The sequence below is a fragment of the Ornithodoros turicata genome, chromosome 6 (genome assembly GCF_037126465.1).
Source record: "Ornithodoros turicata isolate Travis chromosome 6, ASM3712646v1, whole genome shotgun sequence".
Taxonomy (NCBI): domain Eukaryota; kingdom Metazoa; phylum Arthropoda; class Arachnida; order Ixodida; family Argasidae; genus Ornithodoros; species Ornithodoros turicata.
Genome location: NC_088206.1, coordinates 61,855,735 through 62,140,811, shown reverse-complemented (window position 1 = coordinate 62,140,811; position 285,077 = coordinate 61,855,735). Strand labels below are relative to the sequence as shown.

The 285,077-nt window shown below is 45.4% G+C and overlaps 14 protein-coding genes and 1 long non-coding RNA gene across 27 annotated transcripts; 8 read left to right on the top strand and 7 right to left on the bottom strand.

Moving 5' to 3' along the window:
• Nucleotides 1-773: 773 nt before the first annotated feature.
• On the bottom strand, nt 774-15,809 carry LOC135398135 (uncharacterized). Its single transcript, XM_064629563.1, has 3 exons — nt 15,680-15,809; nt 1,329-1,626; nt 774-1,159 (listed from the first exon to the last, which is right to left on the bottom strand). Exons 1-3 carry the CDS (start codon nt 15,699-15,701, stop codon nt 877-879), a joined length of 603 nt encoding a protein of 200 aa, XP_064485633.1. The 5' UTR covers nt 15,702-15,809; the 3' UTR covers nt 774-876.
• A 29,599-nt stretch (nt 15,810-45,408) lies between these two features.
• Nucleotides 45,409-63,816, top strand: LOC135396915 (symplekin-like). 4 transcript variants are annotated; one of them, XM_064628147.1, is made up of 37 exons: nt 45,409-45,641; nt 45,816-45,944; nt 46,012-46,085; nt 46,158-46,391; nt 46,478-46,535; nt 48,117-48,268; nt 48,390-48,487; nt 48,565-48,623; nt 49,466-49,561; nt 49,649-49,765; nt 50,950-51,099; nt 52,574-52,738; nt 52,818-52,887; nt 53,615-53,679; nt 53,770-53,884; nt 54,010-54,035; nt 54,158-54,215; nt 54,307-54,517; nt 54,584-54,665; nt 55,334-55,516; nt 55,634-55,706; nt 55,807-55,894; nt 56,465-56,534; nt 56,633-56,741; nt 57,132-57,232; nt 57,349-57,436; nt 57,566-57,670; nt 57,781-57,968; nt 58,856-59,032; nt 59,721-59,789; nt 60,115-60,135; nt 60,274-60,315; nt 60,400-60,417; nt 60,529-60,549; nt 61,534-61,548; nt 63,579-63,671; nt 63,756-63,816. In XM_064628147.1, exons 1-36 carry the CDS (start codon nt 45,543-45,545, stop codon nt 63,669-63,671), a joined length of 3,519 nt encoding a protein of 1,172 aa, XP_064484217.1. In that variant the 5' UTR covers nt 45,409-45,542; the 3' UTR covers nt 63,756-63,816. The 4 variants fall into 4 exon arrangements, with proteins under 4 accessions (XP_064484217.1, XP_064484219.1, XP_064484220.1 ...); XM_064628149.1 differs by lacking the exons at nt 60,274-60,315; nt 60,400-60,417; nt 60,529-60,549; XM_064628150.1 differs by lacking the exons at nt 60,274-60,315; nt 60,400-60,417; nt 60,529-60,549; nt 61,534-61,548.
• Nucleotides 63,817-63,855: 39 nt separating this feature from the next.
• LOC135396916 (translation initiation factor IF-2, mitochondrial-like) lies at nt 63,856-70,616 on the bottom strand. Its single transcript, XM_064628152.1, has 18 exons — nt 70,536-70,616; nt 70,205-70,355; nt 69,946-70,039; nt 69,826-69,888; nt 69,647-69,767; nt 68,143-68,303; nt 67,898-68,074; nt 67,784-67,833; nt 67,623-67,712; nt 66,925-67,049; nt 66,785-66,863; nt 65,818-65,943; nt 65,644-65,757; nt 65,436-65,550; nt 65,229-65,369; nt 64,995-65,159; nt 64,154-64,294; nt 63,856-64,100 (listed from the first exon to the last, which is right to left on the bottom strand). Exons 1-18 carry the CDS (start codon nt 70,583-70,585, stop codon nt 63,928-63,930), a joined length of 2,136 nt encoding a protein of 711 aa, XP_064484222.1. The 5' UTR covers nt 70,586-70,616; the 3' UTR covers nt 63,856-63,927.
• A 183-nt stretch (nt 70,617-70,799) lies between these two features.
• LOC135396912 (uncharacterized) lies at nt 70,800-95,447 on the top strand. Of its 4 annotated transcripts, XM_064628144.1 has the most exons (32): nt 70,800-70,939; nt 71,069-71,164; nt 71,458-72,186; nt 72,892-72,998; nt 73,070-73,147; nt 73,248-73,422; nt 73,942-74,035; nt 74,131-74,340; nt 74,788-74,940; nt 74,999-75,111; nt 75,177-75,331; nt 75,415-75,536; nt 75,609-75,776; nt 75,866-76,050; nt 77,651-77,785; nt 77,851-77,955; nt 78,010-78,120; nt 79,012-79,261; nt 80,348-80,567; nt 81,154-81,375; nt 82,707-82,926; nt 83,027-83,230; nt 83,459-83,703; nt 84,500-84,679; nt 84,756-84,852; nt 85,305-85,337; nt 85,426-85,547; nt 85,608-85,692; nt 85,779-85,917; nt 85,979-86,166; nt 86,664-86,815; nt 94,289-94,373. In XM_064628144.1, coding segments are annotated over exons 1-32 (5,178 nt in total). In that variant the 5' UTR covers nt 70,800-70,855; the 3' UTR covers nt 94,290-94,373. The 4 variants fall into 4 exon arrangements, with proteins under 4 accessions (XP_064484214.1, XP_064484215.1, XP_064484213.1 ...); XM_064628145.1 differs by lacking the exon at nt 86,664-86,815 and having other exon boundaries at nt 94,289-95,447; XM_064628143.1 differs by lacking the exon at nt 94,289-94,373 and having other exon boundaries at nt 85,611-85,692; nt 86,664-87,859.
• Nucleotides 89,163-96,888, bottom strand: LOC135396914 (BRO1 domain-containing protein BROX-like). The gene is made up of 11 exons (XM_064628146.1): nt 96,717-96,888; nt 95,937-96,140; nt 95,264-95,359; nt 94,359-94,431; nt 94,070-94,175; nt 93,654-93,743; nt 93,036-93,121; nt 92,888-92,969; nt 92,664-92,814; nt 90,883-91,048; nt 89,163-89,992 (listed from the first exon to the last, which is right to left on the bottom strand). The coding sequence occupies exons 1-11, from the start codon at nt 96,815-96,817 to the stop codon at nt 89,888-89,890; spliced, it is 1,260 nt and encodes a 419-aa protein (XP_064484216.1). The 5' UTR covers nt 96,818-96,888; the 3' UTR covers nt 89,163-89,887.
• A 797-nt stretch (nt 96,889-97,685) lies between these two features.
• Nucleotides 97,686-112,817, top strand: LOC135396910 (serine/threonine-protein phosphatase 4 regulatory subunit 3-like). Its single transcript, XM_064628140.1, has 14 exons — nt 97,686-98,330; nt 98,770-98,825; nt 99,632-99,730; nt 100,738-101,007; nt 102,110-102,280; nt 102,382-102,570; nt 104,154-104,303; nt 104,384-104,428; nt 106,998-107,246; nt 107,359-107,452; nt 107,763-108,237; nt 109,489-109,676; nt 109,750-109,910; nt 111,674-112,817. Exons 1-14 carry the CDS (start codon nt 98,189-98,191, stop codon nt 111,779-111,781), a joined length of 2,397 nt encoding a protein of 798 aa, XP_064484210.1. The 5' UTR covers nt 97,686-98,188; the 3' UTR covers nt 111,782-112,817.
• Nucleotides 112,818-112,887: 70 nt separating this feature from the next.
• Nucleotides 112,888-114,715, bottom strand: LOC135396911 (cilia- and flagella-associated protein 36-like). Its single transcript, XM_064628141.1, has 8 exons — nt 114,587-114,715; nt 114,436-114,497; nt 114,225-114,332; nt 113,929-114,167; nt 113,727-113,868; nt 113,550-113,663; nt 113,215-113,491; nt 112,888-113,130 (listed from the first exon to the last, which is right to left on the bottom strand). The coding sequence occupies exons 1-8, from the start codon at nt 114,696-114,698 to the stop codon at nt 113,123-113,125; spliced, it is 1,062 nt and encodes a 353-aa protein (XP_064484211.1). The 5' UTR covers nt 114,699-114,715; the 3' UTR covers nt 112,888-113,122.
• Nucleotides 114,716-114,952: 237 nt separating this feature from the next.
• Nucleotides 114,953-119,064, top strand: LOC135398134 (phosphatidylinositol N-acetylglucosaminyltransferase subunit H-like). Of its 2 annotated transcripts, XM_064629561.1 has the most exons (6): nt 115,065-115,145; nt 115,231-115,294; nt 115,383-115,461; nt 115,522-115,649; nt 118,636-118,713; nt 118,804-119,064. In XM_064629561.1, the coding sequence occupies exons 2-6, from the start codon at nt 115,238-115,240 to the stop codon at nt 118,879-118,881; spliced, it is 420 nt and encodes a 139-aa protein (XP_064485631.1). In that variant the 5' UTR covers nt 115,065-115,145; nt 115,231-115,237; the 3' UTR covers nt 118,882-119,064. The 2 variants fall into 2 exon arrangements, with proteins under 2 accessions (XP_064485630.1, XP_064485631.1); XM_064629560.1 differs by having other exon boundaries at nt 114,953-115,294.
• Nucleotides 119,065-119,435: 371 nt separating this feature from the next.
• On the bottom strand, nt 119,436-120,700 carry LOC135398678 (uncharacterized). Its single transcript, XM_064630063.1, has 5 exons — nt 120,637-120,700; nt 120,547-120,580; nt 120,397-120,481; nt 119,782-120,152; nt 119,436-119,678 (listed from the first exon to the last, which is right to left on the bottom strand). The coding sequence occupies exons 1-5, from the start codon at nt 120,696-120,698 to the stop codon at nt 119,436-119,438; spliced, it is 795 nt and encodes a 264-aa protein (XP_064486133.1). The 5' UTR covers nt 120,699-120,700.
• A 464-nt stretch (nt 120,701-121,164) lies between these two features.
• LOC135398133 (uncharacterized) lies at nt 121,165-123,013 on the top strand. The gene is made up of 2 exons (XR_010424008.1): nt 121,165-121,398; nt 121,460-123,013. It is a non-coding gene; the product is annotated as an uncharacterized LOC135398133 (long non-coding RNA).
• Nucleotides 121,997-125,269, bottom strand: LOC135398132 (uncharacterized). The gene is made up of 9 exons (XM_064629559.1): nt 125,025-125,269; nt 124,669-124,715; nt 124,520-124,599; nt 124,277-124,417; nt 123,344-123,478; nt 123,165-123,276; nt 123,006-123,085; nt 122,803-122,921; nt 121,997-122,627 (listed from the first exon to the last, which is right to left on the bottom strand). The coding sequence occupies exons 3-9, from the start codon at nt 124,584-124,586 to the stop codon at nt 122,553-122,555; spliced, it is 729 nt and encodes a 242-aa protein (XP_064485629.1). The 5' UTR covers nt 124,587-124,599; nt 124,669-124,715; nt 125,025-125,269; the 3' UTR covers nt 121,997-122,552.
• Nucleotides 125,270-125,694: 425 nt separating this feature from the next.
• Nucleotides 125,695-160,297, top strand: LOC135396907 (ral GTPase-activating protein subunit alpha-1-like). 5 transcript variants are annotated; one of them, XM_064628136.1, is made up of 44 exons: nt 125,695-125,983; nt 127,767-127,877; nt 127,982-128,031; nt 128,107-128,208; nt 129,537-129,744; nt 131,292-131,407; nt 131,476-131,620; nt 132,706-132,865; nt 133,386-133,635; nt 134,125-134,202; nt 134,587-134,676; nt 136,625-136,771; nt 137,112-137,185; nt 137,264-137,375; nt 137,861-137,983; nt 138,062-138,392; nt 139,248-139,385; nt 139,449-139,520; nt 139,907-139,993; nt 141,080-141,232; nt 141,314-141,337; nt 144,251-144,438; nt 144,498-144,596; nt 144,690-144,845; nt 144,918-145,049; nt 147,173-147,298; nt 147,394-147,561; nt 148,334-148,444; nt 150,076-150,144; nt 150,530-150,640; nt 150,711-150,968; nt 152,156-152,362; nt 152,475-152,622; nt 152,833-153,038; nt 153,103-153,284; nt 154,148-154,255; nt 154,332-154,403; nt 154,484-154,607; nt 155,187-155,342; nt 155,410-155,568; nt 155,630-155,757; nt 157,403-157,533; nt 157,595-157,781; nt 159,003-160,297. In XM_064628136.1, exons 1-43 carry the CDS (start codon nt 125,878-125,880, stop codon nt 157,693-157,695), a joined length of 5,817 nt encoding a protein of 1,938 aa, XP_064484206.1. In that variant the 5' UTR covers nt 125,695-125,877; the 3' UTR covers nt 157,696-157,781; nt 159,003-160,297. The 5 variants fall into 5 exon arrangements, with proteins under 5 accessions (XP_064484206.1, XP_064484202.1, XP_064484201.1 ...); XM_064628132.1 differs by having other exon boundaries at nt 132,670-132,865; nt 144,254-144,438; XM_064628131.1 differs by having other exon boundaries at nt 132,670-132,865.
• Nucleotides 160,298-160,351: 54 nt separating this feature from the next.
• On the bottom strand, nt 160,352-166,899 carry LOC135396909 (cytochrome c oxidase assembly factor 6 homolog). 2 transcript variants are annotated; one of them, XM_064628139.1, is made up of 4 exons: nt 166,824-166,899; nt 164,646-164,807; nt 164,499-164,560; nt 160,352-161,119 (listed from the first exon to the last, which is right to left on the bottom strand). In XM_064628139.1, exons 2-4 carry the CDS (start codon nt 164,787-164,789, stop codon nt 161,038-161,040), a joined length of 288 nt encoding a protein of 95 aa, XP_064484209.1. In that variant the 5' UTR covers nt 164,790-164,807; nt 166,824-166,899; the 3' UTR covers nt 160,352-161,037. The 2 variants fall into 2 exon arrangements, with proteins under 2 accessions (XP_064484209.1, XP_064484208.1); XM_064628138.1 differs by lacking the exon at nt 166,824-166,899 and adding an exon at nt 164,962-165,331 and having other exon boundaries at nt 160,353-161,119.
• Nucleotides 165,382-170,097, top strand: LOC135396908 (N-alpha-acetyltransferase 30-like). Its single transcript, XM_064628137.1, has 4 exons — nt 165,382-166,100; nt 167,712-167,835; nt 168,637-168,692; nt 168,764-170,097. The coding sequence occupies exons 1-4, from the start codon at nt 165,582-165,584 to the stop codon at nt 168,899-168,901; spliced, it is 837 nt and encodes a 278-aa protein (XP_064484207.1). The 5' UTR covers nt 165,382-165,581; the 3' UTR covers nt 168,902-170,097.
• A 903-nt stretch (nt 170,098-171,000) lies between these two features.
• LOC135398677 (probable proline--tRNA ligase, mitochondrial) lies at nt 171,001-280,911 on the top strand. Its single transcript, XM_064630062.1, has 14 exons — nt 171,001-171,292; nt 171,406-171,583; nt 171,651-171,724; nt 172,274-172,354; nt 172,421-172,493; nt 172,569-172,676; nt 172,741-172,834; nt 173,642-173,688; nt 173,748-173,803; nt 173,867-173,946; nt 174,776-174,911; nt 174,987-175,169; nt 176,509-176,620; nt 280,799-280,911. The coding sequence occupies exons 1-14, from the start codon at nt 171,086-171,088 to the stop codon at nt 280,909-280,911; spliced, it is 1,542 nt and encodes a 513-aa protein (XP_064486132.1). The 5' UTR covers nt 171,001-171,085.
• The last annotated feature ends 4,166 nt before the right edge of the window (nt 280,912-285,077 follow it).

Here is a 285,077-nt window from a genome sequence, read left to right as displayed (position 1 = left end):
GTCTATGCCTACATATTTGTGACTGTGAAAGTACTGATGCAGTGCGTGAAGATCTCATCGCTGCATTACAGCTATATATTCCAACTCAATAACCAGTTGCGAAGCTATTTCTGGTCTTCTGGGGTACGTCTCCAGATCATTAAGGCTTTCTTCTATAGGCATAGCGTAATTTATTGACAGCGTTCTATTTTTCAGAGAGCTAAACTCCGCGCCATCCCTGAGTAGTTACTGTGCCCGTCACGGGATGGCGAGACAAAGCGTTGGGCGAAAAAAAAAAAAAAAAGACGACACGCATGTGGTGCCATCTGTGGTGCACATAATGTTTTAATTTTCTGTTGCTCTTCCCTGTTGTTTTGTTACCACAGTCTCGTCTCGGCTGCAAGGTGGTGGTGGTGGTGGTGATGGTGAAAGGGCTTGCCATTGTCGGCCTCACGTATGTGGGCAACGTCACGACTGGCGCCCTGGGGAAATGTGCGTCCTGGGCCGTCTTCTAGGGGAACTGTGCCGACATATGTCTGAAAGCCGTCTCGGCTGCAATTTTTTTCGTTTGACTATATGACTACCAATGAGCGTCGTGTGCAATATTAATTGTTTTTACTCTTGCAAATTCCTGTTGTTGAACGGCCTTTATGCATTCAACTGAGAAACGAACAGAGAATGATAGCAGACGACAGCAAAGTGCAAAGATTGGAGATGATATGCACCATATGATATCTATGACATGCAAGGACATTCAACAAGACGCAAACCAAGAGACAGGTGGCTTCGTCAAATCTCCACCGAACATTGTAAATCATTATTCTAAAAACCTGCTGTAATCCCACAAAAGAGGATTACGATGCAAAAATGCCGCCGCTTCCATTGCACAAAGATTCCTTATATTAAGGGGCTTTCTCGTATGACAGCCGAGTAGCGTGGTGGTAGGTCATGGTAGCCGCTGTCCTGGACTTGTTTCTGACTAATGCTGGAAGGGGCGAGGTTCGAGTCCACATTTTGAGAGAGTTCGATTGTGACAATGGGTAGACGACATCGGGAACATGTCGATGGCTGTTGAGCACTTGCAATGGATGGACTGTGGAAGACGTGTTCCAATGACTCCTTGGGGTCGAAGGCTGCGTTCGTGTATCCGATGGAGCCGGCTTGGTGCTGAGGTTGCGTCCTGCCAGAAATCAGTGCATTTATTCATATGCAGATTTGTAAAAATCATTTTTCAGAAGTAGTTGAATTTTACTTCCATCTACGGGCTTATAAAGTTACTACGTGAATTTTGCAGACATGCACAAAATCAAGATGCAAACGTTGCACCGCTCTACGTAGAAAGAACATACGGTTTCTTTGGCTGTGGAATGACTTCCACGGGATCTTCGGGAAGAGACTTGAAGAGCTGCCAGGCTGCGGCAGGCAGAAGAACGAGCAGCAAGAACCCGAATGCTACTAGGGCGACACCGACTAGGAAAATGAACGGGCAGCAGAGTGCACCCGCTGTAAGGATGAGGGCTCCAGGTACCACCAAGCCCAGTACTGTCTGCCTCTTCACAGCCGCGGTGTTGTCTCTTCGAACGGCCCCTTCGCTGGGGCTGTCACCAGGAGGAAGAAGGTCCAGTGTCGACGACACCGGATTCCTGTCTGTGGAGGGAATAACACGCACAATGCACTTCCTGTCCCTGACAACAACGCTTTATTTTGGTGGCCGTGAATGGGGGTGCCTCATCGCGACAGGTTGTATTCAAAGCCATTCACGGATGACGTTGCTCTTTGCGTAAGTCATGACAGTACAGGAGGGTTTTCAGATACAAATATCACAACCTTTTCTGCACATCGTGCAGTTTTTATGAGCTTTATATTTTAAGTGTACCCTTCAAAACCCCCTCATCTATGGTGTTCGTTTCCATATGACTCTCCCCGAACTTATACATTAACGCCACCGATCGTTACTCATGATTCGCAAGCAGACGACACAACTGCCTTCTGCCTGCCATTCGAGGACAACGATTGGTGGGGCTTGATATTCAAAGCAGGTGACACGACTGTCGTCTGCTTTGTTCTGAACAGAAATTTCCGTCATCCGTACCTCATCCCGCATGCAGTAGACAGTTTTGGGAAGACACATCCCTATTGACGTCCATGTTTTTCTTTGAAATGAGTTTGATTAACGCCACGTTTCCAGCACTTTTGATGACTTTTCAATCACTTTTCAAAGAGTAGTTTCTCTTTGGTTGAGATCGAACATGATAGTGAGACAATTAATGGTTTTACGTCGCGAGACGCCTACGATCACGAGCGACGTCATAATGATCGGTCTCTGGATTAATTTTGCCCTCCCAGCAATCCGCCGAAATGTCAGCAGACGACACACTGCATTTAAATTTCCTCGCGGAAGTGGGCGTCTCTGAGCAAGTTCTGCGTTGTCCTCCGCCGGATTCAAGCCCGCAACCTTGGGATCAGCAACCTTGGGCTGCCCACTGACTCACTGAGGCCGGAATTATTACATACACAAGCTACCACATGGGCTAGGAGCAAATGGAACGGAACCTAGATAACATAAGCGTCCGAATTCCCGCTTCCGTCCTATATGGATGGGCCATCAGATTGCTCCCACATACACGATATCTTCGCAGGCAAGCTCGTAGACGTCTAAAACCACTTCGACAACCGACCGTACAAGATGAATTATAGTAGGACAGTCATTTTCAGAGCAAAAGAAAAGAAGGCATAAAAAAACCGAAGCGGAAAAAGAAAAGAGTCGAAGGAGGAACTGAGAGATATGGAGCAACACATTTTACGGGCCGTTACTCTTTGAGGTGGCCCGGACGCTCCGGTCAAAAACCAAATAGAGCGGCGTCTTTTATTTTATTTATTTTACTTCTTTTTTTTTTCTATCGCATCTGCGGTTTTATTGCGCACTCGGCCCATATACGTGCTACGGTTAGCTTTAAAACGATACATTACACAGGGTTACCCAAGATAATGCACGGTATCTCTTCCGCTCCGTAAAAAAAATAACACTGGCAGGGCAGATGCCGAAACTTTCGTAATGTGTCGAGTGCTAAAGAATCGTGTCGCAATTTTTCGGCTTCCATATTTGTTTCAGTTAATTGCGACAAATTAAAAACCGCTCGTTCCTATGCATTGTCGTTACCCTGTATACCGCAGTATTTTTGAGCTGTCAGAGAATCTAACTTTAGAAGGAATATTTCCTAAACGCACTACAACGAGAGCGCATATTTTATGCTCGAAAATTTGTTAAAATGTGGCAAAATAATTACTGTAATAAAGTTTCGGCTGCTAACGAAACTTTATATATACGCAAAACCGACATACACAGGAGCCTTAGCAGGAGGTACAGGCTATGAGTCTCTCACTGAATCATTTGCTTACCCTCGAAACGCTGAGGCCAGACAAATGCTCACACAAACACACGTTTTTTTTTTTTTTTTGTGTGTGTGTGTGTGTTACGATGTGTTTTTGAAACCCTTGGGCATGGGTGCTGTGTTTCTTCTTCGTGCTCACAGAATAAATTCGTTCTCATATCTTCTACTTCCCAAACACGTAGGTGTTATGTATACGGCGCGGTATACGGCATGGTATGCGGCGTGTTATCTAAGGCGGTATATGTATACGTGTTACCGGGTGAGCCGTGTCTTCGCGGCCTATAAAACGGTCGTCGGGCCAGTACCCTTTGCGGTGCTGTTCAGGGATAGATTTCTTCCTGAAAATGTACGGCATTCTTTCTTTTCTTTCTTTGTTTCTTTTTATTTTTTGTTTATTTTTATTTTTATTTTTACGCGTTTACGGAATATTTCTAATATGAGAGCTGCTTAGGTGCAGTTCGTGATGCGGCCAGAAGGGCATCCCCTGTTGGAAAGCGTACGTAACTGATGGACGACTAAATATACCTACATTTCATTAATGAGCTTATTAATGATTTCTTCTCGGGGAAATATGCGAGATAGCACAATTTGAGTCGGTCCTTATTTAAATCCACCATCTTTTTTAAGCATCCTCAAGCGAGCACGTACTTTGATATATATAAATCACTAAATTTTGCTATGCAAATGAGCCGAAATCGAAACTATGCTCTCATCAGAGTACGTGTTTGTTTCAGGATTTTTAAAGAAGAGGATGCAATAAGGGTTTCCAATAAGGGTTGCCTTCAATCCTGCTGTCTCGCTTTTCCCCGAAAATATCTAATCAAAAGTTAATTAATGAATTTTAAGTAATTAGTCGTCCAGTAGCTATACGTGCGCTTCCCACAAGGTGTCCGTCTGGCCGCATAACCCATCCTGCAAATATGGCATCATTGCCTTTTCTGTTTTTATTTTTTAATCTGTAAATAACAATAATAAAAACACCCTGTATAGTACATACATAGGTTATTTCCGTGATGTGCGAGTAAAATTAAATAAAACAGACGCTAAGTTTTTCTTTTTGTACGACCAATCCGATAAAGAGTTTCTGGATGTGGAGCCGCTATACTCTCTGGGCACGCTGATAGTCGCTTACACCGTTATTTTAATTATTTCCACTAATTATACCCACTACTACTTTTTTCTAACCAGCAAGTCACGAAATGCGGTAAGGAACGTGCATTTCTGACACACCTTTCACCTTTCTGTCATCAACCAGCCTCTCCACCACGCTTTGATCACCTGAACTGCCATCTCCACCATCATGTTTCATTGTCCACAATTGGCACTGGGGCAGCGCACAGCCCTGCTAGCCGACATCAGCCCCATCTCATAATAATTTGTGTGTGTGTGTGATACACCTTTTGTATCGTTGCAATTTTTTTAATCCCATGTTAGCGCCGCGAAGCAACTGTGGCTATGAGCTGCTTGCAGATGTGGACAGATGGAGAGAGGACAACAGGAAGGAGTGGGGGACAGAGGGGTTAGCATGCGTCCTGGGCCGACTTCAGCGGGAACTGTGCCGATATTCGTCTGGAAAGTCTTCGGAAAACCCTGGGAAAACCTCAGACCGCACAGCCGGTAGTACGATTCGAACCCACCACCTCCTATAGTCTTCAGCGCGCCCTTGGCTATACCACCAACGAACGAGACGCCTTAACCCGCTCGGTCATGCAAAATAATCGCAATGACTTCAAAGTTTCGGAATAGCAGAGCTGCAGTTCAACAAATCGGTTCCCAAATGCGTGACGTGAATTCTCCCCAGCAAGCTTTATGAACTAAGGACGATAACAGGGGCACAGGTAGCTCTCCTGCTTGATGACAACACACGGTATAGTTCTCCTGCTCGATGACAATACACACGTTCAATTACATTCTCGCCCCTCCAACGTGCCGGTGTACATACCGAACGCAAATCAATTGCGTTCTATAAGGTCAATTTGCAGCAAGGAAACACGGCAGTACAGAGAGTCGCTGTTCCAGGGTCTACTTTCTCTGCTTTAATATTCCATACGAGACCGTGCTTTCAATATGGGAGCCTCCTTTGTTATTCAAATAAGAGCGTGTTAAACAATTAGAGACATGTCGCATATAAACAATGAGGAACGCAGTATAAAAACAACCACCTAGACATCCTTCTGATCGCAACGGCCCCGAACAATCACTTTCTTTTGTTCTCACACGCTCTTCATTGGCCTTCAGTAACCCTCGGGGACGCACAATACGTTGCAGACGACAGCCATATCGTGCACCCTTAATTGGCCCCCACACCCCCCGCAGGCAGCTGATTGGCCCATCGTCCCACCTGGCGTCACTTTCGCTCTCGAAGTCGTGGCCATTGTTGGACCATCGTGGCCATTATGGAGGCCGAAGCGAAATGACGGCCTCGTTTGAACCGTTCCTTCCGTGAACACTTGTGCTCGTTACATGAGCAGGGAGGAAAACAAAATGTTCGTTAGTGTGGGATGCCTAGCAGGAAAATTCTTCTAATCATGCGTGGGACGGGTACAGTGTTGCCAAATTTAGGGGACTGCCGCTAGATCTAGCGCGTTTTAATCGAAGACCAAAAATACGTCTTTCAGCAACGGCGAGTGTTTGGTACGAATGAAATTGTATTCGTGCATTCGTTGCAAAGTCTCATCAAAGTCTCTCCTCCAGGAAATTGTATTGGATATTTGAGTGTATATGGTTGGATGGGTTGCAACGTAGTTACAGCTTACAAGTAATCATCTACTGGGCAATTAAATAGTAACTCTTTCTCACGGAGCAACTTTCACGGTGAATACCGGTCGGCGAAAGGTATAGTGAAAGAAGATGCGTCAAGTTTGTGAAGTTAGGAGACCAACACAGAATTCTAAAAGTAATTGCGACTAGCTGCTGTCTTGTAAAAAATCTCCCAAAGTACTATAGTTCAGGGCCACGCAAAATCTTCGCTTTCTAGCAAGAAAAATAAAAAATCTAGCAAAAAAATCGCTTTCTAGCAAGAGTAATCCGCCTGTGTTTATCATATAAATATGCCCCCCCCCCCCCCGTCTGTCAAAATAAAGTTCCTAGAACCTATAGGGTTACCGCAAACGTCTCATAATACCTTAAGAACTCAGGCTCTGGGGCAACCCCAGGAACAAAGTTTCAATAGTGTAGTTATACAGTTACTTCAGAAACCCCTGTCTATCTCCCTAGTTTAAAGGGCAACTACCCGTTTAAGCCACTCTAAACCAATTTAAAGGGGCACTGAAATCGGCAAAGGAATGGCATTTATCCGTTGCGTCGTTCGATATTTTCCCTCTCCTTCTCAAGAAGCGCGATAATACGGTGCGGGCTCTCATTGGTCCCCTCAAAGGACTTGCCAAATCATCGCTTTTTGGCTATCAGTGTCGGGCATCTAAATCCATGTTACGTCAACGCTCACGAAATATCCCATTTACTTACGAAATGGAAGAAATAGTATAAGTGTGCGTTCGTCATCCTAATCATGGTGGCAATACGAAAGTTAGGGCGAACGCATGTTGTGAAAGTTCTTCCGGTTGAAAGGTTGTATGTCGGTATGTCAAGTAATTCAGTGTAGATACGAGAAGGTTGCGTAGGTGCAGAACTCTGCTAGTTTTAGCTTTCAAACTAGGGCTACCACTCGGAACAAAGTGATAAGAACGCAAAAGATAGAATAAATGCAGGCAACCTGGTGGACGAGGAACTGACGCCTTTATGTGGACGGTTATCAGCGCCAACGAGCAAAGTAAGATATTAGAGAGTTTTAGTGCATCGTACGCTATCGCCTTTGCGTACGTAAGGGATAGCGTTGATGGTTCTGCGCACGCCCATAACAGAAAGAGAGCTTCGCGCAGTGCGCAGAACAACCAACGTTATCTGGTACGTACGCTATCGCCTTTGCGTACGTAATGGATAGCGTTGGTGGTCCTGCGCACGCGCAATACATAAACAGAGCGTTGAGCATTGCGCAGAACCATCACGCTATCCCGTACACACGCAAAGGCAACAGGGGACGATATACTAAAACTCAGTATTAGTAGTACGAGACATAACGGGAACAGCTGGCGCTCCCCCATCGGAACACACACGTAACAAGCAGAAGGCACACTGCGTGTATCGTAGCAGCAGATGTGCACTGCAACCACCGACCTCAACAAACGCAGGATAACGACACAAGTCACATCCTGGAAGTATAGGCACTGAGCACGCATGTTTCGTATCGTTCGTTTCTCATCGCCGTCAAACAATGAAATGAAAAGGAATATATATAGATCCGAGGCGTAAAAATACTAATGGCAGGCTTACTGGCTAGACCACTTTTCATCTCTAATCAAGCCTGTCAAGACTCGAAAAAGTCGCGAGAAAAAAAAAAAGAAAGAGCAATCTCCTTATTGGGTCATGAATCGAGAAACAAGGCTCGAATTGATCTCTCTACACAATCAGCTAATTGTCTCAGCGCCACCGACAGGCAGGTAAAGAGAAGTTCACACCGCCGCAGCCAGAAACACAGACAAAAGGCACACAGAAAACAGGACGAACTGCAAGTAAACTGCAGGTAAAGAGAAACGCTAGCATCGTGGAGGCATTTTATCGGAGTGACTCGCGGTGCGAAGGAGACTTGCGCGAAGCACTCGCCGTCCAGGTTCTGAAGTGAGTTCGAAAGAAGCCTCCGCATGCAGATGACGAAACATTGTTAATTGTATGTATTATATGGAAGAACGAAAATTGATTGATTGATTGATTGATTGATTGATTGAAACAACTTACTTACACCCGTGACGTATCGGCGTTACGTAATTTTTGTTGCGTTACACTTCATAGTATGTTTTCGTGTAGTTTGTGCAGTTCTCTGTAGAATGGAACGAAAGAGTTATCCCGTATTCACACGAGCGACATCTTCACAGAACATTCTAGTGGAAGAAAAAGCGAAAACACTGCTCACGGAGCCGAAGTTTGTCCCGTGTTACATTGAGCATTCACACGGTGCCAGAATATCGGAAGTAGCGTACTGCGCACTTAGCAGACGACACCGTCAGCGTCTTTTCCTGTCGTCTGCTACGGAATATGTTGTGGTTCTGCGGCAGAACTGACGTGTGAGCACAAGAACCACGAATGGAGGTAGACCTCTTTTACACAAATAAATTCCTGACTCATGTGTATTGGCCCAAAAAGCAGAAGTATGATCCACCAGACGTTTAAATATCAGTAGCAGAACTGCATACAGAGGTAGTTGTTGACCGCGACAATTCCGTCAGGGTGTTGTTGACCGTAAAACCGAGGTCAATGCTTTGGCACTCATACTCTGGACCCTGCAGGTGAACAGCCTCCTCGGGCTGAGTAATTAATGCCACCTTGCTCTACTTGGTCATGTGACATTACGACATATTACGCACCCCACCCTCAGTTCACGTACAACTACCACTACATTACTGCATATGTAAAGACAATGCAGAGTCCATGGCTGGCTGTAGCAAACATGTTCGAATACAATACAAACGCGTACAATATTTGTATTTTCAGCAAAAGTATCGTATAAAGTATCCCGTTACTTTTTATGGATAAAGGTAATGCTATGGAGGGAGCAATACTGCTCCGCGAAGAAGAGCAGTGTATGTGTATTGTCATCAAGTAGAAGAACTATTTAAGGAAAATCTTGCATTGCTACCTGTTTAGAAACATCTTTCCAGGAGCAATACTGCTTGCAGGAAAGCGTGTATTGCCATCAAGTGGGGACAATACACGAGACCATACACCGATGTATTGGCATCAGTGTGGAAGACCAGCCACGGTGGCTGACTCCCTAAAACATCTCCAAGCGATTTGTACTAACACAATCTGAATGGCAACCCTCGGCCAGCAGAACTTATACATGCTCAGAGGTTGATGTGCGTTCTGGTTGTCGCCGTGCAACAGTCCATAACTTCGGAGAGCCCGACGACCTTGTTCCCGGCCGTACCATTCAAAGACACGGCCCACCCAGAGGCGGACCGCGTTATCAAAGGGCCCTTCCCCAAATATGAAGGACCAGCTCACTTTCGCCTCCCTCCACCGCGAAAGATTAGAAGAGGGTATTGGCATCAAATGGAAGGCCGACCACAGGGGCCGGCTTCCTGTAGCAACTCTGACAGATCAAGAAACGATCTTCCCGGAACAGCACCGCAAGCGGTACTGCCTCGACGACCTTGTTATCGGCCGCGCGTTCAGACAGACCAGAAGATTGAAAGATAGAAGAGTTATGTTGGACGCAACGGCCTGTAGATGTACGCGTAGTAAACGAAGTGTTACGCAACAAAATAGCTGGTGTGCATTAACGAGGGACCGCTTCGACGGGACCTGTGATAGTGGATCATGCCCCTTCTTCATTTAGTGCGTGTCCCACAGCTCAGTACCAGTGTATTACTAGGCCGAAGTATTACTGTTAAGCGTTCAATACCGTTAGCAACAAACTACTTATGAGCAAAGCATTAAGAGGTGAGCGAGCTGCTGTATCGACGTGGGCGCTATCATTTCCTTGGGCATCAGGAGGTGTGGTGGGGACAGGGACACAAAACACAACCGGACAGGACTATGCTCAATCATTAGGCTGGGCTACTACGCTAGGCTATAGGCTAGACTGGCTACTTATCATTACTAATTACCTATCAGTACACAATGCTGATGTTTGGCGAGTAGGACGAAATGAGGCTTGTCCAGAATCCCAAGCACCGGGGGGTGCGGGCAGGGGGTGCAAAAGAAATCGGGAGGGGGACATGTCATAACAACTGAAATAGCAAGTGCCTCTCTGTGAAGGGTGCACAGGTAAAATGTATAGGGCTGTTACAAAAGGTTTGGGGGGGGATGCTGGGGAGGTGTAGGGGGGGGGGGGGATCTGGTTAAATCACTGGACGAACATTACTGTCCACACCCGCCCACAGCAACGTGCAACATTTCGCGGTTGCTGCGCTTTCGTTCGTCTCAGCAACTACTACTCGACTACGATTCTGTAATCCGAGAAAATTTTTCCTCTGCTTTATTTCTTTTATTTATTTATTTTCTTTAGCTGCATAACGGATCAAGCCAGTGTCGTGGCCGTTTCATGTTCGGGGCAAATTGAATTATGCATTTGCGGTTTTCAGTTCGAGATATCGGTTTCTGATCAATAGAAAGCTATCGAGGAAAGGATGTTCCGTGGTAGGCATAGCGTTCTCCAATGGCAGCATCGTTGTCGCATATATTACCACGGCCATATATTACGTTGCAGTAACGCTCCGGCTAGCTCGGATTTCGGTTCCAGCATTTCATTTTTTTACTTTATAGTTTCCACGAACTGTATTTCCATGAGAAGTCGAGAGACATATTCTGGAACGTATTAACACACACACACACACATGCGCTTCTTGCTGCGACTCTCTGGCCTCCGCTTGACAACCACGAAGCAATTAACTTAAAATGAAGTCAGTATAATTCCTTGTAATAATCAATGATTACAAGCATGCTCATGGGCCCGTGGGGGTGTAATTAAAGAGATAAACGAATAAACCATAGGCTGAAATTGCGGGGGAGTGTGTCCTTATTACGAGTGGTATGATGCACAATATTAATAGACTCCCCCTGTTTGTAAACAAATGACGTCATAGTGTTCGACAGCACCACCAATTTGGTAGAGTTGAACTACCTGCGAAGCTAGGGGGCGTACAAGGTCGCGCCCGAAAGCTACCGTCTTGAGGGGATTACCATGGTCCCTGAAAGGGACACGACCTTCGGTGGCCATTCGTAGAACCACGGTCACTCAATACTCTTTCTGGTCAGGAAACTCGCGCGAGAACTTCATTTCGGCGGCCGAGCGGCGCGTGGTGGCGCGGCGATCGTTCGGGGGGAGACTTTCGTGTCCGTCGGTGCCTGCGCGTATGGCTTGCATAGTGTTTCTATGGGTGTTTGGAAGTGTACGCTTTTTCTTCTTTGTGCTTGCGTTTTGAGTGCGTAAGCAGAGGTTCTTTTTTAAATATCCTTGAAGGTAATTGCAACCTTTGCACTCTGTTCGTATGTAAGAATGATCTACACATACAAAGGAGACTTCGATCGTCTGATTCGAGCGTGCAGCATTTCGTGATGGCTATATGTGCTTCATGGAAGGGGATCCTTAACTTGACGAGGACTGAATGAAAGTATTTTTTCTTTGTCCAAAAAACAGCGATGACTTGGTCTACGGGAATAAACAGAAAACATTCGCTAATAGCCTTATTGGAGATGTACTGGGATGAGCGTGGTTTGTTGAGCTCCTTCAAATTGATCACTGTGTACATGTGTAGCATCAAGCACTAGGAACCGTAAAATTTTCAAAGATATATCATTCAACATGATATCAATACAATAACAAGTCTTAGGGTAGAACTTGGGGGAAAGATGTAATGCCAAGTCGGCTTATTAAACGAAGTCCGCGCATACCTATTAGTTTTTGCTGCCCCAGAAGCAGGCAGAGGGAGGGGTGATGTTTTTCTCTTTTTATCTATTCATTTTTATTTTTTTCCTTTCCGCAATGCTTCTGCAATGCTTCAAAAGCTTCTGCGGACGATAAAATACAGACTCAGAGCCCATTCATAGCAGCATATAGTGCTAAAAATATATAGCTTCATTGTCTTTATCCTGAATTTGAAGAGAAAGGCTAACACAAAAGATTTTCTCTCCTTCCCCCTGCTTATCTCTTTCCATTGTTTTTTTTTTTTTTTTTCCTACCACATACCACTGTAAATGTAGTTTTTGGGCAATCCCAAAGTTTCCTTCTGACCTCCCAAATAAAGCTCCATTCCACCATTTTAAATATTCTGGAACTGATCTGACTCATATGCCGAGGCTATCTACATCGTGATGATAGTGTGTAGCCGTTGAGTTCGACATCTGAATCTTGTCAGCCAAATTCTATAGTTGGAAAGCGCTATCAGACCACACTTCAGCAAGAGGAAATTCTATCGTGTTAATTTAATAACCCGGCTTGAATCTTGTTGGAATCGGTAAAGGAAAATATCGTTTCCTACGTAATTACAGAGTATTCGTCCAAACTACATTCAGGAGGCACCAATATTGTGCCTGCTGGCTTCGTTGTGACCGCTCACAACGGTTTTCACATCACCTCTTCCCAAAGTGTGTAAAAATTGCCCTCTACGATACGTTAAACCTTGTGCATCGCACTGCACCACATATAAAGAAGAAGAAGAAGAAGAAGATTAGTATATTTTCTCGCCGAGAACGGTCGAGCCATACGATTTATATGGGTATCCCCCCCCCCCCCCCCGGCTCTCATACCGCCAGAGCTCATTTTAGCTGATTAAAATACAGGATTTCTATATTCATCTGAAGTCTTATCTGTCTGTGCTGAAATAGAATCATCTCGTGATTTTATCTCTGTTCAAGTTACAACAAACTGCTACAAGGAAAACAAGAAAATCACGCATTTGGAAAGTTTCGCCCTCACGTAATAACTACGGAAAGCGTCATTAGGTTACAATATATCACTGGACCGAGTGACTGTGCAACAAAATGCCATAATATGTTTCTCGACCATCACTGAGAGCCACACGAGTGAGAGCAAAGTTAAAATTTTCCGTGTCAAAGAAAGACAATAACGAAAGTTGTAATATACGCGGCAAATCTGCAAATTTACGTCCACTGAACTGAAATGTGCTGGCTCAAATCATGAATCGCTTCGAGAATTAATTGTTTCTGCTATGAACAAGAAATGAACTCTAAAAAGTAGCTTATCAAATATTCCCTGAAAACACGCAGTGCTGCGGAAACGTCGTCTGCTCCACGAGGGTGTCTCCCCTCGAACGACGCGACCGCCCCAAGCGGGAGCAACTGTCCCTAAGTGACCTAGTCTATTGTATTCGAGCGGAGTTTCCTGACCAGAAAGAGTATTGAAGGACCATGGTAGAACCCAATCTTCCCCTTCCGATTTGTTTCGGTTTCAGTCTGTCTATATCGACGTCATGGTGACGTTTCCCGGGTAGAGATCTATTGACCTCCCCTATATGTCTCGTACCTTTTGTTTGCTGATTTTTTTAACTGGGTCAACGAATAGCATTGTGCCTGCAGCACTGTAATGGTGTTTACAGACTTCCTTGTAAGGCGATAAAGCTCTTTCTTACTCTCCGTTTCAGTGACGAGCGAGCGATATTCTCCTCTTTCTGTTCCTCACTTTTGAGCAATTCATGCTTTCCGGTTGGAAAACTTTGGAAGATTAATCATACTTGAGGTGGATGAGAAGGGAATGTCGTCTGTCTAAGTTTTAGGCTTTCTGGCACAAGCAGCACAACATATTGGCCCAGTATTGGTCCAATATTGGCAATACCGGCACAATATTGGTCCAATATTGGCAATACCGGCTCATTATTGGTCCAATATTGGCAATACCGGCCCATTATTGATCCAATATTGGCAATACCGGCCCATTATTGGTCCAATATTGGCAATACCGGTCCAATACCGATCCAATGTTGGGCATCTATTGCCAATATTGGACCAATATTGTGCCAAGATGTTGTGCTGCTTGAGCGGACTCACTTACGAGTCACGACTTAGTTATATCCTATTCCTATGCACGGCGTGGTGTTCGGTCGAGGATGCCACCATATGGCAGATTACATGAAATGCGCACTTGAACGGCAATCAAGAGGTGCATGGGTCGACCCCCGTCGCTGTCTGGCTTTTTCGACAACTGCCATGTTATCAATCTCTCATGCGCTTAGGTATATTGAGACCTGCATTGTTTTCGCCTCTCTGTGTGTTCCACCTTCAGGGACCGTTACTTTCCATCACGAATACAAAGTTACAGAATAGCGGAACCAAGCGTTTTGAGGCCCCAAAGAAATGGCGGCGGCGCCACTGCGCATGCCCAAGATGCAAAGCGCGCTTTGGGTTTAGGGTGCACGCCATCTTTCCCGAAAATTGCGTGGTGCCTCAAAACTGGCTTGAGTCGCTCTCGCTGAGGACGAGAATCCGCGTGAACGCGTCGTCTGCAAACGGCCGGAAAGAAGTTACAACACACACACACACACCCACACACACACACACACACAGGCTTATTTCACGCAGTTTCGTGATACCGCTTATTTTCACTACTGTAACAATGCTATGTGTTTACAGAAGGCGACTTTTGTTTACTTCTTGATTTATTTTTCTTTTGTAAATGTCCATTGTTACGGCGCTGCGCACAAGCACCCCGCTCTGTTTTATGAAAACCTTATTCTGTAAGCCGTACACCCGCATTTGGGTCTCCCCTTCTCACGCACCTATTCCAAATTTCTCTAAAATGGTATATAGTTGCTTAGCTAAAGAAGCCAGAAGTACTTCGAGAGTAACTGTTGTACCCATGGGCAGCGGAGCCACACTAAAACTTGTCAAAGCCTCATCCGCGTTCGTGCAACGCGTAGTCTGGCGTGAAAAAAGCGGTCACTCCCTCTTTCTCAGGTCACGGTGTTGTCTTCTACGGGAGCACGTTCTCTGTGGCCGTACAGCATTTTTGGCACCTGACCTGTTATGCTTTTGCACTGCTGATGTTAAGGCATGACATATAAGATGCATGTCAATTCCGTACCATCGTTCTATACCCCTCTGCATTTTCGAGTTTCTACCTCGGCATAACGCGAAGCAGCTTCACGCAATAATTGAATTTGTTCTAATGATCTTGTAATACTGGAGAACAATCTGTGAATTCTCAAGAGAGGAAACTGCGATTGTTGGTCCCTTTATCATCCAGTTGAACTCTGTTACTTGAACGCACTTACTTCTCACAATAAATGTGTGTCAATTCCTTGTATATACAACGCGGGGAAATTCATTTAAATATACACGATGCCAACTACTGCAGGAAATTTAGCAATCGGGGGGAAATTAGCTTTTACGACACTGCTTGTATCTCTCGTGTCACAACTCTGCACGTATACACTCGTCATGACAGCAAGTGAGAGAGCTAATTGTTGACAACATTTCCCTGAGTCTGGGGATATATGCACGAGTATATACACGAAGTGATAAGGCGCATACTTCCCCAGACTCAGGGAAACGTTTGCCAGCAACTAGTCCACACCGGCTCGCTTGCATTCCCCAACAACACTGAATATCCTCTGGGCGTACGAATAATGTGCCAACGAATTCGTACGTCCGATGGATATCCCTCATATCCGTCGGACGTACGAATCCGTTAGGACATTATTCGTACTTCCAGGGGATATTCGATTTTGTTGGGGTTCTGTTTCTACGTTCCACAAAGTTAGAGAAAAACACGGAGCAACGTTCCATTAATCACTTACCGTTCCCTCTACACCATGTCATCCACGTGGTGGTACACCGCAGGGGTATATATCCTCTTTGATATCTTCCCGTTCAAATGAAGCCGAGTGAACGAGTGATGATGGTTTATCCGCCTGTACCCGCACGTTGCCTGTGGCGCCGCCCTCCTTCTCTCGTTTCTTCTTTTTTTGTTTTTGTTTGACCGTTTTGTTTCGCCGGTCGCGTCGCCGCTCATGCTTGCCGTTCCCGTCGTCCGGTCGTCAGCCGAGCGTGACAGCTGAGGCCCGCGAGCTTGACGTACGTGGATAGTGCACCAAAGATACAGTGGAGTGTGCGATGCGCGGACTCGGCTTCCTCCGCGCGTCGCGCTGCGATCGCTAGTGCACTTTTTGTTCGTGATGCGGAGGTGCGAATTCAGAGAGTATGCCCTTAGACTGAGGTGCGGCTCTACCGGATTTCTATCGCACTGGGGCAACACCACCTAGGTACAGAAAGCCAGCGTGCTCGTCGACGTGACGTAACAATTCAGAGTCAGCCAATTAGGATCGTGTTTTCAGCGGTCTTAGCCAATCACGGACGTGATTACAGCGGTCGTGGCCATGGAGAGGAACCACCGTCGTCTGCGAGTTGTGATTGAACGTCCCCGCATACTAAATGGCAAAACTTGGAAATAAAGAGCAAAACGGTCTCAATCTTTCTCAAAACTGATTTTGTGGAAAGCGTCTTGCACTTTTTGTCCAAATATTTAGGTCTGCAGGTTCCAGGTGAGCTACACTCATTTGCGGGTTCTTGAATTCGCAGAAAGGTGAATCGCAGTAGCAGACGAATTCTGACTCTTAATTGAAAGAGGGAGAGGAGGTAATGCGCAGCTTTCTCTACCTAGGTGGTGTGGGCTGGGGTCGCGGTGGAGGAACGGAACATGAATACAAAGCGGACCGAGGAAATCGTGACGTAAAAGTAAAAAATAATTAAGAAGACCTATCTCAGTTGGAGAGGTTCGTGAGGTTTAGGTGACTTTCAATTTACCTTTTTCAAAACTGCTTATGCGCATGCGCTGCGACGCCGATGACCTTGGCTGCGCCGGACAAGATTATCTCCGTATTTAATAGATGGCGCTGGCTGAGGACTACAGGAGTGGGGAGGCCGCGCGAACTCGTCGGCCTCCGCCGGCCTTACGAACTAGGATACGACGTGAATATGAAAAAGGTACATTGAACTTTATTTATTTTATCCCTACACTGAACCGTAACACCAAGATCTTGCATGAAATTTCTTAGGTGTCGCCCACATAATCGATCGGAAAGACGTAGATTCTACGTCGAATGAAAGTATAAAAATTATAATATATCATCTCCCGTAACATTTCACACGTCGCACCTTTGGTTCGTTCGCTCGACTTTTGTATCTGTCTTTTTCTCGGCCGCCATATCAGGTTAATGTTAGTATAGCCAACACAAATGTGCTGGGTGAGTCATCATGTCAGCCAGCCCGAGGCGACCGTCACAGAGCACTTGGGGTTCCGGCCTGGGTCAAAGAGACAAACACGGACATCCCAAACAGAGAACACACACAATCACTCGCACATGCATGCACCCCCAGGTTAGAACAACACCTGTCACCTGAGCCTACGAGGTGAAATATCACAGTTCTTTCGTAACTTTGCGGCGACACGCCTGAAGACACGGATATGACTCCCTGTACATGCCGCTGCTTGACGAGCTCTTCCAACCTGATACGCTACTTCAGCAAGGAGAACGACGCACTGACAAGTGGTCTGCGATGGGGAAGGGTTGAGGAACCGTACACTGGACATTACAAACTCTGACACGTTGAAGACATCAGCCGCGCATCGGAAAAGAGACGCCTGCAGCACACACCTAGGAAAGCATGCTGCATTCGTGTCGCTTCTAACAAATAGGACGGCGATCACGAAAGATACAAATATAATTTAGAAAACCATTTACTGTATGCTTTCTTTTTCCCCGCTTTGATGCCAGTACATCTCTTCTTTTTTGGGGAACGGCGTCACAGTTGTTTTTGCTGTTCCAGAAGTTTCCAACACCGAGGTGGAAGAATACCTACAGGATACCGTTTCAAGTAAGTATTGGTTTGTCAAATAAAAGAAAATACAAAATAACGAAACTTCCGATTCACCTGTGCCGCACAGGCGCGTACGCAACGACCGCCGCGCCACACTTCGGCCACAACGTCGTCACCCACGGTGCTGTCGTTTGCTGTCGTCTGCTATCACTGCCACCGCATTTTCACGCACGAAAGCGAAGCGGCAGTGTGCCCTCCTATAGCTGCGGATATCCGGCCTTCTTTATGTTGTCGTCTGTCTTTTTTTGGTCGTGCATTGGGGCGGTGCCCATTTTTGGCGAGAAGAAATAGTATACCGCAGCATCACAGTCGCGCGAGCCGCACAAGTGAACAAAAGTGTTTCCGTCAAAGCAGACCGATTATTTTCGTGTCTTCTGCTGACCATGCATTGTGGACGGATGTCCGTTGAGGGGAATGGACGAAGTGAGGGTCAGCTGACAGCTGCGAGGAGGTCGATGACGATGGCCATTTTGAATTGTGGCTGTGTTTGACGGATGTTTCTTTCTTCCTTTCTTTTTTTTTTTGTGTGTGTGTGGGTTTGTGAATAATTAATCATATTATAGAGGGACACTTTCTTTCTTTGCTTTTCTAAAGTACTTTTGTGTACGTGTGTGTGTATGTGCCCGTGACGTTCCGTGAGTTGGTGGGGGAGGGGGAATATTCCCTTGATATTCTGTTGTCTAAATTCTGTATCTCGGGTGTTTGCCACGTTCTTCTGTACAGAGAGTGTGTGGGCAAGGAAGAAGGGTGAGAAGGAAAAGAGGAAATTTTCAAATCAGATTTCACTCATTCCAACATATCAATCTAGCGTAAATATTGTACAGAGTAAAGAAGCTTCTCCTTGCACAAACACAGCATATTGAAATGGAAATAGATGTTCAGGTAAAAGACCACTTTATTTCCACCTTGTTGTTCTTGGCACAACATAACTGCCTCAAAACTTTCAGATGGACAAATTTTCAAAAACCTCTATGTAAGTTTCAACATCAGATACTCTTTCTCTCGTTAAGTACATAGCATTAAATTCGTAAATATGTACGCTGTTTCTTCTATGTAGTCTCTGTTCTGGCTAGTCTTGTAAAGTTCTGTACAGGGTTATTTGACAACCCGCATTTCATCAATGCGATTAATATGTACATTGGTGGCGGACGAACGATAACCAGGTTTTCAAGGGGAACGGGAACATTGGTGGAGATTCGCGAAGGGCAGGCTGTGTACACTATTATACAGACCAAATTGCGCACATTCTCTATTGTTTGCTTCGCCTTGAGCTGCTGATTAATTGTAATTGCTTTTAGAACTCTGTCTTGATGCGCAAATAACGTTAAAAGTATTTATAATTCCCTCCTGACGTGTTCGATCCTCCAGTTCAAGCCAATTAATAACTCATTCGGGTGATTCGCGTTCATATAACACGACTTCTGGGTGGAGCAATCACACAAAAACATCGTTTTCTCTTTTTTTTCTTTTTTTTTTTTTTTTTTTGTCGTAACGCTCCTGCCTCTGACTAGTCCCGAAGAAAAGAATTATATCGCTTTTTCGTTTTCTTTAAATAAATGCATAATAAGACTGTCTTGTAGAAAAATAAAAACAAAAAGAGGAAAAGGAAAAATGCAAGTCAACTGCTTTTTTTTTTCGGCACCAGTCCAACAAAAAAAAAAAGGGGGTGGGTGGGTATATGTTTATTAAGATAAAAGAAAACGTTGTCTTTCTATCGCGAATGATAGAATGGAATTTCAGAAAAAAAGGAATCGCGATCTTTCTTTCTTTATTTTTTATTTTTATTTTTATTTTTTTTTTCTTGCGTGAGTTATGCTCCTCGTTCCCTTGAAAAGCAAGGAACCGCCAAAAACCACGGTTATTCCGGAAATGCAAATATTTCACGTATCTTGGTCACGGCCCTATAGAACCATGGCGTAATTTACGTACGAACATTTTACTGCGATCACTAACAATTTTCTTTGAGCAGATTTACCTGTGCGGAAGCAGTCACGTGGAACCAGCAAAGATTCGTTATAGAGGTTTGGCAAATTCTGTGAACAGCTGTATAGTCTACAATAGTCACTATAACTTGATTGTCACAACCCTTAAGTCGTGCGCTATGCTTTGGCAGGAATTGTCCACATTTCATGGAACCGGCGAAGAAGTGAATAAAGTAGACATCGTAAGAATGACCAGGCGGCGCCATGGAGCGCAGATGGTGGTTGTACCAGTACTTTGGTACAAATTCAACTGAGTGTCCTTATCCTGACCTTATCAATACCTGCATTAGAATAAGTGCTTAACGTGCCATGGCGGACTAAAAAATTATATTTTTAGTTTATTTCCCATTATTTCGATATTTTACGAAAGCTCAGTACGCAAAGTATAAATGTCGTCAGTGGACATAGTTTCGAATTCTACATGATAAGATGGCGTCATTATGTGATCTGGCTCTCCTGTAACAGGTCAGGCACCTTCCCAGTCCGTGTCTCCGTCTCCGCCCTTCGTTGGAAGACGCGGCTAGCAGCTATGGTGATGAGACGGAATTCGCGAACTAGGTGGAGCAGCGTTGCCATGCGAGTGACATATTTCGCACATAGTGACGTCATACATCTCGAAATTAGAAATTAATTTTATGGTAATTTTGCTTCACACGGCGAAACAACATTTTGGGCGAACACATTGAAACGAGGCAAGTACATTGCAACGGCATAACCTAGGTAGGATTCCAAGGACGCGAGGTGCACGACAATGCAGGTACCTCAATGAATTATGTCGTATTCACTGAGTGGAAGCGCACTCTGGTGACTGCGGTTTGGCTTCAAATTCTAGTTATCGAAATGCAAAATACCGAAATGACGTTCTTGCTGTAGTCTTATTGGAGCACTAAATAAGAAAGACAAGAAGTGAAACTCTCCAATGAAGCAAGCGGAGACGCGCGACCAGATGGATTAATTTCTGGAAAGGGAGAAAGGCAGTTTCCGACGCCTCGTGACAGATAGTGCAGCGCTGGTGTTCCCATCAGAGCCGTCTATAGAGAGAGTTTGGTCATTAGGAGGAGCCTAACTTGAACGCGTCATGTGACGTCACGGGTGAGCGACCTCCCTTGCCGCGCTCTATTGTTATCACGTGTGTTCACGATGAGAGGGGAAAGACACGTGCGTATCGCGTCCTTCGAGAACCCTTCGTCCTTGAATCCTTCCAGTTTGGTAACAAAGCCCCCATATCACAGCGTCGTATCCTAGCAGCTGTCCAGCGAACCACGCTCGGAGCGCGTCAAAGCAAATCCTCGTCGGCAGCACAAAGGACTAAAACCGTTCCGGAGTGGGGCCGACGAGCGCGCGCCGTTCGTGCGTCTCCCCACTGGTCCCCACTTCTGTCGTGCCCATACTGCGCCATCTAATGAAAACGGAAATAACCCTTTCCGGCGCCTCAAGGTCATGCGCATGCGCATAAGCCGTAGTGAAAAAAACACCGCAACAAAAGTACCTGTCGACCGGCCGGTGGACTGCATCCAAATGGCACCCACCTGCTCTCTGATAAGCGGATTTCGCTTGGATTCAGGCTTTTTGGGCGTTGCAACAGCGACGGCAAAAACAGGCTTCGCCCGTGAAGCGGCAAAAGATCAAAAGATGGCCAAACTCGCTCTATATACGGCAGAGCAGCCAATGGCCGCCTATCTGCAGCATCACGTGACAACAAGATTTCCCCGCTGCGCCACTACATCCTGTAACGGTACATCCTGTAACCGGCTACACCCAGTGACTCCTGCCTCCACTCTATCTGATCGCGGGATAGAGTGAAGTTTCACCTCCTGTCTTTCCTTCTCCGTGCGCTAGAGGTCTTCTCTTATCATCCTTAATAATACCATCATTCGACATTGCTTCATTTTCACGATAAGATTTCATTGACTATTCATTATCGACTGTGACATTTCATTGGCTATTCCTGTCCTATTCGATGTGCATACTATTTCAATATATGCCCAGCTGAAATTGATACCTGGTATGGTCCAGCCACAAAACTGAATCACATGTTGTTCGTTTGTTTGTTTTTGTTGTTGTTGTTTTTTCTGCAAAGGCCGGCTGCTTTTCTTGAACCTCACAATTAAGCAGCACCTTCTATGGTGAAAGCTCAACAGCATGGGATATGGCTGTACTTATTAATGCAATATTTAATTTCGATATACAATAAAAAAACATCGCACTACAATGCCAGAATGCCCTTTCTAACAGCTAGAGCTCTCGCATACAGCATATCCTAGGACTTTAATTAGAAAACTGCAACTTTGTTGCGTTGGAAGGAGTACCAAAGCAAGTAACAGCCATTTCTCGCAAGTTCAACAAGACACGCGATCAGATCTCATCGTTAGAGACTCTTGTAATTCATCTGCAAATTCCGTAGGACTGCTATAGCTGTGAAGTCGCTAAAATAGCCCAATGACGTCATCACGGAATCGCCTGTACGCAGCTCACTACTCTCGCACATTGTAAATCGAATTCCATATTAGCCAGTGTCAGAAGCATCGTCAGATTGTTGCCTAAGGTCAAAGACATGTCCAGTACAAGAACTATCAACACTTCCACTGCCTCCGCTGTACTCAGAATCTTTCCTCGACATGTTTTCAGCCTCATCACCTACGTCTATTGCCTTTGCATTCTCAACAACAAGAGTTTCTGTAAGTCTCTCACATTGGACGGTTTCCTGGAGGTCCTCTGTCTCTGTAGTCTCCGGTGCCCCGCTTGTAGGGACTTGAGAATCACTGGACTCCAGTTGTGCAAAAGCACTAGGACGGCACAGAAAAGTAACCATACCAGAAACACTTTGAATCGCCAAGGCAGTCAGTGGGAGCATTGGCCTTTCTGACACCTCATAGTCCGACGAAGACTCTCGCACAAGTTTCGAAGACTGACCCGATGCCGTTCGTCGAAGTCCTGGCGTCTTCTCGGACGTCTCCGTTGATGTTAATGACGATTGCAGCACAGTCATTTTCTGTGCTGCGCCGCCGCCTACCAAAACCGTTGTAGTTCTTGTTGTAGTCTCATATTTTACGGTTGTTGCTAAGCCTCTCCCCGTTTGCATCATGCTCTGGACGGAACTGGTATCGGAGCTCGCCTTTTGCATCAGGGGTCGTCTGGACTGGACGGCACGAGCTCTTTGAGCTTCTGACGCCTGGATGGCAGCTCGTATTCTGTGGAATCGAGTGTAGTTCTCCGTAGACCATGTCTGCTGACACCACTGCTGAACAGTTTCCACGTCTGCACCTCTTGCTGTGCCAGGTTGCTGAAGTCGGACCACCGTTTTTCGCGGCGAAGATGATATGCTGCCATATGTTCCTCTGTCCCTTAGGACTGCCTTTAACGGTTGTGCGCTCGATGTTACCTCTGGCACGTCTTCAGCATCTGCATACATCACTGCAGATCTTGTCCTGTGGAATCGTTCGCGATTACTGCTCGTCGAGCTTTGCTGTCGTTGAAGTCCTTCCGAATTCTTATTCTTGCGTTTATTATTATCAGTGCTTGGAAGTGCTTCATATTCACTCGGTGGTGCTGGAAAGTCTGAACCCTGCAGTACTGCAGATCTAGTTCTGTGAAATCGGCGCGGGCTAGATGGCGCAGTCGTCGATGATACGGTAGGCGTTGACGTTGCAGATGACGTGGGAGGGAGTCGTGAGAACGCCGGCTCACGAACTTCGTCGGATCGCAGAGTGGTGGACTTGGCCCGGTGAAAGCGCGCAGCCTGGTACGGAATGCACGATTCCCGTCTGTTGTACCTTGCTGGAGTCTGGACGCTGTTCACAGCTAGGGATTCACGACGACTTGGAGGTGTGCTTTGAGATCTGACGTCTCGAACGACGTCGGACGTGGAAGATGTCTCTACTGTGCTGGTGTCGTCCTGTTCCGCTTCAACAGAGACTTCGGAGAGTCCTTGGCTTTTGGTGCTGTTTGCTCTAGAGACGGGTCCTTTGTCATCTTCAAAGGGAACGGACGGAAAAGAAATGGAAATTCAGTAATGTGCAGAGCCACAGCAAAAAAAAAGGGCAAGATATTTTTCGTCATTACAGTATAAGTTCAAAGACTCAAGCGTTGTTACTGTGCCGAGACGCAAAAGGCGTGTGCCAACACGTCACAGCAGTAGTATGCATACATACTGTATAAGAACCACTTTTTTCTAATCCAAGCGAGCCTATTCTAATCCAATTCTAAGCCAAAATCCAGTTCTAAGCCAACACAATCCAGTTGTAATCCAACACAAGCCAATTCCAAAGCCATCCGATTGGCCGCCATTAGCTCCGCCCACTTCACGTTTATTGGTCCACGCCAAGCCTACTTATAATTGATTGGTCAATCATAGCTCCACCCTTTATGCTAATTAGTTGACTCTGCCCACTTCACGTTGATTGGCCCATGCCCGCTGATTGTTGATTGGTTGACCGTAGCTCCGCCCCTTTCTGCTAATTACTTGGCTCCGCCCTCTTCACGCTGATTGGTGCACGCAGATTGTTGTGCTCCGCCCCTAATTAACCGGCTCCGCTGATTGGTCGTACTGATCACTCTCCCAGCGCTCTGATTGGCCGCCACCAATCTAAGCCCGTTGAACAGAGGCTGCACTAGCGCCCGCCAGATGACAGCGGCTCCACTGCGGCTTTATCTCATATGTCCAAACTTGCCTCTTTACTGGCTCCGCGCACTTCGCGTTGATTGGTCAACGCTAAGCCTACTGATTGGGCCATCACACCGACTGGTTCACGCTAAGCGTACTGAACAGTGATTGGCTAGCCTGCATTTGTCGCTCCTAAGCCACCGGGCAGCGGCTTCAGACAAGACACACGACAATTGTTCATTTCAACCTTTATTTGGTACAACAGCCTCCTGGTCCAGCAGCATTGTAGAGCATGGGTTGGTTCAGTTACATCAGAGAGATCATTGGTCCCGGTCATCTCTTGCGCTCATTGGTCACACAGCTCCCTCAGTAGACACCAACTGCTATAGGTTCATCTAACTGCAAGTGGTCTGCTCGTTAGCATATCTGACTGCTCACCCAGCTGCTTATTGGTTCTAGTCGACCACAGCTACCTCATAGGCTCCAACTCCGATTGGTCCGTCTAACTGCAAGTGCCCAACTGCCCATTGAACTGCAAGCCACACATTCGTCACTCATATCTAGATGGAACCTTATGGAACCAGGGAACCTTCTACTCAATTGGTTCACATTTCTACCCGGTCATCTCTTGCGCTTATTGCTAGCCTCAGCTCCCTGTGTAGACACCAGCTGCTATTGGTTGTTCATCTAACTGCAAGTGGTCTGCTCATTGGCCCATCTGACTACAAGCCTCTCATTGGTCACTCATCTCTAGAGCTCCTTAAAAGGTTCCAACTGCGATTGGTCACTTCCACTCATCGCTAGACCCAACTGCTCCGTCGAACGGCAAGCCGCTTATTGGTCACTCCCTATATTCTCTAGATGAAATAATATAAGTTTAACTGTGGGATATCAGAATTTTTACCATAACATAAGTTTAGCCTGGGGCTGGTAGGCTCCAGCTCCTATTGGCTCATGCTAACTGCATGCCGCCACAATGAAACTTTTTCACATGCTCTGACGGCGCCAAGCCAAGCCAACTAATTAGCATAAAGGAGCAGAGCTACGATTGACCAATCAACGATCAGTAGGCTTAGCATGAGCCAATCAACGTGAAGTGGGGCGGCCAATCAGATGGCTTTGGAATTGCCTTGTGATAGCTTAGAACTGGATTGTGTTGGCTTAGAATGGGATTTTGGCTTAGAGTTGGATTAGAATAGGCTCTCTTGGATTAGAAAAAAGTGGTTCTTATACAGTATGGTTCTTATATAGTATGTATACATACTACTCAAAGCTAGTTTCTACACGACACATCGTTTCTTTTATCATTTTGCAGCATACAACAAGGGAAACCAATATGGTTGCGGGACATGTACGCAATCATATAGAGTGAGTGAGTACATTTTGCCGCGGTCAGTGCAAACAGAATCACCAATGGTGGGTAACATGGTGCAGCACCCTGTGCCATCGTAGTATTGGTGGGGGTATAGGAGGAGTGTCGTTGGGAGGAACCCGAGAGGTCTGCCTGCCTGATTAGGCGGCATGTTTCTCGGGAAGGGAAAGGTGGTGGAGAGGAGGAGAGGAAAGGGTGAAGTGGATGACCGAGCAGAATCCGCTCGGGGGGAGGATAGCTGCGTCCAAGGGCCGACTTCAGGGGAACTGTGCAAGCATACGCCTATTACACATCTGAGGGAAACCCAGGAAAAACCCCAGACGGCACAGCCGGCCCGCGGATTCGAACCGCGGACCTCCCAGTCTCCAAGCGCACGCGTTACCGCTGCGCCACCGGAGCTGGTGTATTGGTGGGCCTTGTTCCCGTGTGAAGGCATTGTGCATGACAACACGAGGGCAGCCAGGCATCACTCCTGCTACAGAGTTCTTCGGGGGTGTGGGAGAGGACGCTATCCTGGAACTGTACAAGAACATGACACGAGCTGGTACAGGACTGTCCAGACGAAACGTGACTGAGACGTCACGCCATCTGTTGAGCATATTCTCCTGCATGCTCCTCCCTCTGGTTGCCGGCTCGCTGATGGCTCTCACAATAAATTACCTATAACTCTGGAAATATGTCGATTCCAAGAGAAAGGGTTGGCAGGAGAGCTGCGGGTGTAGTCAAATGCTCCTGCCAGACATATTTCTTTCAATTACATTAGGGAGCTAACTTTCCCTTTAATTTAAGCATTCTGGTCGTGATAAAAGTGCTCCTCGGCACTTCGAGGGTTCAGCGCTATTTAACGACGCTGACGATGATCTATATTGTACACTTACCTTTATGTCCGAAATCGAGGCACATGCCGAAGAGGAACTCAGCAGGCACAAATACGAGGATGAGCCCAACGCCCGCCAGGGAGAGCCCCAAGCGCTGGTTCATGTAGACTGTGCTGAGTCCGGCGAAGAAGAGCACGATGCCCAACACCATTTTGATCGTGATGGTGCTCGCCACCACCCTGGAGAGCCCGCTCCCCAGCAGACGATTCTGCACTTGCCTCGAATGAAGCACCAACATGGCAGGAGCTGGCAGAAAAAACGTGGGGAGCGTTAGTCACTGTATAAGTCTCCATGAGGCGTCTGTCCAACAGCGCGCGCACCTTTCCATCTCCGTTCTCCACCCCACGTTGGAAGACGCATATAGTGTTGGTACTTCAAATACTGCAAATTTGACGCCGCTCGCAGGACGTCAGCAACGGAGCAGAAAGAAGACAATGGGAATACGCGGTTGCTGAACCCCGTGACGTGCAAGGAAGTATAGGACAAACCCAAAACGGGTAATACGTGCGTCAACAGATGATATGTATGCATCATACGATAGCTGTGCTTAGGTGGTGCTTTGCTCAGTTTTTTGTTGAAGGCTTCCCTGGCCTAAGTGAGGCTTACACATTCGCGTGCGCTTCAAATCCTGCACCCAACTCGAGGATTGGTGCGGCCCTGCCAACTCTCTACACCGTGCTTTACAGTGCGGAGACCAACAAATAATTGTGTGTGAGGTGTGTTTATTGTGGATCATTTCGAAGCAAGTTGGCCCGTGTCCAACTTATCACTCTAAGAAAAAAAGGTTGAAAATGGGTAGAAACGTCGCGCTTCTTCCCGACCTACATTTTCTCTCCCCGTTGAAGGCCCCAGTGCTTCGGATTTACCCTTGGCTTACCTTCCTCCCATGTTAGGAGACAATAGGGGGCACAAAATTACCAGCCTTCGGGTGGGGTTGTGCCTCATATGCACCAAATGCTCATAACCTCCAAACGCTCAAAACCTCCAAACGCTTATATGCACCGAAAAAAAAGTTGGTGGTTTTGAGCGTTTGGTGGAAATGAGCAGGAGGGGAGAAGCTGCTCATAAGCACGAAACGTCCAGAACATCCGAGTGCTCATATGCACCGAAAGGCGGGCGACCACAAAGGCCGGGTCTTCCTCTCCCGCATTTGGAACAAGGTCATTGGGTGAGAAAGGTGGAATGAATGGCGACTACCAAGGCCCCTTAATGTGTCAGTTTGAAGTTTATATAACAGGTTGGTCCTGCTTGTATGTAGCCAGAACGAACAGCGCCTTCTCGTTTATGGATTTCAATTTGAGCTTTATTTTCATAGACATGGAGGCAGCCTAGGACAAAAGACTTGATTCTAGCTCGAAAGGCACTCGGCTCCCAGGGCTGTAGCAACAAAGAGCGTGGTCCCCTCCGAACATATGTCCGGGTTCACTTACAATGCAGAAGCTAGAATACGATATTTATATAGGGTTTATATTATGCATACATAGGCCTGCAGTGAACATTTGCGCAAAACCCTTCTTACGAGCCTTGTTCTTCGCAAGTTGGTTAATCAATGCGTCAGAGTCTAGAGATATGATAATCATGTTTTCGGTTGACTACGAACTCAGAAAGCCTGACATCTCTTATGGTTGAGCGCAGGATATTCTTGATCGGTCAGTTTCATTGTGCTGAGGCTTCTTTCAGCATCAGCGACAGTAGCTGGTGTGGTCAGAAAATAGAATCCTGACGCAAATGCAAGGATTCAGATATATCTCCTGGAGGCTTTCTTGTATGTGTACGTTAAAAATTGTTTGGCGTCCTCTCTTTTTCTCAATGACACAAAACGATATTCCATTATAAGTTCGCTGGCATCGATGTGTACCATTTTTACTTCAAAATTTTTGCTGCGATTCTCCAGTTCAAGTTCCCATTGACACTGCCCCAAGTTGTTAGCGTTTTACAGAAATCCAAACAACTTTTACCACTCCACGAGTTGGTCGACAAAACAGAAGATATGGCCTGATCAGTGAGAATAAGAAAAAACTGAGATTTGAATTTTCGTTCTACAGAAAGACGATTCTTACTTTTTCTTTTTTTCACTTTTAGGAGAAGGTAGCAGACATTGCAGAACTGCTTCCTGATCTTGTCGCGTTGTCTGTACTCCGCAAAATAAAGAGAGGAACAGAAAGAACAGACGCAATTTGTACAATACAAGCGGTGCAGCAAATGGAACCGCTTTTATGTTCCTCATTAAATGGCGTGCAGCATTTATTGTTCATTAAGATTAATGTTAATTAAAAAAGCATGTCTTCCAATTTCGAACAAATGAGGAGTGTGAATGATAGCACTTGATTGGCTATGATCCCGTTTATCAGATGTCCACAACGACGCTCCTGTATTTTTGGGCGCACGGAACCGCGCGGGACCGTTTCTTCCGCCACGCAACCAGGGACCAATTTTTCCGGGACCAACTTTTCCGGGACTATTTTTTTCCGAAACTCCATCCAACATGCTCTACACATTCTCGCTCCTATAGTTATTCTACATTCGGTCTGGAAGATGACTGGCTTGGTTCTTTGGATAATTGGTTTTCAACTCATTTCTGTTTGCCCACCGTTTTAGGCATTCAAGAACAACATTACTTCCTCTTATAAGTAGAACTCGGAAATTTACGTGCCAAAACCATGAAAATAGACAGGTATTTAGACCCCAAAAAACACCTAAACAGGCAAGAACATGCAGAAACAGACACGTTGTAGCACATACCAAAACTACTTCTAATGTACGCTTCACGACTCAGACTTTATACTGTGGAACTGTAGCGAATGCTACAGAACCATTCGATGACGCCAGTTCCTAACTGCGACGCTGTGCAGCGTCAATCCTCCTTCCTGCACCGCTAGTTGAAGCTCACTGGGTGTTATCGTTGAACCTCTAACATATATTCAGTTTAATGTTATTTCTTCAGTTTATTTTTACTAGTCGTTTTCTCTTATGTTTACTCGTTTATGTAGCTTAAAGCGCTATGGAGTAGACGGCGTTCCATGTTGATATCCGTTCATCGGCCACATTTTCACTTAGACGTTTTGTCAACCACACTCTACCTCAGGTAGGCGAATTTAATTCACTGTGGTGACGATGAAAGGTCTCGCCGTTGTTGGCCTCACAGAGGTGGGCAACGTCACGACTGACGGCCTAGGGGAATGTGCATCCTGGTCGACTTCTAAAGGAACTGTGCCGACATATGATTTGGTCGAAAGACATTTCATCGAAGATCGAAATGGCAGCGTCGTTTGATCGACTTTTTATTGGTTCACTAGAGTGTTGAAAATTTAAAAAAAAGAAAGAAAAAAGAAGCCGGAGTTCTAAATGCCGTTATCCTGTGCAACATTTAACTGCCGCTTGCTCGTAAACACATTCCTCATGCTAACCCACTTTTTCGTGTCCAAGAAGCGGTCCAATGGCCCATGTTGTTCACCCCAGCCCGTTCGACAACCTGATAGGCTTTTCCGCTCTGACACATAGTGATTAAACATGCCATACATGTTAATTCCCCAACCCTTTGTCAAAATAATAATTGATTTCAAGTATTAAACACTTTTGGCAAATAAATAAAAAATAAATTAATGACATTTTTCGGTGATTTATTCTTGTTGAATGTGGATAAATTTTAACGATGTATTATTGTTTGTAATGAAGTGACCATTGTATAGGAGAAAGAACAGTTTTAGTTTATTTACTTTTCGCCTATATATGTGCAGGTGAATCTAAATTTAGTTCTTGCAACAGACATGTAACGGAAGAAGTCCTTCGAAACCTAGACAAGATAAGCAGGGCAGCAGATCTTTGTACTTTCTCTATTTTTTCGGATAGCGTGCTTGTGTAGTGACCCCAGATTGCAGATGCATACACTAAACGAGGTTGAACTAAGGTTTTATATGCTGTTAATCTTTAGTTGTGCCATGGTGAAATTTCCTTCTTAGCATCCACAGACTTCGAGTGCCTTTCGCGCACATATGGCTATCCCGTTTCAGACCGTTTCATTTAAATATGTCACCAGCAATGAGAAGGGTACTCCGAAGAAGCACAGATTATCGGCTGCTCCCAACCTGGGGCAACTTTCTTCAACATGTGTCCGACTGGTTCGTAAATTACAGACGTCTGCAAGTAACCAGTGGTCTCCCTGCAAAAAATAATAATAATAATAAAAATGAAAAAAAAAGCAGAGTACACTGATTGCCCGCTCCGTATGCTCGAGTCAAAAGTTACAGAAAAAGAGGTGCGGATGACACAGTGCATGCAGTTTTGAACTCCCTTTGAACAAACGTCTTTCGAACAAACGGCGTCGATCAACCGGCCTTCGATCAAGCGGTTTTCGACCAAACGGCGTTCGACCAAACGGCATTCGACCAAATGGGCGGACACTACGGCGGACGTGTTTGTCACGTTAAAACACCCATTGACTCACGATAGCCCCATTCAAACCCACACATTCAGTCAAATTCGAACTTCATAAACTTCGTTTATAAAGATAAAAATAAACTTCCATAAAAATTCGTTCTGACTACATACAAGCAGGACTAAGCTGTTACATAAACTTCAAACTTTAAACATTAAGCGGCCTTGGTAGTCGCCATTAATTCCACCTTTCTCACCCTATGACCTTGTTCCAAATGCGGGAGAGGAAGACCCGTCCTTTGTGGTCGCCCGCCTTTCGGTGCATATGAGCATTCGGATGTTCTGGACGTTTGGTGCTTATGAGCAGCTTCTCCCCTCCTGCTCATTTCCACCAAACGCTCAAAACCACCAACTTTTTTTCGGTGCATATGGGCGTTTGGAGGTTTTGAGCGTTTGGAGATTATGAGCATTTGGTGCTTATGAGCTGCTACCGCCTCGAAGCGGAGACAATAGAAGTATCGAGCTTGAAGGAGGGTGTCATGACACTCATTGCACTTGATTGGCTGATGGACATTGAGTTCATGCCAAACTGTGTTTCAACACTGCAACTGTTCTGTGCTCTAATGAATGTGCCCCTGGCCAGACTGAACCCGTGTGTTAAAGCTGCAATTTCATCGCTGCGATAGGTCTTCCAAATAAAGATTTGCAACTTACAAAAGGTTTCTTGGTGTGTTGTATTGCCGCCCACACATATCACAGTGACAAACTGGCACACAATGTGCATTGCGCGGCATTAATATTGAGAGTGGACATTTCTCGCTGTAATTGTAGAAAACTTCATGAACGTGGTGGCAAATATCTCACCGAAAGGGCATAAATTGTTCCTCACTATAGGTAGAAGCGTACCACTTGTAAAGTAGAGAGTTTCCCATCATGGTGGTGTGAAGATTGAGCTCCTTGGGTAGAATTGCTGTCTCAACTAAGTAGAAAATTCTCACCGTCTCGGGGCAGAACACTTCTACCAAGGGCAGAGCGTCCCCTCGCAAAAGGTGAAGCGCTTTTCACCCAGCTGGCGGTAACTTTCTGCTTTGGGGGTTATGCAACTATGCATACCTCCCACATAAGGCAGAAAGCAAATGCCCGCAGAGGGAGAATATTCAACTGTGGAAGAGTAGAATTTTACTATACATGGAGTAGAACCGCCGACCCACTATGGGGTTGAACCGTTCTACCCATGAGGTAGAAGTGGATGGGTAGGAGGGCTTCTACCCCGTACTTTCTACCCGAAAAGGGTTGAAAATTTGGGACAACGCACTTCTACCCGAAAAGGTTGAAAATTACTTTTTTTTTTCTTCTTAGAGTGACAGCGAACCTGTTCTTGTCAAGCCCCCGCAGGATCAAGCTGCACCTGAGATAGCTGGCTGGCTGGATTCTAGGATCTCTGTAATGCTGTCCAATATTATACGATTGTTTCCTTTCTTTTTTCTTTTTTTCACCGCGCTGCAATGAAAATACTGTTTGGTTGCAAGTGTGACTTCCGTTCTGCAACAAATAAAGCCGCGTGGAGTTTATACTCCTCGAACTTGACGTGGTTGCCATCACTCCCCGAGATATATCTTCCACATTCCCCTGACACCCTCATGAACATCTTCTCGTTTTTGACAGCGCGCTGACCCACAACAATATATTTCTTCCACTTCCTTCCAATTCACATCCACTTTTACTTCTTCGACCTTGTCCACACTTCCTGGCTTGATCCGACCATTCGTCACTCCTCCTTTCCACGCGCCTTTCATATCCCGATTTCCCCACCCCTCCAATAAGCTCTCTTCGACGGGAGATCTCTATCGACTTTACTTCCCATTCCCCTCATTCCCTCGCACCCCTCCCCGCAACCCCAGAAGAAAAAGGCTATCATCCTTTTAGCCTCCCTTCCATAATATTCTCCCCCTCCTCACTATCACATTCTGTTCGTCCTCGCATTCTGTCAACTATTAAATCAAGCGATCCCACTCGTTCCCTCATTGTCGTCTGCTTCTGCGTCTTCTTTTACTTCTGCTTCTAGCGCACGCTTCCGATTGGCCGCGGTGCCCAGTGACGACACTTCCACGGTGGCCAGACGATGGCGCGCTGTTCGAGATCGATCAGGTCCGAATCTTTTTCGCTATTGTCATCGCTCTATCCCGTTCTTTACATCTTGCAAGGAAAGGAATCATGCTGGTAGTTAGAGAGTGCGAGATGGAGATGAACGAGAATTGCCTCCGCATTGTTTCGGTACTTTTTTCCCTCTCCACTGGGAGCGCTGTTATGGCGCTTTCCAATGAAATTAGGGTAGCAGAACAGCAACACTGATTTTTGTAATTGCAGCGATGGTGCTCGCCTGTTAAATCGCGCGAATGAACGACGCGCTGCGCTAGATTGGGGTCATCAATGACTGACGAAAGCAAGGAGGTTGAATAGCATCCAGACAGTTGTTCTACACGTTTTTCTTTCGAAGCAAATGGTTTCAAGGCTTTCACAAAATAGCGTAAAATGTTATAAAACATGCACAGAGCATAACATGACATACGAAGTACCAACACGTCCAATGGGATGGGAGAAAATCTGATGATACAAAATAAATACTGTTCCGTTACGCGGCGAGGTATTTCCTGCAAGTATTTCACCTGGATGAGATCCAGACATAAAGCGTTGTCCTCCTATAATTTACATCGAGTCAAGGCTATAGTACGTGTGCTAGTGTACCGACACATGAAGCATCAAAGACAGGTAAAGTTCAAAACCTTGTGAAAGAGTGGCTGTAATAAGACTTATAAGTGTGGCTCATTATTACTTATAGGGCAAATTGTAAAAAGAAGGAGAGCTTCAACTTAAAGCTTGTACGCTACCTTACTTATTGTAACATGCCTGCAATATCCATATAGTTTCGATTATTGTGTGTTCCGGATGCACACGCGTAGCAAGAATTTACGAGGTATTTTTCGCAAACAGCAAATTAAAGACAAACCCACCATAAGAGAGAAGTCACCCATAGACTGCATTGTTATGGGTTCATCAAAGGAAAAGAGAGAGGGAAAAAAAACAAGGTAGTATGAATACATAAACAACTAAATTAATTCTGTGTAAACACAGCCGATGTACGTTCTGTGTCTGCGTGTCACATCCGAACCTGAAACGACAGCTCTGTTGAGGTGGTTCCTTTCTGCAGCATGATCCGTTTGATGCATTTTTGCGTATGTATCTCATTTATCTTTACAACGTGATTTTTAGGCTTCTCTCCCCTTCTTTATTATTCGATGACGTCACAGTAATAATCGTCAAAGCGAAACCGCTTTTGGTGACATCGCAGTGGGCAGATGACAACGTTTCCAATATCATGTTCCGAACTCCGTAGAAAATCGTCTGGAGTAACTTTGACTCGCGTGTCACTGTTCCACCGCCGTCATACGCACGTCTACGATGAAAACCGAAACAACACGTATATGTAGTTCGAAGCACTCACTGAGACATCTACGGTGCGTATAGTATGACCATTTTAGACAGAGAGAGAGAGGAGATGTAAGTACGAGGTTTACTTACGCATTCCTCTGCTGTCTGGGGGGACGATAAGGTTTTTAGGCGTCCCCCCGCCGTTCTAGGAATGAAGGGTTCCTTCGGGGACCCGTGCGGTCCGCCGCGGCACATAGCGCCCCGTTCAGGGACGCGCTCGGTAGAGGAGCCAAACGAGCACCCCCGTTCCCCCTACGGGACGCGGGGAGGGAGAATTTCCTCTCTCCCTTCTTTCCCCAACTTTGTTTCCAAGCGCTCCGTACATCGTTGCTCTTTCTCTTCCCATCTGAAGGAAAGTGCTGCGTTGTTAGCAGAGTACGGACATCTTTCGGAGCGGTTTCGAAAAAAGTCGGCGCCATGTTGTGTTCGTTGTCAGGTCCGTTTAGAAGTTGATGTTGCGCGAAAGTTTTATGCCGACACGTAGGAGTGTACTTCGGTGGCTTGAAATAAAGTCAACACTCTTTTATACATGTAAAGGAAAAAAGAGGGCGAGAGAGAAAAAAAGAGAAAGAAATGGAGTTAAAAATTTAGAGAACACGATGGATGTTCTGAGGCTGAAACACACAAACAGACGAAGTTAAGTGCGTGCAAGTTGGTACGTCACGAATGGGGAAAAACAGCGCGAAAACTGGACAAACAGAGAGACACGCACACACAAGGTAACACGCAGGGGAAGGTGGGGCAACATGAGACAGAAATTTGCAATTGAATATGGAATTTTTATTTTTCGTGTTTTTCAAAAAAAAAAAAAAACTAGCCATAGGTACATTCCGAGAGGTCTACAGCTTCTGATCTGTAAATCAGAACGGATGTAGCCGGTTCTAAAATAAACACAGAACAAACAAAAAACCAGAAATGCAGATTGTCTCATCTTGCCCCACATTCCCAGCTTTCGTGGACAGACAGCGACGCCTTGCGCCCTCTCGCGACCCTGAAAGTGAAACTTGCCGCCAAGACAATAGAAAAGTGCTGTAGCAGCTGTTCCATCCAAGATATCGTAATATTCCCCAGGATACACGTTCAGACATCTATTCTAAGCTTATACAAACGAAAGATATCGCTATACATGAAATACATTTGGTTCCCCGGACATCCCGCTTCTCGGACCGTAAATATACATGGGAGGTATGGGGATTTTCACGCAGGAAACGATTCCATCGCTTAATATCTCTGGTAATGTATGATGCACTGTAATATTCCCGTGGATATGCGTTGTAGGGTACCTCTAGATTCAACATTTAGAAGAAGTTTCAGAGTCACTCAATCGTCTGCGGTTCCCCTGCACAGCAAACATGGCCCAAATGCCAAAATTTGGAAACACTCAAACTGGCTTCTCCGCGTCGCAGCGGTGTGTAGCTGGGAAGTTACCTTTACGCGTCAGTTGAACTTTTCTCTGCTTATCTCGATTTAGTAACTGCTTTTGACCTCATTTCTTGAGTTAGATATAATTTTGAGAGCATGGTTGGTACATTATGCGCCCGCGGGTGGAACGTGAATTTTGAAGCTTTATCTCTTGTCATATTAATTATTAAGATGTCGCTGTTCGATGAATTCGTTTGTGTTAACGTATTTGAGAAAATTTTAGCAGTATACTTTTTGTTTATCACCAATTGCCGTTCGGTTTTAAGAACATCTGACAACACAACAGTGCATGTTCATGTAATTATATTGCACACACTGATAATAACTTCTCAAAGCATTCCCAGAAGTGCGGGACACAGCTTCTTAAAGTTGGTTTGACCGGCGTACTCGCTACCTTCCATTGAAGCAATGCATCCTATCTCGTTTTGTTAGAATATCTGTTGACCCCGAGCTTTAGAAAGAAATGCCCACACATGGGTGTTGCTGTGAGAGGCCCTTCGATGGCATACAAGTGGAATGGAAGCGCAAGAACGTCACAGTTTTGTTCCTGGATGACTTATTTTCGCCGTGTTGGCTTCGTGGCAGAATGCATTGGTGTGCTATTTTTCTCGTACTTGGCCAAAACAATGCATTCTGCAGAAAATGCCCATGTCGGACATGAAAGGTGAAGTTGTCTGTTACGCTTTGCAACTGTGTGCGCAACTGTGGGCCGCTCCAATGTTGTTCCCACGACAAAAGAAGTGTTGACAAGCTCAGTGTGGCCTGCGAAGCGTCTGTATCTTCATTCCTGAAGGTAACGGCAACGGGCGGTGTTGGTCCACTGGTGGCGATTTTGGTTATAGCTTTCGAGGGCCGTGGTTCGATCCGCGGCCTGCTCAGTGTTTTTTTTAATTATTATTATATTCATGTATTTTCTATTTTTTATTTTTTGTAGAGGGAGTTATGAGAGTAACGGCAGGGCGAGAGCGTCAGAATTTTCCCTTAATAATGCCGTACTGGCTCATACTGCATGCTGTTCGTTTTGACTTACTTCACCGTTACAGGAATCTCCGTTTTGCACCGTGCCGCGCGTTTTTGTTATAATGTAGATGATTGTCAATCCTCTAACATGAATTTCAAACTTGTGGCTTAAAAGTCCTTTGTTCTCTGCGAAGGAGCAACTCATCAAAGTTTCATTCGAGAACGATGTGACGTCGGAACCAATTATGCGAGTCAACTTTGACGCGCCGTAATGGTAAAGGGAATTAAGATGAACAAACTACCACGCGTGTCTCTTGCAGTGTTAATGCATGTCAATCATTTAGTATAAATTTCGGACATGTGGCTTAAACTTGCATAATTCCCCAATTAGCCAAAACTTTCGTTCTCAGCATTGCGCAAGGCCGTAATATCCGTACCGGTTAACTCGTTCTAGGTACCAAAATAATGAATATGTTAAAAATACATGCGTGCTTATTGTCATATATACAGGGTACGTGACGTAAGACCGACTAAATTTTATTAAATCCGCGATTGACTTTTTTTTGTCGCCAAAGTCGTTTAATATATCTATTCCCGACGGGATTTACTCAATGGGCGGTGATGTATCAGTAAATAGCGCAGCCGTTAATTAGATTGCAAAGATGTAGAGTACAACTCTGGAGGGTCTACCCCACAAGAACCGACACGACAGCGCCTTTTTTTTGCTCTATTAAAAATGTGCCAAAATACAAAATAATTGAGCATTGTGCGGGTTTTGCAGCCAATTTCTCCTCTTCCCGTCTCGGTGTCACCCCTTTTCAACTGACATCAGGTTGTTCCTGAAATCATGGAACAGCCCGCGTTGTCCCCAGAAGTAAGCGTGAGAGGAATTAGTGATGCCATTTCTCAGTCTACGTTATCATAAAACATGCCGTCTTTGATCTTCTTTCCGTCATTATTACTTTGGTCTGCTCAGCACCTTCCAAGGCAGTTCGCGATTTGATGTGACAACTGTCACGCAATAAAACTTCCAATATACCACGGAGATAACAAAAATAAAATCGCCGATTCTGCTGCTCGATAAGTGTGTATACGTTCTGCCAGAAAAGAAAAACGACGATATCGACCAGGACGCTAGGAAGCGGGGGTGCCCCATGTTTTGTGATGTCAGTGTTGTCAAAGGTTGACAGTGAGAGAACGACAGGAAAAAGCGGCCGCCGAACTCGCCCAACGCTCGACGATAGGGCATTTTCTCATCTTTAAAGGCACAGAAAAGTACTACTGTTTCGATTCTTGCTGACTAGACTTCTCAGGGTTGTGCTCTACAAATCTAGAATTGCGCGTTCAACTTGTTTTCAGGAATTGTGAAGATTCATTATAAACGTAGTTTTTTCTTTCTTTTTTGACCCTTTCTTTTTTTGACCCTCGTGGTTGTTTTTGGGTACCCGAACAAAAATAAAGTTATTATTATTATTATTATTATTATTATTTACATGACGAAAGAAGTAACGGCTGCTGAGTGTGCGTTCCAAAGCGGTTGCGTCTTGGTCTCTCACGATGACATTCTGGGCTGGTGGTTCAATGATGCAGGTGTCGATTCTAGCTTTCATGTTCCCTAGGGAGGTTCGATCTGAGGGTCATGCCTTTCTTCTTTTTTATAAAGAGAGTTTTAAGATTACGGCAAGGCAAGATCATCACAATTTTTATCGTGGATGGCCTATTATTAGGCACTATGACATAACATGACTTGTATGTGAAAGGTAGACTACTTTTCATTGCATTCGAACATACTACAGTCGACCCGCGTTTATCCGGACGGCCTCGCTTCCTGTGAAAATGTCCGGATTCCTGGGGAACCGGATAAGCGAAACACGAAAACCCAGAGTGATCCTAAAAGGACATTCGCCATTGACATATCTTTATTGACCATTACACAGAAAACTATCCATTGTCATCTGTTTCATTCTAATACACGCATTCAGTTCTTGCAAACCTTTGCTAATGGCATTAACTTGCGAAATATTATTTTGTTGCTCGGAAAATACTAGCGCTGTTCTCAGTGCCGCCCGCGGATTTTCTACCGCCACAGCTGGTGCCCCCCACCCCCCACTTTCATCATCAGATTCTTCTTGAACACAATCGGAAGCGACGACACGGACGATGTCGTCATCTGTGATTGCAGCGCAGGGGCCCTCGTTGCGGACCTTCTCAGTCTGAAATGACCAGACTGCTGAGTGTGACTTTTGTGTAACGTGCAAAGTCGGAAAGGGAGAAAATTCTTCATAGCAACACCCTCTTTGTGTCAGTAAAAAGGAGGCCACGACCAGGTTCCTCGACCTCCCTTGGCTAGGTGTGGGCCAAGTGTCCTTCCTGGACAATGACCGGAAAACTGAAGCCGATTGTTGGGTAGTAGCATGAGTGACCGTGGTAGTAGTCACTTCTGTTCCCTGGAATTCTACTCCGAGTCTGGAAGCTGAAGTCCGGATAAACGAGGGCGAAATACATGGGGAGAAATCTGTCCCCATGCTTTTTTGTCCAGATAGCGCAAGGCAGAACCTGCATCAAAGGAGGTGTCCTTGAATTCTGGTCATGGCCCTCGGGGCAAGACGAGACATCGTGTGGGGCAAGGTGAGACACGCCGTGGTAATGAACTATACAAATTAGTTTTTGCAATCCAAGCACCTTCACAGCCCCCTTGAGCACACCATCATCATGATGTGCAATAAAACCACACAGAACCCAGTGCTCTTTCCCTGCACCGTCCTTTGCAAACAAGTCACCGCCAGTCTGATGTGTCGCTGGTTGAGTGCGCTTCTCCTTTTCTGGAAATATCCCAGGAAACAGGAAAATTTGCTGGGAAATAATAGGCAATATGCAAAAAAAAAAAAACAGAAATATCTGCGGAACAAGCATAAAGCTACCTAATAGTTGACTTATCGATTTCTAAATTACATTAAATTTGAATTGCATTAAACTTAAATTACATTAAATTGCTCGCGTCTTGCCCCGTGCATATCATCCGATAGCCAAGAACGCCCATATTTTGCATATATCAAGATGAATGAATAAAGAAATAGGATATTGACTTACATTGACAGAATAATCCTGCGAGACGCTACTGCACAGATGACAAGAAATAGGACTACAGAAAATATATATTTTTGCCGGGTCTTTACATTCCAGGCAGAAGTAACCGATTTTTTTCTCTCTCTTCAACGCAAACACCAATCTGGATAATACTCATGTGCAATAAAGCAGACATGCAGAGCCACCTATGAGTAAAGTTTAAAGCGCATGGAGCAACGCGTCCCTGTGAGAGGCGGCGTGGAACCCAAAATGTCGCGTCTTGCCCCGTGTCTCATCTTGCCCCACCTTAGCCTACACGCCTGTGTGTACGTGTCTCTCTGTTTGTCCAGTTTTCGCGCTGTTTTCTTTTTTCATTCGAAACGGACGAACACACCACAAGCCTCAAGGTACCTATAAGAACATGAACAGGAAGCCTCTGGCTTCTTTGCCTTGTTTTACACCCCACACTTAGATGTGTGAAATAAAGCTCTCTTTATCTAACAACTGAAATATGGCAGTCGTCGAGAGATGTGTGGTTCGATTCCCGCCGCTGTCTGTTTTTTTCGACGACTGCCATATTTCAATTGTACATGAAATCAAACAACTCAGGAAAAATGTGCTGACGCCAGGACTGGAACCTAGACCCTCCTGATTTCCGTCGTGTCACACAGTTGTTCATGTCCTTAGGTACCTCGAGGCTTGAGCTGTGTTCGTCTGTTCGTGTGCTTCAGCCTCAGAACAGTTACTCTCCATCGTGCTCACTAGGTGCTGCTGCCATTTTGTGCTCTTCTGCCGCCCGGAAGTGGGAACCCGCCGTGACGTCAGACCCGTCATCGCTCCGCCCACCAGACCGGAATGAAAGTCAAGCCGCGGCGGTACGGGGGGATTACCTCCGTTTCAAAATGGCGGAATGGAAGGCGAGGGGAGATTTCAAAGCGATAACTCTGATCACGAACTACTAGGTTATAACGACCATGTCATGACCGGCAACCCCTATGAGGAACCAGTCCGCACGATCCGCTAGGAGCGCTACACATCGGCCCGCGAGATCTACATCATGATTGGACAATGGAAATTTGAATTTTGAACGCGCAGAAGCGGACGTACGACTACAGTAGCAGACGACAGCAACAACTCCTATGGAATCACAATAGCGCCACTGGCCTTGGCGCCGCCCGTCCTGTGACGCCAAATGACGCGCTTTGAGACAGACTCCTCCCAATGGCCAAACTCTCCTAATAAAGGGCTCTGCTGTGTTGCAGAGGTGTGTGCGTGTGTATGTATGAGAAGGAATGTAGGAGAGAAGAATGTGATGAGAGTCAGCGCGTGACCCATTAGTTAAATGACGCTCTTTGGTAAGTCGTAAGAAAGCAGATGCCAGCGTAATTGGTTAATGCCCTCGATCGGCAATCGAGAGATGCGTGTTCGCTGTCTGGCTTTTTCGACGACTGCCGTATTTCACTTGTTCGAGAATATTTAGTCGCGTTAAATGTGTCCTGTAAAGCGTGCTTTGACTGTATAGCACGTCGGTAGGATTTTGGGCGAGACTGTAGCGAGTTTAGTGCCCCGAAAGAATTCTACGAAAACGATACGATAAAGGAGGTTATCGAATCCAACCTCAACAATGCGATGTCACTCGCTCCAAAGAAAGGTGATTGGTTTATCATGTTCTCGGAACTGTTATCGTGAACACCTTCCGCTGTACTAAAACTCCCTCGTGTTTTCTGCTGCTTTATCGATGACGCACAGGCACACACATCACGTATACGTAAGCTTTATGAAAATAATAGTTGAAACTTCGCTTGCGCAACTTATTCCAAAACATTCTTACACGTTTTGCAGCCTTCAGACGGTACCACTTTGCTCCTGTGCTTGCTCTAGCACTTACATTTCTTCTTGTATCAGGGGCACAATTAATAATTTACGCCGTTTTTTATCAAACGTTCTTACTTTTCTTGTACTTATATTTTTGCGAACGGCTTTCTTTCTCTCTTCTTTCTTTATTATTCTGCGAAATGCGACTAACCAACAAACTAAGAAAAAATAAGAAACACGAATAAAAAGCGGTAATAAACCTCCACTTCCCAACGCATGCTGCTTTCTGCATGTGCTCCTAGGGTACTTCAAGGACTAATGCAGACGATTTTCTTGATATCTCTTCGAACGGCTGCTCCCATAGGAAACAATGGGAAGCGATTTGATTTGGAGTATTTATTGCGCTTTAAACGCTCCTCATTGCTGATTAGCACGCATTTTTCTTAGGAATGAGTGTGCTGATGTACTATTCCAAACGTGCTTCAGCCGTGTTCCTGTAGTTTTTAATGGTAATTCCATTCTTTTTCTTCTCTGCTGCCTGTATTCCGAATAGGGGGTCGTAACTGTCGTGCACAAGGCGCACACGCATGAAGGTGAATTTGATGAATGTCAACTTATAAAATTAATGATTTTTGCTCAGAAAGGTTTCACACTGTTTGTTATTGTAAGGTACTTCCGTTTTTATATTTTTTGTTTGTTTTTGTTTGTTGTTCGATTTTCGTGTGGTGTTCCGCGGTTCTCGTTCTTTATTATGTGGTTTGGTATTGTATAGTTCTCGTTTGACTTTTTCCGTTATCGTATACTATATGTTCAACGAGTGTCTCTGTATGTGTTCTACAATAAGACCTCGATCCTTATTCTGAAGGGACGTACCACCAGCAGTGGGGTGGAGTATATAGACCCTGACGATGAAACTCCCCATTCCTCATCTTAAAATAACGTTATTGTCACGCGTGCATTGCAGTTGTTCAGCTGTCAGCGTATTTCATTACAGAAATTCGAAGCGCTGTGCACGAAGAGCATGCACATGCATCACTTCACACGCTGTAGGAGCGACTGCACATACGAAGCTAATACAGCAGTTTATTTACTTCCACCGTACCTCACAAATTAAAAGAACAGTGGAACAAACTGGCATATTGGCGCGGGTTCTGCATCCGCTTCTTCGGCTCAGCTGAGCGACTGTGACGGGAACCTGCAAGCACAAGCGCATTGTTGATAGAAAATACACGTTTTTGAGATTTATAGGAACAGCCACACATACTTTCTTAGTACATAGTGGCACCAGCGAAGTAGTCCGAGTTGACATATGCATGCGATACGAATAAACAGATTTTTCCTCAAAATAAAGGGCTTACCTGCGAAAAATTATCCCTCTTTCTCTGTCCGTGTGAAGTGTACTCAAAGCTGCAACGAACTGGCATGACATGCCCTTTAGTTTGAAGTAAATTTTAAAAAATACGGCCAGCCCCGCTTGAACTAAATGCAGACGACAGAATGCGTTGGGCCCACCAATATGGCGGCCGGTGACCATGCTGTGGAGCACCCTATGTGCGATCCAGCCTATACTTATAGTGATCAGTGAAGCAGGCTTTCTCTATCTAGGTGGTGTTGGCTGCACTGGCCGGTGCGCCAGTGTTACCAAGTCATTTCCGGCCGTCCCTCCAGATGAAGCCAAAAAACCTCCAGGATTTGACCGAAAACCTCCGTTGATTGAACTTTCTCTAGAAGCCGCCTTGACACTTGATGGGACATAGTTGCGTCATAAGAACCGCTGCACGCGGCTGGAGATGCGCTACAACATAACAGAAACAATATAAAGCAAAACTATGCTGTGGCTAGACATGCGGCAAGCTCTAGTTTGGGACCGATATACAGGGTGTTACCCTATATAAAAGTCTACCCGCACCGGCATGCCGTGTTCACCAATTATTCAATGCAGGCGGTACGATGTGTTGCCTACGTATAAAACTCATAAGGACATTCCATCGTAAATATCGAAGTGATTGAGCACCGTAACGCAAAGTTATAGCGCAAAACGTGAGGTTCCCATAGTCAAAACAGCCAAGATGGCGGTGTTGTGACTCGGAGTTGTGACCACGGTGGTTGTGACACAGTTCCCCAGACGGCGACGTGTCGCTCTGGCAATCCATCCATCCGTCCATCCAGGCAGAGACGTCGCGTTACGTTATTTAACTGCCTTTCAGTAAGCAGACGACATCCCTTTTGGGTGTCGTCTGCAGAGTACGTCGGCATTTTCGCTCCTCACGTTGCTTACTTCTGAGCAAAATACGACAGTTACACGAAAGCGAAATGAAAACTGCAGTTCCATCCGGCTGGCAGGATATGCGACACGTCGCCGTCTGGAGAGCAGCATGTCAACTGCTCTTCTCAACGCCGCCATCTTGATTGTTTTGACTACGGGAATTGCACGTTTTCAGTATAACGTGCTGCGGCGCTCAATCGCTTCGAAATTTACCAAGATTAAATGTCCTTATGAGCTTTATATGAAGACCGCACAATGTGCCACCTGCATTGAGTAATTGTCGAGTACGGCATGGCGGCACGAGTAGACTTTTATATAGGGTAACACCCTGTAGTATAGACCTCTAACCGTTTGTCAACAAATGACGTCATAATGTTCGACAGCGCCACAAGTTTGGTAGAGTTGAACTACGATCAAAGCTAGTGGCGAACAAGGTCGCGCCCGAAAGCCACGGTCTTGAGGGTATTACGATGGTCTCTGAAAAGGACGCGACCTTCGGTCCTACTTTTCTTTCAATAGGAGGCAGCGAACAATTGCCCATTCTTGGAACCCAGCTCTCCCCTTCCGGTCTGTTTTGGTGTCAGTGTGTCCACCAACGTCATGATGACGTTTCTCGGGTAGGTACAGGGATCTCCGCGCGTGGCAGTGGAATTGTTCGCTGTCATAGTTCCAGTGGAGCGCAGGATGTTTCCTGGTGGCCCACAGACCCGTCAGCATTTATTGCTTCTTTTAAGGACACCCAGACGGCATTCAAAACGTCCAGTGCAATGCGGACCATGGTAGGACCAGAAGAAAAAAAGCAATGTCAGTTCAACTGTTTTCCTGCGGTAGTATTGTTCCAGAGACATGTACGCTTCTGGGCGCTATTTCATAAATTTTGTAAACCGAAAACGAAACCTCCAGATTCCCCCCCTCCGCCTCCAAATCAAAGTTCATCCCTCCAGACGGCGACCCCAATCCTCTAGGGAAATCCTCCAACTTGGCAACAGTGCGGCGCGCTTTCCACGCGCCCTCTCCTTCCCTTTCCACTCACCGCGCATGCGCGCCGCGGCTACAGACAGACCACACCGCTATTCTTGCTTACCATGCGCATTAAAAGTTGTCACGAAATGCCCGCGCGAATTCGCCAGTCTGCTTTCGGTAGCACGATAACCGAAACCAGACAACCACAACCCAAAGCCTCCCCCACCCAGCACGACACGATAGAAAAGATCTAGCGGCAAAATGCAGCAGATGTGGAGCACCGTTGCAACCTATTCATATTAAAGTTGGAGTGACTATTTCTGTCTTTAATTGGTATTGCAAAAAAGAGTCAAATGACGAGATGTTTCGACGTTGTTCGGATCGCATAGCGGACGTGCGGATTTTTGAGCGATATCGTATACGTGCTCTGTAGTCGTCCGTCCACACTGTGCAACGAAAACAAACATGGCGGTTCGTTCGCGTTTTCTCTGAGAACGCAAGTGCTTACCGGCGCGATATGCCCGTATTTCCTTTTCACTCCATTCCAGAAGCAGAGTTTTAGTTTTCGTTGTTGAAATACCAACACAGAAAACATGGGCTCAAGAAAAAAGACCGTCGAAAGTCGCCGGAGCACTGCGGCTCAATTTTTCATGGATGAAGAGCAATCCGAGCAGAAGTCAACGCACGACAGGGTAATTCTCCGTATTTGTGTGGATGATAATAACAACTAACACTGTTAATCGAGTGGTAGACTTAAACTAGACATGGACCAAACTGACTGTCCTGCAACTAGTCTTCGCAACTGTAATGCCACAAAAAGATCATAAGCGCAGTGACCGAGACACAATCGTACCTCCTCAAAACAGGTTGTCGAGCTTATAAACCAAGCTTCCCTTGTAAGCACCGGCAAAGACAACCTGAAAGTACAGTACCTGAAGCAAGTCCAGGAGCTGATTATTTACAAAGAGGCAGATCTGCTGGATAATTTCCTTGATGTAAGTCTGCTTGTTATGAACCGTTATTCAGCGGGGTACTACTGATGCGGTGTGCTCACTTTTGCAGGAAATGTTGGCATTTCAAAATGACAGGGTTGCCGATGTCAGACGGTTTGTCGTCGGCTTCATCGAAGAAGCATGGTGAGCAAATGACACATTAGTATTTGGAAATATCCTTAGCATCCCAAGAAATACTGATTGTTCTGTCCTCAGCAAAAAGGATCCAGAGGTTTTTCCCAAGGTCCTGGCCAATCTACGGATGATGTTTCGTGATGAACAGGTTGCGATACAGAAACGTGTCATCCAGGCAGTGACACAACTGTATAAAGTTGCATTACGCTGGATCTGCAATGCAAAGGCAGTTGACGAACTCATGGAAACTTCGTGGGAATATATCTGTGGACTCAAGATGGAAATACTGAACCTTCTAGAGTCAGACAATGACGGGTAAGGTCACAATTTAGAATGTTCCCGCATGTGATGAGAGATTGGAGAGTATTACATATGTTTATAATCGTGTCTTGTCTCTCTAGTATTCGCACTCACACAATCAAGTTCATGGAGATGCTTGTAATCCTTCAGACATATCCCGTAAGCAAACTTTCTTCATTCACAGCTCTTTACTTAAAGGTGGTGTCTGCGAGGAATCCGGAATTCCGAAGTTAATGTGATACCCACTTCGAGATGCCTTCCAAGAAGAAAAGACACACACACAAAAAAGTTTTGCAAAATCCGTTCGTGTTTTTTCATAAAACATCGAAAGCATCGAATTCGAAACCAACTGCCAGCTTCCGGTTGAAACGGCCCTTCCCTGCTTCGCCTCTTCCGGTGACGTAATTGGCATTGCCGGTGAGATCCCCAATGTCTCAGCTGACGCCGTCACCTGGCTGATTGCAACCCGCTAGCACTGAAAGCATGAATGCAGATGTTTCTAGCGACTGTTCGGCAGCAGATTGAGAGTCTGAAGACCGTATTTTCTGACGGACTCCCTGCCTTCATGAAAGAGTCCAGTTACGTTGCCCCGCACACTGTTGCCAGAATTCAGCCTGCTGCAAAATCCGATTCAATTAATTTTCTAATGTTTCTGACTGTTTCAAAACTAAATATTACGGGTACATGTATTTCAGTCACCCACTATTTCGATCGCACCTTCAGTTCAACTTTGTTTTTTGTCCAGATGCCACCTTTAATGGTGGCAGTAGACTTCTGCAAATACAGATAAAATAGGATCAGTTCAGCAATTTGATGTGTTTTCTGTTCAGTACATTTAACTGCTGGTTTGAGCCGTCTCTGTGTTGTTCGTGCTCTTGCTTGCCCAAACTCAGGCTTTTCTCATTGTGGAGTTGTACAGCGCTGGACAAAAGTTTACGGAACACGCTTAGGCGGATTCCTTCCACAGCCCTGTTTTTTTCCAGCCCTGTACAAGTTCCTCCTGTTCTGCTGCATATAATTGGAATCATGTTTTGGTGGCACATTCGGAGAGGCCCAGTCTGATCATTATCTCAAAATTGCCACGCAAAAACAGAGCGGCTTGCGCACAGCAACAAACGTCATACTGCAATGCCGCACCATTTTGTGATACTTAAGATCGGCAAACAAATTGACAAAGCAGGAGAGTACAATGTTCTCACCTTCTTGTCCTGGGAAAAGCATATGATCAAGAAAGAAAAAAGTTGTCATAGAATTGTTTTCAAGTTATGCTGTAAAAAGTGTTCAGAAAATTACAGCATGGGCACCATGGCAAATGTACTTTCTTATGCATTTTTTTTAACACTTGTTACAGTTGTTGGTAAGGGTTTAAGATAAACTTTACGGCTATTTCTGCACCCCTTCCGCAGTTTATCTCCCTTGCGATAACTAGACGTTCTAGAGTGGTTAATTATCTGCTTTGACTAAGTAGTGGTGTAAGTAAGTAAGCTAGTAAGTGGCGTTTAAGTAATATTTCTTTGTGAGACGGCAAAGTGAAGAAACCTGTGACTTACATACAGTTGTTTGTATGCACAACGCCAGTGAAAAACTCTAGCCCAGATGCATTTCCATGAACACATGTCACATGAAATGCACACCCCATATGTTAATCCGTCCTGCACACACTGGATAAGGAAAAGATGTTCTATGTGAAAAACCAAGCGAGTCTGCCTCGTGATAACCTGTCGTTTGCAATGCTTGCAGGATGGGGACAGTCCAAAGAAAAGTGAGAATGACATAGCACTGGATGATGTCCCGTTAACGTTAAAATTCATCAAACCAAGAAAGTTGGAAGAAGAGGCGAAGCAAGTGTTTGACGCTCTGGTGGTGTTTCACGGAACTCCACACATTTCAAGGTATTTGTCTTTTCCTCTGAGACAAAATTTCTCTTGTGTGACACCAGTATTTTTATTTTGCACTTAAATACTTTCTATGGCTCCCTTAATCTTAATCGTTTCAAATTTTCTATGTGATTAGCGTCAACTTGATGGCATGCATGCAAGCACTGGTGTTGATTGCAAAGCACAGGGCAGAATTTATGTCCAAGGTCATTCAAGCATTAGAGTCACTTCATGGTAAGTAGACACATTGAGACAAAAAACTAAGTATTGCCAAAAACCTGTATGTTGCTTCAAATTCTCATGACTTCCAGCAAACCTTCCTCCAACGTTGGCAAAATCTCAAGTCAGCAGTGTCAGAAAGCACTTAAAAGTGAGTATATAAAGTGAGTGAGTCAATAATGCTCAGACTGCTTTCTTTATTATTTCTGCTATTAAATATGCTTCTTTCAAGGTAGTAAAAAATTTTATAACATGGGCAAGGTTATTACTACTGTTGCTTTCAAAAGTACAGGGTGAATATTGCAGACATCATATATTTTGACTGCTCCACAAAAGCATAAGGTAACCTAACATAACTCACTCCAAAACCTCATTGTTGGGTGGCAATTTTCCTGAAATTTGATAAAAATTTATGCAAGTGCTGTCACTGTGCATAGTTGGTGCCAAAAGTAATCAAAATCTAGCCCCTTAAGTTCCTGTGGCAATTTGTATAACTGCAGACACCACCACCTGCAGGTTCCAGGGAATGCCATACATGTCAGTAAGCGTGGTATCACAGTATGAACCGCATTACTAAAGTTTGACTTGAAAAGGCCACCCAGACACACAACAGGCAAATATTCTGTCTGTTTCTTCAAAATATAGTATCTGCAGATATTGTGATGAATTTTCAGAAAAATCTCTACACGGATGCTATAGGTTTCCGTTACAATGCTGTGCTGTTACTGCAGGAAACAAATATGCAGTTACTGCAACATTTACCCTGTACAGTCATGTCTTGCTTATCCATAATTCTGCGTCACCGGGAGCGGATTGGTGATTCGGAATGTGATCCTAATTTGCCTATCCGGCAATCCACTATTCGGACGATGGAGAGAATGTGCCAAGGTGTCCCGCTAAGTGAGATGTGGCTGTATCTCAAACACATGTCCATATAAATGGTGTCATAGTAATGCTAATGTGGCTGATATGAATGAAATTGGTTGGTTGCAGCTCCAGTTACTCATGTTGATAAAGCTCCCAGCTGCTGTGGACTTCCACAGTCAGACCAGCACCCTCTTGACAGACCTTGGAGCTTCCTCTCAAGAGGTAGGTTGGGAAAAGCTTGTTGGAACATCCATTTGGAAATTTTTAGTGCACTGAGTAGCCAAGTGATGGTATGAACTGTCCACTCAGATTGCCAGAAGCATGCCAAAGCCAGAAGATGTGAAAAAACGCCAGCGGCTTATCGAAGAAAGCAGCCCAGGAGCACCCCCAGGAGCTGCTCCGCCTGTAAAGAAGATTAGACTAGAGGTTAGAGATGTTGCAGCATCTAAAAAATCATGAAGTGCCAAAAGGTCTTAGTGATACACGATTAAAAGTGGTTCCAAGATACACGCAATAACTGGTGTTAGAAGTCCACAAGGAACAAATTAGAAGAATCTTCAAGGCTGGATGTAGAAAGTTAACTGTCTTTTTTTTATTTTGTTAATAGGGCCTTTGAAGAAATTTGGGAGAAGTAGCCAAAGAAATATATAAGCCATAACATGCATTTTTAGGGTTATCCAATTAGACCAGATACCTACCCCGTGATTCAAAAACAGGGTTTAACCCAATATTTTTCCGTAAACTGCTGGACCAGGAGGATACAATGCCATCACAACTAACAAAGAACTTTGGAAATGGTGTCGTAAATGTGCTCATACAAAACTGTCAAAACAGAGGCCCTGCTGCCTCTCAGATGCATGCACTAAATATTGATTCTGCTGCTGTGTCATGTGTGTTATGTGGAGTAAACAGAAGATCTACACCTGATTCAACCTGATTCAACCAGAAATGGGTCAAATCAGGTTCAGTTCAACCCAATTACACCCGAATTATTGAAACAAAGTATGACCCGATATTTACCCCCTGATGTTGCTGAAAAATATAACCCGAAAAAGTCAGGCCCTATCCATGTTATGTCTGACAGATAAAAAAAAAAAAAAGGCCTAGTGTTCCCTCTGTATTCAATAAAGCACAGTACTGATTGTCAGGTAAGGTAACCCTAGTGGCCGTGGTGTCATGCACACGCCATGCCTAAACACTTGGCCTATTGAGCGCTAGAGTAAGTCTTGGAAGTTAAGCTTTCTAAAGGTTGTATGGGTATTGTGAGTTACTTGGTACAGGATCTGTAGTACTATTATGGCAGGGCGTAGAGGAAAATTATGTAGCTATGAAGGAGAGGGACACTCAAGGTGAGTAGTGTTGTTGGAGTTTTTAGTTAAATATAGTGCTTGCGAGGGATTGGTGATGTTAGTGAAAGTTTTTGGCTGTTCTTAGGTGTAGCAGTTGTGAAAGGTGTACGAAAATGTAGATGGTGTCAACTTGTTGCTATGGTGTCGGTACTTCTATGCCTTTCGAGTTCGCCTCTGCCCCGGCATCGAGGGATCTTTGGTGCTTGTAATTGAAAAACAGTTGGCTTCAATCGTGTTGATTGGCCATTTATTGTCATTTAGGCTGAAGAAGAAGAAGAGGAAAAGGAAGAAGATGAAATAGTGGGAGGAATCCCTAAATCTGCAACAAACACTGCCATCGACATCACTGCTGAAGACATTGTTCCTCGACTCAACACTGTCAATGTGACCGACATTGTCCTCGTCAGCATGGTAAGTGTTGACAACTGTAAAACGTGGTAGTTGTGATTGCACAGTACCCAAATTTTTCGCATTAAAATGTTAGGAGGTACTCTAGGAAATATAATGCCACAACAGTAGAAGGAGCAAGTTTGGAGATATACATAGAACCATTTATAGTTAAACCCTTGTGTTTTTGGCTTTTGTGTCATTTCCAGATTGGAGGTAAAAATCACATTTTATTATTGGAGCTGTAAAACATTGTAAAATTGGGCTATATTTTGGTGTTCTGCAGTGCCCGTAAGGGTGGCTGAATTTGCACTTTGTTGACTTCTGTTTTTTTTTTTTTTTTTTTTAATTGTACCCTAAGTTGACGATGATGCAAATTTGGGGGAGGGGGGGTAAAACTTTACCCTAAAACTAAGACTACTTTAAAACTAAGATGAGCAAGAAACCGTGCTGCCCATACACACATGACCTTTGCCGTTGGAGGTTTATCTGGACTACAAATCTGTTTGATCTGGCCAGCAGATTGACACCCGCTTCAATCATCTCGACGCTTACTGTATATTTAGAGCCTGAAGTTTTACGGTTTAACCCGTTTTTTCCCCAGAATTTCCACCCCGAATTCAAGGTTGCCTCACTATGGTGAAACTCGATTGTTACCCGGCAAATTGCCCTCACTGCAACATCTGTAGGAATGCACACTATCTTGTTTGGCAGCAAACGCAATTACATCGCCATTTGTACCAAACCAGTACAATTCGTTTGAGTAATACAGCCCGGTTTCTCCCAGAGTTTTGCATACCGGAAATTTTTCCACGCAAATTTGCATGAATTTAGAGTGCACGTTGATTTCCCCGATTTTTACCCCCCCGAATCGGGAAAGAAATGTTTCCCGAAAACCTCAGGCTCTACGTATATTTAATGTAATGCCTATAGGATTGTTTCTAATGGTATCTTCGACTGGCAGTGCCAATGCTCTAAGCCAGAGAGCTCCAAGCTGGAGGAAGAAAAAAGTTGGAAGAAAGTCACAACTGCCGAAGTTTTTGTCAGAGCGCTCTGTTTTAACCAGTCGAAGGGTTTTTTCTCACGTCTACATACCAACTTCTTTGTTCTTCTTTGTTTTTCAGTGACTTTCTTCTTTATTTGTTATCCACCAACTAGTGCTGCACCCAAGTTGAGGACGTCCCATTCCTCTCTTGAACACGCAAACCATGCAAACGTGACTGGTAACTTAATGATTAACACACAAATTTTCTCTGCACGCGACATTTTTCATAGAAAGAAACACACACACTGGAACATTGCTGTGCATGTTCCCGCTTAACTGACTCCGCAGAGCCAAATGAGTAGGAATAGATAGAGAAATAGAAATAGATAGAGCGCTCTAGAGCGAGATGGGTGGCTGCCAGTCGAAGGTGTCATAAGTGTAGCACATCTATTTCCATGTAAACATAACAAATAATTTGCCCCCCCCCTTTTTTTTTTTTGCCTCATAACACAGCTCTCACTACCAGAAATTATGCCTGCACATTTTCAAGCCTCCTACACACCGATTGCGGTGGCCGGGACAGACTCCCAGATCAAGCATTTAGCACGGTTGATTGCGACGCAGATGACAGCCGTGGGAGTTGGAAAAGGTGTAGAAGAAATTGCCGTTAAAGCGCAGGTGAGAGAATGGGCTTCCGTTGTCGTCTGCTTTCTAAATTGCTGTAGTGTAATATGCCTTGGTTATTTACTTTGTTGAGGAAAAACAAATTGAGGATGAGAAAGCTGAAGAAGCCGCACAGCCAAAGCAGAGCATACAAACTATATTGGGTAAGTGCATTTGTGAATCTCTTTTTCGACATTGTAATTGTTTAATTGTGTGTGTCAAGAGTGGTCAGCCTTGGAGGAGCTAGCTCTCTACTCACGCTTCTCCAACGTGTAACTTTGACTGTGTGCTTGCGAGCACCTCTTCAGCCAAATAGGATTGAGAAGAAAATGCTTTAATAGTTTCTTTTAGAAATGGGTGGCTAAGTTTTAGGCACAATGCTCTGTGAGGCTTGCTTAGGTAAATGTAGCAAAAAAATACATTCTACTACTTTATTGCATGTTTGCGTTGTCGCAGTAACTTCAACGTGAATATTTCATGGAATGGAGGCTATGCAAAAAAATAGCATTGCCCATCGCTGTCGCCAGTAAGGTACACCATTGCACAGACGGTTCCCAACTGGCTTGCCTTGGCTATGGTTTGAAATACCGCAGCCCTCATCTGGAATATTATAAACTAACAAAAGGTTGCATATGCAGTTTAAGCCTTTTGTCTTTCATATGGGAGAGCAACAACAGTGGCATTTACCAAACAAAAGCAGATGTTGTGAAAGCAGAAATGGCAATCAAACAACTTCAGGAAAGATTATTGCGTGGAGTGGGTGGTGAAGTTTCACAAAGTGAACAACAGACGACGCTCTCACATTGCGTGACATCCATATAAGGGCAGCTTTTAAAAGTGAACGAGAGGTGATACTTCTGTTGTGCATAATGTCTATTGTTGTCTGAACAGGCGGCACAACAACCGAGAAGAAAAAAGACCAGAAGAGCTCAGTCTTGTACCCCACAGGCTTTGAGGTAGGGAGAACTTTTTTTTTGTCCTCATTTCATGAGAGCTGTCACAAGTGTCATTATTCTCTCTGACTGTGCGCCACTTTCTCGATTAAGAGTAAAGGCAGAAGGCAGCGGCAGTTGAATCTCGCAGAAATCACCAGGCCATTGTCCGAGGAAGATATGGAACAGATGCTCGTGCTGACTGTCAGAAGAATTCTCAAAGCTGGAAGTCAGTGAAGTGTTACCTTTGATAGTCTTACATAAATCTACAGAATGCTTGCCATCTGTGTTCTTTTTTTTTTTTTTTTTAATCAAGCTTCCCCGTGCATAATCACGGTTTGATTGATTTTCTAGGAACACACGGGAGTGGTATTCCAATGGTGAGCGATAACTTTTGAATTTTTCTACGTTTTGTTTTCTGAGTTACATAGTACATATGTTATAATAGCAAATTTGATGCCATTACATTCTTACTTTACGAATTTCCCACCAATATTGACAGGTTCAGGTGAAGATTTTGGCTGGCTTGGCAACCCAATTTGGTGGTGAAATCAGTGCGAGTGAGTCAGAATTCTGTTTTCCCAATGTACTTTGACATGCTCAAAATGAAGGACAAGTCTGTTGACAGTTGCGCAATGTTTACGCTCTCAGTGCTGCGAGATTATATCCTCGAAGATCCTCGTCAACACGTTGATGTCGCACTGGCGTGGCTTTATGAGGAATACGCTCAGCTGCAGGGGTTCCTGCAAGCTGCTGGCACGCAGACGCCAGCAGAAAAGAAAGCCAGCAACTCTTATGGGGAGAGCCTCAATGGGCTTCTAATGGATGTCCTGCACAAATGCGAACCGCGGGAACGAGATGCGTAAGTGGAAGAACTACTGGTGATTCGGAGCTTACGTTGGTTCCCATGCTGTGTACACTGTTTCAGTCTCTTTGCGAGGTTCTACTTGGAAATCCCGTCTATCACACCGGACGCTCTTCTTATTTTGAAGCAGTATTGTTCCAGTGAGGTAAGCTTTTTCAGTTCTGACCAGCAAAACTTTCCCCTCACACAGCAAAAGGAGCCATTACCTTGACAGTAATACAAAAGAAACAAGGTATCTGTTGCGTCATTCGTGATTCTAGCACGAAGGAAACCACAATTTATGCTCTTCCTCGTCTCTTTTTCTCAAGAGACGCAGTTGGATAGGGTACCCAACCCTGCATAGGGTACCATAGGGTTCCCAAACACAATTTCTGCCTTTCCTCCTCTTCTTCTCAAAAGACACAGTTCGATAAGGTACCCAACCACAATTTATACCTTTCCTCCGTGTCACGTCACTGCCATGTCACGCTTCACGCGAAGGAAATAAAAGTAAAGCGTAAGCTGTGGTTTCTTTCACACACAAATCACAAACGAAGCGACAGGTTAATCCTGTTCCTTTTGTATTGCTGTGAAGGTAACAGCACTTTTAATTCTACGGGGAGAAAATTTTTGCACCTAGTGCCCCTTTAACAATATTTAAAAGTAATTTACTTAGATTCCTTCGGCTTTTATAATCTCTGCACCTTGCCATCTAAGTACGTTTGTATACCTCATTAACTTGCACCAAGGAATCTTTTCTTTTCTCGAGCATTGTTAGCTGTGGGCCACTGGCATCCTGATACGTGTTAACACCCTTGTATCTATCCCACTCAGTCAACGGTTGGACAGGGCTTATCTATCTTGCTCTCATTGGTGGACTACCGGCCGCCTCAACAAATGGAGTACCTCCAACAAGTGCTCGAGCTGACCGTGGCACCGAATCAGGAGGTGCGGCTCCAGGCAGCGCGTCTCGCTAAGCAGCTCCACGAGCGGGGAAACTTCAGGTCTATAATTGAGGTACATTTTCTTGAAGTCAAACAAACTAAAAATAAATTAGTTTGCACATCGCCCTTGGCGAAGAAGCTTCTCACTCTTCATCATTTAAATTAAGTTGTTTGTTGTCGTTTTATATAGGATTTTGCTCTGACATATCTGCGTTATTTATTGGAACCCACGCCACCACGTCACCTTTTACATGAACCGATTGGTAAGTCACAACTGACCCTTTGAACCTGCTCATAAATTGGATAGAAAAAAAATGGGCAATGTTCATGTAGCAAACTAATGTAACGTATATTTACCGATAGCCCCGTCAACATGGACAGAAGACTACATAAAAATCTGCATGCAGCTTTACTTGTCACTACTTCCAGTGAACAACAAGCTAATTCACGAGTAAGTAGTACATTAATCTTGCTGAAAATCTACAATCCTTGGGAGGTCATTGTTTCACTGCTCTGGAAAATGTCTTCAACAATTATGAACACTGTGTAATTTGTGTCCTGCCCAGACTAAACAGGGAAGCTAGATACATAGACTTGTGCTTTCATCATCCAATAGTGCATTTCGAATTATGTACATATTCTTGATCAGGAAATGTCAGATCAGTATTGCAGCCATCGTTTTGGTGTACGAGCTGCTTCGGGGAATGGGAGAATCAAGGCTTGGTACAAGTAGACAAGAAATGTGATAATGGCTGGCCGAATTAAAGTTTTCTTTAACTGCATGATGCACACTACTTACTTTGTTTTTATTTCTTCTTCAGCAGTAGGACGGTGAGTATAATTTAATGCAAGTGTCGTTGGAATCGAAGTGAACTGAGAGATTTTGAAAATGCTATTTGTGAGTCCTGAGCTTGAAAAATTGAACTGCAAAGCATTTAGCACCTTATTACCTTGGACAATTAGTGGTCTATTTCTGGTTCATTCAGAACTGAACAGTATTGTCCTTTATCTTTTGCTACAGCTTAGCCATCGTGTACGTGGGAGCTGACGCTGAGATCAAGAGAACCATTTTCCGTGGACTCGAGGGACCCGTACGTACGCCTTGATAGCTTTTCTTTGAGCATTTCTCTGGAACAAAATATTTTGAACGTTGTGCATTTTTATAAAATATTGGCTTTGTTGGCTGTAGGTGAAAGGAATGGGAATGTCATCTCCAGAGCTACTCTTACTTGTTGAGAATTGTCCAAAAGGAGCAGAAACACTTGTGACGAGGATTATTCACATCTTGACAGATAAGAGTATGTGTTTGACATGATCTGCCTAGCTTCATGAAGTATACCATGTATTCGCGCAAGTGACATCCCCACAGAATATTCCGTGGAAGAAAAAGCAAAAAAAAAAAACTGCTCACTGCAGCGTTGCAGCTGCAGTATCGAGAGTGGTGTGCTGCGCACATAGCAGGCGACACCATTGGCCCTGTCGTCTACTATGGAAGATCTTGTGACTGAGCTTCGGGGTGTTCCCAGTGGTTAAAAGAGCACGAAAATACATTACATTGAGCAATCATGCTCACATGGCTGCGGAAAGCTATGACGGTTTGCACATCTTCCACTATAATATCTTGGGGAATGTCCCTCACCTGGAAAATGTACAGGAATAGTTATGTGACAGTGCCCCCTCTATTACAGCTCCGCCTTCTTCGGAGCTAGTGGCCAGAGTACGTGACTTGTACCACAAAAGGGTGTCAGACGTTCGATTCCTCATTCCGGTCCTCAATGGGTTGTCAAAGGTTGGACAATTCTAATGACAAATTTGGAACGTGTTTTGTTAATGAAATCTAAAAATGCCTTTTGTTTTGTACTTTGGCTCATACTTGGGCTGCGCTTTGTTCTATTGCGTTTGCAGAAGGAGGTCATAGCGGCCTTGCCTAAGTTAATCAAGTTGAATCCAGTAGTCGTGAAAGAAGTATTCAACAGGTTACTTGGGAGTAATGGTAAGATACCTTATTTGACAATTAATTATTCGTATTCAGTATATTATTTTATTAATAATGTCACGGCAGAATTCTGCGCACTGTTCACAACACTGCTTCAACAATGCAAATTTAAACTGGTTTGTGCAGTGGAATCTTCCTCTAATTTCACAAGCCCAGTGACACCTGCGGAGCTGTTGATTGCGCTACACAACGTCGATCCATCAAAATGTGACGTCAAAACAGTCATCAAGGGTAAGAAATCCTTTCTTTTACAGTGTTGGTGTCTTACGTGCACAGTTCTATTTTTTAGCGCTCTCCAACATTTAGAATGTGAACGTTGTTTCTTCTCCTTTTTGTTACAGCAACATCATTATGCTTTGCTGAAAAGCACGTCTACACTCAAGAAGTTTTGGCTGTCGTCATGCAACAGTTAATGGAACAAAACCCACTGCCCACCTTACTGATGAGGACTGTGATCCAGTCTCTGACATTATACCCGAGGCTCATCGGGTTTGTCATGAACATTTTGCAGAGGCTAATTCTCAAGCAGGTTTGTCTACTCTGTACTGTGTCTATGAAGTACTCTCATGGTTCCCACCAGTCCTTGAAACACTTGAACACCCTGGAATTCGAAAATGCTGTTTTCAAGGTCGGGGGGAAAACCCTGGAATTTTCCACAGTCCTTGAAAACTCTTGATTTGTTGGTCGTGAATCGAATGGTCACATTAATGAACACCACGTGTTATGAGTCGTACCGTGCCCTTTATGTAAGCTTTGAAAAGTTGCAAATTATGCAAACTGGCATAATGAAGCATTTTAAAAGAATGTGTAACACTTTACATTGTATTAATTGTATTGTTGTTGTAATTGTATTAATTGTACTGTATTAATTTTTTTTTTAAGTCTCATAAATAGACGTTTGCTTAGTGTAATTCTCAATCTGACTCATATCCGCTCCTTCATTCCGGCAGTCATCTCTGTTCATTTGCGCTTGTTCTCAGACATGTTCGATGAATGCCGTATGACTGCAGCAGGTCACTCTGGCCATATGACCAAGGAAACTGCTCTTTTAAGCACCTCAGACAGGGGCCTCATGAATCACCCTGAAAGCCAGCCCGCGTTTTGGCCGTTATAGGTCAGGAGACCCGCCGGTTCAGTGCCCAACGGTCGTAACAAGGGTAAAGCACATGGGTTCGCCCCTAGTTATGCTGAAAATATCGGTCATTGTCATATTAACGAAAATGAGTTACATACGGAGGCCGTTGGGAGGGAACGGTTCCCAAGAAAAATGCTCATAAAGCGGGGATATCACATTAACCAGTGTCATACTAACAAGGTTTCACTGTACATATTTTTTGTAAAATGGTGAACTCCTGGCCATACATCCCAGGCAAAATGACAGAACCATGTACTCCATATTTTATTCATTGCATGCAGGTTTGGAAGCAGAAGAAGGTGTGGGAAGGGTTTATCAAATGCTGTCAGCGTACGCGGCCGCAGTCGCTGCAGGTGCTGCTGCAACTTCCCGCGGAACACCTGCGGAATGTCTTTCAAGTCAGTCCGGACCTGCAGGAACCACTCATACAGCACGTCGCTTCCTTCACAGATCACCAGGTGGCTTTGTGTGATGTGTCTTTCATCTCCTTGCGCATGGTAGTAAGCTAGATAGCAGGCAGTGCTAGTGCCGTCCATACTAGAGCAAGCATGGGGCCTGGTTCTGAACTGGGCATAATGTTCGTTATTGTTGTTTTTAAGTTGGCACACTGCAGATGTCATGCAATGGCATATAAAAACCATTTTGTTGGGCCGGGATTCTGAACAAAGGGAAGTGATGTACATACTTATTGCAATTTAAGGAATAACGAGAAGTTAAAAAGGAATCAGGCCCCCACTTGACATGGCATATACTAGTTTGTAGTCCTTTCAATGCCAACAATGCTTTTAGCAATCGTAAGCATGCAAGCAAGCAAGCAAGCAGCAGCAGTATAGGATCCCATGTGTGGAGTTTTGAAAGTCCTACAAGTCCTTTGTTGTCCTGGTATGCTCGTTTATTGGTACACAGTATCATGTGCAGCAGAGTAGGACACAACGTTGCTCTCTGTTTGCTTTCAAAAGGCGATGGCACTTTTGTAATCGTTAACTGTCTCAAATGCCTGCAGTTGAACTTGCAGTAGCTCTAAAGTGCCGAAGTGAGATCTAGTAACAGAATGACCTGCACGGGTTCAGATTCCGGGATAAAAGTGTTTCTACTTCACGTTTCTTCAAGTTTCAAGTATTTAGAAAAATCTTTTAAATTTTTCAGAAAGCACACATCCCAAAGTCAATCTTGGACCTGCTGCAGGTTAATAGGAATGGCTCTGAATTAGATAGGGTAAGAGTTGTTGCAACTTCTTTCCTTGTTGACTGTTTTGTACACTAGATCATAGTAGGGAGAAATCTCATTAATCTGAACTTGCTATTTCAAAATCCTAGGTGAATTGAGGTTTGCTGCAGTTGCACTAGTAAATTTCCCTGAATTGAAAATCTTGGATAGATTAAAGCTTGGTGTGTGTCATGATTAAAAGTATACTTCAGATTAGTGAAGTTTTGTAAGATATAAACTTGTTGGATGGATGTCTCTTTGTGCTACACTTGATTCAGAAAGTGATTCCTACTGTTTCATCCTTTCACATATACGTATATTTCTTCCATTCTAGAACGTGAAATCACCAAAAAAAGTGAGCAAGCAAAATCAAATCTGGTCAGATAAGTGGTGGAGGTCGCTTAGTTAGCTTCACGGGTATCGATCTACAGTTCTAGACTTCTATCCTGATGCCTAAATTATGTAGCAAAGCTTCGTTTGAAATATTTTACAGACATTGAGGTCTGCCGTCAAGGTAGAAATAAAAGACCCTGTTGTAAGTGCTGCTTTGGAAAATCTATTTGGTACAAACAATTTGGTACAACCGTTAAATGTGGATCATCTGTTTGGTTTTTCATAGAAGCAAGCAGACAGAAAGGTTTGTGCATTACAATATAGGATTTCAAAGCTTACATCCTTCCAGTAACTAACTAAGGGCCCTGAAGGTTGTCATGTAATTGCTAAACACCTAATTGTTTCGTTCACCCAGACGTCCCCCAGCACAGACTCGGTAAGCTAACATAACCAGCCTCACCATAAAGTACTGCACTGATATTGTCTAAGATGATGTACAGTTGAACCCCTATATAGCGAATTTGTAAATGCTGGCTCTTTGTTTCGTTAAATCGAGATATTCGTTAAATGGAACACGCCAAGTTAAACAAAGGACAGGTATAAATGAAACAGGTAATATCAAGCTGTATTCATTACATAACGCTAGGTAACGCGTAATTTGTGCCCAATATCGTTCTGAGCGTTCATAACCTTCGTAACTCCGGATGAGCTCGACTGCTTTCTCCTACGCGATCGCGTATCGAAGTTTCTTGGTTGGTTCACTTGCACTCATGACGTCCGGAAAGAACAACCGTACTCTGCCGAAAAGAGCGAGAAACGGGTCCGATGGAACCTTGAACGGCAGAGGCATCATGCCCATTTTACCACCGTCAGCATCAGCGGCGCGAACAAAAACAAGTAATGAAAAGGCACAAAACCGCGACGTACTGTCGTCTTCATCAACACAAACAAATTATACTTTGCGAGATGTCAGCAATGCGTGTTTTCTTGTCCGAAAACGGGTGCGAAGAGACCCTCGCGCCGGTATCAAAACAGCATCGGCGCAACGATTACCGGCGGCGGAGACGTACATGTCGGCACGCTCGTGCCTACAGCACGTGACAATCGAAGTAACCAACGAAAACTCGCGTAAGGACAATGGAGAGGGAAGGTTTCTCCTCCTTTTCTTCGTGGTGAAGGGGAAAGACACGCGCAGAAGCGCCCAGAGACTTGGTTAAATAGAGGTGACCAAACGAATGTATTTCGTTAAATCGAATGCAAAAATACATTGGCGTCTATAGGAATGCGTTTGTGCAACGGAAATTTTTCGTTAAACAGAGGATTTCGTTAAATCGACGTTCGCTATTGAGAGGTTCAACTGTATAGTAAGAAGCACATTTTGAAAGGTAGCAAGATTGAATGCATTTTGTTTTCTGTTTAGGATGAAGAAGTATCTGTGAGTATCCAATAAACATTATATTAAAGCACCACAGCATGTCACACGAAATAGCCCAATTTTTAGCGCTTTTAAACATTACATCATCTGGTATTTGAAGGGTTCATGGTTTTACATGCACAAAAAAAAAAATGAACTGTATGTTATTGAATGGTATTGAGTATATTATTCCCGTGTATTGAGATGTTGTACCAACTCGAAAGGGTCTTGCACATTTTGACCACGCCTTAGCTTTACTGAGCTCATGGGGGCTCAAGGTGACCCCTACTAACAGCACATTAGCCTAGAGTGACCACCTCATTTTGAAAGAAGAAACAGGGAAACAATACACAAAGCCTCGTGTTTTTGGGTTAGACCTGGTGAAACCTGATTTTGTCCCCCAATGTGTATCATTGACACTTGAAGTAAAGCCCAAAAAACCACGAAAGCAAATTGCAAGAGTGTAAATTCAGCTACAAATATTTACTTTATTCGTGTTTTTCGCCAAATCGACGCCGCACAGCGGTGAAACTTGGGACTAGCCAAACCAGGTACACCCGGCCAACCCCGCGTACACTTGCGGAGAAGTTGCTGCTTTTCGCATGAATCGCTGAGCTGCACCCATATTTTGCTGTTGAAACCATGGATGAAGTAAACATTGCAGACAACGACCAGCGAACTAAACCAAACTAGTTTTGTTCTGTGTCACAATGCGACTCTGCGCGCCGAGGGGATAGCAGTTTGTCTTTCCGCGTTTTCTTCTTTCCACACATAGAATACCGCCTACTTCGACGCATCCTCAGAAGAAATGGATTACGCGACTCAAAATCAGCAAACCTGTTACATCAGCAATACTTGTGTCTGTCTGGCAGAGCTCTTGGAGCTGTACTGCCTACATATCTGATGAATGTTATTTCTTTTTTCCTTTTTTTTCTTTTTGAAGCACACTTCTGTGCAACTCACGTCAGGAAGGGAAGCGAAAAAAAAACTTGTCTAGACAAAACAGAACAAGTTTGTTTCAAACTTGACTAGCCATTATGTGTAAGAAAGCGCGAGAGATAGCGTGAAAACGTATACCAAGTCAGTTTTGTAACTCTGCATTTGAATCGGCTCGCCAGATCACTTGGGAAAGAATGCGACATTTCGTTAAGGTTTCCCAAAAACATGCGCACCAGTGACACACGGATGTGGCAACATTACCCTGTAAATTCTAAACTATACATTGGTACACGCGCTACACACTTAGATCTTATCTGTAAGAGAACTGCGGCACAGATGTCGTGTGCTTGCATGCCTCTCACATTCCTGCAGCGCAGGACCCTCGCTGCCTGCTATTTCGGCCTCGCAACCGGTAAACGTGAAGGTCACCTTCACGAAACGTGGTTGATCAAACACGTCGGAACTTCGCAAATAATACACGACAACTATAGCCTTCTCTTTGGACAACCCGGTTACGCCTGCCAGAAGTATATGAGCTGCGTTTAATACTCGCTCGCCTTCAACGCATCGAGAGTTAACATTGCAGTTTGGAAATCTCAAAATCGAAACTAAGCGACAACCTGGATACGTCCGCCATGTTGGAGTTTAGATGCGCCACCTACAGGTCATGAAAAACGCGAATTTTCTGCGTGGTTTTACCCTAATTTATGGCTCCTGGAGAAAAACAAACTTTTTACTGCCCTGGTATCAAACCCCCCAAAAAAGCCAAAAGCACGAGGGTCAGACAATGCACTATCTGCACTGTGCTTCACAGGTGTACTACACCAGTAAGTACAGATGAGAACAGAAGACTGCAAGCGTCGGGAACCCATAGGACTAATATTAGTGGCGACCTCTATAGCCAATTCTCCCTCATAAGTAGGGCCTGACATCTTCAGGCAAAACTTGATTCTATACAGTGTGCGACTGGCAGCTGCGCCACACAGTTGTTTCGAAATTGTTTCCCATGTGCATGTTTGTTTCCCGCATTTATCAGCCAGCAGATCTAGTTCCACATCTCGTCGAAAAATGGTGTATTAAATGCACGCTTCTTCTTTTTACTTTTCTTGCAGAGGGGCAGTTTGAGAAGTTACGGCTCAGTGGATGATAAGTGGCAAGAAACGGAGGGCTCGGAAGAACCGCCTCCCCCTGGACAAGAACCATAGGTGAGGCTACACAAAGCATCGTGCCCAGGCCACTCTTTGCATGACTTGCACCGTGCACTGATACGATTCCTCCGTTCATTTCAGATTTACTCAATCATCAAGCGCAAAATGAAAATAAATGATAATGGTGGGTGGTTCATTCAAATTATGTTGTTCCTGGTATTATATCATCATGAGCCGCTAGTCTATTTCTGCATTTCATTTTATGATTAGCAAAAAACTATTTTACATGTGTACATTGGGGCGGAATAGCCGACTAAAATCCAGGGTCCCAGTCCGTTTCCTGTGGTACTTGGTGCACAGAGTAGCAGATGAGAGAGTCCCCTTGTTGAAAACGGATATTTGGATCAGCCAGCATGAGCCCACACTCTACGTCTTTCCTGATGGACTCCACTTCGTTCTTAAGGTGCCTCATTGAAGAAAGTGGTCCTGCAAAATAAGAGCACACTATAATATGTGCGAGAACACACTCTTAGTCTTACCTGAATGCAGTGTAGTTTCATCTCTTACGACCTTAAATAGTGCATCCTTCTTTAGAATTCCTTTTATACAGCGACAACCGGCAACGGGCAGTTTCTTCCTGCCGTCGTTGACGACGAATTCTTGTATCACCACAGCTTCACCTGAGGATGAAAACACTAAGACTTTAATGATTTTGCGTGTACATTTCTATCATTGCAACAGTTAAGGCCCCTGGTCTTCTGCTGCGACAAATTCAAAATTTTGCGACACCGACTTTGGCATGGCATGCTTGACGCACCGAGCTAATGCAACCTGAGATATTAGTAGTGATTAGGGTTGCCACCTTTCGGAGTGAAAAATACCGGCTGAGGGAGGGGAGGTGGAATAGAGGGAAAGGAGGAAAGGGTCGTGGCAAAGGGAAAGTGGATGAGGAACGTTCTAGCTGGCTCGACACAACCACCAACAGCTTTGCACAACCACTGCTCTTGTCCCCTCCGAACACAAGACGCTGTGAATAACAATGATAATAATAATAATAATGATAATAATGAATAATCATAATAACGAATAACTACGAAAACGAGTGGTGACTGCGGAGTTAGGTCTGTGCTCCAGATTTATTCAAGCTGTAGCGGAATGTTGAAGGGAAAACCTCGTAAAAGCCCTTATGAAAGGTCTTGAGCCACAAATACCGGCAAACGGCTGCCGGTATTACCTTCCTACTGGCAACCGGCAGAGCTCGCAAATAACCGGCCGTGCCGGTATAACACCGGCCTGGTGGCAACCCTAGTGGTGATCCTTTGCACTAAGAAAAAGAAACATGTATGCTGCAGCAAGCAAACCAATCGCTCGCGTCCATACCTATTACTTCTTCTTTGGGAACATGCGGTAACCGCCTGCCGAGTTCTTCTTTTATGTCGTCGATAAGATGGTAGATGACCCTGAAATCACGTATCGCAATGCTGTTTTCCCTCGCCAACTGCACGGCGTTGTCAAGCACGGGTACGTGAAACGCATATATGATGCCTGAAAGAAAGAAAGAAAGGAACGGATCCATCTCGAAATTTTTCCCCCAGCAGTCGACGAGAACAGTACCGTCGAACGGCTGTGCAAGTTCGACATCGGACTCTGTAACTGGTCCAACGCCGTAATGGATCAGGTCTAGGCGGCAGTTCTGATGCGAGTGGTAGGTGTCGAGAATGTCCAGGACAGCTTCAACGGATCCATCGACGTCACCTGAACATTCAGCGGTTTGAGTGTGCAGGGTCTTTTTCTTTCTAGTAGCATGTTACGTCATATCACCTTTGATGACGATCGACAGATGAGGAGAATCGTCGACCTGGTATTCCTTTTCGCGGTTTGTTGTTCGGCGTCGTTTCCGTCGTATGCCTCTACTTCGCCTGTCTTGCAACTCTGCCTTCAAGGAAAATAAGCAGTTTCCAACCCACGAGAAAGATATATGCGTAAATAGGGACTAAAAAGTAAATTTGCGCTATTTGCGCTTTCGTACCCTGTACTTGGCAAGGTGATCCTCTAATTTCTTCTGAATGGCAACGCTGTCTGCCTCTTCCTTTTGCTCCTGTCGCCGTGTCTCACGCAGCTCGACAACTTCACGCGCACGCTTCTGAAATCCGGAGAGGTACCATTTTCACTTACAACCTAACTAGATGGTCAGACGCTGTACCTCGGACTCAACTTCGATGATATCGTCTCCTGCCGAAGGCAAGCTTCTCCAGCCAATCACTTGAGCAGGGGTACCAGGAGGAGCACTCTGAATAGGCTTGCCCCACTCATCAAACATGGCACGTACCTGATGCAGTATGTAGTATATATATCAAAGTGTTTGACATAACTTTAACCTAAATGTATAAATTCGAGTACTGCTTGCGAAACGGTTGTCTGGAATCGCCCGTCAGTAGTTCTGCAGCCCATATTTAGGGAGTGACTTTTTCGGGTTAAATGCCTTTCTCAGATTCCGGGGGTAAAAATCGGGCGCTATTTTTAAATCTGTAATTCGGGGAGAAATCGTGCGATAATTGTGCCTTCGGGTGTTATCGGGTGTTTTTGTTTCTCCTCTTGTCTATTAAGTCATTTCCTAATCTCTCTCTCTCTTCTTTTTTTTTTTTTTTTTCGGGATCGTGACCTTCCAGCGGTAATCCCCGAAGGCATAGACAGTGTTGACACACATGAGTGTATTGCTGGGAACGTAAGTGACCCATTCTTACATACGTTACACGTGGCGACCGTTGTTCGTCTTCAGTGGAAACATCACTTCAGGATTTCATAGTGACTGGAATTCGGAGAGAAATCGGGTTTAACCCGAATTGGTCGGAGGTCAGTTCGGGGGGGGGGGGGGGGAATAACCGGGTGGAATCGGGTTTAACCTAAAAAAGTTACTCCCTACCCATATTCCTTAGTTGCCGTCGGAAATGTTGTTCCAATACTGTATTTAAAAAAAAAAGACCATATGCTGCGCATGTTTATTACTCAAAATGAATGACCTTTCAACACCTGGAGATTTGAGATGGGATAAACTACATGGTGCTGATTTCAGACAATCGTGTCGCTAGCTGTACATGTATAACTTCAGTACATGTATAACCTTTTCACAGACACACAGGATGAAATTATTTGGAAAAACACTCGCCAACCTTTGCCCATGCTTCTCCTGCTACAATATAGGACCCCTTTCGCAGTGTTCCTCGTTGTATCAAAGCTGTTGATAACTTCCTACAAGTGCACACACAAAGATTGAGAGGGAGACATGCTCGCGCTAAACAGCACGTATTACCCTCTATGCTTATCTGTTGTGGACTCGAGCACGACTCCTTCCACGAGGCCTTTTGGATCACCTTTGACGTCCATCAGTTCCGCTTGTGTCATAATAGTTTCTGTCAGTTTGTCGAGGTTTGTTCCCTGAGAGAATTGAGAATGCTATTTTGTTAGTTTCTCACAGCTGGGACGATATAGGTGTTGGGTGCGTAAAAAAAATACATAGCAAGGTTTTTGATTGTGCACTTTGCGGATTGGTAACCGTGTGTTACAGACAAGTTTTGTTTCTGGGTACAGCTTGGGACAAAAGTTTACGGAACACCGGGGTATCGCATTTCTGCAATGGAGCGACAACCTAGCTGCAAACAGGAGTGAACAAACATACTGAGAGATGGGTGGAATAGGTGGCCACCCGTTTCTTTTTCAGTCTTTTCCTGGTGTTAGCAGGGCGCCGCTCCGATAAAGAAATACGCAGATGCCGTGTTCCGTAAACTTTTGTCCCAATCTGTACCGCACAACATACACCTGGGTTTGTTCTGATGTACGAAAAATGGTAGTTTGTTGAAGATCTGCTAGGCTGTGGACTGAACGAGCCCACTACAGTTGTTTATCAGCTAAGTTTACGCCTCGTAGGATGCTGCGTCGTGTATTTTTAACACTGTCAATTTGTGCAAGGTGTGCAAAGGCCATGTCACGTGTATATTTATATACCTGTACCTTGAGAGCTGAGATGCAGACATACTGGACATCACCGCCTTCATCGTCCATTTGAATACCGTGCACTAAAAGCCCTCTTTTTGCATTCTCCTGCGAGGCACATTTAAGCATTAGTAAGCACACAGCAAGAAACAAAATAGCTCCAAAGTAAAATAACTTACAATGTCAGCGGCGGGCTTGTCACATTTGTTTATTGCAACAATAATTGGCACTAACGGAATAAGAAATGGCATTATTATTAGGAACGAGTTTACCGTCGTGGGCAATAAGCCTACCATTAGCATCGTGCGCATATTTGATCGACTCTACGGTCTGCTCCATGACGCCGTCGTCTGCTGCAACAACAAGGACGACAATGTCCGTAGCATGTGCACCACGCGCTCGCATCGTAGAGAACGCAGCATGTCCAGGAGTGTCCAAGAATGTTATCTTTTCCTTATTAGGCAGTGTTACTGAAAATAAATTTTTAATCTTTGCCGGTGATGTCTCTACTTTTGCTTCAGTGCTCTCAGAATATTACCGGTGAATGCGCCTATGTGCTGCGTGATGCCGCCAAATTCCTGGTCCACGACATTTGTGTGCCTCAACGAGTCGAGAAGAGTGGTTTTTCCGTGATCCACGTGCCCCATGATGGTGATTACTGGAGGACGCTTCACCATATTCTTCGGATCGGGAGGCGGCCTTGCAAATCAGAATATAATATAACTAGGGCCTGACTTTTTCGGGTTTTATTTTTGGCCAAATTCGGGGGGTAAATATTGGGTGATATTTTTCATTTGAAAATTCGGGTGTATTCGGGTTAAATCCCGTTACGGCATATTCTGTCGTCAGGAATTCGGGTGTATTCGGGCGATTTTTTTTTGTTTAATAAAAATTTGTCTTAACATGGAACTAATGTTTAGCAATGTTATCAAAGTTTATTTTAATGCACGCTTATGAGTGTGCCACGCGACCCGGATGTTTTCGGGTAGATTCGGGTTAAACCCGAATTTTACAGATTTCGTTCGGGGGGGTAAATATCGGGCAGATACGGGTTTAACCCTAAAAAGTCAGGCCCTAAATATAACCAATTTTCTTTCATAACTTGTACCTTTAACAGTTTTACATGCCTACTAGAAATGACATTTTTTCCCTTGAACTAGTACATTAAATTTTGCTCTACGTTCTCAATAGACCTCTACCGAAGAAACGTCACTGTGAAATAATCATGACGTTTATAAACATAGTGAAACGCACACAATGCAGATGAAGAACACCGCCGTTTCACTAAGCCGTACTCCTTCACGAAGGTCACAGATTACTTTTTTTGTATTGATGGTACACACAAATGGGGTCACATATTTGTCTTCACCAGCATGGGCTTCGTGTTCTCAGTTCACCGAGGAAAGAAAAGGCGGCTCCACTCGAGTATTGGATCGTCTCGAAAGTCAATGTTGTAATTCTGTGTGGAATGTGGTTTCTTGGTACAGCTTACTTACGTTTGCCTTTTAGCGTTAAACACCACGTGTACTCCTCAGGCTATCAGTAGACTGGAGCAGAACAAGGCCATACAACCAATAACACGTCAGAAATTACATAAAAATCTTCGAATATCAAATGCTACATTTTAGTGGGGCTTTCTTGTCACTTACTGATTTTTTACTATAGTAGTTCCAGTCCATCAAGTTGTTGGCGCTGTCGTACCATCTGGCGTAGGGTGCCTGAATATTAGCTCCCTCTGTGTAGGGTGGAGTCACCCTTTGCAGAATTGAATGCTGCAGAGGCAGAGCAGCCATTTTGGTGCCCACCCTTACTATGCATGAATGCTGTGTACCGATTTCACCCACGTTTTCCAAGCATTTCTAAGCATATAGCTGCACTTCTGTGAGCGCATCGTGAGCTGTGCGTGGGCGTCAAGATGGCAGAAATTTGTAGCAGACGACGCGGTTGTCTTCACCCTATGCAGAGGGAGCTAGTATTCAGGCACCCTAATCTGACGTCATTTGTTTGTAAATAGTGAGAGGTCTATTAAACAAATACCATACCTCCTAACTGCATCTTCTATGCCTTTTTTCTCGCTTTTTGGTTGCTCCGGTGGAGCACGAACTTCTCCTCGAAATCCAAGCCGTTTGAGGATTTTAAAAATGGTGTCGGTGTCTTCAATGCCTGTCACAACCACACTGGTCAGCATTCAGGTTTGAAAACCGAAAGAGTTTGTACATACTGCAATCATCTTGGTCGTACTGTTCGGTGTTTTCAACATACAACATTGCTTCGTAGATGTCATCTAAAAGATATGGGCACATGAAACATCTTTCCTTCTGTGACTACGGAGTTTAGCCACCTTTTGGTCGGTTCGTCACATTGGCCAGTTCGGCAACAGTGATGTTCTTCCATATCTGTACAACAGGATTCTTCGGCTTTGTTTTGGATGGAACCTGGAAAAGGAAATTTGACATCAAATAATAAGTAGTTCTGAATGCATGTGGTCACCATTGTTTGGTATTGTAAAATATTTTGCGGAGATGCTTGCGATTCTGGATAAATCGCCGGCATCAGGAGAAGAAGAGGGAGTATCAGACAGAAATTAGATTGTCACTCACAAATGGTTTCATGATCTTTTTCGCGAGCAGTACCCGAGATGTTGAAAACGTCCTGTGCCCGCAGATCACGCATGTTGGCCGTCGTTCAGCCGTCTCTGTGGTGCAGCACGAACTTCTGCACGATGCTACTCGTGCACAGCTGATTCTGAAACTGTTTGGAGCGAGCCAGTTGAAAGAAATATCGTTCGCTCATGCATGAAATTGAGCTCCATGCATGCACTAAAAGAGCACGATTGCACGTTTTATGCCTTCTTTGGAAAGAACATTGCCTTGGTACATGCACAATATGTCTTCATTTAGGAAACTAAAAACGCAGACTCAAAAATCGTACCGAAATTTCCGAAGGTTTCTCACGAATGTGCTACCGATGGAGGCAGCCATGTTTGCATTGAAGCAGTCTGCTACATTTTCACTCGCGTATCTATTTAGCGTTACAGACAAGCAGTGAATGTTGACTGCAATTAAAAATTTGGCAGCAAGTTCACGTTTTAACACAAAATGTTTGAAAATTAAGGGCCACAAGAAACAAGAAAAGAATTGAGTTCAACACTAGCGCCACCGCAGTGGTTAATTCCAGAAAGGTCTGCTTGTACAACTCTTCCACACACGCCATACACGTGTGTTTTGTTTACATCGTGAGAATGTTTAGAAATGGAAACGAACCTAGATGTCCGAAGTCTCCTTGCCAAATGCAAGGGTTTCTGCAAACAACAGGAAATACTCGAAAATATTCAGGTAGCAGATCTTACAAAAAAATATCGTAACGGAGAGCGCCTGTGCCTAAAAAACACTACCCCCACACTCTTTCAGAAAAAGAAAGCATCTGTCATGTTTGCTTTCCTCTTAAATGAACTCTGTTTTCAGGAGCTGCTAAATGTTCTCAACGAAGGCCGAAATGTCGACGAACCTGATGTAGGTCGACGGCTAGTACAATTGATGTGGGACATTGTCAAGTGCGAGGTACTCACATTCTACCTGTCTCATTGAACATCAAAAGACACTTGTACCTTTACGCAGGGATTTTTCCAGCACCCCCCCCCCCCCCCCCCCCCCAATGGACTTCAACATCTCCAAAATAGCTGCCAAAAAGGTCGGAAAAGCGGACTGATACATATGTCACCCCTCCCAGATACGAAAAATCCCTGCCACATACGAGTAAATTGTCGCATAGGAATATTGCTTGCATCGTGCTGAAGCGACCTTATGTTAAGAGAAAACAGCGTTTTCATATTTTTCTTCCCCTTTACACACAGAGTGACATCGCAGGAGACGTCGTCAGCTTCAACAAGACCCGACAATCTGCCATCAGCAATACTCACGTAATCATTTTCGTTGTGCGCATCTTATCAGGAACTTTCGCACCACACATCAGTGCCGCAATTTTTCAAACATTCCTCTGTACTCCTCTACAAAACCACCTCGACATCAACGACGTACTGAACATTACACGAAGGGAACCATTATCAGTATCACGCCCATCCATTCACCATCTCAACCTCACCACCAATGCACTCGTTAAAGGAGCCAACCTTAGTTTCCTTATCAGCCCAAACACTGAAGGCAAATCTCTCATACTGGAACTGTTAGATGTGGTTGTGAAGCTGTGCTCAGACTTGAGCATTCCCCGTTTCCAAGCAACTATGGGACTCCTGACATGGCTGGACGCGGTAGAACGTCTCTTCAAAGAAGGTCTCCGAATCTCAAACGAGTGCAAGTTTGTGCCAGAGACGAAGGAGGTGGACGAGATTATGATGGTTGTGACAGCCAACTGGGAATCCCCAGTGAACGGAGTGTCGGACTTGGTGAAGAAAATTTACGGCTTCCTGTTGAGGTTGCACGTGTTGGAAAGGCAAGCCTTTTCAGCAGCAATTTCTGCAGACCTACATGGATTTTTGCTAAAGAAGACAATGCGTATGCCTTGGACAGCGAAGCCAAAGTTTCAGAGCCTGGCGTGCCTTCTGCAGCATGTTGACTTCGATAAGGTAGGTTTTTTTTCATGAACTTCTTGACAGTTTTCATCGCTGTATTGTCAGTACAAGGTGACCAAGCTTCTATTGCATGGACTACTTTTGTAGGTTCAATACTGCAGTGTGTTTTGTTGGCTTATCCAAAACAATTCCTATAACAAACAAAGTGTACCAACTAGGGCACTACCTGGGCTTACCCCAAAGCCTGAGCCCTGCTCGCGGGTTGGTTGGGATAAAGCCTTCTTTTGACAGGCGGGGTTTGGTTTTGACATTGTGGACACGGGCCCATACAATGGTGTCCCTGGACCGGGCCCCAGCCTGTGCTGGTCAACTTTTATAGCTCACTACTGTGCAGTTGGTGGGCTGGGCCAGTTAGCATAGAACTATATTGGGCCCGGGCTGGTCCCAAGCCAGGAAGCTTCCTTTCTCGGGTTCAGACCGTTATGGAGACATCAGGCCGGACTCGGGGGTCCAGAGGAAGGCTGGGCATGGGCCTAAGAATGCGGCTCATGCAGTGGTCTAGTGCCAACTAACAATACAGTCTGGATAGCAGTAAATATATGATGCAGCTGACTTTTCCTCCACAATGCCACAGAAATGCCGCATATGTATTCCATTCTTTGCCTCTTGTTTTCCGCATATGTCCTGTGGAATGAGAATGAAGAAATTGGTCTCCTTTTCTCGTCTACTTATTTGACACAATGTATCTCCCTTTCCTAGTGCATAGCACTCGATCCAAAGCTACCGAAAGAAGTGATCGGTTGTCTTTCATCAACTCACCTGACATCAGTTGCCAGTGACGTCTACAGATCATCAATTGCAAAACGGTACGTACAGAATGCTGGTGGTTGCGCATTATTGAACCGAATCTTTAATATATTTTTGTTCCGTGCTACAGAAATAAAGAAGTAGAGAAAGACGCGTGGACGAAGCACTGGAAAGACGTGATTGCCGATGCCATGTCAAGTGACAACAGGTACGACGCTAAAATCCTACTGCAGACTTTGTGGTGTCTTTCTGCTTGCACTGCCGCTTGGTTGTCTTAACCGACCTTATACCTATTTTGGCCGCTCTAGAGTGCAGCGTCATAATCTGACAACCCACATCCTCCCGTGGACTTTGCAAAATGTGTCAAACAGTTTTGCGGACCTCTGTGCGACGCTGAAGGAAGACAAGAAACTGAAACTGACACCTTTGGTGACCTTGTCTCGGATTGCCAAACAGGCAGGGATACCTCTGTCCACGTCGCAGGTGCATTTTAAAAAATCTTTTTCATGTTTATTTCTTTTCCTGCTGTATATTTTCCCCCTTGTTTAGTAAGCTCTCATATCGTGTTGAAGTCACATATAGATAGAGCCTGAAGTTTTAGGGTTTAACCCGATTCTTCCCTGAATTTGCACCCCGAATTAAAGGTTGCCTCTTTAGGGGGAAACCCGATTTTTACCCAGCAAATTGCCCTCACTGAAACGTCTGTAGCAATGCACACTAGCTTGTATAGCAGGAAACACAAATTACATCACCGTTTGTACCAAACCAGTGCAGTTTGTTAGAGTAATAGAGCCCGATTTCTCCCCAAATTTAACGTATTGGAAGTTTTTCGACCCGAATTCACATGAATTTAGACCACATTTTTATTCCCCCGATTTTTACCTCCCGAATTTAGAAAAAAATATTTCCTGAAAACTTCAGGCTCTATATATAGAGAGTATTGTAAAGTTGAATGCTGCAACATGCCAGCATGTGAATCATGTAATGTGTAATGCTCTTCAGGGAAAGAATCTGGTTCAGAACTGTCTTCATCACAAATCGACCGAAGTTCGCGCTGAAGTCTTTGGCCTCCTCTGTTCATGTCACGCAAAATCACGTACGTCTCTCTTCTTAACTGTTGCAGAGCCTGATCTTGTACAACTTCATCACCGTGCTCACAAACATTTTTGTGTTTCATTGTTGTCGCCACAGAGCTGCCTACTGCTGAAGAATTCGAGAGCATCACGAAGTTCCTTCCAGATAACCTTAATGTTGACGATGCGTGGTTCCGCACAGAAGTAACAATCCACATGGAAAATTTTATAATCCGCCTTCGTGACCGTGCGTTGACAGAATTTTCACGCACCAGAGGTCAGGGCACAGGAAACATCGAGACCAATGAAACTTTTGCGAAAATTGTAGGTAAGCATCGCTGTGCCATTTGTCTCCTACTCTCCTGTCACTTAGTGTGCCAACACGTTGCCTCTTGCAAACTTTAAATGTAGAGCCTGAAGTTCTAGGCTTTCACCCGATTCTTCTCCGAATTTGCACACTGAAATGAAGGTTGCCGCCTTAGGGTGAACAGATTTTTAATCGGCAAATTGCCCTCACTGAGACATCTGTAGGAATGCTCATGGACTGGCAGCATGGACTGACATGACATGGCAGCAAATGCAGTTGCATCAAACCACCAAACCAGTACAGTTAGCTTGAGTAACTGAGCCCAATTTCTCACCCAAATTCGCATGCATTTAGCGTGCATGTTTATTTACCCGATTTTTACCTCCTGAATTTAGAAAAAAATATTTCCCCAAAACTTAAGGCTCTATTTAAAGGTACAGCAGACTGATAAGGGGGTGATATTTGTAGGTTTTATTGAGTGGCTCGTGAGCTTGTGCATTCAAAGCCTGTATCCTGGAGCTGGGTATCAGCGAATGATCACGTGTATCACGATACTTGAAATAGTGTTTGGTACTTTCTCAAATGATCCGAAGGGAAAGAGGAAGATGATCCAACGAAAAGGTAAATACAACTTGTATCAGATTGCACTATTGTAAAAACCGTAACATCCCTCTTGTAGATGACCTGGGAATCATGTTGAACTATCTGTGGGAAACTCGCACCAGGCTCGACCCCACTTCAGGAGAAACGCGTCAATCCATAATGCAGTGCATTTTTCACGGGGCAGACGACGTGAGTCCCATTGCACTTTCCTTGTCAGCAGTCGCGAATGCAACTTAATATATCTTGCTTCGAAGGTACGACAAGTTACATTTAAAATTCTTTCAACGTGCATTGTAACGCACGCAAGCTACGCCACCAAGCTGTTAGACCTCGCTAAAGAGTACATGTCAAGTCCTAAGCCACATGATACTGCTGTTGGGGCAACACTGATGCATCTGTACCTCATTCAGTAAGAGTTTTATACGACAGCGGACAACGATAAACGAAGCAATTTCTCGCATACTTCCTCATGGTTGTCCTCCGTCATTACAGCGTGAAAGATGACAGTAAGAAACTGGAAGGTGGTATGATCACACTTTTTGACACCATCTACAAAGAGAGTGAAAGTGTCCAGAATAATTTTGTTGAAGCTGCTCAGAATTCTCCAGCTCATGGTAATGAAGCTCCTCTACCATTGCATGCTTTCAGGGCGACAGTTTGCGTTAAGCATTGTCGTCTGCTTACAGGGGCTGTCCTCGCATTGGCCACATGTTTCTCTGATGTGACCATACTCAAGGCTCTACAAGCTGCCGGCCATCTTGACACCCATGTACTAAATGCTGTGGAACTTGCCAGGCATCTCATTAACCATGCTCTAAAGGTCATGAGACTTGAGGACAGCATGCCAAGTAGTAGTAAGTGCCGTTCAGCATTTTGGAACTGCAATGCATCGCATAAAATTGCGAGCAGCAAAGTAATTTTTTTTTATTTTTTTTTTATGCAGGTATAAATGACTCAACTAACAATGTCCCCACATCTGAAATAATGGCAGCACCGTCTTTCGAGGACACAAACCGTGCCTTTCTGGAGCTTGTAAACGCGTGGGAAAGCGTGCACCGCCAGCTAAGTGATTACGAACAGCAAATTCTGCTAGAAAAGATGAGCTCCTGTAGTTGGCTCTGCATCAAGGTATCTGCTTTCAGGAAACCTGTAACCACTGTTACAGAGAAAACATGCTGCTATTGTGTTTTCTGGTTTATATCCCAGGTGAAAAATGTCAAAGTGGTTTCAAGTGGAAATCCTTTCGTAAGCCACTTGGGATTGCAGACATTTTTCACCAGGGATGTGCTGGTCTCATCATGAAAGACACCCCCTGCAAGAGCGGAGAAGTCGCACTTTGAAGATAAGTGTTTATAGCAGATAGTCATGTCCGAGGCGAAATTTACAAAGTTATGTTACAGTCAGAAACATGAGTTACCTTCAGAAGTGGGGAATAACACATTACAAAGTAGTGCGTAACGTAACGTTATTACATTTTTACTAACTAATGCGTAACAGCATTATGCGTTACTGCGTATTTGGGAACATTGCTTCACTGTCTAAACTTGAAAGATTGAGCTGAGGACCGTGCCAGCAGAATCCGTGAAAATCCCCGAATTTTTCTATTCGTCTTTAACAATGACAAGGTCACGTCTGCGTCAACAAAGAACGCAAAAGAAGGATTATTGACCTACGCTTGTTGAGATGTCACCTTTATTAACCACTTTTATTTTTCTCTCCCTCTGGTATTTTTTGGACGAATGGGGTGAAAGCGACAGAAAAATAGCCTTTACCCCTTGAACAAGTGACAAAGTACCAAAGGATTGGCTGTTTGGATTTGTGCTGTGTGAGATAAAAGGTCACGTCACTGCAAAGGACGTCCTCTCAGCCAAACAGGCGAAGGTCACAAATTAATATTTTAAACACCATCTACTTCTGTGTTGTAATAAATCCTACCTGTAAGGTTGTGTTCATGTGACCGTTGTTTGTGCCTAACATTGCTTGTATTGGTTTGCGGAATGCCCTTATGTGAGTCAACCAAAATGTGGTACATATTATAGGGATTCCTGGTGAAGTAATGCAAAAGTAATGCCATTACTTACCAGAAGTAAAAGCGTTATAGTAACGGGTTACCTACTACCCCCACACTAACGAATAACGTATCGCATTACCTTTTGAAAAAGTAGTGAGTAACAGTAGTGCACTACAAAATAAAGGTAACTTCCCCACCTCTGGTTACCTTGTAGCCTTGCTAAAAAAATATATACCCACTGCACTGGTCTGCCTTGGGCACGAAAGCAGTGCCTAGGTCAAATTGCTGTGGTGCATGCCCTATTTATCTGTACGCATGTCACAGGGGTCCGAATTCCACGTTGAACGTACAGATTTGCACACCACTTTTACCATATTTACTCACATATTGCATGCACTGGCGTATTGAACACACCCCTAACTTGAGTGCTGAAATGCGGCAACTTTTTTGTTCCCCACACATTAAAATGTGCGTCCTATACAAGGGGCGGATCCAGGGGGACCAGTTGGGCAATCGCCCCCCACCCAAAAAAAAAACACACACACGCGTCAGTTTCTACATGGAATTTCCCTCTCTCTCCCCTCCCCCACTATGCGCTCCGACAAAGAAACTGCCCCCACCCCACCCCACCCCAAACCGAGGGTCTGCATCTGCCCCTGTCCTATAAGTGAGTAAATACGGTACTTACTGTAACACTCAGTTATTTTGCTTCCGTAGAATTCATGCAAACTGCTTGAGGAAGTGACACGGGCATGGTCTGAAGATAACGGAGTAAGCATCTCGCTGTCCTCCGAAACGATAAAACAAATTGACGCAAAGTTTGTGGACGTCTTGTTCGAGTGCCGTCACAGGGTAAGGTTCAGCGTCTTCGAAAACGGCTGCTTGGGCGTTGCACGTAGCTATCGGGTTTGTTACAGGGTGCCATCGAAAGCTGTTACGAATCGTACCGCGCTTTCTGTCGTCTAATTGCGCTCTCCGAGGACGCGGAAATTGCAGGACTGCCGTTCGAGAACCTGAGAAGGGTGCGCAGATTTTTCCACGGATGTTTCTTTCTCTTCTAATTATTGCATTTGCAGCTGCTATTGCAAGTTGTAAGAAAGACGAAGTCTGCATCTGTCACACGACGGTCAGCTGGGTTGCCGCTGTTGAAACGTGCCCTAGTGGAGAGCAAGCCAGATAACTCTCAAGTAAGAAAATCCCGCTGGACTGTGGTCATCGGAAGACCGGTCGTTTACAAGCTTTGTGGCTCCAAGCACAGTGGTACTTAAACAAAAACAAGTAACACAACAAAGTGAACAGGACAAACTGGACAGGTTCTGTCCCGTCCACTTCGTTATGTTACCTGCCTTATTCTTAGAGCCTGAAGTTTTAGGGTTCTGCCCTATTCTTCTCCGAATTTACACCCCGAATTAAAGGTTGCCTCTTTAGGGTGAAACCCGATTTTTACCCGGCAGATTGCCCTCACTGGGGTGTCTGTAGGAATGCACTAACTTACTTGTTTGGCAGCAAATGTAGCTACATCGCCGTTTGTACCAAACCACTACAGTTAGTTTGAGCAACTGAGCCCAATTTCTCCCCAAATTTAGCATACTGAAGGTTTTTTCACCCAAATTCGCATGAATTTAGTGCACATGGTTACTGTAAACGTATTTTTATTCACAATGTATTAAATTGTGCGACCCATAAAAAATAGTAAACTTGAAAAATTGTACTCGCGAACATAGCTTGACGTTTATCGTGCGGAAGGAAACAGCTGTGGAATCGTGGAATTAAATACTCGCAAATTGCTTCGCGAATGACTGAGTGTGCGATTCACGAAAATTAATACATCGCGAATAAAAATATGTTTACAGTATTTACCCTCCAAATTTAGAAAAAAATATTTCCCGTAAACTTCAGGCTTTTTAAAAAAATCATTGGGTCGCTTTCACTCTTCCTTTAAGAATTTTTCGTACTTTAGAAAATGAATTTGCCTTATATGATGACAATACAGTTCCTAATGCCATGCTTTGCTCTATCCTTGTTTTGTTCATCACTATCTGTTTCACCAACTAGATTGATCTCTCACTTTTCAACAGCACTCACTTCTAGCGTATGCGGTCGATGAACTAGAGAAGGCTGCTAGATCTCCTCTGTCAGAAATGACAGGCCTTGACCAAGAGGTGGACCTAATTCAGGCTGAAGCATTGCACATCCTGTGCAGTCTAGTCGGAGCAGCATCACTCTCTTCCGCGATGCTCCCTCATCTTGGTCGCATTCTTCGGCTGACTGTCGACATGCTCAGTGCACCACGATGGGTGATAGTCAACGCAGCACATCAACTTTATGGTAAAAGCTGCCTCTGTTATGTTCAGGCTTGATCATAATGACCCCCATTATAATGACAACCACAGCATGACCCAGTTCTGTTGGTTTGTCACACTGTGCAATGCTGCACAGTGCACGCTTGCTCGCGGCAGTCGCGCATTCCAGCTTTTGACTGCTAAATTCATTTGCTAAATTCATTTACTAGCATTGAGTACGTGTACTCTCACACTGGTGCCAGAGAATGATTTTCATATGCAGCAGGCAGCTCAATATACTTATGGCCCTGTGTTTTAGGGTACCCCCCCCCCCCCCACATACACACACTCCCAGATTTACATCATTGTCACTTAAGGGTAAACCCCCAAAACCCCTAAACTAACTTTGCAAAGTGCAAACTCAGCTGCCAGGAATATCATTACAGGACACCATGTTTAGCATCTCATGTTCATGAAAAATGCAAGAAGCACTGCTGTTTTTTTTTTTTTTTTCCACCTGAGAATCTGCTTTTCCACCCAATATTGCCCGATTTTACCCTGCTTTACAGACCCAGAAATAACACCTGATTTTAAAAACACAGAACCCGAAAGCACAGGGCCCTAAATATACTCATATAACAACAACAACAACTCATATATAGAACACAACTGTTCCAGCATAAAACAGTGTTCTATACTCACATTTCATAAAGATGTATACTGATTCAAGCACCTGTGCAATAACAACTGAAGTCAACAGACTGTAAACTATAAAGCGTGGTTATATAACTTCGTATTCACATAAGTGATTTCCCCATAGTATGTTTTAGTCGAAGAAACAGCAAAAAAATGCTAATTGGGGGAAGGTTTCACTACGTGTTATATTGAGCATTTGCACTGTGATAGTGGGAGTAGTGTACTGTGCACTTAGCAGACGACAACGTTTATTCCTGTCGTCTGCTACGGAATATCTTGTGGACGCTCCGCAAGGATATCCCACACGGTTGGCAGCGCACAAAAATACATAATGTTGAGTGGTGGTAGAGTATTATGGGGAATGTCCCTTGTGTGAATACACAGTAATACTGACAAGCAGTGCTTGACAAATTTTACAACAGCATCTTAAATGCAGGTGCTGTGATGCCGAGGTTGTTGGGGCAGAAAAAAACCAAAGAAATCGTCGGCCACAACACCATGACGGCTGCTGAACTGTTCTCCCGTTACCCGGACCTTTGTGTCCAATTCCTGTCTTGCCTTACGGAGGACAAGTTATGTGGCCGAAAGGACACCATGTTTGTGCTGGATTTTCTTTCTCGGCTCACTCCCACTGCCTTCACGTCGAAAGAACAAGAGTCAGTACATACAGCACATGTTTCAGTGCAGTGTTAGTAGACCTTGTGTTTTGGGGTAAATACACTCTTAAAAATGAACTTCACCGCATAGAACACTCCTATAGGCACACCTTCATCCCGAGTGGCATCGTTCTTTCCGCTGATTTGCTGAAAATGCGGGGTGTACGCCATATTTGTGGCATTACGGAGTTCATAATCGCCACGAAAATGGCGTACACCCCTGTTTTCATCAAATCAAGGGAGAGAATGTGGTCATTCGAGATGATGTTTAGCTAGGAATGTGCTATGCTGTGAAGCTCTGTCTTTAGGGTGTAGGGTAAAATTTGCCAACATCGGGTGGAAAATAAATAAGTAGTCGAACCTCGATACCAAAATTCCCGGGGATCGCAATTTCTTTAATTGTACGGAATATTTCGTACAATTAAAGAAATTGCGAATTGGAATGTTCCGAAATTGATGAAACTAGAACAGATTTATGCCGCCATTTGTGAAGAGGAAAGCAACTAAACCTGAACCCTAAAACACAAGGCTCAAAGCATAACTTGTAGCAGACCGAAATCTTTATGTCAAGCTTCATTTATTCCAGTTATCTGAATCCCTTCTTGAAGTGTCTCGACAATCATCTCACCTGCGATAGCTGGGCACAGCGTCTGCTAGCAGCAAAGTGCTATCGGTTGCTTTGTACGCCAAGCTGTTCTCAACTGAGGCGCCTCTTGGACGCTCTAACAGGAGAAGACCACTGCTCAACGAACCGCATGCAGGCTGGTCTACATCTTGCAAATCTCCTGCTACGGGACAATCCACACTTGTAAGGGAACCAGTCTTTGCTGTTCACGAATAGCTCTGTTCATGTGCTGCATTTGTAGGGTCTGACTTTCCTGGGTTAAACCCACTTCCTTCTGATTATTCCCCCCAAATTGGTGTCAGACCAGTTCGAGTTAAACCCCATTTCTCTCCAATTTTCAACCATATATTACATTGTATCACATATCACGTACGCTGTTTAGTAGAAATCCGAATGCACGTCTCATGAAAATGTTCGAGTGCAACAATAAACTATGTGAAGCAAGTTCTGATGTTACGGGTTATAGAGTTTGTGACTATAATTTGCGAGAAACGTATGTTTGACCACTAAATGCAATTTTAACTGCGGGCCGCTTTCTGGATGGAAAGTAAAATGAGAAACCTGATAACTCTCGATTGTATCAATAGCGACCGATTCAACCCGAAATCCAGGTTTAAATGTAACACCTAATTTCTTCCCCCAAATCCAGGAATCACATCTAACTCTAAGAAGTCAGACCCTGTGCATTCATGTGAGCCACTGACAGGCAGGCAGAGACAGATTCAAGATTTTTCTGGACGGGGGGGACCTGGCCTGGGACAGCATGCTATGTACCTATCTATATATACCCGAGTTCAGTTAAAGCACTACGTGACGACAGAAATTGAGAGGGAGGGTCAGGGCATCCAGACCCCCCCCCTAGATTAACCTGACAGGTCTCTCTGCCGTAATGATAAGTCACACATTATGTACTTGTATCAGAGTAATTTTAGAAGCCTTGATAACATAACTTTTGATACTGTTTTGGACAACCTCACACTCAATGAGCATGTCCAGCATGTGAACATACAATGAAGAAAATGCATTCACGGACCGGTTCATGGTTCATGGAAAAGATTTTCTCTGTGCACTACTGGTTTACTCAGCTTCAGTATGTTAGTGTGTGCTAATTATGTCCTATCAATATTGACATTAAGACAACACCAGAAAAAATTTAATCTGTGTAAGAAACTTATACCTCATTGTTTTCTGGGAATTTTTCTTAGTGACATCAAAGTTTTGTTCCAGTGTGGTGTTGATTGCAGTGGGGGACAAAGAACTGCTCGAAACTCTAGCAATTATTTTTTCTTTTTTTGTCAACAGTTCTATGTGATTTTATATTGAGTGCACTGCTGTTCATTGCGAGGCTATGATTATGCTTGTGTCTAATTAATTAATTACACAGTTGATTGGTTAATCCTTTCTAGTTTAATAACTAGAAAGGATTCTAGATGGAAAATGCGTGATCGGAGAAACATGAGACTTTGTGGGGCAGTCTCTAGTAGAGTCAAAGTACTTTTACTTCCTGTTAACAGGGCCACAGATCTTGGCAGCATTTACGAGGGCCTCCTGACATCGCGTTTTGCCTGGATGCTGTCAAAGGGTTACTACTTGGTCTGCGTAGAGTTCCTGGAGTTCCTCGAACGCATTTTGCCCCAACGAGAGTCCCAGTGGAGGCACCTTCTGTATGAAAACTTTCTGGAAGACAAAACACACCAACCAAACCAGACCAAACAACACTTAAAAGCTTTTGAGGTAAAAAGAATATGTCTCGGGATATAACATTTTTCATACTTTGTTATTTACATAATTACATTTATATTTATTAATTATATATCTGTATCTGTTAACGTAGCTGCCTGGAAGGTCGATGTGGAAGGTAGCCCATACCAAGTGGCTCCTGAAAAGCAATGGAGGCTGGTTGCAGACAAACTTTCTCCGCATTCTAGCTGCTGCTGAACATGATCAAGATGTCATGGAAGGCATTTTGGAGAACTTGACGGAGGAAATTGGGAAATCTTGGTTATGCTTTTCTACACATATGTTGCAGCAGGTGGCGGTAAGTTAGAGCTGTAAAGCAGTCAGATAATCTGAGCACTGCAAAATAGTATTCAATATATGCAATAAAATATAAAACAAATGTTGATAGTACTACAGGATGGAAACAATGTAGATGACTTGGTATCAGCAAAGCTACTGATGGTACTAGAAACATCATCCCTTGTCATACATTTTTAGTGTAATGCCCTTTGGATATTTGCTACTAAAATATGTGCCTCATTTCCAGGTCACGTTGGTTCACTATTGCAGCAAGAGAGAGACATATCGTACCTTAAAAATCCGAGCACTAGGGGTGCTAGAGACATTATTTGAAATGGAAGGTGTTGTTGAAGAGACCCTCTTGAGTGATTGCTGCAAACTGAGCAAGGATCATGCAACTAAGGAAGTACCAGGAGGAACTACAGTGCAGGCGTTGTCTCTGCTGCTTTGGGCTGTCTGCATAAAGCATATGATCAGCATGCCTTACAAAATGTATGCTTGGAACCCACTGAACAAATATCACTTCTAGTACATATTAGAGCCACGACCTACTATATTATAGCGACCATGTCATAGGCACCCCTTCCCAGCGCCGCATTTAGAAGCTAGCGGTGGCGCTACTCATCGGCCTGGCTATTGCTTACTCAATTTCTGCAATACTTTGTACTTCAGCGTACCTTAGTATTTTTGCACAAGCGGTGGATGTCCCACAGGAGATGCTTTTTCCTAAAGTTGATTATCATCATCATACCACGCGTTTTCATAGGAGTTTTTTGCTGTCGTCTGCTACGGTAGTCGTACGTCCACTTCTGCACGTTCAAAATTCAAATTTTCATTGTCCAATCATGATGTAAACGTATCAGGCCGATGAGTAGCCGCCCTAGCGGATTGTGCGGATGGGCTCCTCATAGGGGTTGCCGATTATGACATGGTCGTTATAATCTGGTAGGTCGTGATTAGAGCACAGCACCGGCCGTCTTGGGCCCGGCCCGAGCCCGGCCTTCCTTTGATATACCCGCCTGAGCCCGGCCTGACGGCTCCATACCTGGCCCGGCCCAGGCCCGAAGAATTTCTAGGTTTACCGGCCCAGGCCTGGCCCGGCCCGAGCCCGAGAAATTTATAGGCTCCACGGCCCGGCCCAGTGTAGCAGGCTGTAAAAGTTGACCGTGGATAACTAACATTGGGGTAACACAGGCTCGAGCCCGACCTAGGCCCGGCCCGTGCAGTGTTCTAGTACATATCACACACCAGTCGTCACATAATAGTCATACTTCCACTTGTCCTCCAGGGAATCGGCGGAAGTTCTTGATGAGCTCCACCAGTGGTCGTCGATTGTAAGCTGCTTCTGTCAGTGGAAGGTTGATGAAGTTTTCCGACTGAATGCGGCACGTTCTCTCAAAACAGTAGGACACCCCTTGCTCGGATGCATTGCGGAATATAACCCACTGCCAACTAAAATAATCTACAGGTGAATCCACAGTCTAAAAAGTTGTCCTTTGCAGTATATGCATGTCCTGGTGTTAATGCATAAGAGTTCCTTTCAGTCTGTTCAGCAGCATTCTGTCACTCTTACAAGATGAAAATGAGGAGGCACGGAAACATGTAGCAGACATGTTTGGTATTGCTACAGAGGACGGACATGTAAGCATTGTTCTTCCCAAGAACTTCATGCTGTCTCCAGGAAACTATTTGCAGTTGGTAGGGGCCACAGCTCACTGTAGGCCAAACAAACTGATTCCCTGGTTACATGCCAGGGCTTCTAAATGGCTCGTAAAATTCAAATAATCAAAGGCATCCTGTGACGATTATTGAAAAAAAAAAAAAAAAAAAAAATCAGGTTTTCTCTGTATTTTTTGTATATCTTTTGTGCATTTCTTTTCTTCGTGCTTTTCTACCCCCTTTTGTTGCTAAATTAAATTATTTTTTGATGTGGAATTTTTTTTTAAACCTCAACTTGAACAGTAAAACACTGTCTTTATGCAGGCTGCATTTTGAGACAAATATTTTTCAATTTTTGTAGAGACTATTTATAGGTATTGCGCATTTTGATGTAGGTCCTTACATGGTTCTTTTTTCTGCATTTTTTTTTTCAGTTAATACCGGTCCAGCCTAACATAGCAATTAAGGTACGTATCGGGCTTTGCACAGTTTTCTTATAATAATAAATGGTCGAGACTAATGACAGGTCTTTGATGACACTTACACAAACTGTAGGAGCTCTTCAAGTGGCTCCTCTCTACATGTAAAGGACGTTCAGACCTGGTGATGTTTTTGACGGACCAGCTAAAATCTGAAAACCCGACAGACGTCGAAGTGATGCGCCTGTCTCGTCCAAAGTAAGGGCGTGTTACTGGGATCTGTGCAGCATCAGTTCATAAACACGTTTTGTGTTCCAGCAGCAACGGTTTGTTTGAACAAGAAGACGCAAACTTCTACGCGGAACCCCTAGTCATAGTCGCTTTAGTAAAAGAATATGTGCGGGTAAGCACGTACAGTGTCGAAGTGATTCACACTCGTGTGTTTTCGTGCAGGCTAGTTTACATAACTTCAAATTACAATCTCTTCAGATATCCATCAGTGAAGTGGCAGACGACGACAAGGACGCACTTTGTCGACACTATGCGTACGAAGGACTTAACGTTCTGAATGAAGCCGAAAAAACATTGGTCCTTCTGAAAGCAAGACAGGACGATCTTGCTAGCCTCGGTAATAGGCATAGTTAGCCTGTGTAATCGACATGGGATTGCTTATAATACACTGTTTACAGAAGGACAAATGCTTGGCGAGAACAGGCTACACCTACCACTGAGTATGCTTCATGCGCGAATGTGCACATGCCTTCTTGTGCTGAAAGCAGCTGAAAACAAGGATGCCCAGGTCATGAAAGTTGTCACAGGATTGGAGTCGCAAAGAATGAAATTGTTAGAAGTGTGGGCGCCGCAGCTTCCATTGGAGGTAAGGAAAATATCAATAGATGACTTTACAGCTGGGTCGATACAGAAAAGGAAAAAAATAATAATTTGGACATTTTTTTTTTTTGCACATGAAATGCTCTGTTAGCAGTACACGTATTTCTCACAAAACCTATGGTTTGTTTCTGGTTTTAGCATATATTTGTTTCTTTTTTGTAACCTCACATTTTACAACATTTTGGCATTGTTACATGGCAAATATTGCATTATTTGTATGCTGGAGGATAGTGGAGTCCACATTAGTATAAACCAGCACAAAAATGACGCCTGGATCTTCTCAAAACTTATTTGATTCATCAGTTTATAGCTCAATTAATTCATCAAGCCAGTGGTTCTCAGCTTGCATTATTCAAAGGAACCTTCCACTACACAATGGTAGACACAACTGCGTAGGAGTGGGTAAGGCAAGCTAGGTGGCGTAGAAGTAGCGAATTATTGATTTTTATTTTATTATTATATTATTTGATCATTTATTTTAAGGCTGGATTTCCAATTGATCCAACTGGTGATGACGATAGCTGCCGGCTCTACTCTCTACCACAAGCGTCAACCGCGACGTTGGACTATCTGTTTGCCAGTCCCTATGCCAACGATGAGCTGTCTGGCACAGTGAGATACCAATGCAGGTCTTGGTACGCACTCAGGTTTAACTCACGAGAGATGTACAGTATCATGTTCGCAGAACCTCAGGACAAGGTTTGAGGAGCCCCAGTTGAGAACCACTCCATCAAGCAATTACAGTAGATGCTCATTAATGCAAGCTCCTGGGGACCAAGGATGTTTGTTTGAATTATCAGGATCTCATCTAAGTACGTGTGAAATGACAAAATGGGGTTTTAATATAGCGGTAGTTATACCATATATACAAAGTTATTTTCTAGACATTTGTCATTTCATTCACATCTCATCGGCATTATATACTTCACCAGGCAGCAGGGGCTCGAGTCGTGTCAGTTGCCAGCTGTTGACAGCGGTGTGGTCTGGTCTACCTCCGCTGCTCCGTCTGAAATGCCAAACTGTGCCGCTCTTCGAGCCTTCGTATTCGTATTCGAGCCTTCGTATTGAGCCGCCCGAGCACTTAAAGGGGCACAAACAGGTAGATGAACATTCTCCAGTCATTATGCTCAATGAAAGAACGTAGCTCACGATATCCAAATACGAAATTATTTTGCTTCTAGCGAGCTTCTTTAAAACAAAACAATGCCATTCAAAGAGCATAATCCGCATGAGCCTCTCCTTATCCTTGGAACCGGGTCACGTCACCATATTCCAACATATAGCGACGCCGAATTCTAGGCGCTGGAGGTGGGGGAGATTTCGCTCTCCTAGCCAATGACGGACCCCACTGAGACAAGCAGTAGCTCGCAAGGGAACCGGTTTTGGGGACATCGCGGTGACCTCGCGGAGCAATACAGCACTGGAAACATAACGCGCACATGAAATAGAATATTGAGGCTTTCTGGTACGGTTTGAACTGGCTATCTTGGAGTTGACAAGTGGTAATATGTTTAGATTTGACCTCACTTCTCGAGATTACAACAAAATTAGCGTACAAGCGTCTCGCATTCTAAACGGCTGGTGATGCGCGACGTCAAAGGGACATGCAGTAGATATTCGGTTGGTTTTGAGCCATTATTTACTGTTTTACGAGAACAATTTTTTTTTAAGTGTTAACCATCGGCAACGTATCACGATGCATTAAAAAAAAAGTGCACCTCGTATACCTGCTTATTGCCCCTTTAAGTCTTCTTAGCTCAAAATGTACTGAGAGTTCATCTTTCTTTGCGCACAGGATTGGAAGATCGGAGCTCCGTGCGCGTTTTAGCCACGAGAGCAGTGCATCTTGAAGTTGCGAATATGCCACTTCTCTCAGCCTCTTCCGATTCTGTGCGAATCTACTCGCCCTTTCCAGAATCGTTTCTTTGGCTTTTATGACCGTCGTATGTGTTCTCTTCGAGATGTTCTGTGTGATTGCTGCCACTGTTTTCTTCGCGCCTGCTTCCACTTGCTGGACGAGATCAAGCTTTTCCTTCAATGAGAGGGATTTGTATTTGCTTCACGATGCCATGTCGTAGGACCACAGCAAAGCTCCCCGCTCCGAACGTGCCACGATTGAACGTTTTGTTCAGCGGACGCTGGCAGCTTTTGCAAGGTACACATACCTTGGTGCTAACCGAAGGTGCTGTTTGAATTAGCGGGTTTTCCAATGCACTGAAAACATAGCGGGCCAAGCAAAAATGTGAAATTTATCTGAATGAACCGAAAATACGAATTGTCCAGGATTTATATACTGTATAAGTGTATATATGTATAACTGTATACTGTAGTTCGTGGGCTCAATAATTCGCGAATTTGTGAGGAGCCAGAATCTGGCAATTATTCGCGGAAGCTTAAATTCGCGCTACCGCAGTGCACCGACCCTCCATCAGGTGTCTTAGGGGCCTCCACATCGGACTTCTTGGAAAAAGTTAACGAAAGGTATCACAACTGGGCAATAACCCGTTGCATTTGTCTTCCTTTTGAGCCCTTCTGACTGAAAGGGCTGTGATTAGGGGGTCCTTACTCGGCTGGCATCTGGGTCATTGCACAATCATTGCCGGGTCATTGCGATGCACTTTGTAAGGAAACACAGTGCATGGAATAGCGTAAGAAACCGCATACATAAGTTGCCTCAGCGTTATGGGTTAACCTGATTACTTATTTCGTTTGCGTATTTTTCTGTCATTGGTTCGAATATTTTGCGGAACTTTAAATTTGGGAAAATAAGAATGCTCGCGAATAGTTCCTCGCAAAAATTACTACTTATACAGTACTTTGCAACATTACTACTTTGCACCAGAAACAACCATTACATGCCATGCCTGAGAGGCTGTGAATGTTGACTCTACGTTAATGTTTTGTCCTGCTAGTATGTTGCACAATGCTTGCATGTTGGTAGAAAGTGGAATCAAAAGGTATCTTCTGAAACGAGCACAATCATTATAAGAGTGACAAATTTCTCTGTAGAAGAAAAGGCTATTTATTTCCACTTTTCTTTTTATGAAAGAAGACACTTCCATTGCAAGGGAGTACTTATATGTTCATCCATGTTATAGAAATTTGCATGAGGTTCTGCACCGATGTCAGTAAATACTGCATAGAGGACATAAAAATGCACAGATGGGGGAATGTTAGAAATAACATATCCTTTGGAGCTCAAATACTTGCGAAAGCTCTTCACAATGCTCAGTACAGCTTTGGTACATTTCCCGAAGCACGAAGCGATAACGAATGGGCTCTTTCAAGATCATATATTATTATTATGCATAGAGAAATCTGAAACTCTGCTTTTCTACCCAAAATGCAAAAGGTATTTATATATCGTAAAAGGTGCAAATAAATTAGTAATCTACATGTGTACATATGCGCAAGTGCAGCAAGATTTGCCACGTTACAGATATAAAAATAGTAGCACTTCAGCTTGAATCACGTGCAGATGTAATTCGTAATGCACCTAGCTCCGTGCGGCCAAGAGTAAACACGCTATAGACAATGCGAGCTTGCTTTGTACCAGCACAGCAAACAAAGATTCGTTGCCAGGCTCCTCGATAAACCAAAGAATCGAAGCTTGTCTATCATTGGCTACCATAGTGTGTCCCTGCTGTACAATATGGATAGAAAATCTGTACAACTCTGACAACCCTCTCCTCTCCTTCTTGACACCTCTACTGCAGGGTACATCCACTCGATGTCTTGGGGTCAGACGATGATGGCGGCACATTCTTTTCGTGTACTGGAGGCAGGTCGCCCTCCGCCTTGGTGGCCGCTTTCTGAAATAGTACAGAAGTGCTCGTTTCTGTGCATTGACGTCTTTCCGAAGGAGAAATGTTGCACCGAACTTCACAATCTCTTAAGGGGCACTAAAGTGTAAAACTTTCTGTTAGCAGTATGAAAGATCTCGTCACCATGACAGTAACGCAAAATGGATGGGGTTCACCCGTTGCGCCGTTTGTAATTAAAACACGAAGAAAGGTGCCAATTCGGAGGTTCCTCTTTCTTTCCTCCGAATCGGCGAAAAACGTCAAGTGTACCGCATTTCTTTGTCCAATCAACGCCGTACGAGAGGAGCTTCGACTTGGCTGCGAAGCGTAGAGATAGTACACCTCGTCGAAACGCGTAATGTTGTTTTTGTAATAACATTTACAAAAAATGCGCTTTCCAAAGCTTAACAGACAAAGAATGATGACAAGCAAGAAATTTTCCTTCAGAGGTACATCTTGTACATTCCCATGAAGAGGTGTGTGCGTCCCTTTCCATTAAAAATATGTATTACGTATGTGGTGACTGAGGGCTTTCGCGGCTGTGACGATTCCAGCAGAGCTTTCGTCAAGTCAGCGCTTGCTCAAGATCTCCACGTGTGCTTAAGACTTCCAAAAGTTATGTGGTTTGCAAACATTAAGTGCTTCACAGTATTGATTGAACCTAAAATAAAGGTATGTCTTTCAGTTTTGCCTTTACGTCCTCTGAAGAAGGGAAGCTCTAATGTTCCGTCAAAAACCCGGCTCAATGCCAAGCTAAAATGACTGCCTAATAAACGAAGGAGAGGAAACTATGAAAAGCTATGCCTGGATACAAATGTTGGAAAACCAAAAACGTTCTAAGTATCTGAAACATATCAAATCGAAACATACTCATATTCCACAGGTTTATAGGTACATACCGAATTTGCTGGGTCTTGCACCTGCGATTGCACAAAGAATGCAGCATACACAATAGGTGTCCATTGCGGATCATGCGGTGGTAGCTGAAAGTCTTCCGGACTCACCAATCCGTACGTCGCCCTCAGTTCCAACTGCGGTGCATCTTTTGGTACCTTTTGGTGGAAACTAGCGAAAGGGTACAGAAGGGGACACCAGGCTGTTATTACATTGCTGCAACACCAGATTCGTGGAATTATCCAATATTAATTTTATATATTTGTTTGTTTATGAGATGCACGTAAGTGGGAAACATGATGCCATCGCAACTGAACATCGTTTTCTGCAAGGCAGCAGCCCTAACTGAAAGGAAGGGGGGGATTATTCATTTTAGTATGTTGACAAGAATAACGATGATACATACTGCATAATATGCGTGTGGACTTTGTACCACATCTGAGCCCCAATCTTGAATAACGAGCACATAACGAGCATTATTGTTATTTTTTAAATAGGCATGCTTTCTCACTATATGTTCTATAGAATGACAAAACAACCTTAGGAAACTACCATGTGGAAAATATTGCAATGTCCAAGTCCATATCTAGTTGTGGTAGTTAGATTTTGCCGTTACTACTAGGAGTGTGAGAATCCGAATATTTGAAGTAGAACCGAATTGGGGGGAATGGAAACAAAAAATCTCGAGTACTGAATCGAATATTCATGCTTATTTTACAATACGTGCCATTTGCGCAAAAAGTTTGCAGTGTGTAGCCCGTGGCTTTAGTGTAATCTTTCTGCCATTAACTGTCACAAGCGAGACATCAAAATCTTTTGTGGGAAGCCCCTACCCTTTAATTTCACGTGATAGTGTTTCTGGCTTTTCAGCTGAGTCTACACTTACTAGGGCAATTATCTTGATTTCAAAATTTGGTGCCATGCAGTGGCATGTTACACAGATGAGGCTGTAATAGTTTCTGATCATCCAGACGTCACTTGTGAAGCAAACAAAGTGGCATCCTGCCTCAGCTCTGCCATGAACATGCTTTAGTGTGTATGTCTTGCTCGGGGATGCTGCATGGCTGAGCCAGACATCAAATCAAATCAAATCAAATCAAATCAAATCAAAATTCTCAGCCGGCACTGCTGGAAGGCACCGGAAGGGAAGGACCAGCATGTGGAAGGGATGCTGCCCCCTTTTCAGGCAAAGTATACTGTACACATAATGGACTTGGGCTAATGTTATCTGTTAAACAACAACGGTCTGCCTGTGCTGTGTTATTCCTGTAGCCCCAGCGATTTTGTAAAGCAGGCTTCACCTCATGCAGGGGAGCATCAGGTGAAGCCCACTTTCGGAGTGGTGTCTTTCATATGCGTGGAATAGTCGAGTATTCGGAATAACTGAATATCAGATATTCGATTCGCGAATCGTATACTTCGAGTGATTGGTACTCGATTCGAACTCGAGAACTCTAATATTCGCACATCCTTAGTTACTTCAAACTTACTTCAAAAGCGGTAACTACATAGCTATACATACAAGTCATTTTCGTAGAAAAGTAACTTGTAATTTAGACATTACCCTACACTACGAGATGCCATGCAGGGTCTTACACAATGCTAAATTTAACTTCCTTGCTCCTTGAACACTTCACAAGTGACTCAGGACTGTGCAATTTTTCAGCATCCTATTACACGTGCACTCAAAATGTGGGGACACGATAGGGAGCAGCCGAAAAATGCCGGGGACACATTTATACGAATTACTAGTTAATTAACTAATTAATTACGCATCCACACTCACATGAATCCGTTCTCTCGCTCGCACTTCTCCAGTGTACGTTTCACGAGCGGAGCCAGTTTACGAAAGAACAGGTGTTGGTCCATCTTGGCAATGGTGCCCAGTCCTTTCATCGTGGAATACTGCTTGATGATTTGCTGGGCATCTCCGTAGCCTATCGAGGTCATTATTGCATACCAATGAGTTCACACACTGACACAATCTCCTAAAGCCTCACAAGGACTCACACTTATGACTTTCCTGAAGAGCCCTGATAGCATCACCACATTTTTCTTGGGCTAGCAGGTTCTCCCCGGCGTAGCAGTAAGCCTGAATCGGGAGAATAAATGTTTGACGTTGTGCATCTCATTTGCGACGTCTCCATAATTGGCTTACGTAGGATAAGTAGAAGACTGCCTTTAGGACGAGGAACTTGCGCCATCGACCAAATTTTGAAGCGTCGAGTCCAGCCAGAGAGTCGGCTAAAGAAAATAGATTACATGAGCTACTCTAAGTGGCACTACGAACTGAAAAAAAATTATATTTATTTTGTTTTGCATAGATCAGTTGTGCTCGAAGCCTCGGTACGCAAAATATAAATGCCTCAGCAAATGTTCGAAATAATCCGCAGAACTTGATAATTTGTGATTCTCCAAGCGTAGGTGACATCACCGGAAGCTCTGGTATATCTGTTTCCTAGCGACAGCATGATGTCTCCGCTCTCCTCCCCACGTTGCAAGGCTGCCAGCAGCTGTGGTGAGGAGATGGAAATCGACCTTCGAGGGCCAATATTGCCATTGCAATGACACAAATTGCGTAAGATTTTGAAGACAAGAGATTTCGTCTGTAACGAGATTTCGGCACTTTAATGTTTATGCAACACACAACAACGGTAACTTTGTCAAATGAAGTGCAGTTCTTCGCAGCTTCTGTTGCTACGGTTGAACTGCCAAATTTGTCAAGTTTTAATCAGCATAGTCGTCCATTTCAAAGACAAACTGACATGCTCCTCACCAGCAGAGGTGTACATCTTGGAAGTCTCGTGAGCTAGGGCTGATATCAGGCCCGGGGCATGCTTCATCTCGATCGCCCTGCCAATTGTGACTGACAAAAAGAACAGAAAGAAGAATGAGACATGTCTTTAAACGCACTCGTCTTAACACTACTGTATACTGTTGTGGGCACGCAAAGACAGGCTCACACTAAAGCACTGCACAGGCTGCATTCATAGGCCCGGCCAGGCTCAAGCCCGAGGAGTTTCTACGTCTCCTTGCCACGGGAAAGTTGACTGTGGGTAAGCAACAGTGCCGTCCCTCAGGTTGGAGCCCAATCTAGGCCCGTCTATGTACGGGATTTACCCGACTTTAAGCCTTTTGGGCGCCCGAGCCCATGCACTGTTCTAGCTCATACGGCACACGTGTCCGACATACCTTCCTGCGCTTCAGCTGTGCACTGGCTAATGTAAGCAGACGTCACGTGCAAATCCATGTCGGAGCCCGGTACAGGCTGCTCGCGTAACTGTCCCACGTACTTGTCCTTAAAAAGAGGAAATTTCATATTTTGAGAGCACAACGCTTAAATGTATGTGAGAACGTGTCTCGCAAAGGATTAGCATGTGTACGTGACCTTGTCTTTTCTTTTTTTTGCAGAAGGAATCTCCGTCAGCCATGATTTCCCTCGATCAACAAAGGATGTTTCCCGTGCTGTACCACAACTTACCTTCATAGACTGGAAGTACCCGGCGGCTTTACGCAAGCACGTGTGCACTTCCTTTGCCTCATCCATGTTGATGCTGCAAGGAATGTTGGCACAGTATGGCACAGCTCATTAACAATGATTGGTACATTATACAGTGCTGGACAAAAGTTTACGGAACACGCTCCGGCACATTCTTTCCTCAAAGTGTCGTGCTAGCAGCAAATGGGACTGTACGGAGTAACCCAGTCGCCTGTTTGCAAGTCTGTACGTTACCATTTGCTGCTTTGTGTCTCCGAGGAAGAAACACGCAGGGGCGTGTTCCGTAAACTTTTGTCCAGCACGGTACTGCACAGTGTATCAGCTCGTACAGCACTATGTGAAAAGAAAAATAACTTGTATGCTCACATGTAAAAATAAGGGTAATATAGTTGCACATGTCAAAAAGCACTTCACTAGCTGCAAATGAGCTACACAGAAAGTATTCAGTTCAGTGTAGATTAAACAGTGCAGCTTTTCTTCGATCCATAATCCCGTACTATGTGCTTTGCAAAAGATATTATAGTGAGAGAATATTAAAGCTAAGGAAAGATTAATATTTTCCCGGTTATTTAAAGAAAACAACTGAAAAGAAAATTTCATCCATGGTCAAGGGGGGAGCCCCATGGACTTTCACAAGAAGCAAAGCTAGCAAATAGCTTTATAATGTTTGTACAGTTTTTTTATTCATTGCAGAATTTTTATAGAAAAAAACTAGCAGAGCAAAACAGATGCTGTTTTAGCAGGTGGGTTATACGGCCAGGCGAACATCCTGTAGGACAGCGTATGCAACTATTGGATGACTAGTTAGCTAAAATTCATTAATTAACAGATTAATTAGATGTTTTCAACTTTAAGAAACACTATGAGTAAAACATGGTGAAACTTACTCTTCCTTGGATGCCACATGTGCAGCACGTTTCATGAACCAGATTCCAACATTCTGGCAAACTGAGATGAGCTCAAACACTGCATCAGACTGTACTCTGTAAGATAGGTAGTATTTCCATCAAGCTGTCTTTATCTGTGCATACTTCATCATTAAGCAAGACCCATTAAAAAATCATGCATGTTCAGAAACATGTGGGCTCCTTCATTACCTCATTAACTATACCTACAAAGGGGGTGTGCACCCCTTTATAGACACATGGTCTACGCGCGGTCGCCATCTGTGAAGTTTGCGTATTGAGAAGTGGGGGGGGGGGGGGGGGGGGGGGCATTTATCCCACCCTGAAATGGTACCTTTGGTATTGCATTTGGGAGAGGGAAACAAAGGGAAATCATCCTCTCCCATGTGAAGTACGTCCCCATAGAACTCCTCCCGAAATATTTATCTGGCTGCGCCGCTGTTTGCATGACTCCATTTTCTTCAAAAGTAAATGCTTGCCCATTATGTGGGATTTAGTTCAGTACCGAGAGTCCACTTTGATCTAACACGTGCTTGTTGAATACAATACAATTGGAGGCGGCATTTGCAAGCTGGTAGTGCCCGTAACTCGAGGAAACTCGGAGACTAGTAGTTACGTCACTGCTACCCGCAGCGATCACTGAACAAAGACTTACAGGGGAGAGTTTCCCAGCATGCTCTGTGTCCAGCGGAATCTAGTACTGTGTCGCAGTTTGCTTTCTCCACCCTTCTCGTCAGGAGCGATCAGCAGTCCGGATAGAAGTGACAGGTATCTCGTAAGTGCCGCTTCTATTGTGCTTGGTTCATGGGCAGCATCCGTGAGGAGCTCGAGAAGGTGATTCCTAGCCTGCCGCAGGTCACTGCAGAAAAAGCTCACATGTCAGGGCAGTGCTTTACCTTTTTTTCCTTCGGACAGATGTGTAGGGAAACATTTTCGATTTTATTGTTTTTTATGCATAATCAGTCGACAATAGGGGCAATTTTTTAAAGCATTCCTCCTTTGGGAAACTGATTTCTGGCTTATCCGACCTCTAAATTATACCAGACAATTTTCAACGAAGTGCTGTGTTGTTTTGTGCTTACAAACACCAGTGTAATTCATGCCGACGTCTCGCAGTTGTGAGGGGCGAACGGTTCAACATCTGGTGGTTGCTGTAAGGCAGATCTATAGACTGATAGTTCGCTAGGATTGTTATCGGCAGTTCCATTTGCGGGTAAACAATAGGAGAATGAAGATCGGACATATCTATGCAAGATCATGCAACATGAAAGTAATCAGCCATATGAAAGTAATGGCTCGTGTTGAACAGCGTTCGGCAAATTACAGTTTGTTTCACGCTGATCGAGGTACGCTGCACAATTTTGTAGGCATACACCGCTGTTTGATGTACACCTACGTTCCCAGGAAGCTGTGTCATTACGAGATTGTTACAGACCTGCACAGTTTCATCGCTTGACTGTCCATCGCTACCATCTTTAGATCGAAATTGACAAGTGCAGTAGCCTTTAAAGGATTTCGATGAAACCAGAATGCCATTACTGGTTTTCGCGATGAGCAAAGTTTCACGCGAAAAAAAAAATGGAAGTGAAACTAAGCGACATATGCGACATCTTTCGTCTGCTTCAGACGTTGCAAGAAAGGGTATGTAAGCTATGTAATACAAGTGAAGTCTATTCTTTTGTAAAGCTTGATCAGGTCATGCCAATACCATTAACAATTAAACGAAGAAGAATGCAATGAACAAAAATTCAACTGATTTTTTATTTTATTTTTATTTCCTAGAAATTTTCGTAGCGTCCTCTGGTGTTATTACAGGAGTATTCTTCTAATACTTTCTGTCTTATATTTAGGTTTCGTTTTGAATATTGCGAGATAGCCTTCAACTTGCTTTCTTTACATAACACTTGCACTCATTTTCTCTTCTGAGGTACATGTTTCCTCATAGACATTTTAATAGTACGCTCAAACTCTGTAAAATATGTGCTCCTCGTAGTACTTCTGCTGCGAATCGTTTTTGTATTTTTCGCCAACGACAAGGGTCCCTTTCATAATGTTTTTCAAAACTTGCAGTCATTTTATTGGTCATTTATTGGCACAGATAGCTCATGGATCAGCGCGTGTTCAGATCAGACTGCTTTGTGGTTGTCGTCTGCATTTTACCTTCGTCCCTTTGCTCACTCCAGCATACTTCAACACCTTTGACACTTCAACGTAGTTTAGCACAGATAAATACACCAATTCCTCCGCACTTATTGTCCACCGCTTCCTCATCCCTATGTCACGTATGATATTATGAACGGCGAGAGCCGCGAATTACAACCACAGCCGATTTCAGATCAATACTGTTTACTATTAATGCGTTTGATTTTGGCGGGCTCCGTGCTGCCATTATGCGAAACCCCGTAGTGTTTTGAGCGATTTCAAAATGGCGTTACAATCACCCTGTAGGTGAAGTGAGTGATCGGTGAGTTTTTGCCGTGGTATGTGGTGTTTTACATGTTTTTCTAACAAATGCTTTTAAAAAACATCACCGGACACATTTCTCGAGTGTTCGTATTCCTTCTCAGCGACCAAGAAGCTCCAAGTTCATCATTTCCTTCGTGTCACCGTTGTGTTACTGTTTCGAAGCCTAAATGCAGGCTACACTGGCATCTTCCATGATAGGAGCTAAGCCTAAAACACTGGGCTTTTAACCCTAACGCTTTCAGTATCGCCGCAAAAACCCACTGGTTGTCTGTGAAATCTGAGTGCTCGCAAGAAGTGCATCATTCAAAGTGGACCTTCCACGGACTGCGAGTGTTCATTGTGAAATACCTGTGTTACAGAAATTACGCTGGGTATGTAATCAGTGACACAATTTGCAAAGAGTGCACGGGAACCTGACGTCGTTTGCAAGCAGCGACGACCATGGCGGACACAAGAAGACGTGTAAAATTGTACGCCTTAAATGCCGAAAGACAGTGGGACGACCGTGGCACAGGCCATGTGTCGTCTTCCTATGTGGAAAGACTGAAAGGCATGTCTCTGCTGGTCCGTGCAGAAGCAGACGGTACGTAGCACAGCGTAGGCTATGCCCCTGTGACCTGGCCTTTCATTCTCAAATGTATGGCTGGGGCCACAATTTCGTCGCTGCAGGTCTTGAAAGCGTACGAAAAACTGTTCCGTAATGGCAGCGGCATGCAGCGTTGTTTGTGTTGTGGCCCGAGTACATGGCCGTTTTGGGATGGGATGGGTGACAGGGGTTCATTGTTTACATTGAGGTAACACCACCTTACGCTCTTCGAGCTCGCGGCTGACGCATCATTGCCAACTTTGTGAATTCGTTCTTTTTTGTGTGTGCTTATGTTTATGTACGTGGAACTCTCTGCGGAGTTAAATGTAAAGTGTTTTTTTTTTTTTGTCGTTTTGTTTTCATAATTGATGGTCGAACCCTTTGTTCTGACATTACGACCGTATCTTATGTATTCGAGATGTTATCGATTTTTCAGGAACCATATTGTTAGAATCAAAAATTCAACAGGACACAGCATACCAAAAACAACAGGTGAGTTCATTTTTCTTGGCTTTCTTGGAAAGGGGGGGGGGGGGGGGGCAGAACTGTTCGTTGTACCCAACTTCTTTCTGCATTTTGTCTCGTGTTTTAATGTAGAATACATAATGGTTTTCTTTGTCCTCCGATGGAAACATGGTCAGGTATGTTCCTTAATTGCCGATAAACACGAGCAATTAAAGTGCCAATAATTATGAAGCACGTTTGCCAGCATAGCCAGCCACACTTGTCGAAGAATGTGCAGCGCAACATTGTTTACGACAAATAAAATCCCGGCACACCTGCGGTGTCTACTTACACGCCCACGAAAGGAAGACGCTAGACTGCATGTCTATCAGTGATTGTGGCGGACGGTTGTGGTCTGCACTTCTCCCATTTGTAAAGATAAGGGGCACGTAAAGTCCCGACTCCGATTAGATAAGTGCGGACCACAGCGGGTGCTTCAGGTGTGTAGACAGACCTTCCTTCCTTCCTTCTCTTTTTTTTTTTTTCTTCTTCCTCAGTGGAAGCTCCTCAGTGGAAGTCGTGGCCATCTAGTGACAGTGTTTCATGATGTGAAGCTGCCTGCATGTGATCCCTCAGAGACTCGTAAATTGGGGGGAGCTTTTGCTTGGTGGCTAGGCAAACGTACGTGCTCACAGGAGGAAGCGATTAGCGGAACAAGTCTTAAAGGGCTATCGCGTCTGTTCCGAGCGAGAAATGTGCTGTCGCGATACTATCTGAGAGTGTCTGCCGATCCCAAGCGTTTCGAAATTGCAGTGCATTCCCTGGTGCTCATGAGGTGTTGTACGATTTTCCAGGAAACGTTGATAGTATGGTCAGAAGGAGAAAACTACGACCTGGCCCTCAGCTTTCAGGAGAAAGCAGGCTGCGACGAAATCTGGGAAAAGATATGTCAGGTGCGTATCTGGCCGAGGGGGGGGGGTGGGGGGCAAACAATTTAAAAATCAGGTTTTATGTTAGAGGCTGTAAAACAGGATAAAATTTGGCAATGTCGTACGAAAGAGCAGATCTTCTGGTGGGAAATATGCTGTAAAAAGTGCTTCTCGCACCTCGGATGAATACGAGGTACACTGCCGAGTATGCGGTGTTCAGTGTTCTCCAGTGTCCGTGTGGTCGACTGAATTTGCACTTTGGCAAGGGCGAGAAGGTGTAGAGCATGTTGGTTGACACAGAGCACCGTTAAAGAGAACACACGAGGGTTGTCCGTGTCCGTCCGTACCGCTCGTGTCTGCTCTTTACCGATGGTTTGGCAAGCGATATTTTTAAGGGGGGGTTTGGGTTTCATCGTAAGCGACAATGAGGGGGCGAGTACAACTTGTGGGGGCAACAACACGTTTTACTCACGACCTACTAGATTATAGCGACCATGTCATATGGACCCCTCCCCAGCGCCGCATTTGGAGGCCAGCGGTGGCGCTACTCATCGGCCCGGTTATAGCTTCCTCAATTTCTACAGTACTTTCCACTTTAGCTTACCTTAGTATATTTGTATAAGCGGTGGATGTCCCACGAGAGGTGCTTCTTTCTAAAGTTAATTGTGATCATCAGTCTACGCGTTTTCATACGAGCTGTTGCCGTCGTCTGCTACGGTAGTCGTTCGTCCGCTTCGGCGCGTTCAAAATTCGAATTTCTATTGCCCAATCATGATGTACATCTTGCGGGCCGATGAGTAGCGGATCGTGCGGACGGACTCTTCATAGGGGTTGCCGATTATGACATGGTCGCTATGATCTCGTAGGTCGTGGTTTTACTTGGTTTGACCCTAAAACGCGGGGCCCAAATTGCGTGCCATGGAGCCTCACATATTGCGAACTTTCAGTAAGGGTGTTCTTATGTGCATACGTAGCTGCTGCGAGGGGAATATTTGTGTAATCAGACGGTCTATTTTTCACTTCGATAACAGGTGCAGGGCAAAGACCCGTCAGTGGACATCACACAAGATGTCGTAGAGTCGGAGGACGAGCGGCTGGATGACACGGGGGGTGACAGCAACGGAGGAATCGATCTCCCCCCTTGCGAGGTGGGGCGGTTGGAAGAGATCGCGGAGCTCCTCCAGAGTTGCCTCCCGTCACCCATGAGGAGAGAAAAGTTGGCCGTTGCCCTGGAGACGGACAACTACATCAGGCAGCTGCTAGCGCTGTTCAGGACGTGCGAGGAACTGGACGACCGGCAGGTAGGCGCACGTGGATGTGGGGCATTGTTAAAGCCCCTAGCTTTCTCAAGGGGGATTTACACATCTGCGGATAAAAGAACACAATCGGGAAAATGAAGTCTCGGCATTCTCCAGGGATTGCCCCAAATGCACCGAGCACAAGTGAATCTCAATTTATCATAAGTGGTCATATACAGGTTGTGTGCAGATAAACCAAAGTGAGATTTACACACATATAACTCTGTCTACTGAACACACGAACTTCTGCTGGCGCACAATGGCGCATTTATTAGTGCGAGAGCTATAGAAAAACTGTTAATTTAAAAAAAAAAAAAAAGGCTAATCTAATTTACTGTGAACTGACCCTTTAGGAAGTGTGAGGTGAAGCCAACTTGCAGAATGGTGATACCAAGCAAGAGAATGCCCATAATTCTGTAATATACCGCAAAAAAAAAGAGAGGAAAATTCTGCGGGAAATGATATGTTCTGCAAAACATGTCCAATTCTGCGAAATCTTGCAGATTCGCAGAAACTGCTAGGCATCGTGGATGTGGGCAGTTTTCCAATCATATATTGGCAACAAATGTTTCTGCAGTGCTTTAATGCTTGCAAGATACAGTGTTTCTAATTCTGGACCCTATTCGCTCTAAGATCGAACGATGTCTGCGCGCTGCGGAGAACGGAGAACTACCCTAGTGTGGACGCGTCGTCTGCTTTTACACATTTATTCCGCATTCAGTGCAGTTGGTGGAGCATTGGGGAACCGAACAGTATCATACCATCGCGTCACAAGTGATTCCGGTGAATATACACAAGAATTTCGGAAAAGAACCATCAACTCTGAACATCAGCCCACGTGTTATCCACACTAGAAAATTGACAGTGTCGCCCCCTGTAGGTTGATCTCGCAGGGAATCATTTAGCCCCATTATTCTTTAGGAGTGCACGTTACATGCATGCAGTTTGGTGCTGCCAGCTAAAACACCATCACTAGTGAACTAGATTCAAAAGAAGTAATACACGATAGCTCCAATTAAACGACGGACCATCACCAATTAAGGTCTTGTGCACCACTTAACGAGAGAGTTGGCAGCATAGAGCATAATTACATGTCACCCAACAGGGCCTACATCAGCTGTACGACATCTTCAAAGGCATCTTCCTGTTGAACAAAAATGCGCTGTTTGACGCCATGTTCGCGGATGACGTCATCCTGGACGTGGTTGGTGTCCTGGAGTACGAGCCCACCACGGTAGCGGCGCAGCGCAGACGGCATAGGGACTACCTTCGTCAGGTACCTGCCTCGGAAATTTCCTTTTCCTTTCTTTCTTTTTTGAAATCCTCGCGTAGCTGTTGAAAGTGAAATCCTCACAATCGGCACGTGGACTGTTGCAGGTGTCGCGCTTCCGCGAAGTGATCCCGTTGGGCAACCCCGAGTTGCTGGCGAAGATCCATCAGACGTACAGAGTGCAGTACATCCAAGATGTTGTCCTCCCGACACCCTCGGTGTTTGAGGACAACATGCTGTCCACCCTCTCTTCATTCATCTTCTTCAACAAGGCAGACATAGTCTCAATGCTGCAGGTACATCTTCCTCGGTTATGCTCTTTCCCCTTTTTTTTTTTTCATGTTTTTTGCAAAGTTCCCTGCAAGTTATCATGGTGCAAACAGTGTTTACAATGAAAGGAAACAAAAGGGCAAGCAGTCCTATCAGATAAGTGAAGGGAAATTAAAAGCTTCATTTATTCGATGCCCCTGATGCTTTAACAGTAGGATCTCTCAACTTCCTGCTTCCACTGTAGTTACTTGGATATTGCGTTGGACATGTGCACTATACATAGAGCCCGAAGTTTTTGGGAAATATTTTTTTGATAAATTCAGGGGGTAAGAATAGGGTAAATAAACATGCGCCCTAAATTCATGTGAATTCGGATGGAAAAACTTCCAGTTCTTCCAAAACTTCCTAAATTTGGGGAGAAATCGGGCTCAGTTACTCAAACTAACCGTACTGGTTTCGTACAAACAGTGATGTAACTGCATTTGCTTCCAAACAACTTAGTGTGCATTGCTACAGACGTCTCAGTGAGGGCAATTTGCCAGGTAAAAATGGGGTTTCACCCTAAAGAGGCAACCTTCAACTCGGGGCGCAGATTCCAGGAACAGTCGGGTTAAACCCTAACGCTTCAGGCTCTAACTGTACAGCACAATTGAACCTCTGTATGCAATAAGGGGAAAAATCCCAAACCGAGAAAAGGAGCCTGATCTGATTGTCCGTCCCATTGACACAGATGCATTTCCTGTTTCTTAACACTCCTGTTGTGGGCCACTGAATTGCTATGCGGTCCTAAATTTTCTGTAGCAGGTACATACTGGTATGTAGATGTCATTGCAGCAAAAATAGTAGAAAGGTTGCACACAGAGGCTCAGTTGTATACAGTCGCCGTCGGATTTTTCGGACTCGGCGGGGATCGCGCAAAAGTCAGAATAATCGAGCAATCTGAAAAAACGAATTTCGCTTCAAAATAAACTTTACTAAGCCCTAGTAGGGTGGAAAAATTTGTCGATGCTTTCCTAACGTGCTTCCAGCTCTGACAGCCTAACATTAGCTTCTATTTTCCGAAGCGACATTTCGTCAATGTACACTATCAGAAGCACCGTCGTCATGAAGTCCCCAAGTCGGCTTCACCTAACGCTTTACAGCGCTGTCGCGCGACTTGCGGGCAGACTGCACGTGCTGGGCCAAAAACGAAGATGCAAAGGCGCTACGACAGATCTCTTCTACTCAGAGGAATGGAAAGTCAACAATCATCACTGCCAATTTTTTTGCTTCATTATTTTAGTTGGTTGATTTCTTTTCATACGAATTTCAGATGATACAAATATTTTCCGTCACCCCGAGAGAGAAATTCGCGGGTTGGGCAAACAGAGTCCGAAATATCGAGCGACTGAGCTGCACGGCGTCCGAAATTTTGGACGTTCTTATACATCACCTCAATGGGACCCGCGGCCGTTCCGCGAACGAGTCCGAATAATCGAGCATGTCCGAAAAATCGGTCGGCGACTGTACTTGTAAAGGCTTTGTATCAGACTTGTGTGTTACTCAGGAGCATAAGTGGCTTGAATTTCTTAACAATTTCATTATTATTATTTATTTATTATGAATGCAGGAGGACGAGCGCTTCCTGAGCGAGCTGTTTGCGCAGCTCACCGACGAAGCGACGGACGACGACAAACGTCGTGACCTGGTGCTCTTTCTCAAGGAGTTTTGTACATTTTCACAGACGCTACAACCACAGTGTAGAGAATCATTCTTTAAAGTGAGTAATACCCCCGCATTTTCTCGCCTCGCAGTTCAACGCATGCTTGCTGACGCCCGCTTCTTACCCTGTCTTTGCAGACACTTTCAAATTTAGGCATCCTTCAAGCATTGGAAATCACATTGGTAAGTCTAAGTAGCATTCCTGACATTTGGTTTGCGTTGCATTGTGAATGCCCCCTATAGTAACCTTGTGCAGGCTTCATGGATGCTCGTGTGGACGGATTTTTTTTTTTTTTTTTGACAAAATCAGGGGCAGAAATATTTATATATAGTTTTATAGTTTATATATAGTTATATATATAAATTGTTTTATTTATTTATAGTTTTACGTTAGTAGCTGTGAAATGGTAGAATCTGGTGATGTTAGGCGAAAGAGCACAGTCAGGGTGTCTACCAACCTGGAAAACAGGGAATTATGAGGGAATTTTGATGTGACTGGAAAAGTCAGGGGATTGCCGGGGAATTTGCCAAAAAGGCAGCTAAGGTCAGGGAAAATGGCACGATGCACAGTGAATCGCGAGTGCTGATGAGTGGTTGAGTGGCCCCGCCCCGGCAACGTTGCCACGAGTAGCAGTTCTCCAATACGACAAGCTCAGAGGCAGAAAAATAGGGCACTTTTACGAATTTTTCAATAAATGATCTTCTTTATGAAGGATCTGTATCGGCAGGCACCAAGTTCCCTTTTGTTTTGGTCAGGGAATTCGCTTGAAATAGTCAGTGAAAACCTGGGAAAGTCAGGGAATTTGAAGACTACAGCTTAGTAGACACCCTGACAGTTTCAGGTGAGGAAAAAAAGGTGAAGAAAATAATGCACGAGATGGTGTGAGCCCAGTACTGAGTGCGAAGTGTATACAGGGTGTTTCATCAAAAATTAGCTAAAGCTTAGAAAAAAAAAGGTTGATCACACACAAAAAATACAGACTGCATAGTGTTACCAGTGATGTGAGGATATTCAGACTATTTTTGGTTTTGTAATCAATTAATTCGCTTTGTAATTACGAGGATTATAGCCAAAATGTCAGTGAGAAAGTTGTAGCGGGCGATACAACGTCACAAAACCCGTGGATTGTAGCTTTGTACCTCTAAAGGATCCTTTTTTTCCCATCTCCACAGACTACCTTTCTGGTTTCAATGGGGAATGCTGTCACAGCAATCTGTCCCCTCTGCGACAACATTTTCCCTTCCCTGCATACAGAGGAAAAGAAAACAGGAGCTCTGTCGAAAAATGACCACCAGATCCCCTTATTTCCAGGCCCTTTCCTCACGCTATAACTCGATTCTTTGTTCTGAAAAGTAATGTTACCAGTGCCCCAAGGGATCCGATGTTCTCATTGTGTCAATCACACATCTTGGATGACTAAAAATAACTAATTAACGAAAGTTAATTGCATCGACAGAAGCTTTCCTGTGCCCTCTAAAGGTGGGCCTTTAGGCGCAGAGTACATCGCCATAGGTTAAAACTGGGAAAAAGTAATTTTTCTGTTTTTAATAATTACTAGGGGTGTGCGAATCCGAATATTTTAAGTCGAATCGAATATCGAATCGAATGGGGGAAAAAATTCCGAATACCGAATCGAATATCGAATATTTGCGCAACATTTAAAATATGTGACTTTCGCACTAAAAGTTTCCATTTTGTACCCCATGGCTTTAGTGTAATTTTTCTGGCATTAACTGTCACAAGAGAGACATGCAATTCTTCTGTTTAAAGCCCCTACTCTAATTTTATATGAGTGCTTCCTGATTTTCAGGTGAGCCTACACTTACTGGAGTACTAGAATGGTTATCTTCATTTCAAAATTTTATGTCAGGCAGTAGCATCTTATACGGATTAGGCTGTAATTGTTTCAGACAACCACAGGCCATTTGTGAAACAAACGAATTGGCATCCTGCCTCAGCTTTGCCATGAACACCCTTTAGTTTCTTTGCACTCGTCCTACGAAGTTGCACTACTGAAATTTTAGATGCAAAGGACATCTTTAAGACACCCTTCTTGTTCATGGGCTGTAGTCGTTATTCGAGAGACAACTTTTTAAAGGGAACCTCACAGACATCAAACCAAAGTCCCTCGTCGGCACCGCTAAACTGCATGTGGGAGGGGCGCTGCCCCTTGATGCCCGCCCTTGCCGCCCCTTGAGACGATGTCTACAAAACTAACTTTGGATAACGTTATCTTAAACTAAACACCGTCCGTCCTGTGTTGGTCCTGCAGCAAGGGCAATTTCGTAAAGGAGGCTTCACCTCATGCACGGAAGCATCAGGTGAAGCCCACTTTCGGGATGTGTCGTTCATATTTGTGCGATAGTCGAATATTCGAAAAATCGAATATTGAATATTCGATTCGCGAATCGAATAGTTCGAGCGTTTGATATTCGATTCGATTCGAAAATTCGAATATTCGCACACCCATAATAATTACTTCTATAGTGATGGTGGACACCCTGTGTATCTGATAGCAGTGATGCATAGCAGCAGCTAGATGTAAATGAGTCACAAACTCTCTCTGTTGCTTCCGAATAGATAGGGTGTTGTGATGGAACCGAACATTGCGTTACTCGTTTCAGCCGTCTCGCTCCGTCTACCAATGTAAATCCCAAACTTTTTGTTTTTAATTTGTAAAAATTAATTTTAAATAAACTGAATTAAAATTTCATTTAATTTAATTTCAATCTGTTTTCTCAATCTCCTTAGGGTATGGATGACCCAGTCATCAAGACAGCATCCATCGACATCCTCTCCTACTTAGTGGACTTCAGTCCGTCCATGGTGCGCGAGTATGCGCTACTGCAGTCCAACATGCAAGACGACGATCAACTCCTCATCAACGTCATAATTGAACAGATGATCTGCGATCCAGATCCGGAGCTCGGTGGAGCAGTGCAGCTATCCGGCATCCTCCGGATGCTGCTCGACCCAGAGAACATGCTGCCCACGGAGACGGTGGGTCTTCCTTCCCTTTGGGTAGAGTTTGACGTAACAGCGTTTGATCCGATTCGTTTTCTTCCGTTCGACTGGACATGTTGGTGAGAGAGATCTGCCGTTTGCATTGCAGAAGTCGGACTTCTTTAGCTTTTTCTACAAGCACTGTATGCACGTTCTCATCGCACCAGTCCTGGCCAACACAACGGGCGAGACGCCCAGTAAAGGTGGGCTTTCCACGCTCTCTTATTGTTACGTGTGTGCCTTATTAGCCCTTTTGTATGCCAGTACGCTGGTTGTGGGTAACTAATAATAATAATTTAGGGCCCAGATATTTAGGCATTTGCCTATAAATGCCTACGAACTCCTAAATGTGTCATTTTCGGGGTTGCCTGCTTTTTAATCAACTCTGTTGGATTGTAGCCCTTTTTTAAACATTTTTAGATGCCATAACAGCCTTTGTTTGTTTAGAGGTGCAAGTGAGAGTGCACCTTTCTGGCTAAGGCTGAGTACTTCACCGGTTGCTTTTGTCCGCAGAGATGAATCAGACGGCGCAACTGCTGGGCCTGATTGTCGAGCTACTCTCCTTCTGCGTGGAGCACCACACGTACCACATCAAGAACTACGTCCTCCACAAGGACCTTCTCCGCAGAGTCCTTGTGCTGATGCAGTCCAAGTTCACCTTCTTGGTGCTGTGCGCCCTCCGTTTCATGCGCAAGATTGTAGGCCTCAAGGATGAGTTCTACAACCGATACATTGTCAATGGAAACCTGTTCGCTCCCGTCGTGGATGCCTTCCAGCGCAATAAGGGTCGTTACAACCTGCTCGACTCTGCCATCATCGAGCTATTCGAGTTCATCCGAGTGGAAGACGTTCGCTCTCTGTGCTCGCACGTTGTCGAGCGCTACGGTAAAGTGCTCGACAAGGTGGACTATGTGCAGACGTTTAAGAGCTTACGTCTGCGCTATGAACAGCATCAGGACCGGTTGAAAGAAAGACCTTCTCTGGAAAGGTGAGAATTTCTGCGGGACTCGTTCTCAGCATGTTGCCAGACCGAGGGAGGTTAGCACTGGCTGGTGCGGAATATACCTTTTCGCAAGTATCTGACCACCCCAAAAGGCAGGCGGTTTGTCTCAGGCTCTCCCGCTTTTTACCATTTATCAGCATGGCATGCCTCCGCTGGGATTGTGTTTCAGCTCCTGGTTTGGGTACATGCCTTCATTTTAGAATCCCACACATATAAGATATTTTTCATTTTAAAGCATATTTAATCCGTGCAAAGAAAAAGTCCACTCCAAGTGTTAACAGGTCAGAACCGTAGCAAATGAAGTGTATCGAGAGATTTTAATGAGTGATGAGCTTTTATGCAGGGTCATTTCTAAAACTGTAAATAATGTTGAAGGTGCCAAAATCTCACAATCAATATCTGTCATCTTTACGTTAAAATATCTGCCACGTGCAAGAACATGTGCCATTAGAGAAGCCCTTGATGAAAAATTGCATATAATGCTCCATAAATTGTATCGCAGTGAAGGTGCTGCAGAACTAACCAGGCTCTAGCAGGCAGCAAGTATATCAGCAAATATGGGACGTTTGGAATGCGGTGTAGTCTGTGGTGCTGGTAGCTGGTTGTAAGAGGATTTGCTGGAAATTGTCGTATTTCCAATGTTATATGCCGACTAGAGAGCATCTGATCGCGTTACGTTGCATGACATTCTCTCTGGGGTGACCGCATGGTAGCAAAAAATTGACAGCCAACAGGTGGCCACTGCATTGCCCTACGTGGCCAGGTCGTAGGCGAACGCCCTTGCATATTCCAAATAACTATCAGAGTATAATTAGGGCCTGACTTTTTGGGGTTTTATTTTTGGCCAAATTCGGGGGGTAAATATCGGGTGATATTTTTCATTTGAAAATGCGGATGTATTCGGGTTAAATCCCGTTACGGCATATTCTGTTGTCAGGAATTCGGGTGATTTTTTTTTTTTTTTTATATAAAAGTTTGTCTTAACATGGAACTAATGTTTAGCAATGTTATCAAACTTTATTTTAATGCACGCTTATGAGTGTGCCACGCGACCCGGATGTTTTCGGGTAGATTCGGGTTAAACACGAATTTTACAGATTTCGTTCGGGGGGTAAATATCGGGCGGATACGGGTTTAACCCTAAAAAGTCAGGCCCTAAGTATAATCTGACCCGTCACAAGCGAACTATCCCATTAAAGAAGAAGAAATCTTGAAAAGTTGTATTCACATTTGTAGTATGCCCTCCATACTGCGCAACACGCGGTTTCGAAGAGATCCGCGGCAGTTAGAGGAGGAAGAAGAGATGTGGTTTAATGAAGACGAAGACCTAGAGGACTCCTCGGACCAAATATCTGCTGCGGACTCACTCAACAGGAAGTTGGACGCAGAATTCGACCAACTCGGCAAGATGCTCGACAAGAAGGGTACGAGTCGGCACGCGCCGCCGCAGTTTTTATACAGTGGCTAGTTGCTTAGTTGATGTTGTTTTCTGTGCAGCGCGAGAGAGCGAAGGGAAAGAGAATGTGCGCACGTTGAACAGAGCTGGATCTCCTGTGCTGAACAACAGCAGTCCGGGGCGAAGAAGTCCGTCAGCCAATCCGGCCTCTCCGCTCAGTCCAACCGTGGTGGAAGTGAAGTCACCTGTATTATCGCGGAAGGTGAGATATTACATTTTGTCATAAATGTTGGGGAAACCATGCCACCGGTGCGGATTATGTCATTACGTAAGTTGTTAGTGTGTGTGTGTAGTCCAGAGGTCCTCAAACTTGCTCCGCAGTGTTTTGCAAGGGTTCCTCGGCCAGACCGACGGAATGCGTATAATCTTTTGAACGCCCTGACACTATTTACAATGCATTTACTATGCAATGCAATGCACTTTTTACTATTTACAATGCTATTTACAATGCCTGTCAGCAAGGCTCCAGAATTTGAACCTAGACCCCTTGAGCTGAAACTCGCCTCAGCTAATTCCTGTTGCTTTCATATCTTGTTCTTCACTAAAGTTTAAGGTATGTTACAACAGACATAGAAACAATACATTGATATCTTGCACCTTTCTTTTGTATAAGTAAACTGAGGGAGTGATGAGCTAACTACACTGAGGGGGTGGGGGGGGGGGGGGGTGATGTGGCTCTTAAAAACAAAAACCTTTATTGATTTATTTATTTTTCATGTATCTTAATGAGTCTGTGCAGTCACGTGTATTTTGACATGCTAATCTCGAATCTGACTTCTGATTTTAGATATCTCCATTCAGAAAAAAGTTACAGTATATTGAAGTTTACACAGAGGTGAAGTCTCGAAAAATACTCTGAAAATAGGATTTTCATGTAGCTATAAGGTTACTGCAGGGGGTGAGGCTTTTCTTCTTCTGCTTCTTCTTCTTCTTCACACACAAAAATTTTTAGTGGCATGTACACAAAACTTGGAATGGCCAAAATAAGTGTCCTCGCTATGTCCCAATTCCAAGTGCAAATCACACACTGAACTCTCAACAATCAAAGTAACATCACCCCCTGAAGGATTTATTCATGAACGCTACAGTGCTGGTCTCATTAGAATCTGTCAAGTGCAGGCTGAGAGAGGTGAAAAATAGCGTGAGTGGCTGGCTCAAAAATGCGAACTGAGAAATCAGCACGCAACGGTTATGTGCAATAGGCATGAAAAATGTGACATAGCTTGACCTACGTGGGAGCCATGACTTCAAACACAGTGGCAAACGAAAGCTGCTGAATCATACTCTCGGATGCGACCAGCATGGCGGCGGTGTTTTACTTCATCAGGTAGAGCCTGAAGTTTTAGGGTGAAACCCGGTTTTTACCCGGCAAATTGCCCTCACTGAGACGTCTGTAGGAATGCACACTAACTTGTTTGGCAGCAAACGCAGTTACATCACCATTTATACCGAGCGAGTTCAGTTAGTTTGAGTAAAGGAACCCTATTTCCCCCCAAATTTGGCGTACCGGAAGTTTTTCCACCCGAATTTGCATGAATTTAGAGCACATGTTTATTTACCTGATTTTTAATCCCCGAATTTAGAAAAAAATACTTCCAGAAAACTTCAGGCTCTAGATATAGCGAAGATATGGAAGTAAATCTGCGGTCCCAATCTGTTGAAACCCCAGCCATGAACTACTGATGTAGTGAAGATACTGATATAGGGAAGTGTTCTAGTGACCCCACCACCTTCGCTACAACAAGGTTCTACTGTACTGCCAAGCGGATACAAATATAGCGCTTTCATTAACATTTTGTGGTTGAATTTTTGCAAAACACTTCATGAATTGATAGTTCGGATAATAAACTTGTAATATGTTTTTGAAGAATCGAGCTTCTGGCCATTTTTCACCATTTTGAGAGCCACGTCCTCCCACTTAAAAGAGACAAGTATGTGACTGTATCTGCCCTAAAAACCTTCCAGGGTGGCCTCGTGGACTATCCGGACGAAGACTCTGACGAAGAGGAGGAAGAGGAGGAGGAGCAGGGCGCAGGACTGCCTTCTGCGAAGAGGCCCCGTCTATCGTCTTAGCGCAATGTCAGCAACACCTGTTGAAGCAAGAATAAGCACTCTGTACAGCAGAGGACGATGCGCAACACGTGTCGTGAGGCTGCTCCCTCCGAAAGTGCAGTGCCACGGACCATCGGCGCGCATTCCGCGACCCCCTCCCCCCGTGTCACTGCCCGCCTACACGACTGATCGATCTCTCTCTCTCTATCTATCTCCCTCTCCTACCATGCGCATATTCTGCTGGCTTTTGTACATAGTTATACATACATAGATATTCTATATACACAAAATGACGTATACATACATATATATATATAACAATTTATATATATATATATATTGCGTATCATCAAAGCTGCCACAGTGCATTGACACGCGAGGAAAAAAAAAAAAAGAAGAGAAAGAGGACTGCCCCTCCCCCTCACGGACGACGTCTGCAGTGACTCGCGAGGGCCGTGAAAATGACGACGGATCACCCCAGGTTCGTCGGGGAAGCAAGCCTTAACGGGGCGCAGAACGCTGCCCACCTTCTCGTATTTTCTCAGCCCAGTGTTGGAACTGTGCGCGGCACCCCGGGTGAACACGGAGTTGTCGGAAAGTAGAATTCTAGGAGAGCTTGCACTACGGGACAGTTCTTTTTAAGTTTGAGCGGACAGCTACGCGGCTGGCATCTGCGCCCTGTTTTCCCAAGATGCGAAACATCTATTCCCTTCTTTCCTCTGTTTTGTTTTCCTCCCCGTAGTTGTTGGCTCTTTTTCACATGCGGAGGTGGGACGCGCGAGGATCATCTGTTGAGACCATCGACGAAAGGGCGTCGATGACGTGCCGTCGCCGAGTGTCGCGCGTGACTGAGAGGGTGGTGCCAGAAATTGGTGACGACATTTTGGGTCGACTGTCTCCCTTCCCCTCCTGTCGCTCCCCAAGTTGCTTCTCTCAAGACAGCATAAAGACAAAGTGTGTTTGGCGGCAGAGGTAGGGAAAATGTGTCTGTAGAAAATATTCCTGGTGTTGTTCTTTTTATTATAATAAAAGCTGTTGTTTCGGCTGTGCCCAGAAACCCGAGTGTCCGACGAAGACTTCTCAAAGATCAGCAGAGGGGAAGCGCAGACAAAGACAAATGTCCCGAAGCAGTAACTTGAAACGTTTTATTGGGATAAAGGCATTAACATTTTTACATGGAAGCAAAAAGAGTTGGTGTAAAGTTCTGCTTGCTGCAAATTTGGAGAAGCCTCGGATGTTTCTTCGCCTGTAGACGTGTTAGGCTTAAATCCGTGTGGCTCGAATGACAGCGGAGCATTTTGTGAAGACGGCCGTCTTTCCTATGGGCTACGCTGGCGGAAAGCATGTTGACCACTCGTAGGATTACGAATCTGCAAAATAAAAATGTTTGTTTTTTGTAAACGTTCAGCCAACCAATTCCTCAACGAAACTGAAACGTGTGTCTCAATACCGACCAACAACTTCAGCTTTAAGACGAGCAGCCAGCGACTTGCGAAAGGCGAGCGCGCTGTCGTCTGTTTCGGTGTTCGGAGGAGAGACGACGTCCCCTCTGAGGGCTGCTCGAGCAGCTCGTGAAGACCGTGGCCGTTCCGGAGGGTCGTAACCGTCGAGCTGTTTTTCTCGCTCTGCTTTTTTCATGGCTACCAGTTTGTCTCGCTGGGAGCGCAAATATTCCCGACGCTTGTTCATGTCTGCGCTACTGACATCGCGCCGCCGCCGTGTGTCGTCGTCCTGCAGAGGTTGTTGATATAAATTTCAGTGTTTAAAAATTCTTAGTCATAATATGCACATTTTCACTCGCTGCATCTGTTGCACTTGCTTCTTCGTTAGACTGCTCCGTGACAGCCTCTTCTTCATTTGACGTATCTGTCATATCTTTTTCTGCCAGTGAAAGCTTCAGTGCCTGGAGCGAGACGAAATATTTGTCGAAATCTCAATCTCTCTCTTTTTTTAACCGAGGACTGACCTTGTCGAGCAATTCTTTTTCCTTGTTGTTCTCTTCCTCTAGCCTTTCTTTTTCGGCGAGTGTCGCTTGAATCGCTTCTTCCATCATTTTCTTTTCCATGCTGTCTTTTTCTTCTTCGGCTGCCATTTCTTCGATAGACTTCCTGCGAGATAACAAAAAATACGCCTCAACGAACATGAATTTTCGGTGGCACGTCTAGTACTTGATGACAACAGCCATGAGAGTTTCCTCGTCGCCCTGGGCGGAGTTTTCTTCCGTGTCCGACTTATCTTCCGTGATCTCGTCGGGGTTCACGTGAGGGGCCTGCAGTATCTCGGACAGCATGCCGTGACGTTGAGCCAGGATTTCGAGAGCTTGCAGTTGGAGTTCAATGTTCTTCTGTGTCATCATGCGTTTGAAAATTTCGTAGTCGTCAGCTGCCCACACCTGTTCGAACAGGCCCTGATTGTAAAGTGAAAGGTCAATATCTCGTGTCATAATGGGAGAATGGTGACTTACCTGATGGAATTTTGCGACTACATTTCTATTTGCTTTGCCACATACTTTTTCAAACTGCTCAGGAGTGATACCCATGTCTTCCATGTGACTGCCTAGCATGAAATCAACCTGAAAAGCATGATAGTGTGTGCGGTTAACGAGTTGACCCGTGTGGTGAACATTGCTGTACAGGTATTTGCAATTTCTAAATTTGTACTAGAATTGCTGTCACCAGATTCTTGAATTCATTGTGGATTTTCCTGTATTCTTCGCTTTCCACGTCAGGCTCAAATACTGGAACAGACGGACACTCCACGTACTTAATTTTCCTTTTTGCTATTTTTACTATAATCATTGGTTTCAGGTTAGAGTTATTTTCTTACCCACTGATTTCTGCTCGATGAACGTTAGGATCGGGATATTCCATGCTGGTCCCTTCAAGTATCCTACGAGGGATTCAAAGACCCACGTAGTTTCATCGTCCGCCGATGACATTTCTTCAGCGTATGATGTATGGGATGTTACTGTTTACAAACAGATACGTTGCCATAGCTACATGTCGTCTGCATGTACATCTGCAGCGCCGAACTCTGTGTGTATCTGATTTATCTGCTACTTCCGAGCGATATACAACGAAAATCTATTAGTAAAAACGTGTCTTGCGTGAGAAATTAAATATGTTAAAACGTCTTCCGATTTGTCGATTTGTCACACACAAATCTGCGGTCCTTCATTCAATATGGCGTCACCCTGTTCAACAATGCTGGGAGTGGCATGAATGGGCATGAGCTCAGAGTGATGTTTTGAATTGGTTACTTGTTCTCTTTCTACTACTTAAAATGGTACAACATGCAAGGAAGAGGAAGGTTAAAACGAAGGCTAAGGAACCTGACTCTAAAAATATAGGACAGGAGTCTGATTCCGTTTGCGGAAATGCTACGGGTGAGCCGCTTGAATTTCATCCTGTCGATCACGGAGATCATTTGGGTAAAGAATACATATTTAAGCGGAAGTCCTTTAATACCAGAAGGTGGATGATATTGACAACGGCGTTTCTGTGGTGTTTTCTACACTACGGCCTGCATACGACGGTAAGAGAAACCACCGTTCTCCATTTCCCGGGTGTGTACGTGAAATGCTGCTATGATTCTTGAGCATTTTTGGCTATCATGCTCTCAGGGTGTCGACCTCCTTGGAGTCTTCATGATGGCACTCCTGATTCTGCTGGCTGTGAAGTTTCATGGAAGAGTCAAACAAGGTGCAAGCCGGAAGACCCGATTTTTTTGCGAATGTACGTTAAGTTGATTTCTGATTTCAGAGTCCTTATTAGTCATGCGGTCACTGGGACTTCAAACGACAACTACGTTTGTAACGGGTCGCCAGGTGTCAAGGTTCATCAGCAAAGAAACTATAAAGGACGTTGTCATATCTGAGGCCATAACAATGGTGAGTAAAGAAGTATGTTGGGGTGAAGGACTTCAAATTGAAGGGGTGTAGGAGAATAGGTCCCCTCAAAAGTGCGTCCCACAAAGATTGCTTATTGCCTGCGCTTTTATTGGTTTGCGCTTGTAGGCAACACAGTTTTTAGTACCGTGTGCACTGTGCATTCACTGATGTGCGGATAACTGTACACTAAAAGCTCCTGAAATATGTATGCAACTCTGAACTGAAATCTCTAAAGATATTGCATATATATAAAGATACCTATGACTAAAATATCATAAATAAGATATACAGGTATAGATGTATATCAGGTATCATATACAGGGTGTCCCAGAAAACGTGTCATTGAATTATAATAAATAAACTACACCACCTAGAGTCATGCGGTCAGCGGCATTTGTTCTTACTGGGTTTTTGCCACCTCCTCATGTGAATGTCGTGTAACGTAAGTTTAATTATGTAAATTTTTGTGAACTGAACTCGGAAATTTGCCTAGTAAATGTCACTTTTTTACCCCACCAATGTGAAGAGCGTGTCTAATTTACTCAAATTAATGATAATTGACAGGGATATTCAGGAGCTATCCCATCGAAAACAATAGCCGAACATCATGCTCTACGGAGGTCGCACAGAATAGCGCACGATGAATTTTTCAGCGCAATCTTTGTCAGTCCGACTAAAGGAGGTTGGAAACCCAGCCCACCCCGGCATCGCAAAAAGAGATAACGCAGGCATGGCTTATCACGTCCGACTTTCGCGGGGATAATGCTTTCCCTCTCCCAATTTTAGGAACTGTTACTTTTTCTACTATCACTCTTTAGGCTGGCTTCGGAACCTCCTTTCGTCGCACTGCGAGCAATTGCGCTCAAAAAGACATCGCGCGTTATGGTTAGGGCCTGACTTTTTAGGGTTAAACCCGTATCTGCCCGATATTTACCCCCCGAACGAAATCTGTAAAATTCGGGTTTAACCCGAATCTACCCGAAAACATCCAGGTCGCGTGGCACACTCATAAGCGTGCATTAAAATAAAGTTTGATAACATTGCTAAACATTGGTTCCATGTTAAGACAAATTTTTATTTAAAAAAAAAAATCACCCGAGTACACCCGAATTCCTGACGACAGAATATGCCGTAACGGGATTTAACCCGAATACACCCGAATTTTCAAATAAAAAATATCACCCGATATTTACCCCCCGAATTTTGCCAAAAGTAAAACCCGAAAAAGTCAGGCCCTAGTTATGGTCCGGTGCTCCGAAAAGCATGATATTCGGCTATTTTTTCCGATGGGATAGCTCGTGAATATCACTGTCAATTATCACGAATTGGAGTGAATTCGGCACGCTCTTCATATTGGTGGGGTAAAAAAGTGACCTTCCCTTGGCAAATTTCTGAGTTCAGTTCGCAAATATTTGCATAATTAAACTTGGGGTACATGACATTAACTTTACAAGGTGGCAAAACCCTAATAAGAACAAATGCCATTGTCGGCATGATTCTAGGTGGCGTAGTTTTTTTTATTGTAATTCAATGACACGTTTTCTGGGACACCCTGTATATAAAGATATTGCGTCGTACTTCTTATGAAAGCACTGCACCCAAGGTACAGAATCTCATGTCCTCGTACTATGGCCATTCTGCTCGGGAAACATTCCGTCCCCACGTCAATCCTATGCATGTCATACTGGTTAAAATGGCAGTTCGTTTGTACTAGAATTACCAAGACTAGTCATACAAACACAGGAAGAATATGTATATTCTGCCCTCGATCACATGGCCTCCTCATAGGTTTCGGATGGCATATGTCAAAGCTGGTCCACTAATTTTAGGATGACTCATGATGCTCTATGTGGCAATGGCCAACACACCTGACAGAGCAATGTCCTTGGTTATCTGGCCGTTGGGATCTGGTTCAGCAGATAGAGCTAACAGTCAGAAGCAAACATACGTCCGATCCGACAGATAACGCTGAAATAAACAGTTTAAAAATAAGCCCTCGAAAAATCCAAAGTTAAAAATGCACTTTTAAATCTGAATCATGAAAGTATGCATTGTGTCGAATTCATGGGTGCTGAAGTAGACGTCGCTACAATGCATTTCCCTCTTTCCATGCTCGGTAGCTGAAAGTTCCCCACGCTGCTCTTTTTTTTTTCGCTCTCTTCCTCTCTTTTTTCTTCAACCACTTGCTACATCTCTGCAGAACTCTTCTAATCAGCCTCATGGGTTTGGACCAGAATCTCGTTTTAAGCGTTCAAGTAGAAAGCCATGTGAACAATTAAAAAATGACGTGAAAATTGGCGCTCTAATAGTCACTGATTCGAGTTATGAGCGACTAAGTGTAATTCCATGGGAGGGACTCCTGAGGGGACCTTTTCTCCGGGGACATTTTTTCTGGGAACCTTTTCTACGGTTCCCAGATTGATGGTAACCCGACAAACTGTTGAATAATTGAAAAGCTATGTATACAACTTTTATGGATGTAAACATTGCATGAGGAGCTCTGCCTTATTCAGTACAGTAACGGTTTTCTTGTCCTTCGGGTTTTTGTGGTTTGAAGCGGGTTAGCTTCCATCACAGCATCCATATTACTTGTATCGTTGTATGAATAGCTTTTCAGTGATCAAACAATTTGTCAGTTTGCTACTTTCAATCTTGCTGTCCGCAACCCATGTTTCACAGTCATATTTTTTTCGAAGTCAAAAATAAATGAGCCAGAGACAGGAAAAATGGGGAAAGTAACAAATAGACAAGCATTCAATAATTGGGAATGCATACACAAGTGCTAGAGTGCTTCCTTCCACAGGTTAAAATGGTACCCGCATGCTTGTACCAACAGTTCTCCAATTAAACAGTTTGTCTACTACCTTTTCTGTTCTTGTCTTCCACTGCTCACATATTCTTTGCTTATATCACCTTGTGGCCATCTGACATTTCACTTTTTAAGACACATGAATACTTAATAGGTGCATACTCTGTTGTCTTCCAGCATCGCGTAATATTTTATTTGGTAATTCTTCTGCACAATGTCGACTCGAGCGGGTCGAAGCTGATCCCTCTCTTCCAGGTATGTCCTTCCTCCCACTCTGAATTTCTTGTCTTTTGGATCACCAGTTAGGTGTTATGTCATAGAGACTGAATGAACTTGCACTTGCAGAACACGTTTCCAAGACTGGATGCTTTAAGGACCGTGTACCATGGAGTGCAAGATTGTTTGTATGGAATTTCGTCCTGAGACGTGAGGTCACTGCTGATGTGACAATCTTTATTATTTAGCCATCAGAAATGGGTTGTGTTGAATCCACATATCATTGCTCACCAAATCATTATTTAGGAACCATCTGAGCACTCAGTAGATCTGCAGTGCTGTGATTTTTACTCTTGCCAATAAATGAGCATTTTTGTACGAACCATTTTATTCGTGTAGTTGTGTACCTTTGAAAACATGTAAGTCACTAATCAACAAAAACTCTGTTACGCACATGGGGCAGTGTTACATGTTGTAAGACACTTCCTCTACCAATTTTGCAGAAAAGCAGAGTTTACTAAGTAGTGATATGATTTGTCACACAGCATGCATTTTCCAGAAACTCTGCTTCAGGTAGCAATATGGCCCCATTAATGCCGGGCATGCATAACGGACTTCGAAACGCGTTAGGAGTTACACCAACCAGTTCCAAGCGGACTTCAGTGGTGCCGCAACAGCGCTGCAGAAGAGACAATAAAATATCCATACAAGTTATAACTTATGGCAATTTATGTTTGAAAAACAGGATAGAAATGGGGTGGTTAGTACCTGGAAATTCTGTTAAGCAGCCCAACATTAGAATTGCTGCTCTCGCCCATGGTAATCATGTTGGTATCCATAGGGGCACGACGGGGTGATGCTGTGAGTTCCGGGTCGGTCACGATGATCGTGCAGTTCACATTCGGTGAAAGGTGACGGTAATTAGACATGCCAACCAAGTTCTGATACATAGCCTCGGGCAGAAACAGCTTCTCGATGACCACCTCCCTATTTGTTTTCTGCTTCTGCGTTTGATCAATTGTGAAAATAATTAGCGTGACTTGAATGGTACAACGAGCAAAGATGTTACCGAAAAAAAAAAATGTCAGAAGAGGCGACATTACGTACGATGGTTTTGACAGATTCCCGTACTTCTGGTGGAATGTCGCAGTACTTTCCTCTCTTGCTCTTTTCCTTGGGAACCAGCGCCAAACTGTTGCTTTGGTTTGTTTGGTGTAGTTTGCGTTTTCCGGCTGCACTGCTGGAGGCTGCGGGCGTTGCAAACGATAGTGTGGCGACGTGGCTTGCTTTGCCTGTTGGTGGTGTCGCGTAGCCCAGGTGTCGTGCTACATTGCGCATATTGCTCTCTTTTGGACAGCTGCAGTTTGCCTGTTTATCCATGTGACTTATATCGAGCTTAAACTGGACAGGGAAAAAAATTAATTTCTTTCTGCCCCTTCTGATATAGACGTATTTGCTTATGTCCCATGGTGCAACATCTGGTGATTTGTCACATGAAAATACTGATAAAACATATTTGAATTGACATCTTTGAAAAGGGAATATATATGGGTATGGTGCTGTAATGAATTATAATGCAAGACATATTATTGGTTCTCTCGTTCCTTATGATTAAAAGCTAGAGAAAGTTCATACTGTACCTGCTATATGAAGCCAATTTATGAAACATCGAAAGCGTAGCATTTGTAATGATTGTACACGCAAGATTATAAGAAAGGATACTGATTTTTACTGCGAATGCCCCAGTGGTGAGCCTCTGAAGACGCTGGTTTTCAGTTTCCATGTACACTATGGCTCCAAAGATGTCCTGTCCAAAGCTCAAATGAGTAAATGCCCTTCATTACGAGTTCTTCAATCCCACAGAATCTTTACCTGCCACTCCTCGTTTGGTACTATGATGGCTTTACTGCAAGCAAAGTGGTCTCAATACATTTGCCGTAAGTATACCAAAGATATACTTACTGTGTTATTTTGAATTTGAAAACCATATCCTTGTAAATGAAGAATTTATACAGATCAGACATATTGTCCTGCAAAATGAAGTGCAGTGCTCCAATTAAGTGAAGGCGCTCAAGTCACTGAGATTTCGCCCACTAGCAGACGACATTTTCTGTGTTCTTGTTCTTCTTTGTTCTGAAGCTGTGTACATATATTTTTGCTTCTTCAACTGATTAACGCGTGTACTAATACAAAATGTCAAATATATTAGTGTTTTCATCCATGACATGGAGTTGATAGGTGAGACGCTACAATCTATACTTCAGTCCTTGGTCCGGTTTCGAAATCGTGTTCGCCCGTCGTCTGCTGGGAGAAGCCACTATAATGCACAATTACTTCATCTCGAAGAATATTAATCCAATAACTCAGCGCAGTCTACATTTCTATGCTGCGCATGAATCTGAGAGTGGTGCTGCGAGAGTGAACCTGAAGCGGTTGCTGAAAGCTGAACGCTGAATTCTAGCTGAACAATCGCACAAGCATCGTCATCGCCACCATCATTATCCGAAAACAAGTTATGTCGGAGAGAAGTTTGCGCTTTCAGAAAGTGTTTGAGAATGAAAACGGCCGCTTTCTTCTAATCTTATTAGTTAATAGCTCGGACATAAAGTTTGAAAACGTTCAGTTTACTCTCAGTGATGGAAATAATGTTTGGAAGGCGAATACTTCTCTTGAAGACATCTGTGGGCTAAAAGGTAGCTCTGATGAAAACGCGAAGCACGTTATGTGAGTTCCTCCATCTGACATCCATTTTGCCAGAATTCAACACGTTGTATGTGTCTTCCAGGAAGCGAATAAAGAACTCTCAACTGGACAGTGTTGACAAAGAAAGGCCTTCCCTGTCACTGTTACCTCCTGGGAGACCGCATCAACTGAGTTTTGTCAAGTCGAATTATGACTCTCTTGCTGGTGAACGTTTGAACATGATGATTTCGATAGCAAACTCTGAAGAGATGAAAATGAGCTTGGAACACGAAGATATGTTACCGACCCTTGCTCATAAAAAGCCAAAAATATCTAAGGTGCAAGTGAAACCAAAAGCTGGAATGAGTTTACACAATCCTGGAAGCAGGAAGATCACGAAAGAGCGTGGTGTTGATTTCGATTGAGGATACAATATTTGCACGCTGCTATAAGCCACACATACTTTCGGTTTTACCTCATGAGAAACTTATGCCTTGCCTTGTTGAGCATTCCCTTGGTAGGTGTCCGTGAAGACTGGTTCTCTGACTGTGTAAAAGTTTGTTAGCAACAACAACTGAAGCGAATCAGAAAACACTCGCAAGAAAATGCGCATGAAACTGGTGTCCCTTAAAGTGCTAAATACAGAATCTTTATTTACATGGCACAGCTTGTATAGAAAAGAAAAGAAGCTGAAAGAAATTACAGCACAAGTATGCTTTTTATGTACAAGACTTGGCCCTTGATCTTGTCAGAAGTTCAGTATCACACTTAGCAAAATTTACAGCTAACCGGGGCTGTACGAATATTCGGATTTTCAAAATACCAAAGTAAATAATTGTGTATTCGATTCGAATCACAGGTCAAATATGGAATCCCAGATTCGTGTATCATTTATTTATGCTGTATGTTGATAGACGGGCTGCATAATGTTCGGTTATATAACTATTCACTTTGTATTTGCTTTGTGTACATATCTGTTTGCTTTGGTTTTTAAATAAGTATTCGCACAGCCCTACAACTCACAGTATAGATGAACAGTCATGTTCATGTTATGCTACATGACATGGAAGACAAAATGCATCTGACACATGAGAGCCCGCTGAAACGTACATTGTACATTTGTCAAGATATAAGCTGCTGCAGATAGAGCTGTTCGATGAACCTGATGATCCTATGAAATTCCTCCTTCACGTTGATCAGCGAATGGGCATGTTTTGTTCCGTCTTACATTGAAGCGATGTGGGCTCTGTAGCTGGACCTTGCATGTACACCTGAGATGTGTAATGGTTTGAACTGTTTAGTGGAAACAGTGGCAAGAGAAATGGAAAAATTGAAAAGTTATTTCGAATCTTTTAGGTTGAAGTAGCACACATCTATTTGTGAGATAGTACTTTCCATTTAGCTTGGCACATATCTGCATGCACTGTTAATCATCACCAACTGTACCATGCTTGGAGTCTGATGAGAATAGAAGGACGTTTGAAGTGGCACGGCAGACATCACAGTTGAAGCAAGCGTTCCAGTGGACATGGTCGGAATGCTTTGGACTCCCGATGTCGAAGCAGCTGTCAAAGATAATTGAAAGATAATTGTGCAACGCTTTTGTTGTACGTAACCGTGAGATAAGAAGTAATAAAAGGTTTTCTTACTGTTTTTATACATGTCGTCGCTGCAGACTTCTTGGAGGGCGGAGTCTCGAGCGAGATGCTTACAGGATACACACATGATTCTGCAACGTGAGCCGCCCAGTTTTCAATAATTTGCGACTTGATTTGGAAATTCAGTTACACCTACACACTTACACTTACTTTGCAAAGAGATAGATAAGAGACACCTTGAGAGCAAGAAATCCGAGGCCCTTCAGGACGACAACAAAAATATTGGGCTTTTCTGTTGGTAGCTCTCCGTAGCTTTCAAAGTCTGCAAAGGGGGTGCCGATACCCGTATTTGCGTACAGAAAATTGTCAAAACTTATACGAGGCCTTACCACTAAGGGACCCTACAGGTTCGCAGGCGTTGAATCCTTGACGGTAGCCTGGCATGCACGTGCACGTGCCTTGTTGACACATGAGGGAGGATCCACAATGATTGTCATGTGAACATGCATCTCCAAGCAGCAAAACTGTGACAGAAATGATTGTATTAGTCTACATTCTTTTTAATGTTAGTACATATAATAATAATAGCAATAAGTATCATGTTGTGGACAACATCGTTAACTACATGCTTAAGCCCTGTAGCTGCTGAACCATAAAACACCCAATCAATCAATCACCGTTGCTCAAGGAGGTGGGGGGAATATAACAAATTCCTCCCCAAGGCAGACCTTCCTAACAGAGCTCAGAACTCTGTTGTGCGTGCAGCCATCGCTAAACAACGATATAAAATATGAAATGGAATCAACCAGACCAATAATAGGAGCCACGTAGGATCATATTTTTTATTTACTACAGTTGTGGCTTATGCAAAAATGGGGGCATTATTACAGTTACATTGTAATAGCTGTGTGTAATCATTGCTGACATGCATTTAAAGCTGAAGTAACAAGACAACAAGTAACAGGCAAGGGGGGGGTCTGGATAAATCACCGCCTGCCTCCTGAGTGTACTGTATATCCACTTTAAATATTCCTCAGTTAGTGATAAAAAACAAGGGTCATCGCATCACGATATTCGAGGTTATTTTTGGAGATATAAGAAATACTTGGGGTGGGGTCGCGAAGAAGTACGGATCTCAAAATACATATATTTTCCCTTTCCCCTTGATATACAAAAACTATCTGCGCAAAGGTGCTTAGATAATTTTACTGTTACATTGACAGGCATTGACTGTTACATTGACATTGCAGAAAGGCGCAGAAACAGCTGAGAAGATATTCTCTCCTCGACGTCCTCTCCTATATAGACGAATCCGTACGTACCCGGTTTACAGCTTCTTTCGCGACCATCGAAGTAGTGACTCCGTAAGCAGAAACAACCATCGTAGACACATTTGCTGTTGGGAACGATGGTGTGACATTCTTCCGTGGTTTGGCACCGAGCCCCGATACCTGGTAATTCATCTGAATGGATTATAAATAAACTTGTATACATTCTTTCCGTTTATCATCACCGAAATAAAGTTGTTGTTGTTTGCATTTCTGTTCAAGGTGAATGAGCGTTACCTTGTGAGCCTGTCGCGAAGCTGATAACTGTGATGGTAACGACGCCTCCCAAGAGAATATTTCGCATGCTTTTCGCTAAGCTGAAATTAACGACGACATTGTAGGAAACAACAATCCTGGCGGGAATCCTAAAGTAAGAAGACACTGACCTGACATGCTTTGCTGTCCTTTCACAATTCGCGAAATGGCCTTCGTTCTGGAAAAAGGCGATATAAAAAGCTTTCAATGTAAAGGTGGCTTCACTGCAAGCGTCATATATTGGCAGTGAAGTGCGCTTTACAGTATGCTTGCTTGCTTGTCTGTGGGTGGGTCTTCTGAATTTAAAGGTCGGAACGAGTAAGAATTTGCCACAAAAATTAAGAAGTGTGCTGTTCGCAATCACATATCACTCGCAGAAAAGGCACGGGGGAAAACACAGACGTTTAATTGGTACGTCGCAAATTTGCCTGGCGCTGGAGCTCGTGATAAATGTGCTTGTTGATGCCATCGGTCATCAAATACTTACCTTTCGTTTTTTTTTTTTTTGTTCGTGTTGTTTTAAGAGGACTCGACGTTTCAAGCACAACTGCAGTTGCAAAATAAGGGCATTTTGGACCGGTATATCGACGCTCCACTAAAAGTAGTTTCGCAAATGTTGACGTTCTCAGACATCCTTGCCTCCGTATGTTGTTGCTTGGACACTTGTAAAAATCGATTGATTCTGCGGAGGATTGAAATGAGAGTGCATGTGCGGAGGAAAAAAAAAATGATGCGGAAGAGCCTGCTGTGAGCCGTTGATTTACGGCCAACAGCTTCGTAACCAGCTTGAACAGCTGCTGGTTGGTGCTGGCGAATGATTATTTAAAAAAAAAATCACATTTGCAAATAGCAAAATTTAAATTAACAAATAGCCCCTGCAAGTATAGGCTCAATGTGTGTGGCCAGCACTCCCCCTCGCCCACTACTCATGTAGTAGCATAGAGATCAGTGTGTAGTAGTGTAGTGTGTTCTGCACAACTTATTAGCGTCAGCCTCACAGTCGACATGCAATTTGACAAACGCATTCACTTTTGTTTTGCAGTTTGTGACGGTTAACGCCGTTAACTTATTGCTTTGGTTTTTAAGGTTTTAATGACGGCGTATTATAATCGTACCGGTGCTGCCACCGGCGGCGATGACCTTATTCATGTGCAAGACCTGACACATCGTACGAAATACCTGAGAACTAGGCTATGCAAACTTTTCGTGAATTTTGGTTGTAGAAGCAGAAGATAATTTGACGCTTACGCTTAGCGTGTATTTATATGCTTTAATGGGGAGGTGCAGATGCCTATGCAACAACCTCGCATCGGAGAAGGTTTCCGCAAGCAAGAAAAACAATGTTTGGAAAGAAACAGCACGTCGACGTTAAGAAATCGGCCCAGAAAGTGCTCGAAGCCAAAAGGGACTCGCTCAGTCGATTAAAACATCTGCGTGTATTCCTAGGTGTGTATAATGCGGGACTTATCCCACTCTCCAGCGTACCATTTAATTTTTAAGGCGCTAAAGAAATCGTTGAAGTGTACGCCTACCCATTTCGTGAGCGGAGTGGACATGGGATGGGTTTCCTGACGATTATATGACATGTTACGTTACAGGGATCGTTAGGCCTACGGCTGTCAGATGTTTTGGTTGCTGGGCGCATGCTTGTGTGAGTGTAGTAGCAGACAGTCGTTTGGTGTATTTCGGAGGTCAGGCTATGGTACGGGTAATCGACTGGAGGCGACTGTCTGGGGTGACAAGTACCTCTACATTTTCTACTTGTTTAAGCCAGTGGGCGTGCTCAGTGCTGTAGCTCGCGGAGGTTATCATCGGCGTCGCCTGCTCGGAAGCGAATAAATTAACGTGTTTGTTCATGAAATCCTAGACCATTCTTTGGGGATTCTGTTCGGCGCGATCGCGCTCGTTTCGTGACTGTCACTGCCGAGTGTAAATCCACCAGCCTTCGCAAGTGAAGTGTTTGTGCTGAATGAGAACAGAAATTTGTTTGAGTTATAATTTTTTAGTCCTGCAACATGCAAACATGCAACTGGTAGTTATGAGGCTTGAGTGTTGTATCATAACGTTGAGATGCAGCCGAAAGACACAAACAGAGGTTAGACAAGTAACGTAGAGGACAGAACTTCTGCAACCGCAATTAGAACTTCTGCACTTACTTGTCTAACCCCTGTCCGCGTCCTTTGGCTGCGTCTCAATGTTATGGTTCAAAGCCAACTACCCCGCCTTGCTCCACTTTTGAGTGTTGTGTTTGACTTCTGCGCTTTATTGACATCGAGCGCTACTATGTTTCCTTATGATATAAATTGTCAAAAAATAGAATACTAAAGTGCTCGGATGTTGATTCATTCTGAACAGGGTGGACTTCACCTCACCTGAAATTTTTCTTTTGATGTGGAAGACAAACGATGTTTCCAATTAATTTCGTTTTGAGAGACGGCTCGCAAGGTGTAATTTATGCAGTCTGAAGTAATGCTGACACATACCTACGTATCCTTCTATGAAACTCAATGTTGTACTAAAACAGAGCAGGCGATCATGCTTCAACTTCATGTGGTACCTTGCAGTGACATTTATTTTGCCGAGCACATTAGTGACCACTAGTGGAAGTGAAACCTGTAACACTCGTTTGACTTTCAAGGGGTACCTGTAGGTAGGATGAGAATGATATAATTACCGAATCTTCTTTCTTTTTTTTTTTTTTTTTTTGAAAAAAATGGCTAAAATGAGGTGATAAAATGTAGTAAAACGAACGCGAAACAGTGTTCACGTGTATTGGAAAGAGATTGTTAATGCAAATGAGTAATGATGAATAATGCTCAAGAGAGATGAACACTTCACACAACCAGTGTCCTGAGAAACGTCGTGCACACTCTTGAAGTAAGATTGTTATGCGCCAGTAAGGCTGACATGCACACTAGTTCACATGCCATTGCAGGCTGTGGAAAAGAGCATTTACAGTAAACGCAATTAAAGTGCGGTGTGCAAAGGGAGTCTATGTCATCTGTCTTGCCATGTTCAGTTCAACGGATGGCACAGAACGCTATTTGAGACCATCCTTTAGCATAGAAAGTCTCCGGGTTATACTACAATAATGGAAAATCCTTGAATATGTTTGGCTGCAAAACGAAACTGCAGCTTAAATGCGGAGTTTCAGAAATCGTTACCACATGATTGAAATATCAAGGAGGTCACTAACTGTTACATTCTTTCATCCTCTTCCCAACACTAGATAATGTCGATAACCCCGAAGCAAAGCTGTTCTTTGAATCAAACTATAGCCACATCTACTGCATATTCCATGATGTGTTTTCCACCTTAGAGACGTCCCTGAAGCAGAGAGGTAAGAACACTGGTGTCTCAGCGAGACATTTTAACCTGGATCCGATATTTAGCGGTGCTTGAGAGTGGGTGTTACTCTGTGTTTTTTTTTTGTTTTCTTTATAGTGCATAAAACTCAGAAGGAAGAGCTCGATAATGTGAAATATATTTTTGAGGTACGTGACCCTTCTTTGTTTCTTGCACATCCTGACTGGTGTGAGTGATTTATCTGTTTTTACTTTTCCCACCAGAAAATATTGGTGTTGCTGCCGGAGCTGCTGGCTCAGCGATGGCAATGGCACAGCGTGCGAATCATTATTAAGAAGATGCTACACCCTCTGAATTCAACTCGGGTAAAGGCAGTTTTCTCTGATACTTTTATGTTACTGTAAAACCCTCTGCAATTTATTCACTGGCATCATAGAGAGTACTAGATGCGAAAAGGTTACTTTCGTGTTTCATTTGCAGCCATGTCCCATTTAGAAGGCTATTAACGTTGAAAATATGGAGGTCACTGGGGTATGGTGCCAAATAATATTCGTAGAGTACAATGACTTGGAAACACACAGTGAACAGTAAATGTGACTAGGGCGAAGGTCTGGACGATCAGGACCTCGGGACCTAATGGCGGAAAATCTGCCACCAATCATGACGACAAATCAGACTGTGGCTCTCCGCTGCGATTGGCTCGATGAGAATAAGCCCTGTGATGTGGACTGGTTCTTGAGGAACCTTGTTTGCCTCATGTCATTACAGTTTGTGTCCCCCAGCAGCATCCCCAGAAGAGGGGAAGTACACACCGCCATTTAACGCAGTAGAAAGGTCTGGCGCCTGGTAGCATTGCGCAGAAACGTGAATTCGGTAGTCTTGCATAGTAATCCCGCACCTGCCTGAATCCCCGCCTGCCTGAATCCCCGCCTGCCTGAATCCCCGCCTGCCTGAATCCCCGCCTGCATGAGATATGTCCCATTCTTTTATCTGTTTCATGTTATGGTCTTAGTAGCTGATGCGCCACAAAAACCCGAATCATCATCATTATCTGTTTCATGTGTTAATTTTCCTCCCCGCCATTTAATCATTACCCCCCTCTCTAACCCTTGTGGTCACTGTGCAGTCAGCTGTAAGCAGGGTTGCCACTTTTGACCGTCAAAGGTCTACTGGCTGAGTGAGCGAGGGTAGAAGTGGAGAGGAGGAAATTGGAGATTGAGCGAGGGAAATAGAGAGGTTGGGAGAGGGTGTGGTAAACCCTTCAGGAGTGACGTCGCACATTTAGCATTGTGCACATAAGCACACAGTGTTCGCTCTCCCGTTGTGATTCTGCGTGCACAGAAAAGGCGTTGCGGAAACTAGAAAACGTAAAAAATCACGTCCTGAAACCCAGCAGTTTTGACGGGATTTCCCGTGAAATTCCTTCTGCTGCGAAATACCGGCAAAACACTGCCGGTATTGCCTTCCAACCGGCAAGAGAAACAAATAACAGGCCGGGCCGGTGAAATACCGGCCACGTGGCAACCCTAGCTGTAAGTGCACTGGAGTAGCCTTCTAACCACCATCGCCATCCTATTTTTATCCAATCCGATGTAATGCAATAGAAACGGCTGCTGCCTGTAGGCAACACTTCTTTCTGTGTGGAAATTTGTTGATATAGTATGCGAAACTGAATTTCCTTCCCATTGACCAGCTGCGCCTGGAAGGTGTGCGCCTGTTCATCCTGTGGTACCAAATCTTGGGGGAAAGTGCACCGTCTGAGGTACACAACATGTTCCTGCAACTTGTGCCAGGGCTCCTACCAGGATCCCCCCCTGCTATAGGTCCTCAGCATGTGGGACGGGGAACGTCAGACCCTACGCAGGACTCTACCTTCTATACGTCTGTAGAGGCTGATTCAGGCAAGTTAACGCTGCACATCCTTTCGTAAACTTCACATTCACATTTTTTTTGTTCTGTCGCCGTGCCAAACATAAAATTGTTTGTCAAATTTTGTATTTGTACAGTATGTCCTCAATATCATGTTGCATAGGTGTCTACAAGCTTGTGATAAGTTCCTAGTGCCTCAATCGAGTCACAAGGGGATGCGTTAGATAATTTTTACCATATTACCGTGTAGTTATCAGCAGGCCAGTAGAAAATCAGGGTGATTGGAATGGCGGTGACGCCCATATCTTTTGGCATGCCAAGGAATGTGAGATGTTATGAACTGCTACAAGCAATAACTGGGGTCTGGGGTATGCAACCAGCGTACCAGTTCTGTGCTTGTAAAGCAAGCTGGAAGTCTCAAAAGCACAGCTAAATCGAGCTTTCAGCAGCATTACAGCACATGTGTGTCCACTGTTTCTGGTGAATTCACTGTCTTCTCTAGCCTACGGATGTTTCACGTTTTCGGGTCGGAGATGCGTAGAGCCAACTCGGAGAAGGCTTGATCATGGTGTCGCTCATTAGGTGTGAACTTGCTGGTCATGCAGGTACCGGCATCTTGCACGGCCGTCTTTCAGGCGTCGGGCGACAAAAGTTGTGAATGTCCCGATAAACAGATATAGAAAAGTACAACTTTTCGATATCCGTAACTGCGGGACTCATAATAGGTGTTTGTTGCTCAGAGAATCAGCAACCTCGGATAAGCCGGCATGCTGGCACAGACTAAAAGTTGGTTGATCTCACAAGAGCCGGTGTGCCAAGAAATTGTATCTACAGTATTTATTTATTTACGATACTGTCGGTACAACACATGTGGGCCTTTACAGGTCATACAGGATTTTACAGAATTGAACAACATCTTCGGCTGAAAACACTGCAGGCTGCTGACTGTTCCAGTCGTGCGCTGTTTTGGGGAAGAAGGAAAATTTGAACATGTCTGTTAGAGATTGGAATTCCATTAAAGAAAATTTGTGCTTATGTCTGGAAGGTCGGATACCGATAGGTACATTGGTAGATAAGCACACTGAGTTGTTTAAAGATTGGTACCGGAGTTTGAGTCTCACAAGCTTGAAAAGTGGGGCAAAGGTAAGAAGTTTAGCCTTTTGACATAAAAGTGAAGCCAGTGTAATAGATCGGAAATCTCTAAAGATAAATCTGGCAGCACGCATTTGAACACTTTCAAGTTTCTCTATGTAAGTTAACGTATGTGACTCCCAAACAGCAGAACCGTATCGTAAAATAGGGAGTAGCATTTTATACGTGTTCAGGTGGACGTGGGTTGTTGTGTGCCAGAGGTTCCTGTGTAGCTGGAACAGTCTTTACAGTGCCTTGTTAACAACAAAGTTGACATGCGTATTCCTGAACAGGTTTGACTGCAGATTCACCCCTAAGTATTTTTAGGATTTAACGAGCGTCATTATGGTATAGAACGACAGTAGATGTAGTGTAGATTGACCGTGACGAGGTTGTATTTTTATGGCAGAGTGATTACTGCAGAAATTTATGCAAAATTTTTTTGTAGGGCCCGTAGTAGCAGTTGAAATTGGGCCGCTGCTACCCCCTCAAGGCAGCGAGGTTCAAACAGAAAACATCACCGTGACATATCTAGGGTACCTCATGGAGTTCATGGTGACGCAGGTTTGTGTCGTCGTCATTGAATGTGCCGCAAATCAGAAACTCATTATTTTCATCGAATATATTTCCAGGTGATAAAAGTGCAGTGGAGGGAAAAACAGGAGGCAAACCACCGGCGCTGCTTCGAATTTCTCTTTGAGAAGTTCAAACGACACTACCTGCCGCACATTTTCCCAGACTTCTGCTACACCAACAGCATTTACAAGCCTAATTTAGGTTTGCTTTTCTCAAGTACTTTGAATTTCTGCTGCATGCTCTTAGAAATTTCCATCGTGCTTTTACCTTTGCAGTCATACTGTCTTTTCATTTTGTGTTTGTGCCTGCCAGTGCCTGATGTGCTTTTCAGAAGAGAACACAATACTCACATTTTCGAGGCTTCAAAGCAGTTTTAAACCTACTTTTGTACTGTAGTGCAAGCACACAGGGTGTCCCACCGAAAAAGGATCAGGGGTTAAAGAAAAAACGGAGTGCTGGACACAAATTGAACCAACTGTACGTGTTTGGCAGTTGTGTGGTCTATCCAAAAATATTTTTTTCATCGCCCCTCGTTAATTAATTAGTGGTAATTAATTTTCTAACTTTTTAATTATAAAAGCTATGAAGTTGTTCCAATGAAAACGTCTGATCTCTTCGGTCGCCTGATACCAAAGCCTTTTTCAGAAGAAAAATCCGTTCGGTAGATCGTCCGCAAAAATATCGTGAAGGAACACCATTTTTTCTTTATTTTGTTCATTGCGCATCTAAGACACGTCTTTCCTTCACCCCCAGTGTGAGAGAGTGAAAGAGCACGGTGCCCCTTATATAAAGAGAACCTTATACTAATACAACCAATCCACTAATCTCTTCTTTTTCTTCTTTTTTTTAACTAAAGCATACTTCCGGACTCAAAGTGACTGACTGCACTGAGATCCCATCGCTGCAGAGATGTCAAGCGACACCACGAACTCAGAATTGGGGCGCAGCTTGGGGCAGAATTGGGGCGCACAAAGCTGCATTGAAACCTTAAAGTTCTGAGTTTGGCTCTTCTTTCGTGTTTTGCTCGTTTGTGCTGAATTAATCGTTTTTCGTTATTCTCCTCTCCCTCACCCCACTCCCTTTTGCACTTGCCTTCCTATTCCCCTCCCAATATTTCTAACGCACGTCCTTCCAACGCCATACGACGCACCTTCGTTTGCACCCCACCGGAATGCTTCCTGTCGCACCGTGATCTGATGTGCCGTGATGTGCTGTTCTCCGTTATTTGTCGTGTCGATTGAACCCATCAGGACGTGAGGGTTACGAATGGGTATTGACCTCCTTAGAGCTGCCCTCTCTGCGAAAGGACAGAAAAACGCAGAGCAATGACTCCACAACAATAGCATCGACGGTTGCAGCGCAATGCCGCAGCGTCACTGTGCAGTGGGTAGTCAGTTATACACAGTCTATTCGTGTGAAGAAGGAAGACATCAACAGTGCAAGCAGGCAAGTTTGATTCTTGTGATGCCTACTTACGATAGACCTCTGCGAACTGCAAGGTATCTGTCACGTAGTTCATGTATGCTTGGATGAAACTGGTTTTACAAAATAATGGTGGTAGTAAAATATTAGTGATATGATACTCTATTAGTATGACGACATTTGTCAACCCTATGTGTATTTGGGTTTTTCAAATGTGGCGTATATTATCGGTACGCGGAGTTGTTGTGTAAACAGTGAACTGCTTTCGTGGAAAGTTTACTGTGCATGATCTACATCATATTTGTGCTTTAGAAGTTGTCTTAACAGAATGTTCTACCCATGCTAGCACGGACAGGCGTTTTTGTTAATGATCGAGGCCGAGTACGGCATGTGTTTTGAAGCTGTCCTATTTTCCTGAGACATCAATTTGGGTTCATCGCACAACTCGTGAGCGCAATGAGCTGAGTGACTCACGATCGAATAGCAAAGTCTTCACTCTCTTTAGAGTGTGACCTTTTCTTGGTTTGCAACTGCAACCATGCAGGAAGCAGGAAGTGGCAGAAGCAGGTGACCGACAGCAGAGCAGCGCGCACGAACTCCACTCCTCAGGTCCCTCGCTTTCATCAGTCACTGCCAGCAGCGCCGCCCTGTCCATAGGCACCCTGTCGGAGCGGGAATCCGACACGCAGCTCCTGTCCGCGGAGGCATGCACGAAGCAGCAGTTGCAGGTTGTGCGTGATGTGCTGTATTCCAGGAAGGACAACGTGGACCTGATCCACGAGATCTTCAGACAAGTGCGAAGCTTTCTCTTCTCTCTGTGCTCTGAAATTAAAGGGCCACTGAAGTAAAAAATTTATCCTGCCGGAATGAATGACGCCGTCACCTTGACACCAACACAGAAAGGGAACGGGAGTCATCCGTTGTGTCATTCGTAATTTATGAAGGAAATTTTCCTCCCCTTCTCAAGAAGGTTGACAATGCGGAGCACGCTCTTATTGGTCTCCTCAAGCGATTGGTCCAGTCATCACGGGAGATCGTTTGAGGAGGCCACTCCGAGGCCTCTCCACATTGTCACGCATTGTTAGAAGGAGAGGGAGAGAGAAAGCATGGATTGCGATTTCTTTCGCTCATAAATCACTGACGATGCAATGGGTGTATCCCGTTCCTTTTATGTTGATGTCAAGGTAAGAGCATTTTTCATTCCACAACAAGACATTTTTGCACTTTTGCTCCTATAAGGACACAATATTGGGAGCTGTTACATTTCTTGTATGTGTGCGCAGGCATTCCTACTACCCTTTACGCAGTCGAGCACGACGAAAAATGTGATTAATACTTACAGAGACTGGATTCAAAAGTCGGTGAGTGGCATTTTAGGCAAATGTATTCCTTTGCAAAGTTTTTTTGCCAGCTCTATGTAACGTATTCAAAGCTCTGAGCATGTGAACTTGGTCATATTAGTAATGTTAGCCAGTTGGTACTTATTAGTAATTAGTCTATTTTGTTTTACTTCCATAATGCGTGACTGCCATAGACTCGATAAGTATCTGATACAGGAAATAGGAAAAGTACAGGAACTAGCAATTTGTTTTCTTGCATGTGTTCACAATGTGTATTTTTAAACAATAAGCCTGCATTAAACGTGCCTTTGTGTGCCGCCACCTATTACATATTGTGTCAGTAAAGTGTCATGTGTCATGGAAACAGTTACAGTGCATGTAATCTTGCACTGATCTGTTATGCAGTCGCCAGACGTGCCGCCCTTTCTTGTGGATGTTGAGAGTAAAGAACAGAAAGAAGATGATACCAAAGGTGCCAAAAACTCCCATGTTGAGGTGAGAACTATGTCTGCTAAATATCACACATCTAGGCATCACAACGTGACACGATTTAACTGGTTTCTAGTGATTTCTTATATCATGATCATGCCTATCATGTTTGCTGTCATCAGATGATACTGAAGCACACGAAAATGAGGCTTTGATACAACAGTTGGTACGAAAGCATTTGTTGGCTTGCAGCTCAAAAAATTTATTTGGGATGATACTTGAGCATCCCAGTGAAGACAGAACAACAGAAATGTAACTGTGTTCCTCCTAGTGGTCTGTATTCTGCATGTTCTGGGGCTGATGTAAGAAGAAAGACAACTAAAAGACCGTATGCAGCTACCTGCCTGCAGCTGCCATATTAGTTGGGGGGGGGGGGGGGGGGGGGAAAGACATTATCTTTCTTTGGCTTTGTGGTTACGTGCCAGAGAGTCGAACCGAACCTGAATCCGAACCGAAACAGTCGAAGCCATCTTGGAGCTGAACCGGAACTGAACCGTTAAAAAAAATACCGGTAACCGTTTCAAATAACGGTTCATGCCGAACTAAGGACGAACGTTTACATGTTGTTCCTGATCATAAAAACTACTTTTTTCGTCCTTTTTTCTTCTTCTTTCTTCTTTTCTTCTTCTTTTATTAGCTTCTTAGCCTTCCTGTTCGAAAAAGTCGTGCCCTGCAGGAATGTTCTGGATTTTCTGGAGTCACGAAATAAAAACAACAAAGATAAGATCACAAAGATAGTAACTTAAAACTGTTATAGCTACTAATGTCTAAGACATACACATGAGTATACAAGGATTAGGGATCAATGGGTGTCGTTCATGAAGTGACATAGCCTCAGCTATACAGGGTGTCCACCCCAACCGCAGAAAGGATCGCTGTCACATAGCGCGGGTGAGCTTACATGAGCCCCTTACAAAGTAAAGGGCTCACCACCCTCGTGCTGGCCAGAACGAAAAAGAAAATACTACCAAGCATACGAAGTATTGGCGACTACTGACTGGTAATCAATAATTTCAATGACTTAAATTACTTAGGCTAATGTAGCAGCTTGGTTGACTGTTATACTATTCCTGCAGAGATTCTTCTATGGGTAAGGCCCTCGGTTTTCTGCTGCGGCAAATTCAAAATTCCGCGATTTTCCGCGGTGAGCAGTCGACGGCTACTTGGAACGGGAAACACTTTATTTTCTTGGATAATGTGGAAACAAAAAATATTTTATAAAATTACAGATTCAAAGCATTGTTGTGGCTCAGCATTACATACATGATATCTTGTGTTCTCCTCTGATGCGGTCTGTCGCCTGCAATCATTTTATACCTGCTGAAAAATCTTTCAGCAACTGCAGAGTTTATAGGAACATTATAGGAAGGAGTTTACAATACATGCCATGGGGAAGTTACATCCTTAGGACGCCCTTTCTTGTTCCTGGGATGTTGGCATTATTTAAGAGTCTTACTTTTTGAAGGCGACCTCCCAGATATCAAATCAAAATCCCCCACTGCCACCGCTAAACTGCACACGGGAGGGACGCCGCCCTTTCCTCAGGTGAAGTATGCACAATAAATTTGGGCTAATGTTATCTTAAGCTAAACTACAATCTGTCTGTGTTTGTCCTGCAGCATGGACAATTTCGTAAAGCAGGCTTCAATTTTGTAGAGTAGGCTTCACCTCATGCAGGGAAGCGTCAGGTGAAGCCCACTTTCGGGAGGTGTCGTTCATATTCAGCGAATATAATCGAATATCCGCACACCCCTGAAAATAAGGGATTCCGTGATATTCTGTGCCAAACGAAGGATCCCGCGATTAATTCTGAATTCCGCGAAATAAAAAAAAACAGAGGGCCTTAATTATGGGTGCCTGTTTCTAGTTAGCCAGCATATAAATGGGCAATTTTGCATTTTTCCTCGGCATGTTTGCAAGCTCACTACATTGCAGGCCTGTCTTGTCGTTTCAGAATGCCTCACATCCCGGTGCATTGTTGCAGAAGCGCGAAAATGTCTACGCTGGTTCGCAGAACGTTTTCCAAATTTTCATCACCAATGCAGCTAACGTCTTTCTCTTGGAAATTGCTCCAGAAAACCGAAATCTTTTAGATGAACAGGTAAGGTGTTGTAGTTCCCCTTTGCATTATTCTAAGTCCTCATTAAAGGCAAGGTCTGGTAATCTGTATCTGGACACAGGACGATGGGGATGTCTTCGGACTGCTTTCCCAGTTATTCAACTGGAGCAAAGTTGTTCCCCAGACCATATTGTTGACAGCTGTCACTACACCTTTTGACCTAGATAGAAATAAGGACACTGACACAAAAGGCAAAAATCTGTCACTCTACTGAGTCTCAACCATGTTCGTAAATATTGATTACATGCAGGACCTACTTGCTGCAATGCCATTGTAGAAGAGTGACCTTGCGAGGAATTCATCTTTGTTCATGCTCTTCTAGGTTGAGTTGTGCAAACGTGTGATGAACATCTACCGGTACATGGTGATGAAACAGCATATGGAAAAAAATACCTGGTGGGTGCAACCTTCGGGCAACCCCCGTGTAAATCCTGCATATTTATTATCGCAAGCTGATTTTTGTGTCATGTACAGGGAGCAGTTGCTGTTGGTGCTCTTGCGTGTGACATCGCTGGTATTGAAGACAAGCCCTCCAACACGGAAAGATGAAGTGCTGGGAGGCAGGCTGGCTCCTGCACTCTTCCAGGTATGCATGACTTGCAGCTTGATGTATGCCGCTCCAGTTCATTGGGATATTATTGAGTGGTAGAGCCTGAAGCTTTAGGGTTTACCGAATTTGCACCCCGAATTGAAGGTTGCCTCTTTAGGGTGAAACCCGATTTTTACCCGACAAATTGCCCTCACTGAGACGTCTGTAGGGATGCACACTAACTTGTTCGGCAGAAAACGCAGTTACAGCATAGTTTGTACCAAACCATTAGTACCAGTACTGTTAGTTTGAGTAACTGAGCCCGATTGTTTTCCGAATATAACATACTGAAAGTTTTTCCACCCGAATTTTGGACGAATTTGGAGAACATGTTTATTTAGCCAATTTGTACCCCCCCTTCCCCCCCAGAATTTAGAAAAAAAATATTTCCCGAAAACTTCAGGCTCCATTGGTAGGTCAACGGACATTTACTCAAACATGTCCTAAAGAAGCCAAGTTAATCCACGCACCTATTGTTGCAGACACTCATCGTGACTTGGATAAAAGCCAATTTGCACGCAACCATTTCCCTGGAGTTATGGGATGGATTCCTCAACGTTCTCTCGTCCCTCACGCAGTGGGAGGAGCTTATTCGCGAGTGGGCTGTATGCATTTCTATATTCTTATGCTGTACTAATTTCTGCTCAAAAACCATCTAAAATGTCCTTCCTCTCTGTTTTTAGAAAACTATGGAAACTCTCACTCGCATTCTAGCGCAACACGTGTACCGTCTCAACTTGGGAGACCTGCCGCTGCAGCGTGAGCAACAGCACAGGCGGAGACGAGGATTAAAGCAGCATCCGCGAGCGGCAGACGCGTCGCGTAGCAACGTGGCTGGAACCAGCTCATCTTCAACTAATCGAAATGCTGCGTCGAGGACGACGTCTTCCCACACTTCTTCCCTGGCTGGCTCCAGGGAAGAGGAAAGAGGCGGAAGTCAGGAAGGCGGAAATGTTCCACCGTCTCCGCGGTTGAGGAGTGGAAGTCTTGGGCAGAGAAGCAACAGGACTGAAGGTTAGAACAGCGCCTTACTGTCTGCACTAAACGGGGGACGGAGCAAAAGTGCTCGATGGGCTGTGATGATGATGGTGATGATGATGTGGCCTCTCCAAGTGAATCGTATATATATGTGATGTTTTAACATGTTATGTTTGTTGGAATGTCGCTAAATTAGTATGTGCAGATGATGACAGCGAGAGTTTGATGTGCTGGTGCTTTAGCTTAGAAGCTAGAACTCCCAGAATACTGCAGAAATGCTCATTCTAATTTGTGGTTTGCTAAAATTAATTTTAATTAATATTATGACAGTTAGATTCAAAATAGTAATTTTAATAGCATATTTCAATTTGCACAACATCGATTTTTAAATGTGTATTTCAAACACATGGGCCTATCTCTCAAACTGCCTGTAGAAGCTGTAACCATTTTCAATGTCGGGAACCTCTGTCATTTTAGCTTTGGCTTATCAATCTGTCTTAAAGTTAGAAGATTCGAGATGAGTTATGTCACACAGTGATGCACAACAGCGAACGTTAAGATGATAAACATGGGAAATATATGCCCTGCAGAGCTGAAACAGATAAACTAGCATGCTGAAAAGATGATAATCGAGGTAGTTCTGCACGCAGAGATATTGTTGGCAAATATTATGTCGTGCACACGCAGCATCAGCTTGTAGAGGAACAACATCCCCTTAACAAGTGAATCCTTTTGACAAACATTGTTTCCAACATCTAACGTCCGCAGGAACGTGTGCAGGAACTCGTGAGTCGAGCAGGGGTTTGCATAATAGAAAAGAAGTAGAAGACTTAACCGCGTGTGGCAGATTCTACTAGGTTCTACATACTGGGTTCTACTTTGCACCTCTAGATGATGACCGCAGTTCCGAGCAGGCAAGATGCAGCAGCGGAGATGGTTCCCTGCCTCCCCACCATGCTGAAATGTTCTCGGAGAAGCATCCGCCCGTTACACGTTGCTATTCGGACGGTCATCTTCTTCTGCACAAGGGTAGGCGGACATTGCCGCCACATGTCTAGAGCTTTTTCTTGGAAACTCTCTTCTTTCTTGCAGTGGAGAGGCTGCGCCGAATGCGACGTGCAGGAACTCCCGTGTGCACTCAGGACCGGTTTGATATTGCATCTGGTTAGTGTGCTCTCATTATGCATTGATGATGATACTGATAGCGATGTTGATGGTGATGTTGATACTGTCGAGGAAGGTGCAGAACGCTTACCTCGAACGTCGTCGTCAAAGTCTGAAACATGCTGCATGTCCTGTTTCTCTTATTGTTTTTTTGCTTTTTTTCTTGGTGCACGAATACCGTAATTGTTTCTGCCAACGACATTTTGGCTACTTTGTTAGTTTTCTTCCGAATGTTTTGTATCTTTCAGGTGGGTGGGTGGTTTATTATGGAAGTGACCTGTAATGTTGCGTGCAAGTGCCTTGCCTGTCAGGAGCTGTGTTCGTTCGCATGTCTTGTCGATGTTGAGTTCACCTTCTTTTTGATTTTTCGCTTCCGTTCCCCGCAGTGTCGTCCGACACAAACGGTCAGCACGACGTCCGCCCGTCGTGCCCGATCACGAAGAGCAGATCCCTGGATTATTTAACTATTAGAGGTAAAGTACAGCTGCGGGTTGCAAACCATGCTGTTTCTCATTTGCTATTTGTTCTGCTAACCTCAACTGGCATTGCTGTGATTTAGTGTTAAAGGAGCAAGGAAGTGAGATTTATGGTCGCATTCTTATACGATCCTTGGCTCGACACTCAGCCTCGGCTCCAGTGAGTAGAGGAAAGAAGTGCCCCTCCACTTGGGGAGCCATTAGGCTTCAAGGAATCAGAGGTGTTTTGTGTCGGGGTCAATTTTTGAAGCACAAAACTGGTCTTGAGGAGCAGCTACGAGTGGAGGGTTGAGCCGAGGACTGTTTAAGAATACAGCCCTTAGAGTTTGCTCGATACCGTGCTTCATTCATCCAGCATTCTATCAAGAGCCACCATGCACAACATTCTCGCCGTACAATATCTCATCACTGCGCAGCCAAATTTACAAAAAGACCCTGAAGAGGAAGCCATGAGCGGTTCGTCGCGACCTTGGAGGCATGGCTTGATCTCTTGGCGTGACATAATCACGTCCGTGTGACTTAGCATCGTTGTGGCAAGCAGCTGCTAGGCCTCTATTCATGCCGAAATAATTCGTCTGCTTCACGGCACGGCCGTCAATCTCACTCGTTCTCTTACGGGTTCACTGAAGGAGGGGAAGGGGATTCTCGAGGGAGTGCAAATCAAAGACATCTCTCTCTCGCGCTAAGAGTCAGCAATGATCATCGTTCTTGTTGAGGAGCGTGCGTTACTTGTTGCACAATATGCCGCGGCCAAAAAGGGAATATTTGTGGAGGGGGGCCTTCGCTGCTCCTTTAAGTTGTTGATAATGCAGTCTGAACAATATGTATTGTACATCAAACCAGTGGTGTACAATGCAGCTTTTGTGTGCTGGCCTACATTTCGTACTTGAGAATCCCAGAACAATCTTGGCCAGTACTTCTGAGACCCCGCTACACCATGAACACTTTCTGCAGGTGCTTGAGCCCTCGTGGAGCTTGTTTGTATTAGTACACGCATCTGTGATTGTTCCACGTGAGAGTGTTGTCGAAAAAGTTCTCACCATCGGAGACTGAATCTGCGCCTTTGATCTCTCGCTCACGTAGTGGATTCTCCCTGTATGTCTCACGGCTCCGAGTACAGGAGCCGGTCGCCGTCTCCGACTCCCTCGAGTGGTCTCGAGAGTACAAGCATTAAGGATTCGCCCATTCAGATTGACGTGCTGGTTGCCAGCAGTGAAGGTACCTGTAACTCGGGAGGTAGGTACTTCATTGTGTCTTCTTGGTGTGTAAGTGTTCTGGGTTTTCATAAATGTGAGTCCTTCTCTATTACGATGTCAGGTCTGTCAGAACGGAAGCGAAGAGGTAGGTGATGCTGCAGAGCATGTTTTGTTGACGTGTCGCAAACTCGTGATTCCTTAGTAGCATTTATATTGCAGTTGTATCTGAAAAATTGTTCTTAGTGTCGATGTTTAGTGAGATGTTATTGATGGTTCAAGTTTTCTTGGCTGTGATTTATGATTTCGCATTACATCCTTCAGCCACAATTTTATGCGATGAAAAAGAAAACATTTTTGCAGTTCATTAATGCACTAGATTCAATCTGGTAATGCTTTAACGAAATACGTTCATAAGGCATTGTGTTTTAGGGTTAGGTAAAACCCATTTTTATGCCCCCCCCATAATCTTCATCTCCATCACTTTGGGCAAAACCGAAAAAACACTGAAAGCTAACTTGGTAATGTGCCAGTTCGGTCACCAATATGGCCAGTGGAGAACACTAAACATAGCCCATTCAGCATGGCTGTTCCACATCTTGTGTTTATCTACAATGCTAGAATCTGTCTTTATTTTCCGCCAGTAAATTTTCCGCCAGTGCTTTGCCACCAGATATCACACGATTGTACTCCGTTTAACGGCTTCTGAAATAAAACCTGATTTTTACCCCAATTTTTGAAAAGCATAAAACCCGAAAACACGAGGCGCTATACGTTCACAACTACTACAGCCGGTGTTGCTTCTCAGTTTTGTTACGAAACTTCGAGCAGAGGTCACATGTAGGTACCACATGAAGGCCCACCTTTCACTTTTTCAGCTCTTTCGCGTTTGTGTGGTGCAAGATTTTTGTTCTCGATCTTGTTCTTATTCTATCATGCATAGGCAGATTTTGGCAGTAGGATATACTTGTCTATACATTGCCATTATGTGCAGCTGCTATCATAATTCACGCAGTTCTCCTACATTGATGCGTGACACACTCAGGTATGTGACGTGGTCTTCGACTCATCGTGAATCGCCAACTTATGCTCAGATCCTAGTGTCTCCCGAGGTTCATGCGAGTATGTCCGATTGTGAGCGAGATTGTGTGTGTGGATGATTTTGCATCATTGTGTATTTGTGACAGTATTGTACCCATTACCGAAATACGGTATCGCGATACCGATACTCGTTTACTTGAGTAAAAAGTATCGAAAAATACCAATATCGATAATTCTTTTTTAAAGTAACGGAGTACCGCTACCGTTACTAAAAACTAGTTATGCGATACTTTGCACGATACTTTTGTTGAAAATATGAAGTTGATGCAACATAGAAATCTCGCTTACGTGAACACCCCATTTGTATAATAGCAAATTGGGAGAAGACATTTTTGCACTAAAAGGACGGCATATTTAGCTGGGACACTTTGCTTGAATTTCATCAATAGCTGGTTCTCAAAGTCTTCTTCTGCCAACCTAGCAGGCTGTGGTCTCTCCGGCAGCTGACAGAGGCCGATATGACAATTACGATAGTGTCAGGCCCACACATAGGGTTGCCACCAGGCCGCTCTGCTCGCCGCTATTTGCTCGCTCTGCCGGTTGCCGGTAGGAAGGTGATACCGGCAGCCTTTTGCCGGTATTTGTGGCTCAAGACCTTTCATAGGGGCTTTTGCGAGCTTTTCTCTTCAACATTCCACTACAGCTTGAATAAATCTGGAGCACAGACCCAACTCCGCGCAGTCACCAGTTGTTTACTTAGTTACTCATTGTTATTATTATTATTATTACACACAGGAACACGTCTCCTCGTATTGTCTTGAGCTCTCTCTCTCTCTCTCTCTCTCATGTCTTCGGTGTGTACTCTTCCACCCCTCACCAACTTCCCTTTCCGGCGAGCCTTTCCTCCTTTACCTCTATTCCACCTCCTCTCCATCACTACGAAAGGTGGCAACCCTACCCACACGTGCCGTGGAGTCCAATGACAAAGGAAACATATCCGAAGCTACAACACCACAGTACATATGTGAGCGTGACTCAGTCCGACACGGCAGCTTAGCAGTGGAATCCAGAGTGCACTGTTCAGGATTTGACCTCCGTTCGTTGACCTCAACTCTCTTGTTGAGCGTAGCATGGCTATTTACTCCAGGTTCGAAGAAAAAAGTTCACATGTGTTTGGTATAATTCCCGTTATGGAGCACGTTCAAGCGCTAGGCGGACCAGTGACAATGAATAAGAGTAAGAAATATGGCCAATGAGGAAAAGGTGGAGCACTAAAAAAAGTATTTGTATCGGTAACGATGCGGAGATCGCGTTACCGTAAATTTGTACCGGAAATACTTTTCCGATACAGATTTAAGGTATCGCGATCCGCGCTCCAATACCGAAAAAAGTATTGATTACTGTAACAGCATTACTTGTAACACTGTTACGTACAACACTGATTTGTGATCAGGCTGCGCTTGTGTCAACACACTGAAGGCAATCCACAGAAGACATAGTATTTGGCATGTTGCCATTTTCTCTATAGCCATATCTCTCACAATGTGTCAGTACACACTTGTTTTCTCAAGCTGATGAGAGAATATGACGACTTGATGGTGCATACATAGGGCCCTGTGCTTTAGGGTAAAACTCGTATTCACCCCCGATTTGCATTACCATCACTTGGGGTAAACCCCCACCCCCACCCCCCCCAAAAAAAAGAACTTGGCCCAGTGCCAATTCAGCCACCAATATGGAGAACGCTAAGCATTGGACACTCTGCACGGCTGATCCGCATCTCATGTTCATCTAAAATGCGTGAAGCACTTTTTTTTTCCGCCAGGAGCTCTACTTTTCCACTTCATATCACCCGATTTTGCCCTGTTTTACGGCTCTTGAAATAAAACCCAAGTTTTACCCTCAGATAAAAAAAAAAAAAAAAACACATAAAATCCAAAAACACAGGACCCTATAGCGTACAGCATATATTCTTGCACACTATCGCATTGTGAGAAGCTCCATAATTCAACTCATTCAGCAGATGGCGGGACAGACAGGCACAGTGTCTTGGCTGGCGGGACAGTGAAGGGATGGCTTCCGGAAGTGGCCGTTGCAATATGGCGCCGCATGCTGGGCTCTATGGGTGACGTCAACAACATTCACAGCCCCGCTATTCACGCACAGGTCATGGAACATCTCATCGCCCTCTCCGAGACTTTAGTCAAGGTGGGCTTTGTGTGCAGGAAGTGAATATCTTGCGGAGCTTCGACATTGTGTCTTTGCAGATGAGGGAGAACCTCGGAGTAACTGAAGATAACATGACGACGCCCGACCCTCCTGCACTGATTCCACCTTTACTTCTGATTGCACCGTGGTTATTCGAGGTGAATGTTAGGAGCTGGAGAATTTTTTTTTTTTTTTACCTCCGCATCATGCTTGTTTTGCATACATGCAATATTGGTGTTTTGTTTTTTTAGGCAACCAGCCTGGCTGACTCGTACGAGCGTGGTCGTCTCCTGGCCCTGCGACTGCTATGCTGGCTAACAGTTAGACGACACGACTATCCATTGTCATTCGACTATCTGGCTCGATTTTATAAAATAGTTCATTCGTTTCTGCTGACAGAGGATCAGGCAAGTGTTACGCTAGCTGCTTTGTGCCACACAGATGAACGACATTCACGATTGAACTGTCACTCATTGCAGAAGGCAGTGAATGCCATTGTAAAGTACTGCGGATCCAAGCTATTTTCGTGTGGCCTTCCGGGACACACCATTTTGTTTCTCGACCTTATTCGGGGAGCAGGTACCGTCGTCTGCTCTGCGGGAATGAAAGGAGTGAGTGCTTGCATAATGAAGACATTCAATTCATCGAGATAGAGTAACTCTGCAACTACCTGTGTTTCGACCACTTAATTTAAATTGTTTTCCCTGTAGCTAACCATACTGTTAGGCATCATTTGGGTCCGGCTAGCTCTGCATAACAGGTCCAGTGCCTCCATAAGAGTGTCATAGCTTTGTAAAAGCCTCGTTACCATTACCCAATTTCTTTATATCAAAATTTCACACTTCTACCATTATGCGAGGGTTACCAAAGGAAACTTCTTACAGAGAGACGACATTGTGCACTTCTCATCGAGAGGTGCTACTGATCCAATTGACAGGTTGGTCCTACTGACAAATCTCGGTGAATTTACCTTCATCCATCACGTCTCAATACTCACTACAACAGTGTCACTCGCATTTCAACACTCAAACAGTTCACCAGTCAACACCAAAAACTTACAGTTAAGCCCTGTTAATTTGAATCTCACGGGACTCACGAAAATGTCAGAATTATCCGAATGTCGAATTATTGAATGCACCACAATAACAAAGGGTGTACTTGCCATTATGAAGACACTTTTATTTAAGAAAAACTGTCAGGGTATGATAGTTTGCTTCTGCAAGCTCATTTGCGCCGTTAGAAGTTTTCGTAGCGTGGTTAGGTGCTCCACCACACTTGCACCACCAGAAGTGTTGAAGCACAAGTAATCCAAAACTGCAAGTGCTTCTGCAACGACAGTGGCTCCTCACATTCGTAGTCCGGCGATAGTCTTCTCAGCAGTTGCAAGGACATTGCCCACAATTTCATCTTCGCTCAAACTGCTAGCAACAGAAACACCGTCGTCAATTATAAGTTTATATCGTAGTCCTCAAGTTGCGCCTAAGAAGGCAGGAGACCATGGGAGTGGCTGTCGTTCCTCTTCAGCAGTCGCGTGCCCCAATGCAGACAGAGCTTCTCGATCGCGTAAAACCGCGAAGGCGACAGCAGTTTGTGATTTCTTCACAGTCGATTACGCAGTCACCGTCGCAGCTGGGCGTGCAACGCAGAAACAAGAGTGTGAGACACGTGGTTGCTTGACAGCAGATGCATTAAGGGAGAAAGACGACCACGGCACGGATAATCATAGTGATGCTATGATGTACTTCTTATCTCTAGAGTGGCACTACACTTTGCCTTCTTTGTCCATGTGATCGTGTTTCTTAGCATAGGGTTATGTAGGCATCTGTCGGGACAGCGCAAGTAGTCCAAATTATCCGAATTTCTGAATTAACGGGGATCAAATTATCGAGGTTTTACTGTACAGGGTGGATTTAGTAAAGGTTACACGTTTTGATTGCGTTGTAAAAGTAGATGATGACATTACTGGCGCTTCAAACTTTGCAGACTGATAGTCATTTGCCTGAAGTTTTATCGATATTTTTTTCAAATGCTGTCACTTTGTAGAAAAAAAGTGAGAAGCAAAGCAAATTCTCGCCCCATGCATTTCCTATGGCCCATATCGCCTGCAAACCGCCATGTTTTCCTCTGTCTGCTTCACGTTCACATTCCCACGTATAGGTGGCGCTGCCTCGAAACCCTGCATCTGGTCCATCTGTTTGTTGGTTGTTCCATAGGTCTTGGCTCTGCTTCGTCTCCAGGCAGCGCCACCTATACGTGGCGATGTGAACTTGAAGCAGACAGAGGAAAAAATGGCGGTTTGCGGGCGGTTTTAGGCCGTAGGAAATGCATGGGGTGAGAATTTGCTTTGCTTCTCACTTTTTTTCTACAAAATGATAGCATTTGAAAAAAAAAGATGTGGATAAAACTTCAGGCGAATGACTATCAGTCTGCAACGCTTGAAGCGCCAGAAATGCTATCTTGTATTTTTATGACTTGATCGAAATGTGTAACCTTTCCTAAATTCACCTTGTAGTTATGCTCATCAAGTTTTGCCAGGAGGACCAAGCTATAGGGCAATGCAAATATTCAAACCATTTGAATACCGAAGCAAATAACTGCATACTATTCGATTTGAATTCCAAATCTCAGAGTGTGCCCACCCCAGGACCAAAATGTAGACGCCGGCCCTGCTACCAAGCTGCATTAATTTTGTTTATACCATGTGCACGAAATGACATTGCATGATTGATTTCAGATGCCCAGGGTTGAGGCGGTCACACTCTTGGGAAGCTTACTTTGTTTTCCAAATGTTTACAAAGAGGTTAAAGTTCTCCAGCCAGATGCCGAAAATTTAACGTTGCTACCATTTACTGAAGCAAAGGTGAATGAAACTGTTATTTAGCTTTTGCAGAATCGGTAATTAATTTGCCTGAACTTAAAATTAACTAAAATTCAACTTACCGTTCCGCCCTGCAGGAGCACGTGGCCACTCTTCTCCTTCGTGCTGGCATGAGTGATCCTGATTGTGCGGCACGATGTGTAGCCATCAGCTCGCTCGCAATCATGGTCTACGAAGAGCTTGCTCACAACACTGGGTTTCATAAAATTCAGGAGGCAGTTGGTGTTCTTCTCATTTCCATTAAGGTGAGGATGTTTATAAAAGGTAAGAAGTCTTAGTCTGCTGTACTGATGCATATATGCTGAGACTAAGCCGGGAGAACCTATGAAGTATTTTAAATTTATGTCGAATTTGTATGAAATACCTATATATATAATGCATATAAAATATGAAATGCATATTTTTCTGCTTCTTTGCACTTCTGCGTGCAGTTCAGCCTTGAAATATTTGTCCAGAATAATTGCCCGTTCATCCCATAGTAGAAATTGTGCTGGGGGTGTCATTGAATTAAAGGTTGTTCTACTTTTATTTTTTACGTCCAGGATTTCCATGTCGTAACATGCACTCGGAGGGGTTAGCTTTCTTTGGTTAAAATCTCATAGATACAGGCATGCTGGTGGAGGAACGCCATATAGTGAAGAAGACTGAGCGTGAGCGAAAAACAGAGGGGACACAAACACAACAGCTCGAAAAGCTGTGTTTTGAGCTGTCGCATTCGTGTCCCCTCCGTGTTTTTTCGCCCACGCTCAGGCTTCTTCACTATATGGCCTTCTTACGGTACTTTACGTAATTGAACGATCACTCCTTGCTTTGTTGATGTCTATTAAGTACTGCATGAAGAGGATGTGATTGTGTGACATAATTCTACAAGCATACATTTTGTTCTGTTGTGTTAAGCATTCTAATGTGTAATAACGTTGGCGAGATTATGTAAAGTTGCGGCACATGCAAGTTCCCTCATGTTAGCCTTCAGTTTAATACATTTATCTGTGACATATAACACATTATAATTTGCAGCACACCAGTCACAAGGTTGCACAAGTGGCTAGTGACATGCTTCGTTTGCTGTGTGACCATGCCGTCTACCTGTCAGATAATATGAGTGACATTCCTGTTATTATAATTGAGGTGAGTGCACTAAAACTTACAGGTAGGCTGAACCAGAATTGTCAAGCTTGCATATCTATAGCATCTACTGAGCATGTCCCTGAAATTTTTGATCTTGTTCCGTGCCTGGTCAGCTCAGTCGGTAGAGCACGAGACTCATCATCTCAGGGGTCATGGGTTTGGGCCCCGCGTTGTGCATCAATTTGTGAGATTATCCGTCAACCAACCGGTCCAAGGGCCCAACCGCAGCTCAAGGAACACTGGCAACACAAGTCTAATCGCAAAGCAACATTTGTTGACCACCTACATGCTTAACTTCAACCAAGGAAGGTCCTCTGCGTCTCCAAATCCCAGGAAAGAAAGGCCATGTCTCATTCGGCACGTCCCGTCTTGTTCCAACCACGACCTACTAGATTATAACGACCATGTCATAGGTACCCCTTCCCAGCGCCGCAGTTGGAAGCTAGTGGTGGCGCTACTCGTCGGCCCGGTTATTGCTTCCTCAATTTCTACAATACTTTGTACTTCACCTTACCTTAGTATTTTTGTACAGCGGTGGATGTCCCACGGAAGATGTTTCATTCTAAAGTTGATTATCATCATTCTACACGTTTTCGTAGCAGCTGTTGCTGTCGTCTGCTACGGTAGTCGTACGTCTGATTCTGCACGTTGAAAATTTAAATTTTCATTGTCCAATCATGATGTAGATCTTGCGGGCCGATGAGTAGCGCCCCTAGCGGATCGTGGGGACGGGCTTCTCATAGGGGTTGCCGATTATGACGTGGTAGTTATAATCTAGTAGGTCGTGGTTCCAACCAAGCACAGGCACCCTGGCTCGCGCCCCCTTATCGTGCCCCCTTATCGTGCCCCCTTATCGTGCCCCCTTATCGTGCCCCCTTATCGTGCCCCCTTATCGTGCCCCCTTATCGTGCCCCCTTATCGTGCCCCCTTATCGTGCCCCCTTATCGTGCCCCCTTATCGTGCCCCCTTATCGTGCCCCCTTATCGTGCCCCCTTATCGTGCCCCCTTATCGTGCCCCCTTATCGTGCCCCCTTATCGTGCCCCCTTATCGTGCCCCCTTATCGTGCCCCCTTATCGTGCCCCCTTATCGTGCCCCCTTATCGTGCCCCCTTATCGTGCCCCCTTATCGTGCCCCCTTATCGTGCCCCCTTATCGTGCCCCCTTATCGTGCCCCCTTATCGTGCCCCCTTATCGTGCCCCCTTATCGTGCCCCCTTATCGTGCCCCCTTATCGTGCCCCCTTATCGTGCCCCCTTATCGTGCCCCCTTATCGTGCCCCCTTATCGTGCCCCCTTATCGTGCCCCCTTATCGTGCCCCCTTATCGTGCCCCCTTATCGTGCCCCCTTATCGTGCCCGCTGCCCGCCAAAAAACCACTACCACACTTCGTCTTTCACTGCAGACGACAGTCAATGCCCCACATGTTCTGTCATGAACCTGTTGCCATTACACAAGTGGTAGGCATGAAAAAAACGAAGTTGCACATTGAGGATAGAAATGTAAAATTGACACATTCCTGACAATGTGTGAAGGCCACAGCTGGGAAACTCATTTAATTCACGATCACGTTGGTGTCCTGTCTCATTAATGCCTGCGTCAGTAATACACACATCATTGTTCTCCCGTACTGCAGGTGGTGTCTTCCACGTTGTATTCACTTTTGCCGACCAACAGTGGTGACATCAAAGAAGACAACAGAAAAGTGAGTGCCTTCGTTAGCAATCTCGGAATGAATGGACCTGTGTTGCGGAATACGCGTAGCTGTACTTGAAGGCATTGTGTGGCGCCGAGTCTTCGTCGGTTGATTGACTACTGCATTTACTCACATAGTTAATGCTCACCTAACTAGGGTCCTCAAATGTTTATTTTGCTGACCTCTCTCTATGCTACATTGCTCTCACTTTCTACAAATTTTTAGGTCTGTTTAGGTCAGAAAAGGTGAAGAAGTGAAAAAAAAAATTTTATACATTGTGAAATTTCTTAAAACAGTAGTCAAGTAGGGTAGTCAAGTAGTAAAAGTATGTAGTAAAATTTCTCACAGTCGTATGTATTGCAAATTGTGTTTGCAATTGAATTTGGTGCTGCAGGTTGTGCTTTCACTATTGTTCTGCCTGGCTGACTGGGTTATGAATTTATCGCTGGAGATGCTAACCAAGCCAAACAGCAACGGCACTACACCATTGCTTTCAGTGCTGAATGTGAGTCCAATTACTTTGGAAAACCATTGTGAACAGCACTTCAACACTCAGTAAACCCGTTATCCTCTAGGTCCTGGACCATGCTCTCATGGGCAATGGTGCAGATGTCTATTGTGATGTGTCTTCTCTGCTGTCTGAACTGTGCCCACTGGGCATTGTGGGAATGGAACCTGAGCCCGAAAAGCTAGCAGATGACGTGAAGAGCCAAGGAAGCAGCACAATGACGTCTGGGGGAAGGATAGCCCGCTCCATGGCCAGCTTTGTACCACCAGCTGTTCTGCAGAACGATCTCCGTAGAACTGGAAACGTCAAGCTTGCTGCAAGAATGGTAGTCATTCTTTTTTTTTATTCTGTCAGTTTTGTTTTGTGTATGTAGAGTGAAGAACATAGTTATAGAGACGCTGACAGACACTGGGTGCGTTCGAATAGTCTGAGATGCGCCACCACATCTGAATTCTGCACAGGTGCGCATGTGCAGCCTTGCATCCTCGCACCTGTGCATACTTAAAACAGTTTTTTAATTAACAACACAATTAAACAATTCATTAAACAATGAAAGTAACAATACAAAGGCCATAATTGTGTCCGTGTTGAACTAAGAGAAATTCTTGTCGTCTGCTATTACGGCGGGTTCCATTCGCGTGCCTCTTGCTATGCACCTTTGGAGTCTCTTTATTAAATGTACGTTCCAGATTATGTCTGATGGAGCTTGCTGTATCCTTCAGAACAGCGTGTTTTTTTAGGAATATTTGATGTAGTGTTATAGAATCATGTAAGGATTTCAATCAATCTGGGATATTTTTACGAGTTCAACCCAATCGGTCGCGACAGCAATGCCCAACGCAACTGCTGACACTTACACAGCTTTACGTGCCACGATGGAAGAAAATTTAACGATTTTATTTTAAATTTTAAAATAAACGATTTTAATTTTATGAAATGACAGGATTTTATGAAATTCTTGAAAGCTGCACGGCGCAAGTCGGTAAGCGATACCGGGAGAATGCTGCAACATTTTTTTGCTCGTTTTCTCTTGCTCGTGGAGTACCGCAGATTTTAAAATCCCACTGCGCGCAAATGTAAATGTTTCACCGCGGAAAGCTAGGGACTTTAGCTATACAGAGTGTCTCGTTTTAGGTGCCACAGATTTTCTATTAAAAATCTATGAGAGCCCCAGATATGCCGTTTGGGCATCTAACATACCTGGTTGGGCAGACATCTTTCCTAGCCGGCTGCATCAGTGTTCGATGGCTTTTCGATGATTTTTTATAAAAAATCTGTGGCACCTAAAAAAAGACACCCTGTATAGTGAATGAAACACATCAAGAAATTTCAATGAGTGACGAGTTTTCGGTCACAATCCGCATAGAAGCTGACCGCTTGTTTTGTTTCACTTTGTTTGCGAAAAAAAGAAACGTTCTCTAAACATGATTGATTGCTTGTGGTTCCTTGATTTGCTCAATAAGTTCTGTGGCATGATTAATTGCTCATGCTTCCATGATTTCCATTCCATAGGTTCTGTGCCACCTATTGCATCAGCTGGGACATTTTCCCATGGGAGGGCTGGGAGCGGCACAATTAACCAGTCTCGTAGCTGAGCATGATGACGTTCCCATGCTGCACGATCGAGAACTCTGCAAGGAGATTTTCACTTCTCCAAACATTCAGATGTTTGTGCTCAACAATTCTGCCATTATGTCCCTTGTTGAAGTGCCTTCACAGGTAATCTGTTTTACTTTTGTTCCTGCTGGCTGTGTTGTGGCATTGTAGTTGGAGCCCAAAGATCGCGGCAGGAATCAGAAAATGTCGTACCAAAGTCAGTCACGTATCCTAGGAAGCCCCTGGAGGAGGAACAACCGTCGGACTCGCGACAGGAAAGTCCCAAGTCCGGATCATTGTCCGGGACCTGAGCGGGAGATTTGCATGGGATTGCCTTACGCTGTACGGACCGAATGGATGCCGTGCGGGATCGTTTCCTCCAGGTAAGAAAATCTGTCTTGCTAGCTGTACAATTTTTATATATATTGTTGTTATATATTATATATATATAGTATTTTTTTTTTTTTTCACTTGAAAATCTGCTCTTTCCCATGACATAAAATTTTCTTTCTGGATAAAATCCAGAAACACAAGGGCCTAAGTACACACGCAGGAATGTGATTTTGCAAAGACTCTAACGATCTTTTCCGTAGGTCCGGTTCCGGACCCTTGCTTACACTACACCACCCAACGCAGCAGCGGAGGTCGCAACATGCCCTCGGATCGTCGAGACAGGTCGTCCCCTCCACGAGCATCCCCTTCCCACGATTCTTCTGGCCGAAGAAGTCCCGTTCATCGGCCCCCCGACCTCCTGCCGCTTTTGGAGAACACGCAAGAAAACTATGATAATTTGGACGACGTTAGTTTCTGCTGGTTTTTCCTCCAAAGTGCCCCTGGTTTCATATCTGCTTTTCTTTTTCCAGCTGCTACAATATGTGGGGCACACAAGCCCAGAGTGTGTCCTGTCTCCAAGCCAGCCCCTGAACTCGGCCGCAAAGGCTGCTCACGAGCTGGCTAGTTTGCATGAGGCAGACACTATACAGCTCCTCATGCAACAGCAGAGTCAAGAACTGAGCCACACAGAACGTTCTGCCTACAGTTCTGAGTGAGCTATTGTATGCTGTTTTTAATGCAGTGTTGCGCTATTTGTTTCTAAGCTTGGTCTGTACGGTACAGTAATGTTAGTTTGACATGTCAGTCAGCAGTCATGGAACTTTAATTATCAAGAAGCAGTCACTAAGCCTAATTTTGTGTGTTTGTGCCCAAATTCGTGCGACAGTGTGAGAGAGAGAGACGCTACAGAGCTGTACTTGCCCCTTTTTTTAAGACACAAAGGACACAGTAAATGACTTTTTTGTGCTGTTCCTCGTGGATCATTCTACTTTCACTGTACAAATAAACAGTCGTTCACTTCAATTAACTGTTTAAAGGATTCTTAGGCTATTAATAAATAGAGCCTGAAGTTTTCGGGAAATATTTTTTTTCTAAATTCGGGGGTAAAAATCGGGTAAATAAACATGTGCACTAAATTCATGTGAATTCGGGTGAAAAAACTTCTATTGCGCTAAAACCAGGAGAAATCTTGCTCAGTTATTCAAACTAACTGTAGCAGTTTGGTACAAACGGTGATGTAACTGCATTTTTCTGCCAAACAAGTAAGTTGGTGCATTCCTACAGACATCCCAGAGAGGGCAATTTGCCTGGTAAAAATCGGGTTTCACCCTAAAGGGGGCATGCTTCAATTCGGGGTGCAAATTCAGGGAAGAATCGGGTAAAACCCTAGGTTTGTACACTATAATGGTTGTGCTCTGATGATGCCTCTCGTAAGTATACAAGTCACAGGAGCACGGACAGTACGAAATTGGCATGCAAACTAGCTCCTCTGGCTCCTATACTTACTCGATGCATTTATACCAACGGGCCATTTTCCCTGTCTTAGCTGACAATGTCCGCAATTTCTTCATGCAGGATGTTATCCAAAACTACGACACCGCCAAATACCACAGATCCACTTTCACCATTCCAGTACTCCCGTCTTCTGCTAGAGAATTTCAATTTCTTCACATGGGAGAAGAGGTAGACACATTTAATAATTATCCACGATGTATTAGTGATGAAGCAGGAATTAACGACCCTCTATGCTGTGTTGCAGACCAAAGTTCGACCTAGTCAAGAAAAACGAAAAGTTGCTGCGGGAGCTGCGGAATCTCGACAGCCAAGCCTGGTAATTGGGCGCTGCGCCGCTGCAGACACGTGAAATGTTCAACGTTATCTAACCACCTGCACCTGTTTGCCTCCTAATAGCCGTGAAACCCACAAGATAGCGGTGATCTATGTGGCTGAAGGGCAGGAAGACAAAAATTCCATATTTATGAATCAGAGTGCAAGCCCAGCATTTGAACAGTTTGTGGCTGGCCTAGGATGGGAGGTGAGACTGGTTTCCTTTCCTCGTAGCAGTGGCGTAGCCACAGGTGAGATTTCTGGATTCCCCCTCCCCCCCTCCCCATCCCCCCGAAATCGTACTTTTGGTAGAGCATTTTTGAGAGGGAAACAAGGGTGAAATTCTCCTCCCCCATGTGAAGTCCCCATAGTCTCCCAGCTTCTTCTGACGTGTGCTGTCAGATCAAGCGCTTTTATTGGATGCCAAGAACCGTCTGCTAAGGAGTGAGAGCAAGGCGACTGGTTGACTGTACTCTACTTCGGATGCGGGATGGGTGACACCAAATCCAGCCCCCCAAAAAAAGAAAGAAAAAAGACTGCATGCACTTCACTATTGGGTGGATGATGTGACGTCACCAACTTGCCGCTGATGGGCGACATTTCGTTTTTACTCACGAGATTGAAAGCTCCCTCGTGCTCCAGGATTGTGCACCGCGGTCATACTTTTTGTGAGAATATTTGTTCCTAGAATTGTAATCATAATTTCTACTGCTCCCAACATGTTTTTTCTTTTCTTAAACCCTTCCACGGTCCCTTAATATTACTTTTGACGTGGTTTCACATGCAGGTTGATTTGGAGACGCACACAGGATACAATGGTGGCCTGGAGACGAATCGCAGCACGGGAAAGACGGCACCGTACTACGCAGCGTCGTTCCTGGAAGTGCTGTTTCACGTTTCGACACGGATTCCTGCCTTAGAGAAGGATGCCGTAACGAAAAAGGTAACGGTCAGCAGGCTTTCGTTACCGCTGCTCACTTCTTGCATGTTTTCCTACCCTCTCTTTAAAGTTACGGCACTTGGGGAACGACGAGGTGCACATAGTGTGGTCGGAACACACGCGGGACTATCGCCGAGGTATCATCCCGACAGAGTTCTGCGACGTCCTCATCGTCATCTACCCACTAGGGAACTGGCTGTACCGTATCCAAATTAATCCAAAGCCAGAGGTAGCACACTGCATACTGTGCTGGCAATGTTGCTAAGATTCTTCTCCTCTGGTGGCTGCAGGTACCGTTCTTTGGTCCACTGTTTGACGGCGCCATAGTAGACCACAAAGTGCTGCCTGCATTGGTTCGTGCTACAGCCATAAATGCAGGGAGGGCTGTCAACTCTCTCAAACCTGCCTTCAGGACATAGTATCCTTTACTTTTCAAAGGAACATTTTATTAGCAACAATAATCTGTCAGCATTGTTTCTTTTGAGCAAATCAGCATGGTGTTGATAACAGCCTGTTGAGTGTCATAAAACCGTGAGAGCAAGAAGTTCACTCTGCTTACCATGTGTTCACACAAGTGACATCCCCCACGGAATATTCTAGTGGAAGAAAAAGCGAAAAGCTGCTCGGAGGGCAACAGTTCCGGTCAGTGCTATACATTGAGTGTTCACATAGCATATCAGGATCGCACAAATATAGGGACTGGTTTGTTTCGTTGGGAGCGGCGCTGTCTTTTGCTGTCGTCTGCTGCAGAATATTTTGTGGCTACTCTATTTCTGTTATTCTATCTGATGGCTACAGGATATTCCCCATTGTTAGAAGGAGCATGAAAAGACAAGACATTGAGCGCCGACGCTCACATAGCAACGGAAAGCTATGATTAATTGATTGATATGAGCTATTGATAATTATTACAGTTTTCCGCAATTCCGTTAAATATCGCGGAATCCGGAATTCATGCGGAATCCTTCGTTTGGCACGGAATTTCACGGAATCCGGAATTATTTTTAGGGATGTGCGGATATTGAGGTTCTAGAATTCGAATCAAATATCAATCACTCGAAGTATTTCATTCGCGAATCAAATAGCCAATATTCGGATTTCCGAATATCCGACTACGTATTCGCAGAATATGAACGACACCTCCCGAAAGTGGGCTTCATCTGACGCTTCCTTGCATGAGGTGAAGCCTGCTTTACGAAATTGCCCATGCTGCAGAACCAACACAGTCAGATTGTAGTTTAGCTTTAAGATAACCTTAGCCCAAGTTTATTGTGCATACGCCGCCTCAGGAAGGGACGGCGTCCCTCCCGTGTGCAGTTTAGCAGTGGCAGTGAGGGATTTCGATTTGATGTTTGGGAGTTTGTCTTTAAAGACTCTTACATAATGCCTACAGCCCAGAAACAAAAAGGGTGTCCTAAAGATGTAACTTCCACAGGGAATGTATTGTAAGCTCCTTCCTATAATCTTCCTATAAACTCCGTAGATGCTGAAAGACCCTTCAACAGGTATAAAATGATTGCAGGCGACAGACTGCATTCTTTGTTAGAGGAGAACACGAGATATCATGTATGTAATGTTGAGCCACGACAGCGCTTCGAATCTGTAATTTTATAAAATGCTTTTTGTTCCCACATTACCCAAGAAAATGAAGTGTTCCCATTTCAAGCAGCCACTGACTGCTTGCCGCAGAAAATTGCGGAATTTACAAGTCTGTGCCGCAGAATTTTGAAAATTCCGCAGCAGAAAACCAGGGGCCTTAGCTATGATGTTTTGCACATCTTACACTGCTGTATCCTGGGACACGTCAGTTAGTATAGTGTTCTCAGTGTAGCCAGAGATGTTGGAGTGCAGTTATGGGGCAAGGACCCGGCGGACGATCACACATCACTCTACATGCTCTCTTGACTCTTTCTCACTCCTGGGCTCTACTTGAGTCATGTTGCAGATGGTTTAGGATGCTCCAAGCCGCTATTTTTATCTAATTTGCATATGATCTTTCTGGCAGTCTGGCAGAGAATACCAACATTAAAACCATTATTTTTCGTGAACCACACTTCCCCCAGTTATGAGCATAGAGCTCAAGCCCTGGAGAACATAGTCCAGAACTACAAAGAGCAAACCACTTTTGAAGACTTCGCTTCCAAGGTGCTGGCCCCAGCTCCAGCTAAGAGTCCGCTTGTGCTTCGAAGATCAGGTGAGATCCGATTCGGCAGATAAAAATGCCGGAGGCTAGAATGGCTTTACTACATCACTAGGGCCCCCTGGGGGATCAGATGGAGGATCTCCACAGATGGGTTCTACCTTGGCGGCTGCATTGTTAGACTGCGACAGTGGGGCCGTCGACCGTGCACCATAGAACGAGACCGGTGACAATGTCCGCGTCTGTGGGGGAGCAGGCCTCTTTTCCGCAGCGCAGTGTCTTGGGGACCCCTCCTCTAAAAGGTGAGAACTAAAAAAAAAAAAGGAATTGAAATTTGGAGCATCTTCTACATTATGAGGCTACTAGCATACCTGGGTGCGTTTCCTTGTTCTACACGGGTAACTCAAAGCAACACGCGCTGGGCAAAAAATCAATATGACGTCAATAGTGGGGGTGGTGTCGTAACCAGTTGTAAAACAAATCGACACCTGTCACTGTTGTGGCGGGTACCTACTCTCGGCAACTCAGCTCGACACGGGCTGTGACGTCACACGTGCTTCAGCCAAAGGGGCCTTCTGACGTGTGTGACAGAACGCCAGAATTTTGGTGTCGCCCAGTTTTTGGTGCGTACTGATGTTGGTCAAACGTTTGAGTGCTCTGTGAATTAATTGTCTGTCAAGTTCTGTTGCATAGATATTTTCGGAAACATACATGAATTAGTTCAGGTAAACTGTTCCTGAATAATGTTACACTGCATGTATTAAGATTAGAGCCTGAAGTTTTGGGGTTTAACCCCATTCTTCCCCAAATTTGCACCCCGAATTGAAGGTTGCCTCTTTAGGGTGAAACCCGATTTTTACCCGGCAAATTGCCCTCACTGAGATGTCTGTAGGAATTCACACTAACTTGTTTTTTAGCTAATGCAGTTATTTCACCATTTGTACTGAACCAGTTGATTAACTAAACCGGATTCCTCCCCAAATTTAGCGTACTGGAAGCTTTTCCACCCGAATTTACATGAATTTAGAGCACACGCTTATTTACCCGATTTTTACCCCCCCCCCCCCAATTTAGAAAAAAATATTTCCCGAAAACTTCAGGCTATAATTAAGATGTAATATATCATGCAGATCATTGTGTCGCCATCATTGCGTCTTCCAAAGACCTAAATCTATACAGTCAAACTCCTTTACAATGAAACTCAGGGGACAGCAAAAAAAATTAGCAGTAAAGGTATTTTTGTTAAAAAGGATGTCCATTATTGGACCTATAGGGCTCCAGCGGGACCGTAAAAAAAATTTCTGTAGTGGTATTTTCGTTAAAAAGGTGTTCGCTATAAAGGAGTTTGACTGTATATGAAAGCACTTATAGGTGTCACCATTACCGGAACACTTGTTGCCTGCCACCACTGCTATAGCAGCCAATTTGAGGGTTACGCGCTGAATAAGGAGACGCACCCCCCTGTCTGTAAGAAGAATGCATTTTGTGGTTCAGAAATTTCAAACACATTTCTCTCATGGCAGAGCGTCCCCTGTCCGCATCACGCAGTCAGACGACGACATCATCCTCGATTCCGCATTGACGCCGTTGATTTCGCACCGCATGTGACAGATCGTACCTTCCCACATTTTTTTTATGACTGGCATTTTTTTAGCCACACCATTGTTATGACGACTAATATTATTGCTGTTATCATTGTTGACACTTGTTGATCGACGGGCTAATCACTGTGTGACGATTCAACGACACCGCACGGGGGACCTCCATGCACTAATCTGTTTTTTGTGACGATGAAGGAGACGAGATGATCGTGACTTTTAATTTTTTTTTTCTGCTCTCAAATATATTTTGCAAGGTGTAGTATTTATAAAAAGAAACGGTTGATGAATTTCCTTTGTTAGACTTTTTATTGCAGAAGTATACGAGTGCAATCTCACCAGAACTATAAGAGCACCACTCTGGAATGTTAAGCTAGCCGTACCTTTGGATGCTTTCTATGCAGATTGTAGTATTTAGTGAGTGAAGTACAAAACCTTGTTTTCTCGCATTTTTAACTGTACTTTTTGTCTGCTAGGAGGGGGCACGAAATGATATTTATTTGCACTAAGGGTAACTAGAATCGTGGAATCCACTCGCGAGTAGTAGGAGACACATCGAAGAAACAATACGCCGTTGGGAGAAAAAAAACGATGACTGCTTCACTGACTCCGAACCATTTTGAGTTCCTCTGGTGGAGACCTATAACCTTCACAGAAACTAGGATTTTTGTACATACTTATACATATGTATACATAAGTAACTAATTATCAAACAGTGTAAATAACTTAGTTAAGGTTTATATGCTGCAGGCACTGTTGCTCGATACACACAGAAGCAAAATATCCTCCGTGCAGCTCAGATGCGTTATTTTTGCGATGCCACGGACATTTGCCATGTATCGTTGAAGGAATTTCGTGTGGGGCCATGCTTGTAAAGCGTATTTCTTGTAAGATATATAAGGTTTCATTTTGCCTACTTGGTCTGGCCATTGCAAAGGTAATGTGGTTATGACTGCACTCTATGACAATGTAAGTTTTTCGCATTGAATTTCTCCATGATAAGCTAAGCAGTGACGGAGGGTAGCCTCACAAGGTTGTCATTTTTACACACACATTGTATAAAGAAACTTGTGCTGTAAATAGCGATATTGTCAAGTTGCGCAGGATTTCAAAAAAAAAATAAAAACAGCTTCTGTGGAGAATTTTGTGACCAATCGAGCTTGACAGCATCAACGTTTTCTGTAGATGCATTGTGCAATAAAAAAAAGGTTCCCAACGACTGTTTCGTTGTCAGGAATATGTCTTCAAATTTGAAATGAGAAAGGGCACAGCTGTTTTTTTGGCTACATCATTTTATAGACAACTTGGCTACAGTGAACTTTGAGCCTTGACCCGATTCACAAGCAAAAGGCACGAAGGCGTGTTCCAACATCTAAATGCCAACCCCACGTTTTCAGCATTTCTTGCGCTATCTTATGAGCTTACAGTCAGGTGCACATCGAACTTAAAACTTAGTCGAGGCTATCAAGTTAAAGTAGTGCACATCAGGAGTTGTACTATTTTCCTTCAGATCATAAAAATTACAGTTCCATAACAAAAAAATAAATATAAACAGGTGATTTAGCTGTGCAGAGCTATGCAGAAGAGTAACGAGAAATGTTACATAAAAAATGTTTAATGAAACTTTCAAAGTAAGTTAAAGTAATTGCTTACAGTCAGCAAAATGAATTTATGGCTGATCACAGAAAACTTTGTCACTTTAAAAAAGTGCTAGGACATAGTGATGCTTATGAAAATGGAACTTCTTTTTTGTGTGTGAGAAAAAGAAAAAGAATCTGTTTTCCAATAGCATTTGACTTTCTCTGAAATCCTGCCTCAATATTTGTTGTACTATTTATTCTCACGCTGAGATTGAATGATGGCTGCAGTATATACAGTAGGTTTTTAATGTCCCCAAAAATGTGGGGTAGGTATTCGGGTGCAGTGCCCTGCGAATTAAAATCATAACTTGGACTCCCCTTCACTGCATCACTTGCATGACTTTGCAGTTTTCAACTTTCGGTCCTAAGGGGCCCACGATTGCCACTGTTCCGAGCGTTTTCCTGAAAAGATGGGACACATCTTTAGTAAACGTGTTGCTTCACAACAATGAGTACACCTTCTGGATGGTTTTCGTAGCCTGTTAGCTGCTTAAGTGAAATATGCATTAGTATAGTCATTTCCAATTAATTTATTTTCTAAGGATTTCTAGTTTTCAAGGAGTGTCTGCCACAAAAACTAAGAGCTGTGTTGGTTTTTACACAACCAGAAAGGCTGTGCTTTCCGATTCATCTGTGTTCCTAATATAAATTGCAAGCAGTGATTTATCCATACCCCCCTACACCCCACGCCTCCAAATGTTTAGCGACGCCCCCCTAACTTTTCACCTGTGTACCCCCTACAGGGGATGCCCTTGCGACTTCAGCTTCAGACACGTGTCGGTAATGATATCTTAAGCTGTAATCATGTAACTATAATAATGACTCCCCCCAAATTTTTCCAACACCCCCTCCAGGCTTGCAATTCTGGATAAACCGCTGGTTGCAGGTTACACGGAGTAATATAGTAAGCAAATTATCTCCTATGCTAAGTTTATACCTGGCATGCAACTGCCAAGTTTAGTGTCCAGTTAGTAAATTAGTGCGTTACCTGCTTTTTTTGTTATTAAATTTTTATTTATTTATTTATTATTAGTCACTGACACGGCACTGTACAAGACGTATCCAGAAAGTCTGTTCAGTTTGCAAGTATTGGCACTGCCGGATTGTGATCGCCATTGTGGGGATGCATGCAGTTCATCCGTCCACTCACGAGACAGTTTCCATTGTTGACACATCTCTCTTCATCTCATGAATGATTGAATGATGGTTGAATGATTTGACCTGGAATTCCCATATCGAAAAAATTTGTCGAAAGGCATCTCATAGGTTGTGGTTCTTGAAACGAAATTTAAAGCATGCTACCCCTGATACAAAGCTAGCCGCTTACAAAACTTGTGTACGACCGATAGTAGAGTATGCTTCCCTTGTATGAGACCCTTTTACTACCACTAATATTGATAAACTCGAAGGCATCCAAAAGAGAGCCTTACGATTCATTTACAATCGATATAGCCCTAGCTCATCCAGTACTTGTATGTGCGAGTTAGCTGGACTCGACTCATTTGTTAGAAGACGAAAGATTAATAGATTAAAATTTTTTTAGGAGCTTGTCCAAGGGAAATACAAGATTAATATTGACCATTACGTTGGGAGGGCTTCACATTGTCGAACTCGATCACACCGTTTGCAGTTCAGAACAGAAATTCCTAGGACAGACTCCTTTAAATACAGTTTCCTTTCACGAACCACAACTGACTGGAACTGTCTTCCTGCAGACGCAGTACATGCAACATCCGTGAATGCATTTTTAACTGTCGTTGTTGATCAGCTGTAATTACTTTCCACAAAAGATTCTTGTTTTGAGTGTATCTTTTTGTTGGTGGTGGTTATTGGTGTTTTTTTTTTTTTTTTGTACTGCAGTGCTCGTTTTAGTTGCTGTAAGCTTTACAATGTATGTTCCCACCCCTGCTTTGGCTGCTAACAAGCAGCTGGCAGTATTAATAAATAAATAAATAAAATAAAATAAAAAATATCTAACGGGCTTGGGGCAGTGGAGTCGACCACCGCATCTCTTGTTTGCGGCGTGTGGCTGAAGGGGTAAAACAACATGGTAGCGCGCCAAACAGTACACGAGGAACGGGAACAACGAGAAGGGGACAAGCGCACACGTTGTTCCTGTACTATTTGGTGCACTACCATGTTGTTTAGTACATGCCAATTAGCCCAACTTGCTGTTCTCATGGAAGGGGTAGTTCTCTTTGTGAAAACAAACAACGAAAATATTTTTGTTGTCTTTGTTAATTCTCAAAGATGAAAAAGGAGAAATGATGTGAAGGAAGCCATGAGATGGTGGAATAACTCTCGGTATAGTACTTTTAAATCAGGCGACATCATTTTATGATGCAGGGATGCAAAAAGCGATCAATAATGGTTGAAACTGCAGAGAAATGTAGATCAATATATGTGGAACACAGATTAAAAAAAAAAAAGGTAACGGAACATACTCTATGGATACCTCTCGTGATATTGATGCTTAATTACATCATGTACATGGTGTTACGTATGTACCGTCGCCGTCATCGTTTGCCTGGGCGAAGGAGACAACGAGGACAACGAAGAAAGGGCACAAGGGTGGCATGCCACGTGATGTCGCCACTGGAACACATTGTTGCAGTTTTTTTAAAAGCGAATTACGCGGGTTTTTTATGATTAAGCTTGCTTGGTCACCACTTGGCGCTTGGTCATTTGGTCATTGGGTCCTGGAACTGTACGTTAGTCGTGAACAGAAAGGAATTGTGCTGCAGCGTGACATGGTTTATGAGTGACCCTTGATCACACAGTCGCCCCGAGCAGTTGCATTAAAGGAATGCAGACCTTACTAATTTCCACTTGGAAGCATATCACCTCTGACAAGCCTGCTGCCCACAGGACCTGGCAGTTCCAGTGGCAGGGCAGTGTAACCTGTTTCAGTTTTGGTGTTTACAGACCAGATTTTTCTGTGTGGCTATTGCCATTTTGCTATAAGACCTGGACAGCAGGTTCTTGTGCAGTAAAGCTTGCGGCAAGCTGCATCCTGGTTGTAATATGGCTCTCAAAGAGACTTCAGCAACTCCAGTTCTGAGGACTGTCCATAGCAACCTGAAACCTGACTGTCATCTGAAACTCTACACTGCTTTTGAGATTAGAAATGTGTAAGGTACATGTAGATGCCTTATGTGAAATTTCATTAAACGCAGCTTTGTATGTTTGGGGCAAAATGAGAAAAGCTAACCACATGTGTGCATGGGTTTTTTGTTTCGTGGCAACATGAGTGCAAGTCGTGCTTCTATGGATGGTACAGGGAGCAGTGACTGAGGCCGAGCAGTGCATATGGCTGATACTGCTTGGAGATTTGCGGCGTGTTCATATTCGCAGTTCATTTTCTTTGTCGCATCATATAAGCATGCAGATCTTAGTTTGATATTTTGCACGGATGAAGTGTTCGGGGAGCAAATGTTGAAACAGCCACCTTGCTCCTTTGTCATTTGTTGAGACTGCTAGAATGTGGCCAGTGATGAAACCACAATGAATGCACATATGTCGTGGGCAAGCTTTTATAGCTGTACTATGTTGTTCGTGACCTCCAATGGAAAGGCCTTGCATATGCATTAATGGTGACGACGAATGAAGCTTGTTTATGGTATGTGTTGGAATGAATGTTAAAATTCGAAATCATGTGTGAAACATTATTTAATAAACAAGCAAAAAAATAACGACTACCTATATACAGAAAGCAAAAACCACTAAGCAGACAGTGTGTTAGGGCTAGCTCTTCGAAGCCTGCTCGTTCATCGGGTCATACCCTTCCGTTTCTATCTTCTCTTTGAATTGCAGGTACTCCCGCTTGCGGTTGAAGTGCTTGACCTGTAAGAGAAGTTTTTACTTGAGATGCCTCGTTGGGGCACAGCGGAGTAACGTCGTCTGCATGTTGCAAAATGGTACTACTTGCCCACTGGCTCGGGCACAGGCCTTCGTACTCTTTCTTCATATCAAGGCATTTACTGCTATCGTCTGCATTTCGATCGAGGCATTCCCAGTATCGGTCTCTTGAGTCCCAGCACTTGTGGCGCTGTTCTTTGTTTGGAAAGGACATGTCTCGGCCGTGAATTACCTTCAGGAGTTCAAGTGGACAGTGTTTTTCATTCAAGGAAGTAAGCAGTGTGGTCTGTTTATTAGCAATGCAAATATGTGTGTGAAAGGAAATTAGTTAATGTCCAAAGCAGACGTCCAGTTCTGAAGTTGTGCCGCTTGGTAACAACACTTACTCTTTGTACAAAAAGTTGTGTCGTGCCGATGCTTCGATTTTATCGGTTAAAATTACAATAGCCACGTTACAGACATATTTAAATGATGGAAATGTAATTTAAAAGGTGCACTTTCTTACTCGCGTGCGTACTTCGCCAAATTGTCCCACTTCGCGTGTGTATGTTGTTTACCGGAAAAGGCGTTATCATGCGGTCGAGAGACGTCCGCGATATAAACATGTCCTCTGCTGCTACCGTCAAGCATTGGCAGGATATGCGTATACCCATAAATTAGCATAAACTAAAGGTTACAGATGCGGTGTTATGAAAAATCTTCAAGATGTTTAAAGAATAAAATTATATTCAACTCTATGTTCAACGCAGTTCTGTCACACCGGAAGTTGTAACGCGGAAGCATACCAAATCAACTGAACATGCGCAGTATGCGTGAAGGGGTGTCATGGCGTTTAGTGCGCTGCGATAGTTTCAAGGTGTTCCATTGAAACTGAAAATAACTCAACAAATCAGCCATATGAACGATGTTCGAACGATTGTAGAAGTGAATGGAGTGTGTGCTTGTCTTCTTCAAGCTTTCAAATAATGGTTTGCCTGTCTGGAACACGTGAATCATTTCTTGAACGATGGAAGACTCAGAACGGCTCGACCGTTCGCCAGTAGGCCTAGAAACGTATCGCAATCCTGCCCAGTGCCTCGGAAAAAATGCGAATAGCACGCACGATGACACCATCGACAACCATCTTGCTGACTCCGTGGACGGGAAAGATGCCGATGTCGCGGACGCGAAGTCTGAGGAGGCAAGTCTTGCTGCGCAGCTGAAAGAGACTCTGAACTTCGAACGCTACGCTGGTATCCCAAATGGTTGCGTTGTAACGCAGGACAAACTCAATGGTGTTGTCCGCCACACACCAAAAGACGAGTGCACCAAAGAAGCATCGGACAACGATGCCCACACGGACTGTGCCACAGTGCGTACTGAGCATTGTTCGTGTGTGTGTACCAAGGACGTTCAGTATGTTGCGTACCAGTCGGAAAAACAGATGCCAGACATCATGCGTCTGTTTCAGAAGGACTTGTCGGAACCCTACTCGATATACACGTATCGTTACTTCATACACAATTGGCCGAAGCTGTGCTTTCTGGTAAGCTGTGTCTTCTGGAAGACGCTTTCGGTTCCAAATCATTTGGATTTCGTCGAATATTGACGAAGTCGGGCCGGTCATCTTTCAAGATTGCGCCTGTACCGAACTCTGTTGAAGTTTTTTTCTTCTTTCAAATTGATGAGGAATCGTATAGTAATTGACAGGGCAATCGCGTCCATTTAAATGATGCAGCATCTCACAATATATGCTGCTTCAGTAGCCGAAATGATTAAGTATTTATTTTGCGATGATTACTAAAGAATATGGGGAGACTACCATGTCAGCTACAAATGACCAAACAACTACTTGTGGTAGACCTTGCTTTCACCCTCGGTTGTCATCATAAACTTTTCTTATTTTCTCATGAAGTTGTTTCACGTAAAAGAGTTCTGTAGAGGTAACATGGATGTAAAGGATTGTTGCTCTGCTACACAAGAATCTGTATATCTCTACGTATCAGAAAACTACTCAGTTTCTAGTCGCGGCGCTTAATGAAAATGAAGAAGTAACGAGAACCTTTAAACGTGGCCAAGCAAATGTACGGCTACTAAAACTGCTACGCAGAAAATGTTATACTAACTACAAGCAATTAATGCATATTCCTTTGTTAATTAAATGCCGTAGTTCCCACTATGCAGCGCTCAGTCCACGAACAAATATAATTGCCCACAGCTAATTTTATGTCTCGCAGCAACACTGAAATAAGTAAAGGAAGGCGCTTACTGTTTTGAACGTGCAGTGGCCATTGAATATCTTCCTAAATTTGTTCTACGTTCACCGCTGTTGGTGGGTGGTTGAGTTATTTTTGGCACCAGGAACGCACCTTGGAATCGATGCCAGTTTTCGAAATGATTTTTGGAGGATAAAAATAAGTTGGTGAAAACATTCCCCCTTGCCCCGAATCTGCATAACATCTGGGCGTTGCACCGTTTGTTGCACAAACTGCTAAAGGGATAGTTCGCTCTGAGAGCATCAGTTAGGAGAGTTTGGCTTCCAGAGGTAGTGCATCCCCCAATTTTTCGAATCCCTGCTTCACTTTTTGCAAACTTCATTGGCATAATTTATTACCAGAATCATAAATCATAATAATCCGGAAGGTTTGAAATAGACATTGCACGACGACGACGGCATTGTGATGTCATACGGACGTTCCCTTGGTGCCATTTTCACCTGACCTTAACCAAGTGAATGATTTGCTCTGGTGGCTTTGCATCCCACTGCTGAGAATGCGGGGCTCACAAAAGAGCTTGCCGGAGAGTTGTTTGCGGTCAGATGCTCCTGACAGGCATATTTATATCAGTGAACATAAAGGTAGAATGCAAGCAAGCTGGTGTAGACTCAAATAACGTAACATCCCCTCGAGTTTGTCTTCTGTTCTGCATTTTCTTGTGTCTTCCCTCAAACTCGAGGAAACGTTCAATAAGCATATTTGAATGAGCTTCGGTTATGTGTTTCGGTTATGCCAGAGACCAAACGTTCGCTTCAATGGCCAAATGTGATAGCGTTAACATTCTTTGATGTACAACAACAATAATAATAGAGCCTTTTACATTTGCTCTTTGCACGTGCATTCGACTGTAACTGATTGACTTCAATTGTCTTTCGCTCCAGGCCATGGATGGAAATGAGTGTGTCGGAGCCATTGTGTGCAAGTTGGATATGCACAAGAAACTGGTCAAACGAGGCTACATCGCCATGTTGGCGGTAGACGCCAAGTATCGCAAGCGGAAAATAGGTACATCCCTCGAGAGTACACTGGCACTGCTACGTCTTTAATGCACAATGCATTCTAATGGAAGTGTGCACTCGGAACTTTTCTGGCGTGGCCTTCCCAGAATTTCCTCATTAAAATCTTGTGTCCTGAGCACGACCTACTGGATTATAACGACCATGTCGTAATCGACAACCCCTATGAGGAGCCTGTCGGCACGATCCGCTAGGGGCGCCACGCATCGGCCCGCGAGATCTACATCGTGATTGGACGATGGAAATTTGAATTTTGAACGTGCAGGAGCGGTCATACGGCTACCGTAGCAGACGACAGCAACAGCTCCTATGAAAACGCGTAGAATGATGACGATAATCAACTTCAGAAAGAAGCGTCTCCCGTGGGACACCCACCGCTTGTACAAAAATACTAGGGTAAGCTGAAGTACAAAGTATTGTAGAAATTGAGGAAGCAATAACCGGGCCGACGAGTAGCGCCACCGCTAGCTTCCAACTGCGGCGCTGGGAAGGGGTGCCTATGACATGGTCGTTATAATCTAATGGGTCGTGGTCCTGAGTGGGATCTAAACCGGGGCCCTTTAGTTTTCAAGTCAGGTATCTTACTGCAGATCTACAGACAAGCCACTGTGTCTATGACGCTAAGCAGATCTAAAGGTCTCGTGTTTCTCACCATGACCGGTTGTTTGGCCTCACAAGGAATGATGGAGCTTTCTGCAGCCCGTCTTCCACTTCTAATACGATCACTACCTTCCACTGTACATGCAGTTATTTTTCAGAAGATGCATCTTACTCATAGTTCATTTCACAGGTTCTACTCTGGTGCTAAAGGCGATCGAAGCAATGATAGAAGACGACGCGGACGAAGTAAGCAGCATTTTGTATCCCTTTGTGTTCCCCCAGTGGTTGAGCAGCTACTAATATGCCATCTCTCGAAGGTCGTTCTCGAGACCGAAATCACCAACAAGCCGGCCCTGCGACTCTACGAGAACTTGGGATTTGTGCGGGACAAGCGACTCTTTCGTTACTACCTGAATGGGGTGGACGCCCTCAGGCTCAAACTGTGGCTGCGATGACAGTCATTTTGGCAAAAAACACGTGTGTCATCACCCTCATCTTTCTTTCTGCCTGTCTCACCTTTTTTTACCCGCCTTATTTTGATCACGAGGATGCAAAATGGCTCGCAGACAGCCTGGATGTGTGCATAGCAGCATATATTTTTTTCTTCTTTTTAGTGTGTACGTACCTGCATTGTCTGTGTGGAACAAGTTTTCTGTCACAGAGCTTTTTCACGGCGAGGCGTAACGGCACGATTTTGCCTTCTGAGTTGATGCGAGAGATTATTCGATGGGAACGGTAACAGATTGTTTAGTCCCTTCTGTTCCATCGTCATGAGAATCAATTGCAGTATTAGCCACAGTGCTACTTCCTTTGGACTCCGAATGACGTGTCAAGCTTCCTTTCCTTGCTCTTGTCTGTTGGTATTGGCTTCTGTGCCTTCTCCTGGCTGAAAATTATTTTTCTTGTGGATCCAGCGTTACAGATACTGCCCAGTTACATAAAATTCATAATGAAACAGTTTAAACGTAAACATCCAATTTACTCTGGGTAGATCTATTGCAAATGCCTGGGCTGTCCAACTAGCAAAGATATATTTTTATTTTTTACTGCTTCCCACACCACTTCCTGTGTCTCTCCTCCTGTGTGTACAGTCCAATGCAGTGGTAATGCTCCTTGTATTCAAATCAAACATCTTGTTTTTTTTCCCTTCTCATTTTGCGAGTGTTATGAAAGGAAGGACGTCTCCATCAGACGTGGATCTCGCGAAGGCGCGCGTAAGAGTTGGACCTCTCCCATTGCTCATACCCAGGTCAAGTTCTATTGTCTCAAATTATCTTTTCTCATTTGTTTCACGGAACTGTTTTCGAAGCCTTGGTACATTAAGTTGAAAGGCTCGCGGTGGACCTTCTTACCTCCCTCCCTGAGGAGTTTGTCGTATCGACAAAACACAATCGTGTCTTTGAAGAGCACTGTTGAGACATGGAAAATTGTGAAGATACCCTCTGTAGTGGCTTACAAGGTCTAGTTCAATCGCCAGCATTTTGTGACACTGTGTGGCATATTAGCTGGGGTTCGGGATGTTCCGGGCATCTCCATAGCTTTGGTTTGATGTGTAATATAAGGCACCTGGTACGCGATAAAACTTGAGTGTGGTTGCAAAGGACAAGCATGTTGAAATGGAGTTTAATAAAATTGAGGTACATAAGCTTGGTATGGAGTGTCATGTTTGTGTGGTGTGGGTAATCCTTCCAAGCGATATATAACAGGAACATGGTTGCAAACGCCTGAAAATGAGGGAAAGCTTTTTGTTTTGCTTTTCCAGAGATAAAGTACACCTGAACGCAGCGTAGCTAGAAAAAATATTTCGGGAGGGGTTCTGCGGGAACTTTATATGGGGGAGAGGATTTGCTCTCTTTTTCCCTCTCCCAAATGCACTACCAAGGCTATGGTTTTGTGTGTGGGGGTGTGTGGAACCCCCCGTCTTGCTGTGCCGCTGCTTGAATGTTTGGTAACCCAGGTGATAAGCCAGCAAGCAAAGTCGTTCAAACGATTGGGGGGGGGGGGGGGGGCACCTTCGCCAGAGGGGGCGCCGGACGGCAGGTTCCGTGAGGTAGGTTGGACAATAAAATTAGAATGAAGGGAATTTTGAGCCAGGAACTACATATGAGCTTTTTTTGTTTACGCAGCGCTTTTTGTGTGTGGGATCGGGGGGGGGGGGGCTTCACTAATTGTGCCCCTAGCGGAAGCTCGGCTCTGCCAACAAGGTACATTTTAGAACGGAAAGTGGCCCCACAAGTCGAAAATGAGCGGTCATTCACGAATATGAAGCAATATAAAAGTTTTCACAGTTCCCCCTAGCCCGCCCAGTACGTGCGATACAAGTACATACGATGCCTCAGTCTATGTCTCAGGGCAGCATGCGACCATTTCACACATGCAAACAGCTCGGCCTAATAGCAATAAGCCGCCATCCAGTTTCCTATCGTGTTTACTAATTCTCGTGACTCAAAGTCAGGCGTGAGCCTTTCGTTTCCGATTTTCCGATATACATATGACTACTGACATTCGTCTGGCAACAAAAACGAAAATCCGAAGGTAGCCAACGATAGCCAATTAGAAATTTTTGGCGTGCTTCGAAAATCCGTATCAACTCCGCTGGTTTGTTGTGCTTGTGCATTTCGGCCTCTTGTGAGAGCAGTATGTTAAACGGAGTGTCTTTCCATTTTAATTGCACGCTTTCAAACAGCAGAAGTATAACTTTGCGACTTATGTCGTATCCCGCACGCTGTTGTGCTAAAAGGAACTTGAGTAACATTGCTCGCACATCGCAACTTCTGCAACCGAGCGTGCTTGCAGGCACCGCAACGAAGCCGACGAAGCAGGACGGTGTTTGTAAAAGCCAAAGGGTAATAATTGTTTGATAGTACTTCGCTTTGCTTCACTTGCAAGTTCTTTTTAATATACCGTAACACGTTGATATCACGTTGAGACCCGTGCTTTGCTTGGTCTGAATCTTCAGATGATGATGGATTACGGCTTGATAGCTCCAGCATCTACGGGCACAATTATTTTGTTGCCTTTGGCAATGAGAGCCTTACAGAAGCTCGTGAACATTATAGACGCAGAAATGAAAAGAATCGGTGGCCAGAAGCTTTCGTTGCCGTGCTTAATACCGGCAGATCTGATGAAGAAAACCGGTGAGTACAAGGGGTGCAAATTCTCTTTTCGTTGCTGCGTCATCGATAAGCGCTGCGTATTTTGTAGGTAGGTGGGATAAAATGGAACAAGAACTGCTGAAGCTACACGACCGCAGAGACCACAACTACTGTCTTGGACCGGTAAGTTGTATCTTTATGGCGAATACTCGTCTGCGACGCTCCGCATTATATCTGCGCTACAAGTTGTGAGATGAAGGAAAAAAGAAAAGAAAACATTTTTTCCAATACAGCTAGCCGTACAGTGAAGAACCTCTTCTGTATTCTATGCCATTATACACCCAGTGATTTATCATCTCCAAGACACCAAAATGTTTTGTGAGGCTCCACTCCTGTTCTTCCCCACCCCTATTTTTTACAATACTCATCCTTGCTTTCGATTCTGGTTCATCCACTGGGCATACCCTTTATGCCTACAAAGCATTTTTGGTATATCGTCTACATTTAGACATCTCGTAATTGTCAACTACTCCTCCACTTGCTCCTTGGGATCTGACAGTGTGTACAGTCAGTCCTCACTTTATCAATGGTGCCCTCCGGGACAAGACGTTGATTTATGAACGATTTTTCCAGGAACGTTAACGGTTCATAAATCGAGGGCTCACTGTAATGTGCCATTAATTCCTCACTGGTTCTGAACTCCCTTGCTTCTCAAAATCTTCATGATTCCAGACTCACGAGGAAACAATATCGCACATGATTTCAACGCTGCCTCCAATGCTGCGGTCCTCCTACCCGCTTTTGCTTTATCAGGTAGCCAACTCTCACAGGCTTTTCATATCACGATGCCTTTTAACAAGAATGACTAATTTCTCGCAGATAGGGACAAAGTTTCGAGACGAGGCCAGGCCCAAGTTCGGGTTGATGCGGGCAAAGGAGTTCCTCATGAAAGGTGACACCTCCAGCTTGATGTATCGCTTACATTGTGCCTCGCACAGTGGTCACTTTCCTCTTCCCACATCCGCAGACATGTATACGTTCGACGAGAACGACGCCTCGGCACATGGGACTTATGAAAAGGTGTGTGCCGCGTACGACAAGATATTTCGGCACCTCGGAGTGCCCTACGTCAAAGGTACGAAGACGCAATAACCGCTTGCCGTGTACTTTACTTTGTTCCTAATTTTGGGCGAGTTCAGTTCAGGCATCAACAGGCGCAATGGGAGGCAGTTACTCGCACGAGTACCACTTCGTCAGTGATATCGGAGAGGATAAACTGCGTCTCTGCTCAAAGTAAGAGGTGGAAGTTACTAGTTTTTTTAAACGTTAATAGCCGCATTTACATGAATACGACACATGCGTATAGAATCGAGTCGAAACCGGAGAGAAAACGATACGCCATTGTCTACGTGGATGCACATCGAGTCCCGACTGGAGATGGCGCCACGCCGTGTCGTATTGGAAAATTAGAAGCGCACTTCCGCAAATACTTCCTTTTCTTTTGTCCCGCTACCTTCGTACCGAACGTTAAAACGTCGAAAACGTAGCATCTGCGCTCCATTTTCAAGCTTACTTCAGAATGAACTCTGCCCTATGGCTGCAAGCCCTCCTGCTTCTGTCACTGTAGACTAACCTACGCATCAAAAAGGAGCGTGGCTGGGAACTCCCTAATATCACCATTTTGTCATCCCGACGAGGAGTAGCAGACGACGCAACTAGCCCGCAGCCGAATGCCCCTTCCCATAATCCTCTCTTCTTCCCTCGATGCGCATTGTCTCTTTACATGCACAATCTGAATGTGCATCCACCATCTCAATCTACCTCTGTTTAGCGGATTGAATAAGATACGCTCTCTTAGCGAATTGACCCGTTTACATAGGTGGATTTGATTTGACAACTGGATATGATATGCTAGTGTCGTATTCATGTAAACGCGGCTAGCGCTTATGGGGCCAGTTGCAGGTGGTGATGTAGACTAATTCTTAGAAGGAATGTCTGAACATACCGGAAGAACATAGTGCTTTTCAGTCATCATGCGTGATGTCTGAAAGAGATCCTCTACTTTTCATGTTGTCGCATAATGTTGTACCCATTTCGTAGATGTAATCGTGGCGTCAACGCAGAAGAAGACAACGAGGATGCCGAACGTAAGGCAGTGGGCTAAAGACAGAGTAATTACTTTTGTTTAAATGCTTCACTGTTTTAGAAACATGGAAATGCACGCATTGTGTTGGACCATTTCGGCATGAACGAGGAATTGAGGTAAGGTGAATATTTTTTAAGTTTAGAATTATGCGCACAAAGGACCTTTTTTTTTTTTTCAAGGTGGGCCACGCATTTTCGTTAGGCACAGCTTATTCGAAACCTCTCAAAGCAGAGTGCTTAGGAGATGATGGAAAACAAAGGTAAGGCCAACTTTAAATTTGAAGGTTACGCAGCCTCACGGGGCATTTGTGGGTTTGCCCACAAAGCTGGATTTATGTTTGATCATAAAAGTATCCTTCAGTTTGTGACTGCAAGAAATTAGATTTAGCGAAGCTACTAGTTAGCTCAAAACACTCATCAAACGTGGTGTCGGGAGTCGGAAAGTTAATGTGATATCACTTGGAGATGCCCTCCAAGAAGAAAACACCAAAAAAGTTTCGTAAAATCTGTTAGTGTTTTTTCATAAAACATCGAAAACATCGAATTCGAAACCAACTGTGAGGTTCCGGTTGAAACGGCGCTTCCCTGCTTCGTGTTTTCCGGTGACGTAAGAGAGTTTCCCAATTGCCGTCGAGATTCTCAATCGCTCAGCTGGCGGCAACGCCAGGCTGCTTGCAATCCGATACCACCCTGAAAGCATGAACGCAGATGTTTCTAGCGCCTGTTCGGCAGCAGATTGCGGGTCGGAAGACCGCATTTTGGGACGGACAGCCGGCCTTCATAACAGACTCCAGTGACGTCGATCTGCACACTGTTGCCCGAATTCAGCCGGGAGCATGCAGCCTGCTGCAAACTCCGATTAAATTCATTTTTTAATGTTTCCGACTGTTTTGAAACGAAATATTCCGATAACATGTACTTATTTCAGTCACCCACTATTCAGATTGCACCTTCAGTTCAACTGCTTTTTTTTGTTCGGACACCACCTTTAAGCTTAGTTCTGGTTCATTTCAACTCTGCTTTATGTGATGTGTTCACCATCACAAAATCCGAAAAGGTCTAAGTAACGTTTAAATTTCCTGGGTACAGGCCATTGTTGATGAATTGCTTTGGAATCGGTGTCACACGACTCTTGGCAGCATGCCTGGAGCTGCTGTCAACCGCCGACCGGCTTCGATGGCCGGCAGCTATTGCCCCATACACGGTCGCCATAGTGACACCAAAGGTATGCAATGTGCGTTCGTATTGTGCTCCTTTGTACGTAAAAAAAATAAAATCTCAGACGTCCGAAATTGCTCAGAAAGGCAGCCACGAAGAAGCTGCGGTTGGCAACCTTGCCGAACATCTATCCCGTCACCTGAACTCGTTACCCAGGCTTTTGGGCGACGTTGTCCTCGACGACAGAAATTCTTGGACGGTTGGACGGAGGCTCAGGAACCTCTACAACATCGGCATTCCGTACGTTGTTGTTGCAGGAAAGAAAGTGAGTGAGATGTTACTAAAGTCTCTTGTGGATAAGACTCGTAGTGTAGGCTGATTCGTGGAACACGACGAAAAGTAACCCCCGAGACAGAGAAATACAAGGACAGCCGCAACAAATTGTTGTGGTGTTCTTCGAAGCTCTCGCAGGAAAGGAATTGCCACAGAGCCTGGTGGATGCTGATGGCAGTTCCATAATAAAGTTCCTGCAGCATTGTGTTTCAATGCTGTTTCATATGTAGAGACTGAAGTTTTGGCGAAATATTTTTTTCTAAATTTGGAGGGTAAAAATCGTGTAAATGAACACGTGCTCTAAATTCATTCAAGTTCGGGTGAAAAAGCTTCTAGTATGGTAAATTCGTGGCGAAAAATTGGGCTCAGTTACTCAAACTAACTGTATTGGTTTGGTATAAGTGGTGATGTAACTGCATTTGCTGCCAAACAAGTTAGTGTGAAGAAAGAAGGAAGTCACTGAAAAGGTTAGCAAGCTGTAGGACTCGAACCCACATCTTCTGGATTACCGGTCCAGGGCTCTTACCAATTGAGCTAAGCTAACACACGTCCCCAGCGACTTCCAAGGGTGCGTCACCTGAAGGGACAAACCAACAACCCTCGCACTCATCCCCCTTTCACTCTTACATGTCTTCTCACTCATACACACATTCATAGGATGGTATCGATGCAAGCGGCATCTGTTGAACATGATGGCAGTTGATGTTCTGTGGCTGGAACACATAGAAAGGACAAGTACATACAAAGCCTCAAGTGCCTAAGAAATTAATGATGAAAGACTTCTATTATGTACTAGACTAGACTGGACTTGACTATGTACTGTCCTTTCCGTGTGTCCATCATGTTCAAGTTAGTGTGCTTTCCTACAGACATCTTAGTGAGGGCAATTTGGCAGGTAAAAAATCAGGTTTCACCCTAAAGAGGCAACCTTCAATTCAGGATGCAAATTCGGGGAAGAATCAGGTTAAACCCTAAAACTTTAGGTTTTATTCATATGACAGTCCAGAATAGATTTGAAAGGCAGAACCACAACACATTCTACTAATAAAGCCACACCATATGTGACAGTGTGACTCAACATCACACCTTTGTGTGACTTATTGAATTGTTCCTCGATGATAAAATTCAGAACGTAGGCGACAAAAAATACTGACGAGAGGGTTGCCCAAGCCCGGGCTTTTATAATCATGGGTCTTATCTACTAACATGCCTGAATATATATGGCATGAAACGTATTTGTTGAGTTGCCTGCTATGTTGTGTACTTTATATTACTTTATATCTGTTAAATATTTGGCTTTGGGATGGTTGAGACTCTGCTCGTTCCAACAGATCAAAGAAGACGTTCCTCGGTTTGAACTTCATGACGTCTACTCTCAGACAAGTGTTGATTTCACACACTCTGAAGTCATTGGTTACTTTGAGATGAAGAAATGCACAGAAGGTTTGTAGTTTGTACGTCGGGACATTTTTATGGCATTGCGCATGGTACGAAGATATGATTCTTTGGAAATTTAACCCAGAGAATGATGGACAACATAACGTGACATGTCTATATAGTTACATAGACTGTCTAATGTCTATATAGTAACCACGCCATCAAGACCATCTGTGGCCATTCCAAGGGAGCCTAGGAGGTTACTTAGCAGCCTGACACAAATATCATTGCCAAATGTACAGCAAAGCAGATCAGTGATGTTTGCTTGCCAAAGGGATCAAAGCCAGTACTTGTCCCTGGGTAATTTTTGCTGCAACACTTAGCTTCTGTCTACTTCCAAATGTATAACAATAGACACTGAACGCAGGTGTGTAGAATACATCACAGAGATTGTTTCCGTATTTATTTAGCTACACGGGACAACAGCTGGCTTGATGCGGGTGTGCTACAAATACTATGAGTGCGAAAGTGCCGTACTTTCCAGCACACAAGTGATTTTTGCTCAACAAATACACGATTCTCTATCGAAATAGCAAAAGGTAACTAAATGAGGAGCACTTGCGGTTGAACTACATTTCTCACCATTTTGGTGTGCTGACTTTTAGTTGGTGGAATGCAATAAAAGAAAATGTGCATAGAAAACAGCATCTTCTGCATAAGCGCAGCGACGAATGTCGGCTGGAATATCCATGCTTAATTTTATGACACCTCTTCACCAAGGATGTCTTGGAAGTAGGTAGACAAGTTGGTGACCTGTGTCTAAGCCACAGTCTGCTATGTCTTGCTGACAAATGATCCCAGAGTTAGGCGGATGGTGTCCCTTAGAGGGGTGGGACACCCATATCTACTGCTTTTCTGATTTTTTTGGCCTTTCGTGCAGGGCAGACAGGACAAGTTCCTGCTATGAACATGAAAGCTGCTACCTGCAGCTCCTGTTCACACATGTTCCTGCTACCTCCTGAAACAAAGAGGTAGTAACAGGAAAATGTTGGGAAGGAATAATTTCACACAAAGCTTTTTACTCCGTCGAATTGATCCTGTTTACATTATATGCAATGATGACCTCCAGGGCTCGGAACCGTTATTTTTTGGGGTTCGGTTCAAGTTCCGGTTCAAGGTTATCGGTTCGGGTTCGGGTTCAGCGCAGCCAAAATAAAGGTTTGAACTGATATTTATCAGTTCGAACCGGTTTGCGTCTGCTGTACTAATCAGCAGAGTTCGAGGTAAATCGCTACTGTAACTAAGTTCCTTTTGTTAGTAACTTGTACCTTGTACTAGAGTTCCGAGTTGTCGGATTTATCCGAAAAAATCTGAAAAACATATACTCCGGTGAAATTTTAAGCAATTCGGATTAATCCGAAAAACTCCTCTTGGCAGATGTTTTTTTTTTTTTTTTTTTTCGGATAACCGTGTTATTGTTCTTGGCCTCCTTTTGTGTCCTGGGTTTCTTCTGACCTTGGATACCGGCCCCGCCGGAACATGATAATGGTCTCCGCGACCTAGCGTTTTCTTCCGCGGTAATACCGACCACTTTGAGGATTCACAGCCCGTGTTTTTCCTCAGTCTGTTTCCCTATTTCCTTAAGCACTAAAATGAGCATCGAACCGAGGTCATACGGAGTGATCTTTTTGGAAACTAGTTGCAGTGCTGACGAGAAGATGGGACTTAAAAGAAACCTGCACTGAGACTACGTCAAGGAGTACTCTGATTTCGATAAGTTCACATCATCCCGAGATCTCAATGTAGAGGTTGTCGTACGTAAGCACTGCTATAACAGTGACCACAGTACACAGAAAGGGTGCATTTGGAATTGCGGAACACTTCAGTGTGCGTCGCACGAAATGTATTTTTAAGCCTGTGGTCCTTAGTGTTGCGTTTTCGTTGTACAACCGTGCGTGCGCCGTCAAGTTTTCTCCAAATTTCGGATATTAACTGAGCTGTAAATCATGCACTCCCAAAAACTTCGTTCTTAGAAAAACCAATAAACTCCCAAAAACATCCTCCGGTAAAGCCCAGAAATAAAACTGTGAACCCTACTTGTAACTTAACTCGGTACTTTTACGCCGTGGTAACTTTCAGAGGGACTTGTTTCTTTTTCAGGTAACTTATTCAAAGTAACTTAAACTAAGTTACAAGTTACTTTTAATTCTTTTTTCACTATTCTCTTTCTTTCTCTCCGGTTCTTTCAAGGAATTTCATGTCATAAAACGTGACATTCAATCAATACGGTATTCTATTCAGAAAATAAGAACAGCTGCCATTGAAATGAAGCTGAACCATTGTGCGAGGGACTAAGATGCAAAGCGTTCGAATTGTTCGACATAAACGAAAACGATCTAAGCGTGTTGCACTCCTCCGCAGGCAGCTGAACGTTGAACTCAGCTGCTCACACGCCCAGCAGCCGCGTAGTCTTATTTTGTGTCCGAAGTAACTTGGAAGTAACTCGTTCTTGTTTCTGAGGAACTGCAAGTTACATTTCATGCTGAAGAACTTGGATAGTACCTCAGTTACATTTTTCTGACGGTAACTTAACTCGTAACGCTTTCTTTTTGACGGGTAACTTCTCTATCTATTCTAATTAGTGTATCACATGTGAGACGTAATATCAGGTTCCGGCGACGTCTTGCTCCTCGTTCCTAACATCTTACTCTCTCGACAGAGATCCATGCAATTCACAGCAGATCATCCTTTACTGTACTGAAAAGTGCTGGGAAATGTAGCACAGCGTACCATTGAACTTCATTGCAAAAGACTATCACCAATTTCTCAAGAAAAAAGGAAGAAAGCAGTCATGTGGTAGATAGGAGTATCTCAGAGTCCCATTCGCAGGCCAGCACGCTCCTCGTGCAGATGCAAACCGCTTGGTTTCGGGACACCTTTCAAAATCGGGACATGTCCCGAAAATCGCAGCTCTAGTCATGACTCGTATCATGAAAATAATCATGGAATGACATAATCACTGTCACAAAACACTGCATGACACTGAAGCAGTGGTAGTCGCATCGAGTCAAGTCATGACCCTTATCATGAAGATTGTCATGGAATGTCACAATGACCGTCAGTAATGTAACACTGTAGCCAAGGTCATGCTGAAGTCTAGGAGGTGGTGGGTTCGAATTCTATCATAGGCTGTGCTGCCTGAGGTTTTCCCTGGGTTTTCCCAAGACGTATATAACCCCTGTTTCCCACTCGTTCCTGCGTTCCTCTCTCCATCTGTCCACGTCTGTACACCTTCTAGAGCCACAGTTGCTTCGCGACGCTAATAACACGGGATCAAATGGAATGTCATAGACTGTAGGTAGTCATAAAACACCGAATGGTACTGTAAAGCAGCACCGATCAAATGTCATTTAGTGTGGCTATTCGATAGTCCAAGCCACCAGGACAAAACCTGTGCAAGTTTCATTCCAATCGACGGTGCAGTTAATTAGAAAATTACAATCAAAGATTACGGGCAACACCGTACTAGGTATTCGAAATGAATCCGTACTTCCGACACATACGGCGGCAGCGGCAACCACATTGCATGCGTATAACACTGGGCCCGACATAACAATCCACCATAAAACCCGCCCCTGCAATCCACACAACGATCCACATCTGAGGATAAACGGATAAGCGAACTGAAATGAAATGCTGAGCCGTTGAAAAAAATGTGTCAGACGTTCAAGAAGCCAGACAGCGTCGAGATTTGTTTGTTCACAGAGGTTCACAGAGAGAGTTTGTTCGTTCGAAAGAGGCCGCGAACTAAAGGAGCGCGCAGGCGCAGCAGAGACGTAGGGAGAGCCCCCATCGAACAGCGGCCAGCACAGATCAGTGGCCAGCACTGGGTTAGCTGGGTTACTTCGCAAAAACAGGGGTTAACAGGTTAAACTGTTAACAGGTGTTTCAGAATGCATAGGTAAACAGGAAAACTAATAATATGGTTACTAAAATAACGAAGTTCCGATGTCATAGTGTGTAATACCAATTTTCAGTGTTGCCCGCTGTACAGGTTTAGGTTTAGGTTTAGGGTTGCCTATTCCCTTTTGAGTCAGGGCAGGTATCTTAGGATACCACAGGCTGGGTCAGGGCCGTCAGGAACGGTCCAGACTGGAGTCAGGGCTGCCTCTGGGATGTTTCGGGGCTCTCCGGGTTTTGGAATCCGTCGGGTCCGCTTCCGTTCGTCCATCCGAAGGGGAGGCTTGCAGTGCTTGTTGACTGGGGTCGATTCGATTGCGCAGGGCACTCCTTGTTCGCCTTTCCCAGTTTGCCAGGTGGCGCTTGCATCTTTCAGCGATGTCGCTGGCTTCTTCTGTATTTGGAGGGGCTTTTAGTCCAAGTGCCGTTGGTGTCTCTTGGTTTAGACGGGTTGACAGTGTCGCTGGGCATCGTTGCATTACGTGTTCGAGGTCCTCGCGCTCCTCCCCACATAAGATACAAGTGTCGTCTTGGTGGTCGAATAATTTTGATAGCCTTGAGCGGGTTAGGAGAGCGCCTGTTCGTGCCTGAAACAGGAGGCCACTTTGATGATCGCCTCTATACTGGTTATATGGGGCTGGTTCATCCTTGTACTTGTTGTATAGATCCATACTTTGCTTTTTCTGGGTTTGTCTTTTCCAATGTTCGTTTTTTGTTTTCCGCATTTCTTCATTTACTTGTCTATGCCACGATATGATGGTATTGGATTTATGCCGATTGGTGCCCTGGCTATATTTTGAGTCGATACGGTTCATTTTTTTAATCCATTCTGTTTTTGTTCCTTTGTATCGCACGTGGTGGAAGATACGTTTGGCGTAGTTGGTCTCTGGTAGGTGACTGAGGCGTCCAAGATATCTGGTCTTTGAGCGCGCTTCTCGGAATTCAAAGCTGGACCATCCTGTTTCTCCTTCAATCGCAGCATTCGCTGTTGCCATGTTTCCTCCCAGGATCCACCTTCCAATTTCCCTTTGCTGTCGTTCCAATGAGTTGATCGTGTCGCTACGGTAACACAACACTTCATTGGCGTAAGTTGCGTTCGGGACGGCGACCGTTTTCCAAAGTAGAGTCCCTACGGTGTACGGGTTATACGAGTGTCGAGCGAGGTGCCAGACATGGCCTTTCCTTCTGTTGCTCGTTGTTAATATCCTTTTTTCATGTTCCTCTAGGTAGTTTGCTTGATTCTGTAGGGTTATTCCCAGGTATTTATATTGCTTAGTTTTCGAGATTTTGAAACCTTGGAGTGAGAAGGATTCGCTAGCGTCGCTCTCTCTTCCAATCTTCATCCATTGCGTCTTTGCTTGACTATATTTGATTCCGGCGGGCCGTGCTTCTTTTGTACAGATGTCTAGGAGGTGTTGTAAATCTTCTGATGATTTTGTTATGAGCAGGATATCGTCCGCGAAAGCTAGTACTGGGATGTTAGTTTCGATCAGTTGATTTGTCGTATTCATAGTGGATATTTTGATGCCTTTGTTACTGTTCTGAAGTTCTTTCAGGAGTTCGTCAAGGAAGATGTTGAAGAGCGTTGGAGATAGTGGACATCCTTGCTTGAGGCCCACGGTTTGCTGTATTTTCTGTGATTGGATGTTCTCTAATTTATACGAACAGAAGCAGCCTGTGTACATATCCCTGAGTAGTGATACTATACTGTCCGGGAGTCCGATCTTTCGTACCTTTTTCCAAAGGTTTTCGTGAGGGATCGCGTCATATGCCTTTTCTAGGTCAAGAAAGGCCAGATATAGCTCGTCTCCCGATTTCTGGTAGAGCTCCATGAGTTGGGTCAGGATAAACAAGTTATCACTACCCCTTCTGCCGTTCCGGAATCCGTTTTGCGATTCGCTTAATTTGCTGTCACATACCTTTGCTAGTCTTTCGTTTATGATGGCTGCAAATAGCTTTGCGACATTACTTTGGAGTGTGATGGGGCGATAGGAGTTCAAGTCTTCTTTTGGTTTACCTTGCCGTTTGTGTAGCAGTTTCACGGTGCTGTGCTTCCATTCTTCCGGTATGAGTTGAGTTTCTAGTATATTATTGAATATCTTCCTTAGGTTTTCCCTAGCGTTGCGGTCCATAGCCTTCAACATTTCATTCGGTATTCCGTCGGGGCCGGGAGCTTTCCCCTGTATTAACTTGCCGATGTGTCTTGATAGTTCCTGTTCCCCTATTGGCCTTAATATGTCTTCGCTGTGGTCTAGTTGGTGTGGTTGGTCTACTGTGAGGCTGTCTTGGTCGATAGTCCTTTTATGCATTTTCTCTTGCTGTTGCGTGAAATATGTTGTCATGTAGTCTTCCATATCTTCTTTTTGTGTCAGGATTTGTCCACTTTGACTGTTTCGCAGAGTGACGTCTGCGTTTTCTTCTTGTTGGGGGTTTAATTTTTCTATATATCTCCAAAACATTTTCCCATTCTTTCTTCCCGATGATTTGATTTCAATTTCTACTGATTTATAGTGCTGTTCTATCTTTGATGCTATCAAGTGTTTGGTTTTTGCCTGTTGACTTGCATACGCTTCCTGTTCGGTTTGAGTATTGTCCTTCAGTTTGGCTGCTCTTCGCCATAGTCGGCATAGCCGTTTCCTTTCCCGTATGGCTTCTAAAATTTCCTTGTCGCACCACGGTTGGGTCCGTTTTCTTTTGGTCCCCTTTAGTCCTCCACGTGTCCTCCCTAACGTGTCTTCGGCGGCGCTCTCAATGAGTCGAATAAAATCGGTGTAATCTGCGGGTCCTTGTGCTTCGAGTGTCGCCTCTAGTTTTTTGGTGAACATTAGCATTTTTTCTTCATTCCCTGTCTTCCATCTTGATTCGCTTTTTCGTGTCGGCGTTCGACTTTGTGTGGGCTGATTGGGTGTTTGCAGGGTTATTTTGATCCGGTTATGGTCGCTTGCACAGCTATGTTGTTTTTCTTCGTCTATGTGAATTTTCTGGATGGGTAAAAGAGACTGTTGCCACCGATCGCAGGCCAATGCGTAATCAATGCTTGTTTCCTGGAGGCCCCTACTCCACGTTATTCGTCCTTGGCATTTTTCATGGAGGTTCAGTATTTCCAAGCCGTGCTTGGTTACTATCGCCCGGAGATGCTCTGGGGATGTGCTCTGCTCTGCTCTGTGCTCTGGAGATGTACAGGGGGTTATTTGACACCAGGCGTCGCACCGCTCCACTACGCCGCACCGCTCCACTACGCCGCAATGGGAGTCTGGCCATTGGGAGGAGTCACAAAAAGAAGCTCGACCTGTCAATCACAGTTTCGCTCCTCTGATTGGTTTGCCTTTTACCAAGGGGGTCGCCATGACACCATACTGCCACCCAAAATGGCGACGAAAACAAACACAATGAAGCGGGGATTTCGTGGCAAAAAATTTTCACAGACTAACCTAATTTTACGTTGCAAATGTACATCCTAATATAAATTTCTCGGAAATCAGTTTCAACTTATGCTCATCCATCGATATCTAACTGAAAATAATACGTTTTGTCGCCGGTGTTAGGCCTAGTAAACACGGCGATCACAACGAAATCATGACAAAAACGGCGCTGTGCTGTACAATCTTATATTTAACAGCTGGATTTCATGGATATAAACATTCTTGCCTCTTATATTCCAACTATTCATGTAGATTTGTTTATAAATCATACGGACAACAGAATGTGTCCCAGCAGGTGGTTCTGCCGGCAGCGGTACAACGATGGAAGCAGACGACAATTCCCGACGTGCCTTACGCTCCCTAGGTGGCGCTTGTCAAATTTGCACCAACAATCCACTACTTTTGAAGATTGCGAGAGGTATCCATTTCAATCCCATCCAATCCACTTGCCACCCAAAATGGCGCTGCCCATGTTGGATAGGGGGGCAAATAGTGAGGATAGGCTGATTGATAGCGCCCCATATTTGAAGACTTCATTGGTCGGAAGGCTGAAAAAGTGGGTGGAGCTTCAGGTATAGGCATGACCCATTAATGGCCAGACTCCCTTTTAATATACGGCTCTGCTACGCCGCCTACGCCGCATCTTTCATGGCAAATTAAAAATATGTATAGCGCGTTGTCGGTCGTATGGTTCCGCATATGGTATTTAGAAGAAACAAAGTCTCTAGTCACATCACCGGCATATCATGCTTGTCTACTGCTTTACAGTACCTTTAAACCAGCCTCAAGTCAGTCCCTCAGCCCATTTTTATGCTCTGCTAGAAGAGAAATTTTCCACTTGTGCAGCAGTATACACGGATGGTGTTTCCAGAAAACCGCTACCCGAGAAACGTCATCATGACATTGATAGACAGACTCAAACCGAAACAAATCGGAAGGGGATTGCTAGGTTTTACGAATGGCAGGCTAGGTTCTTGTTCGCTGCCTCCTACTGAAAGAAAAGTAGGACCGAATTCGCGTCCCTTTCAGGGACCATCGTAATCCCCTCAAGACCGCGGCTTTCGGGCGCGACCTTGTTCGCCTCTAGCTTCGAGCGTAGTTCAACTCTACCAAATTGGTGGCGCTGTCGAATACTATGACGTCATTTGTTTACAAACAGGGAGAGGTCTATACCATCCGAAGGCGTAGTGCAAGGACAACGCTTTTCGCATCCAACCTCAACAACAGCTGCAGAACTCTATGCCATTCTATTTTGTCTGCAGCAAATCGTTGATTTTGCCCCCCGAGAATGGACAGTGTTCACTGACTCAAAATCAGCACTGCAAACTATTTTAAACACAGGTATACTAGATTGGTCCGCACCCCTAGTGACGGATTTGTTAATGGCTTACCAGCTTGTGTATGAAGCAGGACATATAGGCTAATTCTCCAGTCCCACCCCATTGTGGTGTCGTGGGGAATGAACAGGTTGACAGCGTCGCAGAAGCAGTTCTCTCATACCGGACACATACGAGTATTGCACTGCTGTGAAGAGATTGTCGTTCCATTCTTCGACGACTAGTCGCACCCCTGGCTTCCCGCTGATGGACAAATGAAAATTCTCTCCATCTGTGCTTAGAAGAGTTGATCCAACGCTCTCTTTCCGGATGTCACGAAACACCCCTCGTCAAGACGCTGCATTTATTCATCGGATGCGACTAAATGGGACTGTTACAGCTCAGTGGCGTTACCGCTTGAGACAAGTTGACTTTCCCAGATGATGTCACTGCGGTGGTCTGGAAGATCGAGACCACATTCTTCTTCATTGCCCACATTATCAACCTTCCCGAACCACATTTTCCGCGTCTCACTCAACTCTTTGTCAAAATTACTTGGTCCATGGCCGAATCCAGCCCACCAACGCTGTGCCCTCGAAGCCCTTCCCTGCCTATCCATAAGATGTCTGCCCGAACGTGGTACGTCTTCTGAGAGGTCTTCAGCCCGCTTATGGAGCATTGATAGCATCTACAACTGAAATCCTTTCAGGATGTCTCACATGGCTGAATACGGCCCTGGTCATATAGTCTCATGGGATGATGCAAAGGTATCATCCTGATCTTCTAGACGTACCCTTGCCTCGCTGGAATCTCCGAAATCAGCTTCACGAACAGAGACACTGCAGGGACGTCGTTGTCAAGGCCCGCATTCCCTGCAGTGCTTATGGTTGGGGTCGCCTCGTGCATTGCACGTGGCTGGCTCAATGCTAGATCGACAAATGTTATTCTCCCAATCGAAAGAAGCTGTGCTGACTATGCTGGGTTCACTGCCGAGCACATGTTGAGTCGAAATATCATGTGGAGATAAGCAAAAGGTTTGTTTACGCGTGGTTGCACCTTGTTGTGTATTGCCCTTTCTGCAAATCAGGGTCCATGCTCATTTTTTCAATCAACGCAAGGTCATTTGTGGCAGTTTTCATTTAGACATTTTGAGAATAATTTGAGCAGAGCTCCAAAATACCCCGCCAACCTCCAGCTTTAGCTGCGCGTCAACAGATGGCGTGCAGTGTCAAGCAAGCGCTCGTCGCAGGACTGTCACCGCAGAAGTGCACGATTGTCTGTCGTCCGTATTCCTGGTTTCTTTGCACGCAGAGTCCTGCATGACCCGCATGTCAGTGCGGGTGCGGGCCCAGATTTTTAGTATTGTGCAGGTTGCGGGCGGGGTGTCAGAGTCACTCTTGACTCCGGAGCGGGTAGCGCGTCGGACGCGGGTTAGTGAGTTTTTTTTTAAATTCCATGGTTAGCACCGCGAAGCAACTGTGGCTATGAGCGGCGTACAGACGTGGGAGGACAGAGAGGACAGCAGGAAGGAGTGGGGAATAGGGGATAGTGAGTTTTAGTATATGTTACTCTGCCGCCATTGCGTACGTAAGGGATAGCGTTGGTGGTTCTGCGCACGCGCAAGACACAAGCAGAGCTTCGCGCATTGCGCAGAACCACCACGCAATACCTTACGTACGCAAAGGCGACAGCGTACGATTTCTAAAATTCACTAATAAATGAAAACAAATCCAATTTCAAAACCGAAACCCAGAGCCACTTCCAGCTCTCGAGCAGGACATGCAGTCCTGCAAGTCCTGATAGGTAATTCAGCAAGTTCAGAAGCGCCTGCTGTGTATCTCCCTATGGTACGCTAGTGTCCCGGCGCCCGAAATTGTGTGAATAAGCAGGTATTTAGTTCTCCACATGGCGCCTTAACGCTGGTAAGATATACAAAAGATCTAGAAAGAAGAATTAGTTTCCTCGGGGATCGTACGAGAAAAAAAAAATATTGCAATACTACTGTGGAAATTGATTTTCTGAGTCTGGAACACAAAAGAGCAACTTCAGAAAGTCCCAGAATGCTTAGCGCCGCTTTGAACTGTTGGGAGCTTACTAATACGAAAGAAACAGGTGGCCTCCAAACTGTTTCGATTTCTCCGCTACCGGTCCATTGTCCACGACGTGTCAAGATCAGTGAAAGCGAAACGTAAAGGATTATTATTCGTTCCTCCACTCAGTAAGTGCCCAGGATGCAATGCGTGCGCAAGGAGCACTGGGGTTTTCTGAAATCGTCTATTGGTAGAGCCCTGAACCGGCAATCCAGAAGATGTGGGTTGGAGTCCTACAGCTGGCTAACCTTTTCAGCAGGGAAGGATAACGGTAATGGTAACGGAAACAGAAACGGCATATTACCGAAATTGGAGATGGTAACGATAACGGAAACGCATACCACGGTCCTCCTTCCGGAAACGAAAATTGTCGTCCGGTATTGAGTTCTGGGAATGGCTATTTCTGTTGTGCGATGACATTTGAGTGACGTTCCATTTTATTCTTGTATTTTCATTTCCTACAATGCTTTAAATACTACACGCAAGCATGGAAACAAAGCGCAATATTGGATCTCGAAGGTGCATCCTTCGCTTATCTCGCCCCAGTCGTCATGACCCCATGACATCAACAACTGACCATACTCCACCATAGCACCAAGATGACAGCCTACAATTTTTAGTTCTGTATTCTTTACTTTTTTTCATTTCCCCGTGGCTATGGCAATATTCAGTGGCGTAGCCAGACCTCAAAGGTAGGGGGGGCTCGATACGAAAACTCCCCCCCCCCCCGCTGATCCTGTGTCGACAACACACACATACTTGTGCACACTGCAAACTGAGGATTAAAAAAGGGAACGAAAATAGTTGATTTAGACGTTCACAGTACGATTACATGTATAGGCTGTCATGACCAATGAAGTGGTGTCACCAGATTGGAAGTATTTTGAAAAACTCATACTTTGAAAACCATTCAAGGATGCTTCTTAGATAGACGCCATGAACTGCAAGAACTTTCGCGATAGTCACACTGGTCCCCCCCCCCCCCCCATATATTATGTTCTCGGATTTGCACGATTTGTGTGGGTCGGTCCGTGGGAGGTAGGGGGGGCTCGAGCCCCCCCCTAGCCCCCCCTAGCCCCCCCGTGGCTACGCCACTGGCAGTATTATTTACTATTGAGAGCGTCCGCTTATGAATGCGACATTGGATAAAGGTTACGCCCATCTTGAGTTGCTGGACTCTGTGTGACTGAAGACTAAAGATATGTTCCTACATTTTTTGAAAAATCTTGCAAGATGTGCGCATCCCAACGACGTAAAATTACTTGTGTAGTGTGTACGCGTGACACCGAAGCAGCACTTGGGCAAAACAGGGTGCTGACGGAGCCGGACTGGCTGTCCTCCCGCAGCTCTGTAACAGCCGTTCCATTACCGGAAACAGTAACGGAAACGCAAAAATACTCCGAAAGCCGGGAGACGACATAACTGGACAAAAAATTAGAGAACTCCGACCGGTTGTGTAATCTCTCATTCAGTTTGGCACTGATGATGTCTGTCGCATGACGCAAGAAACGTCTGAGTAAACCTTATTTTGTTATGTTAAGTCGGAGTTCTCTACTTTTTTTTGTCTAGTAACGGAAACGTAACGGAATGTAAATGGCAAGGCTGGTATCAGAAACGGATAACGGAAACGAAAATATAGCAGTAACGAACATGGAAACGGTAACGAAAATAGTCCGTTACCCTTCCTTGCTTTTCAGTGACTTCATTGCAATAGTAACTCATTTTCGATGTTTGAACCCGCTAGAAACTCCTAATTCGCTCCATGCTTGAAGTCTTAGTAAACCTGCTACATGTTGTGACGTCACCGGATAACGGGGTAGACGGAGAACAATATAGAGAATGGCGCGATCCGGCATAAGGCAAAGGAAGACTCCGGACCACAAAAGCACAAATAAATAAGGGTTTAATGACCCTGACTATTTACAGACGGTATTTGCAAATCGGATGGGACAATAAGGCTACACACGCGACAGTCCATGAAGTGAGAACACGCCGCTCGGGGAAGCTCACCGTCTTGTAGTTTTCTCTTGAGATCTGAGGCGGGATGGCAGGTTGGTCCCGAGTACCAGTGCAGAAGCTGTCGTAGTGTCGATGGCGCACCAGTGTAACGTTGAACTCTCGAAGCCCGTAGACGCCTTGGGGAACGACGAGCTGATCACAGCAGTAGCAGGACCGAAGGTCGTGTCCCTATCAGGGACCATCGTAATCCCCTCAGGACCGTGACTTTCGGGAGAGACCTTGTTCGCCCCCTAACTTCGAGCGTAGTTCAACTCTACCAAATTGGTGGCGCTGTCGAACACTCATGACGTCATTTGTTTACAAACAGGGAGAGGTCTATTGAAAGAAAAGTAGGACCGAAGGTCGTGTCCCTATCAGGGACCATCGTAATCCCCTCAGGACCGTGACTTTCGGGAGAGACCTTGTTCGCCCCCTAACTTCGAGCGTAGTTCAACTCTACCAAATTGATGTCACTGTCGAACATTATGATGTCATTTGTTTACAAACAGGGAGAGGTCTATTGAAAGAAAAGTAGGACCGAAGGTCATGTCCCTTTCAGGGACCATCGTAATCCCCTCAAGACCGTGGCTTTCGGGCGAGACCTTGTTCGGCCATAGCTTCGAGCGTAGTTCAACTCTACCAAATTGGTGGCATTGTCGAACATTATGATGTCATTTGTTTACAAACAGGGAGACGTCTATTGGAAGAAAAGTGGGACCGAAGGTCATGTCCCTTTCAGGGACCATCGTAATCCCCTCAAGACCGTGGCTTTCGGGCGAGACCTTGTTCGGCCATAGCTTCGAGCGTAGTTCAACTCTACCAAATTGATGTCACTGTCGAACATTATGATGTCATTTGTTTACAAACAGGGAGAGGTCTATTGAAAGAAAAGTAGGACCGAAGGTCATGTCCCTTTCAGGGACCATCGTAATCCCCTCAAGACCGTGGCTTTCGGGCGAGACCTTGTTCGGCCATAGCTTCGAGCGTAGTTCAACTCTACCAAATTGGTGGCATTGTCGAACATTATGATGTCATTTGTTTACAAACAGGGAGACGTCTATTGGAAGAAAAGTGGGACCGAAGGTCATGTCCCTTTCAGGGACCATCGTAATCCCCTCAAGACCGTGGCTTTCGGGCGAGACCTTGTTCGGCCATAGCTTCGAGCGTAGTTCAACTCTACCAAATTGATGTCACTGTCGAACATTATGATGTCATTTGTTTACAAACAGGGAGAGGTCTATTGAAAGAAAAGTAGGACCGAAGGTCATGTCCCTTTCAGGGACCATCGTAATCCCCCCAAGACCGTGGCTTTCGGGCGAGACCTTGTTCGGCCATAGCTTCGAGCGTAGTTCAACTCTACCAAATTGGTGGCATTGTCGAACATTATGATGTCATTTGTTTACAAACAGGGAGACGTCTATTGGAAGAAAAGTAGGACCGAAGGTCGTGTCCCTTTCAGGAACCACCGTAATCCCCTCAAGACCGTGGCTTTCGGGCGAGACCTTGTTCGGCCATAGCTTCGAGCGCAGTTCAACTCTACCAAATTGAGGGCGCTGTCGAACACTATGATGTCATTTGTTTACAAAGAGGGAGAGATCTATTGAAAGAAAAGTAGGAGCGAAGGTCGTGTCCCTTTCAGGAACCATCGTAATCCCCTCAAGACCGTCGCTTTCGGGCGAGACCTTGTTCGGCCATAGCTTCGAGCGTAGTTCAACTCTACCAAATTGAGGGCGCTGTCGAACACTATGATGTCATTTGTTTACAAAGAGGGAGAGGTCTATTGAAAGAAAAGTAGGACCGAAGGTCGTGTCCCTTTCAGGAACCATCGTAATCCCCTCAAGACCGTGGCTTTCGGGCGAGACCTTGTTCGGCCATAGCTTCGAGCGTAGTTCAACTCTACCAAATTGGTGGCACTGTCGAACACTATGATGTCATTTGTTTACAAACAGGGAGAGGTCTATTGAAAGAAAAGTAGGACCGAAGGTCGTGTCCCTTTCAGGGACCATCGTAATCCCCTCAAGAACGTGGCTTTCGGGCGAGACCTTGTTCGGCCATAGCTTCGAGCGTAGTTCAACTCTACCAAATTGGTGGCACTCTCGAACACTATGATGTTATTTGTTTACAAACAGGGAGAGGTCTATTTGAAGAAAAGTAGGACCGAAGGTCGTGTTCCTTTCAGGGACCATCGTAATCCCCTCTAGACCGTGGCTTTCGGGCGAGACCTTGTTCGGCCATAACTTCGAGCGTAGTTCAACTCTACCAAATTGAGGGCGCTGTCGAACACTATGATGTCATTTGTTTACAAAGAGGGAGAGGTCTATTGAAAGAAAAGTAGGACCGAAGGTCGTGTTCCTTTCAGGAACCATCGTAATCCCCTCAAGACCGTGGCTTTCGGGCGAGACCTTGTTCGGCCATAGCTTCGAGCGTAGTTCAACTCTACCAAATTGGTGGCACTGTCGAACACTATGATGTCATTTGTTTACAAACAGGGAGGGGTCTATTGAAAGAAAAGTAGGACCGAAGGTCGTGTCCCTTTCAGGGACCATCGTAATCCCCTCAAGAACGTGGCTTTCGGGCGAGACCTTGTTCGGCCATAGCTTCGAGCGTAGTTCAACTCTACCAAATTGGTGGCACTGTCGAACACTATGATGTTATTTGTTTACAAACAGGGAGAGGTCTATTTGAAGAAAAGTAGGACCGAAGGTCGTGTCCCTTTCAGGGACCATCGTAATCCCCTCAAGACCATGGCTTTCGGGCGAGACCTTGTTCGGCCATAGCTTCGAGCGTAGTTCAACTCTACCAAATTGGTGGCGCTGTCGAACACTTATGACGTCATTTGTTTACAAACAGGGAGAGGTCTATTGAAAGAAAAGTAGGACCGAAGGTCGTGTCCCTTTCAGGGACCATCGTAATCCCCTCAAGACCGTGGCTTTCGGGCGAGACCTTGTTCACCCCCTAACTTCGAGCGTAGTTCAACTCTACCAAATTGGTGGCGCTGTCGAACACTTATGACGTCATTTGTTTACAAACAGGGAGAGGTCTATTGAAAGAAAAGTAGGACCGAAGGTCGTATCCCTTTCAGGGACCATCGTAATCCCCTCAAGACCGTGGCTTTCGGACGAGACCTTGTTGGGCCATAGCTTCGAGCGTAGTTCAACTCTACCAAATTGGTGGCACTGTCGAACACTATGATGTCATTTGTTTACAAACAGGGAGGGGTCTATTGAAAGAAAAGTAGGACCGAAGGTCGTGTCTCTTTCAGGGACCATCGTAATCCCCTCAAGACCGTGGCTTTCGGACGAGACCTTGGTGGGCCATAGCTTCGAGCGTAGTTCAACTCTACCAAATTGGTGGCACTGTCGAACACTATGATGTCATTTGTTTACAAACAGGGAGAGATCTATTGAAAGAAAAGTAGGACCGAATTTCGTGTCCCTTTCAGGGACCATCGTAAACCCCTGAAGACCGTGGCTTTCGGGCGAGACCTTGTTCGGCCATAGCTTCGAGCGTAGTTTAACTCTACCAAATTGGTGGCACTGTCGAACACTATGATGTCATTTGTTTACAAAGAGGGAGAGGTCTATTGAAAGAAAAGTAGGACCGAAGGTCGTGTCCCTTTCAGGAACCATCGTAATCCCCTCAAGACCGTGGCTTTCGGGCGAGACCTTGTTCGGCCATAGCTTCGAGCGTAGTTCAACTCTACCAAATTGAGGGCGCTGTCGAACATTATGATGTCATTTGTTTACAAAGAGGGAGAGGTCTATTGAAAGAAAAGTAGGACCGAAGGTCGTGTCCCTTTCAGGAACCATCGTAATCCCCTCAAGACCGTGGCTTTCGGGCGAGACCTTGTTCGGCCGTAGCTTCGAGCGTAGTTCAACTCTACCAAATTGGTGGCACTGTCGAACACTATGATGTCATTTGTTTACAAACAGGGAGGGGTCTATTGAAAGAAAAGTAGGACCGAAGGTCGTGTCCCTTTCAGGGACCATCGTAATCCCCTCAAGAACGTGGCTTTCGGGCGAGACCTTGTTCGGCCATAGCTTCGAGCGTAGTTCAACTCTACCAAATTGGTGGCACTGTCGAACACTATGATGTTATTTGTTTACAAACAGGGAGAGGTCTATTTGAAGAAAAGTAGGACCGAAGGTCGTGTCCCTTTCAGGGACCATCGTAATCCCCTCAAGACCGTGGCTTTCGGGCGAGACCTTGTTCGGCCATAGCTTCGAGCGTAGTTCAACTCTACCAAATTGGTGGCACTGTCGAACACTATGATGTCATTTGTTTACAAACAGGGAGGGGTCTATTGAAAGAAAAGTAGGACCGAAGGTCGTGTCCCTTTCAGGGACCATCGTAATCCCCTCAAGAACGTGGCTTTCGGGCGAGACCTTGTTCGGCCATAGCTTCGAGCGTAGTTCAACTCTACCAAATTGGTGGCACTGTCGAACACTATGATGTTATTTGTTTACAAACAGGGAGAGGTCTATTTGAAGAAAAGTAGGACCGAAGGTCGTGTCCCTTTCAGGGACCATCGTAATCCCCTCAAGACCATGGCTTTCGGGCGAGACCTTGTTCGGCCATAGCTTCGAGCGTAGTTCAACTCTACCAAATTGGTGGCGCTGTCGAACACTTATGACGTCATTTGTTTACAAACAGGGAGAGGTCTATTGAAAGAAAAGTAGGACCGAAGGTCGTGTCCCTTTCAGGGACCATCGTAATCCCCTCAAGACCGTGGCTTTCGGGCGAGACCTTGTTCACCCCCTAACTTCGAGCGTAGTTCAACTCTACCAAATTGGTGGCGCTGTCGAACACTTATGACGTCATTTGTTTACAAACAGGGAGAGGTCTATTGAAAGAAAAGTAGGACCGAAGGTCGTATCCCTTTCAGGGACCATCGTAATCCCCTCAAGACCGTGGCTTTCGGACGAGACCTTGTTGGGCCATAGCTTCGAGCGTAGTTCAACTCTACCAAATTGGTGGCACTGTCGAACACTATGATGTCATTTGTTTACAAACAGGGAGGGGTCTATTGAAAGAAAAGTAGGACCGAAGGTCGTGTCTCTTTCAGGGACCATCGTAATCCCCTCAAGACCGTGGCTTTCGGACGAGACCTTGGTGGGCCATAGCTTCGAGCGTAGTTCAACTCTACCAAATTGGTGGCACTGTCGAACACTATGATGTCATTTGTTTACAAACAGGGAGAGATCTATTGAAAGAAAAGTAGGACCGAATTTCGTGTCCCTTTCAGGGACCATCGTAAACCCCTGAAGACCGTGGCTTTCGGGCGAGACCTTGTTCGGCCATAGCTTCGAGCGTAGTTTAACTCTACCAAATTGGTGGCACTGTCGAACACTATGATGTCATTTGTTTACAAAGAGGGAGAGGTCTATTGAAAGAAAAGTAGGACCGAAGGTCGTGTCCCTTTCAGGAACCATCGTAATCCCCTCAAGACCGTGGCTTTCGGGCGAGACCTTGTTCGGCCATAGCTTCGAGCGTAGTTCAACTCTACCAAATTGAGGGCGCTGTCGAACATTATGATGTCATTTGTTTACAAAGAGGGAGAGGTCTATTGAAAGAAAAGTAGGACCGAAGGTCGTGTCCCTTTCAGGAACCATCGTAATCCCCTCAAGACCGTGGCTTTCGGGCGAGACCTTGTTCGGCCGTAGCTTCGAGCGTAGTTCAACTCTACCAAATTGGTGGCACTGTCGAACACTATGATGTCATTTGTTTACAAACAGGGAGGGGTCTATTGAAAGAAAAGTAGGACCGAAGGTCGTGTCCCTTTCAGGGACCATCGTAATCCCCTCAAGAACGTGGCTTTCGGGCGAGACCTTGTTCGGCCATAGCTTCGAGCGTAGTTCAACTCTACCAAATTGGTGGCACTGTCGAACACTATGATGTTATTTGTTTACAAACAGGGAGAGGTCTATTTGAAGAAAAGTAGGACCGAAGGTCGTGTCCCTTTCAGGGACCATCGTAATCCCCTCAAGACCGTGGCTTTCGGGCGAGACCTTGTTCGGCCATAGCTTCGAGCGTAGTTCAACTCTACCAAATTGGTGGCACTGTCGAACACTATGATGTCATTTGTTTACAAACAGGGAGAGGTCTATTGAAAGAAAAGTAGGACCGAAGGTCGTGTCCCTTTCAGGGACCATCGTAATCCCCTCAAGACCGTGGCTTTCGGGCGAGACCTTGTTCACCCCCTAACTTCGAGCGTAGTTCAACTCTACCAAATTGGTGGCGCTGTCGAACACTTATGACGTCATTTGTTTACAAACAGGGAGAGGTCTATTGAAAGAAAAGTAGGACCGAAGGTCGTATCCCTTTCAGGGACCATCGTAATCCCCTCAAGACCGTGGCTTTCGGACGAGACCTTGTTGGGCCATAGCTTCGAGCGTAGTTCAACTCTACCAAATTGGTGGCACTGTCGAACACTATGATGTCATTTGTTTACAAACAGGGAGGGGTCTATTGAAAGAAAAGTAGGACCGAAGGTCGTGTCCCTTTCAGGGACTATCGTAATCCCCTCAAGACCGTGGCTTTCGGGCGAGACCTTGTTGGGCCATAGCTTCGAGCGTAGTTCAACTCTACCAAATTGGTGGCACTGTCGAACACTATGATGTCATTTGTTTACAAACAGGGAGAGATCTATTGAAAGAAAAGTAGGACCGAATTTCGTGTCCCTTTCAGGGACCATCGTAATCCCCTCAAGACCGTGGCTTTCGGGCGAGACCTTGTTCCGTAATAGCTTCGAGCGTAGTTCAACTCTACCAAATTGAGGGCGCTGTCGAACACTATGATGCCATTTGTTTACAAAGAGGGAGAGGTCTATTGAAAGAAAAGTAGGACCGAAGGTCGTGTCCCTTTCAGGAACCATCGTAATCCCCTCAAGACCGTGGCTTTCGGGCGAGACCTTGTTCGGCCATAGCTTCGAGCGTAGTTCAACTCTACCAAATTGAGGGCGCTGTCGAACACTATGATGTCATTTGTTTACAAAGAGGGAGAGGTCTATTGAAAGAAAAGTAGGACCGAAGGTCGTGTCCCTTTCAGGAACCATCGTAATCCCCTCAAGACCGTGGCTTTCGGGCGAGACCTTGTTCGGCCATAGCTTCGAGCGTAGTTCAACTCTACCAAATTGAGGGCGCTGTCGAACACTATGATGTCATTTGTTTACAAAGAGGGAGAGGTCTATTGAAAGAAAAGTAGGACCGAAGGTCGTGTCCCTTTCAGGAACCGTCGTAATCCCCTCAAGACCGTGGCTTTCGGGCGAGACCTTGTTCGGCCATAGCTTCGAGCATAGTTCAACTCTACCAAATTGAGGGCGCTGTCGAACACTATGATGTCATTTGTTTACAAAGAGGGAGAGGTCTATTGATAGAAAAGTAGGACCGAAGGTCGTGTCCCTTTCAGGAACCATCGTAATCCCCTCAAGACCGTGGCTTTCGGGCGAGACCTTGTTCGGCCATAGCTTCGGGCGTAGTTCAACTCTACCAAATTGCGGGCGCTGTCGAACACTATGATGTCATTTGTTTACAAAGAGGGAGAGGTCTATTGAAAGAAAAGTAGGACCGAAGGTCGTGTCCCTTTCAGGAACCATCGTAATCCCCTCAAGACCGTGGCTTTCGAGCGAGACCTTGTTCGGCCATAGCTTCGAGCGTAGTTCAACTCTACCAAATTGGTGGCACTGTCGAACACTATGATGTCATTTGTTTACAAACAGGGAGAGGTCTATTGAAAGAAAAGTAGGACCGAAAGTCGCGTCCCTTTCAGGGACCATCGTAATCCCCTAAAGACCGTGGCTTTCGGGCGAGACCTTGTTCGGCCATAGCTTCGAGCGTAGTTCAACTCTACCAAATTGAGGGCGCTGTCGAACACTATGATGTCATTTGTTTACAAAGAGGGAGAGGTCTATTGAAAGAAAAGTAGGACCGAAGGTCGTGTCCCTTTCAGGGACCATCGTAATCCCCTCAAGAACGTGGCTTTCGGGCGAGACCTTGTTCGGCCATAGCTTCGAGCGTAGTTCAACTCTACCAAATTGGTGGCACTGTCGAACACTATGATGTTAGTTGTTTACAAACAGGGAGAGGTCTATTTGAAGAAAAGTAGGACCGAAGGTCGTGTCCCTTTTAGGGACCATCGTAATCCCCTCAAGACCGTGGCTTTCGGGCGAGACCTTGTTCGGCCATAGCTTCGAGCGTAGTTCAACTCTACCAAATTGGTGGCGCTGTCGAACACTTATGACGTCATTTGTTTACAAACAGGGAGAGGTCTATTGAAAGAAAAGTAGGACCGAAGGTCGTGTCCCTTTCAGGGACCATCGTAATCCCCTCAAGACCGTGGCTTTCGGGCGAGACCTTGTTCACCCCCTAACTTCGAGCGTAGTTCAACTCTACCAAATTGGTGGCGCTGTCGAACACTTATGACGTCATTTGTTTACAAACAGGGAGAGGTCTATTGAAAGAAAAGTAGGACCGAAGGTCGTGTCCCTTTCAGGGACCATCGTAATCCCCTCAAGACCGTGGCTTTCGGACGAGACCTTGTTGGGCCATAGCTTCGAGCGTAGTTCAACTCTACCAAATTGGTGGCACTGTCGAACACTATGATGTCATTTGTTTACAAACAGGGAGAGATCTATTGAAAGAAAAGTAGGACCGGAGGTCGTGTCCCTTTCAGGGACCATCGTAATCCCCTCAAGACCGTGGCTTTCGGACGAGACCTTGTTGGGCCATAGCTTCGAGCGTAGTTCAACTCTACCAAATTGGTGGCACTGTCGAACACTATGATGTCATTTGTTTACAAACAGGGAGAGGTCTATTGAAAGAAAAGTAGGACCGAAGGTCGTGTCCCTTTCAGGGACCATCGTAATCCCCTCAAGAACGTGGCTTTCGGGCGAGACCTTGTTCGGCCATAGCTTCGAGCGTAGTTCAACTCTACCAAATTGGTGGCACTCTCGAACACTATGATGTTATTTGTTTACAAACAGGGAGAGGTCTATTTGAAGAAAAGTAGGACCGAAGGTCGTGTTCCTTTCAGGGACCATCGTAATCCCCTCTAGACCGTGGCTTTCGGGCGAGACCTTGTTCGGCCATAACTTCGAGCGTAGTTCAACTCTACCAAATTGAGGGCGCTGTCGAACACTATGATGTCATTTGTTTACAAAGAGGGAGAGGTCTATTGAAAGAAAAGTAGGACCGAAGGTCGTGTTCCTTTCAGGAACCATCGTAATCCCCTCAAGACCGTGGCTTTCGGGCGAGACCTTGTTCGGCCATAGCTTCGAGCGTAGTTCAACTCTACCAAATTGGTGGCACTGTCGAACACTATGATGTCATTTGTTTACAAACAGGGAGGGGTCTATTGAAAGAAAAGTAGGACCGAAGGTCGTGTCCCTTTCAGGGACCATCGTAATCCCCTCAAGAACGTGGCTTTCGGGCGAGACCTTGTTCGGCCATAGCTTCGAGCGTAGTTCAACTCTACCAAATTGGTGGCACTGTCGAACACTATGATGTTATTTGTTTACAAACAGGGAGAGGTCTATTTGAAGAAAAGTAGGACCGAAGGTCGTGTCCCTTTCAGGGACCATCGTAATCCCCTCAAGACCATGGCTTTCGGGCGAGACCTTGTTCGGCCATAGCTTCGAGCGTAGTTCAACTCTACCAAATTGGTGGCGCTGTCGAACACTTATGACGTCATTTGTTTACAAACAGGGAGAGGTCTATTGAAAGAAAAGTAGGACCGAAGGTCGTGTCCCTTTCAGGGACCATCGTAATCCCCTCAAGACCGTGGCTTTCGGGCGAGACCTTGTTCACCCCCTAACTTCGAGCGTAGTTCAACTCTACCAAATTGGTGGCGCTGTCGAACACTTATGACGTCATTTGTTTACAAACAGGGAGAGGTCTATTGAAAGAAAAGTAGGACCGAAGGTCGTATCCCTTTCAGGGACCATCGTAATCCCCTCAAGACCGTGGCTTTCGGACGAGACCTTGTTGGGCCATAGCTTCGAGCGTAGTTCAACTCTACCAAATTGGTGGCACTGTCGAACACTATGATGTCATTTGTTTACAAACAGGGAGGGGTCTATTGAAAGAAAAGTAGGACCGAAGGTCGTGTCCCTTTCAGGGACCATCGTAATCCCCTCAAGACCGTGGCTTTCGGACGAGACCTTGGTGGGCCATAGCTTCGAGCGTAGTTCAACTCTACCAAATTGGTGGCACTGTCGAACACTATGATGTCATTTGTTTACAAACAGGGAGAGATCTATTGAAAGAAAAGTAGGACCGAATTTCGTGTCCCTTTCAGGGACCATCGTAAACCCCTGAAGACCGTGGCTTTCGGGCGAGACCTTGTTCGGCCATAGCTTCGAGCGTAGTTCAACTCTACCAAATTGGTGGCACTGTCGAACACTATGATGTCATTTGTTTACAAAGAGGGAGAGGTCTATTGAAAGAAAAGTAGGACCGAAGGTCGTGTCCCTTTCAGGAACCATCGTAATCCCCTCAAGACCGTGGCTTTCGGGCGAGACCTTGTTCGGCCATAGCTTCGAGCGTAGTTCAACTCTACCAAATTGAGGGCGCTGTCGAACATTATGATGTCATTTGTTTACAAAGAGGGAGAGGTCTATTGAAAGAAAAGTAGGACCGAAGGTCGTGTCCCTTTCAGGAACCATCGTAATCCCCTCAAGACCGTGGCTTTCGGGCGAGACCTTGTTCGGCCGTAGCTTCGAGCGTAGTTCAACTCTACCAAATTGGTGGCACTGTCGAACACTATGATGTCATTTGTTTACAAACAGGGAGGGGTCTATTGAAAGAAAAGTAGGACCGAAGGTCGTGTCCCTTTCAGGGACCATCGTAATCCCCTCAAGAACGTGGCTTTCGGGCGAGACCTTGTTCGGCCATAGCTTCGAGCGTAGTTCAACTCTACCAAATTGGTGGCACTGTCGAACACTATGATGTTATTTGTTTACAAACAGGGAGAGGTCTATTTGAAGAAAAGTAGGACCGAAGGTCGTGTCCCTTTCAGGGACCATCGTAATCCCCTCAAGACCGTGGCTTTCGGGCGAGACCTTGTTCGGCCATAGCTTCGAGCGTAGTTCAACTCTACCAAATTGGTGGCGCTGTCGAACACTTATGACGTCATTTGTTTACAAACAGGGAGAGGTCTATTGAAAGAAAAGTAGGACCGAAGGTCGTGTCCCTTTCAGGGACCATCGTAATCCCCTCAAGACCGTGGCTTTCGGACGAGACCTTGGTGGGCCATAGCTTCAAGCGTAGTTCAACTCTACCAAATTGGTGGCACTGTCGAACACTATGATGTCATTTGTTTACAAACAGGGAGAGGTCTATTGAAAGAAAAGTAGGACCGAAGGTCGTGTCCCTTTCAGGGACCATCGTAATCCCCTCAAGACCGTGGCTTTCGGGCGAGACCTTGTTCACCCCCTAACTTCGAGCGTAGTTCAACTCTACCAAATTGGTGGCGCTGTCGAACACTTATGACGTCATTTGTTTACAAACAGGGAGAGGTCTATTGAAAGAAAAGTAGGACCGAAGGTCGTATCCCTTTCAGGGACCATCGTAATCCCCTCAAGACCGTGGCTTTCGGACGAGACCTTGTTGGGCCATAGCTTCGAGCGTAGTTCAACTCTACCAAATTGGTGGCACTGTCGAACACTATGATGTCATTTGTTTACAAACAGGGAGGGGTCTATTGAAAGAAAAGTAGGACCGAAGGTCGTGTCCCTTTCAGGGACTATCGTAATCCCCTCAAGACCGTGGCTTTCGGGCGAGACCTTGTTGGGCCATAGCTTCGAGCGTAGTTCAACTCTACCAAATTGGTGGCACTGTCGAACACTATGATGTCATTTGTTTACAAACAGGGAGAGATCTATTGAAAGAAAAGTAGGACCGAATTTCGTGTCCCTTTCAGGGACCATCGTAATCCCCTCAAGACCGTGGCTTTCGGGCGAGACCTTGTTCCGTAATAGCTTCAAGCGTAGTTCAACTCTACCAAATTGAGGGCGCTGTCGAACACTATGATGCCATTTGTTTACAAAGAGGGAGAGGTCTATTGAAAGAAAAGTAGGACCGAAGGTCGTGTCCCTTTCAGGAACCATCGTAATCCCCTCAAGACCGTGGCTTTCGGGCGAGACCTTGTTCGGCCATAGCTTCGAGCGTAGTTCAACTCTACCAAATTGAGGGCGCTGTCGAACACTATGATGTCATTTGTTTACAAAGAGGGAGAGGTCTATTGAAAGAAAAGTAGGACCGAAGGTCGTGTCCCTTTCAGGAACCATCGTAATCCCCTCAAGACCGTGGCTTTCGGGCGAGACCTTGTTCGGCCATAGCTTCGAGCGTAGTTCAACTCTACCAAATTGAGGGCGCTGTCGAACACTATGATGTCATTTGTTTACAAAGAGGGAGAGGTCTATTGAAAGAAAAGTAGGACCGAAGGTCGTGTCCCTTTCAGGAACCGTCGTAATCCCCTCAAGACCGTGGCTTTCGGGCGAGACCTTGTTCGGCCATAGCTTCGAGCATAGTTCAACTCTACCAAATTGAGGGCGCTGTCGAACACTATGATGTCATTTGTTTACAAAGAGGGAGAGGTCTATTGATAGAAAAGTAGGACCGAAGGTCGTGTCCCTTTCAGGAACCATCGTAATCCCCTCAAGACCGTGGCTTTCGGGCGAGACCTTGTTCGGCCATAGCTTCGGGCGTAGTTCAACTCTACCAAATTGCGGGCGCTGTCGAACACTATGATGTCATTTGTTTACAAAGAGGGAGAGGTCTATTGAAAGAAAAGTAGGACCGAAGGTCGTGTCCCTTTCAGGAACCATCGTAATCCCCTCAAGACCGTGGCTTTCGAGCGAGACCTTGTTCGGCCATAGCTTCGAGCGTAGTTCAACTCTACCAAATTGGTGGCACTGTCGAACACTATGATGTCATTTGTTTACAAACAGGGAGAGGTCTATTGAAAGAAAAGTAGGACCGAAAGTCGCGTCCCTTTCAGGGACCATCGTAATCCCCTAAAGACCGTGGCTTTCGGGCGAGACCTTGTTCGGCCATAGCTTCGAGCGTAGTTCAACTCTACCAAATTGAGGGCGCTGTCGAACACTATGATGTCATTTGTTTACAAAGAGGGAGAGGTCTATTGAAAGAAAAGTAGGACCGAAGGTCGTGTCCCTTTCAGGGACCATCGTAATCCCCTCAAGAACGTGGCTTTCGGGCGAGACCTTGTTCGGCCATAGCTTCGAGCGTAGTTCAACTCTACCAAATTGGTGGCACTGTCGAACACTATGATGTTAGTTTTTACAAACAGGGAGAGGTCTATTTGAAGAAAAGTAGGACCGAAGGTCGTGTCCCTTTTAGGGACCATCGTAATCCCCTCAAGACCGTGGCTTTCGGGCGAGACCTTGTTCGGCCATAGCTTCGAGCGTAGTTCAACTCTACCAAATTGGTGGCGCTGTCGAACACTTATGACGTCATTTGTTTACAAACAGGGAGAGGTCTATTGAAAGAAAAGTAGGACCGAAGGTCGTGTCCCTTTCAGGGACCATCGTAATCCCCTCAAGACCGTGGCTTTCGGGCGAGACCTTGTTCACCCCCTAACTTCGAGCGTAGTTCAACTCTACCAAATTGGTGGCGCTGTCGAACACTTATGACGTCATTTGTTTACAAACAGGGAGAGGTCTATTGAAAGAAAAGTAGGACCGAAGGTCGTGTCCCTTTCAGGGACCATCGTAATCCCCTCAAGACCGTGGCTTTCGGACGAGACCTTGTTGGGCCATAGCTTCGAGCGTAGTTCAACTCTACCAAATTGGTGGCACTGTCGAACACTATGATGTCATTTGTTTACAAACAGGGAGAGATCTATTGAAAGAAAAGTAGGACCGGAGGTCGTGTCCCTTTCAGGGACCATCGTAATCCCCTCAAGACCGTGGCTTTCGGACGAGACCTTGTTGGGCCATAGCTTCGAGCGTAGTTCAACTCTACCAAATTGGTGGCACTGTCGAACACTATGATGTCATTTGTTTACAAACAGGGAGAGATCTATTGAAAGAAAAGTAGGACCGAAGGTCGTGTACCTTTCAGGGACCATAGTAATCCCCTCAAGACCGTGGCTTTCGGGCGAGACCTTGTTCGGCCATAGCTTCGAGCGTAGTTCAACTCTACCAAATTGGTGGCAATGTCGAACACTATGATGTCATTTGTTTACAAGCAGGGAGAGGTCTATTGAAAGAAAAGTAGGACCGAAGGTCGTGTCCCTTTCAGGGACCATCGTAATCCCCTCAAGACCGTGGCTTTCGGGCGAGACCTTGTTCGGCCATAGCTTCGAGCGTAGTTCAACTCTACCAAATTGGTGGCAATGTCGAACACTATGATGTCATTTGTTTACAAGCAGGGAGAGGTCTATTGAAAGAAAAGTAGGACCGAAGGTCGTGTCCCTTTCAGGGACCATCGTAATCCCCTCAAGACCGTGGCTTTCGGGCGAGACCTTGTTCGGCCATAGCTTCGAGCGTAGTTCAACTCTACCAAATTGGTGGCGCTGTCGAACACTTATGGCGTCATCTGTTTACAAATATTGAGAGGTCTAATAGTCTATATCTATCTATAGTTTCGAAATCGCAGGTGCTGGTACCAGTAGGAATCAACAGCGGAAACTCGAAGTGCGAGAAATGAACGTCGCCCTGCATTGTCATCCGTCCTTTGTATATCCTATGTGATCTTAACATTCAGGAGTCGTCAATCACGTCTGCGGTGGACAGATCACTGTTGCAGTCCCCGTGTATTCTCTCGTGTGACACCTGTAGCTTTTTAATAGTTTTGAGAAATAATGAAGACGACCTGGTGATAAACTGTGTTTTACATACCAAAGAAAGTGACGTCTGAGCCTTAAAAGGTCCTTGAATGACGCTTGAATTTTTGGGTGAGTATTCAGTGAGAATGATTTTCTCTTTTACGTCAGGACGTCTCCACCTGTATAGGTTATAATTGATGTATCTAATATCTTCGCGTGAAACGGTGTAACTTCTTTATTAATTTATTTCCAATGCTGTTAGTCCCTAGCGGGACCGTTACAGGGGGGTTCAACACTACCCAGGGCCGGTGATAGGGGTGTGCGGGGCCTGAGGCAAAGGCACATCGCGGGGCCTGTTTCACAGGCCCCGCTAGACCTGCGCGGGGCCTAAGGCGGTCGCCTTACTCGCCCCCCCCTATCGCTGGCCCTGACACTACCATAATCACTAATCATATCATATCACTAACTAATATCACTAACTAATCACATAACCAACTAATAACTAACTAATCATATCAGCTAACTAATCATAACACTAATCATAAAGAACAAAGTTGACAAATCAAAGGATCCCATTTAGGGACTACAATACATACATACAAGTCAGTATTGCTCAGGGTTTCAATGAAGCCTGAGACATTTTGCACCGAGAGAACATGTTCAGGAATGCATTAGCATTCCAGATTGTGATTGTGTGTGGGAAATATGAATACTTGAACAAATCTACCCGTGCGTCGTATGATTTTACAGCATATGTCGTGCTCGTAAGGACCGTGATGATAAATATTCTAAATATCTCGGGCTATTGAGCTTTAACTTATTGTGATATAGCAGAAAAAAAAAGAGGAAAAGAAATAAACTTTAATTTAGCTAATCTTTTGGTCAATTCCGATTTGGTCAATTCCGAACGATTTGTGATTGTGATCGATTTCCGATTACGAATAAACGCGCGTATCTTCGTATCTTCGACTTATAGGAGCGTGCTTTCAGTAACGAAGACCAATCGGACACGGTACTCAATGTCATTGCCCCCCCCCCCTCCCCAAGAGTGACAGGTATAGTAAATGACGATTTTGCGCGACTCCCAAACAGGCTGATAAACAGATAGACGTGCGTTGTCTGCGAGAACATGAGAGCGACGACGTCACTGGAATTCCGTATGAGACCAATCATTTCTGCTCGCTAGTATAGGCCGATAACGTCGGACAGACACGGGATACCGAGTGTCTTCTGCTATGACTCCAACCACATTTCCCAAGAGGACACCGTCACAATGGTGCTTCAGAAATAGTTCCGGAGCTTCGAAGACATACGGCTGACCTTCGGCTGGTGTCGTAACATTGCCTCGGAGGGAAGGGGGGCGAAAGGCAAAGACCCGTAGAAATGCGCGATATCGTCCGCGAAGACAGCGTGACATGTAACAGAAGACGCGGTCAGTTCACGGACGTCGTCGAATCCCGGAAGCTGCGGCACATCGCGAGCGTGATCTTCTGTCGCGTATACGTAAGAGCGCGATAACGGTGGAAGGACACGCGTCGGAACAATAGAGAGTTTTAGTGTATCGTACACTATCGCCTTTGCGTACGTAGGGGATAGCGTAGTGGTTCTGCGCAGTGCGCGAAGCTCTCTTTATGTTTTGCGCGTGCGCATAACCACCAACGCTATTCCTTACGTACGCAAAGGTTCATAGTGTACGATCCACTAAAACTCACTATTAAGGAGTTTTAGCACTGCGTACGCAAGGGAATAGGTGCGCACTGGCAGCCGTGTGGCCATAGCTCCCGTGGCATAGCGGTTAGGATGATCGCTTTCCACGCCGAGAATGGGAGTGTGCCACGGGTTCGAATCCCGTCACCGGCTGTGCTGTCTAAGGTTTTTCCTGGTTTTTCCGGCAGATTTTCCGGACGAATGTCGGCGCAGTTCCCGCTGAAGTCGGCCCAGGACGCATACTAACCCCCTGTTCCCCACCCGATCCTTCCTGCTGTTCTCTGTCCACGTCTGTACTCCGCTCATAGCCGCAGTTGTTTCGCGGCGCTAACATTGCGTACCAGCCAATAAAGCTCTCTTATATGTCAGTGGAACCTGCCTAAGTGCGGATGCGTCGTCCGCATACTGCGACTTCGAAACAGCGCAGATGAAAGGAACAGGGAGTCGGAAGCCCTCGCCACGGGAGAAGGGGAAAGTTGAAGGAAGGGTACAAACTTGATGATGTTGTCAGTTCAATAAAAAAAAAAAAGTGCAAATGGCTAAAAAAAGGAGGTCTACTCGATATAACACGTGCTACCAGTGCAGAATAACTCAAAACACGTTAATTCGTTTCTATTTGCGGTTAATCTTTCTCACAACTAGTGGCATCTTAGGTTTAGAATGATGTTGGGATGAGTGTTGGGAAGTGGGGACAGAATACGTTTCGGCACGCAGTCGTGGCTTCATAGGGGGTCGCCCCCCCCCTCCCTGTCCCCACTTCCCAACACTCATCCTGGGTAGACACGTATAGAAAATCGACACCGCAAACACTGTGTCCGCCTGTGACATCACAACAGGCAGCTGCGCGAGTGAGCGGAAGTCACCTGCCTACGGGGACCAGTAGGAATGGGAGAGGAGGCCTTTTGCTCCTGTGATTATCAAGGCTCGACGGCGAACTTTTTCCGGGCTGAATATACCGCGAACTATACAACAAATAGAAAAATAGTCCTTTTTCTTTTCCTCAACACTCTGACATGCAGTACAGTGTGTGCAAAATATGAAGATCGTGTTCTCTGTGCCTGCAAACTCCGAGAAATGACAGTGATGGAGTCTGGTTTCGAAACGTGTAAAAAAAAAAAAGAAAAAAAAGATACTGGAATTTTGAGTACAACTAATTCACTTTCCAAAGGCAGTATATATGAGCGAGACTGTCACGAGGGATGCATGAAACACTGTGGCAGTATTGTGTGCATGAACTATTGTGTGTAACACAAGCAGTGGGGGCGCACACACCCGCCTCGGAGACACACTTTGGGAGGCATACAACACAGCGATTGCTAATATGGTGGATGCTTCTTTGTTTCCTTTTGGCCGTTTTCAAACATCTTCGGCCGAAATGAGAACTACCTTATAGCCGTAATGAGATTTTGACCGTAATGAGACACTTGAGGATTATAGGATTTTCGGCCGTAATGAGATGTTACCGTCTCTTCGCTTTCACGTGCAGACAGGAACAATAAAAAGACACCGATAGTGGAAAGCGTCAGACGAAAAGGGCTTCCATCACTTCGGCCTTGAAGCCAGACTGGAGCTTGGAAAAGAAGACAATCGAAGCGCACCGTCTAGAAAGAATCACGACTGCAAACATGCTCCATCTTGTCCCTTGTCATTACCTCTAGAGACGAAAAAGAAATCACGGAGAAAGCCTAGTCACGGTCGCCCAAGGCCTCGGACTGGTCTGTCGGGGTGCACTACCTTCCTGAGCTGTTGAGAGTGAGCACCCATGTGCAAATTCTTGAGGCTGTCTATTGCTTGCGTAAGTCATAAACGCCGACTGCGGCTTGGGGGCCTGAGCACCCTCCCCCACACGAAACTTTCCCGGGGGGGGGGGGGCAGGCCAACACCACCTAGATAGAGAAAACCTGCGCATTGCCTCCTCTTCCTCTTTCAATGAAGAGTCGGAATTCGTCTGCTACTGCGTTTCACCGTTCTGCGGATTCAAGAACCCGCAAATGATTGTAGCTCACCTGAAACCTGCAGACCTAAATATTTAGACAAAAGGTGCAAGACGCTTTCCGGAAAATCAGTTTTGAGAAAGATTGGAAATCGTTTTGAAATTGTTTTGAAAAGCTTTTAAAAAGTTTTTCCATTTAATACGCGGTGACGTTCAATCACAAATCGCAGACGACGGTGGTTCTTCTCCATGACCACGACCGCTGAAAGCACGTTCGCGATTGGCTGCGGCCGTTGAAAACACGGTCCTGATTGGCTGACTCTTAATTGCTACGTCACGTCTGCGTAGGTTGTATCCAGGTGACATCAGTGCTCCCGACAAGGGTCAGCTCTCAGACCCGTCGTATTTGTATTTACATCAAATACTTGTATCTATCTCGGGTCTATCCCATCTTCTCTGCGACACTTTTGTATCATCGGTTGTGTACCTTTTTTGTTTGTTTTGTGATGCTCTGCAAGTAGCACCCGGTAACCGTTGTACTTGTGAACGTGACATCGGATAAACCTGTGGTGGCCAATAAAGTAGAAAAATTGCGTAATAATAATGCTAATAAAAGAGTCATCGCAAAAGGCAAGAATATTTCACTCTTGTTGTGCGATGGAAGATATAGTCTGATAGCGGAGTATGCAGGTTGTTCTTTGCTGACCTCTCTCTCTCTATCTTGCCCTTTCTTCATCCCTCAGTCAAGAATCACAACAACAACAACAACTTTATTTCAAGGCCGTGAATCACAAACTGTGTCCTTAACCTGTGGTTTTTCGTTCATAACAGTTTATCGTACGAAACACGCCTACATTGGTGCCGGTAGTACCATGGCGCACTGGACGGCCGTAACGGATTTGTGTTGCATGCCTCCGGGAAGTTCTACGACTCCGTTGTGTCCTTTTTTTTTTTTTTTTTTTTGCGAGCAATTTGGTCGGATACGGGCGCAGGTGCGAATGCGGTACTTCTGTAAGGGGCACGTCTACATATGTTACTTTAATGTGACAAGAAATGTGAAGCAGGAAAAAGAGAAGCTAAGGTAGCGGTTCTGGCCCAGAAGAAGCTCGACCATGTCGACCTTGTTCACTCAGCATGACGTCGAAAACCGGCGCTCTACACAAGTCCGTACGTAAAAAATGAAGCCGGGATGTTGTTAACGTTTTCATTTTGTAACAAGTTACGCGACCAGAATGGCCTGCCGAGCCGTCTCCTGTATGAAGATATCTGTGCGCGCAGGATTCCTTTAGAAGCCCATTCGTCTGTTGGAAACAGGCTTAAAACATTCCGAACGGTAACTGTCTCTCCCTTGATTTGCTAAAGATAAGCAACGTGTACGACATTTTTGTAACACTTTGCGTATTCATCAGTCAAGGACAGAACTTTATGGACACCGGTTCTCCTTGAGCATGTTACGCGATGAAGTGCCTTTCTTAGAGTGCATGGATGACAACTTGTAACGATCGCGCTGAGGAACTTTTCTTATGTTTCAAACGGACACGACATCCAGAAGAACAGGAAATAAACAGAGATAGGAACGTGGCAGTATATACGTCCAACAGCATGATGAATCCTGATGATCCTGCGCGGGCCTTGACGCTCACACCTGAGTCCGTACGACGTACGTTAATCAAGCGTGATCCTGTTGCGTTGATTGCCCATCGACGGCAGCATATCGAATCTAGCGAGAAACGATCTCCCGTCACTTCCATCGGTGGTGCGTCCAGGGTTGTGGAACGGGTTTCTGCCAAAAGCACCCAGCTGTGAGCGCGGTCCACCTACAATGGTTTCCCGACATCCTTCAGCGCGGACGTCACTTTAACGCGGACCCCCGCTGAGGACTTCGTGACTTGGAAAGCCTCTCCCTTCCATCGATACCTCGTTGCATATTGGATCCAGAACGTCCATTCGGTTTTTATAACATTGCCGTTTATAGTGTCTAATTTCGACAGAGTTTAGAATGGTGGAGAAACCAGTTGTATAGACCAGGACAGAAACGCCTATAAGCCATTAGACGTTCCACGCTGCATCTGCGTAAGCAGCACGAGTCGAGAACATTCTAACCGGACTCGTCTTTAACCGTGTATTCACAACGAACGATATTCCCCATAATACTTCAGCGAAGATGCGTAAAACGTGGCTTCTCCACAGGAAGCTACGTAGCAGACGACACGGCATTGGTGTCGTCTGCTAACGTGGCAAAACTTCAGCCCCGTTGATCTGTTCTATTTCGCATTTCGTATTCGCAACGAGCGATATTCCCCAGAATACTCCAGCGGAAGATGCGTAAAACGTGGCTTCTCTACGGGAAATTACGTAGCAGACGACACGGCAATGGTGTCGTCTGCTAACGTGGCAAAACTTCAGCCTCGTTGAGCAGTTCTACTTTACTTTTTCTTCCACTAGAACATTCCGTGGTGGTGTCGCTTCTGTGAGTACACGGTACCGTGCAGCGTTCATGGCACGCGGATATCGCTTTTAACGAACAGCGCGAGCCCGCGTAATACGAACACGTATCGTTCATCTCCCGGGTGGCTATCTCCATCGAGTGCGCCTTTGGCAGTTGCGTTATTCCCTGCCAATCGGGACACAGCCGTAGCGTGCTGGTGGTTGCTGTACCGAATGACGGCCCGTCAGGTGTTTTTCTGGCGCCGTACTTGCCATCCTGCCGGGGTGGTCCATGAGAGTTTTAATGTTCCTGTCACGAAACGGCTGCACAACAAAGGCTGCACGGATAAAACCGGAAAGGCGTATGCGTACGAAACAAAGATGCACAGAGTGGGGCAGAAAGGGGTGCCCTTGATGTATTTGTGGGAAACACTCGTGACGTGTACAAAACAAGTGGACGACGCGGCCATTTATTGGCCACCGCTTACCGCATCAAAATTGCCACTTGTTTCAAATTTGTCACCCAATGTGTTTTCTGAGAAATTCCTGCTGTTTCGAAATGCGTTACAAGACGGATTTTATGTGCTGAGACAACCTTGAGGCAATATATCCTACCGGGCTTAATTATTTTCGTGATACATCGCACATCACATAATCAAAACAGACAAGCAAAAACAAGAATACTAAACGAAAGGGAATGATTGCAGAGCAGTGCTTGCACTTGTTGACTGATGATATGGCATAAATCCATGCTGGCGATCTGATGGAGGTTAAGCTGTAAACAGGATATAGGTTTTTCAGTACGGAGTCCTTGCCCTTGCGTATATCAAAGCCTATAGCACCAGGACTTGCCACAGCACGTGTATATCAGGATGCCCAGAGGTTCCGTCCATAGGCACCTTGGCTTTTTTTTTTAAATTCCATGTTAGTGGGCCGCGAAGCAACTGTAGCTATATGAGCGACGTGTAGATTTGGACAAATGGAGAGAGCACAGCAGGGAAGAGTGGGCGGCCAGGGTGGTTTAGTATGCGTCCTCCTGGGTCGACTTCACGGAACTGTGCCAACATTCGTCTGGAAAGTCTACCGGAAGCCGGTGGTAGGATTCGACCCCACCACCTCCCAGTTTTGATCACGACGTTGGGTGCCATGCCAACGCCATGCCGCTGGTCGATCACGCGACTTTCCAGAAACACGCAAGCATCTTCGTGTGACCTGTTCATATTGCACGGCATCCAACACAGAGGTGGCAAAGAACTCATAAATCCCCTCTGACACCCACGCGCACATTTCTCATCCACCCATAATCCCCTGCTAGGATCCGCATACCCAACAAGAAAAAAACACAGCCGTGCCTCCTCCCCCTCCTCTTCCTCCTATTCAATTCAAACATCGTAAACCCTTTTGTTCCTCCCTCTCCCACAAGGTCATTTACATACAAAACAACGCCCGCTGTGCCCACCAAAAAACGAACACGTTCAAGAACAGGTCTGGCCTCAAAAAGTGACCGGATGGCCAAGGTCGCGTTGGATTCATCCAACCCTGAAATAACCGCAGAAATACATAACCACCTCCTATCAAGATGAACCAACGGCACGATCTATGCACTGTTGACTTTCTGCGCTATGCAAACGCTCATTTCAAACCCGTTCTTCACTATAGGCCTTTCCTAAACAGACGTGATTGCCTTCGTGGCCAGTGTCAAGGTGGCGCTAGGTGAACGACCCTTTTCCTCCTCCAGACTCCAACGAACGACATCAATTGAAATAGAAACATATAGAAAGGAAGGTACACACAAACGGTCTTAAAATAAAAGAGGGAGAGGGGAAATGGAGTATAGCTGTTCGCCCACACGGCCACGAGGTTGCCTTCGCTGGGGTACTTGGGTTTGGAACGAGAAGAGGGGAGCAGGGGACGTTGGCCACGCTAAGGAGGGCTAGGTTGAGTTTGGTGCTCACCGGGCACCTTCATAAACCGTGTATTCACGCGAGCAATATACGCACGGAATATTCTAGTGGAACAAAAAGCAAAAAGAAAAATGCACATGGGGCGGAAGTTCGCCGCGGCTTGCGTTGAGCATTCGGACGCGGTACCGAAATATCCAGAGCGGTGTCCTGCGCGCATATAGCAGACGACACTGTCGTCTGCTGCGCGTGTCTTCTGGTTGAGCCGCAGGATATTCCGTAGCAGACGACAGGGCTGATGGTGTCGTCTGCTAACTTGTGGCTGGACCGCAGGATATTCCCCGTCGTTGGAAGAGCACCAGAAAGCTATGACGTTTTGCGCATCTTTCGTGGGAGTACTCTGGGGGAATGTCACCGTGTGAATGCACAGTTAGTGTAACAAATTCGGCGACGATATTTGGAACAAAACCCTGTTTTTTGTTTGTTCAATCAAAATAATTTCATGTACAAAATGAATACCGTGGCTACCGCTTGGTGGTACTGCAGGTTGCTTGCGTTTTGGGTTGCGGTGGGGGCAACTCTCTCGTTTTGTGTTCGTTTGCGTTCGCTGTCTACTTCCCGTTAATTAGGTACGCCATAATTGCACCCCCTATTCTAAAACGCTCGAGCATAAACACTTCGACGGTAGCCGTCATCGCTGCGCGCGCTCGGTCGTCGAAGTTACGACGGAGTATAAACAGCACATTGAGCTCTCCATTGAGCACATTGAGCGTCCCCCAAACCACCTAAAGATTAATACAGATAAGATCATGGCAACCTTATTTGCGCCACGAGGATCAAGTATTGCCTCAACCCCTGACCTCTTCATTGGAAATTCAAAGATAAACTTTACTGAGAGTGCCAAGATCCTGGGTGTCATATTTGATAGTAAATTACTATGGAACAAATACATTTCATACGTGGCACCTCACATCAGCGAAGCTCTTGGTCTGCTTCAGAGACATAGGTACTTTTTACCCACTTGGAGTAAGCGGCTGATTTATTTTATACAAGAGCCTGATCCAGTCTCGACTTAACTACTGCAGCCTTGTATGGGGATCCACATCCAAAACGTCCCTTTTGGGGTTGTTCCTGCTAGATTGCAGAAAAGCGAATTATTGAAGGAGCGCCCAACGACGCTCCAACCACTCAGCTGTTTAGGAAACATGGCATTTTACCTCTCTACCGTCAATACGCCTATCTTCTTGCAACATCATCCAAACAATCTACGAATGACCCTACTGATATTCTCAGGCTAACGGATGCACAAGAAAGTACAAAAACATATACATTCCGCCACCGGGATGTGCTACTTTGTTCCTTTTTCCCGGACTGATTATGGGTTGCAAAGATTGCGGGTTGCGGTTCCCCGTCTATTAATGTACTTTCATCAACACAACATTGACCCCATAAAGACATCATTTCGAAGCATTAAGAAGGAAATTATTAATATTGTTGATATGCCGTTTTAAAATCACTCAGATTACGTACATGCACCTAGTAATTTCGTGCGTAATATAATACAAATTTGTTACAAATGCGGTGCATTTGCGGTATTCCTATCCGCTCTTTATTTCTTTTTGTTTTTTACTATTTTTGTGTTACTATTGTCTTATTCCCCGTGCATTTGTCGCCACTGTCTGTTGTACGTGGAGCCGTGACGCTCCACCCACCATTTTCGATGGAAATAAACGAATTGAATTGAAAACTGCCGAGAGCTTTCGTAACCTCCCCCCACCCCATTAAAAAAACAGAGCTATACTGTAGACACACTCAGCCAACCAAAATCGCAAATGACATCGTTCTCCCCCGCCTGCTTTTTGAAAGCGGGAGACGTACGCCTCTTTGTGACACTTATGCGGTAATGTGTTACGTGTCACAAAAGTGTGTGCGCCTGGAGCTTTCCACAGATGCTTGCACTCCCCCATGTATTTTAGTGATGTCGCGAACCAACCGCGGGTCCAGCTCGCAGGGGTTCGGAGAACATCGCACTTTCCCTAAAGGTTTGTCGAAAAATTTAAAGAGGATAGACAGCTTTTGCACATGCGAAACACTCAAATCTGCCGTTTTCAGTTCTGAGAAGTTTTGGACAGACTGCATGGATGAACTTCCAAATTATTTTTAACAAAACAAGAAGAAGAGGGTCTAGGTATTCCCAAAATGCATTTCGCAAACATACCAGCATGTTTCAATCGTATTACGTTTGTATCCATCCAAACAATCTCTCATTATCGTGGTCGTCATGGAGAACCGCAGTCGAGTTCAGATGGCACATAGGTATAGGGGCCCGCGTTTTCGGTGTTTATTTTTGGGCGGATTCGGCGTATATTTTTTTCGTTCTTTATTCATTTTCACGAAATAGGCGCTTTTCGATGTTTTTCCTGGCGTGTACATGGCTTACTCGACAGTTATTGGCGAATAGAAATCACAATGTAATTTCCGCACGGCGCTCATTCAACATCGCGTCGTTCGCTGCGGTGCCGTTTTACGGCTCACGAAAAACTAAAGGGACATTTTTTCACAACCATGGTGTTTCTGTATGGTTTTGTGATCTGCTTCAACAACTTGCTGGACATGTGCAGCAACTTAATGTCCCTGTCATGTCCTGGAATGTCCTTCTGTATTCGGAACCCTACACATAGGGTAGCAATTCTCTACACTGCAGTTATTTCACTCGACTCGCATTCAATTTCCAACAAAGTACCCGCACGCAAAAGGAATAACGCTTTTGTGTTTGCCTCCAGGTGTTGCTGCAGTACAGGTTGTTTTCAATCGCTCACTGTACCATCCCAGTCCCTTAGATATGAAGGTAATGACATTTAGGAAGACACAGAACAGTACTTCCCAGGGAGAAATTTGAGCTGGAATCCCAAGTGGATCCAATTGAAAAATACTCTAGTATACTGTATAATATAGTCTTAATAATATTCAATAATAAATATAGTCTAAAATACTCTAATATAAATACATTTCTGCCTGGGTTCCCTCCTACATTGACCATGAAAGCCATTACACTAGCACTCCATTTGTTTCATATTTTTGCTCTGAAATCACATCGAACCACGCGAACCGGCCCGAACCTGTCAAAAAATTCGAATATTCGTCGAACAATTCGAACCCTAAGGTTTGACCTAGAACTTTGCTGTTAGAAAAGTTCACGACATCCCTTGTATTGATACACAGGGCAAGGGCATTTCCATGCAGAACATTGAAGTGAGGGAAACTTTCAGAAAAGATTGAGGTGTGGTGAGGAAAACTTACAAAAAAAAAAACAGTGAGGTAAGGCAAGGCGAGGAAAATTTTTAGAAGGAAGTCTGAGGCGAGGCGAGGCGAGGAGGAATCTCTGCTGGCAACAACTTGAGGTGAAGGCAAAGATCGTGAGGGCATTCCCCACCTCTGTGCATGATACTACTGTTGAGAAAACAAGTGCAGATGGCCAAAAGGCCATGCATGTTGAGTGGACGCTCCCTTTCAAGGAACCCCACTGTGAGCTACGGCGACGGTCGTCCTCGGCTGTAACCTGAGCCGACCCAGAGCAATGTCTTTTCTCCTCTCACGCTTTCCCGCTTTTTCCCGGTTTCTCTGTAAATAAAGTTAGTTGCATTCTTGTTCTCGACCTGACTGCCTCGTCGCCTTCTTTCTTCGAGTTTTCAGCCGAACCCATCGAACGTTTTAACTTGTAGAGAGGGAGATCTTCAATTTGTGATACTTTCTCCTAATTTCTACTACATTTTGGTGCCGAAACCCGGGAAGCTGGAACTCTAACTGTGAACTGCGTCGACAGTCCTACGTGAATGCAACGAACATGGATCGCCTGAAAGTGAAACGTGCCAGCCGTCGTACACAAACAACGAAGCTCATCAACGACGCCACGGCTGCGCTGAACGATGGATCTTCCAGATTGGATGTGATCAACAGCATACTGGAACGACTCACAGTAAGTCACAGTGACTTGACTACTCTCAACAAAGAGATAGAACCGCATGTGCGAGAGGAGGAACTCGAAAGCGAGTACGTCACTGTGATGGACTATGAAGACAGAGCGACGGAAACGATTGCCAACCTGCGTTGGAGACTGTCGCAATCTCAGATGTCGCCGTCTCCACCGCAGCTTTCTAACGTACAGACAGACGTATCAAGAACGCCGCATGCCCCACGTCCTGGAGTGAAACTTCTTAAGCTTAGCCTTCAGCAATTTCGTGGAGACCTCTCCGATTGGCAAGGGTTCTGGGAACAGTTCAGAACAACGATTCACGACAACGAGGGGCTAAGCAAGATCGAAAAGTTTCACTATCTCCGTTCTCTACTCCATGGTCCAGCCGCTGGAGCTATCGCCGGCTTGCAGACGTCGGAGGCATCTTACGACGACGCTGTGGAAATCCTTTCTCAGCGTTTTGGTGACCGTGGGCGGATAGAAAAACAATACCTCGCTAAACTCCGCAACCTACCGGCCGTCACATCATCGGATGATATACATGGACGTCGTAAACTATACGACAACGTACAGATGAACATCCGTGGTCTCCGGTCCCTGGGAGTTTCCAGCGCAAACTATTCTGCTATGCTGTCTGAAATCCTATTGTCGTCACTCCCTACGGACATTGTAGTGGAATACCATCGCTCTACAAATCGTAAACAGCAGGACGAGGACAGCTCCGAATCGAACTCAACGCACGGTGCTTCGGACGCATCGACGGACGCCACATCCGAGGCCGCAAGAGAACTAAACAATATACTTCGTTTCTTTCGTATCGAGGTAGAAAGTCGAGAACGCAGCGAACTGACTCAAGACAGAAAGAAACCTTCCGTGGCGCCTGAGCTACGGCAGGCCTTCAACCAACGCAGTACACCCTCGGCCGCGGTACTCTACAGCGCGTCAGTTCCTAAGTGCGGCTGCCTCTTTTGTTCGGATACTGCGCACACAACGGACAACTGTGCTGGACCACTTCCATTGGATCGGCGGAAGAAGAGGTTGGCTGATGATCGACGCTGTTTCCGGTGTACTAAGCGAGGTCACAATGCCAAAGAATGCCGAGGAAAAATGCGTTGTCCGAAATGCGGTGGGAGGCATGCCGTGGCGATGTGCGACCCGTCCTGGACGCCTCCGAAGAAAAACGCTGACGGTGCAACAGCTACTATGCTGGCAGCTGAAGACACCCCTGCGGAGAGTAACACTGTGCTGCTGCAAACTTCCGCAGTTGGGTCATGGGCGACCATAAATGCACGTACATACGGGGCGTAATTGATGGAGGCAGTCAGCAGACCTTTATCCGAAAAGATGTGGCCGACAAACTTCGCCTCAATGTGCTAGGCAACATCACGGTGAGCCTTAACACTTTTGGCAGTACTACCGCCACCCAACAACGACAACGATGCAATGTAGTGGAAGTCCGGTTGCGGAGTCAGTTCGCACCAACGGAATTTACTGTGCAAGCTGTCACCGTACCCTTCATCTGCCGTGACATTTGCAAAACTACAATGGAAGACGAACTCGCTCGGGCCATACGTGCGGATGGTGGCTACATAGCTGACGAACTGCTGTTCCCCGACATACCCACTGAGTCCGGTGTTTCTCTGCTGTTGGGCTGCGATCAACTCTGGAATCTCACTACCAGAAAAATTAAACGCAGCACATTCACCGGAGGACTGGTTGCCATCGAGACAAGGCTGGGCTGGACTTTCCAGGGCCCCATGTCTACATATAGCTGCACATCAGACTCGAACGCTATGATTTGTGTGTTGGAGGCAGGAGTACACCTACAAGAGGAAACAGCCACTTCGCTTCGCACCTTGCGGGAGCTGGAGGGCAGCGGTATCGCTGACGAACCCGAAAGCAACCGTGAAATCGACTACCGCGGATGCGACGACTTCCGGGAAAATGTCACAATGCAAGAGGGGCGATACGTAGTTGCACTGCCATGGAAGTCCGCTGAATGCCATCTTCATGACAACCGCAAGGTGGCTCAGAGCCGACTGGTGAGACTCGTACGGCGCTTGGAGAAGGAGAGAGCTCGCGATGACTGCGATCTTCTTACCAACGCATCTACACCTGAGGAGGTGAAGAGCATCGTCGATTCGACGAACAGGAGAATGAGCGCCTCTGGAATGGAACTTAGAAAATGGGCCTCGAACCTGACCGAACTACAAAACTGCTTCGATGACGATTTTTCGGAGGTCTCAGAAACACATCGGGCCATGACAACAGAAGAGGTAACGAGAGTGCTGGGAATTACCTGGGATAGAACGGGGGTCATGCTCAGCACCCTTACCCCATTGAAACAGACTTTGAAAGGAGATAAACAATTATCTCCTTTCGGGGGGGAGGATGTTGAGAAAACAAGTGCAGATGGCCAAAAGGCCATGCATGTTGAGTGGACGCTCCCTTTCAAGGAACCCCACTGTGAGCTACGGCGACGGTCGTCCTCGGCTGTAACCTGAGCCGACCCAGAGCAATGTCTTTTCTCCTCTCACGCTTTCCCGCTTTTTCCCGGTTTCTCTGTAAATAAAGTTAGTTGCATTCTTGTTCTCGACCTGACTGCCTCGTCGCCTTCTTTCTTCGAGTTTTCAGCCGAACCCATCGAACGTTTTAACTTGTAGAGAGGGAGATCTTCAATTTGTGATACTTTCTCCTAATTTCTACTACACTACCTCGGTACGATCTTTTCTTCTTTTTTTTTCTTCTGATATTATACACTGATGAACGCGCACACACCGATATAGTTTCGAAATCAATCTCACGTACTATCCCAAGTAGCACAACAGCTTGACCCAATATTGGACCATGACATGACATTATAATGACATTATAAAAATAAGTATCCCAATCAGCACAACATCTTGGACCAATATTGGCAATGCCGGCCCAATATTGGACCAAACTTGAACCAATATTGGGCCAAGATGGGCTGATTGGGATAGTTCGTTTTATAATGTCATTTCGGATAGCTTACTGCGACCGATCATTTTTCATAAACGACAGTAATGTGGCAGATGTCACACCACGAAAGTGCAACCTAGGATGTGGCAACCATACTGCAAACGCATAAACGCACGCGTGCACTTTCTCTGTAGACCCGGTGATACTTCCAGCTTCAAACTCGTCTTTGCAGATTAATTCCATTCACACTGCCGAGACTGGGAGGTGACCAGGTTCGAAACCACACCAAACTGGAGGCTACTGACCTATACCATCATCTTTACAGTGTACAAAGTACAGCCAACTGTCTCGCTCAACCTGGATCGACCTTCCACATCTCTTGCGCCAGCATAAGACGACACGTAGAAGGCTTAAGAAAAGGGAGAGAAGGAGAACAGTCATTGTACACACAGTTCCAGACAGAAAGTCAACAAAGCTGAACCTTGTGGAAGTCGCTACAGGAAATTACGGCAACCAGTAGCGCAGAACGAATCGTTCCACGCAGACTAAACTGAAAGCGAGAAAGAAGAAGCGCTCTTCTCCGATTGGTTGGCCTTCGTGGCTGGAACGAAAACCCCTTCCAGCCCTGACATTTTCTCTCCGACAGGTATAGCAAAGAAGAAGAAGGAAAAAAGAAGAACCGCAATTTTCTCGACCATTAACGATTTTTCTGCCAAGCTTGGCGTTAAGAAGGCCCACCGAATTACGCGACATGAACCACCTTGTGGGGGAATCGTGATCTTCGTATTTGTGCTCGAAGCAGGCGACTTTCATGGCACGTTTATCCGTCACTTGCATACCAAGTAGACTTCTTCTGTTGAGCCTCAATACACTCGATATCTTCATGTTGCGATAATTAGTCACGCGCTTGCGAAGTGGTAATGCTGCTATTGGCTCACTGGTGATAAGCGCAACGCAGCCGTATAGCAGTCGCCTGCTTCGCAATTAACTTCGTTTTTCTTCTTGTTGGACAATAAACTGGCTATGCGCTTACGGAAGGGGAATTTCAAGTAGTGTGTATCAACAGATAAGGCGCACAGTTCCATTTGGAATGTACGAAGTGCAGCGTGTTAGATGAAAGATACCGCATTATCATAAAACCCATCGTCATATCTACTCTGTTATGTTACGAATGATAAGATCGAGCTTCAGTGGAATCTCTGTCCGCACAATTCCCAAAGGTCGTTGCTAATCAAGTTTTGTATTGTTGATTCTATGAGGTGAGCCACAGAAGATTGTGTACTCCATCTTCCTAAACGTTTCCTAACCATTTAGCCCGCTTGTTATCCGTATCTTGCATACAGTAACTTACAACTTACAGTATCTGAATGGACCTTTTTAGAAAAGCTAGCGCCACCTGTGCACGCACAGGCTCATGGGAACTTACAGCGCCTTCGAGCATTACGAGATGGCCAGAGGCGGAGGCAGAGGAAGAACAACAACATTCCCGGTTTGCGCAGCAGTAGCATCAGCCGGGGTAAACCATAACCGAAGCAGACGACAGAGCAGTGTCCCTCAAAGTTCCCATGCTGCTTTGCGCCGCGCGCATCTTTTTAAAATCGTCTATTGTGACGACAGGACGACTACGGCATGCATTTCCACCACCAGCACCAGTGTGAAGGCGGTATGTGTTGTCCGGTATAACAAAGTGTACCTTCTGGAAGTTGCTCGTTTGCCCCTGTTAATGATAATTCGTGGCCTGAGACCGCGAAACAACTCTGGCCATTTACGACACCACACGATTGCCGAAGAACTGCGATGCGAGGGAAGCATGCAAGTGAGGTGGATGGCCCGCGTGGTTGTCTGTCCACAACAACAACAACAACTTTATTGTGATATGATGAAAGGGGAGTTTCATCGCCAGGTGCGATACTCTACCCCATTGCTGGTGGTGATGCGGGGAGTGAAACAATGAGCCCCTTCACAATAAGGATCGAAGTTCTATGTAATCTAGGAAGGATTTTAAAAGGAAAGGACAGATTTAGCTCGTGACGTCAAGCTAAAATAAAGCCGCTTTCGTCCTTCGCACAAATCAACTGGATAGTGTATATACGAAGGCCTCCTCGTCAATCAATCCCTCCACTTGATTAAGTGGGGCTCGAGGACTGGACCTAACGGAGCACGGGTAAGTGGGCCAGACGTGTTTATGCGACCCGTATATACGGTGACAAGAACACGACAGTTCTGTCCGGCGTGTCGTGTTGTTTTATAACGGGGATGAAATAGACACAAGCAAATCGCGATTTGTGGGTCGACAGCGACACTATACAGCCGTCACCCATACCGTCCTCGATTGCCGATACAGAAAACGATGCGTCAGTGTTCGGGATTTGCCCTATTTGGTCTTCTCTCTACGCTTGTCCGGCTGACGAGACGTCCTGTTGTTGAGGGATTCCACACCTCTGTTCCTTCATAAATAAATAAATAAATAAATAAACATATATGTAGTGAAGCAAGTATATAATGCTTTCGCGGCTCGGAATCAGTGTAAACCGATACAAAAAAAAAAAAAGTTCACTCTGCACACGCATAGTACGAAAAGAGAGAGAGACAAAAACAAAGAACGAAGTCTGCATATTTTTTGGCGCCGTGCCGAAACGCAAATAAACGAGGTAGCTTTTTGCAGTGCCATTTGTTACTTATTCAAAGCTTTAAATGTTTTGTGAAATTATGTATTTATTTTTGTTGTTGTTGCAACAACAACAAAACTAAATACATAATTCGTCATTGTTGTTGTTGTTGCAACAACAACAACGATCCAAAGCTTTGAGGCCAAAAAAGCTTTGAGGGCAGAGCGTTGGTGGGCTGGACTGGTCCATGGAGTAAACAATTTTGAGAGAGAAAGGGGGAGGGGGCGCGAGAGTCCAGCTGATTAAGAGATCTGGAGAGTGTGCAGTTCGGGAACGTTGGTAGTGAGGGCAATGAAGACGAATGTGCTGTACATCTTCTAGAGCACTGCAGTGACAGCATCTGGGAGAGTCAACTTGGTCTGAAGGGGCAACGTTGTTGTTGCGATATCACTTTGTGGTTACACAATTTCAGCGTTACCCCAAACCCGGTTCGGCGATCACGTGGCCTTATAAAGGCACGGACGGACTTACGGGACGGCTGCCCGTACAAGTCATCGCTTTCAAAACGTCTTCCATTCTTCGCTCGATGCTGAGACTGAGGCACAGAAACAATTCGTGTCGCTGAATTTAGCGATTTAGCGTTCTCGTAGAACCCCGTCTGGCAACCTTCTGTCATCATTTTGAAATAGCGAAGAATTTGCTTGTCGTATACGTTCTACTGGATCTAGCAGCAGAGTTCTTTAGAAGTTCTACAAATGTAGTTCTGTCATGTACGTGTTTTTCTGTCGCGCAGCGAGGGTGGCTGGGCACCGTACGGCACATCGTGAGTCAAGCAAGAACGCGGAGAGTGTCATTCCGGTGAGTGCCAGCTATTCTTCGTCCTTAGTCGTAATAATAATGCGAGGCTTACGTGTCCCGAGACAATTCTGTGATCATTATCGACGCCGCATTAATGTTGATCTGTGGACTGCCGATTCAGTTTGCTCGTGAGCGGTGCGAAAGAACTGTACGTATTTCGCCTCCTATAGACTCAGGAGGTATTGAGGTGTTGTTTTGTAATCTGTGGGATGTAATAGTGCCTAAATAAGGAGAGTTTAAAGGGCTAATTGGGGTTCAACCCTCCCTCGAAACCGTACCTTTGGTAGTGCGTTTGGGAGAGGGTGACGAGGGTGAAATCCTCATCCCGCATGTAAAGTTACCATAGAAACCCGAATTTCTGAGATATTTTTCTGTCTACGTTACTGGCCCACACCTTCTTTCGGTGTTTTTCTTTTGTGTGTGTATGTGAAATATATTTTCGCGTATTGGTACACAGAATGACACTGAAAAGTGATTAAATTCTCCAAAGAGCTCGAGGACACTTTTTTTTTTTTTTTTCCAGCTCATATAACCACATCTTAGGTCCCGATAAATGTGAAGTAGTGAAAGCGCCGAATATAAATGACAAATGAAACTGTATGAATCCCAGGAGCAGAGGCTAGCTGTCATACAGTGTGGCTACGTGTTCTACAAGACGTGAAGGTCATGTGGAGCTCCGAGCAGGGGCGGATCCAGACCCTCGGTTTAGGGTAGGGGTTCTTTAGTGGGAGCGCGTAGTTGGGGAGGGGAGAGTGGGAAATCCAATGTATAAACTGACGTTTTTTTTGGGGGGGGGAGGGGGGCGATTGCCCCATCTCCCGGTCCTCCACTGACTCTTAAGATTGTATTTGTAGAACTGGAGGGGGGTATGACACGTTGTCACTGCTCTCCATCGAAAATATATCAGGCAACCTGCTATCCCTCTTGTGTTACATGCAGTACTTGAGGTAGCACTAATGTGATTTTTTTTTTCTTGTGGAGTGAAAGATGTAGTTACCTAACCTCGACACCAACATGAGAGGAACGGCGGTCATCTGCAGGGAATCGCTATTCGTCAGCTGCGCCGTGCTCCACACCGGGAGTCATCTGCTGCGCCGATGAAGGAAATCGCAATTTACACTTTCCCTTTCCCTCTCTTTCTCTATGTGACGCCCACGACCTACTAGATTATAACGACCATGTCGTAATCGGCAACCTCAATGAGGAGCCCGTCTGCACGATCGGCTAGGGGCGCTACTCATCGTCCCACGAGATCTACATCATGATTGGACAATGGAAATTTGAATTTTGAACGCGCAGAAGCGGACGTACGACTACCGTAGCAGACGACAGCAACAGCCCTTATGAAAAAGCCTAGAATGATGATGATAATCAACTTCAGAAATAAGCATCTCCCGTGTGACATCCACCGCTTGTACAAAAATACTAGGGTAAGCTGAAGTACAAAGTACTGCAGACATTGAGGAAGAAATAACCGGGCCGATGAGTAGCACCACCGCTAGCTTCCAAATGCGGCGCTGGGAAGGCGTGCCTATGACATGGACGTTATAATCTAGTAGGTCGTAGTGACGCCATATGTCGACCTGTCACCTACGACCTGTCACTCCATCGGGCGGGTATTAGAACAGCCCTTGGGATCCCCAGCTTTAGCAGCGTTACCCAAAGATACCTATAGAGTCAAGGGAGTAACCTATCTTCGTTCATTCGAAACGCATAGACCTCCTTCTGCGGGTCAGGCAGCGCGGGCGAGCAGCAAGATGAGCGCCCCAAAATATGCAACACGTGGGAGTTTAGCAGACGACGCGGTACTTTGAAATACTTACATGGTCTCGAGTTGTTTGCACTTGGCAAGATGCATCGCTTTTTCTGTGGGTTTCCTACAGGTTTTGTAGCTTTCCTTGGCGCCGTACCGCTTGAAACGCCACGCAGAACCCGCTGATGAAACTCCCTACCGTTTGTACCCGTAGCCGCCTGAGCCTGAAATGGCGCTGTGCAAACTTCGCTGCAACAGCCCTATTGCACCTCGGCTAAGAGATAAGTATTGGAGAATCGGGGTAGCTTCCCGCAACAGATCTACAGGACAGCACTAGCAGACCTCTTTGTCGAATGGCCGTATTGCACGGTGACCGTATCCTCCTCTGCAGGCCAGTAAGTCCGTATGACCCTCCGTGGCGCGAGCCAATACCGCTTCCATCCCTGGCCTATGGTGAGCATACTGCAGAAATCCTCGCAATACTACATACAGCCGCTGACATCCAAGTCAGGGCCATCGACAAGGCAGTCATTCTCACTGACTCCATCAGGGCAATTCAAAAAGTTACCCAGCATTTGACAACATCCTGCCGCACTGCGTCAGAAAACTGTGCTCTCAACTATCATCGTGTGGCACTGCGATTTCTCTGCAGTGGATCCCCTCGCACGTTGGGATCAGCGCAAAATGAACCTGCTGAACGTCTGGCGTCTGGAGCCTATTCTCTCCGAGATCGAACAGAGTCGCCGCGCTGCGGAGAAACGATGAACTACCATTGTGTGGACGCGTCGTCTGCTTTTACACGTTTATTCAGCGCTTACCGCTGTAGGTATGGAGCATTGGGGAACCGAACAGTATCGTACCAGTCATCTTCCGGTGAATATATACTAGAATTACGGAAAAGATCCATCAACTCCGAACATTGGCCCACGTGTTATCCACACTAGAAAGGTGACAGTTTCGCCCCCTATAGGTCGATCTCGCAGCGAATACGTCTGCTGAGATCCATATATCTGCCGATACCCGATGACGATGACAGCGACCGACATATGCTCGTTACACCTATACCATGTAGAGCATCCTGGAATACGTGATGTCACGATAAATCGTCGGTCCGGTCTACCAATGACAGGGAAACTCCGGCGGAAGCTCCAAACAACGATCCACAGGCTCCTAACCGGGGCAGCGCTTACGACATTGCTTCTCAAACTTGGCGCTGCGGGGGATGCAAATAGACCTCTCCTTATTTGTAAACAAATGACGTCATAGTGTTTGACAGCGCCACCAGCTTGGTAGAGTTGAACTACGCTCGAAGCTAGGGGCGAACAACGTCGCGCCCGAAATCCGCGGTCTTGAGGGGATTACGATGGCCCCTGAAAGGGACGCGACCTTCGCTCCTACTTTTCGTTCAATGAGTCGGAGAGCAAGTGCCCATGCGTGAAACCCAGCTCTCCTGTTCCGATTTGTTTCGGTTTCAGTGTGTCTACCAACGTCATGATGACGTTTCTCGGGTTGCAGGCTCTGCCATGAGCCTGAAACCATTGAGCACATCCTAAAGGACTGCCGCGCGCACGAAGGGGTGGGCCAAAAATTTCTTGCAGAGTGGAACAACGATACCCTGCAGCAGTGATGGCCAGCAGTTAACTACATGTAGTTAAACTACCAGTTAAACTACCTGATTGTAGTTAAAAAGTAGTTATCAACTACTTGTTAAACTAATATGTGTAGTAGTTAACTACAGTAGTTAGGTTTCTCCAGGCGCCAACTACTTCCGATTTTGCCGCAAGCCTTACGGCACGATTGTGCTTCCGACTTTTACCTTGAGCTACTTGTTTGATGAGAACGGAGGTGCAGAGCAATTGTGCCGTGCATGTCTACTAAATCTTCACTTTTAGTAGCACTGCTTGTGATTCATATTGAGGTGTCCAAGAACACTATAGAACGGGATTGGTGTTGATGGACAACGTTAAGTAGTTATAGATGTAGTTAAAATACATTGCAGTAGCTAAAGAAGTAGTTTTAACTATACCTTCCCTGAAAAGTAGTTGAACTACTAGTTAAACTACTCCATCGCGAAGTAGTTACTGGTTATAGTTAAACTACTGTAGAAGTAGTTAGTGGCCATCACTGCCCCGCAGGTCATTTTACATCCCAGCGGCACCCTGAGCGCCAGATGCATGGGGGCAAGGAATATAGGGCACTTCCTTCGCGTAACAAGGCTGCCTTGCAGGCCTCTATAATGACTCCGGCCCAACTCGTGTTTCTAATTTGAGGATGCACAAGACCACCGAGCATGCCTGCGTCCCTCCCTCATCTTCTTGTCATCCTCTTCAACTACAGCCATGACGATGCCCACAGCTGCGAGGCCAACAACGGCAAGCTGTTACCATAACCATCACCTGGTTCGAACCTGGCCTTTGGAGGCATATTACTAGCAGTATACAAGTCACTTAGACACATCATCCTCCACGTGACGTGTGGATGACGTGTCTCGTGACGTAGGGGCTTATCCACGAGTATACGGTTTCTTCCCAGGTGTGGGGTGTGCAACGTGAAATCACTCTGACGTCAGCAGTGACTTGTGCAAACATTGAGTCACTGGTGGAAAGCCGCAAAAAGCGGTCCCCGGATATTTCTGGGGCCAGGGCAGAAATGACGGACGAATAGTGGGAGGCTGAGAATAGATGACTTTCCTCTCGAGCTGAGTAGCGGGCCTTGAACTCAATAAGGGGAGGGCATAAAAATATGGCAGCCCCGCTTAAGATGATCGCGGCTGGCTCTATTTTCGTTCCGGGTGGTTTAGAAAGCGTCGTCCTTGGTGATTACGTAATGGAAAAGGATACTCTCGAGTAGGTCGTGCGTATAGTTCATTCATGCACTTTTGCCTGACCCCGTTGATTGACACACGCGTACTTGAGGTCATTTTTCCCCCCTCAATAAAACTATTTATGGCCTGTACTGCCCCCCCCCCCCAAAAAAAAAAGAAAGAGAGAAAAGAAAATGATTTTAGATCCCTCGGATATGTCCACTGATATGGCACGTAACCCACGTTTAAGACTCCACTTACGTGCAAAAATACTACCTCTTCGCGAAATGAGATATTCTGTTACCTTTAGCCTGACACAAAAGGAACGGTATTCACCCGTTACGTCGTTCGTGATTTATGATCGATATAAAAAAAGAAAAAGAACGCAATGTACGCTTTCACTCTGCCTCTTTTTCTCGAGAAGCGCGACAATTCTGAGAGGCCTCTGATTGGTCCTCTCGAACGATCCCCCGCGATGATTGGAGAAATCGTTTGAGGAGACCAATGAGAGCCCGCTCCGTACTGTCGGCGAGAGACGAAGTCGTCCTTGTCCTACCCAGCACCGGAGGTTTTTAATTGCTTTTAATTCAATATGAACCAACCAGCCCAAACGCTTGCTCTGCTAGGCGAAGTCGTTGACTTGCTTCGACCAGCGCAGTGCACTGCCGATTGCAACACAGAGGCATCTGTACGAGTTGCATCTTGGGATAGGGATGCCATTGACGCGGAGCCTGGGGAAGTCCTTTCCAACATGTTTCCCACGCAGAATGCAGAAGAAACACTGGGACTTCTCAGGTGCTAGATTAGATTACATTCGAAGTAGAAAAAAAAAAAAAAAAATGGAAACGTAGGTTGCACTGGTGGGTGGTGGTGGTGGTCTCAGGCGCTTGTTCCAAGCACGAAGTAAGGGCTGTGGGGCGGTATGAAGATAACTGAGCAGATGGCTTGCCTTTCAAGATCGGGAAGACCCTGACGTGCTTCCAATCAGGTGGAATGCAGCCGGAGGTCCAGAAGTTGTTAAAAATCCCATGATCTCCGCTGATCTTCGTCGAGATTCATGAACGCTTTGTTCGAAATGCCGTCAGGCCCAGCAGCGCTTTAATACTTTGATTGCCTGCTGCAGCTCCGTCATGGGGATCTCATCGGCTGTGAGGGTCGGGCATCTCGAAGGTACGTACCACAACCGCTGTACCAGGGCCATCAACAAACGCAGTATTTTGGCTGGTTCGTCGTCCGCAAGCGCTTCGAGCTGCTAATTCAGCTGGATCCTTTTTGGACGACACGGAAAGCACAACGAGAGAGTTAGAAGCCTCCGGGAGGCTTTAAGTTGCTTTTCAGGTATTTCAGACTTTGGTCTTCGGAGTACGTACACTGAGAGACTCGCTGAACTGTCTCCACCACTGCGTGTACGCCTCAGTTTGATAACGTGCCGTCTAAACGCAGCTGAGACTCGCCGATATGCTGTCCAGTCCTCCATTACGTCAGTTCTGATTGCTCGGCGTTGTGCCCTGCGTCGTGCAGCACGAAGGTTGGGGAATTTTAGGTCAGGAGCAGGCATGTGGGGAGGATAACATACTGTTTCATACTTTCATAGACGCAAGTAGGTTTTCAGCTATGTCTGGCTCCGTTACCCATTTCAAGGAGATGTCAGCAGTTGTTAGGGTCAGATCGATGACATTTCGATATCGTGGCGGTAGCACATATTATCTTCCGTCATCCCCGCGTAATAGACATTTACATACGTCATCATGACATTGGTAGACAGTCTAAACCCAAACAAATCAGAAGGGGGGGGGGGGGGGGGGCTGGGTTCCACGAATGGGCACTTGTTCGCTGCCTCCTATCGAAAGAAAAGTAGGACCGAAGGTCGCGTCCCTTTCAGGAATCATCGTAATCCCCTCCAGACCGTGGCTTTCGGGCGCGACCTTGTTCGCCCTTAGCTTCGAGCGTAGTTCAACTCTACCAAATTGGTGGCGCTGTCGAACACTATGACGTCATTTGTTTACAAACAGGGAGAGGTCTATTGGCAGCCGGATAGCTGAGCGAAAAAAAAAAAAAACGCATTTGTACGCTGCTCCGCGCAAGAAATACGTAAACCGAAACCAATTAATTACTCGAAAAATCACTAGCGTCAACGTGTTTTTCTTTTCTTCAATATTTTTCGCTCGAAGTTCCGATTGGTAAAGCAGAGGTTACGAAAGCGACCGAACTTAATTTAACGAATGCGAGTACGCAAATGAGTCGCTCACTGCTCAGTTCTTTGCCAATATCTCAGGGATGCTCACTGAAAAGCAAGCTTTTCAATAGCGCCACCTGTTTACGAATTATTCAGCTCAGGGACCTTCGGAGTAGCAAGCCAGCTTGTCTAGGCTGACCTCTCCTTAAATTTCTCATAATGAAACGAAAAAAAAAAACACCCGGTAGACTGACTCATCTTATGTGTAAATCTGCTTATTATTATTATTATTATTATTATTATTATTATTATTATTATTATTATTATTATTATTATTATTATTATTATTATTATTATTATTATTATTACATGAAATTCATTACACGGAAACCAGGCATTATACGCGTGGACAGAACACTCTGTGACGAAACGAAGTACAAGATCGCTGGTTATAGTCGACGACGTCTTCCTACAGTGCTGTTCTTTGCGCGCTCGACCGGAAGAAAGTTTGTATCTATGCCATGCTGTGGCACCAGACCTGTACTATACAACCATCCACAAAGCTCGCGCACTGTGTGCTCGGAACACCTGCCTCTCGTTTCGCTGTCGTCTCGCTAAAGATACAGCGCCGGACCGGCGTGCCATCAAAAATTAGCAACAACGACCGTCGCGCGCTTCCGAAAAATCGCCGGAGCGTTTTATCGTGCGACATCGCGTCGCGTGGAACCTGTGCGGTCTTCCATCATCTGTATCATCTGACACGATCTCAGAGAGAGTCTCTGCTGATGAAGACGAACGACACGGGGGGTACTCCTGCACACGTGGTGGACGGAAATGTTTGAGGATTTTCGCAACACTGAGCAGGTATCGCGTGACGCGGGTGAAGAGTGTGTGCTTTAAGCTCAAATTGGATCACTACTCTTGATCTAATTCGTTCCTCGAGTGATCTTCGTTTGGAGTTGGCTTGACGCTATGTTCCCGATGTGTGCCTGCTTCCGAAAGTGTCTCCGATGACTTCCATCTGCCTCTGCATAAATCTGCACTGGAAAAGAAAAGAAAAGGAGTAAATTGGGGAGATATTAGAGCTTCTATCCCCTAGATTGGAATTACTCCCATTTTAGACCCCTGACCCTGAAATTTACTCCCCAGCGCTCCCCCTAAACTTCCGTACAAATTACTCCCGAAAGGAACTAATGCGGTTGTGGCAACGTACTTACTCCCCAAAAGGTCTAGAGTTACTCCTTTTTGAGGTGTAGATATATATCTTGGGAATGTGATCGTGACCACTGGAATTCATTGGAACTGTGTCATCGACGCTTGGTACACCACCGCTTGTGAAGGGCGTCTTCAGCGCCTCCTGTTGCCGAACTTTGCTCTGACTTACCAGATCCATTGAACTGCGTCTCAGACTCGTAATTGAAATATGTATTTACGGGACAAAACATATGGTCTTCACCGAAGGTTTTTGCCAGTATCGGTGCACATGAGATGTTGCGCGCTTTAGCGAATCAAGGAAGGGTCACGTGGCCAAGCCACAAGCGTACACTGTACACAGTCCACAAGCGTATAGCCTACTTTAAGCGTATAGCCTATAAGACTGTCGCTATTAAGCTATGCATAACAACGTGGAAAGAACAAATATGCAATTGCGTCTTACGACTGTTCAGAGTGCTAACGAAAATAAAAAATAAAAGCAGGAAGTTCCAAACAAACTCTCCCGAGAACTTTGTAAGACAATGTTCCAGGATTAACGCACTCTTATGACCCACCTGGCACCTGCACCATGGCTTCACATACATTACCGAGAAACCCAACAAGTTACTTGGCCAGCGTTCAAACCTTGTCCGCGTCCAGCAGTTCCGCGTTCTGACAAATGCACTCCCTAGTCGCTCCAGAAGACCCCGCCTTTGCCGTTGACAGCTCTTCATAAATCAAAGCTCTGTCCGCCGCCGTTTTCGAGAAACAGTAAGAGCATAAACATTGCCCGTATTATCTCAAAGCGTACCTTCGCTTCGAGTGTTGTTGCATATGCATACCCGCTGTGGTTCATTTGTCACGGCCAAGGCCATTATGAGGAGCAGAGAAGTGCGTGGGCTCCCTACTCTTGCGTGTTCTCAAGAAAGCCATCTCAGCGTGAGGTTTAGGAATGTTTCGTGGAGGATATATTGTGGTAAAAGTGAGGGCATAAACACTCTGGTGGTTGCTGCAGGGAGAAAAATATGTGGGAAACATCCATGTGGTCCGAGGCAAAGTTTTGGTATATACTGTACTCCGAGGACAACGTAAGAGCTACAGTCCCATAGGTATAACTCCGCCAGTGGGCAATTGTGTGTGCGTTGTGTTTGACTGCTGTTTTCGCAACATGGTCAGTGTACAAGCAACGGCTCAAAGCGTGCGGAAGCACTACGTTGTGGCTCGGGGATGTCATGCGCCCGCCTGAGCCAATCACAGACGTCTTTTGATTTGTGGGCGGAGTTGAACTCGCAGGAGTTCACTTGTCCCGAAGTATAGAGCCCAGCTGCAGTGCACTTGTGTGAGAAAAACGTTTTGTCCGATCACTTTCGGATAGTCAACGAAAAATTATGCTGGAAGTATGACTCGAAGAACGTGCACCTTGAACGTAAAATTAGTTTCAGAGTTGTGTTTTATAAATGCTATTTTGGAGAATGTCTCTGTACATGTGTTTGTTCTTCTTTGTCGACGTTTTTAGTAGTATATAGTGGGACAGTTTGTAACAATGTTGAAGGCACGGAAGGAGTACACCGGTGGTCCCTCATCAAATGAGGGCTGACAACGGGATCGCACCCAACAGTGATGGTCAGCCTTGAGCATAATACCATGGTGTCTGGATAGGACACAGCCGCATGACTAGAATGTCTTGCTCTTGGCAAAGAAAAGTCAAGTAGAAAGATCACTGAAGATGCGAGGAAGAAGTCGAGGCTGTAAAACTAATGGCACGGACTTTATTACTGGACGAAATCTTGGCGAACCCAACCGTTGACACACAAATACGATGCGGTTCGGATCTCCGTTTTATCATCGCGTTTTATGACGTGGAGAAAGCGAAGAACTGTCGTTACTGATAGGTCTTCGGTCGTATCGAAAGTCGTAACTTCTTTTCACTTATAAGTTCGATGGTATAGAACTGTTATCAATGCAGCACACTTGTCAGCAAAAGCGTATAGATGAAGATACTATTGGAAAGAGAGAGGGAGAGAGAATACGAAGGCATGTGCGGCGATGGCATCTGAAGTGTGAACCTTCGGACTAGTGTGCTATCCGTTTATTTGCTATTAAACTGCGTGACGTCATGAACGTTCTACGCGAAGGAATTTTCACTTTTCTCGCCGCACCTCAGTGGGGGTTCTGTGGGCAGGAGCGACTGATCGTGGAATGGTTTATTAATGCCGTCATATTTGTTTTAGTTCTATGCTTGGAATCTTTCTGGGACCTGCTATGAGGTGTGTATATCTCGAAATAAAGTGATCGAAACCCCCGCTGCGAAATATACAACTGGAAATAAACGTTATCTGACTATAAAATGCACAGTACAAATCGGGTAAATAAACATTTGCACTAAATTCATGCGACTTCGGGTGGAAAAACTCCTTGATGCTAAATGCGGGGAGAAATCGGGCTCTGTTACTCACACTATGGTACTGGTTTGGCACAAAAGGTGATGTAACCGAATTTGCTGCCAAACAAGTTAGCGTGCATTCCAACAGACGTCTCAGTGAGGACAGTTTGCCACGTAAAAATCGGGTTTCACCCTAGAGGCTCAACTTCAATTTGGGGAAGAATCGTGTTTAACCCTAAAACTTCAGGCTCTAGGTATGAGTATATAGTAGCAAGCCAGCTTGACTATAGGCTGACCTCTCCTAAAATTCCTTATAACGAAAGGGAGATACAAGCATATGAGAATATATACGTCGACGTATACAAACCCTACCTACCAGACGGTTGCTGTCCTGCGCACACCGGAACCAACAACGCTTATATACCGCGAGCTTTACGCGAGCGGCTTTGGCATAAGCGGGCGGGGGAGGGGGACAGTTTGCATGCGACGCCTGCAAAGACGACATCCGCCAGTTCCCACGGTACAGAGTCCGCTTTTGACACTGGCCTTGTTCGAGCGAAAGGAACATAAATCAATCTCTGCCTGTATGCACTGCCAAAGGACAACAAAGCGGCGCCGACACTGTGCTCGACACGCGCACGAACAAAGTCACACCACATCCGCTCCAGTGGGGTAGGGGAGTTACGCAACAACTCCCGTCTGCTTTTTTCAACGCGACCTTCTCTCCCAAAAAGAAATCGGGGGAGATTCTTCGGCATATACTTTCGGAGCACCTGTAACGGGGGAATATTTTAAAGTACCCTATTTTCCGGTGTATAACGCGCACCCCTAAAAACGAGCCGAATTTGAAAAAAAAAAAAGTTCGATGTGTAACGCGCACCGCAACAACAACAATAAATAATGACGATGAGATGGGGTGTTTCACCGCGGTGGTGCGTACCCTATTCGCGGTGCGTACCTCTTCCCCATATTACGGGAATATTATGTGAAGATGATGAAGGAAGGATGAATTGAATGAAGGAAGGTGGCTCCTCCTGTCTGTAGAATTGGATTGGATTGGAAAAGAAAGAAAAAATATGGAGAGGTTAGTCCCGACCCAGTCAGAACTGGCTACTCCAAAACGCGTTTGTTGGTAAACAAAAAGAAAGAAAAAGGTCAGCTACGAAAAATAGGACAAACAAACAAACAACCAAGCAGGATAAAGCATAAAGGAAGACGGGGGAAAGGAAAGGGGGAGACGTTCGACGCCGAGAATCACTCACTGCACAATGTCAGATATAGTGCGGACACAGTGTCACCGAAGTTTTCACAGAGTGTCCAGCAAGTCCGAAGCGATAAGAAAGTCCACAAGAGCGCGCAATGCAGGCACCTGGTGTTGGGCGGGCCAGCAGCCTAAAACCTTCCCAACGGAGAACGGGCGATTGTCGAGGCGGGCTAGTGCCGCCTCAAGGGAAAGACGAGGCTCTCTGTATCGAGCGCAGGCTTCTATAACATGCTCTGTGTCCTCCAATACCCCGCACTCGGAACAATTCGGTGTGGAAACCTTCCCAAGTTTAAAGAGGAGGCGGCCGGTATATGGCACATTGAGACGTAGCCGGTGAATGATGGAGGTAACGGCCCGGGGGAGCGCTGGGGGCATTAAAAACTGCAGGTCTGGATCCACTTTGTGCAGCAGTGAGTTAACTGGGACGCATCGACGCCAGTGTTCCCCGCTCAGACGTTTCACTACTGCGTTTATCGTGCTCTTTGCATCCCCTCTTGTGAAGTAGACGGGGTGCGTGCGAACGCCACGCGCTAGATGGGCACGCCTGGCAGCTGCATCCGCAGCCTCATTTCCGGGGACACCGCAATGGCCAGGGACCCACTGCAACTGGATGTCATGTCCCCGTGATACGGCAGAAGTGTACACTTCAAGGACGTCATGCACCATTGGAGACAGACATCCCGATCCTGTAGAGTGGAGAAGGACTTGTAAGGCGGCTTTGGAGTCGGTGTAGATGGACCACTGAGCTGGGGATGGAGAGGATGCTATGAAGCCAAGCGCCATACAAATCGCGTGCAGTTCCGCCGCCGACGACGACGTGCGGTGTGAGAGTCTTGCACATCCTTCAGCTGACAACTGTGGGATCACATAGGCGCAAGCAGAGCCGGAACGCGTCGTTGATGCGTCGGTGAAAAGCTGAATCTTCCCTCTATCGCTGTCAAGTACGGCCAAGGTGAGCTGCCGTAGAACAACCGTCGACGCAGCTTTCTTCGAGGACACTCCAGGTACCTCGACACGGACAGGGGGTGTGGGCAGGGCCCATAGTGGGTCAGGGTGCTTCGGCAGAGATTTGTGCTTGGGGATGATGCTTCGGTGGGCAAGAACGGCTTGGCTGTACCCAGACGCTGGACGACGAATCAAAGCGCGCACTAAGGGGTGTCGATGGTGGCGAGTTGCCAGCCTCATATAGTGGCTAAGAGACTGATCAAGCCTCATGATGGGTACAGGTGGCTCCTTGGCTTCCGCGAAGACTAGAGCAGTTGATGTGGACTTGTGGACGCCGAGGCACGTCTTGATGCTCTTCGCAAGAATGGTCTCCAGCAGTTGCTCAGATGTGGGGCAGAGATGATGCAGTACTGGAAGGTGGTAAGTCAATACCTGACGTACAAGGGACCGGTGAAGACCGAAAAGAGCCCTAGAAGTGAGCCCCCACCGGGTACCACAGAGGTAGCGCAGAACATTCAGTCGGGACTCTGCTCTGTCTTTCAAGCAGCGAACTTCTGCTCTCCACGATAAGCTGCGGTCGAGGATGAGACCAAGGAACCGGTGGTGCGTAACGCGCCTCACTGGGTGCCCACTTATGTAGAGCTGAAGGTTTCTCAAATGGCGGCGTGTGAAAGGCAAAAACACAGTCTTTTCATGGGACAGGTCCATACCTCTCTCTGCCAGGAAGGAGGCTACAATGTCCAGCGCGCTTTGCAGGCGGCGTTGTAGTGCTGGCCACTGCTTTCCAGAAGACCAGATACAAATATCGTCAGCGTACAAGCTAACATTGACGCCCCGTGGCAGGAGAGAGGGTAGTGCGGCCATGACAACGTTGAACAGGAGCGGGCTAAGGACGCTTCCCTGTGGGACACCAGCTGCTGTACCGTGATGAAGGGTTTCGCCTTCTGAGGTTTTCACGTATACGGTCCTGTCTCGCAAGAAGTCAGAGATCCACCTAAGGGCTCTCCCCGTGACGTCCATAGTAAAAAGCCCATGCAGCACGTGATTGTGACTTGTGGTGTCATAGGCTCGCTTGACATCCAGAAAAACGGCAACACTCAGGAGGCCGTCAGCACTAGCCTGTTCCACGTGGGATACCACATTAATCACGCAGTCCATCGTGCTACGTCCCCGTCTAAAGCCAGCCTGTGCTGGATCTAGAAGGCTTCGGGATTCCAGGAACCAGTCGAGGCGGTTCAGGATCAACCTTTCAACAAGTTTGCAGAGACAGCTAGTGAGGCTGATGGGCCGAAACGATGCCAGTTCTCTTGGTGACTTTCCTAGTTTCAGCACCGGGATTACGCGGGCAGTCTTCCACATGTCAGGTACGACTCCGTCCCTCCAAGATTCATTTATGAGACACAGCAGCTTACCAAGCGTCTCAGGTCCCAAAGAGAGTAAGGCTTGGTATGAGATCCCGTCGGGTCCTGGCGACGAGCCTTTCTTTGCGACAGAAATTGCAGACTGTAGTTCGTTTAAGGAGAAATCTAGGTCCATCAGAGGCTCGCGAGCACCGCAATGGAAGTCGACTACCTTGAGAGCATCATGGGCAGACTGCTTGTGAGCGTCATCTAAGGAGGCACAGGATGAGCGAGTGAGGAAACGGCAGAAATCGTCACCAACAGTTAATTCTGGTACGTCCTGGTGAAGCGCCAGTGCTCGGAAGGGCGTCTCCTGTGCAACAGCAGGGCAGCTGAGGGTCTTGATCACCTGCCAAATTCTTGAGGTCGGCGTATAAGGGGAAAGGGAGGAACAGAACGTCCTCCAGGTCTTTCGACCAAGGCGCTGAAGGTGTTTGCGTATAAGGCATCGTAATTTACAGACGTCCTTGTAGTCTCGAGGACATCCAGTTCTGCGGAACCGTCGCTCTGCTCGACGTCGTATTGCTCTGAGGCGTTCAAATTCAATATCGACAAAGGAGTGCATTGGCGGTACAGAGATTTGCTTGCTTGCCATAGAGAGGCTGGACCCCAAAGCGTGTGTAAAATCTTCCAGGTTTCCGGACGACGGGGCCAATTCTTCTGCCCGTGACTTGAAAACTTGCCAATTTATAAGCCTCCTTTTGTTAGGAAGACCTTGTATCCCTCTATGGGATACGAGCACTGGCAGGTGGTCACTACCCATGGTATCCGAAGCAGGCATCCAGTGCAGTGTTCGGGCAAGTGCTGCAGAGCAGAAGGTGACATCTAAGCAGCTGGAGTACGACGGCCCGCGAAAAAAAGTCGGGGAACCATCATTCAAAACAATGGCACCAGAAGTCTCTAGGCACTGCTGTAAGAGGCGACCCCGCGCATCCTCATGTTGGCTTCCCCACGCGTTGCCATGGGCATTGAAGTCCCCACACACGATGAAATGTTGAGGCAGCAGTCGGAAAAACGACTCGAACTCGCGTTCTTCGATGCGTACTGAGGGAGCGATGTACACGCAAGCAATAGCGACCTGTTGCCCGTGAAGACGGACACTGCACACAACATATTCGAAGTGGTCATCGGAAGATGAACAAAGAAGAGTACTTGGGAGGTCCTTTCTTACGCAGAGCATCGCCCTGCTGAACCCAGTGTGTTTCTCAGAGCGATAGATAACATAACTTGAGAGTCTGAAAGAGGCGGGCAAACGTGCTTCACAGAGAGCAAGGAGGGGCATCTGGTGTCTGAAGACGAAATTTCTAAAGTCGCTTAACTTGTTCTGTAGACCGTTGCAGTTCCACTGAAAGACGCAAGACCCAGAGTATCTATATGCCATCATTGGTGGATACAGGACACGTTTGTTGGTAGCTACTCAGAAGGGTTTCCAGCATGAGCAACGCTTGCACCTCAGGCAGCTCAGCAGCTGTTGGGATAAGCCTTAGAACCGATCGGAATGCGGCCAAGATGAGCGGCAAAAGCGGGGTGAAACAGTCGCGACCTTGCCTGTCCCGGATAGGTTGCTTCTCAGTTCGTCTCGCACGTCCTTCCTGAGGCGTGGGGCGTAACATTTCCAGGGAACCTTTTGCTGGAGCTGGAAGTCCAGATAAGGGTTTGGAACCAGTTGTGTCGGTTACGACTACTTCAGCAAAAGACTTTTTTATCTTGGGCTGCCGCGATTTTGGTTCTCTTGGGGGGGCACGGTGAGGAGAGTGTCCGAGAGACGAAGACGAAGGATTACAGTCCGACTGTTGCTTAACGTAACTCGGGTTAGGGCGAGCCGCTGCTGCTTTTTTTAAATTGCCGCCGCCGTGTGCAACCTTACGGACGTGGGCTGCAGCAGCAGCTCTGGCGATCCTGCATGCCCCATATGACGCCACGTGATTTTCCCCGCAGTTGGCACACTTGGGCTCGCGTCGGGACGTGCAAGCCTTAAAGTCGTGCGATCCCGCGCATATTTTACATCTCTGAGTGCCACGACAGTCTTTGGCGTAGTGCCCAAACCTCTGGCACTTGAAACACTGAGTAGGAGGAGATATATATTCAGTTACGGGATGCGACGTAAACCCCAAATTCACCTCAGCGGGCAGAGACTGGCCCGGAGAGAAGGTGAGAATGACGCTAGATTTCTGGTACGCCGTGGAGGATCCGTCGACCTCTCTTCTGTAAACAATTTCCCTCTGAACCGCAGACACTCCGTAGGGTTTGAGGTATTCTAGGAGGTCGCTATCAGAGTACAGTCTCGGTATGTTATGGATTCGCCCCATTGTTCTGAGATACGACTCCGGAACGCTTGTCTGGACATCTAGGCCTGCAACCTTTTTTAGCTGGAGAAGACTATTTGCAGCTCCTTCTGAAGGGACGGTGATAACAAGGTCGCCGTCCTTGGTGATGCGATGTGAAATGATCTTTTCTTGTGTGGCCGTCATAACATCGCTTACGATACGGTTAGGATTCACTTTCCAAAAAGACACATCAGGATTGACCCTCTTGAAAACGATGGGGATACCTGCGGGACGATTTTTCTTATACGTGACCACCTGGAAAGGTCTGGGATCCGGGTCTGTGATCATCTCAGCAATTTCGTCTGAGAGCTCATGCTCTATAATCTGGGTGCCTTCTTCGTCCGATGAAGCCTCATCAGAGACGTCGTGGTCTTCACGGGGCCGCTTGCAACGAAGAGGAGTGTGATCCGTAGTGGGCAGAGCAGGCAGCGGCGGGACGGCGCCTGGGACGTTGCCCAGCGATGGGTCCGACATCGCCGTCGCGGTCCTATAAGTCTCTTTGGACCACCGAGGAAAGCTTCAGGACAGAATATAATGTATGGAAAACAAGAAAATTAACAATTCAGCAGGGAAGCAGAAACAGAACGGCCGTTCGGAGCAGGCTTCTTCTTCCTCCTGTCTGTAGAATTCCTAACTTCGTTTTATAGACTTTATCTAGTATCTATCCACTGCTTTCTATCCACTTAATCTAAAGAAACTGTATGGAAGTCCCATTAACAAGCTATGACTTTTCTAACCAGTGCTGCTTTCTACTTTCTATACACGAGTTGTATAGACGTTCTATACACTTTCTACAGACACGTGTATATACACAACATCTCGATAAGTTGTGTACATACATGTGTCTGTAGGAAGTGTATAGAAATACACAATGTCTATACATGGACCGTTTATTGCGAGTAAGAGAGGGAAACCCGCGATTGTGTGGCACTGCGTATGCTTGATTTTCTATGGACCTAATGAGTTTCTCAAACCAAAATAAAGAAACACAGAGGTTATGTTGATGGTGAATTAATACTCCAAGCTACTCCTCACTTCACCGTTGTCTGTATGTGTAATTGAATTAATCTTACACACGGCACCCTTCGATTTGACTTAAAGGCGAGCAAGACTCTCGGATTCGCGGCAGCTCTCGAAACAAGCACTATATAGTATCTGTTCTCACTTAGGGAGAAAGCGTGACGTCCTTTCTAGGTGCGCCTTTTCAACTTCGGAGCCCTGGTACCTTTTCTTTTTTGTTTGTTTGTTTTTCGATTTTAAACGGATTGTTCGTTATTGGAAGTCCGGGAAACCAACAAAAGGAGCCGAAGAAAATGAAATGTGTGGTGGCAGAGGTTTACAAAAAAAAAAAGAAAAAAAAAAAAGAAAAAAAAAGTCAGAAGGAAAAACTGAGAGCCTGTGGTTTAGGAAGTAATTCTTTCGCAAGTAGTTAGGATCTCTATCAGATTCTATAGAAACTTATAGACAGTAGATATAAGCCTTTTTTGTGAGAAGTCCTTGCGATTTTAAATACAGGCTGCGTACAGAGCCTAAAATACGCGTGTATAGACTGTCCATTGGTGAAATATATAGACGTTCTATAGAATGTGGTGTGCCAATTATCAGTTCGTTGTCTATTCAAATGTGTTAACAACGTGTATAGGATCTCTATAGACAAACTAAAGATTCGTAGGTGTCTTGTTTATAGAATATCTATAGACAGTAGAAAACTTTTTTTGTAAGGGGAGTTCGGAATACGTTGGGTAACTTCGTCTGTGCTATTCGAAGAAGCGCATGAAAGGTACGTTGTCCACTACTAAGCATTACTTTCCTTCGTGCCGTTATCCCGTATACGCAACTCTCCGCAGTCTTGGTCTGTTGCATGGTGACGACAAGCACGAACAGCAATCCTTAACGTGACGTGATTTCACAAGCAGGAGTTGGTATTGCACTAGTTCTAGTTTTAGTCCTAGCTTGTTGAGATAGTTATATGGGAGCCAGTCCTTGTGACTGGTCTTCTGCCTCGATGCCAATACACACACGGAAGGATGAAAACACAAGAAAGAACTAAAGCGTCCGAAGCAGTCCAGTGGACGACAGGAAGTCCATGAACAGGTGAAGAACCCGATGATGGAGCACAGGATCTTCATAGGGACCAATGAGTGCAGCTAAGGTGAGTGGCCTCTTGCCCATGCGGGCAAGCTCAGCACACACTGTCCGTCTTTGCGGGTATAGTAGGGTGAACATTCCATAAGAATGTGCTGGGCGGTCGCCACGACACCGCAGGTGGAACAGAGGCCCGTGTCACAGCATCGGATCATACACTTGAATTGCGGGGTGAAAGCAACAACCGCAATGTGGCTACAAGCTTCTGTATTGCCACTGGTATACACAATAAACCGAGGCGGTCATTTCTGGAATAGCAAGCCGACGTCTCGTTTGGCTGACCTTCATCTTTTTCCTTTTCGTCTAATAAATATATCCCCCCCTCCCCCGAGGCGGTCTATAATGTATGCATACGCTATATAGTCGAAACATATTTAGTTTGGCGTCCTTTCTCAATCACTCCATCCTTCTGAAATGAATGCATCAGGATTATTGGCTGCTCAATAGCACCCCTAAGCAGCATCATTAATTTTTATGAAGTCCAGCGCCCTTTCGCCGGTTCTGTCAACTGACCCCAAGAGATTTGGGAGAACGTCACAGCACACCCTGGAAGAGGCTAGAATTGGTACGTCACCGACCTGAGAAAGAACTCCGCGGGAAAATGTTTCCGTGTGTAACGCGCACGGTTAGATAACGCGCAGGACCTCTTCGGAGCACTTTTTTACTGTTTAACGCACGCGTTATACACCGGAAGATACGGTATATAGGATAGGATAGGATTTATTTATTTTTCTATAATCAAACTCCCCTCCAAGGAACGGAAGAAAAAAAGAAAAATGTGGTGAGGGAGGCTGCAGGAACGTATAGGTGTTGAAGAAAGAAGATATAATACGGTGACGTGGACAAGGCGCTTGAGGAAAAAGACCCCAAACGCTGAGGGTCACAGTACGGTGAAACGCTATGCAATTAGGTCAGCTGTCTGCGCAGCACCCCTGTTTCCCTCTTTCCCCTACTGCACGAGAAGCGACCTGATTGATCCTTCTCCCAAATAAGGGGACAACATTTCAAGGTGAGGCGCACGTATAGTTTCCTCTGTGGACCCATGCCGGTTTACAAATGCTCTTTTATTGCTGCACAGTTGTGATTGGATAGACGTCACGTGGTTTCTCCAAACTCTACCCTCTGCGCTGCGCAAAGACATACGCGTCATAGTAATATTCTGTACCGAATCGCCCCTGCTCCCGCTGTGATGTAAGATTTCCTGTGTAAGGGAGATTCTTTGTTAGAAGTTTTCTCGTCCACCCCGATATTTGTAAGAAATGATACGACATCCTCCTCCTCCTCCTCTTTTATGCCTGGTAACTATAGGGCATTCTAAATCACTAAATAGAGCTGGGGCTATACTGCACGCAGCATGTGATTGATATCAGTACTCGGACAGTGTGTGTGCGGACCCTGAAAACGATCACGAATAATAATAATCAGCGCGGTACGCCTACTCATCCCCTTCCTGCTATGCCATCTCCATCATAACGAAAGGAAAGTTAGGTAGCAAGCGAGCTGGTGGTGACGATCCATGACTTGAAAACCCGCTTGAAAACCCGAAAAGAGCTGAGTTTGTGTTTGTCTGTTATCGTCCCTACCTCGTCTCGGGTTTTCAAGTCATGGATCTCCATCATGTCTACGCCGATCATAGCCACAGTTGCTTCGCGGCGCGAATAAACTTCTGTATCAAGCACTCCCACAACAACTAACAAGAAGAAAACGTAAAGAGGGATGGATTAAAACACGCTTGCAAACAACAAATCAGAAATAAATAAATAAAGATTGGCTGAGTGACTCTACTTCGGACAGCTTTCATATGCTCAGTCATATCATGTGAGCATGTCACGTGGCCATGGGGTTGTCACGTGGTGGCCGTCCCTACAAAGCCATGGACGGACATACAGAGCTCTTGACCTTGTAAAGTTCTCGCCTCCAAAAGCCAGCGGAGCAACACGAAACCTTTCTCCTCACTTTGTTATCATCATCTGCTCAGCAACAGTAAACATGTCTGTCACGGGAGCATTTTTCAGTGACTCGCGCGTGAGTCACTCACTTGGCATTAGCTCGTGCTGTACAGCAACTACGTGCGCTCGAGGCCCGCGATTGAGTCATGTGAAGCAATCTGTGTGATGTCGGCATAACACCGGCAGCACGCGGCCCGACAGGCGGAAAGGAAGACAATGCCCCACCACTGTGACAAGCATAACGCGGACGTGTGTCTGTAAACAAACGTTTAGGAAGCACCCAAGGTTATTTCCCTTGTGTTCCTGCGTGACAAGAAGAGACGTCGAGCTGCTGCGCCAACGTCCAGGGTGATGAAGTGACTGACTAGTCAGTCAGTTTCGAAGGTCGTTCAAAGAAACATTGTAACCGGGATGAGTCACCAAGTGCGACACGTTCGAAACAGATTGTGAAAAAGGTCCATACGTGTTATTTGCGTTTCAAAATTAACCGGGAACATAATCGAACTTACAAGGATGCCCATCGACCCTGGATATTTGCTTTTATAACGCAACGAAAGAGACTCCATAAATAGTGAGTTTTAGTGCGTTTAGTGCGTCGTACGCTGTCACCTTTGCGTACGTATAAGGGATAGCGTTCTGCGCACGCCCATGTATAACAGAAAGAGATCATCGCGCAGTGCGCATACCCACCCACGCTATTCGTTACGTACGCAAATGTGATAGCGTACGATGTACTAAAACTCTCTAATACCAAAGTATTAGTTACAGCTTGGGACAGAAGTTTACGGAACACCGGGGTGTCGCTTTTCTCCATTGGAGCGACACCCTTATAGCAGCAAACAGGAGCGGACACACATACTGAGAGATGGATAGAATAGCCGGTTACCTGTGTCTTATTAGATTTTTTCCCCCTGACAGCTAGCAGGGGACCGCGCCGATGAAGAAATACGCCAATGCCGTGCTCCGTAAACGTTTGTGCCAAGCTGTACCTATCTCTCTAAACAAGATAGTTTCCATAACCGGCACACCTTCCTGGACTTTTGCTTTTTTTTTTTGTTTTTTTTCCGCAAAGCTAGCGGCTTACGCTGTACAATACTGTGAAGCAATATTTACATCGAATAATATCACGATGAATATGAATAGATATCATCGGTGAATATCAGGGTTATGAAATATCTATATTGAGCTACAAAAGAGGGAAAAAAACAACAACTTAATTGCATAGCCCACAAGTAACCAACCACCATCACGAATGACATCGTCCTCCCAAATAATCTCTCGCTTCAAATAACTCGCAATTATACCAAGGCTGCAGGTGACCGCGGCGTCTTGCGCAAGAAACTAGCCAACGCTATCCTTCGGTGCTGGCCGGGGTACGCAGAGGGACGGGAAGTCACGTGCGACCTGCGTCCGTTCCGCATTCGACGATACTAACAAAAGGCGCATAATTTTAACTCTAATGCATTAATTTACGCTAATGACCCTTTTCGCTGGATACCGAAACTAATTCTTCTCAGCCCGACCACCCTGGAAGAGAAGGGCTCCAACGGCACAAAACCCATTCTCCACGTGACCTCCAGGTGACACAGAGCCGATGTTGATTGGCCACGCATCACCGAGCGTGTGGCGCGCCCATTTTTAAAAAAAGGGACTCTTAATTAATGATGTTTTCCTCGAAATATTCAGACTGAATGGAAGACCTTTGTGGTCTGAAACGTAATGGGCGTACATAGGAGACAATTAAGATTGTAATCCGTGGTCTTAGATATTAGAATATAACTGTAGCAGATTGCTGCATCCAACTACTACTAATTTGCGAGACAAAGCTTCAAACTGGCAGTCCGATTTCCATATCAAGCGGTTGCGCAGTCATGCAGAGAGACAGCGGTAAGAGTTCCGAAAATGTGAATTAAAGGCCATGACGTCACAGAGCGCAAGTTACCTTCACCAACACCACCTAGATAGAGAAAGCGTGCGCATTGTCTCCTCTCCCTCTTTCAATTAAGAGTCAGAATTCGTCTGCAACTGCGATTCACCGTTCTGCGAATTCAAGAACCCGCAAATGATTGCAGCTCACCTGGAACCTGCAGACCTAACTATTTAGACAAATAGTGCAAGACGCTTTCCAGAAAATCGGTTTTGAGAAAGATTGAGACCGTTTCGCGTTTTATTTCCAGGTTTTTTCCTATTTAGTACGCGGGGACGTTCAGTCGCAACTCGCAGGCGACAGTGGTTCTTCTCCATGGCCACGACCTCTGAAAGCACGTTCGTGATTGGCTACGGCCGTTGGAAACACGATCCTGATTGGCTGACTCTTAATTGTATACTACTCGACGACGAGTGCGCAGACTTTCTGTATCTAGGTGGCGTTGCCTTCACATTGCGCTGGCTTCGGTTCCGGCCTTTGGCTTTGGCTTTGGTTCCCCTTTGGTTCCTTCCTTTGGTCCGGCAACTTGTAAGGCAAGGTCAGGGAACTCTGTGCGCTGAGCTTGGACCAACGAAGCACAGCGTATCACATTAATTAATCCTGCTAGTGCTATTCGCATCAAAGCCAATTGCTTCAAGAATAAATGGCGTGGAAATACCCGACGTTTTTCAAAGATACGATACTCGACAGCTCAGCATGAAAAATACGCAGAGGGAATTTCGCAGACCTGCAAAACATAGTCAACAAAGTACCCGTTGTAAAAAGAAATAAGGCCTCGTCCAATAACCGCCGTCGTCTCCTTCGAAAGTGCAATGACTCCAATTAATACAGTGCTGACAACCTGCCAGGGATGGCGAGTGACAAACAGTTTCCCTTCTTCGAGCATCTCGTTGGAAACATTAACAGCCCGTTTGTACACGCTGACAAATTCGTCACCATGTGAAAGAGCCTTTGATTTTTTGTTGCATCAAAGTAGGGCCTTGTCCGCCTATAGCGTGTCTGGCAACACTGAAAGACGTATACTCTCGTGCTAATCACGGAGCGTTTCCGCTTCGCTCTGCGCTAAAATGTAGCTCATTTTAACGCTATAACATCGTCGAATGCGCCGAGCCGAGGATGCGATCTCGCGCGATATATTAATCACTTTCTTCCGTGTATCACGTTGATGCTTCTTGACACTTGACACAAAGATAAATAGAGAGCATCGGACTGTCATGGGGCTCAAAAACAAGGACCTACATTATGTCACCGAGCGTCGACGTAATCTAAGTCACGACACAAAATGTCAGAACGAATTTAACAGACCGAACTGGATAGTCTTAGCTGTCTTTATATATGCTTTGTTCCCGTTCTGTACTTGTGCTTCGTGTTCAAGTGATAAGTGATCAGTTTGAGGTCGAATATACATTGTAATTGCCTGTGCATTCTGCTCTAAGCGATGTTGTCGATCTCTGTTACACACACAGACGACCTCATGATTCTCTAGATAGAATAGGATACACGCAGCCTAGCTGATGGACAAGAAACCAGACAAGAGCTCTCATCAGTGGTGTCGTACCTTGTGTCTATGTATGTGTTGCTCATGCTCTGGCGTACCTCGTCATGGGTCATGATTCTACACTCTTTGTGCACAGTTCCTTGCAAGGCGCAGTGATGTAAGTAACCCAAGATGGGTATACACAAACTTCCCCAATCATGTTTTATCTTGGTTTTACGCCTCATTGAAATGATGAATTATTTCCATTGTGTAATGTACAATACTTACTTGAAATGTGTGAAAGGCGTGCTCATCGCGATATCAGCTTTCTCCAAGATCTTGCTCTAAAAACAGCGCACAGACACATACACACAACACTGTGTTCCATAGTATGTCGTAACCACGACCTACTAGATTTTAACGACCATGTCATAATCGGCAACCCCTATGAGGAGCCGCACGATCCGGCCGCTTGGGGCGCTACTCATCGGTCCGCGATAGGGAGCATCCATGGGTTGCTGGCTCCCTGGCTGGGAGGCTCCCTAGTCCACGATATCTACACCATGATTGGACAATGGAAATTCGAATTTTGAACGCGCAGAATAGGGCGTACGACTACCGTAGCAGACGACAGCAACAGCTCCTATGAAAGCGTGTAGAACGATGATGACAACTTTAGAAAGAAGCATCTCTCGTGGGACATCCACCGCTTGTACACAAATACTAAGTACTTTGTATACAAAGTATTGTAGAAATTGAGGAAGCAAAGAACTGGGCCGATGAGTAGCGCCACCGCTAGCTTCCAAATACGGCGCTAGGAAGGGGTGTCTATGACATGGTCGTTATAATCTAGTAGGTCGTGGTCGTAACTGTCGCTATTCTGCTCAAAGTTGCCTGCACGCACGCGTACTTGAAAGAGCTTGCAAAGCAATTTATTTAGTTTCTATTTCGTTGAGTCTATTCTGAGAAAATTTACGGCATTCGAAGTCTTATGGCGCTTCACAGCAAAGGCTCATCGTAGGCTGATGCGAGCTACATGAAACACATGTTCCCCAAAAATGTGATACTACCCACTGCCACGGCAGAACCCCAGCCCCCATCCCCAGACACTCACTGGATGCTAAAAAAGACATCATGCCGACAAGGAGATAAAAGACAAATTGAATAGCAGAAACATCTGACAGCAACGACAATTCCATATACGGCAGACGACCGCAACTTATCCATCCATCCGTCCATTTTCTGGCAATCTAAGCTTCACCAACGTAGAGGTCGTTAACAAAAAATATGTCCCGAAACAAATAGACATGCGAAAGTATGACGGGAAACCCACAATATTTCACTTTCCAAACGAACCAACACAAACATGTAGCAGACGACACAAACTTCAGATCGTCGTCTGCTCGAAAGAAGCATGGCAGGACGTGCGGGTCTCTTACGTGAAGACAAATGGCAACAGAAGTAAGCATCATTTGTCCGATGTCCGTTACGCCCATTTTGTGCGAGAAGCTCCTTTTACAAAAAGCCCTTTAACTTGGTTGACACAGGGTTGCCAATTAAACCATGGAAGGCCGGTCGCACCATTTATCTTGTCCAATGATGACGCTGTCCATTGATAACGTCATCTGACAACGGTTACTTCGCTGACTCCAGACAGCTGCTAGGGAAGTGATGCTTGGGCGTACAAGAACAAAACGGTTCCGTCAATGGCGATCCAGACACGTAACCGTAAATCTTCGTTAATCAACACAGTGGAGGCGTGGTGTGCAACGGCGATGGCCCGAGTGGGGGTTCAACGGAAGTATTGCTCTATGTATTGGACGCGCGTTGAGTGCAGCTTTATAGCGGCCGTGTTTATTTGGACACTCGACGAAGTGGCAACGACTTATGTATGTGTTAATTTGTCACTTTGACAACGATTTTAAAGATCACAATGACAAATTAAATTGAGGGGGGGATGGAAGTGAGCGGCACCAGACATCTTGCTGTGCGGTTGAATTTCTTTTTATTTTGATTATGCTTTATTATTATTTTCTTTATTTTTTTAAATCAAATCTTCCTCGCCGCTTCAGGATCAAATCTGGTCGAGGGGCTTTAAAGTACGTTTCAAATAGCTCACAAAGTTAAAAGCGGCATTTCTGCGAAAAATAAGAAGGCACATCTGTTTCACCATGTTCATTTAATACCCCTCTCCTGAGTGTTAAAAAAAATGTTTTGAAGGAACCCACACTGAATATTATGGTGACGCCAAAAATATTACGAAACAAACGAAACAAAAAAAGTTAACACTTGTCTCTCGCAGAACTTCATAGAGTAAAAAAAAAAATAAGAATAATAAATCAATAAAAAAGCAGCCGAGACGCATTCGTTCAGAGATCCAGCCCGATTGCATCAAGCACGTCACTGTGCTGCAACCCTCGAGAACCAGATGGCACTACTAAGCGAAACCCCTTCGGTGGCGCCTCCTAGTGTAAACAGATGACGCGCACGCATCCAACGCGTCATCCATCAAATAACAGCGCGCGGCACAGATATTTCGCTGAGTGAGAGACCTCTCGCTTCGCTATTATCGGCCACTGATTCACTATTGACTCATATTTTTTTCGCTGGCTATCCCCATGGGGTCTTTCACGCGGGTACGCAACCTACGCTGTCAATCCAGACAGCCAATCAAGTGTGTGCGCTCCATTTGCATTCAAGATGCCGTCAAGGAGAGTGTTTGTTTGAACGGGTCGAGGGCTTGGCCCCGTTTTTCAGCCAGCACACGGAGTCTTTCGTCTTCCATCGAAATATCTTCCGATTTTCTTCTTTTTCGTGGTTCAATCTCGAAGTTGCTTCAAGGAATGTGAATCATGCGAGCTGCTGGGGAGTCTTGTCGAAACGGATAATTCAGCCGTGTCTCGCTCTGACCGGAAAGATAATGGAATAATGATAATATAACATAAAAAGACATATAGGGATAAGAAGGCAATATAAATAAGGAAATAAATTAATTGCAGTATACTCTCAGTCCCCTTATCAGGAGACCACTAGAAGTGGTATGTTGCAAAGTGGAGTGCACACTTCATTTGAAGTGGTCGTGCTATCATTATCTCAGCAATCAGTTATCAGGTCGTTTCTTTTTAATTCCGTTATGGCACCGCGATGCAGCTCTGGCTGTGAGCGGTGCGGGCTGCAGACGTAGACACATGGGGAGAGAATAGTAGAAAAGACCGAGAGAAAGAGAGGTTGCTATGCCTCTATGGCCGACTTCAGGGTGAACCGTGTCGATATCTGCGTGAAATGTCTGTGTAATAACCAAGTGACACCCTCAAACAGCGCGGCGTGCGGTGGGATTCGACTCGAGCACCTTGGGGGGTTACCATCAACGAGCCGACGGTGTGTTCACTCGACTACGCCGCCGCATGGTTTTTGCAAAATTGTATCGGCTATATTACTTCAGGATACATCATCCATCCTCCCGGGGAACCACGAAAGAATCGTGCAAAACCGAATGAAGCACGAGAGCATGGTAAAAATGTACACAGACATTCCTTAACGCGAACAATACTTCCAGAAATTGCTACATCCACGTTAAATGCATCTTGGACATCGTGCTCTGGAAGGCGATACGTTTAGAGACTGTTAAATCCAAACAATGTTCGCATTAAAAATCTTCGCATGAGCTCCCCCCCGTTCCTTCAAAGAGCCTGACAAGCCTTCCAGCGTAGCAACGCGAACACAAAACAAGATCCACTCAGCAGAGAAAGAATCCACCACCAGCTCACGATGGGGTAGTTCGACGAAAGCAATATGCTTGGTTTTCACTGCGCCCTCATACGCCAGTTGTTAGCGTACCACCATACCGGTGCTTCACAACCTCCCTCTCACGACCAGAGCAAGCCCTACAAACCATTCTTGCAAAGTGTAGTAAGCTATGTCTTGGCGTTCTTCGAGAAACTTCCAACAAGGTAGCGATGGCAGAGGCACGGGAACCCCCTGTACACGTTCTCAGGTTGCAAGAGTCGCTTCGCAACTTCTGTCGACTGCCAACGCGTCGTCACCGCCATCATCTGCTTCGAGACTTGTTGCGACGCTCCAGCTCTGCGTTCGCTCATGCTATCCAGGCACAACGGTTCGTTCTCCCAAAACACAAATGTCTTTGTAAATGGGTCATTCAATTCCAGACGTCCCAGACATTGCCCTCGATCATCCCCGTTTCCTTTGAAATAAATTGTGGTCGATTGTTCCCATGCAGCCAATGTATTCCCGGCTTATTTTTGCCGCAGAATTTTCCTGTCTTTTTTTCTTTATTTCACGCTGAGGCCGTCTCTTGAAGATTGTGATTTGGTATGTAACCTACCCGGCGAAGAAAAACTCCTAACAAAATAGCTTTTGTGCAAATTCCAACCATATCTCTTCTGAGTGAAGGCAAAGCATACGTTTTCGATAGATATAGTTGATCGACACTTTTTATCAGGAGTGCATGCCTCGAGAAAAGTGTAAAATTTCGGGAACATCTGTATTTTTTTTTTAACGGGAATCTGCATTTCTTGCAGATATATTTAGACTGTTTAGCGCAGTAGCGTAAGATCCATACAAAATGTTAAAAATATCTTGAAGCGCGCAGACTTAAAGTGTACGCAGAAAAATCATGAATTTCGGAAATATCGCTTGTTACCACCATATTCAGCCGTCAGCAGTCAGCCGTCAATTGTACACTGAGGTGGTCCTGATAAAAATACGAGACAAATTGCATTTGACAGTACGCCCATTGAACATTTATTTTGCAAAGTTTCATCTGCATTCGCTCATGCTCTCCAGGCACAACGGTTCGTTCTCCCTAAACACAAGCACCACATGTATACCCAGTTATTCCAACATGGGTCCTACAACCTCATGAAGTCAGGGTCTACCACGCCGAAAAGATGTATCGACTTACCTGCAGCGTAGTCTAGACTTAGTGGAGATGTCGGCGGGTTGAATACAACTCTTCACTGATGCATCTATACAATTCGACATCTGGCTCGTCATGTGCATTCGTAGTTCCTGAGATGGGTTTCGAAAGATCAGCATGGCTGTCACGCACCGCCTCGGCTTCAGCAGCTGACCTCCACGGGATCCATCTGGCTCTAAGCTTCATCATTTCTCATCCCACGTGCTCTCAGTGGTCTGCGTACAGTGACTCAAGATGTGGCCTAGAGTCGTTGGCCTCTGTGCTCATCACAGGGTCTCTGGCCGTAATTGTTCATGATGTGCTGCACCGCAGTCTCACAGGGGCATGATATCATACTATAGTGGATTCCTGGTCACTGCGGCATAGCCGGTAAGGCTGCGGATGCTGCTGCGCACCGAGCACTTCAACACGGTCACGTTCAAATAAAGGCCATGTACTTCACCATAGGGGACGCAAAGAGGATGATACGTGAACTGAGACAGCAAGTGAGCAACTCTTCTTGGCTGACAGGATCTTGAGACAATTGATGTTCTGAGGCTGGAACACATAGAAAGGACAAATACGAGTACATACAAAGCCTCAAGTGCCTAAGAACAGGATCTGTTTGATATTCGCTGTTGTACAGGGTCGACCCCGAGCTACGCTTCCAGGTACCTCCATCGTTTCGTCGCAGCGTGTCTTCTGCATAGGCTCCGACTGAATGTCCCGTACAGCGGCCGGTTGCTCCACAAACTGCAGTGAATGCGATGTTGTCGAGAACAGAGCAACATCTTCCTCAGGTGCTCCAAAGTATGCCGACAATCGCAGGACACTAGAAGCGACTGTGGATCGTCTGGACGCTCGGCCATTTGACTTTGTAGAACTTCTGGGTCCACAGCCATTCAATCATCAAGCAGCTGCATTGAAAGCGCTCCTACGTTTCCTTGAAGAAACACATCTGATTGACATTTTGTGACACTTTCTGGTCCCTCGTTTGTGACAAGTGTTCCCAGTGGTTCGGGATGTGTGTCTCCCACCCACCCCAACTACTGGGTTTCCTTCCTTCTTCTCTTATGTGGCTAAGTGGTCTGGGGTAGCCAGTCAGACTTCGTCGTAACTTACGCCCCATTTTTTCTTCCTCTATCACATCACGTCAACAGCTCACGCACTCCATCAATGAATCAATCAATCATTCTAATCATTTAGTTATCCACGGTATACCAGATTGAACCCTTCAAACTGCCCGACTTTTCTCACCCACACATGTTACTATAATATCCTACGAGATTTCCGGCCGACGCGTGTACGTCTCATTGAACATATTTCGACCGTAAATGGCTTCACCCTCCCCCCGACGCAGCCGTAGGTCCGCATCGAATGGCGAGAATGACTGGCGTCGAGTTACAAATCCAATGAACGTGACTTGGCATCTCTGTTCTACAAACCCTCCTTTGCTTTTTTGTTCAAATGAAACACAGACGACTGGAGGTCGGCGCTGAATAACCGTGTCAAGAGCAGGAGTACATCAATGTGACCGTCTGCAGCCCGATTGCATTCAGAGGGAGTGGTTTCCATTTATGTTTGATCACGTTCGCGCACCCACCGCGTCGCCCCAATTCCAGTGTGAAGACGTGCCTGTCCACAAGCTCCAGTTGGCAGATGAGGAGGGACAGGCGCCTGAATCGATCGCGCAGGGGTTTTGGACCCAATTGTGACGGGGGAGAGCTCAATTTAGATTCTGCAGGGTGTGAATAACCTGATTTCAAAGCAATGGGGCGCAAAGATGAATGCACTGCGGTGTTGATTGAGAGCGGGGGTTCGGGTTTCCGGTATATCTGGGCTATGGACGGCGCTGCACATGTTCTATATCCTGCTCTTGGTGGTAAAGATCGCTGAAGAGGCGCCAGTACGCATTGGTGGTGGCACGTAGCTTACTGAGGTTAGTTCACGTTGGTGGGAAATATCGCCAATAGCGACTTGCGTGAAGACTGCGGTACATGACAATGGACACGATGAGGAGGCTTTCGACGTTCGACGTTCGAGAGACGACGTTCTTGGCCAGAACGTCGTCCCAAGTCTCCTCATCGTGTCCATTGTCAGGTATGCTATACAGGGTGGGTGCTATAAAAGGTCAGTCACATTTTTGTACGTGACACTGCCACACAGGGAATAATTTATGCGAGAGAAACATACAAAAAAAAATCGTGGTCACAAGCTATACTGCATAACAAAATAAATACGGCCACGCAAACTTTCGTCTTCATGTGTTTCCTATGCGCCATACCGATGGATGGAGACGAAAGTTTGGTCGTATTGATTTTATTACGCGGTGCTTGGTAACCACAATTTTTTCGTAGGTTTCTCTGGCATAAATTCTTTACTCTGAGGCAGAGGAAGTCTGTGCATCAAGGGGGTATCACGTCTTGCACGAAAATGTGACTGATTTCTTAGAGCACCCACTCTGTACTATCATGTATACTATATACAGGCTGAAACTGTGTATGAGCGGCTCTGTCTTCCTGCCTATGGAGAGAGACAGTTGTATTCAGGACCGTACGCCGTTATAATGAGGTGAAAACAAAAGGATCAATGACGACATACAGATTTTCTCGTACCTCTGCTCACTGCTATGCCCTGGTGTACTGGGGGATTAGGGGACAGAGCAGTGGCGGAAATAAAGGGAGGGGGCGATCGCCCACAAAACGTCGGTTTATACATTGGATTTCCCCCTCCCCCATTACGCGCTTAGACAAATCAAAACAACAACAAACAAAACCGTCGTCTGGATCAGCCATAGGAGCATCGTACCGCCAGCTACGCTGGATGTTTTCATTGGGAAATCTCCTAAGCAAATTACAACGGCACAATAAGTGCGAACGTATATTTCTCTACAGCACCTTTGATAATTAACAGCGCGGACAAATATTTTTTTCCTGTTTTTCCTCTTCTTTTTTTAACTTTGGCACCTTTAATCATCTTCAGCCAGACGCGTAAGTGTGGTACATTGCGTAAATATTTGCAGTACGAAAATATACAATATTAGGCTCATTTGTACTTTTTGGTGGTGGTGAGTAAGAGTATATAGTCCTCCGAACAATAGTACTGCCTGCGAAAGCGCAAGTAATGCAAAGAAATCGCTTTTCGAGCGAGACAGATATATGTAGAGAGAAATATGAAAAAAAGAAAGAAAAAAAAGAAAAAAAGAACACGAAGGCACGAAACGGTAGGGAGGTTTGGAGGGTTGCGATTCCTTCTTGTTTGTTTACACGCTCCTTACACAGTTGTCATTTCGCATGAAAATCAGATTGCGGCATATTGATAATGTTATCAATAATTTCAATAGTCATATTGCCGTATACAACATTCTTATCATAAGTGTAATCGAAAACAATGAGCTTTCAACGGGTCAACCGTTTCGCTCGTCCGGTCATCGTGAATAACTATATTTCAGCCTTCCTGTCACGGAATTAAATTATGCACCGTCGTCCTGTTAACTTGAACAAAGAAACACTTCACACCTCCCGGCAGGAAACACTCTATCAAAGGCGACGAGCGTGACAGAATGTACCGTCCTTGACCTAAACGCACGCAGCTACTGTGTGCACTTTCGGCATTCTTCTATCCACTTATAGGAACACCACGCAGGACGTCAGGGACACACACACACACACTCTCTCTCTCTACACGAACCCCAGGCGGCTTCGATCACTTGGAACCAATAAACAAAATGCACTTCCGGGGTACAGAGAGGACCTGATGAATAAAAAGACACCGGTAGCTCAGCTTCCGCCACTGTGACATGTTTACGTCAAGCTCAGCCGTCCCCGCTTTTAATAGAAAGTGTGCTGGCCCGGATTTTTGAAGGAGGGAGGTAAAGTTGCCGCATGATGTGGGCTTAATGAACGGGCCGCAACGGGATTACGTAAACTGTTCGAGGCAGCTGACCCTGCATGGCCTGCAAGGCCTAGCATGACCCTGTTTTTTTTTATTTTTGTTTTTTCATTTCATTTCATTTCATTTCATTTATTTTCATTTCGAGTAGAAACGTGGACCAGCCGCAAAAGGGAAAGGTCCCTGACTAGGCGGCTGGCCCTACAAGGAGGCATGATGGCAGTGCATTTGATTACATAATTGTGTCACAAATATCCGAACAAGACAGAAAAGGAAACCATTTATAAGGAAATCATTTACAAGGTGTCACTTTATTATGCAAGGTTATGTAATAATAGTTCCGTTAATGTTTGCTTAAACCTGTGCAGTGTTGGGCAAGCATGCAACAAGTAGCTCCATGTGTTGAGGACATGTGGTGGATTGCATTCCGTAGCTGGTACGACTAAGCGGAGGAACTACGCAATTTGGATTACAGAGATTATATTTAGTATTTGGGAACGTCAACGACATAGTGCCCGAGTGAAACGTGTTATATGCGAATATGCCCAGTCGCAGTGAGTAAAGTTGTTCAATGGGCAGACTTTTGAGTTCCTTGAAATGACATTGCGACACTGATGGGGAATTCACTATGAAACGCAATGCTCGCTTCTGCAGCCTAAAAATGTTCGCGTAATTTGTATTGGTTGTGCATCCCCGCACTAATATTTTTTTTTCTTTTCCTAAACCTCCCAAGTGATCACCTCTCCCTATACATACATACCGTGTGTTCGCACCAGCGACATTCCCACTGAATGTTCTAGTGGAATAAAGAGCAAAAGCACTGCACAGAAGTTCCGCATCCTCCGTTTTCCAATCCGTTATCCAAGTTTTACGCATCCTCCGCCGGAATACTCTGGGGAATGTCGTTCTTGTGAGTACACGGTAACTCTCCTGCGACGATCTTTTTCCTACGATCTTTTGAGGCACACGCCCTCTCCGTGTGTTTTCCCTGTTCGTGTTCTCGCCATTCCTAGTGAATCTTTCTTGGCGTGATTTCAACATCGCAAGACCTCGCCTGTATACTCTTTGAACCACAACAATCCCACGTGTCTCTCGCAAGTCCGTGTGAGTCCGAGATGTTTCGTGTATTCCAACCCACGGACGACCTCCCCTGCGTTTTCTGCGCTTGATTGCTGTAAGTCGGGACACGAGGAATGGCTGCGGGATTCAACGTTCCGTTCAAATTTCCATAGCCGTATCCTATTTGATTTAACCCTCAAGATTAAACTGTCCGTCAGCCGCTGTCAGCTCACCATCAAGAAAGAAACGCAGTGGACAAACCGATCCCACAACCATCCTTGTGTCAGATTAAAAAAAGAAACAGACCACGTGATTGTCCCCCCTTGACCCTTTGGGATCTAGAACTCATTCGTCACTGTCCACAACTTGTGGTGGGCGGTTCGAACATCAGAAGGCACTAGGGGTCGCCTTCCAAGACCTCCCTGTCACAGACTCCGGAGGACGTCTGATGCTGCGATAACCTCATCATCGGGGGGCGGACGACTTCTGGCAGGACGTCATCAGCTACTATGCCTATCATATGCCACGTCTTGACAGCTTTTTAATTATGCTGTGCATCAAGATATTTTTTTTTTTATTTTTCGGAAACAAGTGAGAAGAAGGAAGGCGTATGGAAGAGGGCGACGGTCGTTCATTGAAACTGGCCGGGAGGCCATGTTGTAGATTACCAGAGCACAACGAGCGTATCTGCTGGACCGCGAGCGTTTCCCATCTGGCCTCGAAATTCTTGTCTTGGGGCAATTTCAAGAACGGTCCTCTCGCAGTATTAAGATAATGCTCAGAGACCGGACAACAGACTACACATTCACAGTAAGCCGCGTTTTTGCTAGGTGATTTCGTATTCCTCAGGGCTCCCGCGGAACACGTTCCCGTCTTAATTTCCAGATGTCAGGTAGCGGCGCATCTCGAGCGTCTGGAGTAGCCAGTCATAGTGTGGAGTTAGGCCGACATTTCCATATTTTTTTTTCTTTCCAGAGTAAACTACCAATTATGCAGTAAACTCTCTTGCACCGTCTACAAGACCGAGTAAACAGAAGTAACGTTTATAGTGTACTCCAAGCGCCAAATACGTGCGCCCGAAGTCGGGTGGAAGCATAAGCTATCCGGCCGTTTTTTTTTTTTTTTTTTTTTTTAGATATCACGTGTGAGAGAGATAAACTGCACAAGAGTACGAAGTCGGGGTGGTTGGTAAACTGACATTAGAACTAGAATGACAGGGTAAGATGATTTCATGGGTTTTCCTCCCTCTCCCTCCTTTGGTGTTGTATCACTTTGGTACAACGAACATTTTCCTTTTAGTTGCGAGTAAGCACTCGTAGCGTCAACTTCTTGTCTGTGTCCTTGTCTTCTGCTGCTTCTGAGTTTGAGAAAACTCCCCTTCTGCAGTTCTAATGTGTGAGAAAGACGGAAAAGTCGGTTCTCAACAACCATTCAAATTATAGATGTCCAACCCAGAACACACCTGTATCTCACACACATGCACGTTGTAGGACGCGAAAAATAAAGCGCACCCCATGGTCCAGATTCGTGGAGCGATTGAAATCACCCAGTCGTTTCAAGGAAGGCGTTTTCCCGCGAGGAAAGCCCCTGAAAAGTAAACACCATTCGGAATAAAACTCGTTACTACGCGTCTTCCCCTCGTGTTCATCGGCGCAGATAAAAAGAACGGCGTAAGATAAGGCAGATACGCCCACATCGTAGCAGACGACACGAGCGGCACCATTTGCAGACGACACGAGCAGCATGATGGCCGCGTCATGCAGATGAGAGCGCAGAAAGGGGACGGGCCACTTTAAGAGCGATAAGCTGCACCCCTTGGAAGTGGCATTAAAAGCCCAGTCATAAATCACCCGATTCGCCTTGTAATCTCGGGAAGAAGTGTCTTGAGGTATACGAGGGGCGGAAAAGCAATAATAAACAGAAAGAGCCGCTACGCAGAAGCGAATAAAAAGTTGCGTCGGCCACCTTTAGCGTCGGTGACGTGATGTCGGTTGGCAAATGTGGGTCAAAATATCAAGGGCTCCTTCCCTGGGCGCCTGGGAGTCTGTGTATGCGTATACATCGGTGTACGTGCGCCGGTTTTACTGTTGTCGTCGACAGCTTTTTCCAAGCACACTGATGTTTGCAAGGCCCTTGCCGTCTAGCCCTTTCTTGCTTCCTCTGGGTAAAGAAAAGTTACAGCAGGTGCAGCATATTGTTTCTTGGCCCACCAGCTGCGTCTGGCGTACCTGTCAAAGCGCATATCTGTTACGCTGCAAAAAGCTTATCAGACGCAGATTCAGTTTGAATGCGATGAATGATTCAATCCTCTTGCATATATACATCGCAGAATATATCAGTGCGCGCATTGCGCAAGAGACGCATACCACATTCTGCAGGCTTTGTAAACAGAGCGACGAATTTAGCCCATAGCTACTGGCTACAAAGGACATCAGTGTGCAAAGGAGAGGGCCACCAAGGCCAACTTTATATCCATATAACACGTGGAGCGAAGTTACTTGCTGAATAAGATGCAATCTATATTGCGAAGGTATCGAAATTACTTACGAACCGCATTTAAATTTAGTTGTGCGAGCCTCATATAGTAGCTCTAACAAAAGAAAGGAGATGTACTTTGGGACATAAAGCGAACTGAAACACGACGTATCAACGCGAAGAGGATAAGGATGAACACGGACAGCGTTACGCATGAGCAATCCTGTCCGTGTCCGTTCTTGTCCACTTCGCGTTGCTCCGTCGTGTTCCATCTCCATCCTCCTGCAATAAAGCGGACTGCCTTTCACTGTCTTTCAGAGAACATGCCACGGACCACGGACGAAGTCATGCACTATGCATTCTCTTACAAAATCGCCCAAAACATAACCACTATGTAACCTCATGTCATATAGTCACTGCACGATTTATTTGTTGTTGTTGTAGCTTATAGCTGCTGGACGCCAGTATTCAGCGATCTTCTTCACATCATGCGACTGCATATATCCAGTCGCTTGAAGGCTATATGCTGAAGATGCGGTCTCCGCTGAAGTGTTCATAGTTATCACCTGTTGCTCTGTACTGTTCTTGGCTCCTTTTCGCACAAGTCTTTCTATCTCTATCTCTCGCTCGCAAACCGTTTGGTGGAATTGATTTTTTTATTGGAATTACCTACTTCGTTTAGAATATTTGTGGTCTGAAAAACACGAAGATCCGGAGGATACCTGGGATGTAATTTAAATAGATTGCAGCATATTGCACGTCTTCCGAAAATTCTAACAACATTGTTTTTGATCATACTTTGCACTTTGTGAAGCTCCCATCATGTGCGCCTCCTAGTGGTGATCCTTCTGGATAGAGAGAGGCCCGAGATCTTGCTAGAACGAACACATGTCCCTGAAACCGCGATGCGCACTCCTATTCCGAAGATGGCGGCGATTTAGTTCCATAGAATGCTGCTGCGTAGCTGTAAAACGGCTGTTTTATGATTATCCAATGATCTCACGTGCAAAGAGTGACCTGTACTGTATCTGTTGTACTGCGCCGTGGTGCGTGAACAATAAAAAGTCGGGCTCTACTCTCACAAAGCCGGGAATCCCCTCACCTTCTTTTCCAGGAAGACACAGGTACTCAGTTATTCGGAATCACACATGCGTTCCGAACTCAGACGCCTGTATTCCGCTATTATTAGGGGTCCAATAACCGAGCCCATTACCGAGAACTCGTGATTGCTCGTTTATTTGGGTGCATCTGGCAACCAAGAGCTCTTAGTTCCGTGAAACGACGCCGAAGGGCGTTATACGGGTATCGGACACGGCACTATATGCTTTCGTTTTCTAATACACGAAAGGGGAGGAGGGGAAAGGTGACTGAATTACCCGCATCTTTTCCACCTCAGTTACCGCATAGCTCACATGCAGTCGTATAGTGAATGTGGTAACGCACTTGTGCATTGTGACGGCAGCGATTTTCCTTATCTTTATTTAAGGGGGTTGTAACACTTTGATCGATGTTGTTCATTACTTCATGCACTTTCCACGCCGCGCGAGACTGGAAGGTGACACCGGGTTCGAATCCCGGCAGCGGCTGTGCTGTCTGAGGTTTTTCATCAGTTTTCAGAAGACTTTCCAGACGAATGTCGGCACAGTCCCCCTGAAGTCGGCCCAGGACGCATATTAACTCCCCCCGGCCCCCACCCCTTCCTGCTGTCCTTTCTCCATCTGTCTGGCACTCACAGCCGCAGTGGCTTCGCGGCGCTAACATTGAATTAAAAAAAAAAGAACGTCATGCACTCATTGTACCACACGCCAAAGCAGTGAGGAGATTTTTTTTTTTTTTTCTGGGTGTCGTACTTGATATGAACCTGCGAAGACACGCACACGTCGAGCACTGACGTCACAGGAACGAGAGCTACGGCCCAGTTCCCATTGGCAGTCGTATAAGCACGTGACCTCTCGCGTCGCCTCACTGGCTGGCGGAGGCGCCTGCAGTGACGTCCGAGCCCGGATGGGTTTCGGTACTCGTGTTTCTTTTCCTCGTTGTTGTTGTAACTTGTAATGTAGGGCGAATACTTGCGCACGCTGACTTCCGTAAACCTCTTCGGTGAAGTCAAGCGAAGTGAATGCAAGAAAGAATAAACCGAGAGGGAACTTTTTCGGCCCAGGTTACGAAGGATTGTTTAAAAAATAACGCGAAGAAACACTGTAAAAAAAAAAAGCAAGAACCAAACAATCTCCGCTTTTTACGGTGTAGATGATAAATGGGTTTCTTGCTCTTCACCGGAAGGATCTTTAAACATTTCGCGCAAAGCAATCATCTTTGTTGTATCCACAACTAGCTTTATGACGAAAACGGGATGTACAACTCAACATGCATGCAGTTTGCGTCACGGCTGAGTTCTCCTTAGTCCATTTAGCGGGAGGCCGTCGTACAACACAGACTACGTCACGTAAAATTAGAAAGTGACTTCAAACAACAAACTAATCTACAAGCTTCCGTAAATTATGACAAACACTCGAACAAACCGTCCACGGAACAAAGACTGCATTCCAGTTTTACATTCGGGAAGCTATACACAAAGATATATCCGGCAACACATAAACATTTAAAGCGGGAGGGACCACGGAGGAAGTCCCCTACTTTCCATCGAGAAATTAAACAGTGCGCGGTCATTAAGTAAGTCATCATTAATCATTCCCTTCCCTTCCCTCCACCAAGAGCCCACGCACACAATGGACGTCGTTCTTTTAAAGTGGGCTACTGCCTTTTAAGTGCTCTCTTCCGAGTGCGTTTTCAGAATATACAGCTTTATACCTCTCGTCACGCGACTGAAACATAAGCGTAATGACTACTAACTGGTTGGCAACAATGGAGATTTCTCTCCATTATGTTGCTTTTCATTATGATAAGTGGTTGCTGCCTCGTTAGACAAGCTGTGTCGTTCCGTTTTTTTTTGTTTTTTTTTATATATCTACTTCTGCGGGGACTGAAGAAACGCGTGGTTCGTTCGTGTTTAGAAACGAAGATAGTCGTAGAGATAGACTAGAATAGCATGCACGGCAGGCTAGCTGGGGGACAAAATCCACGACGAGGACAGCCTTTACAGCCTGAGCTCTCGGGCAATACATGCACGTAACACACAGATTAGTCGTATTCTATGTGTCACGTGTGCAGGAATATTCTCAGGATTTTTATTTCGAAGGGTGTTGGTGTCCCGTATGGGTGATGTGGGTGGGTGGTGATGCTTATAGCATATATGGTGATGCTTTTGTGGCGTTTCTTGCCTGTCTAGCCGGTATTTTATTTTTTGGGGGGGTTGGAGGGGGTTGTTATTAGATTTTTTTGTGGGGTGGGGGAGGGTTGCTGGGAAAGTCATTGTGTGCGTGTGTCTTTCATCGTCAAAACAGTCGTACGCCTTTGTGTTACGCGCGAAACATGGGAAGTTAATTGATTGAAACAATAAAAAATGAACATACAGAGATGTGACAGGCAACTCGAGTAGTACACGTAAATAGAAGAGAAAGTAGGTGAAAAAAAAGAACGAAACAAAAACAACGGTATGGCCGAGCAGGTTAAGGAGTCCCACTCGATGATGGTAGCCAAGGCCCATGTTAATTAAGTCACGGAAATTATAACAGGGGGGTTATGCTTTTCGTTACTTGACCGAGTGGTTATGTGCGGGTAACTGACAATTGGGCTGTCTATACATGTCGTATTTTTCACACCAACTAAAGGCATCTACACGTATTTTGTCGCCAAATTACTCCCTCTTTTCCACCTCAAATCAATGTCACACTATATCCACATAATAATAATAATAATAATAATAATTTCATTTCATTTTCATTTAATTTCATTTTTATTTAGCAATGAACATAACGTACATATACCAGACGTAGTAGTAATAATAACTGCGATCATGAGCGACGCCATAATGGTTGGTCTGTGGATTACAACAACAAAATGAACACACATCTTTAGCTCTGTGTGATAAAAAAAAAAAGAAGAAAAACATCTTTATCGATAACGAGAGGATAGAGAGGTAGCAAGCGAGCTGGTGGTATAGATCCATAACTTAAAAACCCCAGACAACACAGACAAGGTCCCAAAGACCTTTTGACCTTTTGAGACCTTGTCTGTGTTGTCGTTATTTGTCTCCTAGTCTCGGGTTTTTAAGTTATGGATCTTTATCGAGTTGGTTACTGAAACTAAGGTGAGCGCGGATGACATTGACAGCATTCGAACCCACGGCACCCACGCGTTTAAGATCCGCGACAGCATCCGCAATCGTGCTAGTTGGCATAGGTGTACCCGCACATTTGCGGTCATTTTAACTGTAGAAAAAAAAAAAAAAAAGAAGAAAAAGAAAATCCGCATAATCTAAAATATTGTAACACAGACGTTTTCATTTTTCACCATGGAAATTACTAAGGAACATTATATCATCCACAATAACTGTGCAATAATTATATTGGGCGATTACTGTCCAATAAGAAAGCAATGCAACGGACGACACACCTCGGCGCCATTTTGAATTCCCTGTGTGCTCTCAATCCCCCCCCCCCACACACACACACACTGACGCTGGCAGAATGTTTATATGATTAAGGTGTGGATATCCGCCCGCACCGCAGAGGTACGCGATTTCTTCTGCACTTCATCCGCGCGGATTTCAAAACGTTAGTTCTATCCGCTAACCAAGATGTAGCGCGGATATCCGCCCATGTCCGCGGATATACCCTCGTCCGCGCACATCTCTAGATATACCCGAGGTATAAGTCTAGGGAGCAACTTTTTCGGGTTAAACTTGATTCCGCCCGGTTATTCCCCCCCCCCCCCCGAACCCCCCCGAACTGACCTCCGACCAATTCGGGTTAAACTCGATATCTTCCGAATTCCAATCGCTATGAACTCCTCAAATGACGGTTCCGCTGAAGACGAACAGAGGTCGCCATTATAACACGTCTAAGAATGGGTCGCCTACGTTCGAAAAAATACAACCATCAGTGTTACCTGCGGGGATTAGCGCTGATAACCGATAGAAAAAAAAGAATCAAAAGAAAGACAAGAGGAGAGACAAAGGAGAAACAAAAACACCCGAAGGCACAATTATCGCCCGATTTCTCCTCGAATTACAGACTTAAAACTTGCGCCCGATCTCCCTCCCCTCCCCTCCCGCATCTGAGAAAGGCATTTAACCCGAAAAAGTCACTCCCTAGCGTATAACCACGGGGTATTGAGTGACCGTGGTATAACCGAGATATAGCCGAGGTTCGCAAACACAGCGCGTCCCATCGACGTATAACGGCTTCAAAGAAATGTAGCTGGCAGCGTCGCAAGAACCCTTCTGAGCGTGTGTGTTTGCGTAGGCGTTCCATAGCAATAACAGGTGGAATGGAAGCATGTGATGATGTCCTCTCGCCTGCTTCTGTCATTTCGTAATGACAGGAAAGGGCGAGATATATAGGAGTCGAAGGACGCGGCCCTATTTGGGACAACCGGGTCTTCGCCTGTTTCTCTGGGAAAGAGGCTATGGAGTACGCATTTCAGAACCGATCATGTCGGATGCGAAGGTCGCTGTATGAACTGTTGGTGAGGCTTCGTGAATATAGAAAACATTTCCGGAATAGCGCGAAAAATAAGTAGCCGAAAGTCGAAACGGTGCCGAAGAATAAAAGTCTCTTACACTGGTGCCCTTGGTGCCAAGTTTTGTGGTGATGTTTTCATCTATTCCGTTTGAAAGTGTATAGATTTGTGTAGTTTCCATTTCTTTTTTTTTTTTTAATAACTCGTTCTGGAGTAGCCAGACCCGAGTGACTTGATCGGGACTAACATCTCAATTATTTTTTCTCATACAAATCAAGTCAAATAAATAAAAGTCTAATTACGCTCGCGTATGCGATTTCTATTGAGACAAATGTGTACTTGTGGACAAAAGCGTACGGAACAAGCTCCGGCGCATTTCTTCCTCAGAGTAACATCTACTAACCGCGAATGTTACTGTACAGACTTACAAACAGGTGACTGGGTTACCTAGGCACATATCCGTAAGTCCGTACGACCCCATTCGCTGCAAGCGTGTCACTCTGAGGAAGAAATGCGCCGGAGCGAGTTCGGCAAACTTTTGTCCGGCACCGTACCACCAGAGCGCTTTGCGAGAAGGTCCTCTCATGGTATCTTTCTGTAACTACTGGCGGGTCGCTTATATGTCGCATATTCAGGGTGTACTCATGGAGGTCTTTCTTTGGTTGGAAGAAAGTAGAAAAATATGGAGGTGCTAGTCCAACTCCGCATTGTAATACTCCAGCACGCTCAGGGAGGTCTGTTATGTTGTATGCATATGTTCCTCGCCGGTTTCTTGACGAGCCGAAACAGCAGCTGGCTTCGTGGAACTTTGTTTCGGCTTGTACTCGAGCGCGAGCAATGCAGCAGTTTTGACCAGAAGTCCGTAGAGCTCTTGACATGGAGCCGACAACTCTTCACGCTGTTGAGATCTTCTGCAAGTGATGGTCCGCTTGCACGAACGCTAGGGAAGTTTCTCAGTACTGTCCCGCGTAGCTCTACCAGTGCTCTATGCACTGGTAGAGCACTGTATGCACGCGCTACTATATTGAATGAAGCACCACCGATGTAACTGAAGACACCACTGAGGAATCTGCTCAATGTTCGTGCAAGGGGGTCAGGCTGATCTCCTCGGTGCTCTTCAAAGCAGCTCGTGCCATATACGCGTGCTGTCCAGTTCTGGAGCTGAAGCTGATGTCATTATATCGCGTTTGAAATTCTCCACCACAGCCTTTCTCTTCATGTGCATTCTGGTCCAGCAGCTAGCACATCGGTGATTCTGTATTGATATAAATGTAGGAAAACTAGGGAGGGAATACAAACTCATCAGTCACACATATACATTTTTTAAATGTACTTATCAACTTATCATCAGTCACAGCAGTCACATCAATCACACACAAACAGATCAATCACAGCCAGTAACGGCAATAAACGACCCGTACGGATATTGGTGCCGACAGAAGAGTTGCTTTGTACCCATCGGTATATTACCTATGGGTAGCGACATATCAAATACATGTATTAAAAAGGTTACTTGTCTGAATCGTTGAAATTTAGCTTTTTGCGATTCCAGACTACCGTATCTGCTTTTGGTGATGAGGCTAGAGCATTGAACAGCACTGGCGTTGGGTACGGACACTACGCTAAAATGTCGGCGGAACATAGGAGTGATAGAAACGCAAATGCGTCCCATCTATGCTAGCCGTCGCTCGGTTGATAGGACTATAGCAGGTTCACTCTCGTTGTCGAAGACACCAGGCGTACACTGCCGGCTCCGGATGCCACTTCGACATGACAGTTGAGGAATGGGAGTTATAGAAAGGCGAAATGGCTGACGTCATTCATCATCATCATCATCTAGTTGTTCCTGAAAACGATGTGTATTTTCCATCCACATCTTCCGTGCTATACCGTTTAAACATGCAAGAGAGAATGGTAAAGGGTGGATGACTTGCGAGCCTTACCTTTCTGGCTACGACCAACTAGCCTATAGCGGCCATGTTACATACATCCTCTCGCAGCGCCGCAGGGAGGCTAGCGGTGGCTCTGGTCATCAGCAAATCTACTGCTTCGTTTGCTATAATGCCTTGTAGTCAGTGGTATCTTGTATCTCTATATCTTGGTATCTTGTGCAGTCCTTGTATCTAGAGCTACCTGCGCCCATGGCAACATGGTTAACATGAAGTCCTTGGGGATGGGTTTTCGTGTGGTCCGCACTAGGTTTCACACTACAACCTCTCTAATGGCGGTTGCTTTAGATCATTTATGAATGTGCCAGGTTGAGTGCCCAACCTGGCACATTCACACCCGACCACATAATGGCGCCCCTGTTCACCTGGCGTCCATGGCACCTGTCCACACCTGCCACACCCTAGATACGCCACTGCTTGTAGTACTTCTACAAGCAGTGCATGTCCCACGGGGTACCGTGTTCTTGAATATATCGTACGTTGATTATCGTCATCATTGTTCCCACTCTGATGAGAGTTGCCTTGTCCTCTGCCACTCTGCGTCTGCCGTTCGAAATTTAAATTTAAACTGTCCAGTCATGAAGGGCGTCTCGATGTGCACCGCCCCTAGCGGATTATGCTAAACAGGACCCTCCATGGGACGGGCATGTAATGACATGATCTGTACAGTCTAGTAGTTCGTGCTTGAGGCATAGCAGATAACAGAAAAGAAGCACCGTAGCTGGTATAGGGGTATACCATACTAGAAAAGTCACAAGTCCACAATCGTGTCCTGGTGCTGACATCCATTGACCTTTGCCTTTTGACAAGCCTTTGTGTCACTCTGCAAGCCATACCAGCGGAAACGTCTATACCTCCTCCACTTCAATGCTAACGCGTAGGGCATTGGCCTTCTCCATACACAGGGAAGAAGCTGAAAAAAAAAGAGAGAGAGTAGAATCCCAGATGAATCCCAGAATGTATCCCAGATGAATCATAGAATCTCAGAATCCCAGAATAGAATTCCAGAATCCCAGTGATCGTCCATCTGGAAGCGATGAACGTCATCGAAAGGGAGACGAAAATAATGGGGAAACGAGAAACAATACAGACTGAAAGCGATTATATGTATCATTGTTTTGTGTCCAGTGATACGCCGAGTCCCTCGTGTTCTGGAGAACGTAAATGATGGAAGTGACGTATTAAGTTATGCCGAACATACACACATATAAAGTGGAGCTGTAATCAAGCCAACAATAAGTACTTGCGGGGCTGTTGGAAGGCTATCCATTAAGAGAGCGATCCATCTCGACTTGTCATGGCGGATCCTTGACAAGTGCCAACAGGCGCCATCTGTCCTCGAAAGCAATCTCGCAGAATCACGTCAAGAGCTGCACGCGCGCGAGATTACCGCGTACAGTAAGTCTTGTCGCAGGACGGAGCTTCATAAGATATCATGCCAACGCATCAAGCGAATTAAGTGACGAGCGTCTGGAAAAAGGCGCTAGAAACTACCATGCAGTATAACCACAGCTGCGTACTATACTATGGTTCACTGTCGACATGTAGGAACGGAAACGGGGGAAAGCTTCGGCAATTATTGATTGATTAATAGATTGCGTTGAGGTTTTTGGCAGGTTTTTGGTAGTGCATGCAAAAGGTGGCGCGGTGAAACGTAATCCCAAGTGGTACCATACTTCGTACCACTGGGTACTACAAGGAGTAACTTATACCGCTGTCACACGGGCTTTGCCATTTTCGTGAAGTGCACTCCTCCCGCAAATGTCACTTTCACTACACATGCCTGTGTCACTGAACTATATGACGGCACACTCTTAAAAATGAGTTTCACCACATAGCACGCTCCTAGCCAACCATCATCCCGAATGACAACGTTCTCGCCCCTGATTTGTTGAAAACGGGAGGAGGAGCCTATTTTGTGTCATTATGCATGTGTGACAAGAACAAATATGGCCGCGGACAGTACGCCAGGCTGCAAAGTTTTCACAGTCTGCTAACGAGAGTAATTACACGTTCCCTCTGCACAATATTATACTTTGTACCCAAGTCAGATAAGCACGCCGATGAACATACAGGTTTAAAATTATGTGGTAGCCAGGACATTTTGCTTTTACTCGATATTTTTACCTGTACCTCAAGGCCTGCTGCCGAGGCTATACGCACTCGATCCGCCGAAGAGAAGTGCGAAGTGAGTTTGGTGAACTCACTAAATCGTTTGCGCACTTTCTGCCGAGTGCCAGTAAAAGATGCCGTGTGACAGCACACGAATGACATTAAGTGCAAGTGTCACTCGTTGAAAGTAACACTAAATTAGTCCGGCTGACAGGGGTATTAGTCCTCTTACCCTGAAATTTACTTCCCAGAACTACCAATTGTTCCCAAAACTTCGCATAATCTTGCATGCATTTCGTCCCCAAATAAGACCCTAAATGGAGATCCAAAGCAGACGACAGCATCGGTCCTGTCCAGTCTTGGGTAAGTTACTTCTAAAAAGTAACTGAGTTGCAGTTATAGATACTTTCTTGATTAAGTAACTAAATTACAGTTATAGTTACTTTCTCGGTCAAGTAACTGGTTACAGTTACAGTGACTGAGAGAAAGTAACTTAGTTACATTACAGTTACTTTTTATAAAAATGACCATGAGAGGGTGATACAATTGTTCAAAACATACATTTATTTATATTTACTTAAGTGCGATAAAAGTGTTATTGCACTTAACCAGAAGCTGTATAAGTCAATATGTGGCTCTCCCACAGGGAAAAATACGACAATAGTACGTAAGCAAGGATCGACATTTATTCGAGTAACTAGTTACATTTTGCAGTTACATTCACAGCAACAGTAACTAGTTACAGTTAAAAGCTACTTTTCTTCAAATGTAACTAGTTAACCCCAAACGTAACTAGTTACAGTTACAAGTTAAAAGTAACTTAGTTACTACCCAAGACTGGTCCTGTCGTCTGCTACAGAATCCAGCTTGTGGCTGTGCCGCAGAATATATATCCAGGAACGAAAAGGTATGACTCTCAGTGCTCACGTGACAGCAAAAAGCTACGACGTTTTGCGTATCTTCCACTGGAGTGTTTTGCAGAATGTCGCTCGTGCGAATGCACGGTACTCCCGTTCATACCGGGAACCGTTTGTTCCGGAACTCGATGCCGGTGCCTTGGGATACGAGAGGCACAGACTCTGCGCATGCTTCAGCAGGTCTCGCGCAGGTTAACGAAAGTAGGGCGCGCAATTCACGGTTTGAATCGCGATTCTGCACTCCTGTGTAACCGCACGAGCGGAAAATCTGGATCGAGTGGTTGTCGAACGTTCGAAAATCCGGATCACGTGCTTGTATCTGCGCGCAGAGGAGTCCCAACAGCAGTGGAGCCCGAGCACCAACGCAAACAAGATAATTGGCTTGCACAACGCAAACACTTCGCAGTGTCACAACTCAACACACACTTGATTGTGTGTCGGTGACGCTTTTGTAACTCATCATACCACATCCAAGGCACTTCAACACAGGAAGCTACAACCCTCTCGCCACATGAGCAAAATATTCGGGTCAGCTTCATAATGGAATCCCCTCTTATCATCCTGTCGAGATAACGTGTCCTGAATGCGACATACCGGAACAACGGTTCGTCGCCCGATACGAGTTTCACGGAGCAGGCCGACACCCTTCGGAGGTGTTACGTATGTGATGTTAGTAGCCGGTTAGCCGCTGCGATAAAAAGGAAACATATTGCATAGAAGAGGAAGTCCGTTGCCTCATTTGTTGCATATTATCCGCTATCCTTGCAATGAAACACGTAGATTAGCAAAGAGGCCTCATTGTGCTGACCACACCCAACGATGCGCTGCCACTCATACTTCGGAGTAATAAGCTACCGCATCACGTAAGGAGCAATTAGGGACTTTACATGGGAGAGGAGGATTTCCTCTCGTCTCCCTCTTCTAAATGCACTACCAAAATTTGCTACGCCATTGCCTCAACCGGCAATCAAACCAGATTAGGGAGTTTCACGATAACGTTTCCGAAAACATGATAAGCCAATAGCCTGGCCACTCAGCCACAACTTTGGAGTGGCTAGCGTCACGTTGCTGATATCTTCGTACTACGTGTTGCTTTTCTGTCGTATTCCGAAAGCACTTGGAAAGTCAGAGCTACCCCAGCATATACATGGAAAAGAGCCAGTGATAACGCGCACTGCGTTATCTGCGGGGAAGTACAGCCAAACATTTTTTTTAAGTTCCGTTCTAGCGCCGCGAAGCAACTGTGGCTATGAACGACGTACAGACGTGGACGGATGGAGAGAGGACAGCAGGGAAGGAGTGGGGGACAGAGGGTTAGTATGCGTCCTGGGCCGACTTCGGGGGAGCTGTGCCTCTTCGGAAAACCCATGGAAAACATCAGACAGCACAGCCGGTGACAGGATTCGAACCCGTGAACCCGTCTTACCTCCCAGTCTCGGCGTGGAAAACGATCATCCTAACCACTATGTCACGGGAGCTGTTACTGCCAAACAGATTGATGAACCACGCATCCGGCAAAGGTGAAGCGACATCTCGCGAGGAAAAAAATAATTGAACAAGTTACAATTAAGCGATCGTACAAGTAATTAACAGTATAAATGGCTTCCTACTTCCAGGCCACCTAGTTCGCTTCACCCACTACTGTTCAGTTGCTTCTATACTCGTACACTTTTAAAAATGATGATGGTGGTGGTGGTGATGGTGATGGTGAAAGGGCCGTTGTCGGCCTCACAGAGGTGAGCTTTTTAGAAATGAACTTCACCACATAGCATGCCCCTAGCCAACCATCATCTCGATCGAGTGACACCGTTCTTTCCCCTGATTTGCTGAAGACGGGGGGCGTACGCAATTTTTGTGGCATTGCCTAGTGCCTACAAATGGCACTGGGGCAGCGCCCAGCCTGCTGGCCGGCATCAAACCTATCTCATCATCGTCTCTTCGTGTGTGTGTGTGTGTGGGGGGGGGGGCGCATAATGCAGTTCATAATTACCTCAAGAATAGCGTACGACCCCCCCCCCCCCCGTTTTCGTCAAATCAAGGGAGATAACGTTATCATTCGCGATGATGGTTGGCTAGGAGCGTGCTGCGCGATGAGCCGTCATATATCACGTGTTCCCTCGAATAACATAAGTTGTGAACCAACTGGCAAAATACTCATCACTGGGTGTTACGCTGATGGGGATATGTCTACACGCGCTAGCAAGGAACGTGGACCAAGTCACGTGGCCTCTACATGATCTTGCTTATGGACGCGGTAACAAGAATGTGACTTTACCACAAGCGGCCGCATCACGGTAATTAGAAAAAATGGCGAGTGCGTAGCATCCCTGCGGCCAAGAAGCATTGTTTACACCCGCTTGCCAGCAGTGACACATTTAGAACCGTCTTAGTGTAACGAAAAAAGCGAAATAATTGTGGCGCCTAATCGTTTGGAGTCCAGCCCAGGGTTGTGTGCACACGCGACCAGACAAACGCCGCCTTTGGAACCTCGCCAGATCTAGCCGTGAAGATTTACTAGGCCCTGCATTGAAGGCAACACTGAGTATACGGTCAGATTGAATCGTTTTCATAACCATTAGTGTGGGCGCATGAGGACGGCGAACATATATTAGCATTCACGGTCAACGTTGCGATTTGAGAGCGAGGCCAAGAAAGGAGCTTACTGTCACAGAGCTGGAATGGAGGTTCTTGAAGGTTAAATTCCACGAATAACGGATAAAATTTCTGCTGACTTTGTGCGGGGTGGGGAATACTGTGGCTTTATAGCTGCTCGACAGTTATATGAGAAAGTGTGCGTTCGAGGAATCATTTTCCCGACAGTCGTATTTGATTATTTGTTTGTCTGCTCTGAATGAAGTGAAAGACTCCTTTCTGCCACGCCAGCGCAATGTCGCGTAAAGTACTGCATGTTTATCCGCGCAGCTGGTTTTTGCGCACTTGTAAGCCAGAGGTGGGGATTCTCGCGATGTTACATGACGGTGAGGGCACCCTCACCTCACCCTCACGTCACGAACGCTTAGGTGAAGTGAGCAAGATTTTCCAGGAAAGGATTTTCGAGGTGAGGCGAGAATTATTTCCAAGAAAGAGATCAGGAAAATTCACAGAAAAAGATAGGGAGGAGGAGAATGTGTTGAAGTCAGAGAGTGTGATGGGACGTGTTAGCGTCGCGACACAACTGTGGCTATATGAGCGGCGTACGGATGTGGACGGATGGAGAGAGGACAGCAGAAAGGAGCGGGGGACTGGGGAGTTAGTATGCGTCCTGGGCCGACTTCAGGGGGAACTGTGAGACCGTCTGGAAGGTCTTCGGAAACCCCAGGGAAAATCTCAGACAGCACAGCCGGTGGTTGGATTCGAACCCACACTCTTAAAAACGAACTTCACCTCATAGAACGCTCCTACCCAACCATCATCCCTAATGACATCGTTATCGCCCCTGATTTGTTGAAAACGGGAGGCGCATACGCCATTTTTGTACCATTATGCACTGCATAATGGTACAAATAATAAATGGTACCTCGTTACGTTGGAACCAAATGAATTTTTTTCTCATAACCTTTGTCAGATTAATCAACGGAAAGCGTTTAAGAACTAATTATGGTGTACAATTTCTGTCTTGCAAATTTTCACTTCTTTTATATACAATATTTTTCTTTTCTTTTCGTACTGTTAGTAGTAGTCCATCATTGTGTCATGACTGAAACCTGTAGCTAAACATGCGTTTTTTTAGGAAATTTATTCAACACTAGTACACTATTACACTATCTAGAATTGCATCAATACAATACAATACAATGTTTTCCTTTTCTTTTTAGGCTGGTATTAGTGATTCATCATTGTGTCATGACTGACAATTGTAGCTATATGCGTTCATTGTCACCTATATGCACTCCTATTATTTTCCCTGTTCCTGCCATGTTCACTGGTAGTATTGTTAGACTGCGACTAGCAACGACACTTATATTAATCACACTCATCGCTGTCATCTCGTCAAGTGAAAAAGGGTGCTGGGAGCCCGTCAAGCTGCCCACAGCTTTTTGCGCCCAGCTCCCCACCAAAATAGTATTCTGGTGGAAATAGAGATTTTATTAAGTAATTACGACATATCCCTGTCTGCTACACGGCGTCCACTGTTCACAATCAAACTGGTAGACATATGTGTTTGTTGACAGGCTTCCAAAGAGAAGGAACTGCATACCGAGCACGCAAAAAGAAATACCCAATCCTGGTTCCCCTTTCCTGTGGAGCGTGTGAAAGATTAGGACGGGCCCTCTGAGTCGCTATGCGGCAAGTGGCCAGCACTTGTAAGATACTTCAACCATGAGTGTGCATGCTGCTCACGGAATGCTGCCGTTAACGAGGCACCATATAGACTGGCGATGCCATTTCTACACGTCATGCGTATTGATAGAAACAGCTCATGACGTCATCGCCTCCTCACGCTTGGGAAAGGGTCGCCCACCACTGAAAAAGCGAGTGTCTTGCCAGGCATAGCTTTTCATCCTTTTTTTATTTTCGCTTCTTCCAAAGTTACACCATCGCGTGGTCGGATATCTGTGTGCGTTGTTTATTTATTTATTCTTATTTTCTCATAGATGGGAGATACACCTACATTAAGCGTGCGAGTTCTCACTTGCTGCCCGACATAGCAATGAAAGTAGTAACTGATTGAATTAATTAATGGAACGGCACAAAAGTATGGCGAGTTGAACCGGTTCGTGCTCTGCAGCGAAGGGATGCACGTGGATGCAGAAAGAAACGCACAAGAAGCATGTCAGGTTTATCCATCCGGAGTTAGTGATAGTTAAATTAGTTACACTATAAATATAATGACATTAATTGTAGCCAGTCCCGAGTGACACGAGACTAACATCTCCAATTTGTTTTAAAATCGATCAGTCAATCAATTGGAACCATTATTTCCGTGTCCGACATTTTAATTTTTCGCCACCAGTTGTGTACTTATGCCTCAAGCTATGATGTCTATTTTTATTAGAGATGAGACGAATCCAGAATTTCCCCAATCCGAATCCAAGGAAGGTTCCGCGATTCCACGAATCTTACGATGCTCGAATCTTTGAAATACTTTAATAAAAGAGTTTAAAAAGTCACGATCCCAGATATCTTTGCGCCAGAAAATTGCAAATCAAACTCAAACTCAAGTTTAAAAAGTGAGGAAAGAAAAAAGGGACCGAAAACTGTTTTGAAGCAGAATTTGATATCTTTAACATGTTGTTCATCGACTACAATAATTACATAAACTCTCGAGCCTCATTTCTTTCCATAAAACTAAGAAACAATCAAAAGCAAAACCATGTTACTTTTAAACTTCCGTCTGAGCTTTATGCTGTGGTTTTTACGCGCCCTGGGTCCCGTCGGCAAATTAGGCTTTCGGCGGACTTCGGAGGCGCCGATTTTAAAAAGAAACAAACAAACGTCGCTGCGGTAGATTCGAAAGATTCGATTCGCCGTTTTCGGCAATGGGATTCGGATTCCCAAATCTCGACTCCCTGTCTACATGATACGTTGATACAAGGATTCGGTTGTCCCATTCCTAATTTTTATTATGTTTTCTTTGTTTTGCCCCCCCCCCTCCCACACACGCACACAGACACGCACTTATGTAACGGCTCTTGATGGGCATTTGTGGCATAAATACATGAATTATAAATGCTTCCTTTTTGTTCTGATACGACGCCACCGAAAGGCGTTTAGACATTGCGTTGCAACATCTGCATTGATAACCATGTATGATAAAGAGGACGTGCAGAAGGAAGACTGATAATATAGCAGGAATTGGACTCTAGCTTTAATTTTCGTTTCAGAAAGGAAAAAAAAAAGAAAACAAAACAAAGAGTAGAAATACAGAGAGAAGGAAATCGAGCAGAAATAAAGAAGTATAAATTTATGATGGTTCTTAGGGTGTTCTCATTTATCTCTTCCTCCGTCGAATGTTATCGCGTACGTGTCCGTGTGAGAGGTCCCTTACACCTTGGCGACCTGCCATCGGCACAACACGCCGGTCGCTGCGGATAAAGGCGATCGGTGCTAAAGAACGACCTGATCTGGGTCGTAAAAGGTTGTAAACTTCACTCACAAAAACAAGAAACGTCTCCGCGGCGCCGAGCTCTCCGGAAAACAGGCAGAAATGCGATGCGATATCTTGGTCGAAAAGGATACCGAAAGGGTTGTCGACATTCCACGCGTGTGTTTTTCATTTTGAGTTGAAATTGAGCGGCGTCCTTTTCGTCTTGCAGACGTATTCGGGCTTTAATAATAATAATAGTAATAAAAGTTTGCATGCCGTTCTCGAATAATGTCTCATATCTGTTTGTCGTTAATTTAGTTTTGACCTCCGACTTCTCGCTACTTCGCCCTCAAGCGTCGTGCTGAAAACTGAGAGGTGGTGGGTTCGAAACTTCGAATCCCATCACCGACTGTGCTGTCTGGGGTTTTCCGAAGACTTTCCAGACGAATGTCGGCGCAGTTCCCCCTGAAGTCGGCCCAGGACGCATGCTAACCAGGGGGGGGGGGGGTTAACCCCCCTGTCCCCCATTCCGTTCTGCTGTCCCCTCTCCATCTGTCCACGTCTGTACGCCGCTCACATCCACAGTTGCTTCGCGGCGCTAACACGAAACAATAAAAATAAATAAAAATACTTCGTCCTCGTGAACGTGAGGTAAGGTATATGGTAGGGTAGAGTAAGAAAAATAAGGTGATGTTGGCCTCTACAGCCCGTAGGAGCCGGCCACCTGAGATAATTTATATCATTGTATGTGAAAGTAAATAAGTATGCATCTTTGTGTGTGTGTGTGTTAGAAGAGGAGAAAGATAGCTATTTGTCTTCTAGTGGAGGTAGCCATTCTCCATGGGGCAGAGAAGAAGACGAAGAGGTGAGGGACGTCAACGCCCATGTGGCAGTATTTCTTCTTGTGCCAAGGGGTTACGCTCTGGATTGGCATTACGGCGTGGCATTATGGATTGGCTGAAACCATACATGCGTCGCCAGAATGTAGATCAGAGCAAGACAGTTATTGGTCTCTCTTTGTACCTTCAGCCACGACTAGAGCAGTTGATGGCAACTTAGGAACGTTGAGGCACCACGTGATGCTCTTTGGCTTTTGGAAGCCACCAAAACCTGTTATGTGATTATGCATAGGTTTCGCAGATCATGGTAACCTAACATCGTGTGTATACTGGACGAGCTCTAACGGATGACACTTTCTCCACAATCACCCCTCTTTCACTCCTTCCACAAAAGCAACGGGACAGTGAACCGCCTTAATGGCGGTGAATGGGCCATTACATCTTCATCCCATGCCCATGTATGCGTTTCTGTGATTTGTCGTGTCAACGCTCTTTCGACGTCTAGGGACACTGCGACGGCTACCTGCAGGCCCGTTCTTGCTTATTCCCAACGGGTTACCACGGTTAAAGTGCAGTCGTACTGGACACTCTACTGTGCGGAATGATTTTCTGAACTCGGCTAACGCACGTTACATAACCCTCAAGTGGCTTATGATCATAGTTGTCTCGCGACTTAAAGCTATGAAGCTGTAGTACACTCTAAATCCGGTCCCCCTTATCGTCCCCCTTAACGGCCTGTAACCTGTGTTCCAGGGGTTACATTGGCATTTCCCCCTTAAATCCATGGGTTACTTCGTCTAGAACCCATTCCAAGGGTTACATGAGCCCGCTGTAACGCTTCGGCACCGTGCTACAAGGGTGACAGTGACGTGTCATCGATGTCACCCTTGAAATATCACCCTTACGTAATTCCAGTCACCCATACTCTCAACCGTAACCCTTATTACGAGGACAAGAACGAATTTGCTACAAGTTTCGCGTCTTCTGCGCCTGCGCTGAAACATTCAAACTGAACGGACGCGGACGCTCGGAGCTTCGAGTCCAGGCTTGGATCAAGTTGTCTCTGCGACTCGTTGGCTTTGAACTCTTCCGTCTTGTTGTTGCTGTAGTGATGTTCACTTCCGAGGACATTCGCGGCAACTTTTGCGGTCGATGCAAGCAAAATGAGTGTGATTGTGCTGAGTTCATGAGGAAGATTGAGGATCATGCCGGCGACCGCACTGGGTGGTGTGTGTTCTGCGGCCATTCACCTTCAACACAGGGGCGTCTTGAATCAATTGGTGAGTGTCTTCCGCAATTATTAAAGCCATGAATTGTGCTGTCGCAAAACAAACAAGTGGCGGTGCTTTTTGTAGACGTGCCTCGCGTTGAGGAGATGGCTGTGGCCACCATTCGCGACGAAACAGTGAGTTTGCAACAGTGTGTATCTCTTCTCTTTTTACATTTGTCCCTCTCTTTCTTTTAATGTGTGACCGGCTTTTGAGAGCGAGTGTAGCTGTCTGACGTCAGCTAAGGCTTGTTCATGCATGTGTCTTTTCAAGATGCAGAAACAGTGATGACCTGGGTACACCGGGATCGAATTTCACGGGGCAGTAAGCCTCTGTGTACAACTGTTCGACTATTCTAGAATGATTGGAGTACAAGCTACGGTACACCACCAGGATAACGCAAGCCGCAGAGTGAAGTCTCATACAATATCTTGCATGTACTTGTCAGCATTTCGTATATGGTTCCCAGGAGCAGATTTGTTGTCAGTAATTCAGATCTGTCATGTTGTCAGTACTCACATCCGCATCAACAGACAGCTGGCTTAACGAAGCAAACTAATGTTTCCCGACTCTGAGTTGTTGTGAAATAATTTTGTAATTTGTCATTTAGCCATAATAAATCGAAGTGTTCCATACTCGGATTTCATGTACAAGTGTGCATGCGTTTATTTTATCACAAACACAATTTTATTTTCATGCCTGTACACTGCCACTTCTCTAGAAGTACATGAGCTGGGGCCACACGGCGATGCACTCAGCGAGCGGGCTTCACCACAAGCTACACTGCTGTGAAGGGAAGAGCGCTGCAGAGGACTGGTAACCCATAAAGCGGGGTTCAACGCCTACGGGAAAGGTTACGTTTCGTAACCCATAAGGCTAAAAAACTGCGGCCTTGAGTGTCACCCTTATGTGCAGGCCACGCCTACATAACCCGTACAAAAGGGTTAGACCATAATCCATGATGTAAGGGTTAAAAAATGATCATTTTTTAACCCTTACTATGGGTGACCAGATTTAGAGTGTAGTAGAATCATTCATCCATCCTTCCACCGCTTAACTGTTTGAAGAGTTGGCTGGGTGTGAAGCTTGGTTAGCAAACTAACAACGCTGTCCATCAGCCCCTCCTCAGCCGTCACGCGATGAGACCACAGTACGGAGGAAAGATAAAGAACCATGTTCGCGGCGCGATTAGCTGTGAGGTCTATAAGCTGATGGGCGGAGTGGAAGACAAGCACGATCAACCCTGTTATTACATGTGTTGCGCCTTGAGCCACGATGACAAGAGATTGCTCCTGAAGGAAGGAATGCAGCTCGTCAAGAGCAGTTGAGGATATTCAAGGTGGTGTTTCTATGAGAGGGAAATGTTTCCTAGTCGAAGTGCTATTTAGCGGCATAAATGTACTTATGGATTATCAGCCTGCGCGCTAGGATATTGAGTGAGACACCAAGCGGTGTATAAGCAAGAAGCTGCTGTCGTGGATGGCTGGAACGCATTTTAGTTTTGACGTTGCGCTTGACAGAAGTAAACATTCCAGTGACACTGAGAGTCCACAAGTAGTCAAATGGTAAGACGTCGACTTCTCTGCAGAGTAAGGTTCACCTTATTAGATGCGTCTGTATAACCACAGGAGTCACCCCATCGTCCACAAGTCATGCAGCCCAGTTCTGTAGTGGACCAGTACTCAACGCTTCCCTTCTCCGTAGACGTTGTCCACTGGCTCAGTCAGTGGGTTGCCATGTGCCTTCTGAGATATGTCAGACATTTTCAGACATAAGCCGGCACAGTTCCTTTAGAAGTCGGCCTAGGACGCGCATTCCCCAGGGCGTCGGGCGTGACGTTGCCCACACCTGTGAGGCCGACAGCGACGATCCCTTTCATTATTACCACCACCAGGGTATAGGTGTCGCCAACTTGCAAACACTATAGTATAACCGCATAAAGCAGAGGATGCTGTCAGAGTCATTCGCATTGCAAAACGGGTGGCTCCGCCCTGCGGGAAACACCGTGAACTCTACGACAATCATCGACACCCCGCCACACCCTGCCTCAAGCGTGTTTACCGACCGAGGGCGGATCCAGACCCTCGGTTTGGTGGTGGTGGTGGTGGTCGTGGTGGTGGGGAAGGGGAGAGAGGGAAATCCAGTGTATGAACTGACGTTTTGGATCCGCCAGTGTCACCGACGCTCCGTGTAAGGTGACCGCAGGCGCAGCCACAAGGACCCCTTAGCTCCTGTTCTGGTCATAGCAAGTAGTCTTCCCGCCTCAATGCACGGGATTCGAATAGATTGGAAAGACCCTTCAAGTGCGGTATACTGCAAAAAGGCTGTATAGAAAACACGTACCACGTACTACCGTAATCGCAACAGGGAAGTCGCAGCCCCAAGGGACGTACACATCATGTTCAGTCATGCGTGCATTGATATTGTCACTCGGAAAATGGATAGCCTGGCTGCTTTCAGGGTCGGCAGGCTCACGTGTGCCTGTCATCGTGGTTGGCGGCCTTTACAAGAAATGTACGCGTTCCGCTATACAGTGTCGTCAGTATTTATTGATGGTAATAGAGAGTTTCAGTTGTGGCGTACGCAATCACCTTGCGTGCACAAGGAAGTAGCGTGTTCACACTGCGCACGCGCCGTACGCAAAGTCACGTTCTGCACATGTGGAGTGTGCCCACGACAAGCGAAGGGGGTACTTGCGCATGAAGACACCTCACGCAGCGTTGATACATGTACTGCCTCAGTGGTTACTGGGGTCGGTCTCAAGGCCTCTCTACTTTTCTGGCTCCGTACATGGGCCACAGCGATGCAGGCAGAAAAATATTTCGGGATGGTTTCTACGGGGGCTTAACATGGGAGAAGAGAATTTCAACTCGTTGCCCTCTCCCATCCCAAATGCACTACCAAAGGTGCCATTTCGGGGGGGGGGGGGGGTTGTACACCCACAACCCCACACCTCCCTGGTTACGCCAGTGACGTTCCATCTTCACACACTCTTTGGATATGTTGCCGATGATGATATAGTAAAATTAAGGGGTTAGTTAAAGGAACACTGAAGTGCGAAGAGTTCAGAATTTGGAATGATTTGGAACGAAAATATGCCGTTACTTTAACACCGACACAAAAGGAACGCGATTCATGCGCGTATGAAGACCGCTGTTTTCACCTTCCCTACTCCTCGACTTCTCCTCAAGAAGGGCAACAGTGCGGAGCGGTGTCCTATTAACTTCCTCAAACGATCTCCCGCGATGATAGGTACAAATCGTTTGAGGAGACCAATGGGACGCCGCTCCGCATTGTCCCGCTTCTTGAGAAGGAGAGGAAGAGGGAAAGCGAAAGTTGCGGTTTCGTTTGTGCACAAATCGCGAACGACGCGAGCCGCGAAACACGTTCCTTTTGTGTTGGCATCAAAGTGACGGCACCTTTTATTCCACGAGAAGAAATTTTTGCACGTTAGTGTCCCTTTAACACTTAATAGCGCATGATGTTAGAAAAATGTGTCTCCTCTTCTATGTCATGGTGTGATTGCATTTATCTCCTTCTGCAGATGGGCCGCACTTTCACGATGTCAAGAGGTCTACAGTAGAAAGTCTCCAGGGCTCTTCGCTGACCATGCCAGACCGTGAGAAAGCGATCCCGCTCCGTCGGAGTATGTCCTGAAGCTTCTCTCGCTCCACAGGTAGGAGCACACGGGGAGCTCTCGTGCAGCATGATCGCTGTTTTTTTTTGTTTTTTTTTAAGATTTCGTGTTCGCGCCGCGAAGCAACTGTGACTATGAGGGGCGTACAGACGTGGACAGATGGGGAGAGGACAGCAGGAAGGAGGAGGGGGGGGACAAGGGGGATGGTACTCAGTACAAGACAAAAAACAACCAGTCACATGCTACTTGTCACTTACTCATTACCTGTTCCCAAATTGTAATGCATTACCATTACTCATTACCCGAAGGCAATGCATTACTTTGTAAATGCATTACTCTCTGTTGGCAACACCCTGCGCGAACATAGAAACACAACCTAAAGACAGCGTTTTACACGTCATACAGTGCCTCCTGGCAATGTCTCACGGTGAGTGATCATGCGACCGCGTTTCTGCAATAAAATTTTCCACTCTCCTTGCCAAGTATTACGATGGCATCGCCTAGTTTGCTCTTCTTTTCATTCTCTCGGTTATTTTTACTGCCCCCACATGGTTGCCACCTGCCTCTTTTTTTTTACCTTCTCTTCCTCTTGGACCGTTCTCGCCCAGCTGACGGGTGAAAAATAGCAACGAGGTAAAGGGAAAAAAATGCAAAAAAGCGCGGACAGTCAGTACTGAAGGCAAGTGGCCTAAAGTGGTAGAGGGAGGGGTGAGGTAAAGATTACGTAATGTGTGCAACTTCTCAGCTGCCGGAACACAACATTTTTTTTTTCTAAAGTTACACAACTCGGTGACTGGGCGCGTGCGTACCCCCTTCCCCTCCTTCCTCCACCACCCTTCGTTTCTTTCTTTCTTCTTTTCTTTTCGTTTCTGCGCGTGTGTTTTCCTTTGCAGAACACGAAAGAGGATGCATTGGGGGTTTCGGTTTCCGTTATGAAGTATATATGATGTATTACTGGAGCGTTTTCGCTGATGGCTGTTTTTCTTCACGGGTATAATTCTTCTCCTCTTGCATATCTGTATTCTTGTTTTGTTCTTGCTGAGTGGTTTGATGTGGTATCCGTTTACTTGAAGCCTCAACTCCATTAAGACGTGACGTATTATGAGATTTAGAGCGAAAATACAGCAGCTCCTGATAGAGCTTTCCTCTCGAGCTGCGGTGCTGACGTGACTTCGTCAAAGACATATACAGGGTGTCCAAGAGAACGTGTCATCAAATTATAATGCTGCTACTAATGAAAAACTACGCCACCTAGAATCGCGCGGTCAACGGCACGGACCGCGTGATTCTAGGTGGCATAGTTTTTTTATTTTGATTTATGATATTCACGCAGCTTGCTGTATAGCCCTGCAGCTGCAGCCGGATACAAATAGCATTGTGATAAACTGTTGCGCAGTTGACAGTTCACGTGGGTTAGAATAAGCTGTACGTACACTAAATTTCCTTTTTAAAATGTATTTAATACACAGTTCAAAATATTGATATACGGCATAGAAAAAGGGAATACATCAGCACAGAACTATCATATTTCGGGATGGGTTCACTGGGGGGTTCTTTACATGGGAGAGGAGGTATACCGGTACATAGGCCGAACTTATCTTAACTACTAGTCTTTTGTTTCTTTTCCTTTTTTTCTTTACAATTTGTACCGACCTATATGCACCATATGCATTATGCATACTATGCACTATATGCATGCTATAATGCAACTGTACGGCTTGTTATTATACCACCCACCAACCCAACCTGTACGGCAAAAATCACACTTGCCCGAACGCACTGCTATAGACATACAGGTGTTTTGCTGCCTCTTATTTACAAGAAATAAAAACTCGCCATGACATTGTTAAAAAGCTCAACAAAAGAGGCGAAGTACAACGAGAGTAGACAGTGGGGCTGTATTTCGAGTACCAACTGTTTAATGAACGAAGATTACGTTTGAGTATATCGAATAATGATGGGAGGATACAGTTTCGGTTTACAGCTTCTTGCTGGAGTCTGCGCACGACTGGCGCGTTAGCCAACACTTTAGTTGAGCGCGCTTTATACATCGTATTACACAGGAGCACACAGTTGCCAAGGGGGACGATCTCTCACCTGCCGACACCAGCCGAACACGACATCCAACATGACCCACAGGACGAACGCTAACTTGCAACAATCATATTTGCTGAAGGCATCTCTTCAGCTCACAGCCAGCTCGTCCAGTGCACTCCCTTTGTCCGTCCTCCCTTTTGTATAGGGTTATTTTTAACGTAATGTCAAATAACCAGCTGGCCAAACAACCGGCGCTCTCAAGGCCTGCTCTGACATATAGCAGCGAATTAAAATTGTGTAGCGCTAATATAGCGCTACAAAACAGTGCGCAAAAGCAGCGCGCGCTGTCATCGCACGGTTCGTAAAGCGGTCACTTGGGAAAACGGTGCGACAGCTATAATTTAGCGGAAGTTCGGTGGTTGTTTCGGATCTCTCCCCTCATGGCACCTCTGGAGCTCGACAGCATGCGGACGAACATGTTGGATCAATTGACTAAACGGAAAATTACTAGATGTTTTGAATGACAAACTCGCCGGTTCCAATGTGGTCGCCGTGCCGTGAAATGCGGAAGCAAAACAACCGACGACTTCCGCGACACCAGGTGGCCAATGCCGTGCTGAAGACTGGGAGGTGGTGGGTTCGAATCCTACCACCGGCTGTGCTGCCTAAGGTTTTCCCTGGGCTTTCGGAAAACTTTCCAGACAAATGTCGACACAGTTTCACCTAAAGTCGGCCCCGGACGTATATTAACCCCCTTGCTCCCCGCTCCTTCCTGCTGTCCTCTCTCCATCTGTCCACATCTGTACGCCGCTCATAGCCACATGTTGCTTCGCGTCGCTAACACGGAATTAAAAATAAAAAAACTTCCGCGACGTCATCGCTGAAGAAGCTTCTCATTGGCCAACACTAGTCCCGTGCTAGCTGCTGAAAAAGTTGACACCAGCTCAACTCCGGCAAGCGCTACTTTTTAGCGGTTTGCAGCACTGCGAGGAGGAACATCTAGCGCTATTTTCTAGCGCTATATCGCAAATCGCTATATTACGGAACAGGCCTTACAACCGTTCGTGATAACGACGAGGGTGTATAGCCGATCCAGATATGGCCCCACTCTGAGGATATTTACATAAACCGTGGGCAACTACGCGTCTCGTGATCGTAAGCACAAAACCCGATCTTTGTTCGGGCTCTCTAGCTCTGTTGCAACAACAGGGTATGTGGGACCACATACAGATGCTATCCATCTGACACAAAAGCGCGCGCCAGGCATAAAAATAAACAGGGGGAATGTCGAGGTCACGGTTGCCACTACCGTTGTTGTTTGCGCTTTAATGATGTCACTAGGTTAGAGGCGCGACGGTGTACTTTTCTTTATTTAGTTCCGCAGTTGGGTAACGTAATATTAAACTCTTATTTACAGCTGTTGCAAATGGGATGCTCAATGCGCCGTCACGGAAAAGTTATGCAGCAGTCGTACTGGCTCAGGGCATGTGTTTGTATTGAGGAAGGGATATAACCTGCGCGGTCCTATACGTATTTTCTACGGGACCAACTTTGTATTGTCTTTCAGCAAATAGTGGACCAATTTTCACGGTCCTGCTCCAGTTCAATAGCTTTTCGAAATTCACGTCTATGGACGTGAGGCATTACTACTCTTCGCAATTCATGTTAGGGGCTTGCCCAAGTACAGAAAAATGCCCAAAATTTGACATTCGAATTGCATACCACGCTACTGAAATACTATAAGATGTAGACGGGATTTGTTGCATCCATTCGGAGTAAAAAGCGTTCCAAGATATTTTATACGTGGATCATACGACATATGCGGTTCTCTGCTCACTGTATATTGCTTTAGTGCAATAGTACTATGATACCGTGATCGAAAATGTTAATAGCCTTTTATTAGCCTCCATAATTTTTTACAATAACCATCATCACCACGGTAGTCATCCCGGTGACGAAGAGCGCTTTCTGAAACCAATTGGATGAAAAAGAGTTTAATAGATTGTGTAACCTATAACAGACATGCACAAAAAGGGTCAGGTCACATGAACGGGTGAAGTATATCAACATCGTCATGGCCATTACTGCACACTTGGTGCCGTTCTAGGCGCCTTGCTTACACCGGGTTCGAATCCGCTCTGCCTGTCTG

Coding starts and splice junctions, on each gene's coding strand:
- LOC135398135 (XM_064629563.1), bottom strand. CDS start 15,701: ATGACATGGTGTAGAGGGAACG. Junction 1,627..15,679: donor GACATGGTGTAGAGGGAACG/GTAAGTGATTAA, acceptor TTCCCTCCACAG/ACAGGAATCCGGTGTCGTCG. Junction 1,160..1,328: donor ATTCCACAGCCAAAGAAACC/GTATGTTCTTTC, acceptor GATTTCTGGCAG/GACGCAACCTCAGCACCAAG.
- LOC135396915 (XM_064628147.1), top strand. CDS start 45,543: ATGGGCTCAAGAAAAAAGACCGTCGAAAGTCGCCGGAGCACTGCGGCT. Junction 48,624..49,465: donor GTGTCAGAAAGCACTTAAAA/GTGAGTATATAA, acceptor GGTTGGTTGCAG/CTCCAGTTACTCATGTTGAT. Junction 55,517..55,633: donor ACTTCAGGTCTATAATTGAG/GTACATTTTCTT, acceptor CGTTTTATATAG/GATTTTGCTCTGACATATCT.
- LOC135396916 (XM_064628152.1), bottom strand. CDS start 70,585: ATGGCTGCCTCCATCGGTAGCACATTCGTGAGAAACCTTCGGAAATTT. Junction 67,050..67,622: donor TCTGCATCTCAGCTCTCAAG/GTACAGGTATAT, acceptor CAATTCTCTCAG/GGAACAAACCTCGACAAACT. Junction 65,370..65,435: donor TCTGTCGATCGTCATCAAAG/GTGATATGACGT, acceptor CTGAATGTTCAG/GTGACGTCGATGGATCCGTT.
- LOC135396912 (XM_064628142.1), top strand. CDS start 70,856: ATGGAAACGAACCTAGATGTCCGAAGTCTCCTTGCCAAATGCAAGGGT. Junction 74,036..74,130: donor TTCATGTCACGCAAAATCAC/GTACGTCTCTCT, acceptor TTGTCGCCACAG/AGCTGCCTACTGCTGAAGAA. Junction 75,332..75,414: donor ATGCATCTGTACCTCATTCA/GTAAGAGTTTTA, acceptor CCGTCATTACAG/CGTGAAAGATGACAGTAAGA.
- LOC135396914 (XM_064628146.1), bottom strand. CDS start 96,817: ATGGCATTCTGGTTTCATCGAAATCCTTTAAAGGCTACTGCACTTGTC. Junction 96,141..96,716: donor CAAGCGATGAAACTGTGCAG/GTCTGTAACAAT, acceptor CTTTTTCTGCAG/TGACCTGCGGCAGGCTAGGA. Junction 94,432..95,263: donor CATGTGGCATCCAAGGAAGA/GTAAGTTTCACC, acceptor CATTCCTTGCAG/CATCAACATGGATGAGGCAA.
- LOC135396910 (XM_064628140.1), top strand. CDS start 98,189: ATGGCGGACACAAGAAGACGTGTAAAATTGTACGCCTTAAATGCCGAA. Junction 102,571..104,153: donor ACATAGTCTCAATGCTGCAG/GTACATCTTCCT, acceptor TTATGAATGCAG/GAGGACGAGCGCTTCCTGAG. Junction 109,677..109,749: donor CAAGATGCTCGACAAGAAGG/GTACGAGTCGGC, acceptor TTTTCTGTGCAG/CGCGAGAGAGCGAAGGGAAA.
- LOC135396911 (XM_064628141.1), bottom strand. CDS start 114,698: ATGTCATCGGCGGACGATGAAACTACGTGGGTCTTTGAATCCCTCGTA. Junction 114,498..114,586: donor CATCGAGCAGAAATCAGTGG/GTAAGAAAATAA, acceptor CGTCTGTTCCAG/TATTTGAGCCTGACGTGGAA. Junction 113,869..113,928: donor CTCATGGCTGTTGTCATCAA/GTACTAGACGTG, acceptor GTTATCTCGCAG/GAAGTCTATCGAAGAAATGG.
- LOC135398134 (XM_064629560.1), top strand. CDS start 115,043: ATGGTACAACATGCAAGGAAGAGGAAGGTTAAAACGAAGGCTAAGGAA. Junction 115,295..115,382: donor ACTACGGCCTGCATACGACG/GTAAGAGAAACC, acceptor TCATGCTCTCAG/GGTGTCGACCTCCTTGGAGT. Junction 115,650..118,635: donor TATCTGAGGCCATAACAATG/GTGAGTAAAGAA, acceptor GTTGTCTTCCAG/CATCGCGTAATATTTTATTT.
- LOC135398678 (XM_064630063.1), bottom strand. CDS start 120,698: ATGTCTGATCTGTATAAATTCTTCATTTACAAGGATATGGTTTTCAAA. Junction 120,581..120,636: donor TTCAAATTCAAAATAACACA/GTAAGTATATCT, acceptor CTTTGCTTGCAG/TAAAGCCATCATAGTACCAA. Junction 119,679..119,781: donor GGGAATCTGTCAAAACCATC/GTACGTAATGTC, acceptor GATCAAACGCAG/AAGCAGAAAACAAATAGGGA.
- LOC135398132 (XM_064629559.1), bottom strand. CDS start 124,586: ATGCGAAATATTCTCTTGGGAGGCGTCGTTACCATCACAGTTATCAGC. Junction 124,418..124,519: donor CTTCGCGACAGGCTCACAAG/GTAACGCTCATT, acceptor TAATCCATTCAG/ATGAATTACCAGGTATCGGG. Junction 123,086..123,164: donor CTTATCTATCTCTTTGCAAA/GTAAGTGTAAGT, acceptor CTCACGTTGCAG/AATCATGTGTGTATCCTGTA.
- LOC135396907 (XM_064628131.1), top strand. CDS start 125,878: ATGTTTGGAAAGAAACAGCACGTCGACGTTAAGAAATCGGCCCAGAAA. Junction 139,994..141,079: donor GGATTATTTAACTATTAGAG/GTAAAGTACAGC, acceptor TCGCTCACGTAG/TGGATTCTCCCTGTATGTCT. Junction 144,439..144,497: donor TCTCCGAGACTTTAGTCAAG/GTGGGCTTTGTG, acceptor GTGTCTTTGCAG/ATGAGGGAGAACCTCGGAGT.
- LOC135396909 (XM_064628139.1), bottom strand. CDS start 164,789: ATGTCCTTTCCAAACAAAGAACAGCGCCACAAGTGCTGGGACTCAAGA. Junction 164,561..164,645: donor GCCTGTGCCCGAGCCAGTGG/GCAAGTAGTACC, acceptor CTTCTCTTACAG/GTCAAGCACTTCAACCGCAA. Junction 161,120..164,498: donor GAGAAGATAGAAACGGAAGG/GTATGACCCGAT, acceptor CCATCTTTTCAG/GAAAACGCTCGGAACAGTGG.
- LOC135396908 (XM_064628137.1), top strand. CDS start 165,582: ATGGAAGACTCAGAACGGCTCGACCGTTCGCCAGTAGGCCTAGAAACG. Junction 166,101..167,711: donor GGCCGAAGCTGTGCTTTCTG/GTAAGCTGTGTC, acceptor CTTTCGCTCCAG/GCCATGGATGGAAATGAGTG. Junction 168,693..168,763: donor TAGAAGACGACGCGGACGAA/GTAAGCAGCATT, acceptor CATCTCTCGAAG/GTCGTTCTCGAGACCGAAAT.
- LOC135398677 (XM_064630062.1), top strand. CDS start 171,086: ATGTTAAACGGAGTGTCTTTCCATTTTAATTGCACGCTTTCAAACAGC. Junction 171,584..171,650: donor AGATCTGATGAAGAAAACCG/GTGAGTACAAGG, acceptor CGTATTTTGTAG/GTAGGTGGGATAAAATGGAA. Junction 172,355..172,420: donor ACCCGCTTTTGCTTTATCAG/GTAGCCAACTCT, acceptor AATTTCTCGCAG/ATAGGGACAAAGTTTCGAGA.